This window comes from Castor canadensis, chromosome 17 (assembly GCF_047511655.1).
Source record: "Castor canadensis chromosome 17, mCasCan1.hap1v2, whole genome shotgun sequence".
NCBI classification, from domain to species: Eukaryota; Metazoa; Chordata; class Mammalia; order Rodentia; family Castoridae; genus Castor; species Castor canadensis.
Window position 1 is genome coordinate 11,916,503 of NC_133402.1, and position 208,022 is coordinate 12,124,524.

Consider the following 208,022-nt stretch of genomic DNA (forward strand, 5'->3'; position numbering starts at 1 on the left):
CTCCCAGGCCAGTGCCCCTGCACCCCACCCCATCCTGCCTCAAAGATGAATAATACCAGATCTGCTCCCAGGAAAGAGGGCAAAGGAGACTCAGCCTAGAGCAAACAGGAGGGCTGGGTGTGCTCAGGTGCGCCCACAGACTCTCAGCCTTTGGGGCTTCAAAAGGTGATTAAGAATGCCATTTCTCCAAATTCAGATCAAGGGAATATTAAAAGGTGGGGATAAGGATAACAGCAAGGATTTATTTACAAGCGTCCTCACCAAAACTACTGAAGAAAACCATCTCCAAAGTTGCCCATCTATAAATGGTATCTATCACAATTCTAGTCAGTTTGGTTTGGTTTTGAGTTTGGGGGGTTTTTTGTTGTTTGTTTTGGGGGGGTGGAATGCTAGGGAAAGAACCTAGGGCCTCACAAGTGGTAATAAGCAAGCACTCCACCACTGAGCTACATCCCCAGCCTAATAGAGAATGTTTCTAAAGATTGTTTTTTTAAATAGAATGGAGAAAAGTTTATGAAAATCACACAGTCTCAACTACAATTTTTTTTTTTTACGTTTTTTGAGATGGGTTTCACTGTAGCCCAAGTTGGTTTTAAACTTACTAGGTAACCCAGGTTGGCCTCAAACTCCTGATCCCCTGCCTCAGCCTCCTCTGAGTGTTGGATTACAGATGTGGGCCACCATGCCTGGCTTCAACTACATTTTTAATAACTATGGAAAAGACCAGAGCCAGGTGTGGCAGCTCACTCTTGTAAACCCATCTTCTCAGGAGGCAGAGATTGGGAGGATCACTGTTTGAAGATAGCCTGGGCAAAAAAAGAAAAAATAACAAAAGCGAAAAAGGGCTGGGGAATGGCTCAAGTGGCAGAGCGACTGCCGAGCAACATGGGGCCCTGAGTACAAACCCCAGAACTGAAAAAAGAAAAAAAGATGGAGTAGGATGGGGAATACTTTATTAAGGTAACAAGTACTGTACTTGAACTTAGCAGGGGTGGCGTGTCATGTGACTGTCTTTTGCACTGCTGGTGATCAAACCCAGGGCCTGCATGCTAAGTAAGTGCTCTACACCTGAGTTACACCTCCAGCCCACATGTGTGACCCAGAGCCTGCAGGTGGCCAAGCACATAGCAGGCACTTGCTCACATCTGACCTCCAGCCATCAGCAGCAGGCGCCGGTGGCTCACACCTATAATCCTAGCTACTTGGGAGGCTGAGATCAGGAGGATTGAGGTTTAAGGCCAGCCCAGGCAAATAACTCTCAAGAGCTTCCCATCTCCAAAATAACCAGAGCAAAATAGACTGTATATGTGGAGTGCCTGCTTTGCAAACTCTGAAGCTCTGAGTTCAAACCCCAGTCCCACCAAAAAAAGGCAAAAAAAAAAAAAAAAAAAAGACATGCCCATCTTTCCACAAGAGGGTTCCACTTTGAATCCCCTAAATGATACCAAGCTCAGCACAGCTGTCATTTTACAACATAAGCCCAGGACTTTTTTGCCCTTCATCAAACTGGAACCTAATCAGCTCCAGTCCTGAGTTCCCAGATGAAGAGAGAAAGCAAACACAAGGCTTTCTCCACTTTATCGCTTGGCCTCAGTTGCCTCCTGCAGAAAACTGACTGCCATTGTTCAGTAGTGAAAAGGAATTTTATTTGCTTGTGCAAATGAACACATCAAAGTCCGCCCAGTCAGTCACACTTGGGCGAGTCTGCCTCACATAGAAAGTGGGGGTAGAAGAGGTACTTTATGTGGTACTCAGCCTTGGCGAGGCAGTAAGCAATCTCCTCGTCACACTGGCACATGAGTTTTTGGCATTCGTTCTCTGCTGGTCCTGGAAGAAGTGGGGAAACTGAGGTTAGAGCAGGGACCTGCAGGGAATCAAGGGAGGCTGGAGGCAGGATGGCTCACGAATTGCATTTCTGTGACACTTGAAGCTCCGCACATGCTCTCCGTGAGCAAGGCCACTCTGGGAAGCCTGCTTTTACAGAAAAGGAACTTCAGGTTGCACATGCAGAGTTCATAGTCCACACAAGCTTTCATTTGGGATTCATTTGATAAGACAAAGCACCTGGCAACCACCAGGGCCTGAATTTGCAGGGCCTGCTCTGCTCCTGGCTCTGGGACTTGTCTAACTACCTCTTTGAGCCTAAGACCTCATTTATATCAGGAGCACTGCTAGGGGTGAAGCTCAGTGGTAAAGCACTTGCTTGGCATGTACAAACCCCTGGGTTCCATCCCTAGCACCACAAAAAAAGTTAAATAAAATGGAACCAGTCTCCACTTTGCAGAGTTATTGGGGAAGCTGGGGTGAGAAAGGATATTAAAGTGCCAACAGGGGCTTGGTGCTGGACACACACTTGGTCTGTACTGGCCTCACCTGCATGTCTTTGTCCCCTTTTCCAAATCTCCTTCAAGAGAAGTAGTTTAGGGAAGCAGGTATGGCGGAACACACCTGCAATCCCAGCTACTCAGCAGGTGGAAGTAGGAGGATCAGAGTTTGGGCTAGCCAAGCCAAAGCAGGAGACCCTATTTTTAAAACAAACTAAAAGCAAAAGGATGGGGGTCATGGCTCAAGTGGTAGAACGCCTGCCTGCAGTGCACAGGACCCTGGGTTTGATCCCCAGGAATGCAAGAAAAAGCAGCTTATTTGAGATAACAATCTTCTGTTCCATCTCATCCTCATCTTCATCCTGGATCTTCCTTGTACAGAACACAAAGGTTGCCATCCAAAGAAAAGTCTCCTCTAGCTTGGGAATTTTACTTCTAGAATTTCATTAGTTTGGCTTCGAAAGATTTTGTAGGCTTCAAGTTATACATCATTAATCTAGAAGATACAATCCCTTAAACAGATGCCTTTTAGTGTGCACTTTTAATTTTTTGCATAAAGGAAAAAAAAACCCACTATTAAATCCTTCCAAATTTCTTCAGGAGGCACAGAGGAGGAGCACAAGCCTGGAAGCTAGGCAGCTCAGCTGTGGATGCCAAAGCTGTGTCTGTGGCCCCACTTCATCCCTCCCAGATTGTCCTCAGGACCAATGTGGATTTATCCAGAGTGCCTACTTCTAAATGCTGCTGAGAGAATGAAGAGCTCAAGTCTGCCAAGAGCAGGGTGTGCATACAGTAGGCACTCAGGAAGCAAGAACTGACTGCCTTAAGCTGCTAACTAATCTGTAAAGAGCCTCTTAAAAACCACATGTTCCTTGGAGGTTCCAGGAAGATACAGCAGGAGAGCGTCAAAGTTCATCAGCTTTGGGGTTTTGGAGGGGGTTTTTTTTGGGGGGTAAACAACACCAGATCACTCAATAGCGCCATCAGGGGGCAGAATGGGGGATTGGGGGAGGAAGGTCTGGCCATTATCACTACAGGCCCAGTTGTGAGCTGAGCTAATTAAAAAAGTTCATCTTCCCAGCTACACAGGACTTCTCAAACGCGATCAAGGGGTCAGGACTGCAGGGATGGAACCCAGGGCCTCATGCACACTAGGCAAGGTTCTACCACTGAGCTACACCCCCACCCTCCCTTTTAACAGACTATTAAACACATATATTAAATTATATAATTTCATTACATTAAATTGTTAGATTACATTAAAGTCTATCACAGAAATAAATGGAAAACCAAAACCTTATACCATAAATATCCATAACCAACTTTAAACATACCAAGCAAAAACAAAAAAACGTTAAGAACAAAAGCCAGTGCAGATAAAGATCTAGAATGAAAGTCTAGTTAAACACTATGCCTGCCTGCAGACTGAGCCTCCAAATTGGGGTGTCTTGGTTTAAAAAAAGAGGTTAGCAAGCATAAGAAAGGTTAAACCTCTTTACAAATCACATTATCACATAATGGACAGACAGAGTTGGAAAAATTAGTAGAAGACAGAAAGGGAAAAAAATCTCACTTCAATTCATTTGTTACGGTTCCCACACTTTAAGAAGCATTAGTGGAAGACAGCACAAAACCCCAGCACCCCAAACTACAACAGCCTGTGCTGAAACACCACAAACTGCCTGAGTCATGATCCCTTTAACAGACAACGGGAAAGGAGCCTGATTTACTGAGCGGTTAGAAGTGTGCAGGCCCGGGCTATAGGCAAAGGCTCTCTCCCCAACTCAGCCAGTCCTCTCAGGGCACAGCCACTGGCCCCCAAACCTTACAGAAGAGAAATCCAGGAAGGTACAAGGGGACCAGTCCCCCAGTCCAGCTCTGCCCTCCTCCTGTGTCTGTCTGTGAGAAGGGGATGGGGTGTCAACTCAGGGGATGTGCCCACCCTTAGGGTCCATGTTAATAACAGAGGTTTTCATAGAATGGGAAACAGCTCATACTTAATAAAAAGAGTACAAAACAGACTGCTATGTATATATTTAAAATTATGTACTGAAAACAGACAGGAAAAACACCAGAAGGCTAACCAAGGAGCTTTAGTTACACTTTGTCATTTCAAACTTTTCTCTTTCAGTCTTCTGCGCTTTTGTCATGAAAAAAATCTGTCTTGTTTTGGTGTTTGTTATTTGGCTTTTTTTTTTTCACTACTGGGGTTTGAATTCAGGGCCTCACTCTTGCTAGGCAGGCGCTCTACCACTTGAGCCATGCCCCCCAAACATTTTTTGCTTACATTATTTTTGAGACAGGGGCTCAAATTTGTGCTCAGGACAGCCTGGATGTATGTCCTCCTATTTACATTTCCTGCACAGCTGGCTGAAATGAAAGGTTTGCCCCACCATGCCCAGCTTATTATTGTTTGAGATAGGGTCTCATGAACTTTTTGCCCTGGCTGGCCTCAAACCACAATCCTCCCAATCTCTGTGTCCTGAGTAGCTAGTACTACAGGGATGAGCCACCACACCAAGCCGGTGTTTTGTTTGGGTTTATGGTTTCTGATTTTTGTTTTTTTGAGACAGGGTCTCACTGCCCAGGCTAACCTTGAACTCACTATAAAACCCAGGCTGGCCATGAACTCGAATTCCTTCTGCCTTGGCCTCCTGAGTGCTGGGATTATAGACATGTGTCACTACATCTAGCTAAATCTGCCTCGTTAACAGAATTTGGAGAGTAGTTCTTTCAAGCTCAGATACGTACAATGTCTGTTAGCTCAAAATGTCTATACCAGTCGTTCTCACTCTAGAGACGACCTGCCTTGAGGCAACTGAAAGCACTCTCCTCTCCTAATAAATGTTACTATCATTTTCACTATTTAAAAAAATGTGTGTACCAGTTTCTCACCTGTTACATCAAAAGAAAGTGGCTTGTGGGAGCTTTAGTGGCTCTCTCCTCCACGGTTTTTATTTTTCAAGGTAACTTCAATTCTCCCCTCTATCCCTCCCCAGCCTCTACAAATAAACTTAACTTACAACTTCTTTAAGTGCCCTCGCCTTATAAATATTCCTCATGACAATCTAGCCCCCTCACAGGTTTCCTTGATCCCTTCCCAGTATACTTTCAGCCCAGCTGTTCTAGCCTTGAGGCTATAAAAACCAGCACACAATGTGCAAAGATTTACAAACACCCATGGTCTCTGCGCTGTGTGTTACAATCGATGGGTGCTATGCTCTGAATATGAATTGAACACTTGGTCCCCAGCGGGCAGTGCTATTTTTGGAGGTTCTGGAAACTTTAGGAGGTAGGGCCCAGTTGGAGGCATGCCCTTGAAAGTTCTACCCAGTCCCCAGTTCCTTCCTCACTCTCTGCTTCCTGTCCGCCATGAGAACAGCCTTCTCTTCCACAGGCTCCCACCACCATGATGTTCTGCCTGGCCAGAGGTCTAGAGTAATGGAGCCAACCCACCATGGACTGAATCCTACGAAACTGTGAGCCCAAATAAATCTTTTCTCCCTTAAGTTGTTTATGTCAGGCAATGGTCACAGCAATGAGAAAAGTATCTAACAAAATCACTATTGGAGAAGTGGGGCTTTGCTGAAACTAAACCTGACCTGATTGGTTTTTTTCCCTCAGTAAACAAGCTGGGCATGGTTGAGCATGTCTGTGAATCCCAGCTGAGTGGGAGGCACAGGTACGAGAATCTCAGTACAAGGCTGGTCCTGGGCAAAAAGCACCAGACCCCTTCTGAAAAATAGCCAAAGTGAAAAGGTCTGGGGATGTGCCTACAAGTGTAAGGCCCAGAGTTCATATCCTAGTACCACCAAGAAGAAAAAGGTTTGGCAAAGCAGGCTAGAGGAAGGCTGGATTCTGTAAGCAGAACTTAATGAGTGATTCTGGTGGGAGCTCAGAAGACCAGAATTCTGATAGGAATGCGGAGAGTAGAGACTGATCTCGGGAGGCTTCAGATGGGAACAAGGATGCTATTGGGAGTTGGCCTAGAGACCATGTATATAGTGTTCTGACAAAGACTGTGTCCACATTTTTGTTCATACCCTGAGACTTCGAGGCTAAATTTGAAAGTAATGGAGTAAATTTGGCAGAGGAAATTCCACGACAGCCTAGTGTTCAGGCTGTGGCATGGATAGTGCTACAGGCTCTTAGCCAGGTTTACAGTGAGAATTAGGAGCAAAATACAGAGAAGGAAGATTTGAAAAATGTGTAGTTTGGCCAGAAAAGGAGCACATGTAAAGTTACAGCCAAGGAGGGCATGGTTGCTAACGAGATTAGCACCATGAAAACAAAGACAAAGCCGGACTCCAATGGGACACACCTGTAATCCTAGCTACTTAGGAGGCTGAGATCAGGAAGAGCAAAGTTTGAGGCCACCTTGGGCAAATAATTTGTGAGAACTCCAACTCCAAAAATAACCAGAGCAAAATGGACTGGAGGTGTAATTCAAGGAGTTGCCTGCCTTGCAAGCATGAAGCCCTGAGTTCAAATCCCAGTCTCAACAAAAACAAAATGTAATTTGTATTACTTTGTACTTGACAATAGGAAAGATTTCCTGATGGCATCTCAGGAATTGGTCAGACTCCGTCCTTCACAGGGCCATGGATATACAGGTTTTAACTCATTCAAAGACTTTGCTTTCAGAAGAGAGCTCTGGTGCACCCTGGTCACCCAGGGGCACCTAGGGAAGTATTTTCTGAGGTTCAGTTGCCCAGCTGCTGTGCAGCTGTGGTCCAAGTATGACCTTGGCATTGTCCACATGCCACTGGTTTTGCAGGCATACAGAATGCAAGAGCTACAGGGTCCTAGAGGCTTCCACCAGAGCCTGGGAGGACAGGTTTAGAATCCCTGAGGGCATCTCCTGAGTGAGCAATGTGTGAGGCTGCAGGGATGAATCCTAAGCTGAGATTGCAGGTCAGGGTGTTGGGCATGCCAGGAACGTCTGCTGAGGATGCCTCTGGCAATGAGTGGAGTCAGCCTAAGAGAAAGGCCATATGGTCTGTGAATAGCAACACCATCAGGGCCAAGCGAAGCTCACATCAGGACACCATGTGCCCCCGGTGTAAGACATGGAGGTGCTGGGTTTCCCATCCTTCCTTGCTATTCTCCTACTCCTCCCTTTTAGATGGGAATGTTTACTTTGAGTCATTGTATCATTTTTAATTTTTTGGTGGTACTGGGGTTTAAACTCAGGGCTTCATGCTTTCAAAGTAGGCACCCCTATCGCTTGAGCCACCCCTCCAGTCCTGTTCCATTATATATTAAGAATACATAACTTTAGGGCTGGAGGAGTGACTCAAGTGGTAGAGGCCTGCCTGGCAAGTGTGAGGCCCTAAGTTCAAGCCCCAGTACTGTGGGGAAGAAAAAAACGTAACTTTCTCTCTCTATCTCTCTCTTTTTAATTTTTAGGGGCTCACAGCTAAGAGTTTACCTTGAGTCTCAGAAGAGACTGTGAATTTGAACTTTTAAACAATGTTAGAACTCTTAAGGTTTTGGGACTCTTGGAGATGGAGTGAATGCATTCTGCATTAGGAGACACCGTGAGCCTTTGGGAGCCAGGGGCAGGACGTTTTGCTTTCAATAGGAAATGCTCCCCATCTGATGATGCTATTTTGGAAAGTTCTAGAAACTTGAGGAGGTGGGGCTTAGTTGAAGGAAGTAGGGCCATGCTCTTTGCTTCCTGTCTGCCATGAACTAAAGATGCTTTCTCCTTCATCATGATGTTCAGCCCCCCCCAGGCTCCCCTGGGAGGAGCCAGCCCTCCACAGGCTGAGCGCTCTGAACCTCCTCTCGAGCTGTTTATTTCAGGCATTCTGCCACTGTGACAAAAGATCTGATTAATTCAATGGGGAAGTGGTGAAAATAAAGTACATTCAAGTCATCGACCAGGCATTCTCAACTGCAGGCACCCACCCGGTCTCCCAGGGGACATCTGGCAACGGCAACGGGTCAGGTTGTTTTTGGTTATCACAATGTCAGGATTGGGGGCTGGGGGGTTGCTATTGTCATCTACTGGGTAGAAGCCAGAAATGCTGCTAAGCACACCGTAGTGCACAGGGCAGCCCCACAAGAGAGAATTATGTCGCCCACGGGGTTAATAGTGTCAAGGTTGTATAGCCCTGTCATAGCTGGGTGTGCTGGCACATGCCTTAATCCCATTACTCAGAAAACTGACACAGGAGAATTGTGAATTCAAGGCCAGCCTGGGCTACATAGCGAGTTCAAGTATGGCCTGACTATATAGTGAGACCTTTCTCAAAAAAACCAAAAACAGACTGGGGGAATAGCTCAAATGGGAGAGCACCTGCCTATCAACTGTGAAGCCCTGAGTTCAAACTCCAGTAGTGTAAAAAATAAGACTAGAAAAGAAAAGCCCTAGTTGGGCACCAGTAGCTCACACCTTTAATCCTATCTACTTAGGAGGCAAAGTTGAGGAGGATTGAGGTTCAAAACCAGCCCCAGGCAAATAGTTCTTGAGATGCTATCTTGATAAAAACCCATCACAAAAAAAGAGCTGGTGGAGTGACTCAAGTGGTAGAGCACCTGTCTAGCAAGCGTGAGGCCCTGAGTTCAAACCCCAGGTGCTGCCAAAAAAGAAACAGAAAAAGAAGAGAAGAAAATCTCTACTATAAGCTATTACCTAACTTTAAAAGAATGAGGTCAGTCCATATGTTCCAAAATGTCGCAAACAATGTTAAGTGAAAAAATTAAAATATATGTAGTGTGATCTTAATATTTGAGTGCACGCATATTTACGCACACACTCACAAATCAAAAGGAAAAGATTCTATTTAACAGATATCAGTTAACTGGTGGATGGAGCGTGACTTTAGACTATTTCTGTAATGTTTGACTTTTTCACAACACATATTAGGTTTGAATCAGAAAAAAATATCATATAGATGAATGGACAGATGGATGGAAGGAATGAAGGAAGGGAGGGAGGGAAAAGAATGAAGGAAGGAAAGCGAATAGAAAGATGGATGGAAGAAAGAAGGATGGATGAATGGATGGACAGATGGTATAAAAATGGTTCTAGAGCCATTTGGTGCAGAGGTGAGTCCTCGTAAGTTTTCCACGGCTGCTACACAACAGCTCTCAGAGCAGGAGACAGGGAGGACGGGTAGAACTCCTGAGGAAAGAGCCACTGTAGCTTCCTGGATGTCCCTCAAGGCACCATACAGTCCTGGCTGGAGGCTAGCTGTCCAAGGATAAGTGAGAGGTCACCACAGGCTGACCGAGACAAATACCTCAGCCAACTCCTCTTCCCTTCATTCATCCACCATCAAGTCCTGTGGTTCCACCTCCCAGCCCCAAATTTGCCCAGAAGCTACTCCCTTCCACCGTATCCACTGCCACCACCTGCCCAAGCCACCTGTCACAAAAGCACTGCAACAGTGTTATTCCCAGTACCCACTTCCTCTCTTGCTCTTCCCAGATATGGTCCATGGCACAGCAGGAGTGGTTTGCCTAAAGTGCAAGTCAGACCACGTCCCCTTCGTTCCAAAGCCCTCCTGGGTCCCCTCGCTCAGAGGAAAACCTCCAGAGCCCCATCACTCACTCCTACTCTCAGTGACTGCTCCGGCCACAGTCTGTTATGGTTTGAACATGAAGTCCCCCACAAAGCTTATGTGTTGAAGGTTTGGTCCCCAAGTGGTGGATCCAATCATTGAGAGGTGACTAGGCCACGACAGCTCTGCCTTCATCAACGGATTCATCAACTGACGGATTCATTTAATGCCGTTATTGGAAGGTGGCGAAAACTTTTGGAGGAGGGCCTAGTTAGAGGAAGTAGGTTACCAGCCGTGTGTACTTAGGGCTCTCTCTCATCCAGGGACCCTTCCTTTCTCTCTGCTTCCTGGCTGCCATGATGTGAGCTGCTCTGCTTCACCATGCCCTTCTCCCCTGATGTTCTGCCTCACCACAGGCCCAGAAAAAATGGAGCCAGCCAACCATATTGAAACCACAAGCCAAAATAAATTTTTCCTTCTTTTAAATTGCTTCTATCAGGTATTTGTCACAGGGATGGAAAGTCTAACACGCATCCTTTTCACGTTCCTCAGACTTCAAAGGCATTCATGCCTACCTCAGGACCTTTGCCCACACTCTTTCCACTACCTCTCCTCTCCTCCCCCAGGTCTCTGCTTCAGTGGCATCTCATTAATGAGACCTTCTCTCATACCTGATCATTCTCTATAATGAGGCTCCTTCACCTGAATCCCTGCTTTTTTCAAGCCAAGGCAAAATTCCAACAACAAATAATTTACCATTTAAAAAATTTTAAAGTGTACAGATCCACAGCGTTCAGTACAACTGCCGCACTGTACATCACCTAATTCTAAAACATTTTATCACCCGACAGAAACCTGGTACCCTAAGCGGTCACTCCTTATCCCCCCTCTCTTAAGTCTTTGGTGACCACTAACCTGCTTTCTACTTGTATGGATTTGCTTATTCTGGACATTTCACACAAATGGAGTCATATGACCTTTTGTACCTGGTTCTTTTTTGTTTTTTGGTGGGGGAGAGTTGACAGTTTCCTTTGGCATAGGGCTTATAAAAGCATCTGACATATGCACTATTTTCTTCCCCCCATTCTCTTTATTTATTTATGGTGCTGGTGATTGAACCCAGGACCTCACACATGCTAAGCAAACATTCTACCACTGAGCCACAGTCCTACTACCTGTGTCCTCCTTCTATACTCTAAGGCCTTTCTGCTCTGTCTTGCAAAAACCTCTCATGGAGCCTGACACAGAGTAGATTCTCGGTAATATTTGTTGAGAGAATACACCAAAGCCCTACATTATTTCCAAGGCTCACACAAACCCCCAACAACTGTGTGTTATAATTCCAATTTTACTGATAAGAAAAGTGGGGCTGAGAGGGATTCAAAACTCACCCAAGGTCACAGAGCTGGGAAGGAGTGGACCAAGTTTCTAGCCCGGGATCTCCTGATTCATGGAGATCCCCCCCTCCCCCGAGCAAAAAAGATTCTTTTGAAAGTGAGACTTGGGCCCACTACTCTGGTCTCAAGAACCCAAAGGAACCTCATTGTTCAAGAAGAATAAAACTGGGGGTGGGGGGGAGAGGGAGGGGGTGGAGTGCGTGGTAAGGGAGGGGGTGGGGGCAGGGGGGAGAAACGAACCAAGCCTTGTATGCACATATGAATAATAAAAGAAAAAAAAAGGGAAAAAAAAGAAGAATAAAACTGCCTGTGATCCCAGCACTTGGGAGGCTGAGGCAGGAGGATCAAGGGTTCAAGACCACCCTGGGCTCCAGGGTGAGACCCTGTCTCACACACAGAAAAGGGAAAAATAGCTCACTCAGGTTAAGGTTAAAATTAAAGCCTGCTAGTAAATATTATTATAGGCTTTAAATTTTTTAATATATTTGTCAGGCCCATAAATGGAAAATAGGCCAAACCTGTAATTAAATAAACAACCATGTTCAGAATATCTCCAAACAGAATAAGAGAATATTTTTAGTCAAAAAATGCATAATAGATATTTTGGTTCTTTTCATTTGGTTCAGGGTGGACAGCTCCGTAAACAAGCACCAACTCCACCAGCAAACACATCAATAAATATTTCACAAACACCATTTTCACATGGGTAGGAGCAAGCAGAAATGCAAATTAAAGGGAGAAGGAAGGAGCTTTGACAGATCTCCCTGCCAGACCTCATGTCACCTCTCATGCTGGCAAGGAGCAGTTTAGGGACAAGTTACCTCCTCCCCCTGGGCCTCAGTTTCCCTAACTCTAAGATGATACCTTGGATGCATTCAGTCCTAAAAACAAATAGAATGTCTGCATGTAATTCAGGTTTGCACTTGTACCAGCTGCTCATTCATACTAAGGAGACATGGCTGAGAATCAGTGGGCATCTAAATCATCCTCCTGAAGACCCTCCTTACGGCCTCCCTGCCTCTAGGGCAGACCGAGGCTCTAGAAGCTCAGGTTTTAGTGGGCAGTCCCACTGGAGAGAAAAGAGAGAAGGAGGAGAAGAGAAAGGAGAGAAGAATCCCTGTTCAATCTGTTTATCATGTTACAAATCCTTTTTTCATCTTTGCAACACTCAAATTCCAGGTAAGAAAACTGAAGCTCAGACAAGTCATCAACAGCTCCAGGTGATGGAACCCTCACCCATCTAAGACCCAGTGATTTTCAACAAAGGTGCTAAGGATATTCAAGAGAGAAACAGCAGCTTCATCAACAAATGGTGCTTGGACAGCTAGATAACGATGTGCCAAAGAATGAAGTTATAGATCCCTACCTCACTCCATATATAAAAATTAACTCTAGGACTGGAGGCATGGTTCAACTACTAGAGCCCTGAGTTCAAACCCCAGTAGTGGATGAAGAAGAAGGAGGAGGAGGAGGAGGAGACAAGATAAACAAAATGTGTCAATTCCATACAATGGAATATAATTTGGTCATAAAAGGAACTTAGTACCAACACATACCAGCAATATATATGAACTTCAAAATCATGACACTAAGTGAAAGAAGCCAGACACAAAAGACCACATGTTGCTGCTAGGCATGGGTGGCTCATGCCTGTACTCCTAGCTACATAGGAGGCTAAGGTCTGGTAGGATCTCGCAGTTTGAGGCCAGCCCTGGGGGAAATAGTCCCAAGACCCCATCTTCAAAATAACCAGAGCAAAATGGACTGGAGGTGCAGCTCAAGTGGTAGAGCACTGGCTTTGCACATGCAAAGCTCTGAGTTCAAGCCCCACGGAAAAGACCACATGCTGTATAATTCTACTATAGGAAAGATCTAGACTAGTTAAGTCCGTAGAAGTATGAGTCAAAATGGCAGGGCTGCCAGGTGCTGGGGGCCAGGAGGGATGAGGCGACCAGGGACTGGCTGCTTAGCAGGAATGAGTCTTTTGAGAAGGTTGTTGAAAATGTCTGTGTGGTGGTTGGATGACACAGTGACTACACTAAATATCACTGCCTTGTACACTTGAAAGGATGATTTCTTTTCAGTGCTGGGGATCAAACCCAGGGTCTTGCTCACTGAGCTACAACCTCAGCCTGACCAAAATGACAAATTTTATGTTGTACTTATTCTAAAAAAAAAAAAAATGTGATGTCTGATTCATTTCTAACCTTACAGTCTGGCTGCACAATTACTCATTTTCTAGTTTTTAAAATTGATTCTGACTTTAAATTTGAGAGGAACCAATTTTGGGCAAGTACCAGATAGTGAGGTGTTTGTTGTTGTTGTTGTTTGTGGTTCTGGGAATGAACCCAGGGCCTCACACATGCTAGAGAAGGGCTCTATCATTGAGCTACATCCCCAGGCCACCAGTTAGTCATAAAAATAAATATCTCACTCCTGAGCTTGGCGGGTCACACTTGTAATCTCAGCACTCAGGAGGCTGAGGCAGGAGGATAGTGAGTTCGAAGCTACCCTGAGCGAGTGCCTGTGGCCCAGTGCCAAGAAATAAAAATAAAAATAAAATAAATATCCCACTCCTTTTTTCATTGCTTTACCTAAAAATCAGTAAGGTTACCTTGAGAGCCACTTAACTTTTTTTGTTATTGTTTGTTTTTTTGAGACAGAGTCTCACTACATAGCCCAGGCTGACCTCGAACTTGTGATCCTCCTGCCTCAGCCTCCCAAGTGCTGGGATTACCTGCATGTGCTTTTTCTGAGCTTTGTATATGACTACACTTAGCTGTGGGAACTAGAAAGGTACCATTTTGCACATTTCTTTTGTTGTTTTTAAACACAAGTAGCCCTGTACTGGAAAAGTCAATCTGCAGTTTTTCACTCAACAGTTTTCCAATCAGCCTGTAGTTCTACGTTATCCTTTCTCTGGGTTGCAGAATATTCCACAGTTTGAGCACATCCAGTTCCTTTCTGATGGACATCTAGGTTTGCTTGTAGTACTGGTAATTGAACTCAGAACCTCACACTTGCTAGGCAAGTGCTCTACCACTTGAGTCTCATCCTAAGTCCTTTTGCTTTTAGTTTTGTTTTTCAGATAGGGTCTTGCTAACTTGCTCAAGCTAGCCTCTAACCAAAATCACCCTACCTCTGCCTCCCAAGTAGCTGAGATTATAAGTGTGTGCCACCACATCCGATTGACTTCTAGGTTGTTTATACCTGGTGTCCTTTCTATCTTTTCCTTTTTTGTCCAGACACCTAAGAAATGTGTTTCTTTGGTTGTGTGTGTATTCAGACGCTCAGTATGAAAGATTACTTATATTAGACAAACCCAAGGGGTGGGCCATGCAGAGTTGGAAGAATCAATATGTTATTACGAGAGCACAGAAGTCACTTGAAACTTCCTGGCTGCCCAGGGACACTTGGGGAAGTGGCATGTGTGGCACTGGTACTCACCACACTGGATGGTCTGGTTGACACACTGCCAGGAGTAGCGCTCCGTCTTGGGGCTGCAACCGGCCTCTTCAGCTCGGAAGTAGCAGCAGTCGTGACGACGGCAGCACCTGCGTGGGCAGAGCAACAGCTGGGCAAAGGCAGGGAGCTCTCCTGACTATCTTCCTTCATCCGGGCTGGGTGAGTGAAGACCCCCAAGGAGCCAGTGACCTCTGGCTAAGGCTTTGTCCCTGACAATCACAGTCCTGGCCAAGAGCTCCACTGGTACCCCCATCCCTATAGTCTCCATCCTCCTCCATGCCTAAGCCTGGTCCCCAGCTGCCTCAGGGCACCTGACTATGTCCACTTTATAGCCTCTGCCAGGGACAACTTCATACTCACTCTTATCCTTTAAGTCTCGCCCAGGCCTCCTCCTATGTCTCAAGCTATGACAGTCTTCTTGTCACACCCTGTCATAAAACCCAGGTTCTCTCCCTCCAGGGCAGGTTGGTAATGAAACCCTCATTATAAAACCTCATTAACATCTGTCTGATTATCAGAGCTCTGTGAGGGCAGGACCGTATCTGTCCTATTCCTCAGTGTCCCCAGGGCCCAGCCCAACACTGACTATGTAATAGGACTTCAGTAAACATTTACTGTTAAACAGTTCACTCAGGAACACCCTCGAGTGCCCTCACACCTGTCATCCATTCGTTCATTCATCCATTCATTCTCTGGCATTTTCTCCATCCATCCATCAGTCCCAATCTGCCAAGCCCTCAGCAGAGTTTGGCACAGGGCGGTCAGCCAGCCCCTGCCCAACGCTCAGGAAGTCCCCAGCCTGCCAGACACATGCTCAAGTGGTAAAGCACCTGCCTAGCAAATGTGAAGTCCTAGGTTCAAACCTCAATATTGCCAAAAGAGACAGAAAGAACAGGACTACCAGGTGGGCAGAGGGACTCTGGGAGCCTGGAGGAGGTAAGAGGCCAGGTAGGCTCAGAGAAGGCTCCTGGAGGCAGCAATGCCTGAGCTGCCTCCAAAAGATGTGTGGGAACCAGATGACCAGAGTTGGGGAGCCCACGGCCAGCAGCAAGTGCAACTCATAGAGCTCCTCAGACAGTGCCTGGTACATTGTAAGTCTGGTTATCTTTATGTCATTTTTCAGGCAGTTGCATCAGTCCTTGGCCAGGTCAACGGTCACCTGGTACCAAGGTCTGTCTTCCTTGACCCTGTGAGACCAGAGGCTCTCTGCCTCCAGAGGTGGCAGGGATTGAAACTCAGAGCCTTGAGTTTGTTAGGCAAGTGCTCTACCACTTGAGCTACCCACCCCATATCTTTTGCTTTCAGTTTGTTTGTCTTGCTTACTTTGCCCAGGCTGGCCTTGAACCATAATCCTCCTACCTCTGCCTTCCTGAGTAGCTGGGATTACACACATGATCACCACACCCGGCCAGGTTCTGGGATCTTCCTGGATCAAATCCCAACTTCAGATTGTGGTTTTTTTTCTCATGTGTCTTGACTGCCCCAGGGAGTGGGGGACCTTCTAGTCTGGATGCAAGCATGCACTCACCAGTCAACGTCATCACGAGGCTGGCCGCTGCCACCCAGACCACAAAAGCAGCCATAATTCATGTAAGCTATGGGTGAACGGGATCCGACACAACCCACGGTCCCCGCCAGTTCCAGGATCCCACGTCTGTACACATGTGGCCTCCTGGGGACTGAAAAGTAAACAAAGACCAGAGGGTGCAAGGTTAGGATTTCCCTGGCCTGAAAAGGGCCAGGATGTTGTAGTCTGTCTGAGTTGTAATCTCACTAGCTGTGTGAGCTTGGGGAAAATTAAGAACCTCTCTGTGCCTTTGTTTCTTTGCACAGAAGGCACAGCACCAAAGCACCTGACAGCATAACAAGTTCTATCCAAGTAAGGTGCCAGCAGCTCACGCCTGTAGTCCCAGCTACTCAGGAGGCAGAGATCAGGATTGTGGCTCAAAGCCAGCCCCATGCAAATAGTTTGCAAGCCCCTATCTTGAAAAAGAAACCCATCACAAAGTAAGGGCTGCTGGAGTAACTCAAGTGGTAAGAGGGCCTGCCTAGCAAATGTGTGAGGCCCTGAGTTCAAGCCCCAGTGCTGCCAAAAAAAAAAAAAAGTTCTATCCACAGGAAGCCCACCTTCCTCAGATTTATTACCTGTGATTTTGACCAAGACCAGTAAGAAATAATAATAATAATAATGAATTTTTTTAAATTAAAAGAAATTTCAAAAACAAAAAATTTAAATTCCCACAGGCAAATCAGTGGATGTGAAGAAGCTCAAAGCTCAGTCCCTTGTTGTCTGCTGTGTTTAAATTGTGTGATCCGCTCAGTGTTTCCTTACACTTAATTTTGTGAAAATCTGCCTCCCAGAAAGCAAAGTAAAAGTGAATGTCTTTGATTGAAGTGGTAAAGTGACAATTCGAGATTTGTTTAAAGGTGGTGTGTCTTTAGCAGACGTTATGGGAAAATGAATCAAGCCTCCACAGTACAGCAATGAACCCTATGCATCCTGAGCACACTCGGGTTTTCCTCAATGAAGGTTTTCTTGGAACCACAGACCCACCAAGGGTCTACTGTGTTACAACAGATATTTTCAAAGTAGCCATGAAAGGAAAAATGAGTCTCAGACCACAGCTGGGGAGAGTTCACACCACGAGCCTTTGCATGGCTGGCACCTCTTACTGGAAGACAATGGTTCTCAGTCCCCTGCCCTTGTCAACTCTAGACACTGACTACAAGCAAGCATCAAATGTTTCTTCTGTGCTGGACATTGGGCAGCAGAGATGAACTAAAGGAAGAGCTCCTCTGGGGACTTCCCAGTCCCTGAACCCCGCACTCTGGCTCAGGGCCCAGCTTCCTCCTAGCCAGGGAGATGCCTTAGCCAGAGCCCAGCCATTCCTCTAGATCTCTCACACAGTGTACCCAATGGATGTGAGCAGAACCCTGCATTTGGCAGGTTGAGAAACAGGAGGCCTGCCAGGAAAGGTGACTCCCACACCCACCCAGCCCATCCAGCTGAGGCTCCAGCCCAGGCTTCTAACTCTCAAACCAGTCACAGCAGGGAACAAGAGCTGCCAGGGTGACAGTGCTGAGAGGAATCAGCAGCAGAGCACAACCTCACACCCAGGCCTGCTTCCTGGCCATCTGCCACCCCCAACCCACCCCCCACTGCTTCAGAGACTGAGGATAGTGGAGGTCCATGCCTGACCTTGGGACATCCCACCCCTTTCATCTCTTTTGCTTAGACTTTTGTCACAATGACTTTTCTTGGAGGAGGGGAGGGAGTTGAGACAGGGAGTTGACCCAGGCTGATCTGAAACTTGCTCTGTAGCCTAGGTTGGCCTTGAACTCACAAACTTCCTGCCTCTGCCTCCTGAATGCTAGTCTCCACCTAGTCTACAATGATTTTTTTTTTTGAGGAGTCCACACTAAATTTAGACCCAATTAAGTTTCTCTCAGTGGAAAGAGTGGAATATTAGTAAAGGGAGTGGGGGGGAAGGGAGACTAGTGATGTTCCAAATAAGAAGAAAAATTTAAAATGAGTTTACAGTTCAAAATTTCACCTTCTACTCCAGATGACTGGTCCCCATTCTCCCAGCAGCCCATGCACTTGCTTCAAACCTTCCATGGCTCCCACAGGCTCTGGATAAAACTCAGAGGCCCCAGTGCACCCCAAAGCCACTCCCAGCATCCAACTGTCTCTCCAGCTCTTATCACATACGCGCTCTGCTGCAAATACTGTCACCGGTCCTCACCCAGCTCCCTACAAGTGGCCCTTCAGGTGGCCCCAGGGGCTGTCCACTTATGGGGGTGACCCTCCAGTCTGGGGGGTGGATCTGACTTAGGCAGCTCTGGATGCCTTGGTACATGGTGGACTTCCAGGAAGGATCCACTGACCTGGGTCCACCAAATCCCATGGAACATATACACCCTAGCCCCCCTCAACACCATCCCCTAAAGCTGTCCACAGAGGTCACTCCTACCCCCAACCCTCTGGAATCACAAGCTCTAGGAACCGTCCATGGAGAGCCCAGGCCTAGGGCAGACACCAGCATTGGGTTTGGAACCAAAGAAAACACTCCCTTTGTGCCAACATGGGTGGGGCAGGTCAGGCAGGGGTCTGTTTGCTCTGTCTACCCGCGGGCAGCCTCCTCTGGGAGTGCCAGGACCCATGAACATCCTATGGGTCCCAGGTCTATGTGTGTGACCAGTGTGAGTCTGAATTTGCCCTGGGGCAGTGTCAGGTGTCCCGAAGTGGAGGGAGGGAGGTTGCTCTCCTCAGTGCATCTTTGCTGGTGCAGTATGGGGCTCTGTGACTCTGTCAAGGAGTTGTGTACCTGAGTGCCCAGGTAAGGCTGGTGCTGGTGGTGGCTGTGTATTCCCTGAGCGAATGCTGCAGAGTCCCTAGGGGCCTCTCTGAGGGTGACCCCCCCAAGGCCAGCTGTTTGTGCCTCTGCTCCTCCCACCACACCTAGCTGGGGTCTGCTTGGTGGTCTTACCTTAGACCCCAGGGATTAATGGAGTGATGTTCCCTGCACAGGACCCAGAACCGCGGATGGGGAGTGGGCAGGGCTTGCAGGGAAGACTTTGAGCTCCCAGGGGAAGTGCTGGGCTAGTTCTGTCCCTGGTGGAGTGACTGAGTGAGGGACCTTGGAGAGAAGTGAGGGACGGGGCTCCTGGGTGCTTGGGAAGATGGGGAGTGGGCATCCGAAGAATGGGCTGGGGGTTGGAGGGCTCTTGGGGACCTGGGGAGTTGGAGGCCCTGGAGGGGTGGGGAGGCAGGGCTCCAGGTCCCTCCAGAGGGCTGAAGGAAGCCTGTGCCTCACTTACCCTGGCTGGCTTCAGGTCCAGGTCCCAGCAGAAGCAGAAGCAGCATTATTGGTGGGCAGGGAGGTAGAGGACCCATCGAGGGCGGCAGGTGTGGGACGGTCTGGCGGGCCAATATAGTCACCACGTCCTGCCGACCCCCAACAGCCAGCCCCGCCCACGGTCTCACCTTCCCGAGGCCTGGGCGGAGCCAGGCGGAGGCGGGCACCTGGGCTGTGACAGCGGCCAGCCCCTCCTCTGCATCTTGGTCCCCTAATGACCTCAAGAGGCCGGAGCCAGGAAGGGGAGTCAGATCTTGGGATGTCTCCCTGGAGCAAATGTGGCCACAGGAGCTGGGGCTCCTGGCCGGGCAGTGCTGACTTACCTAATATTCTAAAATGTAGAAAACCTTTCACTCCTGTTGCCCCTCAAAACCAACACTCCATAATCTCCACCATAGTGGGGAAACTGAGGCAGCTGAAGATTTATCCAAAGTCACACAGCAGGTTCTGATAAAAGATAGTGCAGTAGCCCACCTATAATCTTAGCACTCAGGAGGCTGAAGCAAGAAGATGGAGAGTTGGAGGCAAGTGTGGGCAGCATTTGAGACCATCTCAAAAAAAAAAAAAAAGCCACATATTTGTCTGGAATGGGGAGGCCAGTGAGGCGGCAACCCCCAGGGAAACTGCAGAAAAGCATACATTAGGTGCTCAATACCTAAAGAAATGACGATTTGTTTTTTTGTCCCTTGTGCCAGCACTACTCAATCAGCCACCAATTCCTATTGCTTTGGTTTCATAAGTAATCCAAGAGTGGAACCCTGTGTGCCACCTCCTATAAAAACTAAAAAGACAACAAGATGAAACCAGTTCTTCCTGGTTGTACAGCACCCCCAGCACAGATCCTGGATCTTATCTCAGCCCCAGTCCCTCCCATCCCCTTCACAAGAAGACGCAGAGGACCAGAGAAATGAAGAAGCAAGAAGTAGGGGAGCGAGTCTAGAATTATTTTCCATATGGCGCCAGACCTCTCTGCTTCCTTCTATAAAAATCCAAGGCTTTGTCCTTTGTCGGTCACACTCTGGAGTGATAATCTCCCCACTGGACTGCGAGCCACTCACCACAAAGTGTGGTCTCTGTTCTTCTTGTGTGACCAGCACTGGTTGTTTGGCCCTCCATCAGTACTGAGTAAAGCCTTTCCATTTAGGGTTTCAGATGCCCTAAGACTTGGGTAACAAAATATGTTGAGTGACAGCCCTCAGTCTGCTACATCCATCGGAAACAGACCAGGCTCCCTGCCCAGAGTGGACCCCTGCAGATGGCCAAGGGCATTTGCTGTGAAACTAAAGCCTGGGAGGAAACTGGGATACCCACTTGACAGATGAGAAAACTGAACTGTGAGCAGAAACAAGACAAGATAGTTAATGTGAAGAAGAGAAAGCCAGGGCTGGTGGAGTAACTCAAGTGGTAGAATGCCTGTCTAGTAAGCATGAGGCCCTGAGTTCAAACACAAGTACCACCAAAAAAATGAAATAAAATAAAGCAGAGTCTGGGCCCAGGATTCTGGAACTGGTGGATTATTTGGGAGGAAGTAGAGTGAAGGACTGGGAGAGTGAAGAGAAAGACTGCTTATGGAGATGACCACACTCATATCCTAGTCATCTGCCCCAGGGACAAAAGGGAGAAGAATTTGTCCCCAGACCCCTGCCTCCTCTTGGCTGAGGGTTGCCCCGAGGTGCACAAGATGGGAGGTGAGAGATTCATGAACGTGGTCAAAGCCTGTGGGGTAGGTTTGCCAGAGCTGTGGCTGGAATCTGAGCTGAGATGAAGAGAATGTGAGGGCTGAGACAGAAATTATCCAGCTCCTTTCCCAGCTGGGTCAAATAGCCAGTGGGCTAGAAGAAAATTCTCCAGTTTAAAGCAACTGAGGCCAATGGGAGAAGGGGACCAGGAACTAGAGAAAAGGTTAGATCAAAAAGAATTAACCTAGAAGGTAACACCCACGCACAGGAAATCAATGTGAGTCAATGCCCTGTATAGCTATCCTTATCTCAACCAGCAAAATCCCTTGTTCCTTCCTATTATTGCTTATACTCTCTCTACAACAAAATTAGAAATAAGGGCAAAATACTTTCTGCTGGGTATTGGGGGGGGAGGGGAGGGGGCGGAGTGGGTGGTAAGGGAGGGGGTGGGGGCAGGGGGGAGAAATGATCCAAGCCTTGTATGCACATATGAATAATAAAAGAAAATTCTCCAGTTTAGATGTCTGAGCTGAACTTTAAGAGAGGATGGAAAATGGTGAAGAAATGAAGAGGAAGCAGGGGGATCCTGCCTAGACAAAGGCCACAGGGGTACAGGGGGAATTCCTAGAGTGCTGGGAATTGTGGGGGAGCCATAAAAAAGATTACAGGCCTACACCTTGTGGACAATCTTGACATAAAGATCCAACTAGAGCCAGGCTTGGTAGCTTGTACCTGTAATCCCAGATACTCTGGAAGCAGAGATAGGTAGATCAGCTTGAAGGCTAGCTTGGGCAAAGTTAGTGAGACTCCATCTCAACAAATGATCTGAGCATGGTGACACATGTCTGTAATCTCAGCTACGCAGGAGGCATAGATAGGAGGATCCTGTTCAAGGCCGACCTGAGCAAACAGTGAGACCCTCCATGAAAAAATAAACTAAAGAAAAATGGTTGGATCCAGGTACTGGAGGCTCACACCTGTAATCCTAGCTACATGGGAGGCTGAGATTGGGAGGATCAAAGTTTAAGGCCAACCTGGGGAAATAGTTTGAGAGACCCCATCTTCAAAATAACCAGAGCAAAATGGACTGAGGTGTTCTCAAGCAGTAGAGTGCCTGCTTTGCAAGCATGAAACCCTGAATTCAAAACCCCAGTCCCACAAAAAAGGAAAAGAAAAAAAAGCTGGGGGCATGGCTTCAGTATAAGGCCCTGAGTTCAAACCCAAGTCCCAACAAAAAAAAAATTAATTTCCAAAATGTTGTTTTCTTCAGGTTTGGTCAGATTGAAGACATTTTCTGATGTTAAAGACTGTGAAACCAGGTCTTGGGGTATGGCACAATGATAGGTCTCTTGTTAGCACATGTGAGGCCCTGACTTCAATTCCTATTACCTGAAAAAATACAAAAAGAGAAAAGAAAAAGATTGTGAGTGGTTATTGAGAGAGAGAAGGAAGTTGGATGATTCTTGGTGGAAAAACCAAAACACAAGAAAAAAAAAAAAACTCACGGCTGAGTAGCTTTATCATTACTCCATAGACAAGGTTTATGCTTCCCAGAATCCACCATGCAGGCTGGGAGTTGGGTCTTATTTGATCAATGAAATGTGTGTGACAGGGACCTGCACCACTTTTTAGCAGAAGCCTTCAGGGTCAGCAGGTTGCTAAGTTCATCATTCTCTTAGCCATAGGACGCCTGGCATTCCCCATGCATGCTAAGCCGTTAGCCTGTGTGAACATGTGGCATGGAAAAATAATAACAAACCTTTGTTATAGTAAAACATTGAGAATTGGGCTCACTTGTTACTGCATCACAACCCTGGGTATGCTGACTGATGCACTAGAAGAACCAATGTCATTAGAAGAACAATTTCCTGAGGCAAAGTTTATTTACTCCCAGCTTCCTCCAAACCTCAGAAAACAGGCCTGGGGAGGGGGCTCAGGGTGGAGTCTCTTTCCAAAGTAGGTAGACCTCGGTTCAAGTTCCAACTACAACCTGGGAAACTTTGGGGAATTCACTTTCTCTCTGGGTGACTTGGTCTCCTCAATTGTAACGTGTGTTATTGGGAGAATTAAGTGAATGACCGCCCAGCTGGCATGGGTGACAATGTAACAGGGATTGGAGCAGGGGGAGAGAATGCTCAGGGTTCTCTTCCCTACAGAGCAGGGCAACCTGCTCTCCTGGAAGTCACTCACTTCAGTGACAGCTCCAGAGGCTGGACCCAGCAATGACCAACCCTGGCTGAAGGTTGGAGCTCACGGCCTCCCCAAGGCCTTTCTGCCCCTGTGGCCCCTCATACACACCCTCTCTCTAGGCCATCACTTGCCCTCTGTCCCCCTTCACTCTCCTTTTCCCTCCTGGTCTTTCTTCTCTTATTTTCTCTCTTCCCTTCTTTGTCTTTCTCTGCTCCTGATGCTCACCAGCTCTCTCAGCATTTCCTCTATTTCTAGGTAAGTGCTCTACCTCTTTTTGGGGAGCAGGAAAGGGTATTGGGGATTAAGCAAGTGTGCTCTACCTCTTGAGCCATGCTCCCAGTCCTTTCATTTCTGTTTTATTTCTGAGAAAGGGTCTTGCTAACACTCAGGCTGGCCTTCAACTCGAGATCCTCCTACCTCTACCTCCTGAGTAGCTGGGATTGCAGGTGTCACCAGGCTGCCCTTCACCTATTTCACTATCTCTTTGAACCTTTCTCCCTGTCTGTCTGCCGTGGTCTTTCCACCTCTCCTGTTCCCTGGGCCGGCCTCCATTCTGCTCTTGTTCTTTCTCTCATCTCCATTCAACTCTCTGCACAAGTCTGTTTTCTGTCTCTCGCTGTGCGCTCTGCCTTTGCCTCTATCTACCCGTCCCCCCTCCTCTGTGTGATTCTATTCGTCCTGGCCCTCTCTTCTCCCTTCCTCCCTCCCTTCCTCCTTTCACTCCCCAACACCTCTGCTTCTCTCTCCCTATGTCTGTGTGCATTTCTTTTTTCTGCTTCTCTCTTCTCCAGGTCCATCTTCCCCTTCTCACACCATCTTCCTCCTCTGATGCCGTGGTTTTTTTTTTGTTGTTTTTTGGGTTTTTTTTTTGGCTCACTCCTCTGCTCCATTCCAGAGCCAGCCAGGAGCCCAGAGCATCTCCCTCCAAGTCTCCCTTTCTGTCCTGTTTCAGCTCAGACTAGTCCAGGGTCGAAGAGGATCCAGTTCTGAGAGGCTCCGCAGCCTATCTTGGAGCAATCTGTGGGGCAATCGCCAGGCCTTGAGAGCTTCTGGTGGGCTGGCTGCCTCCAAACACACCTGACAGGAGGGCTGCTGGTACAGAATGCATTGAGCGGGGGTCAGGAGGAGGAGCTGGACATATCCTCTCTCCCCTGGGAGTGTCCCCCATCCCACTGGCTCTGCCCATCCCTGGTTAAGGAAACTACAGTGGTGCTCTTGGGGATTCATGGGTGCTCACGGGTTCAAGAAAATTCTGCTCCCATCTGCCCCCTGGCAGCTTGCTTGGACTTGGTGCTACTGGAAGGTGGCTGGCACAGAGAGGGAAGGTCACCGCAGGGCCCCCTCACCCATCTTTCATGGCCACTGCTGGCCCCTCATCCATTGCCCACCATCAGAAATGGGTCACTTCATAAGACAGAGGTCTGTCTTTTCACCAGATGACCCTGTGACTGAATGAACACCAGCCAGGTCTAGATATAGGTGTTCCCAAAACCGCACAGGCTCCCTTGAGCCCCTCTGTATCAATACTCCCCAAGGGACAATGTGCCTCTGCCTCCATCCCCATGGTTTCTGTCTGGTTTTGAACTTTGCGTGCTTTATATACTGTCATGAGCCTTCCAGGCAGTGTCACCTGGTCCTCTGGGAAGCAGATGCTGAGATGACACAGGACTGCAAATTGGCGCAAGTAAAAGGGGCAGAGGCAGAATTGGGCAGGGACAAAGTTCAGACCATTATGTACATCTGGCACCTTCTACAGTTACAATAACCACAGCCTGAGAGGGTTCTTCACACGTCAAATGATTATCCTATGAGGTAAAGAGGGGTTGGTTCATTTTGACCAAATCTTATGTCTTATGTTTCCCTGGGGACCTTCTGTCTTCTGTGACATCATGTAGCCCTGATGAATTTTCACATATGCATCTCTGTGTGCGCATGCATGCATGTGTGTGCATGTGTGTGTACATGCGTCTGTGTGTGTACACACTGAACTAAACCTGCCTTCAGATCCCAGGTGCAGATCTGTGAGTGTAATCTTCTGGATCTGGTGAGGGCTAAATTTTAATAGAACACAGCCTTTTGAAACTGGGATAACAAATATTTTGGCCCATGCTATATATAACCTTTAGTTTAACTTTTTTTTTTTTTCAGGGCTGGGGTTTGAACTCAGGGCCTACACCTTGTGCCACTTCACCAGCCCTTTCTTGTGAAGCCCTTTTTTTGTGTGTGTGTGTGTGAAGGATCTTTTCAAGACAAGGTCTTGCTACTATTTTCCAGGGCTGGCTTTGAACCATGATCCTCCTGATCTCTGCCTCCTGAGTAGCTAGGATTGCAGGCATGAACCACTGGTGCCCTGCTTTAGTTTAACTTAATGTACTTCAATGAACATCTGTTGATGATTTTGTGTTGAAAAGATTTCATTTAAACAGTGAAAAAGGTCAGTGCCCAACAAGTGCCAGAGATGTTGCAAGGTACTTCCTCCTGTGCTTGCAGTCTCATCCTCCCACCGTCCTCAGAAAGCCGTATGCCTCACAGCCTACATGCAGCAAAGCCAGGACCAGAGGAGCCCCGTGGGGTTGGTCTCAGAGGCCAAGACAACAGGGGCACAAGAGAGAGTGGATGCTGCCTGATGTGAAGCTGAGAGTCGATGGGACCTAGGGGTGCTGGGATATGTTCAGCCTTTTTTTTTTTTTTTTAATTTTTTCATTTTTCTTTTATTGTTCATATGTGCATACAAGGCTTGGTTCATTTCTCCCCCCTGCCCCCACCCCCTCCCTTACCACCCACTCCACCCCCTCCCGCTCCCCCCCCCTCAATACCCAGCAGAAACTATTTTGCCCTTATCTCTAATTTTGTTGTAGAGAGAGTATAAGCAATAATAGGAAGGAACAAGGGGTTTTGCTGGTTGAGATAAGGATAGCTATACAGGGCATTGACTCACATTGATTTCCTGTGCGTGGGTGTTACCTTCTAGGTTAATTCTTTTTGATCTCACCTTTTCTCTAGTTCCTGGTCCCCTTTTCCTATTGGCCTCAGTTGCTTTAAGGTATCTGCTTTAGTTTCTCTGCGTTAAGGGCAACAAATGCTAGCTAGTTTTTTAGGTGTCTTACCTATCCTCACCCCTCCCTTGTGTGCTCTCGCTTTTATCATGTGCTCATAGTCCAATCCCCTTGTTGTGTTTGCCCTTGATCTAATGTCCACATATGAGGGAGAACATACAATTTTTGGTCTTTTGAGCCAGGCTAACCTCACTCAGAATGATGTTCTCCAGTTCCATCCATTTACCAGCGAATGATAACATTTCGTTCTTCTTCATGGCTGCATAAAATTCCATTGTGTATAGATACCACATTTTCTTAATCCATTCGTCAGTGGTGGGGCATCTTGGCTGTTTCCGTAACTTGGCTATTGTGAATAGTGCCGCAATAAACATGGATGTGCAGGTGCCTCTGGAGTAACAGTCTTTTGGGTATATCCCCAAGAGTGGTATTGCTGGATCAAATGGTAGATCGATGTCCAGCTTTTTAAGTAGCCTCCAAATTTTTTTCCAGAGTGGTTGTACTAGTTTACATTCCCACCAACAGCGTAAGAGGGTTCCTTTTTCCCCGCATCCTCGCCAACACCTGTTGTTGGTGGTGTTGCTGATGATGGCTATTCTAACAGGGGTGAAGTGGAATCTTAGCGTGGTTTTAATTTGCATTTCCTTTATTGCTAGAGATGGTGAGCATTTTTTCATGTGTTTTCTGGCCATTTGAATTTCTTCTTTTGAGAAAGTTCTGTTTAGTTCACATGCCCATTTCTTTATTGGTTCATTAGTTTTGGGAGAATTTTATGTTCAGCCTTAATGCCTCACCAGAGTCCATCTCACCCCAAGCCCAGGCAGCCACCCTCTGAGCTATGGCCATCTTTGCTGTGAGCACTGGGCTCTTGTAAAGTCAGGCAGAAAAGTTCTCCTGACAGGACCATGTGAAATTGCATTCACACGGCTCTACAACTTTCATCCATCCAGGAAATCAACCACCTCTACTTAGGATTATGGACTAAGGGCCTTAGGGCCACCACGAAACTCGAGGACAGTTCCCTTGCCCACACTGTGCTCCTGAGTTCTGCAGCTTGATGAGGAGATCACACGGCCCCACACACCTGCTCCTGCTGCCTGCTCTGCAGGGAACAGCCTTCTAGCTCCATCTCTGTGAGCTCTGCACACTCCTCATGGCAGCTCCTCATGTCCTCCTCCTCTGCCACACCTTCTGTTCGTCCCCCCATTGCACTCTGGTTTCTTTGTCGGGGGCTTCCATTACCTTGATTGCAACTGTCCTTTCTATTGTGTCCTTCCCTGAGGACATGTGAATTGTCCTTCACAGAGCACGCATCTGAGATTTCTGGCTTCTAGTGATAACTTCTTTCCTCATCTATGAGAGACATTTGTTACACAGCTCATGATGAGGTCTGGCCCACTCTGTGGCTGAGAAACTTGAACAAGTCACCATGTCTTTAAGCAGCTTCACCCTTGTGTTGCAAGGCCCTGTAACATCATCGGTGACATTTTTTTAATTGGCTCAAGAGAAGAGGAATCTGCTTTACAAGTCAGTTCAGAATGATCAGCTCATCATATCACATGCTGGAGATGCAGGCAGTGGCTGAGATACCAGAAGCCACCAGGGAGAGAAGGTGGCCCTTGGCCACCTTCACCATTATGGTGATGAAGGGCCATACATGGACTAGGGACGTAGGGCAATCTGGGGAAGTAGGAGACCCTCTTGCAGCCATACTAACCTGCAGAGCAAAAGACGTTTAAGTTGTATTGATATGACAGGAAAATTCACCTCACTAACAAGAGTTGAAGCCCAATGAAATGGGTGACAGTCGCTGGAAACTTTCCCTCCACCAGGTTTCAAAACAGCAGCATCAATGCCACCAAATGCCACCACCCCACTTGGTCCCAGCAACACTAGGGATCTATGAGAGCCAGGGCAAGAGTTGCTGTCACCACATGTCTCTGGCAGTGTAGGAGTGGAAGGGACCTGTCCTTGAGAATCAACAGAGATAGTTTCAGACTAAGAGAGAAGGTATTTTCCAGATGGATGGCATCGGTACACAGGACCAGCCAGCACTTTCCCTCTCTCCACCACCTCAAGAACACATCAGCTGCACATTGAGAGCAGAGAGAATGAAAGGAACGAGAAATTCAGCCTGCACACATGGAGTAACAGCCACTCCTGCAAGAACTGTGCACGGGCCTCTCGTGTCTGTCTCCAGTTCTCAGAAATCTGCAAGAGGAGTGTGACCTAACATAGTTAGCACCTGCTCTAAATCTAAGGGGACAGAGGGTCCAGAGGAATCAGGAAACCACCCCCCCAGCGGGGGGGGCAAGAGGCAGTTGGGAGTTGATGCCAGCTCTGCCTGCAACGCCTCTCTGGACCCCTCTGCTTCTTTCTGTGAAAAAAGATCTCCCTAGAGGTGCTGCCCATTGGGCACAAAGATCTCTAGGGAGAAGCAGGTTCCTGGAGTCCTGCTGGGGGCCTAGGAAAATGTTTTCTGACTGAAACAATGTAGCCTGTGGAAGTTAGTTAGGCACAGGTATATTTATCTTTTTTATTTTCTTGAGACATGTCTCACTACATTGCCCAGGCTGGTCTCCACCTCCTGGCTTACTTGATCCTCCCACCTCAGCCTTCCAAGTGTGCTGGAATTGCAGGTGTGTAACACCATGCAAGGCTTTCTATTTATGTTAATTCACAGGCAATACTAAATTTTAAGTGCACTATGATATGTAGACTAATTTTGTCCAGTGGAGAAATATGTTACGAATATGTCCAGTGAGGTAGGATCAGAAGAGTCATCAGCTCTAATGGCTACAGAGGCCATGAGCAAAGCGGGAGATGAGATCGTGGCCTCAGTTCTTAGCCGGACACTGGCACTACCAGTCAGACTTGTGCCCTGCACTCCCAATGCACGGCCTGATGGGAATAAGGCCTCATTGCTGGGAATGCAGAGCATTTCTCCCGAGTGTCCACTTGGGTAGCCTCTGTAATTGCGCATTTTCAAACAGGAAACAGTGAAGTGAGGCAGGCTGGAATGTCCTTTTGCCAAGCCCTCAGACACAAACACCTGTGAAAAGCAGTCACAAGAACAAACTATATTGTGTTCGACCTTGCTCTCTTACTGCATTAATGTATAACCAAGCTGTGAGCATGTAAGCACTATTCTTTTCTTTGGAGTCACTAAAATGTAACCAAGACTAGAAATGTAACTCCGCTTCATGCTCCCTCACCCAGCTGCCCTCTATAGTAAAAAAAAAAAAAAAAAAAAAAAAAAAAAAGCAGTGTTCTCCCTTGACCCTGCCTAATGACTGTGATGCTCTGAGAACTGAACAAGAATATCTTAGAGAGAGACACTTATCCTGGGAGCAAAACATTTGGCAAAATGACTTCTTTGATCGCAGAAGTGCTTGCAAGGGAAAAATATCTTGAGGAAGAGCATCTGATGAAACCATTCTTGTTCAAAGGAGAACACCTAGGTCACAGACACGAGAGGCCTGTGCACAGTTCTTGCAGGAGTGGCTGTTACTCCATGTGTGGAGACTGAATTTCTCGTTCCTTTCATTCTCTCTGCTCTCAATGTGTAGCTGATGTGTTCTTGAGGTGGTGGAGAGAGGGAAAGTGCTGGCTGGTCCTGTGTACCGATGCCATCCATCTGGAAAATACCTTCTCTCTTAGTCTGAAACTATCTCTGTTGATTCTCAAGGACAGGTCCCTTCCACTCCTACACTGCCAGAGACATGTGGTGACAGCAACTCTTGCCCTGGCTCTCATAGAACCCTAGTGTTGCTGGGACCAAGTGGGGTGGTGGCATTTGGTGGCATTGATGCTGCTGTTTTGAAACCTGATGGAGGGAAAGTTTCCAGGGACTGTCACCCATTTCATTGGGCTTCAACTCTTGCTAGTGAGGTGAATTTTCCTGTCATATTAATACACAAAATTTGATTTTGAGTAAGAGCATTTGAAATTGCACAGAGCACACAGTATGAAGTTAGGGGGCTGAGTTTCAGACTTATTGCGAGGGTTACAGCAGATGTTCTAGCCCGTTAATCAACTGACCCCAAGCAGGAAAAGGGTAAATAACAACCAAGTCAAGAAACCAATAGGAAGCACCTGTGCCTTGAGACTTACAATCTGGAGGCAAGCTCCTTCCTTTTTGTGTTGTTTCCAGACACAGGACAGTGAAAAACTTCAGTTCTCAGCCTTGAACGCCTCGTGGGTTCTGGAGGTGCCACCACTACAGTTCAACACCTAGGAGGCTGGAGGATCATGAGTTCAAGTCCAGCTAGAGCTACAAGTCCTGATGAGCTGGGCAAAGAGAAGTCTGTGGGCTCTTGAGAAGAGTTTATTTTTTGAGAAGACACAGGAAAGACACATCAGAACACACAGAGATGAGGACTCTGTGTCCTTAGTAGGGAATGCACTGCTGCCTAGAATTGCTTAAGGAGCAGAGAAGGAACTGAGCAAAAGAGTCACAAACCCTCCACCATGTCACTCTTTCCAGAGGTCTTAGATGACCCCTCAAGACAAGGAGGCCTGTCCCCTGACCTTGAGGAGATGCCCCAGAGCCCTGGGCCTGGCGTTTTCATGACACATCAACCAACTATGGATAGCTCAGGGCTCAAAATAGCTGGAAATCAACACTAAAACTGGGGCTTCTGAAGGGAAGCCCTTGAGAAAGGGAAATCAAAATTTAAAATGTAGACCCTCTTAAAATAAGAACATAGGGATAGGAAAACTATCAACGACTTCTTGACGTGAACAGCACTGGTTAGTCCCTTTATTGAAAGATCATGGGATCTTTCAGTCTATCATTTATACATTTGTTTTCCATAATTGGCCAGATATTAAATTATTCATGAAGAAATAGACTTAAAGCCAGGCTTGGTAGTTCACGCCTACAATTCAAACACTTAGGAGGCAGGAGGATCATGAATTCAAGTCTAACCAGAGCTACAAAAGGAATTCATGCTAGTCTGGACTGTATTTAGCAAGATCCTATCTCAGAAAAAGAAAGGAAGAAGGAAGGAAAGTAAAAAAGTGAAGAAGGAAAGAAGGAAGGAAGGACGAAAGGAAAGAAAGAAAAAGAAAGAAAGGAAGGAAGGAGGGAGGGAGGGAGGGAAGAGGGAGAGAATGGAAGAGGGAGGGAAAGGGGGGATGAAGGCAGAGGGAAGGAAGGAGAGAGAAGGAAAGAGAAAGAAGGAAGGGAGGGAGGGAGGCAGAGAGGGAGGGAGGGAAAGAGTAAAAGACAGAAAAAGAGAGAGAATGGTGGTTATGACCAAAATGGCTGAAATCAGGTCAAGCTGGATTCTAGATCCTTCATCTTTAGGCGAGCATTTTCCTTCTAGATCTGTTCTTCAGACTTCTCTTTCTCTTCACTGACAGAAGCTTCAGTAATGAAGCAAAATGCAAAACATTCTCACTAATGGCTTAATTCCCAAGAAAACATTCCAAGTATCTATTATAGAATTTAAAAATCATTAGCATAAGTTAATTGTACAGAGGGGTTGCATTGTGATATTTACATGCGTGCATGACCAAATTCAGCCCGTCTACATTACTCTTTCCTCTTTCCTTACTTCCTTTCCTTCCTTCCTCCTTTCTTCCCTCCTTCCTTCCCTTCCCTCTCTTCCTTCCTTCCTTCCTTCCTTTTCTTTCTTCCTTTCTCTCTCTCTCTCTCTTTCTTTCTGTCCTTCTTTTTGAAGGGACTGGAGTTTGATCTCAGGACTTTGCACTTGCAAAGTAGGTGCTCTATGACTTGAGCCACACCTCCAGTCCATTTTACTCTGGTTATTTTGGAGATGGGGTCTTGTGAATATTTCCCCACGCTGGCCTCAGACCTCAATCCTCCTGATCTCAGCCTCCCTAGTAGCTAGGTTTATAGGTGTGAGCCGCTGGCACCCAGTTATATTACTTTCTTAGTCCTTTTTGCCCCCTTCCTCTCTAACAGTTTCTGGTAGGTTTCATTATACTATTTTCATACATATATATAAAATCTACTTCTCTTATGCTCATCTCCCCCCATCATCCTCCACCTTCTTCGTGGTTCCCCCTACCCAAATCATACCATATTAATTTTTTAAGATCTACATTCCACATATGTGTGAAAACATGTGGTATTTGTCTTTCTAAGCTTGGCTTATCTCACCTAACATGATAACTTCCAGTTCTACCCATTTTCCAACAAATGACTACTATGTAATTTTATTTTTCTAAACACATGAAATATTTGTTTGTCATCAATGCTGAGATGTGCAATAAAAATCCTGCAGGAAATGTAAGTAACTTACCTTTGACATCCCCATTATTCAGTGAAATAACACGTCAAGTTCCCTGTAGGCTTTTCTTTTTCCACTATGGGCATGCAGGCGAGGTAGGAAAAAAGATGCTAGAATTTCAATAGAAATGTTAGGTAATACGCTAGAAAGAAGAAAAGTTAGCAAAGCATATTCTACAGTCAGCCCCTATGCCATGGAAAAGCAGTTAATCCAGTCTCATTTAGGGGTAAAGTCCCTAAATGCAAAAAATAAAGAAGAAATGAAAAAAGAAGCAAAGAAAGAAAGAAGGAATGAAAAAAACAGTGAAGGTACAAATGTTTCATAGCAACCCAGTTTTCCTGCCTATGGGGCACTGGGATAAATGAGTAAGAAGGCAGAAATGAACAGGGTGTAATATTTTTCAGGTCAAATAGCTCAAATGAATGGCTTAATGGAAGATATTACTGCAAGATTCACTTAGAAACATCTCTGATCTGAACCAGGCATGATGGTACACACCTAGAATCCCAGCACTAGGGAGGTGAAGGCAGGAGGATAGAGAGTTTGAGGCCAGCTTGAGTTACATAGTGAGATCCTGTCTCAAAAGCATGAAAACAAAGTAAATTCTTTGTTCTGGAGGATGTAGCTCAGTGGTAGTGTTGTCGTCTCATGTAGTCTCTAATCAGAAGACACCCAGATTGTTTGTGTCCATGGTGGAGGAATCCAGGCAGAACATGTGGATATATGAAGGAAATTTATTATAAGTGAGGGAGGAAATCACAAAGGGCCTGCGTGATCTCTACCATGCCAGTGGAGAAGCAGCAAGCAGGGAAGACAATGAGAGGGCTTTCAGTGTCAAGGCTTTTAGACCCTTAGGTAACCTGTGGGAAGGGAAAGATTTGGGCAGTTCCTGATGGCCAGTGGTGAGTGGAGAGAGAGAAAATGATCAACCTGAAATGTAATATGTTAAGACATGTATGTGTAAGAGTCCCAGTCATTCCTATTTTTTTTAGCCTGCCTCAGTAGAAAGTTTGCCTAGCATGCACAGGTCCCTGGGTTCCATCCCTAGCACAGCCTGGCTTACCCCTTTGTCAGCTGGCCTCTGTCTCCCAACTCTCTCTCCAAGTCTCTGAGCTGCAGCCACATCAGCCTCCTTTCACTTCAGGAAGAAGCAAGCCCCTCCTTCTCTCAAAAGTGGAGAGGGAGAGCTTGACATGGTGGCACACACCTATAATCCCAGCACTCAGGAGGCTGAGGCAGGGGGATCCTGAGTTAGAGGCCAGTCTGGTCTACCTAGCAAGTGCAAGTTCTAGGCCAGCCTGGGCTGCATAGGGAGAAAAAAAAAAAAAAAGAAAGAAAAAAGTGAAGAGTCCAGAATGATGCAAGAATTGAAGGAGGCACTCACTCTCCTGAGTGTCTCCTTAAATTTAGGTCACTAGGTGCCTCTCTTGCCTCATCCTAGTCCATGCTCTCTGCAACTGTGGTAACAGAGAGCAACTAACTGTTAGGGCTGCCCAATACAGTTACCATCCAATAGCAAGGCAAGCCTCTTCGCAGGCAGTGTTCTCCCACCTACGGATGAGAGGACCAGGACTAAGAGAGGTGAAAGAACCTGCTCCAGGTTACAGGGCTGGTGAGCGGCGGAGTAGAAACTCACATCCAGGCCCTCCCGAAACTACTCTCAAGGCCTCCAGAGACACAAGATCCATGCTAAACTGGCTGACTTCTAAGGATCTGAAGCTAGGGTGGCCCTCGCACGTCCCCTGGTGGTAGAATATGGTGTGGCAGCTAGAGCCTTTTTTCTGGTGGTTAAGCCCAGACCTTCCTGCTGCCAAAGAAAGTCTTTCACCTTTGACCTGCTCTGGAGGAGAGCTATCCATGCTTATCCACTAATCCTTCAACTATAAGGGAAAAAGCTCTCAACTCTTTATTTTGAACAATGTCAAGCCTACAGAACAGCGCAAAGAACATGACAATGAATACCTATTTTCACTTCATCAAGATTCTCCCCTTATGCCAGACGCTGGTGGCTCACGCCTCTAATCCTAGCTACTCGGGAGGCTGAGACAGGGAGAATCGAGCTTCGAGGCCAGCCCGGGCAAATAGTCCGCGAGACCCCATCTGCAAAAAATAACCAGAGCAAAATGAACTGGAGGTGTGGTTCAAGCGGTAGTGCACCTGCTTTGCGAGCGCAAAGCCCTGAGTTCAAGCCCCAGTCCCATGTTACACAAGAGTCCTGATCTCTTGCTCTCCTTCAGTATCTCGTCCTCGCTCAGGACGGCTGGGGTGCGAGGAGAGGAATGTGGACACATCCCTCCCTGACAACCAGGTCCAGGATCCGGACAAGTAAATTTCACCACCCTCAGCACCAGAGCATCCGAGTCTTCCAGTAGGGTTGGAGCACTGGAGAGAAGGGCAGGAGGGAACATTGTGCAGGCGCAGAAGGCGCGCACCGGACATACTGCGCACGCGCACCGGACATACTGCGCACGCGCACCTCTGTAGACCGACGCCCTTTTCCTCCCACGGCGCCCAACTTCCGGTTCTCGCCCCGCCCCTTGCGTTGCCATGGACAACCGGCAGCCCAAGCCATCCTGTGGCTGCGCAGCGGGCCTGTTTTCGTCTTGCGGACTTTACGGGCAGTGACATTGGGAACTATGGAAGTTGCGAAGAAGAACACCGAAGCGACCGGGAAGCGGTCGGGACTGGGCCGTTGCCGTCATTTCTTTTGGTTGGGCATCATTTTCGACACGGTGGGCACGGTGGTGCTGTTCGTTGGCGTCTTTGCAGACCTGCTCTTCTACGACATGCTGCTCTACCTGGGTTCCATAATCATCTTCGTGAGCCTGCTCTGGTGGATCTCCTGGTACACCGGCAACATCGAACTTCCCGAAGAGACCACGGCGGCGAACTCAGAGCCCTCCACGCCCGCGGTGGAAGCTCTGCGCCAGAGCGTCAGCCACCGTTTCTCCATGTCCATCGGGACGGTCTCCAGCACCTTCCTACGAATCCGCCGGCAGCGGCGCATCCGGAGGGTCCTGCAGAGGACCGCTCACCTGAACGCCGCGGGCCAGCAGGAAAAGGACAGCAAGGGCACAGAAGAGGAGGGGAGCGGCGCCCCTCAAGATGTGGACAAAGAGAGTGTGCCTGTCACGCCCCAGGATGGCAAAGGTTCAGAAGCAGCCGGCTCCTCAGGCCCTCCGGCTGGTAGGTCGACCCCTGTCGTGCATCCTGTGTCCCCTCTGGACCAGCCGAAGCCTTGCCCTGTCCAGGGGTCTAAGAGTCTGCCTGTGGTCTCATTGGGTGCTTCTCACCAGCTGCTCAGCATTTCTGCCTCTAAGAGCCAGCCTACCCTTTCCATGCCCGCTTCCAGCCAGCTTGCAGTTACCCTTGTCCTGGCGAGCCAGCCTGCAGTCCCCGTGGTTTCGCCGACCCACCCAGCGGTGCCTGTGGTCTCCTTGCAGAGCCACCCTCCTATACCTGTGACATCAAGGCAGCCTGAAGTCCCCATGACCTCGCGGAGCTACCCACTGGTGTCTGTGGTCTCCGCGCAGAGCCCCTTTGGGCCTGTGTCCTCGAAGAGCTTCCCTCAAGTGCACTGCCTGGTGCCTGTGGCTGCTCAGAGCCACCCGCTGGCAGGCGTGGATTGTCGGGGCAATCTCCTTTTGTCTGTGGCCTCTCAGAGCCTCCCTCTGGTACCTGTGACCTCTCAGAGCCATATTCAGGTCCCTCTAACCTCGGAGGACCAGCTCAGTAATCCTCCTGTGGACTCTCAAAGCCAGCGTTCAAGTGTACAGACTGTGCAACCCCAGGCCTCTCCATCTATCAAGAACTTTCGGGCTCCGTTTCACATTCACCGGACCTCCCAGAACATCCCTGTAGTCCAGAACCCTTCTCAGAGTCAGTCTTCACATGGCCCGGGGGTTTCTCAGATGAAAATCGCCCCACCTTTTCAGAGTGTGCCACTACTCAGCCAGAAACCAACCCAAGAGCCCCCTGACACTGTGTCACCCACCCCTGAGGCCCAGCAGTCCCTTACCAGTGACAGCGCTCCAGCCGAAGTGGCAGAGAAGAAAAGCCACCCTCTCTAGTGAGGACCAGACCCCAGCCGTTTGACAGGCTGCTCAGGCCTCTGCCAAGTAAGTGCCTTTGGAGGGAGATGCATTACCATTCCCCTTTAATTATTTCCAAGATCCTGTTCCAGTGGCTTCCTCAACTCCGCCTGCCCAAAGAATAAAGTTAGTGGAAGTAAGGTGACCCTGGCCTTCAGGGTTTAGCTACTTTTGAATGTTGATAGGTTTTTAAAATTTGTGCTCTGAGTGGATGAGGGCTAGTGCTTGACTTGCTCTACTGGATCATGAAATCATTCCTTTTATTTAGGCTTAACAGAAAGAGAGGTCATTGTATTGTTTTGGGAGGTATAAGGTATGGGGATGAGGGGGTCTGCAAAATTTCTGGAACAAGATGATTTCAGGTGGTCTAGGAACATGCCATTAAATGACATTGAGTCCTAGGTTGGGGAAGTTAGCCCTCTCAGGGCCTCGCACTACTACTTGAGCCACTTCGCAGCCATCATTTAAGTAAAAAATAGTTTACGGGAATTAATTGAAAGGTAAGAGTTAATTGTACACGTGAAACTTGAATGATTCTGAAACCTGGAATATTTGGCTAGTTTTAAACTCCAAAAACCCTCATGATACCCTGCTCAGTGATTTTCTGGAGAAGCCAGTCAAGGACAAACTCCACTTACTTACCCAATCCTTTGTCACTCAGAAGGGTAGAAAAGGTCCTGTGAAGGCCGGAATTGGTGAGCCTGCTTCCCCGGGGCTAAGTACTTCATAATGATATGTGTTGCTCTACTTCAGTTTCTTGATTTTTTTTCTCTCCAGTCATGTTCTGTTTGAAGAATAAGAAGGCTAGGCATGTGACTCCATGGTAAAGCACCTGCCCAGCATACACAAGCCCTGGGTTTGATCCCAGCACTGCCAAAAAAAAAAAAAAAGCAAAGGACCGATGAACTATAATTCCTAAAGGAAAGGACTCAGTGTTACTGCAAGAGGTCATTTTCCCCCTTGACTTTAGTCTTCAGGGTGATTTATATGATTGAAATTCTTCTCTATGCAATTCTTAGGACTTGAGCACTTCCTGAGTGCCAGGAATAAGGTAAGGGAAAAGATGATGCAAACCTTCCCACGAAACAACTTTGAAGTCTTTGTTTTCTAAATCAAAGAAGTAACTCTAGAGAGAATTTTAGCCCATAAAGAAGGAAGAGTTGGCTCCTTAGCAGACCAGTGGGAGGATTATCTCCCTCATTTTCTACCTCTCTGTCTCTGGCCATACTGAGTTTTAAACTCAGGGCCATGTACTTGCTAGGCAGATGCTCTACCATTTGAGCTATGACACCAGCCACCAGAATCAATGATCTTTTTGGCAGAAAGAGCCATCAGTGTCCTTCAAATAATTAATTCACTGACAGGGCATTTGCAAGTGCCAGGCATTGTATTAGGCATTGGTGATGAAGTTCCTGCTGACCAAGCACTCGCTATTTGTCAAGGCAAATGGACTCAGGAAGGAGGAAAATTCCACTGAGGGCTGGGTGAGGGATGCTTGAGTTGGATCCTAAAGCAGGTGAAGAAAATGGAGAAGACTATTCCACATGAAGGGGAAAGCATCATCACAAAGGCACAGAGGTATAACAGTGTGTCTGACGTTGAAGTGAGGAATTGAAATGGGGCTAGATGGCAAAGGGTCTTTGCAGGCGCTGTAAGTGTTTAGGAAACTTTTTTTTTTTTTGGCAGTACTGGGGTTTGAACTCAGGACCTCACACTTGCTAAGTAGGCCCTCTACCACTTGAGCCACTCCACTAGCCTTGAGAAACCTTTGAAAGCTTTTTTTTGAGTTCCAACCTGGCCTCAAACTGAAGATCCCCCTGCCTCGGTCTCCCAAGTACTGGATTTCTAGGCATGTGTCACCAAACCTGGCTTCTTTGGTGGCTTTTTAAATGGGGTTGAGTTGTATTCATAATTTGCAATTCTGCCTGTGGCCTCTGCTATAAACTAATGGCAATAAGCCAATAATTGAGATTAATTGCCAAGCCTGAAAATAGACTGCTTAGCTATTAGCAACAGTTCCTAACCAAAGCACAGGCTCCATGGGCATTCATCTTGCAAAACACTTTCAGGTGTTTACTTTCTTCTACAAAACATTTTTGTTTTGACAATAAAGATAACATGATGAAGCACAAACACCAAGTGTTATTACACATTTCTGGGTTTTTTGTTTTTTTTTTTTTTTGGTGGTAGAAAAGTTTGAACTTAGCCTTGCATTTGCTAGTGAGGTGATCTACCACTTGAGCCACACCACACCCATTTTTTGCTATAGTTATTTTTCAGATAGGGTCTCTTGTTTTTGCCCAGGACCAGCATCAGACTGTGAGCCTCTTACCTATGCCTCCTATGTAGCTAGGATTACAGATGTGAACCACTGTGTTTGGCTGGGCAGGCATAAAACTGCTATCCTCCCAATCTCCCCCACCCACATAGCTGGGATTACAAATGTGAGCCACCACTCCTGACCACAGTTCTGTATGGTGGCAAGTTAAGTACTTATCTAAAACAGGAGTCATAGATTTTTTTCTATAAAGGCCAAGATAGTAAGTATTTTATATTTTGTGGGCCAAAAGCCAAAATCAAAGATATTATGACCCTACTCACATTACAAAAGAGAAAGCTTCTGCCCTGATGTGTCCTGTTTGCCTGGAGTAGGCTGTACTATTTCTTTGACTCAAGTTGTACCATCTGCAGTCATTTATATGACCAGGAGCAACTGGATTAAGGAAGAGGGGCCTTGCTGGGCAGACCTGCTCACTCTTCCCCATTGACACTCAGATCTGGGCTTATCCTCCCAGAATACCCAGCCTTCTCAGCTTGGTTTGCTGGCATAAGAGGTAAGATTTGCTAAGCCTTTGACTGCCAGATAGGCAGACTGCCTTTCAATGCCTGGGATTTGCCAATAGCCGAGTCCTTAATGTATGGTGATGCATAGGTCCTGGGAAGGCCACTGGCCAGAGAGGTAGGCCCTGGGAGTGCTTAACTCAAAACTGATGCTCTAGCTTGGTCTTTAAGGCTTACATAGAGAGTCCACAGTAGTACAAGAATGGGGTAGGGAGGGACACTGCTGGTGTCTAGTGGCTAGAGCCAGAGATGCTGCCAAACACCCTGACAGTGCACAGCACAGAATTATGGCTCAAAATGACAGCAGTGTGAGACTGAGAAACTAACCTAAAAAATTGCCAGGCGTGGTGCTCGTTCCTATAATCCTAGCACTCAAGAGGCTGAGGCAGGAGGATCAAGGGTTGGAGGCCAACCTGGGGTACAAAGAAAGACTTTATCTCAAAAAAAAAAAAAAAACAACCAAAAAAAGTAAGACTGGCTTCAGTGGCTTACACCTATAATCCAGCTATTCAGGAGGTGGAGATTGGGAGGATCGAGGTTGGAGGCCAGCTTGGGCAAATAAGTTATCAAGACCCCCCATCTCAATAAGGTGGGCACAGTGACACACACTGGTGATTTGAGCTATGTAGGAGACAGGTATAGGTAGGAGAATCATGGTCTGAGGCCATCCCCAGGAGAAAAAGTGAGAGACCCTACCTGGAAAATAACTAAAGCAAAAAAGGGCTGGGAGTATGATTCAAGTGATAAGAGTGCCTGCCTGCAAGAGCAAGGCACTGAGTTCAAACCCCAGTAACCATCCAAAAAAATGAAATTTAAATTTAAAAATTAAATTAAATTTTTGCTGGCAGAGTGGCTCAAGCATTAAGAGCGCCTGCCTAGCAAGCATGAGGCCCTGAGTTCAAACCCCAGTGCCACCAAAAAAAAAAAAAAGTTTAATAAAAAATTTAAAATTGCTTTAATTTTCATGACCTATTTAAAGAAAACGCTCTTATTTTGGTTATCAGGTGACTTACTACTGCTTATATATAATTTTTTTCCAGTAGGCCATGAGAAATTTATTATTGTTATATCCCTAATTTGTACTGTCTTTGAATCAACACACATACATTAGACACTTATAATAATAGTAACTGTTGAATAGTAAACTGGATGTTTATGATATAGTACACATGATTCTAAGTGGCTATAGGCATTCATCACGACAGTCAGTCAGTACCATTATCTCTGCTTAAAGGATAGATTTGGTATTGAGAGATTAAGTAGTTTTTCCAAAGTCACAAAAATAGAGGAGCTAGAATAGACATATAATTGGTATGCTGGGTGCCAGTGACTCACACCTATAATCCTAGCTACTTAGGAGGCAGAGATCAGGAGGATCACAGTTCAAAGCCAGCCTGGGCAAATAGTTCAAGAGACCCTATTTTGAAAAAACCCATCACAAAAAAGGACTGGTAGAGTGGCTCAAGGTGTAGGCCCTGAGTTCAAGCCTCAGTCCTGTAAAAAACCCCAAAACATTAATGAACCTTTTTCATAAGGCTGTTAATTATAATTGTAAATGAAGTGTTAACTCCCGATTAACCTCTGGGTTACTTCTCTATTTAAAACTTTACTGGCAGAGAAAAAAAGAGAATCAGCAACACCTCAGTTTCTTGTTCCTCTCTAGATTACTGTGTTTATAAATATCTCAAATAAAATTTCCTTTTTCTTTCCAGAACTCACCGATGTTTCTACAGTTTTAACTGCCAACTTTGTAAAAGCACAAGGACTTGTCTTAGTCTCATTTTGGAATCTTCCATCTGGAGTCCTGACCTGTCCCAGACCAACAATGTTTTTTTTAGACTGTCCATGCCAATTATACCAGTTTCAGTGTTGGAGACATTTTCTAGCTTCTGACAATAAGTTATTTATTGCCAGAATTGTAATCCATAATAAACTACACTGTTTCAAATGAAATTTGTTTTAAAATAAGTTGGGTTTTTTTTTTAAGTAGTCTTCTCTCATGAAAGCATTCCAGCATTCTGAATGGAAAATAATCATATATTCTGGGTAGAATGTATATAAGTGAAATTCCACAGAAATGGACATTGAGAAATGTAACCTTTATATTTAAGGATTTTTGTGACGTCATTATGAAATAGCTATCAGAAATGGTTAACACATTCAATGTGTTGTGTTATGCAGTTATGCAACAACTTAGGTGTATAAGCTCACAACTTTGGAGTTTTTTCAAGAATTTAAAATCTGATTCTATTGCTTATTTTTTTTAAATTTATTCATTTTATTTTCTTGTGTGCTGGGGGAGCCAGGGCCTTGCACATGGTAGCCATATGTTCTCCTGCTGAGCTATTTACCCAACTTCCATATCTTAATGATAAGCTAATAAAATTCATGTAGGACTGCCTTCCTCTTATGGACTGCTTCTCTAAGAATGGTCTAATAGTTTCCTTTTGAAATTTCCAGTTACAGGTCAAAGCTTATTTTTGGTTTTGTTTTTGAGATAAGAGTCCTTCTGGGTTGCAGACTGACTGGCCTTGGACTCCTGAGCTCAAGCAGTCCTCCTGCCTCAGCCTCCTGAATAGCTAGGACTATAGGCATGTACCAACACACCTGACTAAAAAGGTTTTTGTTTGTTTTGGTGAGACTGGGGTTTGAACTTAGGGCTTCATGCTTGGAAAGCAGGCACTCTACTGCTTGAGCCATATCTCCAGACCATTTTTGCTCTGGTTCTTTTTTTGGGCTGGGATCTCCTGAACTATTTGCCTGGGCAGGCCTTGAACCATGATCCAGCTATCTCAGCCTTCCAAGTAGCTAGGACTACTGACTTGAGCCACTAGTACCCTTACAATATATCTGTTATTGTCTAAATATGTCCCCAGAAATTAATTTGTTGATGTGATCATATTAAGAGTTAGGGCCTTGAACTGGAGGTATAGCTTGATTGCTAACCCAAAACTCCGAGTTTAAACCCCAGTACCGCATAACAAAAACAAAAACAAACAAACAAAAAAAACAGAGTTAGGGCCTTTAGGAAGTCATGAAAGCAGATCCCACATGAATGTGATTAGCAACCTTACAAGAGTGCTGGAGGAAACTAATTAGGCCTTTGTTTACCCTCTGTCTCTTTTGCCATATAAGGACACAGCATTCATCCCCAGAATACAGCAAGAAGGTGCCATCTTGAAAGCAGCCACTGAGCCCTCACCAGACACCAAACCTGCTAGTGCCTTGATTTTGGACCACCCAGCCTCTAAACTGCAATAAATAATTTTCTAGGAAAAAAAAACCTATTTTTTTAAAAATTCAACAGTCCGAAGTATTTTGTATAGCAGCATGAATAGACTGAGACAGTATCTACCTAGCTGCCTCACAGGTCACTTTTCATTTGACTGCACTCATATCAAGTATCCTAGTATATCTCATATTACAGAAAATAAATGTGTAAATATTTGTGTCATTAATAAAAGCTTACTCCCTGTCTCTATATACCTTGATATACTTTGTGGTTTGTACTTTATGTGTTCTAATCTGTTCAAGAGCTCTAAATAGCTAGATAAATAAAATAAGTAATTCTCATTTTGATGGTTGCCTAAGGAACAGAGTAAATGACAAAGATGGGATTTTTTTTTTTTTTTTTTTTGTGGTACTGGGGTTTGAACTCAGGCCTACACCTTGAGCCACTCCACCAGTCCTTTTTTGTGATAGGTTTTCTTCAAAATAGGGTCTCTTGAACTATTGCCCAGGCTGGCTTTGACTGTGATCCTCCTGATCTCTGCCTCCTGAGTAGCTAGGATTACAGGCTGAGCCACCAGTGCCCAGCTAGTACTGAGGTTTGAACTCAGAGTTTCATGCTTGTTAGGCAGGAGCTCTACTACTTGAGCCACACCTTGGTTACTTTTAAGACAGTGTCTTGCTTTATGCCTGGCCTGACCTGGACCATAATCCTCTTATTTGTGCTTCCCCAAGTTGCTGGGATGACAGGCACCCACCATCTCCACTGGTGGAGACGGTATCTTGAAAATTTTTTTGCCCTACTGGCCTCTAGCCACAATCCTCCCCATCGCTGGCTCCCATGTAGCCATGATTACAGGTTTGAGCGACTGTACCTGTCCTAAAGGGTAAATTTCAGTAAATTCAATGCTCAGTTTCTAATAAAAAATCACTTAAAAATTAATCTTGTTTAATGTGATAATTTATCCCAGCCCCATTTTATTTCTTTGTGTCAACTAAACATGAAAGAAAATCCTTTTATTCATCTGCTCAAAAGAAGAAAACCCTATTTTAACAAGTACCAACTATCAGAAGTTATATCATCAAGACAAGAAAACAAAATAGCTCTGCTCACTGTAGTGCCAGCATGCTGGAGGCTGAGGCAAGAGGCTCTAGAGTTTGAGGCCAGTCTGGGCTGCAGAGCAAGACCCTGTCTCAGAAAACCAAAACCAAACCAAAAAAAGAAATTGCAGTGTAATTAGACTTAGTATGGTGTCACTAAGACTTCAGTACTATGTTCACCAACCCAGGGCGAATTCCCTAGCATGTTAGGATCTGCAGATGTTAATTCTGCTGGACTGAAAAGGTAGAGGTCATTTCTTATAAACAAAGTGATGTAATACTTTTGGATAAGCAGAAATAGGCAGTAATGAAGAATGTAACTCATTTCAGCCGTAGCCTGGTTTGATTAGCCTGATTGTCTAAAGTTACTAGATAGTGTTTGGCATAGAGCAGGAGATGTAGCTCAGTATTAGTGTTTGTCTAGCATTCATAAGGCCCTGGATTCAATTTCTGTGAAGAGAAGAAAGATTTCTGTACCTTAGTGTCTTGCTTGACAACAGAACTAACACTGAGCAATTTTAATACAAAGAAAGAAAGGGAGTAAGTATTTACATAAGGAAAGGATTCCCTGTTTTATTTCAGGATTGTTGTTTTGGCTGTTTTCTCAGTTGGTCCTCTTCATCTCAGCCACCACTTCTACAAATTACCTTGACCTTTGCCCTGCACCATAGACTAAAGGCCCAACAGCTACTTACTTTTCTACTTTTGTTTTCAAAGCACCCCACCTCTTATAGCCTCCTGTGCCCAGTCTCCCTTAGTGGTTCTTGGGTCCACTATAAGTTTAACATTCTTGGTGAACACAGACAATCTAACAACTTTAGACAAATCAAAATAAACAATTGAGCAAAGAACAATTCAATAATCGGGCCTTGTCGCAATGACCGTGACCTTCCTAAAAAGGTAAATTCTGAGTGTAATCCTAGCACTTTTGAGGCTGAGTTAGGAGGATCTCAAATCCAAGACCAACCTGGGCTATATAGTGAGTCCCAGGCCAGCCTCAGCTACCTATCTCATGGCAAGCTTCGTGAAGCCAAGGGCTCTTTATTATAATTATTATTTTTTGTGTGGTATTGGGGTTTGAACACAGGGGCTACACCTTGAGCCACTCCACCAGCCATTTTTTTTTTTTTCAATAGGTTTTCTTCTCTGGATAGGATCTCCCGAACTATTTGCTGGGGCTGGCTTCCTCCTGATCTCTGCCTCCTGGGTAGCTAGGATTACAGGTGTGAGCCACCAGCGCCTGGCTTATTTATTATTATTATTATTAACCTCATATCACCAATGCCTGGCTTCTGGCTAGGCTTTGTGCAAAGACCAATTAAACAAACTAGAAAGAGAAAGAAAGCTACCTTGTGAAATTATGCCAATAAAACAATAGAAAATGATGCTATTAATTCACAAATTCAGTCAGATACACTTGTCTTCTTCTTCTTTTTTTTTTTTTTTTTTTGTGGTACTGGAGCTTGAACTTAGGGCCTACAACTTGAGCCACTCCACAAACCCTTTTTTTGTGATTTTTTTTTTTCCAGATAGGGTCTTTCAAACTATTTGCCCAGGCCGGCTTTGAACTGCAATCCTCCTGATCTCTGCCTCCTGAGTAGCTAGGATTACAGGCATGAGCCACTGGTACCCGGCTACACTTGTCTTTTAAGGAATTCAAGGGAAATGAAGGTATTTTTCTGAGGATCTTTCTGGTAAAAACAATCTGAAAAATGTATTCCAAATAGAAATTAAACAGCCTGAGACTCTTGTATAGTTTCGTCATTGTTTTCCAGCAGAACAAAGTAGCAAGTGATTTATTTGTTTTTCAACTAAATTTGGCCTGAGGATGCCTCTGTACTTGGGGATTACATAACAAACTTAACTTAGCCCATAAACTGACTGAAAGTCTATTTTAGGAGTGTACTTCTGTAAGGAATAGCTGAATCTCAGCCAATCACAGCAGCTAAGCTTCAGTCAGTCACAGGTAGACAATGATCAGCCTATGTTCAAATAAGGCAAATGCCCCTGAGCTGCAACCAATGCAGCCATCTCTCCACAGCACTTGTGTTTTCTGTCCATAAATGGTGCCTGACCACACTGCAGACTGGAGTTCTCTAGACCTGTTCTGCTTTTGAGATCTGCTCGATTAATGGATTGCTCTTTGCTCAGTTCAACTGTTAAATTCAAGCTGTCTAAAAGGTTTTAACATTTTTATGTTTCCCAAGATTATGAAAGCAAAAAATGGCAATGCTATAATTATACGATTTTATATATTTTGTTTTACTTTCTTGTTCTCTAGTTCCTTCAAGTATGTGTTTACATCAGAGGCTCTTGACTGAGATGGTTTTGCCTTTCTGTGGACATTCGGCAGTGTATGCAGACATATTTGCTTGTCACGATAGGGAGGAGAGGAGTGCTAGTGTCCAGGGTGGTACTAAAGAATAGGACAGCCCCTGCCCCTCTCAACACAATGATCCAGATCAAAATATCAGGGGGGGCCCAGGTGGAGGAACTGTTGTATCCTCTATGATATGCAGATGAGGGGGGCTTTAAATTAATGGCTTTTGAGAAAGACACCGTGTGTGTGTGTGTGTGTGTGTGTGTGTGTGTGTGTGTGTGTAGATATAGATATAGATAAAAACATGTATGTGTATAAAACTAAAGATACATCATTGAGATCTTGCAGTTTTGTTAGTGAATGCTGTTTGTATATTTGTGTGTGTATGTTTCTTTTTTGGGTACTGGGGTTTGAACTTGGCCTCACACTTGTTATGCAGGCACTCTAGCACTTGAGCCACTCTGCCAGCCTTGTTTTTGTGTTGGGTATTTTTGAGATAGGATCTCTGGAACTATTTGCCCAGACTGATTTCAAACTGGGATTTCCTCCTGATTTCTACCTCCTGAGTAACTAGGATTACAAGTGTGAGCCACCAGCACCCAGCTGTTTCTTTTTCTTTTCTTTTCTTTTTTTGCAGTACTGGGGTTTGAACTCAAGGTTTACACCTTGAGCTACTCCATTGGCTCCCTTTTTTTTGTGATGGGTTTTTTTTCAAGATAGAATCTTGTGAACTATTTGCCTGGGCTGGCTTCGAACCTCGATCCTCTTGATCTCTGCCTCCTGAGAAACTAGGAATACATGTGTGAGCTTGCTGGTAATCCTAGCACTTGGGCAGTAGAGGCAAGTAGGATGGAGAGTTGGAGGCCAGCGGGAGCTACATAGGGAGACTGACTATGTTTCCAATCTCCAAAGCAACAACAAAAGCCCAGCCTTTTCTCCTGTTTCCAGCATGAGGTTTAACTCAGGGTTGGTTTCCAGTGATTGCCTTTTCTCTTCTATAGTTTCACAAGTCCAGTCATTTTGGGTTATATTCTGGATGTTGTAGTTAATGTGAATTTTGTTATATTGTTGGGTTTTTGTTTGATCTGCTTTTTCAAGCTGTTAACTTGGCTGAATTCACACTCCAAACTATCACCCCTATGTGAGGCAGGAGCTGAAATCTGTTTGATTCTTTTACCCTTAATGGGCTTCTTTGAGCCTGCTGTGTGCACCATTCCATGGTTCTAGTGATAACAGAGTTTAAGGCTCCTCCATGGTGCTGATTTTTATCATTGAGCCTTAGGTAGAAAGTTTATAAGCCAAGCACCAGTGGCTCACACTTATAATCTTAACTACTCAGGAGGCAGAGATCAGGAAGATTTTGGTTCGAGGCCAGCCTGGGCAAATAGTTCATGATAATTCATGAACTATAAACAGTTCATGATCAAATAGTTTATCTAAAAAAAACTCATTACAAAAAATGGCTGGTGGAGTGACTCAAGGTGTAGGGCCTAAGTTCAAGCCCCAGTACCACACAAGAATAAAAAGAAACAGCATCTCATTATGTGCCCCAGGCTGATCTTGAATTTGTGATCCTTCTGCCTCAGCTTCCCAAGGCTGGGATTATAGCCCTGCGTCACAATACATGGCTATGAATGGAGTTTTTAAAAGATAACTCGAATAACTGTTGACTGTTTTTTGGAAAGGGGAAAGGAGTCAATGGGATCTCTACTATGGGTTTGGCTGTTTAGCAAGAGTTGATCTGGATCCTCCGTAGGAGTCAGCCATTTGAGTTTACAGTGACCTTCTGATGTATAGTAAAGATTCACTGAAGGCTTTGTGGTACAATATGACTTCATTTCTTCAGGGTTATTTAAATTTTGTTTCTTGAGACTAGGTCTTGCTATGTTGCCCGGACTGGTCTCAAACTCCTACTCCTGAGTTCAAGTAATCCTCCTGTCTCAGCCTTCCAAGTAACTGGGACTATAGGTCTACATCACTATGCCCAGCTTCTGGCCAGTGTTGATTGGATTATAGGACACTGGACCAAAATTTGCCCAACAAGGAATTCTTTTTTTGGTGTCTTACAATAGCTTCGTGTCCTTAGATCAATTCTTCTTTCCTGCTTATGCTAGCTAGTTGGCTTTTGTTACTTGGAAGCCAAAGACTTCAACCAACAGTCTCAGGGAGGTTTGTAAAACTTACCACTTTAATGGGTCTTCTGGTTACGTGAGGGTAAAACAATTCATTCTGGATGAAGTTCAGAGTAATTACCAACAACTGTAATAATGGTGATGGCAAAAGCTGACCACATTGTGGACAGGCTGTGCCTTCACAGCTCATTAGTGCTTGTTTGCTTTTTGTGTAGTTGGGGAGAGGGTCTTTATTTTCTTTAATTAGGACGTACCTGTCCAAATAAAGATGGAACTCTGGCGAAGGCAAATCTGGTTAATGGAGGCTTTTCTCCTGCCCATTCTGTGAGCTGTTCCTGGAATAGGATGGCTGAATCAGGCTCCCCAAGGAAGGGGCGTGATCAAAGAACTCCAGCCAATGCTGAATTAGTCCATTTAGGTGTTTTCCCTCTTTGGTGTTTTTGAGACAGGCTCTCACAATGTAGCTCAGGCTGGCCTGGAACTTGCTATGTAGATTGGGCTGACCTCAAACTGGCAATCCTCCTGTCTCAGCCTCCCAAATGCTGAAATTACAGGCACTTAATACCACTTCCAGCTGCCATTTAGCTTTAAGTGTTTTTATTCATTAATTAATTATTATTAGTGCTTCTGGAGATGGAACTCAGGGCTTTGCTCATGTTAGGGAAGTACTCTACCACTAAGCCACTTCCCTATCCCTAGTTTTAGGTTTTTTTTTTTCCTTGTGTTATGTTCAGGATTACATTTAAAATATAATTTTTTTTAACATAACAGCCTAGTATTAGCTATTATTTGGAAACATCAGCAGCTATACTCACTCTTAAGATTCTTTTTGTTTTGGTGGCACTGGGGGTTTGAACTCAGGACCTCACACTTGGTAGGCAGGTGCTCTACCACTTGAGCTACTCCACCACCCGTATTCTTGAGCTTAAGGAGAACATATTGCTTGGAGTGAAGATTGGCACAGCGACTTTGGAAAACTTTTTGTTTTTTGTATATCAAATAATGGAATGCATTTGACAGAGAACCCACAACTACATACAACAGGGGTATGGATTTTATCTTTTCTTTTTTTCCTCCACAGTACCGGGGTTTGAATTCAGGACTTCATGCTTGCTAGGCAGGCCCTCTACCACTTGAGCCACTCCATCAGCCCAGGGATGTGGATTTTAGAAGCATACTGTTGAAAACAAGTAGCATGGAAATAATTTTATAAAATTCACAAACGAGCAAAAAAGAATAGTACATTGTTGGATGGGGTTGTAGAATGTGTATATACCTGAGGCCCTAGATTCAAGCTATAGCACCACACACACACACAAAAGCCAGCAGGCACGGTGAACTGAGGCAGGAGGATTATAAAATTTGAGGCCGGCCTGAGTTACAAAGAGAGATCCTGTCTCAAAAATAACCAGAGCAAAATGGACTGGTGGGATGGCTCAGGTGGTAGAGCACTTGCTTAGCAAATATGAGGCCCTGAGTTCAAACTTCAGTACAGCCAAAAATAAAAAATCCCATATTGTTAGGAACACATGTAGTATTTAGGTTAAAAAAAAAACTTTACAATGATTCTTAAAAAGATCAGGATAGTGGGTATATTTGAGAGGAAGGTAGGGCAAAAATGGGATCTGGGAGGAGTACGGATTAACATTCCGTCTCTCTTAAACTGGATGGGATGTTCACAGGTGTTTTGTTTTTGTAACATTTTCATTAACATTCTTTTGTATATGTCCAATTGTGTGAGTGTGTATGTGTGTGTGTGTGTGTGTGTTTGCTGGAAGACAGGGCTTCGAGTTTGCAAAGCAGGCACCTCTACCACTTGAGCTACACCTTCATTCCATTTTGCTCTGACTATTTTGGAGATAGGATCCCTCAAATTATTTGCCCAGGCTGGCCTTAAACCTGGATTCTCCTGATCTAGCCTCCCAAGTAGCTAGGATTACAAGCATGAGCCGCTGGTACTTGGCCACGTCCAACTTTTAAAGTGAAAGAAACATTGAGTTATTTGACAGCTTAGTTACACTTCTACTGACATGAATTGAACTCACGAATCGTATGTATTTATTTAGCTTTGGGTGTAAGGGAAGAAACTCTTGCAAAAACAGCTATCTTGAAGTATCCTTTGAGTGAGATACAATTATTTCCTCTGCTCTTGGGATGTTGATGATTTCTGCCCAACATTCCCTAGGAATTTTACACTTGACCTTGGCCAAAAGGTGGAGAAGTGATCCCTTCCAGGAACTCTAGAGCAGTGAGAACCAAATAGAGACAGCAGGGAACGGCACTGATTTTACTCTGCTGCAAAACAGAACTGTGCCTTATAGTTAACAATTTGCTGTAGCCTTTTTATGAATAGTTGGCAGTTTCCAAAAGATTCATTTTGCCCTCTTAGGAAATAGGGGTGGGGGAGGTGGTCCATCCTCCATTCCAGTCCCATCTCCAAACCTTGGCCTCTGCTGTTTCCTTTCCCTGGAAAACACTTCCTTGCTTTGTTGGTCTGGCTGACTTTTGCTCCTCTTTTAGAGGTTTATGTTGAGCTGGCGGTAGAGCCTGGGTATATATTCCCAGGTTAAAGTCTCTGGGAAATGATATCTAATCATCCACCACAACCCCAAGACTTCTGGGTAGGTCACTTTTGTCAACAGATGAGGGGTAACGAGGTTCCTCAGCTTCCCAGTTTCAGCACTATCACTGGTACTTGAGATTCATCCATGAAAAGCATTTCAAGGTGTCACACAAGGAATCTCACAGGTGGAAGTTTTAACAAGGACTTATTTTAGTTTAGCAGGATAAAGAAGGGAGAAATGGGGGAAAGGGAGAAACATTTCCTGCTCCCCACGCAGGAAATGGGAGTAAAGACTCCAAATGGTGGTTCTTACTGTGGCCTGTACACTTCCTGAGCTGGAGAATGCATATGGTCCTGTGTCTAGCATGGGCTGGGAGCTGTTTACTGTTCTAAAACATAGAGAAGAGGGCTAGGCCTACCTAAAACACAGGACCATAGGGAGTTTTAGGACTTCTTTTGCAAGACCTGCCTTCCTTTTTTCAGTCTCTCTAGGCCTTCAAGGGGCCTGGCAGCTTCTTACCATCTCAGAGGGGAAAGCAGATGCAGACAGCCCAGTCATGTTTCCCTGTTCTTGCAACTTAGCATTTAAGGGAGGTGGGAGGGGGGCTAGCTGCTGTGGGTTTTCAGTTTTTAACCTCCTGGTTCTAATGTCTGGGTCTAGCCCTTTTAATATTTATTTAAAATAATAAATATAATTTCCTTGTCTCCTTCTCTATATGTCCTGCCCCATCAGGAAAGGGTAAGATTATTTTGGATGTCTTTAAGGGTGAGGAGTGGGTGTAGAGCCTAGACTGCTGGGCCAGCCAGTTGAGTTCAAATTTGGGTTAACTACAGGGCTTTAGATTTTTCGGTTTGACTGAAGATTTCATTCATTCACTCATTTACTCATTCATTCATTCTGCCATAGCGAGGTTTGAGCTCAGTGTCCCGTGCTTGCTAAGCAGGTGCTGTACCACTTGAACCACTCACTCCCTTAGTCCTGAGCAGGATTTTGACTCCAAAAGTATACTCAAGGGAACCCGGACACCACTTCACACCTCTTGGGCTTCCTCGCCCTTTCTTAGGACTCCTCTGAGGTGGGCAGAGGCGGACCCGCCCCAACCCTCCCCTCCCGCTGGGGGAAGACAGCCCTTCGCGCCCCAAGTCGGGTGGGCTGAGAAAGTCCTCCGAGCGGAAGGAAGGGTCGCCAGCGGACCGGGGAGGGGCAAGTAGGTGGCGCTCTAGCCCGCCAAAATCTCTATGCTCTGCCTGCCTGGGAGCCCCGATTGGCTAAAGGCCGCCGCTCGCACGCGCGACTTCCGGGGCGGGGGCGGGAGAGGAAGGACTACGATTTCCGGCGCGAGGAGCTGTCGTCGCGTTTCTCCGGCCTGATGGCGGCCCCCGTGCTTCACACGCGGTTGCCGAGGGATGCGGCAGCTTCGGCCTCTGCTGTTACCACGCTGGGCGCGTCGAGGACTGGGTGAGATTTGGGTCGCGAGTCTGGAACCAAAGCCCAGGACCGGGATCGGGAAGTGGGTCTGAAAGGGCCTGGGGTAAAGCTATAGCAGTGTGGTGGGCGCAGGGGCCGCGGGTCGTCTCAGGTGCGCAGAGGGAGCCGGTTCCCTCTTCGTGAGGAATAGAGACGGGAAGGAGCTGGGAAGATGAGTCCATTCTCTGTTCCAGCGTCCCCCAGCCATCCCCCTGGGCACTCTCATATGGTCCCGGGCCTGCCTTCTGCTCCTTTTCGCTTCCCTTCGGCTTCTCTAGATTTGAAAAGGATCCTACCGAATGCTGTCACTGATGTCAGATCGAATCCTGAAGTTTCGTTTGACATTTGTTTCGACCCAAAATAAGCTGCAGACTCAATTTAATAGTATTTTAAGCAGACCGTATCTTCCTCAACTTTTAAAGTTTCTGACCCCCTTAAAACACTTTAGGCAGCAGGACGCTGTGTGTTTTCACTAACCTGCTCTGTTTAAACAAAGCAAACCTCGTAAAACACTTATCATAATAGTCATAAGTATTTATTAAGTGCCTACTTATTGTGATAGACACTGGGCACAGTAGTCTTCCAGAGACTAACGTTCTTGGCTCTCAACAGAGCTCAACAGTGGTGGAGAACCTGTAAGTAGGCCAATAAATAAATGAACAAGATGATTTCAGATAGTGATAAGTGCTGTGAAGAAATGCAACAGCAGGGTAATTGCATTCCTGTAATCCCAGTTACTTAGGAGACTGAGGTAGGAGGATTAGGGTTCAAGGCCAGCTCCTGCATATTTAGTGAGAAATCCTATCTCAAACAAAAGTAAGGAAAAAAAAAGGCAGCAAAAAGATTGGGGCATGACTCAAGTGGTGAGTGGTAGAATGCTTGCTTAGCAAGCATGGGACCCTGAGTTCAATTTTGAGGACTATAAAACAAACAAATGAAAAAGGAAGGAAATAGAACAACACAGCAGGGTAATGGAAGGGTAGGGGAGAAGTTGGGTATATTAGATTTCTGGTAGGAAGGCCTCGGACATTGAGCTTTGACTTGAATGAATCCAATCTTGCCTATCTCTGGGAAGAGGGTTTCTGACAGTGAACATCAAGCAAAACGGGAACTAGCTTGACAAGTTTGAAGAACAGACACTGCTTGCAATAAAACCAAGTGGCTAGAGAGGAGTACAGAGAGGTAGGCAGGGACCAGATTGACGTAGGATCAATAGGATTAATGTAAGAGTTGGGATTCTTTTTTACTTTATTTATTTTGACAGTACTGTGGCTTGAACTCAGGGCCTCACACTTACGAGGCAGGTGCTCTACCGCTTCAGCCACTCTACTAGCCTAAGAGTTTGGATTCTTATTCTAAGTACAACAGGAAGACAGTTTTTACTGAGTGAAGCCTAGATTGTTGAGGGGTAAGAGTGGAAGCTGGGAGACCATTTAAGAAGCCATTCTAGTCTCACTGAGTGATGTTGGTTCTGTAAGTGTTCACTATTGTTCTGTTATGAATTTAATAGCTTGGAAATTTTGGTTATACAGGATTTCAAATATGCTTGCATTAGAGAATGATTTCTTCAATTCTCCCCCAAGAAAAACTGTTCGGTTTGGTGGAACTGTGACAGAAGTCTTGCTGAAATACAAAAAGGTAAGAGGACACCATGTGTGAGGTTTGGATTTTGTTGGCAAGAATGTAACAATAGCTATTAAACTAAAGAGCAGCATAAGGGTTAGGGAGCCATGGAGCTCAGAAGTAGAGTATGTGCTTGGAATGTATAAGGTCCTGGATTCAACCCCTAGCAAAAAACAAAAAACCAGTCTATATAATAAAATGAATTTTAGATACTAATATGAAATCAAGTAATAGGATGTGTGGGTGCTGTCTGTTCAAAAGTTTAAAATTAAAGTAATAATACGAGTTTCAAATGGTGTATTTATGAAGTATCTTTTGAAAACATTAGCAAGTGCTAAAATTGAAAAAATTTAAGCATTTAAATTTTTGTTTTAAATACTCCCTTGGTTCATTTTTCAGTTACTTTAGTGATTCTTTATGATATTAAAGAATTGGTTCCTTTTTAATGAGTGAGAAAGTTCTAGAATGTGATTCATAATAACCACTGAGCTTTTTTTGTTTGTGGTACTGGGGAATTAACCCAGAGCATCAGTCATGCTAGGCATGCACTCTACCACTTGAGCTACACATTTTAGTTTTTAAAAGTATTTATTTACTTACTTGAGGTAGGATCTTGCTATGTAACCCAGGCTGATCTTGAACTCTTAAGTCTTGCCTCACCCACCTGAGCACTGGATGCATACCACCATGGAGGAGCTGGGGGTTGCACTCAGGGCCCTGTACTTACTAGGCAGGTACTCTACCTTTTGAGCCACTTGCCAGACCTTTTTGTGTTGGTTATTTTTGAGATAAGGTCTTGCTTTATGCCTGGGGCTGGCCTGGACCGTGATCTTCGTATTTTTGCTTCCTTGGTATCAGGAATGACAGTCTTGAGCCACTGCACATAAACTTTTTGCCCAGGCTGCCTGGAACCACAGTCCTCCTGGTCTCAACCTCCTGTGTAACCACAGATGATAGTGCATACCACCACACCAAGCTATTGGCTGAGATGTGTTCTTGTGACCTTTTTGCCCAGACTAGCCTTAAACCTCAGTCCTCCTGGTCTTTGCCTCCTGAGTAGCTAAGATTATAGGCATGAGTCACAACACTACCCAGAAAACATTTTCTTTCTTTTTTTTTTTTTTTTTTTTTCCTGTTGGTGAGATCAGAGTTTGAACTCAGTGCTTTGCAAAGCAGGTGCTCTACCACCTGAGCCATACCTCCAGTCTGTTTTGCTCTGGTAGTTTTTTGGAAATGGGGTTTCTTGAACTGTTTGCCTGGGCTGGCCTCAAAACTGAGGTCCTCCCAATCTTAGCCCCCTAAGTAGTTAGAATTACAGGCGTGAGCCACTGGCACCCCATTAAACTTTTTATTTCTTAAGGAATTACCTAAGCTTTCCTTTGGAAGAATAAGTTAGAGATTTTTGTTTGTTTTTGTGTTAGCTTACAAGTGATTCCATGAGATCTCAGCAGTAGAGAGAAAATATAAGTGACTGTGTTTATGTATAATATTCATGCATATGAATTGACACCATCGTAGTTCTCCCTGAATTAGATCATTACAGTGTTCTTTTTCTCATACTTTAAGAATTCTCAGGAGTGTCAACTAGCTGGGCATGTGTGGTGAGTGCCTATAATCCCAGCACTCAGGAGGCTGGGGCAGGAGGTTCATGAGTTGAGGCTGACCTGGGCTACAATTGAGACCCTGTTTTTTAAAAAAAGTATCAGTTATAATAAAATATCACTACACAAATATAGCTAAATATTTTAGTAGCTTTTAGTTACTTGTAGCTACTTTTTAGTTATTTGTCATTTTTCCAAGTCTGATTCTACTAACATTAGTTGTTAAAATTTTATAGTCATGATTTTATAATGGCAAGGTATGTAAGAAAGTTAAAAGATTTCCTTCTGGAATGCCATCCGATGTTAAGGTATATTTAAAAGTCCCGCTTGTTGATACTTCACAGGAAACCATAGCAAGTAATTTAATTTTCTCCCCTTCTTGTTAAGGGTGAAACAAATGACTTTGAGTTATTGAAGAACCAGCTCTCAGATCCAGACATAAAGGTAATTTTTTGTTTGATCAGTAGTAAAGTTTTTGCCACTTTGCATAGACATTAGTTTGCACTCTTGGTCCTATTCTGTGCTCCAGAACTTGCTCTCTTACTTTGACTGGTTTTCAGCCTAGGTAGTTACCCTTGAGGGACCTTGCCAGTGGCTGGAAACATGTTCTTTTGTGCCACTGACATGTAGTGGGTTATTGATAAGGATGATGGTAAACAGGTTTTTTCCAACATGGAGATTTAAAAAAAAAAAAAAAATACTGGCATTTGAACTCCGAGTTCTGCTTATTAGGCAGGCATTCTACCACTTGAGCCATGCCCCCAGCCTTTTTTGCTTTAGTTATTTTGGGGATAGGGTCTTGACTTTTTGCCTGGGTGATCCTATTTATGCCTCCCTGGTAACTGAACTGATAGATTGACTCCACCACATCTGGCTTATTGGGGTCTCTTACATTTTGCCCCTGCTGGCCTCAACCTCAATCTTCCAGATTTCTGCCTCCCAAGTAGCAGGGATTATGGATGTCAGCCATTGGGCTGGGTCATAAACATGGAGATTTTTTTAATGAGGATCTAATTAGTTAATATACAGGAAACACTTAAAACAGCCTCTGACCTAAAGTAAGGACTTTGTAATTGTTAACCTGTTATTTTGTTCCTGCTGACAGTCTGCAGGTCCTCATTCTCATTTCTCATTTGCATTTCAAGCCAATGTTCTTATCACTGCTGTAATTCCCCTGTCAAAGGTTACCAGTGATTTCTTACCTGTTTATTTCAGTGAACTTTTTAAAATCTCATACTAATTCTTTGTAGCAGTTGGCACCTTTGACCATCAACTTGTTAAAAACTTTTCTTCATAACGTGTATACTATATGAAGAAGAAAAAAAACTAACTTGAGTTTCTATGATCCTCCTGTCTCCTGTCTTCTGATTATTTACCTATTTATTCTTTTGATAGATTCTTAAATTTGGTGTTGATAGTTTCCAAACTTGTGGGCCCCCTCCCCCCCTTTTTTAAATTTTTTTTTTATTTTAGTGTACTGGGGATTGAACTCAAGGTCTCTCATACTTGCTAGGCAGGTCCTCTACCACTTGAGCCACTCTACCAGCCCCCAAAGTTGACCCTTTTCTCATTCTGTGGTACCCAAAGGCTTTGAAATGTGTGTTCTGATAACTCCCACATTTGTAGCTATGTCTCTGGTTGTTCTTGGGGACTCCAGACTTGTTTATTAGATGTATCTGCCCAGAATTATTAGAGGTGTTTGAACTCGGGGCTTCGAACTTGAAAAGCAGGCACTCTACCACTTGACCCACACCTCCAGTCCATTTTGCTCTGCTTATTTTGAAGATGAAGTCTCAAACTATTTGCCTGGGTTGGTTTCAAACCTCAGTCCTCTTGATCTCAGTCTCCCAAATTGCTAGGATTATAGGTATGAGTTATCTGATCACCCAGTTCTTGAGCTAGGAACCTTGGAGTCTTTCCAGAGTTTCTCACCTTCACTTAAGGCCTTCGGCCACAGTGGGTGGGGAGGGGGAGTCTTTGCAGTCTTTCTGTTTTGTTGGTGCTTTTGTCTGGGTTCTTCTAATCACCCTTTATCAGTCTCTAGATCCTGTCCTCCTCTGTTTCCCTCCCCTCCCCTCCCAACATAGTAGCGTGATTCATCTGTGCAGAGAACAAGTCTAGGCATGTTATTCACCTACTAAAAGTAAAGGAGGAGTGAAGGGTCAACTTGTTAAGACAGTCTGCAACATTTTTCCTGTGTTGTTTCACTAGATACTTTATTCCCTGAGTTTGCCACTTTTCCTCTTTATGTCTTCCCATGTGACTTTTCTTTCTGGCTGGAGGTGGTCCTCTGTATCCATTTTATTTTTCCCTCTAAGGAATATAGTAACCCCAGAAAATACTTTATTGCCATTTAAAGACAGCTAAAGCATCATTTCCTCTTTAAAGCTTTTCCTAACTCTTGCCTTCTTTCATAGGTACAAAGGGCCAGTTTTGGTGGTCTTCTCTATATTTCTATCAGTAGATTTTTGTTTTGTTTTTGTTTTGAGATAGGGTTTCTCTATGTAGCCTTAGGCTGGCCTCAAACTCATGATCCCCCAGGCTCTGCCTCCCAAGTGCTTGGGATTATAGACATGAACCGTCATACCTGGTGACTGGGTTACTTTTTGTTTTTGTTTTTTGTTTTTGGTGGTATGGTATTTGAACTCAAGGCCTCATGATTGCTAAGCAGGCACTTTACTCTTAAACCACTCTGCTAGCTCTTTTTTGTATTCGGTGTTTTTGAGATAGGGTCTTGTGACCTGGCTTTGAACCGTGATCCTCCTGATTTCTGCTTCTGGAGTAGCTAGAATTATAGGTGTGAGTCACCTGTACCAACAAACTTTTGTTTCTTTATTCTTGTTTTTCTCCCTCCCTCCCTTCCCTTCTCCTTTCTTCTCCCCACAAGGTCTCATGCCTGCCAGCCAAGTGCTGTAGCCACTTGTACTTTTTTTTTTGTTGTTGGAAAGGAATGGAATAGATTATACTCATCTTGATTTGCACACTGCTGAGCTGTCTTCTCTGTGCTTCTCAGCGAGCTGTTATTACTGTTATTCTTCCTTGTGTGGACATTATGAAATTAATGTAGTGCAAATGAATTGTTGTTTACTTCATTTCCTGCCTTGTTACTTGGGGTTTCATCAGCAAATGGTCAAGCCCTTGGAAGTCTGTCACATTGCTATGGCATAGAAAGCCATGAGTAGTTTGGATAGAGGTTGGGGAAAGGTGCCAGCTGCTTTTTTGTGTGGAGCAAAGTATTATGGGAGAGATGGAGCATTGGATTTGGCTTTATTGACCTCTTCGTTGGTCACATTGCTCATTAGTCTCTCTTAATCTCAGATTCCTCTGCTGTAAAATGGGAATAATTAATCTTACAGTTTTTAGGATTAGGAAGGTTTCAGATGTCATGTCTGGCACATGGTTTGTTCTCATTAAAGTTGCTTGGTAAAAATAGTCTTTTGCCATAGGCATGACATTGTATTGTTTTGTGTTTTCTTTCTTTTTCTTCTTTGTATGTATTTTTCTATGTGTTTTTTGTTTGTTTTTATTTTGGTGTTTTATTGCTTTTTTTTTAGTATATGTGCTGCCAGAGTTTTTTCCAGGGGGAATTCTGACGTTTGAACTCAGGGCCTTGAGCTTGCTAGGCAGGTGTTCTACCACTGGAGCCACACCACCAGCCTTTTTTACCTTAGGGTTTTTTTTTGTTTGTTTGTTTTCAAGTACTAGGGTTTGAACTCAGGGTATATTCCTTGAGCCACTCCACCAGCCCTTTTTTTATGATTTTTTTTTTTTTTCAAGATAGGGTCTCGTGAATTGTTTGCTTGGGCTGGTTTTGAGCCATGATCCTCCTGATCGCTCCCTCCTGAGTAGCTAGGATTACAGGTGTGAGCCACTGGCACCTGGTGCTTTAGGTTTTCTTTGAGCAGGGTCTCAAATGTATACCAATTGGTATATCCTCCCCTTTTTTTTTTCAAGGATAATTTTTTTTTCTTTTTTTTTTTTAATTAAAAAAATTTCCTTTTATTATTGCTGTGCTAGGGGTGAAATTCTCCTATTAATGTTCCCTGCATAGATGGGATGACAGGTGTGTACTACCACGCTGAGTTTTTATTGGTTAAGTTCTCTAGAACTTTTTGCATGGGTTAGCCTCAGAGTTTGATCCTCCTAATCTCTGCCTCCCGAGTAGCTAGGACTTCATATTTTCTTTTTGAAACAAGGTCTTGCCATGTAGCCCAGACTGGTCTGAAACTTGAGATCCTCTTGCCTCAGCCTGTAGCATCACACCTGGCACCCAACAGTGTCTTAATAAGCTTAGTCATTTCACAAATTGGAGCTTTTCCTTATTATTTTTTTCCTATGTTTGTTGTATATATGTATGAACATAAATAATTTCTTGGTGAGGGGGGCTGGTGGTATAGTCAGTAGTAGGGTGTATGCTAAGGCCCTGGGTTCTGTCCCCAACACCACCACCAAAAAACCATTTTTACATTACTGATAATGTATTTAATACATGGGTTTTAAAAAAAATAAAGTTTTTCTCATATCACTTCAAACGATTTTAAATAACTTTATTACCTGAAAACTATTTCATGGTATAGTGGAAAAGAATTGTTATTTATACAAATATATCCTAATGCATTTAGATCCAGCTATGGGTTCGGTTTTGAAAAACTTGCATTTGAAACTGGAAGTATGGCTTAGGTGTTAGAGTACTTGCTTAGCAAGTACAAGGCCTAGAGTCAAACCTGCAGTATGCTGGGGGGCGGGTAGGGAGGAAGAAGATATTTATTAATGACTCCAGCCTATCAGCTCAGACTGTGTGTGTGTGTGTGTGTGTGTGTGTGTGTGTGTACGTGTACTTAGTGCCTTGTGCTTGCTAAGCAGGTGCTCTCACCACTTGAGCCATTCAGTCAGCTGAACTTAGTTTTGATATTCAGCTTTGATTTTAATTCTGTTTGTGACTTTTTTCATCTCATTTAAATATTACTAAATTTTTTTTTTACAGTTCTGGGAATCAGACCCAGGACCTCACACATGCTAGGCAAGTGCCCTACCACTGAGCTATACTCCCAGCTCCTCTCATATTTTTAAATTGTATATTTGTAGCTTAATTTAAATACTATTCTTAGATATTTGGTGCAAAATAGATTTTTTTTTTCTGTTACCTTAGAGAAGAACTTGTGGGTTTTTTTTTTTGTGAGGGGGGAGTTGGGTTTAAATTCAGGGCCTTACTCTTTTATGCTTGCTAGGCAGGCACTTTTCCTCTTGAGCCACACTTCCAGCCCAAGGAATTGTGATTTTGAAAGTATTTTCCTTTGTTTAACTTCAGGATGACCAGATCATTAACTGGCTGCTAGAATTCCGCTCTTCTATCATGTACTTGACAAAAGACTTTGAGCAGCTTATCAGCATTCTGTTGGTAAGTTCATTTATTTCGCTGACTGGTGGTCAGCTTAGTACTTTGAAAATAGTATGTATCAGTGAAAAGTTTTCATTATCTTCTCCCATCTCTAGAGATTGCCTTGGTTGAATAGAAGTCAAACAGTGGTGGAGGAGTATTTGGCTTTTCTTGGTAATCTTGTATCAGCACAGACTGTCTTCCTTAGACCGTGTCTCAGCATGATTGCTTCTCACTTTGTACCTCGTAAGTGACTACTCTTTGCTTGTAAAAACTTCTTTCCTTCCTCTCCTTCTTTTCTCTTCCTTTCCCTTTCCTTTTCTTCCTCTTTCCTTCCTTGTTATTTGGCTTACAGTTCTGGTTCAGGAGCTACTTCGGGTGATGGCTGCCTTGCTGGCAGAGTCTTGATGGCACAGGGTATCATAGGCAAGGGAGCAGGAAGCATATGTATGTGCATGCGATTTTTTTTTTTTTAATTTGAATAACTGTTTATGAAAGTACTACCTTCTTACACATAGCTTTTTTTATATAGCTGTTCATTGTCTGGGTCTGTGACAGAAGACTAACATAATTTTTTTTTCCTCTCAAAAGCCCGGGTGATCATTAAGGAAGGTGATGTAGATGTTTCAGATTCAGATGACGAAGACGATAGTAAGTATAAAAAATACTTTGGCTTTTCTTGGTAATCTTGGCAATGATAAGAATACCTTTTATATCTTGCCACCTGTTTTGATAACAGACAGCAACAAATGATAACCTTTGATGGAACTTTGATGCATGTAACATCAGTATGCAATCAGTGTAAAATGTGTTGCTAACATAATTAGGCCGTTTCATTCTTCTCTGTTCAGTTTTTCAGTTTTGGTTAGCAAGTGTTTTTACCTTCAAGTATATGATTGTTTTTCAGTTTTTAGTTTTTATGCTTATGCTCTTAACTTTTCTCCTTGTAGATCTTCCTGCAAATTTTGACACATGTCACAGAGCCTTGCAAATAATAGCAAGATATGTCCCATCGTGAGTACACTTTTGCTACTTTGAATCATGGTGTTTAATTCTTAAGGAAATTTAAATGAGTTAGGATGTAGCTTAATGGTGAAGGCTTCTCTAGCATGTACACGCAAGGTCCAAAATTCCATCCCCAGCATCAGGTAAGAAGGAAAGAAAGAAAATTGTAATTAGTCAGTAGAAAATCATAAAATGTTAATAGTGTTAAGACCTGGGTTATATGTTTTTGCATCACATTTTATTGAAAATTATTTGTTTTTGATTCATAAGCCTTTTTTTTTTTTTTTTTTTTTTTTTTTTTTGCGGTACTGGGATTTGAACTCAGGGACTGTACCTTGAACCACTTGACCAGTTCTATTTTTGTGAAGTGTTTTTTTTTTTTTTCTTTTTTTTTTTTCACACCAGAAGGATAATGTGCCCACGTTGTAATAAGGTTTAGGGGCAGCACATGTCACACAGAGGCGTGAATTCCCAGTCACCATGCTTATGAACCAAAAAAGGATCTATGAAGTGTTTTTTTGAGATAGAGTCTCATGAATTATTTGCCCAGGCTGGCTTTGAACAGTGATCCTCCTGATCCCTGCCTCCTGAGTAGCTAGGTTTATAGGCATGAACCACTGGTGCCTGGCTTACTGTTTTTAATTATTTTATAAAACTTATGTACAGATTCTCCCCCAAATAGTGGTTGGAGTTTTGCTTTTATCTTCAACAGATATGGTATCCAAATATTTTCACTGAGGAAAACCCTGTATGTATTTGTGTCATGCCATATGAATAAAGATTGCAATTCTAAGAAAAGTTTTGCAGGTTTGTGGGTTTCTTTTGGAGGGGTAGTCTTCTGGTTCCCTCCATAGGTTTGTTTTCATTAATGTAAGGAAAAAAGAATCCAAGTCTGTTTTTTTTCCCTTTTTTGATTTTTTTTTTTTTTGTGATACTGGGGCTTGAACTCAGGGCTTCACACTGGCTAGGCAGGGGCTCTATCACTTGAGTGTATATATGTATGTATATATAGATGGGAAATGTTTAGATTTTGAACTGAAGTTCAGTTAAACTTTAGCAGAAGAAAAGCTGTTTTGATTTGCTATTGCAAATCAAAAGTTAAAGCATTTTACCTAGGTTGTTCTAGATTGTCTCTGAAACTGTACACTCATTTTAACTCTCAGTTGCTTGGGGTAGGAGTTCCTGTTTGCCTCCTGTATTTATCCATATATATCCTTACAATGGGAATGCTAACTTTCTTAGAAAGTCCAGTTAACATGGATTGATGGAAATTTTATTCTTTTTTTAATAGGACTCCATGGTTTCTTATGCCGATACTGGTGGAAAAATTTCCATTTGTTACAAAATCAGAGAGAACATTGGTAAGAAATTTTTGCATGGAGCAAATAATGGAAAAGGTTTTTTTGTGTGTGGTTTTGTTTTAGATGATATTAGGTGTTTTTCCTAAATGTTTTTTAGATTTTCAACTCAAGTAAGAATTAGGTGACCATTGGGATCCCCAGTGCCTTTTTCTTATTACAAATCATGGCCAGGGCCCATTTCAGGAATGTTTTTAGAGGTTGATACTTATACACATGAGAACAATTAGAGAATAACTGTTGATAGATCCTAATTATAAACATGATGTACTTGAACACAGACAAGAAGAGCCCATTTGTATTTTGGTGGTGGTAGATAAGAGCTTTGTATAAATAAATTCTGTTTAAGTTTTATGTGATACTTATGTCATCTGTGTAGTTTACACTAATTGATAGATTTAAGCACAGATTTTTTTTTTCCTAAATAAGGTATTACATAGTTTAAGTAAGGAATTAATAACTTTTGTTTGTGTTTGGTAGTGTGTTTCAAGTGGAATGTTTTTTATTTTTGAGGTACTGAGGCTTGAACTCAGGACCTACACCTTGAGCCACTCCACCAGCCCTTTTTTTGTGATGGGTTTTTTCAAGATAGTGTCTTGCTATTTGCCCAGGCTGGCTTTAGACCATGATCCTCCGGTTCATGGTTCATTTTGCTCTGGTTATTTGGGAGGTAGGATCTGCTGAATTATTTGCCTGGACTGGCCTCAAACTTGGATCCTCCTGATTTCAGCCTCCCACATAGTTAGGATTATAGGTGTGAGCCATTGCCATCAGGCAGTACTCACCTAGCCTCCTGAGTAGCTAGGATTACAGGGATGAGCCACTGGCGCCCAGCTAAAGTGAAATACTATAATTCACTGTTTTGCTTATGAAATAGATGTAAGGCTGAGGCAGGAAGATTGCCAGTTTGAGGCCAATCTGGTATTATAGCTGTCTCCAAAAAAAAAAAAAAAAACCTAAAACTAGCAGCTTATGAAAAGAGTCATGCACCATGACCACATTTGATTTATCTTAGCAATTCTGGGTTGATTTAATACCCCCAAATCAATTAACATACACCCTATCAGTAGAATCATGAACAAAAAAAAAATCACATGATCACATCAATAAATGCAGTGATGGTGCTTGGTAAACCCTAAAATCCTTTCAGGACAAAAGTAGAGGGAATTTGCCAAACCTGATAAAGGGCATTTATGAAAAGCTGGTAGCTTACTTCATACTCAAAGGGGAAAGATAAAAGCTTCCCCCTAAAAGAAGGAACAAAGCAAGGATTTCTGGGTCACATTTTGAGTTGGGATCTTGCTGTGTTGCTCAGGCTGGTCTTGAACTCTGGGGTCAAGTAATCCTCCCACTTCAGCCTCCCCAGTAGCTGGGATGCAGGTTCATGCCACTGGATATTCATCCTCGCTCTCTGTATAACCAGGGCATTTCGATAAGAAAAATAGTTAAGCAGATGCACAGGAAGAAAGGTTACATGTCATCCTAAGGAGTCTCCCCCAAATGTGTTAGAGATATAAACAAATTCAGCATGGTGACGGTATAGATAGGTAAGCACACAAAAGCCCATCATGGGCTGGGAGTTAGCTCAATGGTAGAGTACTTGGATTCAATACTTAACACTGGTAAAAAAAATCCAAGCCAAAACCCAGTAACACTAAAAAATTTAATGAGGGAGGAGGGTTTTTTCTTTTTAATTTTATTTATTCATTCATTCAGTCATTGGTGGGACTGGGGTTTGAACTAAGGGCTTCATGCTTGCAAAGCAGGTACTCTTATTGCTTGAGCCATACCTCCTCCATTTTTCTCTATCATTTGAGAGGTAGGATCTCCTGAAGTTTTTGCCTGGATTGGCCTCAAACTTGGATCCTCCTGAAAGCCTCCCGTGGAGTTAGGATTATAGGTGTGAACCATTGCCATCGGGTAGTATTTTTTTTTTTTTAAATGGTATTAGGACAAGTGGACATGCACATACAAAAGAATGAAGTACTCTGATCTCTATATGCAAAAATGAACTTAAAGTTGATAATAGATCTAAATGCAAGAGCTAAAACTAAAACTCTTGGAAGAAAGCATGAATGTAAGTTTTCATAATCATGGATGTGGCAATAGTTTTCTGGATATGACACCTGCTGCACAGGTTGGACTTCAAAATTAAATACTATTGTGCTTCATAGACACCTCCAAAATGCAAAAGACACCACAAATAATGGAATTCTTACAGTTCATTAAATGGCCGAGCATGTGGACCAATCCTGTAACCCCAGCTACTTGGGAGGATTCACAGTTTGAGGCCAGCTCTGGCAAATAGTTAGCAAGACCCCATCTCAACTAGTGAGCCAGGCATGGAAGTGTGTACTTGTGGTTCCAGCTAGGTGAGAGGCATAGGTAGGCATGGTCTGAGGACTGGGCAAGATACTCAAGACCCTATCCAAAAAATAACCAAAGTACAAGGAAAGGGCTGGACATGACTCAAGTGGTAGAGCACTGAGGCCGAGTTCAAACCTCAGTACTGCCCAAAAAATAAAAAATAAAAAAAAATAAAACTCGTACAAATTATTTCTTTATTTTTTGTTTTCTTTCGGGCCTTGCACTTGGTAGGCTGATGTTCTATCACTTGAATACCACCAACCCAAAACTGTTGCATGCTTTAAATGACAGAATTGTATGATATTTGAATTCTGTCTCAATAAAGCTGTTTTCAGAACACTGGAACCATGTTAGTTACAAATTTAAGTTGCTGAGAATTTTTGAAGTAATTATACTGAACATAACAGAAGTAGTACAGTCCCTGTATTGCTGGATTGTCTTTTCTGTTCATGTATAAAATAAAGAGTAGCTATGTTTTGGTTATACAATTGCTCATCATTTCTTGGCTGCTGGATTGATTTTAACTTCATGTTTCACACTTTAGGAATGTTATGTTCATAACTTGTTGAGGATAAGTGTTTATTTTCCAACCTTGAGGCATGAAATTCTAGAGCTTATTATTGAAAAACTACTCAAGTTGGATGTAAGTATTGAATAATCTTTTCTTCTTGATTTTCATTTATTGAATACATTATTATTTGTAATTGAATCATTTTTTGACTTAATCATAGTATGTAAAATAACAATAGGAATAACAGGAAAGAATCCAGTCTCACTGTCCTTTGCTGTCTTTTAGAAAAATTTTCCATCTTTTAAAAAAATTTTATTTTGCTTTTGAATTGCATGCTTTAATAATACGAGGGAATTTCATTGCAATTATTCAACATGTGTACAGTGTACTTTTAAAAATTTTTTAAAATTTCACTGTGTGCTTTGAACATCGCCTACTTCTCCATGCTTCATTTCTTTTAGCATTTCTTGGACTGCATCAATGTGCTGGGAGTTGTACACATTTCTGTCCTATGGGTGGGGAACAAGGTGTATATGTAATCACACAAAGGTCCAGGTGCAGTTGTGGGAACTGCAATGAATGGAACGCATGCACTATGAGCTAGAGAACCTGGTGTGATGTGTGTTGTGGGGGTGTCCGGAAGGCATTTCTAAGGAAGCGATGTTGAGATGAGATTAATACAGCTTTTTAATCTTTGAAATGCTTTACAAGTGCAAGTATGAAGGGAAGCAACTAAACGTTTTGTTTAGTTTGCTTAAAAGAGGCCTGCCATAAGATGCAGGGGTATAAAAATGGGTGGTGGGGTGTAGTGACATTGTGGACGAAAGGAGAATGATGATCACACAGGGTTGGTGGTGGAGCAGAGGGGGAGGGAATGGAATCCTTTGAATGTTGCTAGCTTCCTGTGGGGTAGAATCTTGGTGTTGCCATTAGCAGCTGAAAGAAACTTCAAGGTGAGGAGACTGGAAGATAAAATGTTCCATTTTGGAGAGGTTGAGTTGCAGGTAAGGAATGAGAATAAGCCTATGGGATGATACAGTAGGACAGAGGAGAGCAAGGGTGATGACAAGAGGGAGGAAACTGAGTTGTGGATGCCTGGGAGCACCTGAAAGAAGGAAGGGTCTGGTCTGCACCATCAGATATTTCTGATATTTTGAAGAAGGATGAGAAAAGCAAAAGTCCTTGGGTTCGTTGATGAGAATTTGGTGCCTCTAGAGGGGCATGCCAGTGAAGGGATGGCTGTCAGGACAGTGTGTTTGGTTAGGAACTGGCGCTGTAAGAGACCTCCATGAGTCTTGGTAGCGTAGGTGGTGGGGGAATGGAGCAAGTGTGGGAAACATGGCTCAGAAATGGGGAGACTTGAACAGGCTTGAGGAGCTAGAAGTTTGATGGAGATAAACAGTTTTGCTGTAGAGGAACAGAGCCAGAAGTTGGCTTGCTGACAGCATTCCCTTGGGGTTACTTTTCTGGCTAGCTGCATATATAATCCTTACAAAGTCTGTCTCTGGTTTATTCTAAAGGAACATTTTTAAAGTATGTCTACAACAATCATGCATACATAGTAAAGAAGCTGTGGTTTGAATGCTATAATAAAACAACGCATACAGAGTGTAGTAAATGTTTAATCATTCACATTTGGTTTGTAGTTCATCCTTTCTGCTCAGGCGATGGATGACCTGCTTATGGAACATGTTTGTGAGTGGCTTAAGCATCGAAAGAGATGGAATAAATGTTGAATTTGTTGAGAGGGGTTTAGAGTATATATCTTGTCACAGTTCCACGTTGATTTTATGTAAGTTTGTAGTAAAAGGAACTTGGCTTATCATATTAAAATTCCTTCATGATCCAGATCACTTTATAGGTTTGTGCTGTAGTTGTGCTGTGGTGCTTTATAAGTTGTTGAGATGAACACCTTTAAAATATGTATACGAGATAAGTTTCCAGCCCTCACATAAGTATTTTTCTTGTGATACAGGTGACTGTATCCTGGCAGGATATTGAAGATGCTGAGGAGACACCAGCTCGAACTTCTGCTGGCACTGATTCCACTGAAGGATTGTTTAATATGGTCAGCATTCCTGTTAATGAAAGCAGTCATGAGAGGTTCATCATTTCAGAATGTAGAAAGAGACAGCTAATGAGTTCTCATTTTTTTAAGGCTTTAGGTTAAAACAATTAAAATGGTTAGCAAACCTGAGAATGAGTATGTACATTGCTGCCTTTTTTTTTTTTTTTTTTCCATAAGTTTCACTTACTTGTTTATTGCAGTACTGGGGTTTGAACTCAGAGCCTGCACCTTGAGCCACTCCATCAGGTCTTTTTTTCCTGATTTTTTTTTTTTTTTTAGATAGGGTCTCGAGAACTGCTTGCCTGGGCTGACTTTGAACCACGATCCTCCTCATCACTGCTTTCAGAGTAGCTAGTATTACAGGTGTGAGCCATTGGTACCTGGCAACATATTTATTACTTAGCCTTTGTTTTGGGTGGGACTGGGGTTTGAGCTCAGGGCTTCAAGCTTGTAAAGCAGGCACTCTACCAGTTGAGCCACACATCCACTGAGCCATTCTTGAAGTAATCAAAGAAAAAGAAAAATCAGATCCCCAGATTAAAATACCCACCTATCTAGGCAGTGTTGACACTGTCCACTTGATGCCAAGACCATTGCTGACCATGGTAGAGCGTAAATATGTATGTCATCTCACACAGTTACTTACAGACCCAGCTAGGTTCTCCTCCAGTGTCTCCTCTTACAGTTGTACCTGATTTCGTTACCAGTTTTCATCCAAATTCCCTGGGGAATGGAATGATTTTGCTTTTGTTTCTTGGGCAGGAATCACTTGATTCTGAAAACCCTTGTGACAGACATAGTGAGAAGCCTGGTCAAACATGAACACCACCTTTTTTCTTTCATTAAAGTCTTGGGGATCAAATCTAGGGCCTTGGGTATGCTAGGCAAGTAATTTACCACTGAGCTATGTACCAAGCCTTTTTGGTTTTTTTGAGATAGATTGTTGCTATGCAGCCCAGGCTGGCCTTTAACTCGGATCTTCCTGGCACAGCCTCTTGAGTGCTGGGTTTATAGGTGTGAGCCACCACACCTAGCTTAGTGTCTATTTTAAACTTCACAAATCATTGTGATCCACATCTCTCTGAATGAGAGTCCCTGCCTGGGAAGGTGTCTTCATTTTCTCCATTTTCTTTTAGAGGGAATAATCACTTGGAAGGGTTTTCTCACAAACCACTTTCACTGAATTTTAATGTCAGTTTTTACTTTGAAGGATGAAGATGAAGAAAATGAGCATGAAACAAAGGCTGATCCTGAGCGGCTCTGTCAGATGGCCCATCCTGTAGCTGAGCGCCTGGACATCCTGCTGTCCATGCTTTTGTCTTACATCAAGGATGTTTGCTATGTGGATGGTAACAACCTATGATTATCTCAATCACTAATGAACCTGTCTCTGCTGGACATTTCCATCCATTCTGTCTAGCACTAATAAAAATCCTGTAAAACTCACTCAAGTATGAGATAACAGTTTGGAGAGATCAGCTTTCTTGCCAATGTCACACAGCCTGAAAATGGTGGACCCGGGTTGAGATAACAGTTATACTTCTCTTCTAGGGCCCCTAGTCTTTTCTTCATTGTATTAAAAGATAATATATGGACTTTGATCGGTGTTAGGCAGAGATCACATTATACTTGAGTTGCTAAAGGCATTTAAGAATGTGTAGTAGGCTTTGCAGTATGGTGCTCAGTGTTACATAGTGAGTTTATTGTGCTAGGTACTAGAACTAAACAAAACAATTTGCTTTTTGCCATTAGGAAATTGTCTGGAAACTGCATGAGAAAACAGAATTTTGGCCATGTACTTTAAGATTTAAAACTGAGCTTAATTAGTCAGCATAATAGGACTTGGATCTGGTTGACTCGGCTACTATTTTAACTGTTTTGCTTTTATTTTTAAATGTTGATTAGAGAAAATTTAGGTGAGGCAGCCTGTAACCCCACAACTCGTGGCCCAGGTAGGGGGAGCAAAAATTCTAGTCCAGCCCGGGCTACATAGTGAGACCCTGTCTTTAAAAAAAGAAAATTGGACAGTTGCCAGTGGCTCACTCCTGTAATCCTAGCTACTTGAAAAGCTGAGAGCAGGAGGATTGCAGTTCAAGGCCAACCAGGCAGAGTTATGAGACCCTATATCCAAAAATAACCAGAGCTTTAAACATGGGCTAGAGGTGTGGCTCAAGTGGTAGAGCACCTGCTTTGACAGCACGAAGCCCTGAGTTCAAACCCCAGTCCCACCTAAAAAAAAAAAAATTAGAAACTACAGGAAAGCATAAAAACAATTTAAATGGCCACATCCCTACCATTCAAAGAACTCTTAACAACATTTTGATGTATTTCTTTTCCTTTTCTATTAACATGTGTATATGTATGAATATACACAATTGCCTTTTTGAGATGCTGGCGGTCAACCTAGAGCCTCCCAGGCAAGTGCTCCAACACTGAGCTATGTTCCCAGCCCCAAGTTCATTTCTTAATAGATTTGAAGTGGGTAGGTGACACTAGACATCATGTTTTATGATCTATTCTTTATATTTAGTGTGAACATAGTCTTTTTAAAAATATGTTTTTTGCAGGGTTGGGAATCAAACCTTGGTCCTCACTTGTGCTAAGCAAGCACTTTACCACTTGAGCTATCCACCCCCCCCCGCGCTGGCCTAATTTTGCCCTTTCCTCCCTCCCTCCCTTTCTCCTCTCCTCCCTTTTTTCCCCCTCTCCCTCCTTTCTTTCCATTCCTTTCATTTTTGGCAGTTCTGAGGTTGAACTCAGGGTCTTTTGCTTGCTAGGCAGGCACTCTCCCACTTAAGCCACGCCCCAGCCTTTTTGTTATAGTTATTTTTCAGATAGGGTCTCATTTTTGCCTGGGTGGGCCTGGACCTCCAGCTTCCTGGAGTTTTCTATTTACACCTTCCGCTTAGCTTGCCACCATGTGCAGTCTCAATGCCATTTCCTCTCCTCTCCTCTCCCCTCCCCTCCCCTCCTCTACCTTCCCCTCCCCTCCCTCCAATTCCTTTCCTTTCCCTTTTTCCAGTGCTTATTTCTTAATACTACTGTGTTCTTTTAAAAATTGTCAAATGAAACTGGTAGCTTGAAAATACACATTTATGTAACTAAAATTCCGAATTTTCTTTGTAGGTAAGATTGATAATAACAAAACAAAGGATTTATATCGAGATCTGATAACCATCTTTGACAAGCTCCTGTTGCCCACCCATGCCTCTTGCCATGTACAGTTTTTCATGTTTTACCTCTGTAGCTTCAAATTGGTAAGTAAAAATGTCATTGTCATTATCTTGCTCTTCCCACAATTTTTTTCTTTGAAAATTTGCAGAGGGAGACCGTGAGGTATTCCTTTTCCCTGAACTCATTTTTCTAGAACCTGAAATAAAGTTGCATTCCATTTCTCACACTTGGAAAGAAAGAGCAAAGGGAAGTAATTGGTGCTGTTGTCAGTCATGACAGCTGGGAGCTCTCAAGCTGTCACCCTGCATGTGACCTCTAGGTGGTGCCCTTTTCTTTCAGTTTTGTCCTTTCTAGTAACATCTTGTGGGATAGTGCTCTCTTTCTTTCCTCTAATCTCTCAGTATTGAGTCCTAACTAGCCCCAGTCAAATTTTTTAATCCAGAATTTTGAAATTTGAGGACATAGCTTTTGTTTGTTTGTTTTTCTTTTGGATAAAGAAAAAAAATAATGAAAAGCAAATACAGAAGATTCTTCTCTCTTATTTGAAACTGTTTTGTAGCTGCCTTGAATAGTCAGGAGAGTATTGGTCATGGGTAAGAAGTTAGCTGTAAAAAGGAGCTCTTTGGTAGAAGTTGCATGTTGTGCTCTTTGCTAAGGAGCTTGGTCTATTTTTTCCACGAGTGGCATGATTAGTCAAACAGCAACTATATTTTAATCCATACTTGTGTGTTTAAGTTCAGTGTGTGCCAAGATGGAAAGGACACTTTCCACCCACAAAGGGAATTCCCTGTGGATTCCAGGGAGTGTGGGTGATCGCTGGTTTCCTTTTGGCAGAACATCAGAATCATTTGGAGAACTTTTACAACATGCAGATTCCAAAGCCCTATCTCATACCCACGGAATCTGCACGTTCAAGCTTGTTTTTGAGACAGGGTCTTGCTGTGTTGCCTGCCTTGACCCCAGACTCCTAGGCTTACTTGATCCCTCTACTGCAGCCTCTGTAGTGCTATAGGTGCTGACCTCCATGTCTGATACTCTGCTTCATGTTGTTGCTCAACTAGATTTGGGATCCACTGAACTATTTAATACCAGGGATACCTTTAGTTTTAAGTAGCATTATCTCATGGTGTTTAAAAAAAAAAATCATGGCCATTGTATTTATTATTTTGTAGTATAGCTGAGACACTAGAACTTTTTTCCTACATTGGAGAAGTAAATCTTAGGATTCTAATAGCCAGGATATCTTAAGCATCAAGAGAAGATCAGGCCAACACCTTCTCTTTTTATAGGGATTTGCAGAAGCATTTTTGGAACATCTATGGAAAAAATTACAGGATCCAAATAATCCTGCCATCATCAGGCAAGCTGCTGGAAATTACATTGGGAGCCTTTTGGCAAGAGCTAAATTTATTCCTCTTATGTAAGTAACCTCATTTTTCAGGTACTTTTTATTATCATATTTTAAAAAGATTATAGCATTGTCTCAAGTCAAAGAAATATATTTTTTTGGTCTATCTTTAAAATGAAAAAGTATGTTCTCCCACTCTTTAAGATACTTTTTTTAAGAAGCAATTTCTGAATAAAGCATGTCCTGTTTTGAATATAACACCTCATTTGCAAGGTCTTGTCATCCATTCTGTGTGGTTGCACTTGAGCATGAAAATCCATCTGTCTTTATGGATAGCGTACAGTGTTGTATACTATTTTGATTCTTTTTGTAGGTTTGTCATTTTTCATTTGCATTCCGAATCAAATGTGTCAGTTTGAGCTGAAGAAAAACCCTCTTAAAGGTAATACAAAGGGTTGGGCATGTAGCTCAGTGGTAGAGCAGATCCTTCACATGTGTGAAACCCGGGGTTCATTCCTAGCACCAACACAAAAAAGGTAATACAAAAGGATCTATCTAGGAAGCCTGTTTCTTCAGGTGGTCCATGAAGATATTTTTGGGCAGTATGCTTTGAAAAACTCAACAGAGTTTAGATGCTGTTAAAAACAGCAACTAAAAGCTTTCTGGCTTAAATTGTTGACCATAGGACTTCATTTGCATCCCATGGGGAGCAGTGAAGCCCATCAGGCAGTCTTTCTCTTGTGAGATGTTAGTAAAGTGCCTTGGTCTTTCGCCATATTGCTGCAAGAGTTGGAGCCCATCCAAGGAGCCCTCTGAGTTGACTAGGAGGAACTAGCCTCTACTTCTTGGGATGTAATTAGGGGCTTGTTTTTCCAAGAAGCTTTGCTAGGCAGGCACTCTACCACTTGAGCCATGCCTCCAAGTCCTGCTCCACCTTACCACTGGTCCTTTTCTTCCTCCAATTATTTATTTATTTATTTATTTAATTTGGTGGTGCTGGGGATTGAACCTAGGGCCTCATGCATGCTAGGCAAGTGCCTACCACTGAGCTACACCCCCTGCCCATGGGTAATATTTAAAGAAGCTGGTGAACTTCTCATAGTTTATAATGAATGACAAATGTATGTTTCTATGTCACTTTTAACTTCCTCTTGAAGCAAGTAAAGTTGACTTGAACTTTTCTTCTCTCCAGCACTGTAAAATCATGCCTTGATCTTTTGGTTAACTGGCTGCATGTGTACCTTAACAACCAGGATTCGGGAACAAAGGCTTTTTGTGATGTGTCTCTCCACGGACCATTTTATTCAGCCTGCCAAGCTGTGTTCTATACTTTTGTTTTTAGACACAAGCAGCTTTTAAGTGGAAATCTGAAGGAAGGTCAGTAATGTGGGATTCAAGCTGATTTTCTTAGTGTACTTGTCGCCTTTTATAGTGGTGATTCTGCATACTACACGTGTCCTCACACTTTTACAAGTAACTTGAAGCAGCTCAAAGCTTAAGCTTCCTCTTCAGCTGTTAAAGGGTTTGAGGTTGGGGGCCCCTGCTTTAGAGAATGTGAAAGGTGAAGTCATCTACAGAGATGAGTTTGAGTGTTTGAGCCGGCAGCACCAGTCACAAAACTTCCAGTGCATCCTCTCCTTGTCCTTGTAACAGCCAGTGAAGTGCAGGTTCTCCCACTTGACTAAGACCAAAGCTCAGAGAAGGACTTTGCTGGGGATCAAGTAGTTAATGTGTTTTTATTTGAAGAGCACCCCTAAGAAGAATGTGATAAGTCAATCTAAGTTGTTTTATTTTCTCCCATCCAAGTACTAGCCAGGCCCAACCCTGCTTAGCTTCTGAGATCAGATGAGGTCTGGCATGATCAGGTGGTATGGCCATAGACTTCAGTTGTTTTTTCCTCCCTTCCTCCCTCTTTCCCTCCCTTTTCTCTCCACCCCCACCCCCACCCCCCACTCCTTCCCCTTTCTTTTTTCTTGGTAGACATACTGGGGTTTGAGCTCAGGGCCTTGTGCTTGCTAGGCAGGTAGTTCTACCACTTGAGCCACTCTCCTTCTCCCCACTCCCCGGCCTTAAATTGTTTTGTTTTCATGAACAATTAGTTCATTTTGTAGCTGTTACCTTTAAACCAGGGCTTCTCAGCCTTGGCTCTATTGATATCTGGGTTGGATAATCCTTCACTGTGGGGCTGTCCTGTTCCATACATTCTTCAGCGGCATCCCTTGCCTCTATCTCCTAGATGCCAACAGTGTCCCCTTCCCAGCCCCCAGTTGTGACACAGAGACAGTTAGTACTGTCTCTGAGGACACAGTCACCTGGGGATGAGAACACAGCTCTAAACTGGAAATTACATGTGTTGAGCTATATATATTGACTTACACTGTGCATGCTTCTAAAAAGTTTTGGGAGTGTAATAGGAAGGGAGAGTTTATCACAAGGTAAGTAAAATTCCTGCTTTGTTTTTTGGTGTAAACAAATGCCAGGACCCTTGATTAGAGAGGAAATGTTTCTTGTAAGCCTTGTTATCCCATTTATGTAATTTTTTAAGTCAACGTATACATCAAAGAATTCCTAAGAAATATACTTAAACAGAGGTTGGCCTGCTTGCATCTTCATAGTAAATGTGTCTGTATTTTACTAATATAAGAAATGAAAGAGAGAATTCTTTATTTTATTTATTTATTTATTTTTGAGATAAGGTCTCAGTAAGGTCTCAGGCTGGCCTCAGTAGTCTATCCTCCTGCCTCCCCTTTCTGGATAGCTGGAATTACAGACTTGTGCCACTGTATTCTGCTTGTTGGAAAGAATCATATTCATTAGTTTCATGATAGCTTTTTGTCTGAAAAAGTGGGTCAGAGGGAAGGTGAGAGAAAAATGTAAACAACTAGTACACATGTGAAAACATTGTTCAATTTCACTAATAATTTAAGACATGCACATTGAAATCAGGTTGCTGTTTTGTTGCCTGTCATAATGTTAGCCATAATAAATTCCATAATTAAATCCCCCGCCACCCACAGTAATCTTCAGCATGTGCTCAGTTTACAGATATATGAATTCTAGATTGCCATGCATCCTCACAGCTCACTGGAAACGTGCTTATTATTTCCTGAGTCTTTAAAAGGATAAACAGCCAGGCAAAAAGGTGGCACACACCTGTAATCATCCAGCACTTGAGAGGCTGAGGCAGGAGAATGGAGAGTTCAAGGGTGAGACTTTCTCAAAAAGCTGCCTTTGTCATGAATGGATGCAGTAAGGCTAGTGTGTTACTGTCCCAACAAGGATCCTTATTTAAAGCTTTTCTGCAAATAAGGTTTTAAATTTTTATTTTTTGGGTTTTGGGGAGCAAACCCAAGACAACTTTTTGATTATATGGGTACCTTTTAAAAGAACAACTTTTTTTTAATCAAAGGTTTGCGGTATCTTCAGAGTCTAAATTTTGAACGAATAGTGATGAGTCAACTAAACCCTCTGAAGATTTGCCTGCCATCAGTGGTTAACTTTTTTGCTGCTATCACAAAGTAAGTTATTTGTGCTATCTTTCATGAAATCATTTAGAAGTAAATGTGTGAGACTGATACTATTTCCTACTGTGTTAAGGAATTAAAAATAAATTTTTGGTTGTAGTAGTCTTATAAAATTTCATTAAATTTTTGAGAATTAATAAGAATAAAATATTTTGAAAGAAACCAGTAACCTACTACTTGTAGGAAATACTGCATGGCAGATCTTGTTTTTAGATTTTGAAGACACTGACAGTTGCTACTGGTTTTTATCCACAGGGCTTCAACAAACAGAAGCCTTTCAAATTCTTCACTAAGGCAGCTGTAAGCTGAAAGGTACAAAACCAAAGATACTTACTAGACTGACACCTGTAGTCACAGCTACTCAGGAGGCAGATGTAGAAAGATGGAGCTCTGAGGACGGCTTGGGCAAAAACACAGACCTATGTGAAAAACAAAGCAAAGGGCCGGGGGATGGCTCAATTGTAGCTCGTCTGCCTAGAAAGCACAGGCCCTGAGCTCAGTTCCCGGTACCTAAAAACAGTTGCTGTAGAAACCTGAGAGCCTTTGACATAAATACCGAAATGGACGCTTCAGGAGGGGCTGGGGGGAGTAGAGAATGGCAGAAGTGAGCTAAATTCTCCTTGGGGCAGCATCCAGCGAGAGTTTTTGTGCTGCTAAGTCATGTAGAGGTAATTACCAGAATAGCTGACAGCATAACAATGTGGCTGTTGGGTTTTTATTATGAATCCTTGTCTGTTTAGCTGTTCTTGGTCATGGTGCCTGTGCCTCTCTTGCTGGGCAGGTGCCCTGCCACTTGAGCAACTCCACCAGCTCTACGCTGTGCCTCTTAACCTTTCTGTACCAGTTTCTGAGACCACGACTCAGTCAGCCCCACCTCGATCCCTTCCTCAACATTTAAGTCCTAATTTTTGTTTGTCAGCAGCCAGGGGCTCTCCATCCACAACTACTGTTTGCCCTCAGTCACTACTGAGTCCTGTTTTCACCAATCCTGTAATTCTTTTGTGAACATTAAAATAGATACCCATCTAATTGTGTAAACTGGCTTTACCTTGCAAACATGTAGTTTTTCATAATACCGTATATCATTGTCAGTCCAGTTTCACATTCTATGTGATGATAGCCACTTTTCTTTCTCCTTACAGACTTAAATAGTAGGCCCAGAGACCTGTACTATAAAGGCATTACTTTCTGTAGGTACTTTTTCTTTTTTGTGCTTGTTCATTGTGTCAGGACAGTTGGCACATGTGTCATGTCTATGCAGCTGCCACAAGTTAATGCCCCCTGTCTGTTGGTTTTGATGTTCCGCAGTAAATACCAGCTTGTCTTCTGCTACACTATCATCGAGAGGAACAGTCGTCAGATGCTCCCAGTTATTAGAAACACAGCTGGAGGGGACTTGGTGCAGACCTGCACCAACCCGCTGGACACCTTCTTCCCCTTTGACCCTTGTGTGCTTAAGAGGTAATTTGAATGTGACAAAGATTTACTTTTCTCAAGGTTGGGGTTAAGGTGGTTTTGTCCTGTGCGGCCTTCCTAGCTCTTAGTCTTGCACAAGCCCTGAGGACAGAATGCTGAAGGGATTGCATGTGTCCTAGGCACACCAGGGTCTCTAGATGTTTACCTTGGTAGGAGCCCACAGGGACACTGGAGTTTTTGTTTATATAGGGTACTGCCTTTTGTTGGCTCAGTTTTCTGCCAATGTGTTCCTTTGTCCAGAGACCACATCCCATACAGTTGCACAGGATAAGCAAAGGCCAAGTGGGTTATCTAGATAGGTTATTCGAGAAAACCACCATGCCAGTTTTAACTTTGCATTTGTTTAAGGAAGCAAGACTTTTGCTCGTAATAGTCTCATTAGCATAATCATTTGGAATTGTCTGGTCCTCTAAGTCTTGACTGGTTGAAATCTGATTAGTTGGTTTTCCAGACTTATTCTTCATTAGGATCCTGTAGCAATATAAAAAAGGGAGTTCCAGAATACTCAGTTTAGTTTTCACTTGGATGTGTTATAACTTGTTGGTCATTGTATAGTTAGAAACAATTTCACTTGAAACATGAGAGTTCCATCTGGGAGTGAGTGCAGTCTTAGCAGAAAGAGACCTTACACAGAGTATTCTTTTTTTGCTTCTTGGTTTGGGAAGTGGATCTAAGAAAAAGAGTTGGGCATGCCTTGACTTTGGTTTCCTGTGTATTCACATTGACTTTTAAATGTGATTCTTGTTGCTAGGTCAAAGAAATTCATTGATCCTGTTTACCAGATATGGGAAGACATGAGTGCTGAGGAGCTGCAGGACTTTAAGAAACCCATTAAGAAGGTAAGTTTAAGATACACACTGTGAGGATCTCCTTTGTGGTTGCAGGTCACAGTCAAAATGTAAATAGCAATACCTCACAAATACTACCTTTTATTCATTCTGCCTGCATAAGAACCCAAGCGCAGGTCACATTTTTATTGTTTAAAAAGTTTTAAATTTTATTTTATTGAGCCATATACTGACTTTGGGAAATGATAGTTAATTAAAAATTAGCGTTATTTAGATATTGTTTTTGTGGTGCTGGGGTTTGAAGTCAGGCTTCTCACTTGCTAGGCAGGCACTGCACCACCTCAGCCTCCCTCCAGCTAATTTTGATCATCACCACTTGTGTGATCATCAGCACCAAGTAGAATACTCAGATTGTTTTATTTTTAAATTATCTTCGATCTGCATGAGTGTGGGGTAGATTCAGGCTTGCAACTTACCCTCCATAAAGTGCAGCTGGGGCAGTGAGTGCAGCTAAGGAAAGTCACAAGTCACACAACTGCCTTTGCAGCACATTAATTTTTGCATTTATTGCTTCAATGTGCCTGTTTCCCTTTTCCTTCTTTCTTCCCTCCCCTCCCCTCTCCTTTCTTCCCCTTCCTACCATGGGACTGGGGTTTGAACTCAGGGCTTAATGCTTAAGCAGGCGCTCTACTACTTGAGCCATTCCTCTATTCCATTTTGCTCTGGTTATTTTGGAGATGGGGTCTCTTGACCTGTTTGCATGGGTTGGTCTTGAACTTTGATCCTCCTAATCTCCCCCTCCCACATAACTAGGATTACAGGTGTGAGCTCCTGGTGCTTTGCTCTTGGAAATTTTTCCCACCCCCACTTGTGATATTATTCATAATATTTTTTTTTTTTTTGACAGGAGATGGTAGAAGATGAAGATGATGATTTTTTGAAAGGTGAAGTGCACCAGAACGATACAGTGATTGGGCTTACGCCGAGCTCCTTTGATGCCCATTTCCGAAGTCCTTGCAGTAGTGTGGGGTCCCCTCCTGTGTTATACATGCCAGACCAGTCCCCTGTGATTGCAAAGATCTGTGATTGAGACACTGTGCTACCCATTATGCCTGTCAGTGCCCAGGATGAGCCTCTTGGGCATTGCAGTGGAGTAGAGTATGTGCCCAGGCATCACACTTGAAGTTAGACTCTGTCTAACTTCAACAGGCATGGTTGTTGTTTTGTTTTTTGCCCCCCGTACAGAGAAAGGAAAAGACTGAATATCATGTGTAATATTTTACATGGGGTTAATATGAAGAGTGCTCGTTAGTTTACTGTGTTACAGCTTTTTGACATAATCGTTGTGTAATTTCTAATGTTGGTAACAGCCTGTTTTAACAGATGGCTGTTTTAACATGGGTTTCTGTCAAAATCACAGTCACAGGACTTTGTTTATCTGACGTGAAAAATCCTCTAAGATAACGCTATTTAAGTAGGATGTGTTTATTTTGGTTGTGTTGTTTACTGTCTGCTGTTTTGTGTGTTGGGGTGCAGAGAAGATGGACGGGAAGCAGGGAAATGCCAGAGTGAGGCTAGGATGCCGAGTTTGGGCCAGTACTGAAGGAGCTCTCCAGGGACTTCAGTGACACATACGGCCAGGAGGGAAGAGTTAGAGGATGCAGGAAATCAGAGTCAGACAAGTAATATACTTGTGGAGTACAAAATGGATTTGAAAGAAAAATGGAGGTCCGGATAAATGTAATGCACGCTAAGTGGACGGGGCTTCGGCTCCTGTGAAACACATCCAGTGTCTGTGAAAGCTGGAACTGCTTGTTTGCAGCAGTTGCACCGACTTGGTTTTAACTAGCATCAGTTAGTTCTTTTCAGAAGTTTTTTATTTTTAAGGTGTAGGGGAGGTCCTAGGGTTTGATCTCTGGGCCTCGGGCTTTCGAGGCAGGTGCTCTACCACTTGAGCTACATCCCCAAGGAAAACTTTTTTTTTTTTTTTTTTTTTCATTTGGTGTGGAATGGTTTGCTAAAAGCAACAGGCTGAAGTTACTCCTGCAGTCTGTGTGGTGTCTGGAGGAAATCCTTTAACAAGCCTCGTTTTGTACTTTTATAACTAAGACAGCCTGCTCTCTAACAGACTTGTGCTAGCACCGCCAGACTTGTGTTGAACTCATCTGTCTTTTCTCTTTGTTCCTTATTAGTGTACTCTTTGTGTACTTGTCAAAATGGTCATCTTTATTTATTTTTCTGACACTTGTATTTATTTAAAAACAAGCAATATTTTCTCAATCACAAATATTTTATAATGAAATACTTCCTCTTTCCTAGGGCTTCATATGCTCTTGTATAATTACATTGATGGTAATGCAGTGTTTCAATTTTAGTCTGTAAATACCTTTTTGGAAAAAAGAAATTTTTATTGCTTTAGAAAGTTTTTGGATATCAGTGATTTTATTTTTTATTTATTTTTGTTTGGTGACTTGGTGGAAATTCATTTGAAAACCTAAGGTTCTCTTTTTAACTGCTGACATCAAGGTGATTTTTGTATATTGGATAAAATGAGGAAAGGAAATTCCAGCCGTAGAAGTTAATGGGAAGCAGGCTTTTGTGATTTGGGATGCAGTTATAATGTGGAAGGATGTATTTCCATTTAAGTCTATTTAATTTCAAAGGGACTTGAGAAAAAAAAATCCATTGTGAAAATAAAACAATGCTATGATTAATTTGGAACTTTCATTTTTATGCCAGTAAATGGGGTACCTTAATAAAGACTTCTTACATAGATGGTCTTTTGCTTTCTGTTGCTTCTTTTTAATTTGGTGTGTATAAAGCATTTTTTCTGCTTTGGAAAACTCAGACCTCAATACTAAAGTGGAAAATATTGCAAGTGTTATTGGGAGTGTTCAGAAATAGAGTACAGGCAGTGATGAGGATAGTTTCCATGTGTCTGCAGTGTCAGCAACTCTCCCTGAGCCAAGAGGGACAGGCCCGGACAGGCCCAAGGAAACAGACACTTCAAAAAGGTTACATGCTAGCTGGGCATGGTGGTGCACACCTGTAATTCCAGAACTTGTTAGGCTGAGGCAGGAGGAGTGAGTTTCAGGCCAGCCTAGAACTTTTTGAGAGCAAGACTCAAAAAGGGAGGGAAAAAAAGTTACATGCTTTGAAGGAACATTTATGGAGGTAAAAATCGTGGAAAATGATGGAATTTTCTCTCTTCCTAACAAAGCAAGCCTTCAGTTGCAGTTTCCAGGGTCCATCCTTGTGACTGCTCTGGTTGGGCTGGGTTCAGGCCTGGGTTCCTTTTCTCCAGCAGTTTGCCCTTGAGCAAGTTCTTACCCTGTGTCTGAGCTCAGCCCTGAAGATTTGCTGCTGAAGGGCAAGTCAGCGAATCCTAGCTACTGTCTGGGCTGCTGGGTGAGAAAGTCCAGGGAAGCAGGTAGCCCATGCATGGAAAGGTGGTTAAAGGCAAGGATGATGGCTTCCTCTTCCTCCATGTTACTTACTGGTACCAACCTAAGAGACCTGAGCTGGAGAGGAGGAGCCAGCACGTTCCTGCCAGGCGCTGCTTACATTGGCGTAACTCAGGTTATGCTGTGCCACACCCTGATTTCCTAACAGCCCACTTCCATCCATCTGCAGGGGATGGAGGTACAGACTTCTTTTTTCAGTACTGAAAAAAAAAGGCATTTTGCAATGCTGGGAATTGAACCCAGGGCCTGAGCTACATCTTCATCTCCAGCTTTTTTTTTTCCCTTAAAGAGGTTTTTACAATTTTTCCCAAGCTGGCCCTGAATTCCCAGGCTCAAGTAATCCTTCTGCCTTGGCCTCCTGAATAGATAGATAGTTGTTTGCCCACTGCAATGTTCATTTATTAATGGTTGTTGCTTTAATGGAGTAAACAAAAAAATAGTGATTATTACTACTAAGATTAAACTGAAAATATCCTGGTATGGAGTTTCTTGGTATTTGGTTGTTTTTGTGTTTATTTTGGAAGAAAAGTATTTTTTTTTTTGCAGTGCTGTATTTTTTGGTATCGATAGGGATCAAACCTAGGCAAAGTAGCAGCAGGGTTCGAAGCCAGCCCAGGCAAATAGTTTGAGAGACCCTGTCTCTAAAAATCCCATCACAAAAAAGGAGCTGGTGGAGTGACTCAAGGTGAAGGCCCTGAGTTCAAGACGGAGTACCACAAAAAAAAAAAAAAAAAAACACCCAAAAAACCCAAACCAAAATCTTCCGAAGTTACTTGGAAAAAAAAGTTAAAAATGGTGGGGTGGAGATGGTGGGTGGGGCAGGTGGCCCAAACAGTGAGTAATGTAACCACAGGGCGTTCTCTGCCATTCAAAATGCCTAACCTGCAGGCTCTGGCTCTTGGCTAGCATGATAAAGGCCCTGAGTTCCAGGGCACCCAAAAACAAGCCTCACTTTTGTTGACTGCACTATGCAATCCTAATGATAGCTGTCTATTGTTTATGTCAGGTAACATTATCCCTGTCCTGACAGATACAAGGTTACATACTCAAGGTCACACAGCTGGTAATTGGTTACCTGAGTTTCAAATCCTGTTCTTTAGCCTAGAGCTTCCTAATCGGGGTTTACTTGATTTTACCTCCATTACAAGTTGCTTATAGCTGATTAGGAGGACATTAAGGTGACACAGCTCCAGCTTTGGAATCACACAAAGTTGGATTTCATCTTAGGTCTTCCACCTTCACTTGTAGGACTTTGGGCAACACAGGTGTTTATACTAACATCCACGTTTGCGAGGAGCAAATGAGAAATGGAGGTGTGATAACAGAGAAGTACTCTGAAGGGTTGTTTCAGGTGAACAGTTGGGTGAGCTCGGGGTGGGGTGGGGGGGACGCCCGTGAGCTTCTCCTCTGGTCACTATGGAGACCGCGAAGAGGATGAAATTCTAATAAGGCGCCTGATCCTCTTCATCTCACACTGTATCCCGGAACTTTCCCCTCGCTGATGTGCTGTAGAGCTGGATCTGTTTCCCAGTTTAAGACTGTTATGGAGAGGCACAGCAGGGTCCCAAGACTCAAACCTGAGCAGTGAAGAGCAGGGATCTAAATCACGCGGACCCCAGAGCTGGTCCTCAAGCCCCAAGTTACCGGAGAGAGCTAAAATTGTGGCAGATGCCCATCTCCTCGCTTGGGCTTGGCTTGACTCTCGCTTGCTTCCCACGCTGCTGGAACTACATTTCCCGGCGTCCCTCGAGAAAAACCGTCCGGGCCCGTCCGCTTCCTGAATTTGGACTACATTTCCCGTGAGGTATTGCGATGCGCCTTGCATGTCTCAGCGTCTTCGGACGGTGGTGCCTCTGTCTGGACTGCATTTCCCGGCAGTGCTCAGAACGGGGCGGGGCGGTGCTGGAGGGCGGGACGCAGCGGTGGCGGCGGCGGCGGCGGCGGCGGCGGCGGCGGTGCTGGGGAGGCCGCCGCCGCCTCCCTGGGCCTGGCGAGGCGGTCCCAGCTGCGATGCCGCTGCTTGTGGAGGGGCAGCGAGTGCGGCTGCCACAGTCTGCTGGGGAGCTGGTCCGAGCTCACCCGTGTCTGGAGGTGAGCGAGGCCGACGCGGGGGCTTCGGGGCGGTCCGAGGAAAACCTGCAGGCGGCGCGAGCCCTTCTCATCCCGCCGCCGCCACCCGCGCTCTCTCGCGCTTTCCCCGAAGCAGAGTTTAAACTTGGCGCAGCCCAGCGCTGTCGGCACATCCGGATTTCACTTTGGGATCCGCGGGGCTTTTACCTCCTCCAGACTTTTGAGGGCATCTGCTCAGGCCCCCTCTTTTATCGAGGAGGGCACGGGGGCCCAGAGAGGTTAGGTGACTTACCCAAGGTCGCACAGCACCGCGGCTTTGAAGACACTCTGGGGCCCCCAATTTCCTGCACAGGAAATTGCCAATTCCGGTTCTCCCCAGTCCCGTCCCGGTCCGTTTGGGCTCCCTGGCCCTCGCAGGGCATTCCCAGCCCGTGGCGAGCGATGCACCGATTGTCCTTGCGACCTCAGCCAGCAGGAGGTGGATCCCGGCTGGGGTTCGGGCAGCGTTTGGGCGGGTCCCTAGTCCCTCCTTCCCCTGGGGCGCTGGGTTCTTTCAGGCCGAAGAAGGCCCTGCTTTCCCCCAGCTGGAGTCTGGTGAGGACCACGCCCTGTTGGAAAGGTTTTTGTCTTTGTGTTTCCTGCTTTTGTCCTCAGTAGGTCTCGGAGCCCTGCTCCTGCGGGAACTGTTGGGAAGGGGTTCTCAGTGGAGAAAACGGGGCCCGAGCGTCCCGATCCAGTGGGGGTCGGGGGGTTCAGCCTATCCATTGATGCAGAAATTGATCCGTGTTGGGCCCCCATCCTGCCCTGTCCCTACTCCTGGGGCGTTTCTGCTCCCGTAGGAGAAGCGTTCTCTAAGGACTAGCTCATATGTAAAGTGTCAAGTGCCGCAAAGAAAAGGCGTCCCCTTCACCCCAGATGTGCAGCCCCGGAACCTGACCGCGTGTTCGGGGCCAGGAAGGCATCTAGAGGCTTCCTCCCTGCCGTTGCACATTTTGTAGGTATTTTGTCTGCTTCCTTGTTTGGTTTGTTGCCCTTTTAAGCTGCCTCCTAGAATAGAAGCTTCCTGAAGGAAACAGAGCCTATGGCTGCCCCTCGCGTAGACTTGGCATTCAGTAGATATTTGTCACATTTTAAGTGAGTGGAATGATCCGTGGAAATGATCTGAAGGATGAGCAGGAGTTCTTAAGAGGGAGGAGCCCACGGTTCCGTGTGCTCAACTTGAATTTCAAGACTGGGATCTTGTTAGCTGTGTCATTGTGCTGGGCTAGGCATTGTGCTCTGTCCCTTTGCTCTCACTGTGTCGCAGTGTTAACTAGTGAAGTCTGGAGTAGTACTCGCCAAGGAAAAAGTTTCAGTTTCTACTTTTGTCTGTTTGAAAATTTCGATGGCAGGAAGTTAGATCAGTGGCCACGGAGCACAAGTGTGGAGTCGGGATGTGGGGACATGCTGGCGGCACCTCTCCAAGGAAGGTTTTGGCCTATGTAGGGAGATGTGGTCTTGAAAGGCTGCAGAGCGGGACCAATTCTGTGTTACAGGAACATGGGGCAGGGAGAGGTCCAGGGTGGGCTGCAGCAGACCAACGATCTGATGGGGGGGTAGCTGCTGGTCTTCCTGGCCCAGGAGGGGTGAGAAGCAGAGCAGAGGAAGTCAGCCTGGCGAGGAATGTGGTACCTAGCTCACAGGGTTAAGAGGGAATCCCTGGAGAGAAATGAAAGCTTTAATTATTCTGTGACAAGCAGTTTGTGCTCTTCATGGGGAAATGACAAGGTAAACACTAAAAAGAGCTGGGTATGGTGGGACACACCTGTAATCTCAGTACTGAGGAGCCTGAGGCAGGAGGATCACAAGTTTGAGGCCAGCCTGGGCAACATAGCAAGACGCTGTCTCAAAAAACCAAAAAGAAAAAGGAAAGAAAATATAAATACTAAGAAGAAAAAGCAGCATTGTGGTCACAAGCATTGCTCGTTAGGTACATGACCTAACGAGTTTTTCTTGGTGTCGTGTGTCACAGACTTTTGAAAATGGTAGCATACGGTCTGTTGTTTCTTGACATTTCTCTTCACATGACAGCATGATGTGAGTCTGCAGTAGCAGTAGTGACGAGCCTGGAAAGCACAGTCGCCTTCTCCTGGTCACTGTTTCACTTTCTGCAGTTTCTCTTACCTGGGGTCAACCATAGTCTGAAATACTAGATGCGGTATTCCAGGACTTTAACAACGCCTAAGTTTTAAGTAACCTTTATCACGGCATATTGTTGGCATTGTTCTGTTGGGTCGTTACCATTGTTAATCCCTTACTGTGCCTAATTTATGAATTAAACTTCATGAATTTATGAATTGTCATAGGTATGTCTGTTTAGGAAAAAACAGAGCGTGTAGGGTTTGGTCAGTGTGTGCTTTCAGGCAGGTGCTGGGGTTTTGGAAGGGACCCCGGGTGGGCAGGGGGACATGGGACCACCGTCCTGGGCACAATGGAACTGGCCAGTACCACCTATGGAGGAAGCACAGCCCTGTCTTCATCCACAGAGCCTGGGGAGATCAGAGAGGTAGAGTGACTTGTCCAGGGCTCCGTATCAGGAGTGGGGAAGCCAGGCCCGGAACCCAGCAGTCACCTTGGACTCTGGTGCTGTGCCATTCAGTAAGCCCTAGCTATTTACGTGAAAATTAAAATTAAGTAATAGCCACACCAGTTCCTCAGTCACACCGGTCACATACCAAGTGCTCTGCAGCCACACGTGGCTCCTCCGTGGGGCAGCCCTGGCATGCTGTTGGCCTCCCACAGAAAGGCCTGGGTGCAGGCTACCCTCGTCTCTTGCAGCCCAGCGACTGTCCTGAAGCGTCACTGTGGATGTTTGCACAGAAGTCCACAACGTCAGTGGCCATGAGTTGGCTTCTGTTGTTACTTATTTACCCATTGGTTTTGGCCTGCTGGGGAGGGAACCCAGGGCCACGCCCCCAGTCCCATTTGCAGCTTTAATTGTGCAAGACGCTGTTGTGTTCACCCGAGGAGACATTGCAAGGGCTCAGCCATTAGAAATGGACTTGGGTTGTTCAGCAGAAGGTGATGAAACAAAACCAGCGTTTGTAGCAGCGAGGCTGGCAGTCCATGGGGGACAGACAGGACAAGGGACCTCAGAATCGGGGGGCAGAACTAGGGAACGACACCCGTACCTCAGCTGACCCCAGCAGCCTAGCAGGGTGGACAGCCTCGCACCCCTGAGCAGAGGGGAAGGGAAGCACAGGCATGGGGACCAGGCTGTCTCTGGATGGGTCACCGCAGGGCTGGGGTGGAAGCTGGGCCTGGCAATCGAGAGGCAGGTGCAGCACCACTGAGCCCAGCTGAGCCGAGCAGTAAGGTAGGAATTTGACAGGAAGCAAGGCTCAGTGCCCGGAGCGACGTGTCATGGCATGATTTCTCACTGATGAAGCCAGCTCTCAGTCGTGCACCATTTCTGGAGGAGGAGTCGAGGAGCAGACTGACTGATATAGGATTGTCCCGAGGTTACAGCTTAGTGACCCGGTTAGACACGGGTCTGCAAACCACAGCTCACTCCCAACACTGTTGGGGTACAGCCCATGAGCCAAGAAGAGGTTTTGTATTTTAAATGGTTAAAAAAATCAAAAGAATAATATTCTACAGCATGAAATTACATGAAATGCAAATTTTTTGGTGTCACTTGTAAGTAAAGTTTTATTGGAGTAGTCACATCCATTTGGTTTTTTTTTTTTTTTCTTTTGCGGTACTGGAGTTTGAACTCAGGACCTTGTGCTTGCTAGGCAAGTGCTGTACCACTTGAACCTCACCTCAGTCCTTTTGCTTTAGTCACTTTTCAAATAGGGTCCCACACTTTTTGCTGGGGCCAGAGCTAGACTAGGATCCTCCTACTTCTGCCTCCTGCATACTGGGAGTTCAGGTGTACTGTCATGTTTAGCTTGTTAGTTGAGATGGGGTCTTGATAACTTTTCGCTGTCTAGGCTCAAGTTATATCCTGATCTGCACTTCCTGAGTAGCTGGCATTACAGGTGTGTTTCACTTTAGAAAGAATATGATGAAGCCAGTGTCAGGGGGCACATCTGTCATTCTAGCAATGAGGAAACTGAGGCAGGAGGATCAAGAGTTCAAGGCCAGCCTGGGCTACATGGCAAGACACTGTCTCAAAAGAATCTAAACAGAAAAATATGTGATGAAGTTGGCCTGTGTGTTTTCTCAGCAAGGATAAGCTTGGCTAAACATTTTTCACTTTTTGCCTTCCATGCTGCTGGGGATGGAACCCAGGCCTTGCATACGTTCAGCAAGTGCTCTACCACCAGCCCCTTTTTTCTTTTTCTTCTTTTTTGGGAGTACTGGGGCTTGAACTCAGGATCTCACACTTGCTTGTCAGGCGCTCTTCCACTTGAGCCACTCTGCTGCCACCCGCACCCCTACCCCCCACCCACCCCTTTGGTCTCTAGGAGACCAAAGCAGCCTACTGTTTTCCTTCTGATCATCTTGGTTTTACTTGGGAAATAGTAGAGCTTTGTTGAAGGGAGAAATGATTTTGATTTTTGGGTCTTTATGAAAATGAGTGGTAAAATTTGTCTAACTCCTTCGCTCTCTCCCTCCCCTTCCTCAAAGACATAGTAAAAGTGAGTAGGAAGGGAACTCTGAAACCTGCGTGTGACTGTGAGTTTACTCAGGATGAGAAGTGGGTGAGAGTTGAAGTGTTCACTAATCGGAGCTGTTCCCAGTTTATATCTCACGGACTGCACAGCTGACTTTCCACTGCTTTGCTAAATTCTGAGCTCATTTCTTCCCCTCTCCCTCCCTTTGGCAGTGCTGGGGACCCAAGGCCTCAGTTCATTTCTTAAATTGAGGGGTTTGGTCCCCTTGTAATTACTACTTTGCTTCTAATCAATGGAAATTCATTAAAGGAAAATTCATAAAATAGTGACTAATCAAGCTGACCATTCAGCTTATCACATCTCTCATATTCTAGTAAGTCATTAGACACAAACCTGAATTGGCATGGACTAGTGAGAAGCCTGTGCACCACTGGTCTGATCTCCCACGTGGGGAACACAGGCCTGCTCTAGACTTGCACACTGGATAAGTTGTTCATTGGGAAGTTGATTTATTTTAAGTCAGAAGGAAATTGTGGTACATTTTAGTGTTGTATCAGTTTTGCATTTTTTTTAAGGGACTGGGATTTGAACTGGGGACTTTGCCCTTGCAAATATTTTTGCATTTTTGAAACAAATGTTTGTTTTGGCTTTCCTTAAAGAATTTAAAGGGCTGGAGGCATGGCTCAAGCTCATGAAGCCCTGAGTAAAAACTCCAGCACTGCAAGAAAAGAAAAAATTAAACACAAGTTCTTTTCTGGTGGTGCTGGGGATTGAACCCAGGACTTTGTGGATGCTAGGCAAGTACTCTACCACTGAGCTATACTTGCAGCTCCTAAGGTGTCTCTTTTTCTTTTTTTTGGGATGGGCTTACTGTGTTGCCTAGGCTGATTTTGGAGTCGTGATCCTCTGGCCTCTGCCTTCCAAGTGCTGGATTTTCAGGCATATTCTCCCACCCCTCTCTCTTTTACAGGCTTACTGCATAAGAATTCGTACAAATACTCAGGGCTGGATGCTCAGTGGCTCAAGTGGTACAAGGTCCTGAGTTCATACTGCAGTACTGCAAAAAACAAAACTCAAATACTCAGTTTGACAGATCTTTGACACCTAATATGACCATGTCCTTCCAGCATCCATGTATCCTGGTTGTGTTTCTCCTTTAACAATGACATCTAGATCACTTAGACAACCACAGGCTGCTCCATCCCTACCATGGTTGTCAGTGAATCTCGTATTTTTCTGGTGTACGTTTCAACGTTGTTGTATTGCTAGTGTATTTATAGCTCTGTGGAAAATTACACTCTCATGCTTTGCCTTCCAGGACATTTCAGAGTGAGTTCTCTCATAACCCTCATTATAGCGGTGGCGTTGGTTCTGTGTCATTTACTTGGGCTACATTTTTGCTTCCAGCTTTTTGCCATTCTGAAAACACAGCGATGGCCCGCTTTGAGCTGTTTCCTCAGTTGAGATTTGTGGAAGTGAGAGTGCTAGATTAGTGGAGAGGGAAGTCCTTCACCCCTCTCTTAGAGGAAGTGAAGAAAGGAACCACCCACACGGCTGCCCGGAAGTCTGATTCTCTTCCCTCTTGTAAAATAGTCAGGAGTCTCACAGTCTTGTAAAGCTCAGAGACACACTTTATCTTGTAGGTAGCAACATCTTGCTCTCTAGGGAAGAACTAAGCTTGTCATAGTCCACGTAACTTCCTGCCGCCTTGCCCTTCAGCCTCACATCTCACACCTCCCAGCTCCTGGGTGTTCCCACCTAGGGTTCACTTTGGCTCTCTCCAGTGCTCTAGCTATTCATCCTCACTAATTTGCATCACTATTTTATTTTGTTTTAATTAAACAGGAAAGAGCCAGACTTCTCAGAGGTCAGTCTGTTCAGCCAGTGGGACCCCAGGGCCTTCTGTATGTTCAGCAGAGAGAGCTTGCAGTGACCTCCCCAAAGGATGGTAGGTTAGGAAGCAGTGAACTGGGCACTATCCCAAAAGGCTACTGGATATTTTATTTTGTTTCTTTTTCAAACAGGCTCCATCTCCATTCTGGGTTCTGATGATGCCACCACTTGTCACATTGTGGTCCTGAGGCACACAGGTATGATGAGAGGTGAAGGAAACCATTACTTCAACCCACCCAGCCGTGCGGGACCATTTACTCTCTCACTCGGAGTCTCCTGGTGTCTGATTTGAAGCCGGACTCGGCCCACCGTCGTTCTAGTCTGCATGGTGTCTCCCCCATGCCCTGGTCAGAATGGGTTGGCTGGGCAGCACGGCCTTTTCTGTTTTCTTGCAGGATATCCAAAGACGAGGCAGGCTGAATGGACAGGAGTGACCTTGGCTTGCTTCCCAAGTTGTCATCAGGAATAACCTGAGTCCTTTCACCCTTGTTCTTTAGGTAATGGGGCGACCTGCCTGACACATTGTGACGGAACTGACACCAAAGCTGAAGTGTCCTTGATCATGAACTCCATAAAATCCTTTTCCAATGATGTTCACGGTGGAAGGTGAGTGCCACACTGCTCTGCTATGTTCTTTGGGACAAGTAGAGGACCTTGTGGGTTCAGTTACAGCAACGTAGGGGACTAACCCCACACTTGTTAACAGTCCAGAGAAGGGATTAACAACTTGGAGAAGAGCTTGTGGAGGTGGCTCTGCCTGAGCCCATGCCCAGTCAACAAATGGATGGGGGCACCGGTGAAGGGCTGGTCCCGGGATTTAAAACAAATTTTTGGCAGTACTAAGATTTAAACTCAGGGCTTTGCTCTTGCTAAGCAAATGCTCTATCACTTGAGCCTCTCCACCAGTCCTTTTTTGTATTGGGTATTTTCCAGATAAGGTCTCACGAACTGTTTTTCCAGGCTGACTCTGGACCATGATCCATCTGATATTTGTCTCCTGAGTAGCTAGTATTACAGGCGTGATCCACTGGTGCCTGGGGTTTTTTTTTGCAGTGCTGGGGTTGGAGCCCAGGTCTTTTGCATATGCTGGACAAGCTCTCTCCCATTGGCATGCCTTGGTTTAGGTTTTCACCTAAGCATCAGATGTTGCTATGCTGTACCCCAGGTGGAGGGGCCTCTACCAGCTGCTCCTTCAGCACTTCCTACAGAAATGCTTCCTGTGGGCAGCTTGTTGTCAGGGCCTGGTGCCTCTGGCTGGAGGGCGCATGGTGCACACTCTGAAGCACTGGCGGAGAGAATTGTGAAGGACAGCAAGGCAGGGAGCAGCAGGGAATGGCTAGACAAGGTGTGCAGTCTAACACTGCACACGTCCGTGGTTCAGAAGGGGTCACAGGGTAAAGCTGACCCCAGCCTGGCTTCCCCACCCCATCCCCAACCAGTCTCATTTCTCCCTGCATTTGACAAGGCACAGTCGGAGTCCTGGGGTCACATAGCTAGCTAGTGCATCCCAGGTCTGACTGTCCCCATCAATGCTCACACACCTGTTCCCCTCCTTCCTGCATTACTAGACTTGTTTAATTTTCTTGGTAGAACTGGGCCAGCGTCTACAAGTGCTCAGAATCCCAGGGAAGCTCTTAGTTACCTCATCAGTGCAACACATTGATTAAAATTATTTTGGTGATAAAGATTGAAGCTGAGCCTGCACATGTTAAGTGCTTGCTCTACTCGTGAGCCTCCAGCTTTAAAGTTTAAATCTCCTTCCGGCTGGGGCCCTGCTACAGGCTTAGTTGGCTTCATGGGTATGTGACTCGTGTAGTTGCAAAACAGCACTTTTGTTTTGCACTGAGCCCTGAAGAGTTTCTAGCCAGGCCTGGCTCCATGATTCTCGGAACACAACTAGCCTCCTCAGAGAACTAATTTGGTCACCATGGAAATCAGAAGACAGACCTGCTGACCAGTGGCAGCAAAGGACCAGTGGCCCTTCTCACCACCTAGTGTTTCTGACAAGTCACTGGATTCTGCGCCCCGGGCAGGGCACACATAGGCTCTGGTTGGTCCCTTGGAGAGGTTTTCTTCTCAGGAGCAGACAGTGTAAAATACAGCAGCATTCACTCCCCAGCACCTGGTCCCAGATTGTTGGGGGGTTGTGGGAAGGCAAATGTGGAAACACAGAATTAAACGCAATTATCAGGGCTGGTGGAGTGGCTCATGTAGCAGAGTGCCAGCTTAGCAAGTGTGAGGCTGAGTTCAAACCCCAGAGCTGCCAAAAAACCAAAACAAAACAAAACCCATAATTACCATTTTCAGTTGTGGGGCTTGTCAGGGTCCTGCATGTGCACGTGAGGCAATGCTTCCCAAACAGACACTTTCCCTAGCTCATGGGCTCAGGGGCACACCTAGGGAAAATCTGGGGTCACAGTTCCCATGCGTGTCCTTTAGAGACCCAGGTGACCTTTACAAGTGCAAAGCCCTCAGTTCATACTCCAGTCCCACCAAAAAAGAAACAGAAGATGAGCGTCCTCTTGCCAAGATGAGGTGAACATCAGAGGCACCCTGCCAGGTATCTGCTCACCCGTGGGCTGTCAATCACTGGGCACTCCCCCACCCCAGGCTCACAGCTCAGTTCCCCCTAGGTGGAGGCATGAAGGATTTGGAAGTGGCCCACTTTGGGTGGGCAGATGGCGTGACATAGTCATCTTCTAGAGCCGAGCTACTCATTTGTGCATGAAAGCCATGTTACCTTTGTGTCCAGATCCCTTCAGTTATCTGGGCACCATGTGCCCCCCCCCAGGCACTTTCTTCATTTGTCATGCGTGGAAAGGGTCCGGAACTGCTAAAACACAGTGTCCTATGCTGTGCTGATCTCACCACTGTCCTTCTCTTTGCCAGGCTGGAAGTGCACCTTGTGGGAGGGTTCAGTGATGAAAGGCAGTTGTCACAAAAACTTACCCATCAACTCCTCAGTAAGTTCACTTTTTTTCTTCTCCAAATTTGATAAAAGTTGATACCTATTTTTGCTCAGGTTAAAAATCTTTCTAGTAGAAAGCCTTAAGAGGGACCACTTGGAAGAGGTCGCTTGGCTAGGGTGGCAGCATTGAGCTACATTCTTGGGAGCTAATGGAACGGGGACAAGATTTCCTCTTGAAATAGCAATTGAGGGGCTGGCAGAGTGGCTCAAGTGGTAGAGCATCTACCTAGCAGGCATGAGGCCCTGAGTTCAAACCTCAGTGCAGGAAAAAAAAAAAGACAAAACAGCAAGTGACATTGTAGAATAGTAAGCACTCTGAATCATGTAAAGAACAGAACCCCCCTCCTGGTTGGAATGTCCATTTTAACCTGCAGAAAGTGGAAACAGTGGTGATACCTACTAAATCAGAAGAAAAAAAGATAAAAAGAAAAAAGATACTTTTTTGTATTAATTTCCCAGCAGGCAGTGATGTAGGCACACACAGTGCCACAGGGAAACCCATCAGGAAAGCGGTTTGGCAGTGTCTTTAAGGGATCATAGCCTTTGACCCAGTAACCCCCTTCTAGGAATGGTCTGTAAGAAAGTTATCTAAAATGTGCACGGAGATTTATGTTCAAAGATGAACGACAGAACATCTGTGGAGTAGGATGTAGCCACTGAAAAGATGCTTATGAGCCAGGTGTGGTGGCACACCTGTTACTTCAGCACTTGAGAAGCACAAGTGGGAGGATTGAGAGTTCAAGGCCAGCCTGGGTTACACAGCAAGACCTACAGAGAATGATCAAGTTCCAAAAACAATCAAACCACAAGCCGGGCGCTGGTGGCTCACGCCTGTAATCTTAGCTATTCAGGAGGCAGAGAACAGGAGGATCACTGTTCGAAGCCAGCCTGGGTAAATAGTTCATGAGACCCTGTATTGAAAAACACTTCACAAAAATAGGGCTGGTGGAGTGGCTCAAGGTGAAGGCCCCTAGTACTGCAAAAAAAAAAAAAAACCCACAAAACAACTACTTCTGAAGAGGGTTGAATTACAGGGGTAAATACATATGTACAAAAAAATCAGGATAGAAAATTGTACAGTCTGAGCAGGTACATTGTCTCCACAGTATGAGCTCAGCTATGTAGGGAAATAAGAGAGTGCCAGGTTACAGCACTCTCCTGGGTTTCCAACTTTTCTTGTAATGATAGACTGACAATTGGAAGACAGGTAGCTTGGAAGAGTTGGTGCCTCCCAGCCACCTATGAATCTCGGCATCCCCCAGCCTGAGAAGAGAATGATGGGAAGGCTCGATCTCAACTCCTCTGAGCTGTCTTAGAGGCCAGGTGGTGGCCGAAAGGGCAAGGGAGAGTGCTTGACAGGCTTCTGACCCTTGACCTCTTGACCAGCTCTGTGTTCTGCTAATCCAAGAAATTGTTTTGATGTCAGTTTTAAAATTTAATTGCAGGTGAGTTTGACAGACAGGAAGATGACATTCACTTAGTGACATTATGTGTGACAGGTAAGCCACTTGTGCCATTTCCCCAAACAAAGCTCAGTCCAGTCAGGCTTTGTCTGCATCCTTCCTGTAGGGCCTGGCATCAGGACTTGGGTCATAGAAGACACGCAACAGCTTGTTACCACTTTGCTCTGTTCCCATTCTTCCCACCACTGGAATGGCCTCTTCTCCTTGTCCAAGTTTAACTCCTTCCCTCTCCCCCTTAGCATGCCACACATCTCCTTCCTTAGGCTCATCAGAGGCTTGTCCTCCCGGAAGGGGAGGGAGCTGGCCGCAGAGAGGAGCTGCTCTTGCCTGTCAGGTGTGGTGGTGCGTGGAGGAGGCTGCGAGGCAGTGGTTGCCAGTGGCCCTGGTTCATTAACCACCTGCCGCCTAGGATTCTGCAGGGAAAGAAGGCAGCAGCCCCCTTCACTTCCAGTTTCTCCCCTTTTGTAGTGAGGGCTGGCTTACTGTTCAAAATAGAACTGCTCAGTGCCTCTTAACAATTGTTTTTATTCCTTAGAATTAAATGACAGAGAAGAAAATGAAAACCACTTTCCAGTAATCTCTGGCATTGGTAAGTAGTGTGGTTATTGGAGGGTTGGAGTTGGTGATGCATGGACTGGGCAGGCGGGTTAGTCTTCGGGCACTGCTGCTAGTATATGACGGCCTCGAGTTCAAAGCCCAGCACTTGCGTTTACTGTGAGAACGTGGGCGAGTCTGCTTGACTTCACTAATCTCACCATTCATGAAGCTTCAAGAATGCCCCAGCCTGAGGGCCAGTGTACAGTGTGGCCTATGTAACTGGGCACTGGGGGATGGCAGCTGAGCATTTGGGTATTTATGTACTTTGGGAATGGAGTGAGGTTTTAACTGAGAACAAAAATCCAACAGAAGAAGGTATAAATCTTAGCAGGTTAAAGGAAAATCCAAAACCCTCTTCCCTTCTGTGACTGACAGCCTGGGGATCCTGAGGCAGGAGCACGAACCTGGCATATTTATGAAAGGCTTCTGTGTCTTTAATGTTTTACTTAGCTGGGTGGTGAGTACACAGGTGCTCATTATTTTATTCTGTAATTTTGTATACATCTAAAATAATAATATGAAAATTCAAGCAAACGAAAACACCAGCTATTGCCACCATTACAAGGCCACCCTTCTTCCCCCAGCAGGACACCAGTGCATTTGGTCATGGGGCTGACCAGGGAGGCCCTACCACAGTGCCTGCTGCAGGGACCGTGTGCTCACACAGAGCAGCTCTGGATTTGGGACAGATCATACTTGCGCTCAGCTGTTGTCAGTTTCCAGTGGGAAGCTATAGACACCTCGTTTTGTTCAGTTCCCATTCTTTTCTCATGTATGCATGGTCGTAGGAATGTAACCTCCCTCCTTTGGGCCTTTGTCAGTTCAGTCACTCTGTTGTCCCTTGCAGCTGTCAACATTAAGACTGCGGAGATTTATAGAGCCTCCTTTCAAGACCGAGGCCCAGAGGAGCTGCTTCGGGCCGCCAGGGCTTTAGCGGGAGGCCCGGTGAGTGCAAATCTTCAGTAAAGAGGGAAGGAGGAAGAAACACTAGAGCCTCGAGTTTAATGGAACCTAGAGAAGCTTATGGCTGCCTCCTGAAAGCTGTAAATGACCAGGGCCCACAGGCTTGCTGGCTGTTCAGGAGTAAGGAGTGAGTTTAGGTTCTAAGTGCAAGACCCCAGTTCTCTGCCTGAGATGTACAGGCAACGTAAGAGTGAACACACAGTGTCTGGATCCAGAAAGGGAGGGGAGCAGTGGGGAGAAAGGAGGCTTATCTGTCCACGCTCAGTGCTAGGCTTTCTCGTGAATGGACCAGATCACTGAAGAGCACTTGCTGGAGCGACTTAAGCTTCCTTTCCTTAAGATGCTTTTCCCTCTCCTCCAGTGCCTTGTGCATGCAAACGAGCTACACTCCCTGCCTGGCGGTGCTTTTTATTTAAATATTTTAATTTTAAAAGTTAGAAAAATAGGGGCTGTGGATATGGCTCAGTGGTAGAGTGCTTGCCTGAGATAGGTGAGGCCATGGGTTCAGTTCCTATCACCACAAAAATAAAGTTAGAAAAACAAGACTCCCAGGCCCCATTTGAGGAATGGGTGGGAGAATTTCTAAATGCTCTAATTTAAACCCAGAAACCTGCTCTTTTGTGAACTGATATTTTCATAGGAAAATGTGTGTAGTCAGTGATTTGTTTTGCCGACCTTTGAACATTTTCAGGAATCCTCTCGCTGTCCCTCAGTTAATGTTTAGTCTCAGTAACCAAAACTGGGAATTGAGGGAATGTAGCATTTGGCAAGTTAGCTTTTCCCAAGTTGGAGTTTCCTTTCTTTCGGTGGGTCATCAGGCATTTTGAGTTTAAGTTGCAAGGTGACAGCTGCTTGGGTTATGAGTAACAAGGTAATGGTTCATGCAGCCATGGGGAACACAGACCAGATAGGCTCTGCCCTGATACTCACTGGGCACATGAGGACTCTGTGTCTCAAGTTTTCACCCAGAAAGGGAAGCGTGCACCTTCACAACCAAGCACAGCGACACGCATTATTATCACAAAGTGCAGGACCAGACACGGAAAGTATTCTGTAGGGGGCAGCTTTGTTCTTGTGGGAGAGAAGTGTTTGTTTAAGCAGCTGTTCTAGGTGAATGAATGCCTCTGGACTGGACTACACTGCAGCTTTCGGGAACGGGAGGATTTGAGAGGCGGTGGCATTCCTTAATCCTATCCTTGAAATGTTTCCTTCAGATGATTAGCATTTATGATGCAGAGACAGAGCAACTTCGAATAGGCCCGTATTCCTGGATGCCATTTCCACATGTGGATTTCTGGTTGCAGCAAGATGACAAGGAAATACTAGAGGTGAGAATTTACAGGTTGGGTAAATCTTAAGTCTCTGGACCCTGGTTTCCTCATCTGTAAGAAAAAAAAGGGTTCAGGCCAGATAACTGCTTTTCCCTCAGTGGGCAGGACTTACCTTTTGGAAACCACTGGCAGACTCCATTTACCTGCTACACCAATTGGACATAAGTAACATCCTGAGGTTGGTACAAGTGAAGCAGTCAACTGCAGGTACTTCGTGAGGTACAGTGAGGTAGATGCTGCGCTCAGAGTGTCGTTATTAAAGAACACAAGGCTACTTGACATCAGAGTAGGGAACAGAGTCAGGCTACTTCTACTTCTCTCTCATGCCCACCAACAATCTTTGTTTTTTCAGAACCTGTCCACTTCACCTTTGGCCGAGCCCCCCCACTTTGTTGAACATATTCGTTCTACCTTGATGTTTTTAAAGAAGTACCCATCTCCAATGAGCACACTGTTTCCTGGAAATAAAGCTCTCCTCTACAAAAAAACTCAAGCTGGCTTATGGGAAAAGACCTCTTTTCCAGAAAGCTAAAAGTAGGAATTACCAAAGAGGGCACTTTTCGGCATGGCAGAGACCATGGATGGGATTTGGTATCTACATCAGTTGAGTCTAGGTCTCCTTCCTTACTCAGCATCTTTCAAATGACTTTCAAAATAAAATCTTATTTTGGCAAAGGCATTTGTTTGATCTTTTTGCTTTACCTTAAAAAGTTGATGTCCAGGCTTTTCTGTTTGGTCGGTAATAAGGGGCAGAGGAAAATCCACTTGTCTCACTGGTGGGTAAGTATTCCTAAATCTGCTATGTTAATGAACAAAGTAAAAACTGTGAGAACTTATACATCTCAGAGTTGTGGCCCAAAAGTATTTTAGAAGCTTCACATTCAAAACTGCTTTTTTTTTGGGTAAATGAGATGAAAGGTCAGAAAGAAAAGCAGGGTTTGAACTCATCATTCTCTAGTATAAAGACCAAATTTAACCTTTGAGAATTATACAAAGCTGATAAAGCTGTGCTTTTAGGTGTAAGGTCATTAAAATGCCCAAATTGTGGTTTTTAATGCAAGTTAGTTATATTTTTTAGAAATCTTTTATATTTCAAAAGAAGTCATCATGCCTGATTAAGATTTATAAACTGAGTTCACTGGTAACAATTTCAAGAACCTTTATTGAAACCAACATTCAAATAGTATCTCAAGGGTGAAATTCTGTTTCAGCAAAACCAATTTAACAATTCCAAATATATAAAAACATTTAAAAATTAATCTTGTTAAAGGTGATAATTTACCCCTCCCCCATGTTATCTGCTAGACTTCATTGCACCAAATAAACAGGGAAGACTATAGTCATCCGCACCAAAAAAAAAAAAAGTAAAGAAAAAACTGCATTTTGACAAGTGGCAAATGTCAAAAATCACATCAAATCCGTGTAATTATAGGCTTAATGTGGTATAACTAAGGCTTCCAACACTACAGTCCACAAACCCAGTGTGAGTTCCCCACCATCATCTTAGTGGCCCATTGCTTGACTTTGTGGGACTAAAAAGGCATGTGGGCCCATCTTAGAATACAGGAAGTGATGCAGTACTTTGGGGAAGTAGAAACGACAGGGATTAGGAGCTTCCTTCTAGTAATGTCAGCAGTGCTCTGGCTTGACCAGCCTGGGAGGGGCAACTCTTCTGGCTCCTCCTGACAGCACCCAGGGTGAGCTCTGAATGGAAGAGAAGCTGTGGCCACTCCACTGTGAGCCAGGTACTCACGCCTTGACCGAGAAGTGCTGCACAGCGTTAGTGTCAGGGTTGGCTTTAGGGCAGCCTCTGCTGGGCTTCCAGGTATTAATTAGAAGCGGGCAGTGTGCACCAGGTGCCAATTTAAAAGCTTTGCCAATATTTAAAAATATACATATATATGGTCAGAAGAGACTTTATAGTTAACAGATGAGTCCTTAAAGTTTGTTTACAAAGAGTATATAAAGGGAGAAAGATTTGTGGCAGAGGACAGTCTCAGAAGCCCTGCCACAGCTCAAGTGGACACAGTCCTTACTTAGTCTCCAGGAAAGCAGCAGGTGGGGACGGTAGGAGAGGGCTTTAACACTCTTCTTACAGTCCCCCTGAAATTGTTCCTTGAAGCCAACCAATGCCAGTGTCTCCCACAACTCCAGACTACAGACCCACGAAGACAGACAGAGGGGCTCTGTCGTCTGGCCCCTGTAGAAGCATAGCAGGGAACCCAGAGAGTCCTGACAAAAAGTCACTACATGCGTGCAACCTAATCACTGACGCTTATGTTTAGAAAGATGCAAGTGTTTCAAGTGGCAGGCACTCGAAATTCTAAGTGTTCTGTGAATAGACAGTGTTTATGGGAAGTTACAGGGAAGTGCTGTTCCTACAGCTGGGCAGGCCAGAAACAGTTAAGCTGTTGATTGATTTACTTACACATAAAATAATCAATTGCCCTTCTAGAAAGCCTGGCTTTCAGGCATATATTTGTGCAAAAATCCCAGGTCAGCACAAATAGTGTAACTTGTATTACATTAGCATGTGGCACAGGTCACATTTTCAATATAACTTCATCTTTCCTGAAACGACAGTCAGTACAGTCTCAGAGCCAACACTGAACTTTATCTTAAGCTCTCCGGCTCTTCTACCTGTGGATGGTCATCTGCAGGGTGCTGGGTCTTGTTCTGGAGGACCTCAGTCTGGCTCACTTGAGCACAGGGATCCCCAGGGGGCTGCTCAGGGCTGGGGGCCTCTGGGCTGCTTTGCTCCGGCCCAATAGACAGGTGCTCCACCTTTTCCAGGTCTTCAATGTGGCTGACTGAGCTAGTCTCACTCATGGCATCTGACCCTCTCAGGGACCTTTTAAAAGGCTTCTGGCCTAGAGAAAGATGGAACAAACAGTGTGAGAGCTGGTGAGGATGCCTTGCAACAGTGGCTCTGTGCAACCAGCCATCACTTTACTGTACAGTAACTGCTTGGGTAGAAATCCCAGAATGCCTGGCTCTGAAGCACTGTGGGAGACAAGAGGGGAACTGCTACTGTGACACGTGCTCCCCAGCCCAGGAGTGTCTGTGGTCATTTTACCAAGGACAGTTACACTGAGGAGAGTAAATGTCAGTTAAAATAATCCATCTCTCCAGACACCAGAGAGCCACAAGTCATTTCAGGCCTGCATCTCAAGATGGCTGAATGGCTGCTTACAAGGACGGTGATAATTGGTCCTTAAACTTTGGTTTAAAGGACCAAGAAAACAAAGGAACGCAAACTATGATGCAAAGGCCCGTTTTCCCAGGAGAAACACAGCCATGTTTCCCATGTTAATGAGTGCAGTGTGGAGCGGTAACCTACCTGGAAGTCTTGGTTTGCTGTGAAAGCCTGAGGGGGTTGGAGGTGGTGTCACTCCTGTACCTTGTACTTTATAGACATACGTGTGTTCTGTGGACTCGAGAGAGCCTGCCGGAGGGAAAAAAAAGGAGTAGGCAGAAGCTCCTGGCACAAGCTGCTCTGGGAGATGCCACCTGTACTCACTCAGCCCCGTGCCCTAATAAGCTGCTAGCCACTGTTCAGCTTTCCACCGACTGACTGGTGGAGAGCCTAGCATTCCTGAAATTTGGGAGCTAGAAAAAGTGCCCCACAGCTGGCTCAACAGTCCCAGCCCTGTTGAACGTGGACCCCCCCCTTCTCCTCTCCTGAGGACACTCGGACAGCAGTGTGTACAAGTGTGCTGGGGACCCAGGCCCAACTGGGGAACAAGGAACAGGAGCCTCTTTGCTAAGGGCTAAGGCTTGGCAGATCAAAACTCCAGTTAACTTTTGCTACAATGACAATGTGACAAGGTAGTCATCATTTCCTGGGGAAGGAATAAAGGAGGAGACCTCAAGTTTCAGGACTATTTCCTTGGTAGAACAGTAAAGGACATATGGGCTTTAATCTCTTCTCCAAGTTCCAGCAACTGGTAATAATACTGTCAGTTGCCTGGTTCAAAACCAAATGTTGCAGGGCTACAATCTCTGGACTTGCCCTCTCAGCATGAGCAGGACACCCACGAGGTCTGCAAGGAACAGTAACCTCGCCACCAGGGCTCAGGACACCGCCTTGAGATGCTGATGGGCACGTCTTCACCGATCCAAGCAAGAGTCCACCTGCTGCAGGATGCAGAGCTGCTGTCACACCTTCAGCTGGGGTGGTGGAGGAAGGGTAGGAGATGCAAGCAGGATGGACAGCCTCAATTCCTCAGGGTCCCACCATAGGAGCCAGACACAGAATGGAAGCAGTAAAGGCTCAGAGGTGCTGGATCTAAGGGCATCTGGGGAGAACTCTCAGGGAAGTGAGATCTGTACAGAGACTGATTCCTACCTGCTGTCAAGTTAAAAGTTCTTCCCTTTTGTGAAGTTTGGACTGGAGAAAACCAATTCAGCACAGATCCTACTAGAGGGATCTGCCGCAACACTCCCTGCAAAACAGAACCCTTGCTCAGAGCCTCCTGCTGAGACACCCCCCCCCCCCCCGCCCACCGCGCCAGCTGGGAAGGGCAATCAGTCCACCGACTGATGGACTGATTGACTGACCGACCGACCAGCGGCCTCACCTCCTCCAGGAGCCGCTCCTCATTGGCCTTCTGCAGCTGAGACTGAGCTTCTTGAATTCCTTTCTGAACCGCTTCTGTCATGTTCTCCAGAAGCTGTGTGGGCCAAGAAAGGAAGGAAGGAAGCGCTGTCCAAACTAACTGCCTGCGGCCTAGGACTTACTAGTGCAGCACTGGGGACATGTTCTCAGAAGTATGTCAGTAAATGGACTCTCCATTTAAAGGCCAGAGTAAAAGTTAAACAGGACGCTCATGAAGGCCTGGGCAGACCCTGGTGCCAGCCTCATCTGCCAGGCCACAGAGGGAAAAAGCTACTTAAAACCTAACACTGTCTCAGCAGAAAAAACACACACTGTGCAATGTTGGAGAAGCAGAGAGAACCTAAAGAAATCCACCTCACGGTGAATACGACTGGCTGGCTCCTCAGCCTCTTTTCCAGTGTCCTCTTCCCACCTCTGTCCCAAAGTCAGTCACGTGACCCGGGCACCTGTATTCTCTCAGACACAGCTGCTTTTGTCCTTGAGCCTTGTAGGCTGGTCAGGCCCATTTCTGGTGGGCAGCCCCATCCTCGGCACCCAGCTCCTGTCAGGAAGTGGCCCAAGTGTGCAGGAGAGGTGAGTGTGTCCTCTGAAATGCTTTGCTACTCCTATTCCACAGCACTTACTACAGCGCTTGCTTGTTCTGTCTACTCCCCCCACTGCCTGGTGAGGTCACCGAGGGCAATGGGTGGCACCATGCCCAGGTCACAGGAAACATTTACAAACATTTGGGAAAAGAGGTAGCATCTTCCTTTGTTAACCCCAGGTAGCTGGCCAGGCAAAACCCAGAAAAGGCATGAAACCCTGATTAGTCTTACAGACCCTTGAGTTTTCCTCAATTTCCCGGGCTGTGACTGCAATGGTCTCCACGAGCTCAGAGATGTCTATGTCATCACTCGCCATGCCAATGTAAATGCAGCTCTTCATACTCTTGTACTCAGGGCCTGTGGGAGAGACACAGGTCCTCTGTCCAGAGTGAGACCCAGACCACAAGGCAGTGCCAAAAGAAGCCTTCATGAAGCCAAGAAGACGCCTCCAACAGGAAGAGGGGGAGGCCCTGGGAGGCAACAGAAGGAACAGAGACCGCAGTCTGGGAGGATCTACATCTTCACTGGGACCTAAGCCAAAGCTCATCCCCTCCAGAGAGGTGAACCGTCTTCCTTTAAGCCAACTAGGAACCCCTTCCACAGGTCACAGGTGATTTAGAAAAGTAGTAATTACCCATTTTAAATGTAAGGTCAGATTCCAGTTCATTTAGCTTTTTCAGGAGTCCAGCGTGGATTTTTTCCCCTTCTGGATCTGATTTCAAACTGCTCTTATCATCATTAGCGTGTTCATATCTAAAAGGAGTATCAAACGGCAATTCACTCTAAGATCAAATACCTCTTTAGACACAGAATCCTGGGTGGAATATAAGCTAGTAGAGATGAACACAAATGTGAGAAAGGTGGCAGTTCCCATGTGTGAAAATATTCAAGATATCCTAAGTAAGTCTAAGTTCTATTGTGCATGATCTGAGGTCCATATTTACAACAAAAAAGGAGAGGTGCCTAGTACAGGAGGGCAGCCACAGAGGCCCACACACGCTGAACTCAAGCCTGGAGGCTGGGCTTTTCCTTACCAATCTCCACACCATGGCTGGTAACCATGTGCTTACAATGTACACCTGGGTTATGTCCCCCAGGTACTTACAAGGTGGCACTCACAGGCAAAGCTCAGGTGATGCCAGCTTCACTGAGCCCAGCGGTGGGTCAGATCACCTGCCTGCACCAGGCCTTTGTAAGTGCCCACAACACTGGCTGAATTTCTGAGACAGGCATACCACAGCTGTCCATCATCAGCTTGGAATCACGAAACCCCACACATGCTATGTGCAGCAAGTCTGTTACTGGATGAGGCAAGCCGTGCCTTTACCTGACAACCCCGATTCCAGGCCAGTTGGGGTCATCCACATAAAGGAGGCCTGCTGTCCCCTCCACTTCCTGCTTGAACTCTTCTCGAAGCTGCAGTGTGCAGGTCAGCACTGGCAGTTTGCTCTGGATGCAGGTGACAAGCTCATCCACATCCTCTCCCCGAGTTCCTAACACTGAGAACACCCCGGAATGTCGGAGAAAGAAATGCTTAGGCAACTGTCAATGCGGAGAGGGCAAAGCCCCCCCTTTCACCATCACAAGGTCAACCACTCTTAGTATTCCAATTAGTTGGAGCTGAGCAGTTAAAAGGAAAAAAAAAAAAGGCCACTCCACATTCCACCCGACTGTGGAAGAATCAGGTGATAGAATTAACACAGCAGCAAGAGGCTTTTTCTTTTGTAGACTTAATACACAATGGTGTTTTCAGGAACACTGCTTCAGTCAGGTTATAAACATCCTGTAACAGGTTTAAAGAAAAAAGAAAAGGCAACCACAGCGTCTCTCTTTATAACAAAAACTGAGTGAAGGGCAGTGTTATGGTGGGTTTGTGTTTAGGACGCCAGAAGTGCAAGGAGCCGGTGTTACCACACCATGGCCAGGTCATTGCTGCAAGGTCACCCTTTAGGGGTGCAGGAGTCTTGGCGCTACTATTCCTTTTCCCCTCATGCCACCGCCTCAGGGTGTCTGCAGCTGGCTTTCCAGCTTTAGAGGCTCAGGCTTCAGGGGCCAGGGTCAAACAGTGGTTCTGGCCTCTTAGAATTCTCAGGGGATCTTTTAAAAGTACAGATGCCCAGAGCCTCTGTAGAGAGGAGTGCATGGAGATTCCTAGAGGACCCTGGAAAGGGCAGGACATGCTGCACCCTCCCTTATGCATTTCTTCATCTTTCACTATGTGTGACAAAGCATCACATTGAACAATAAAAAAAAATTAACGCAGGTGTGGCTCAAGTGTAGCGTGCCTCAGTACCTCACATTCCCACACACACTCAACTAAAGAATACAAGTGTTCAGGCTCACCCCGGGTCTGGGGAATCAGAATGTCTAGGTGGCTCAACTGCTGGTAGGTTTTTTTTTTTTTTTTGTATGGGGCTTGAACTCAGGGCCCCATGATTGCTGGGCAGGCGCTCTACCACTTCAGTCACTCTGCCTGCCCTTTTTTGAGGTGGGTATTTTAGAGACAGAGTCTTGTGAACTGTATGCCCAGGCTGGTTTCAAACTGTGATCCTCCTGATCTCTGCCTCCTAAGTAGCTAGGATTACAGGCATGAGCCACAGGTGACTGAAATATGTCACTGGGGGTGGGAACCAATGGAATAGGAAAATCAAGGTCATAGGACCTCAAAATATAGGTATTAAAGTGAGTCTGCATTTAAGAGTATCCATTTCCACTGGAATGCTAATTTACCTAAATTTAGCCCAAATTTTAAAAAAAGCCCCTCCAAAAAGAGACTGCAAACTACAGAAAAGAATACCATATAGGAAACTCAATCATCCCAGCAGCCTGGTCTTCAATGGGCATGGAACCGTTTCTTCAAGAAAAAGAGATGGAAGTCATTACCTGCTGCTGTCATCAAAGGGCTAAACCGCACACACATGCCCTCGACTTCCAGATCCATGACAGTGAGGCCACTGGCAGGCACCAGCTGTTTCAACTGCTCTCCCAGCTGCAGGGAAAAAGACAGAGTGCATGCGTTTCTGCAACACAGGCCTCAGAGTGTCCTACCTAGGTGGACCTGCCCTCGTCCATTCAGCCGCAGACCACAGCGGCCACTGGAGCTAGCATCCTGTCTTCTTCAAATTGTCTTTGAATACTTAGGGAAGTGCTCAGTGGAGAAAAATGTATGGAATGCAGGTAAGTCAAACCATAAAATAAAAATTCCCTACCACTGAAATCCTGACTGCTGGCATTTGGTAGACTTTGCAAGGTCCTCTCTCTGTGATTGCAAACATGACACTGGACGTGCCACTTAGGAGCCTGCATTTCCCCTTTACTTTGTGCGGGTCATTTCCCGTAGCTTCATCCTTCAGCTGCAGGTTCACAGGGAATTGCACTGTGCGAAGGAAGCCCCACTTACTCACCTCAGCCCTTGATGACACTGCTAAAAAGCTAGAGGAGCTATTGCAGCATTCAAAAAGCTGCCGGACTGCCACAGACCTCACTGCTGCTGCTCAGACAAGCCAACTCCAAGATACCAAGTCCACACTTTGCCTACTGTTCATAACCTTTCACAGCAGGAAGGAAACGGCTATCTCAGGAACCTGAGGGGACTTGCCAGAGGTGACAGCATGTGAGGTGGTGATCTGATTCTGAACAGGATTCCGGAACAAGCCCAGGGTCTCTGTAGGAGGCTCCCTCCTGTGGGTCTGACTCTGCTCATGACCACTGTTACCCAGAGATGAGGTTCGGGGACACTGCTGTGAGATGTGAAGGATAGAGCAGATGCCTGCCATCCTTACCCAGCGGTTCAGCGCGTCACAGGACTGTCTCTCCCGACCAATGGCTGACGGTGCCACACTGGGTGCTGGGACAGCTTTGGATACTGTATCTGAGGCCAAACACAGAGGGGATTCACTCCCAGAAACAGGCTAAAAGACAATCCAATCCCATTTCACTCAGATCCCATTGTGAACCCCAAGGGAACAGCCTCATTTGTTACTGGACTCCAATGTGGATTTGACAAACAGTTTAGTGACCACACTTTTTTCTCATGAACTATGTAACTCCTGAATACATTCATGGAAATGGAATTCTTAATTTCATTAAAAAAATTGGCTTTCAAGGAATTTCAAGAAGAAATCAAAGCAAGGTAGGTGAATAAGTAGGCCACCAAGCATGGTGGTTAACCCGAGTGCCAAGCATCCAAACTAGGCCTCACAAAAATTATCCCTCACTCGTCATGCCAGCGATGCCAGGGGCCATGCGACACTTGGGAGATACAAAACAGGGCAGGCTTTTGCCATCTTAGGCTTCCATCCTAGATAAGGGAACAGACTGTAAAGAAAGGTGATCACTATGTGTCATGCAGGTGCTATGGAAGGCGACAGGGCTCTGACACTATGATGGAGTCACTCCAGACAGGAGGGCTCTGAGAGGAGGTGGGCATTTACTGCAGACCTAAGTAGTGAGAAGGACCAGCGGAGTGGCTCAAGTAGTAGAGCACCTGCCTAGCTTGCGTGAGACCCTGAGTTCAAACCCAGTATCATCAAAAGAAAAACATGTGAACTCTCTAAGTAGTGAGAAGGAGCCAGCCCTCTTTGGAAAGAGCGAGATGAAATGTGTTTGAAGCAGAGGGAGCAGGCACTGCAAAGTCAGGAAGAGCAGCATGCTTGGAACATGAAGACCTGGTTGACGGAAGTACAGTGAGCAAGAGGGAAGAGGTGCCAGAGGGGAGGCTGGGGCAGTCATGTGGCCTCCTGGGGCCGGGATCAGCAGGGACATTTTCAGCTGAGACAGTGACACACTGACAGGCTCTGGGCGGTGAAGTGTGATGATCTGCCCTCTACCACCAGTGCTCACTCATATGGTCTGAGTGGGCTCTCTAGACGGTGGGGGAGTCAGACATCAGTATAGAGAGGGGACCATGACCAGCTTGGTGAAAAATAATGTGCCGTGGACTAAGTTGGTGAGACTTGGGACATTCTTTGAAAATAAAGATCGCCAGGTCTAACCTGCTGACTCAAAATATCTGGGAAGTAGGGCCCAACAATCTGCATTTTCAAGTGACTCATCCTTTACAGCAGCACTGAGCATGTGGGAGCATGGGTGAGTCACAGCCAAGCACTAACAGGATGCTAAGGCATTTCAGCCCGGAGTTCTTGTGAACTGTTACGTTTTTCTGAAATGACAACTGAAGATTTTAGCAATAAAAATATTTTGCACTATTTAACTTTAAATAGTATCAAATTCAAAGACTTTAAGCACAGATACAATAATAACCCTTTTTGAGAATCACCTACCTGAGCTGGGTAACTCCTGGGAAAACCTGAACACCACTACTGGAGAGCTGAGCGCATCTTCCACCTGTAAAGACAGAGCCCAGTGTTACCAGGGCTGGCCAGTGCCCAACATGGCAAAACGGAACATGGGCAGGGAGGCTCCAGTTTGCACACACCACATTAAAAATCTAGAGATGCAAAAAGCAAAGCTTTGGTAAAAATTTTAGAAGTAACTATGACCCAGTCCTGAGAGAGCACTGTGGATTCTTTTTATATTTTTCTCTTCTTTTTTTTTTTTGGCAGCACTGATGTTTGAACTCAGGGCCTCCAGCTTGCTAGGCAGGTGCTTTACCACTTGAGCTACTCCATCAGCTCTTGCACTATGGATTCTAAGATAAGTTATCTGATACTGGTACACTGAAATGAAAGCAGGAACCAGGTCTAGTGGCTCATGCCTGTAATCCCAACTAACTAGGAGATGAAGATTGGGAGCGTCAAGGTTCAAGGCCTACCTGGGCAAAACATTAGAAAGACTTCATTTCAAAACACAAGATGGGAGTGTCGGTACACGCCTATAATCCCAGCTCTAAGAGAGGCTTAGGTAGGAAGACCAGTGTTGAAAGCTAGCCTCAGGCAAAAAATATAAGACCCTGTCCAAGAAACAGCTAAACCAAAAAAGGGATGGGTCATAGCTCAAGCGCCAGAGCAACTGTGTAGCAAGAATGAGGCCCTAGTACCACCAAAAAAAAAAAAGAGGAAATTTTAGTATTTCAGACAAACAGTCTAGAACTGTGTCTGGGTATTGTCTAAATATAAATATGTTTACTCATATTCATATCCACTACTTATACAAGACAGGCATAGACAACTAACTTCATTGTGAGTTTCTCGGCAGATGGAAATGCTCACTGCCTCATCCTGACGCGGCACTAGTTGGCTGTGCACGCAACAACGTACAGTTGAGCGGCAGCCTCGCCACTGCTCAGGGCACACGCTGAGAAGCCAAGCCCTTGGCAGGCTCTGTGGTGTTTCTGCAGGGACAGCCACCAACTGCAGCATTCTAGCTCTAGTCATGAAACTATGTTCCAAGGGTGGGTGTGCCTTCACAAGAAGGGCCACGCCAGGAAATGCTCATTGGAGAGAAGAGCAGTGGCTGGCCTGAGAACTTTCTACCAGCGCTTTGAAGGATGACGTGGAGCACCCCCTCCACACCCTCCAACCTTCCACACCCTTCACCCTGCACGTGTGCTTCAACAGAACCAACTCTACTGACTTGAACCCCAAATAAACCATCAGTTTTCAGCTGTTCTCTGAGAACTGTTGAAAACACACTCAGCTTATTTAATAAAAATATGACGTACACATTTCCTGAAATTCCAAAATACAATGAAGCAAGACACGAAAACTGCTAAGTGCTCATCTCTTTGTCTAGTTATTTTCCTGAGGTGGCAACCTCTGAGAGATTCATTTTCAGAAGATACCAGGACAAGATGAGAACAGGGTCACTTATTTTCTGTTCGTCATCCCACTTTGGGCGTAAGATTCCAGAAAAAAAACAGCCCAGAACATTCTGAGACACAATGATTTTGAGACTTCTTTTTTGTTTGTTTGTACTTTGGGCATTGTTCTTTTTAGGTAGGTGCTTTACCACTTGAGCCATGACCCCAGTCCCAAACAATGACTTGTCAGAAGATGGGTGTGCTCAAGTCCTTGTGCAGGTGAAGTCACTGGTACTTATAACATCTTTGCAGGATCCTAAATCTTAACAGGACAAATGGACTACAGAAATTCAAACATTTATGGCATCAATTGCTTAGTTTCAGGCTAACTATGTAATTAGGTCATAACACATGCTTGATTCTCCCCCAAAGACTGTTTTCATTACAGCAGCCAAAAGTCCAGTGAAATGTATCATACCTGGAAAAAATCATTCTCTTGTTGAAACTAAAAAGAAAATTATTTATCCCAGTCTGGTGTCCCAGCTACTTGGGAAGCAGAGTAGAGGGACGGGGGTCTGAAGCCAGCCTGGACAAAAGTATGACATCCTATCTGGAAGAAAGCAAAAACCAAAACCCCCAAAACCTGAAAGCCAAAGGGCTGCTGGTGTGCTCCATGTTACAGAGCCACCACATAAGCACAAGGCCTGAGTTCAAACCCCAATAATGCCCCCACTAAAGTTATTTACTTGAGACAAAATGATATCACATACCAAGATTTTGATGTTGTTTACTTTCTTCAAGTTTTCCTGCAATCGCTGACTCTGCAAGCGACAAGAAACAGCCTGTGTGACTTTGTTAGGTTGATGTGACCTATTAACAGTCGTTATGAGGACCTTTGCAGGTCTTCAGACACGCATCTCAGGCAGACAGAAGCATCTGCAGCTTGGTGATTTCTAAATGTGGCTGCAAGTTTTGCAATTCAACACCTGAAAATAACCTTTAATTGTTCAGTTACAAGTTACTGGTGAGTCAAGAAAAGCTGTTTCTAATGAGACATGAACCTCCTCTTAGCAATACAAGCCATTTCAGAGAAGACTGCTGAGTGCAAACGTGAGCACGGGGAGGAGACAGCTAAGTGAGAGCACTGTGTGCTCCACAGCTGGTTACGGTGCAGCTCTGCAGCACAGCACCTGCAGGACCAGGCTAAGTTACCCCAGCCATCACTCTCCAGCTCTGACCTTGGACATGGTATTTAAGCTGTCTATGCTCCAATTCCCTCCACTGTAAGATGGGATGACAGTAACCACCTTACTGGGTTGCTGTGAAGAGTAACCCTTAGAAACAGTTCCTGGACCACAGTATGCATTGTGTAAAGTTTGGTACACACCTCACTTCACGATTGCTACATACTATGTCAGTCCCAGTTCCCTCAGTGACAAAATGGTGATGAAAACTCATGGAGTAAGGCCACACCAACTCAACAGACACCCCATGAATGCTCATTTCAAATATGTTGTTAACGGTGGAGCTTCCACTCTCCCCCACGGACAGCGCTTTGTGATTCCTGGCACTGAGGAAATGCCACAGTGAAGGGGGAAGGGCAGGACTGCTTGCTCTCCGCTCTTAGGACTGGCTGCACAGTGTGGACTGTAAGGCACAGATGTGCCTATGCAGTTTATCATGTGCACTGTGCACAGTGAGGCAGCGTTAGGGCACTGTGCAAATCCTCAGGAGGACTGGAGCTCCTCAGGAGCTCCACCTGAGGTACACACCTGAGCTGTGGTGACCCCAAGGGTTTGGTAGTTCATATCATTATTTTTCTACACTCCTCAGGCCAAGTGGAATTGAAAACTATCCCGAGTGCCCAAACCTTCCCTGGATTGACAAAGTTACTAAGGCTTTTGAAAAAAGCCTCTCTTTACTTAGAACCAAATCAAGATGTGAGCAAATAGCACAGTGTAAACATGTTTTAGAAAAAAGTATGGTGCTTTTGTAAATACAAATCTTAAAATTATTTCTTAATGTTAAGAAGGAACTAACCTATGAACCACTGCTAAAGAAATATGAAAATGCTAATTTTCTTAATTATAAAAAATGACACAGGCTGGAGTTGTGGTAGAGTGTCTGCCTAGCAAGCCTGAGGCCCCGAGTTCGAACCCCAGTACCACAATCTGATTTCATCTGGACACAATGCTTGGTCAACGTTGGCAATCTCTACAAGAAACATACACAAGTTGGGTGCCAGTGCCTCAGGTCTATGCCGTAGTTACTCGAGAGGCAGAGATAAAGAGGATCATGGTTTGAAGCTAGCCTGGAAAAACAGTTTGCGAGACCCTATCTTGAAAATACCCAGCACTGAAAAGGGCTGGTGGGGTGGCTCAAGGCCCTGAATTCACACCCCAGTACTGCAAAAAAAAAAAAAAAAACAAAACAAAACAGGAAGTATACACACACAGGGCACTTAGCGTGTTACTTGAGATGGCAGATCCAGATGAGGAGGTATGCGATGGGGGACAGAAGAGAAACATGTTCTGCTCTTGTCAAGAGCAGACGCACTTAACTGTCAGGTTTCTACTCACGAGTTGACAGGCATGCTTTATCCTCTCCACAATTCCATCAAGTCCCAAGTATTGTAAAGATAACCACAGAGGCAGGGCACGGAGTTTGTCTGAAGGTTTATTTGATGTAAGACCAGCAACTAACGTCTAAAAAAAGCCAATATGGGCACATTAATCAAAACCACCAGAATCTCTGAGCCCACTAGCTGTCATTTACTACTTAGTGAACGTGACAGACGCTACGCTAGGCACATGCTTGTGTTATCCATTTGATCTCCCAAAAGCTCCAAGAGGTGAGTATTCTGGGTAGCCTAACTCAAAGACCTGACTGTGTCCAAGGGCTCATGGGTAAGAAGTGGCAAAGCTATTGCATCATGAGACCCTAGACCAATCACATCCCAGAGCAATAACTTTTAGCCATTCAAGAGGCAGCCCCTTTAGCGACACAATAGCTAAAAAATAAACTAAAGCAAAAAGGGCTGGGGATGTGGCTCAAGTGTAACAGCACCTGCCTAGCAAGCCCGAGATCCCAAGATCAAATCCCAGTACCATAAAATACATATAAATAAATAAACAGATAAATAAATAAATAGGCAGCCCCTTTCAAGATTGCTCCAAGCATCCTTAAATACCTGGCCATTATCAACTGTGTAAGTAGTAACCAGTTAGTGCTTATTTTGCACATGCCTGTCACCCTATTATCAAAAAACAGAAGTTAGGATAAAAAAAAAAACAACAAAAAACCTAGGGCTAGGAATGTAGTTAGTGAAAGTGCTTGCCTAGCATATACAAGTCCCTAGGTTTGATCCCTAGCAGCACCAAAACTTTTTTTTTTTTTTTGTGGAGTTTAAGGCCCGCTTAAGCTATATAGTGAGTTGCTACCTTAAAAAAAAAAAAAAAAATCACATCATAACATATTGGAGAATGTGGATTAGGAGCCTTAAAACATTCCCACTCAGTAATTTCACTTTGAGAACCTTCTAAAAAATAATATGAAATGCAGAAAGATGATCATTGTCTCATTTGTTACAAAACTTTGCTCACAAACAGCCATGATTAAATAAACTGTGATACTTAAGTGACAGACATTATTCGGTCATTAAAAAAATCCTTCATACATATAGGGATGTATAGGGTGAATAAATAGAAAAATATATATAGTATGGCTTCACTTACATTAAAATAATTTTTTTCACTTAAGACAGTCTGCCAGCCCTAAAATAACTTTTTTTAAAGTAACAAAAAATAAATTACAAAAAAGTAGCTGGGCACCAGTAGGTTCGATCCTCCCAAATATTTCATAAGACCCCCACCTCCAAAATAACCGAAGTGGACTGGAGGTGTGGCTCAAGCTGTAGAGCACCTGTTTTGCAAGCACAAAGCCCTGAGTTCAAACCCCAGTCCCATTCCCCTAAAAAGAGTACAAGTGAAATTAAGGAAAAATTTCATTTTCGTTCTTTTTTTTTTTTTTAATTTGTCCCTAAAGCCAGCACTAATACTACCCCTTCCCTTCCCTCCTCCCCAGATGAGAGCCAGCTCACCAAGGCAGGATCATCATGCTTGTAAAGTGTCACTGCAGGAACAGCTGGCAACCCCAGCCATGGGCCAGGAGTCAGAGTCATGCTATCACATTTGGTTGCAGCCTACCAGGACGAGAGTGACTTGTCATCAGATGATCAGAAACCATGAAACCCACTCCCTCCACCAGTCGTAAAACTGTGAAAAGCCACCAGGGATTGAGAGGCTGTCAACTCCTTACCACCGATATTTAGTAAATCCACACGTACCAGCACAGACGAGGAGACATAACCTAAAGCCAGTGTTGCCAGATTCACACTGGAAGAAAAAACACCAACTAATTACTCACTTATTCACTAAGTATGTACTTTCCAAAACCCCCAGCTGTGCTGCTGCAAGGTGATATGTCCATGTCTTTCAGCTGTGTCATTAGCTTTTATTACACGAGTGCCAGGAAAACCTGCACAATACGTTTTCACCTGAATGCACTTCAGGGGATGCTGTGCTTAGTCCAGCATGCTTCACGGCCACCGTTTCCAGTCATCACTCTTTTTAGAGAGGAAGATAAAACGCTCCTACCTGGGATCATGTAGTGGCATGGGCATCTGGTTGCCCTGCATGCCCCCAACCCCCATTCCCTTAGCAGCTTTTTTTTTTTTTTCTGTGATGCTGGGGATGGAACCCAGTGCATGCCAGGTAAACACACCTGAGCTACAGCCCCAGCCTTCCCCCCCTCTTCCCTTAAATGCACTCCAGCAGCTATCTGGAAACCAGCTCTATGGTCTCTACCAGAGCATGAGGAGAGTGGAGGAGTCGCCACTTACTCCAGAGGAGGGCAAATGACCCATTCCATTTTCTTGGCCACAGTGATTGGCTCAACATGAGACTATTGTTGGGACTCATGAAACCAGAAAGGAAATCAGAGTTTCTGCAGTTACTTTGCACCATAATAGGAAAGTATCCAAAACAGGAAATCAAGCAAGTGACTGTGATTGAGGAGGAAGGGGAAGGAGATTCTGAATTCTGGTTGATATTGTGCCTAAAGCCAGTCCTAAACTGGTCTTTTTAGTGATAGGAACCGGTAATATCTCTAGCTTCAGTCAACTTGGGTTATTCTGTTATCTGCAACCAAGAGTCCTCAGTGATGAATGTCACTGCAGAGTGCAGGCCCAATGTGGTCAACCAAGCTCCCCACCTACCTACCCTTCCACATGGAGCCATATGCCATACTGCTCACAGAGCTCTTTTAAACGTCCAATCTTGTCTGTGTGTCCCACTGCGGCAGTTCCTAAGATAAAATAGGCAAGGACATTAGAAGGAACAAAAACTGTGAGTCAAAACAAGCCTTCCTCCCAAAAAACAAAACAAAAAAAAAAACCAAGCACTTCCTGGATACAGCACATGAGTTTTATACACTGTATCTCCCTAAGAGGGAAGTAACATATTATATCCCTATTTTCATGGGAAAAAATTAACTTTTATAAGTTGATTTACATAGGCTTTGAAGAGCATGTATTCTTTGTTATATATATCGAACTGCTACTGAAATCGTCCATGTACTGATTTTCTAGCTATTAGATTTTCTGACTCATGAGAAATATAGTCAAGTCTCCCAAGATTGTGGTTTGTCATTTTATACTTGCATCCCTCTGTTTTTTCCCATATACATTTCAAAGTTATGCTCCAAAGCATTCATAAGAGTTACCTCTTGCAGATTGTGTCTTCTGTCGACACAAATCATATTCTATTCCACACTCATTGTTTTGCTGGTTTTGAACTCAGGGCCTCGCCGAGATACCACTGGAACCATGTTCCTAGCCCTTTTTGCTTCTGGTTTTCAGTTGGGGTTTTATGCTTCCTCACACTTCTCTTGCAACAGTACTTTTGTCAGTTTTTCCATACTTTTTTATCATGTTCTGAGCTACTGTGTTTAAGTGTTTCCTTTATAAAAAAATACCTAGGTGAATTTGGGGGCTTTGCCACCCAGGCCCTTTGCTAGCACAGAACATGCATCTGAAGCCTACTTAAGCGGGTCAAACCCTAGGCCACCCCTTTGGTAACTTAGTTGCACTACAGATTTGCCTGGCACATCCTTTTTTCAGACAGAGCGTACCTAAAACAAGCATTCTCCAACACCCTAACTTTTTAGTGAGCACAGTCCCAGGTGCTGAGATTCCACACTCTCACCTATGGCCTCAACAAACCAAAGAAAGTGGTTCTTTTGCAGGGTCTATGCCAGGCAAAGGGCTGGAACTGTTCTCTCCCTCATACATAAATAAGTCTATCTCAGATTTTAAAAATATCTTAAGAGACACATTTAGTTTAGGTGAAACAAGAAAAAACACCAACACATGAGTAGTGCCAAATAGTTAGTACAGTGCTGTGTTGAGTGACTGAACCACAATGATTCCTTTTCACATTTTTTTCTTTTTTTTTTTTTTTTTCAAGATAGGGTCTTGTGAACTATTTGCCTGGGCTGGCTTTGAACCGCAATGCTCCTGATCTCTGCCTCCTGAGTTGCTAGGATTACAGGCATGAGTCACCTGCGCCCAGCTCCTTTTCACGTTTTTTTTTGGCAGTCTGTGGGCTAATTCCTGAGATGTGTATTCTGGCGATGGCAATGTAGTCACCCAGGGAAGTCACAGTCACATGCCAACTGCAGTCCATCCAGTTTATCAAGTGACTAAACATGGGTGGGTTCGTATGTCTTTTTTTTTTTTAATTCATATTTGCATACAATGTTTGGGTCATTTCTCCCCCCTTCCCTCACCCCCTTCCCTATCTTTTTAAACATACAGTAAGGTAAGTCTGGCAGGAAGTGATGGTTTTCCTGCTAGCAATAAGGTGCACATGTAAGAATTAAAAAAAAAATAAATTTATTGAGTTACACATGCAATAAAATCCACTCATATAAACATGGAGTTCAGTAAGTTTTGACACATGTAGACAGTGTAACCAATACCACAATCAAGATAAAAACTATCTCCTCACCCCTCCTGCAGCCACTCTTCTGTTTCTGTCTCTATAGTTATGTTCTTTTCCAGAATTTCCTATCAATGGAATCATGCTCTTTGTGTCTGATTTTTATAGATAGCATGTTTTTGAAATTTCTCCTGGCTGACATGCATGTCAGTAGTTCTTTCTGCTTATTGCTTATTATCTATTCTATGGATACATCCTATTCAATATGTCCACTCGCCAGGTGAAGGACATTCGGATCACTGATGACATTTGCACACAAGTCTTTGTGTGGAGTTTATGTTTTCCCTTCTCTTTGATAAGCATAAAGAAGTGGGACTGATGAACTGTATGGTAAGTTTAGGTTTAGCCTTTTGAGGAATTGCCAAACTTTTCTAGACTGGCAGTAATGTCTGTAGGAAATGACAGGTTGCTGAGGTTTTGATGAGGTTGGGCTGACTGCAATGAGCTCAGGGACAGCTGACTTAGTATACTGAGTCTTCTGACACCACTCTACTGGTGGTGTGGCTTCTAATCCTCACCAGCATTTGGCACTGCGTTTTTTATTTTCTCTACTCTAACAGGTTTAATAGCATCTCGCTGTGACTTTTTATGCAATGCTGAGGACTGACCAGGGCCTTGTGCATACTAGGCGAGCACTCTACCCCTGAGCTACATCCCCAGCCCTGTGTTTTAAAATCATATTTCTTTTCTTTCCTTTTTTTAAAAAAATTTCTTGGTGGTTGTGGGGACTGACCATATGTCTTGCACAGGTAAGCACAAGGTCCACCTCTGAGTTACACTCCAGGCAAGATTTTAAGTACTGATAAAGACTAATTTTGTGTCATGTTTTCTGTGTTCTGAGAAATCTTTGTCCACCCCATGGAAATGAAGATGGTTTCCTACATTTTCTTTTAGGAGTTTTATTACCTTCGCTCTCATGTTTAGGTCTATGAACTATTTATGATTAACTTTTATATAAAGAGTGAGGTAAGGGTCAAGGTCAGTTTTTTCCATACGAATATCCAATTGTCTAGAACCACTGGAGGAAAAGACTATTCTTTCTCCCTTGAATTACTCTTGACATGTTTGTAAAGAACCAAGTGACCATACATATGAGTCTGTTTCTGAACTCTCTATTCTCTTTAATTAACCTCATGCAGGCTTGATTTTTTTTTTTTTTGCAGAGGGGTGCTAGAAATTAAACCCAAGGCCTCACTCATGCTAAGCCTGCATTCTACCACTGAGCCCCATCCCAGCGCATTTGTAGCTTTGAGTCAGGGGATAAGTCTTCCAATGCCTTTCTTTTTCAGAATGACTTTGACTATTCTTAGATCCCACGTATTTCCATGTATAGTTTACAAAAAGGCTTATCAATGTCTGTAGGAAATGACAGGTTGCTGAGGTTTTGATGAGGTTGGGCTGACTCTGCAATGAGCTCAGGGAGAGCTGACTTAGTATACTGAGTCTTCTGACCCACGCATACAGCATGAGTCCATTTACTTGGGTCTTCTTGCATTTTTTTCAGCAATATTCTGAAGGTTTTTTGTTTTGGTGGTACTGAGGTTTGAACTCAGGGCCCAGAGCTTGCTACTCAGGAGCTCTGCCCCGTGAGCCACAATCCCAGCTTTATATTTTATAGTTTTTAATGTACAGATACTGTATATATTTTTTGTTAAATTTATTCATAATGTTTTCATGTTTATTTTTTAAGTTATTGTTTTTGCAAAACTGGGGACTGAACAGAGTCTCAAGCTCTTTTCCACTTAAGCCACACACCAGTCCTTTGGTCTTGTTTTTGACATACGCGCTTGCTAACTTTGCCTGGGCTGCCCTCAAACCTCAATCCTCCTGTCTCCACCTCTTAAGTAGCTGGGATTACACATGTGTACTACCATGCCTGGAAAGCTTACATACTTTTTGAAGCTATTATAAATGACATTTAAAATTCAATTTCCACCTGGAAGCAAGGGGGGGTGGGAGGGAGGGGGGCAGAGATGGCCCAAACAATGTATACATATATGAATAAATGAAAAATTAAAAAAATTAAAAAATAAAAATAGAATTCAATTTCCATTAGTTCATTGTTAATAGGTGGAAACCTAAACCTTGCTAGGTTCACTAATTAATTCCAGTAGCTTTTCTTCAGTTTCTTTAAAGCTTTCTATCTATACAATCATGCCACCTACAAACAAAGACAGTGTTACTATCTCTAATTCTCTTGTGTATCATTTAATTATTTGGGTTTTTGCCTTATTGCACTAGGATTTAAAGTACAATGTTGAATTTGATACAGTAAGTGAACGTACAGAAAATGCTAGCTGACCTGCTGTCTACAGGTGGGCATTAAGTGTGACATTTTAAAATTTAATTTATGAAGAAGAAAGGAAGGGCAAGAAGACTACAGAAAAGTGTATTTAAAGTCCTAAATGAAAAAGTACACACATAAACACACACCCAAATCCCAAAACATATTAATAATAGAAAATCTAAAGAGCTATTTATGATATTATAAATTTCACCACATTCAGATACAGACTGACTTAAACAGGTGACACAGAAAATTTTCTTCTTTTTTGGGGGGGTGGGGCAGCACTCAGGTTTGAACTCAGGGCCTCAAGCTTGCTAGGCAGGTGCTCTACCACTTAAGCCACACTGTTAGCCCGTTTTTGGGTTCTTTCGAGATGGGGTCTCATGAACTATTTGCCTGGGGCTGGCTTCGAATCATGATCTTCCTGATCTCTGCCTCCTGAATAGCTATGTTTACAGGCATGAGCACCAACACTTGGCAAAACATTTCTTAAGACTCCATCCTTTTTGGCAAAGTAACTGTCTTTCTTATATGAGCAAAGTGAACCAGGTTTATGATACATACCAGCATTTGCGACGAGCAACAGGGGCAGTCTTCCTCGCTCTATGTCATCTTTAATCAGTTTCTCCAGAAATGCAACATCCTAAGACCAACAAACCATAGGCACATAAGGCAACTAGCATAAAAGGTGTACACGGAAAAACTATGACTTCCAAATGCAGCAGAGGTGACTCAAAATTACTCAAATCATTCTTATTCTTGACAATTCTACTCACAGATGCCAGAAGAGAATAGTTTTCCCTGAAGCTTAATTAGAAAAGTCAGCTATGAATGAAATTAAAAGTAAAACTGTACAATACCAATACTTATTTGTATTTAAAGAAAAAGTTCTCTCATTCTCAAAAATGGAAAAGTATTTACTTGAACCTGAAGTATGAAACAAAGTACCTTGGGAAAAAAAAAAAAAAAAAAAAAGAAATGTGGAACCCTAAAATCTATCCTTTTCCTTCTGGCTTCAGTATGTACAGCTTTCTCGCTCATGTGTCTGATAATAATCACAATGAAGAACCTCGTCAGAATCTGCCCATTCACACACAGGACACCGAGGCAGAAGCAGCTCAAGTAAGTGGCCAGTATGGGCTATATGGCAAGACCCTGTCTCAAAAACAAAACAAAACAAAAAGAAAATCTGCCCATTCGTGAACCCAGGCAACAGTGATGACTATTTAAAACTGTGAGCTTTAGAGGGAACCTGTGGTATGTAACTGGGTTGTCATGTTTCTACTTGAGGAGGCAACAGGGCTGGGGAAAGCGTGTACTTAGCATGCAGGAGTTCCATCTCCAGAAGAAGCAAGTGATATAGAGATCATGAGATTGCTTAAGAGCCAGGTGTTCCTGACCTGTACTGGCCAACTGTCATGGACATTAAACATAGCAGCATGCATTGCACAAAGGAAACACTGAAGAAATCAGCAAATAAGCTAAGAACTAGCTGGAGGCCAGTTCTTGAGAACATCAGCTCAAAGACAGACATGCTTTCAAAATCCATTCCACATATTATATTCTCCAAAAGGAAAACTCACCATCTGATGCTGGGATCCAAACATTGTGTTACAGGGCACACGACACAAGCAGGGGAAGGGCAGGCCGAGCTGCAAGAACAAACAAGCAACTTTAGAAGAAAGATCCTTGTTATCATTCACTTAGGATTGTGACAGACTGACGGCTGAAGACAAGCCATCAGTATTCTTTACAAAAATCTCACCTAGGCCTGGGCCCTGGTGGCTCAAGTCTGTAACCCTAGCTACTTGGGGAACAGCCTGGACAAACAGTTTGCAAGACCTATGGCAAAAATATCCAATACGAAAAAAGGCTGGTGGAATGGCTCAGGTGGTAGGGTGCCTGTCTTGCTAGCCAGCATGAGATCCTGAGTTCAAACCCCAGAAGATAAAAAAAAAAAAATCTCAGCTGGGCTTGGGGGTGGTGTAGTATGCCTATAATCTCACCTACTTGAGAGGTGATGGTAGGGGATTGAGGTGCAAGGCCAGACTAGGCCTTTTGAGATAATGAGATCCTATCTCAAAAACAAGCTGGGCATGGTAAAGCATGCCTGTAAACCCAATACATGGGAGGCGGAGGTAGGAGACTCGAAGTCCAAGGCCTACCCAGACAAAAGTGCAAGACCCTATCTGAAAACAAATGAAAGAAAAAAGGGTGAGGCTCAATGCTCAGTTGCAAGTGTGGGGCCCTGAGTTCAAACCCTAATACTGGGCTGGTGAAATGGCTCAAGTGGTAGAACACCTGCCTAGCCAGCATGAGGCCCTGAGTTCAAACCCCAGTACTGAAAAAAAAAAAAATCAGCCAGGAGTATCTGTATTTACATATCTAATCCCATCAATTGGGAGGCCGAGACAGGAAAAATCTTGACTTCAAGGCCAACCTGGGCTACATAGCAAGTCCATCTCAAGAAAAAGAAAAAAGAATCTCTCCACTCTGGAACTCTTATCATGAATAGATAATAAAGTACACATGGAAAGTCAACTCCCCCACCACACACACAGAAGGGGGGATTTCCAAGTGCTTCATGAGAGGATATGATGCCCCAGCACCAGCACAAAAAATCTAAATGAGTCAAGTAACCATCTTTGGGATATTCTAGAATAAACCAAAAAACAAAGACTTTTCCAAACAAAGAAACTATTGAGCACTGAGTATTTGGGGTAATTTAGGATTCTTCCTCCAAGCATTTCTGGTAAATAACACCAACTGAAGGCACTCAAAGAACAGTATCTTTTTTATGGTCTCTCCCACTCCTGACCTAATAAATATGGATTAGCAGATCTACATTTCTTAAGAGAAGTGACATCAGTATAAGGATGGATAGAGTGATTGTCAAAATAATTTTATATTCTTCATTTTTAGCTTCCAAATCTATAGTTCAGTTTCAGGAACTGTAAACAACTGCAGTTTTATGTAATTAAGACTTGGTAGCATTTAAGACCAAAAATTTAACAAGGACATTATTCACATACTTTCCAACTTAAAAGAATTAAAAAAAAAACTACAAAAATAATACCAAAGTAAAACAAATCATCAAAAATAAAACAAAACAAAAACACACTATGCCAGGTTTGGTGGTAGATACATGTAATCCTACCTGCTCAGGAGACAGAGATCAGGAGGATCGTGGTTTGAAGCCAGCCCTGGCAAATAAGTTCTCAAGACCCGATCTCAAAAATACCGAACTAAAAAACAGGACTGGTGGTACGGCTCAAGTGGTAGAGCACCTGCCTAGTAAGTGTGAGGCCCCGAGTTCAAACTCCAGAACTACAGAAATAAATAAATAAAATTTAAAAAGGGCTAGAGGTATAACTGGAAGAGTGCTTGCCTAGCATGTGGGAGGCCACAGTACTGCCCACCCCTCCCCAAAAAAACTATAAGTGAAAACGCCTCTTCCCATGAGCCACCAATCCACCACTGTTAATCTCTGTATTCAGATATTTTTCTTGGTATAAAATTTATGTATACAATCATGTACCCACTTTTAAAACATGATCATGACCATCTTACACTGTTCTGCCACTTGCTTTTTCTCACTTAACAGAATACTCTTACACATTGTTTAAGATTGGGTTACTGTCCCATGATAGCTTTGGACTAGAAGAGCCTGGCTTGTAGAAGGTACTTGGTATGTTTCATGTTTGTTTAAGAATATTATACAGCTGGGTTCTGGTGACTTGTGCCTATAATCCTAACTACTTGGGAGGCTGGAACCAGGAGGACTGTAGTTGGAGGCCATCCAGGACCAATAGCATTCGAGACCCCAACTAATAGGCAGGTGTGGTAGCCCGCACCTGTCATTCCAAGCTACACAGAAGGCTGAAATAGGGAGGATCATGGTTCCAGGTCAGCCCAGGCAAATGAAAAAAGCTGAATGTGGTGGCACACACTGGTTATCCCTGCTACAGTGGGAAGTGTAAAACAGGAGGATCTCAGTCTAGGCCAGTCTGGGCAAAAAGCAAGACCCTATCTACAAAATAACCAAAGCAAAAAGGGTTGAAGGTGTGGCTCAAGCAGAGCCTGGCAAGTGCTAAGCTGTGTTCAAATTCCAATTATTGCCAAAACAAACAAAAAAACCAGTACTATGAGGGCTAATTGTGCTGGTTCACAGGTGTAATCCTAGCGAGTTATCAGGAGGCAGTGACTGGGGGAAGTGCAGTGGTAGAGCCCCTGTCTAGCAAGTGCAAGGCCTTTAGTTCAAACCATGGCACTGCCAGAAAGAAAAATTACGAAACTCTCTATTCTGTGCACCATCAAGAATAAGACAGACTTCTTGCTATCACCACCACAGCTTAGAACCAGCTGAAGTCCCCCAGTTTCCTCTACACATCCCAGGCCTTCCATCTCACATCAGTCCTCCACTTCTAAGCACTTTCTGTTGACCATTCTTGGCAAGAGGGTTAACAATTTCTTGCCTCAAGGTAGTCTCCCACTTTACCTTATATGCACCATGTACTTGAAAATTGGTAATGGCATTTGATCTAATAATCCTGTATTGACTCTGAACGTTTACCAGAGGACTATAACCCTAACTCAGGGAAGCTCTAGGAACAGAGACAGCCGTAACACCACACAAAGAACATTAGCAGTCACAGAAAGTGCATGGAGACACTATCTGTCCAAAAGGGAGATAGCGGGCTGGGATGTAGCTCGGTGGTACAGCGCTTGCCTAGCATGCGTGAGGCCCTGGGTTTGATCCCAGCACCAAAAAAGAAAAAAAAAAAAACAAACCAAAAACCTCTCCCCAAAAGGTAGATAGCTCATTAGATTGGTGTACACTTACTTAAAGAATTATCATGAAAATATTAAAGCTTGCTTTGAAAATGTTAAAATATGATATATTCCTGCTGGAACGGAAAGTGAAAACAGCCACATACAACCATGTAAAAAGACATGCATTCTCTTTTATTAAAGTCTAGAAAGCTATGAGCTGAGCACAGCAGTGCATGTCTGTAATCTAGCTACCTAACAGGCAAACTCAGGGAGGACCCTGAGTTCAGGCCAGCCTAGGCAAAGTTAGCAAAACCTTATCTCAGAAACAAAAGGGCTGGAGGCATAGGCACAAGTGGTAAAGCACTGGTCTAGCATGCTCAAGGCCTTGGGCTCAATACCTAGTACTACAAAAGAAAGAAGTATGGAATGAAAGTAAAATGTTGACAGTGGTTGTCTCTGGGCAATCAAAAATATATAAATGTATCTATCTCACATATTTCTAAATTCAATAATGTTTTGCTTTTTATAATAACAAAAAAAGTATTCAAGATGGCCATCTTTCTTTTACCTTGAGAAAAATGGCAGCTAGAGAAATGCATCTGCATGGTTTCAAAGTTTCAAGGCAGGGGGGTGAATTCAACTATCATACATTGTAAGAACCTTTGTAAATGACACAATGTACCCCAGTACAACAATCATATGGTAACTCGGGCAAAACATCGGGGCTGGGGGTGTAGTTCAGTGGTAGAGAGCTTGTCAAGCATGTATGAGGCCCTGGGTTCAATTCATAGCACTGCAAAAACAAAATCAAAACCAAAAACAAACCATAAGACACTGTTTAAAATATCTACCTTAGCTGGGCACCAGTGGCTCATGCCTGTAATCCTAGCTACTCGGGAGGGTGGTGTAAGGGATTTGAGGCCAGCCCAGGCAAATAGTTCTCGAGACCCCATTTTCAAAATAACCAGAGCAAAATGGACTGGAGGTGTGGCTCACACAGGAGAGCACCTGCTTTCCAAGTGTGAAGCCCTGAGCTCAAAACCCACTACCACTAAAAAAAGGAAAGAAAAAAATCTCCCCACATTACCTGATTACAAAGGTATTGGCCCAGGCCAGGCCTAGCAGCAGCACTAAGATACACAACAGGTTTTTTGTTGTATAGCACATTGAATCCATCCACGACAAAGTCCTCATAGCGGGAATGAATGGCAAGCCTACAGATCTTGGCAAGTCCTTCTCTTTCTTCTTCGTGGAAGTAAGCACAGCCATTTTCGTATCTAGCAAGAGAGCCGAAGTATTAATGTACTATCATTTCTGGTTAATTCTGATTTTACATGTCCATCTTATCATCACGAAAGCAATTCTTTTCTCAGCTACATACTGTCTGTCACCTAGTTAGAGAGGACAAGAGTGTCCCCATCTTACATGGCTGGCTGACAATTCATTATAAGGTTATAAAGGAGAGTGATAAGGACCCATCATTCACATTCAACTCCAGAAAGAGCAGAACCTATGACAATCATAGTTTCAAGACTATGAATCCCCCAATGCAAAAAGCCTGAAGATGAGGGTTCTGATTGATTGTACATGTAGGCCAGCTCTGGATAGAATTTCAGTTCTAAAACATCAAAAATAAATAAAAGTGTCAAAAATGCTAGTCAGGCTAAGTTTTGCTTTTATTATAACCTGCTCAGGGCTTTTTACTCGTCTCAATCTCCTAGAGGAGGAGGAGGAAGACAATGCTCTAAAGTAAGTGAGGCCGGATGCAGTGGCTTCTATCTGTAACCTATCTACTCAGGAGGTATAGATCAGGTGCATCAATTTGAGGCCAGCCTGGGTGGAAAAGTTTGCAAGACTCCATCTCTACCAAGCTGGGTGTGCTTGGTGCCAGTGAGTCATGCCTGTAATATTAGTTAATTGGGAGGCTGAGTTCAAGAGGATCATGGTTCAAGGCCAGCTTGAGCAACAAGCTTATGTGACCCCCATCTCAACAGAAAAAGCTGGATATGGTGGTACACTCCTGTCATCCCAGCTATGTGGGAAGCATAAAAATAGGATTGTGGCCCAGACCGGTTTGGGCAAAAAGCAAGACCCTTCTCAAAAGTAACCAGAGCAAAAAAGGACTGGAGGCATGGTTCAAATGGTACAGCTCCTGCTTGGCAACCTGCAAAGCCCTGAGTTCAAATCCCAGGACCAAAAAAAAAAATTAAAAAATAAAAAAAGCTGGACATGGTAGCACAGACCTGTCATGCCAGCTTCCTGGGAAGCTTAAATAGAAGGATCGAGGTCCAGGTGGCCTGGGCATAAATGATAAATAGCTAAGGCAAAAGAGGGCTGGGGGCATGGTTTAAGTGGTAGCATGCCTGTCTAGCAAGTTTGAGGCCCCAAGTTCAAACTCCAGTACTGAAAAAAAAAAAAAAAAAAAGAGTATTTGATTCAGATCATTGTTCTATCATCTATTAATGTGCCAAATTTGGAAAATACCTAAAAGTAAGTAACTGCTAACACCAGCCAACACATGTGCCTTCATGCTCATTCTTTACTTGTATTAATCCATAAATTCACTTAATCCTCCCAAGGACACCAAGTAAGGTTGTAGATGTTACTGCTGTGCCATAACAGGTGACAGAACTGAAAGGTGTGAGGAGGTAAGCAATCCTTCCAAAGAGGCAAATCTGAACCAGGTTTAGCGTCAGAAAAAAGATCCCTCACAGTCTAGATGTGACTCATAAATATCTTTATTGGAAACTAAAACCTCATGTCCTTACCTGAAAATTCTGCACAGCCATAAGGTGGTATCTGAAAGTATCCTTGTTGTAAGTTTTCTTAGCCTCTCTTTGTCCAGAGTTGAAATGTAAGCCCCCAGACTATGACCCAATAAGGCCATGTGACCTTGTTCTCCAATATTCTGGATTCTGTTAATCAAAATTTATTAGATTAAAAAAAGTATTTAAGTCCTATAACAAAAAAGGAAACAGAACTTAGTATACAATGTTTCACAGAAATCTGTCAAACTTGAAGTCCACTTAAAACTTCAGAAGGCAGAAATTCAGATAAAGTCAATGCATATTAGGAATTAAAAGGTTTGAGAGAAAAATTTTTTTAAGATTTGAGTTCTGACCTGGGCGCCAGTGGCTCACGTATGTAATCCTAGCTACTCAGGAGGCAGAGATCAAGAGGATCGTGGTTTGAAGCCAGCCCCAGGCAAATAATTCCCAAGACCCTATCTTGAAAAACCCAACACAAAAAATGGGCTGGTGGAGTGGCTCAAATGGCAAGAGTGCCTACCTAGCAAGCGTGAGGCCAAGTTCAAATCCCAGTGCCGCCAAAAAAAAAGAAAAATTGAGTCCTACAAGTTAACATCTCTCCTTTTACTGAGTACAATGTTCTGAATAATTTCCTCTTAAATACTGTTAAAATTAAATACCAGTCTTAAGAACTTTAGGGGAGGGCTGGGGGGGATTAGCACACGGGAGGAGAGTCCTTGCCTACCATCGACAACATCCTGGCTCCATCTCCAGCACTAGAGAAGGGAAAAAACCTACAGAGGGCAGAATAAAGATGAAATGAGCAGAAAGCATTTTAAAGCAATGTTAAAGATCAGTTTTCTGCATTAAAAAGTTATTGAAAATGATACAGTAAGCCCAGCACTGGGGAGGCTGAGGCGAGAGGGTCAGCCTGGGCTACACAGCGAGACTGTGCCTCCAAAACAAAACAGAAAGTAACACCACAAACTCAACGGGAATTACTTATTCTTGTGCACTGGAATGGATGGATTCATTTCTCTTATAAAGAATAACTGTAAGCAGTAAGAAGTTTATAACTCTTAGTTATAAACAATAAGAAAAAGACAACTGTAAGATCATGGAGAACAGATAATTCAGAGAAAGGGAAATACAAATAAATGTTAAAAATGCTTAACCTAGTTCATCAGAAAAATGCAAGTTTAAATTATGCTAAAATGTCCCACTTATCATAACATTATTTATCACTTATCAAAGACATTAAAAATCTGCTAACAGCCTTGCAAGTGAAGATGTAGGAAAGGCATATTCTCACAGCTGGCTGGTGTGGCTGGCGGGCCCGACAGGGCTCAACTGAACAGAGAAGTGAGGACACTCCAGCCCAATTTCAAAACCTACAATTCTAGGACTTCACCCGCCAGATACTCTCGCCTCTATTTGAAATGACACATGTCCATAGTTATGGGCTACAGAAATGTTTGTGTCAATAAATTATCAATAGGAAGCTACATAAAACCTGGTTTATCCATTCCAAGTAAAATGATGTAGCTCTTATAATAAAGAAAAAGCTCCTTGTGTAGTGATATCCATGAACTCCAACACATGTTTTTGAAAAAGGCAGTACACAGTATGGGTGTTTTGCATATTACACATACACAAATTATCTGTGTAAGATCTCGAGGGAAGAAAACCAGATACAGAGGCAGAGGAAGAAGAAAAATTCTCTGGACAACTCCCCTGCCCTTTGGAGGCACTAGGATTTCAATTCAAGGCCTCATGCTTGCAAGGCAGGCTCTACCATTCAGGCCATGACCCCACTCTTTTCCTGCTGTGGTTATTCTCTGGAGAGGGTCTACTGCTATTTGCACAAGGTCAACCTTAGGCCCAAATCTTCCTACCTATAACCTCCCAAGTAGCAGGGATCACAGGAATGCACTACTATGCTAAGCTTATTGATTGAGAAAGAGTCTTAGTAACTTCTTGCTCAGGCTGGGCTTGAACCACGATCCTCTCAATCTCTGCCTGCCAAGTAGCTAGGATTACAGGCATAAGCCACTGTGCCCAGCCTATACACCCCTTTTTAATCTGAATTTTGTTTTATTTTGAGAGTCTTGTTAGGTAGCCCAGGCTGGCCAAGAACTATTTATTCCAGGCCTGACTCCAACTTGCAATCCTCCTGCCTCAGCCTCCTGAGTACTGGGATTACAGGAATGAGCCACCAAATCACCTTATCTTCTCAATTCTGAACAAGGAAAACCCATTCCTTATTACAAAAAACAAAATAAAAAAATTAAAGACAAAATGAAAATAGATACATAGCTAGATAGATGTATAAACAGAACAAATGAACAATTTTCAGATCATATAGGCTGCCACCAATCCATTAAGAGACTTAATTTTAGTGAGAAGCAGAAGTAGAAAAGCACACAGCACCTCAGCCCTTCTGGTGACCCCTTCCTGAGACTCAGCACCATAAAAACTCCATCATCTAATTTTAGTAAATGACTTCCTTTTATAAAACACATTTCCTAAAACATAAAAATGTCTTTCTGAAGAGGGAAATGAATACTACTGAGATACCACGTGTAACTCAGAATGAAACACAAGAGGAAGGAGCACTTGTCAGAATGCCATCACTGACTTCAAGAACTCTCGGATTCTGAAAAGGAAGCTGGCAGCCATCCTCCATTACCGAGTGCTCTGGGGCTCCTCGTCTTCATCTCCATGCATCAGGTTCTGAACTAACTGCAGGACGCTCACCATATCTTGTCCACTGCAGAATAAAAAGAATTAACAGACTGGTGAAAAGAGTACCCTCACCACCTCCCAGTGATTTATCAACCTAAACTAGATTTAATAAAAGTTTTTTTTTTTTTTAAGTTGGGTAACAAGCTACAAGAGAAAGGATGTGTTTTGAGATATAGTTTACACTTTTAAAAAATCCTCAAATTATAACCTGAATTCAGATTAAACCTTACTTATAATTAACTCTTCTACCTAACCATGAGTTTGGTTTCTAAAACTTCAACAGTTTTGTATTAGCAATATTTCTACACCACTTCATTTGAATCTTGGACAGTGAATATTTAATAAGCGAGTCCTAGCTTGGCACCAGTGGCTCATGTCGGCAATCTTAGCTACTTGGGAGGCTAAGATGAGGAGGATCACAGTGTGAGGCCAACCAAGGCAAATAGTTCTTGAGACCCCCATCTCCAAAATAACCACAGCAAAATGGACTGGAGGTGTGGCTCAACCAGTAGCTCCCTGCTTTGCAAGCATGAAGCCCAAGTTCAAATCCCAGCCCAAAAAAAAAAGAGGCAAGTTCCCCCATAGGAGTCTTGTCTACTTAGACTAACAGCCTTAAACACCTATCACAAGCATTATTTTATTACCAACTCTTCCTCAAATTAGGAGACTTGAGATCTACTTAGAGTATAAATAGATTTATTCCATCCAAGATATGCTACCAACTGTTCACTACATGAGGGCGTGAAAACTTATGAGAAGAATATGAACAGTTAAAGCAGTAAGCAATGGTAAGGCAACTTATGACTTGTGCAATGTAAAAATATTATCTGTTAAGACTACAAAGAAAAAATTTCTCTTTAAAAAAAAAAGCAGCACTGTCAAAAACAATGCTCAAAAACCTATCTTCCAGAAGTGCTGATCTTCGAATGAAAGGGACTCTGGTCCTCAGAAACTGGAATTGGGGCAGGGAGAACTCTGGGCACACTTTGTTATAGGTCTGGTGACCCTTAATGACTAACCAACTTGCTAAGCTCTTATGTTACAGGATGGTCGAGGATGATCAGACAGTGCCTATAATTCTCTTACTGCCATGCCTGGGATATTACCAAACTCAAATACTGGGTACCAGCATCATTAAGTGTGAATATTCCTGACAAGTTGTACTTTTTTTTTTTTTTGGCAGAACTGGAGTTTGAACTCAGGGCCTCACGCCTGCTAGGCAGGTGGATCTACACTTGAGCCACTGTGCCTGCCAGTTTTAAAGTGCTGTCATTCTGAGAATTTCTCATGTTCTTGGGAGTATCTCTCCTAGGGTAACTTCTGTATAATCAGAATAAAAAAACCTTAAGCCTCTTTGTTCCCTTCAGGCTTGTGATAAGGAGATCTACAAAGTTTGCTTTCTATTCTGAATTGTAGAAAGCACTGCATACCTACAAGGCTTTGAGTGCACAATTCATGCTATGTAAGCAGAAGTGGTACTCTTAAAATATTAATATCCGGGTGTATTACACCTGACATTTACTGGACATTATGGTCCTTCCTCCATACTGTTCTTTTTAACCTTGTACAGTTTATATTCAGGTCAAGAACAATTTAAGGGAGTTGTATTGTAGACCTACACAGAGTTTCCTGGTTATAAAAGAAAAAAAAAAGTTTGCCTCAAGGAAGCTTTTAATTACAAATTGACTGCTAGCTCCTGTGAAAACTGTCGTCAGCTACTTATTTTTTTTTTTTTTTTCCCTTTTGGCAGTACTGGAGCTTGAACCCAGTGCCTCACACTGGCAAAGCATGCACTCTACCACTTGAGCCATGTCCCTAGCCCTTTGTGCTTTCGTTTGTTTTCAGATAGGGTCTTGCACTTACCTCAGCCCATTTTGCTTTTAGCAGGCTGGGCTGGCCTGGACTGTGATCTTCCTTTGTGGCTGAGGTGACAAGTGTATGCCTGTCACCAGGCCCAGCTTTTATTGGTTGAGATGGGGGTCTTGCTAATGGTTTGCCTGGGGTTGATCTGGACCCAACCTCCTGGTCTCCGCCTCCCAATTAGCTAGGATTACAGGCATGGGCCACTACCTCTGGCCACTCAGCTACTTCTTTTTCCCTGCTAGTTCAGGCCACACTTACTACATTATAAACATAATAAATCAAATAAAAAAATCTCTTTCACAATATAACTTAGTTTACTGAATAGATTACAGGTTTTAAGGATGAACCAAGCATGACATTCCAGTTAAAACTATAAATTCACACATGGCTTTTGAGTCCTGGGTTGCATTATATTCTGGATGAAGAAGCTGGTAGGCTCAGCAGTATTACTGACCTGCCAATGGTGTTTCGGTTTCCTGACGTTCTACTGAATGGTATCTATGAAATGTTATCTATAAGTTATTTCTCTATGGAAATTTTCTCTGTGCTCAAACTAAACTTGTAAATAAACAATGGTAAAATCTCGGGTTAAGAAAAATTTACATGCTATCTAATCTTCATTGTCATTTACCTGCCTTGGAGTGGCCCTGGAATATCTTCTGATAGGGGCTTCTTTTCATTTTCCTCCTCTGTTCTTCTAATTTAAAAGAAAAATTTTTTTTTATCATATCACAATTTTATCAAATTACAACGTTTAAACATGCAAATGTGACCTAGTACCTCTTAGTGACCCATGAAGCATTTGAAACATATTTTTCACAGTATGGTTCTGAGCCCCAGTTTTGGGTTCAGTTTAGAGTTTCAGGAAAATAAAAGAATATGAAAAAATACTTAGCTGGTTAGTTGATGCCCTATATGACCTGAATATATAGTAAAGAAGTATTTATAGATTCAAATCAATCAATATATTATGTAAATAAAACTCTTGACAGAAATGAAACACGTGAGTCCTTCCCCTCATTTCAAAATCCTTTACTTACAAAGTGCCTTCTACCCATGGCAAGTATCAATTCTAAAGTCAGCAGAAGCTATGTGTGACATTCTGGAGTCAAGAAGTGTCTTTGGAGAGGTAAACCAGAGCCCCCAGTTTCCTAGCAGCCTGGTCGCGTTGGGAGGCGTGCCCTCCACGCTCACCTCTGGCTGCTTTCCAGCATCTTCATGGCCTCCTTCAAGTTCTTTCCCATCTCAGCTAATGTAGGGTCTGCCATCTAGAAAACAAATCAAAGAAGTAAATTTTAACACTCCTCTCTTACTTTGGCAGCCTAATTCACTTAGAAAAACCAAATCCAAGTCCACTTTCTTCTAGATTATAAAATATTGGATGTATCACAAAAAATTCATATAAAACTTCCAACAGTACAGAAGTGCCACATGAAAGTCCTCCCGCCCTCCCCTTAGGGAAGCCACTTCTAAGTCTCACACAAATCTTTCCATATACACTATTCACATGCACCTCTGCTGCTTGCTTGTTCCTACTTTATAGTAAATATGATCCACTTCATTTTTCTTAGTGGTCACATCTTATTCTAGTTGATGGATGCATCACTGTTTATTTAATGTGATAAATCAATAGACTTTGAGGTTATTACAATTTGTCACCAAGATCCAGAAAAGCATAGATAGTAAAACTATTTGTTTTACCAAAATTCCCTCCCCCATAAAACCCAAACCCCAAGGAGCTGAGGTAAAGTCTCAGTAGACATGGTTAAGGACCTGATGGCTAGATTATTCTTAATTTTCCAGATGAACCCAAAATATAATGATATGAGTCTTAATAAAATAGAAAGGCAGCCAGGCACCAGTGGCTCACACCTGTAAACCTAGCTACTCAGTAGGTATCAGGAGGACCAAGGTTCGAAGCCAGCCCAGGCAAATAGTTCCACAAGACCCTATCTTGAAAAACCCTTCACAAATATAGGGCTGGTGGAGTGGCTCAAGGTGAAGGCCCGTAGTATAAGCCCCAATACCACAAAATAAATAATAAAAAATAAGAGGCAGAGGGAGACTTCACACAGACACATACACACTCATTTTCCTTTCTTTTAATTGTCATAGAAATTTTTAGGGAAAAAAAATCTTGTTGCCTTGAATTGGTACATGGTTATAAAACCTTAGAGAAATTATTCTCTCTCATCAAGCGTAGTCCTGAGGGAGGACCTATCTTTCTCTCCATAGTGCCTATTGTACTTGGCCATGTCTTCCACAGCATGTAAGTGTGTATTACATTTACTGTGGCATTACCTCCTCAAATTTGTCAAAATCTTTCTCAGTTTACTGACATAAGAGCCAGGAAGTGTTAAATTTTGGAACACTTCAGCAATCTAGTCCAGGGCTTTTCTGAACCTTAGAACTCCCGGGGAGCAGGGGTTGTAGCTCAGTGGTTGAACGTTTGCCTAACATGCACAAGGTTCTAGATTCAATCCCCAGTACCGAAAAAGACAAAGAAAAAGAAAGAAAGAAAACAATTCCTAGGGAAAACTTTGGGGAGGAGGGGCTGGGTAACAAAGTTGGGGTTTTTGGCTCTCTAGGGCTTGTTAATTAGAACAGCCTTGTTTTACATAGAGAGTTTTGGGTAAAGTTTCATTTGTAAAATGTTCGAGTAAAAAGAAAAAAGTATGTCACGGAAACCTCTGATTCTGGCCTAACATTTCTGAGGTGAGGAAATGAAGACTTGGACAGAAGTGATTTGCTGAGGGTCAAAGAGCTGATAAATGACAAGTGGTGCTAGAGCCCTGGGGCCCTTGCTCTCGTGTGCAGCCTCTGTACATGACATCCACACTCACGGTGCCTAACAAAGTAACCATGCAGCTGCATCTGCTGTGCATCTCTCTGCCAGCCCCCAAATCATTTTAAAACAGGCGTTTGCAATAAAATCCACAGCACAAACGTAACCATGAGACAGGTCAGAACGCAATCTATAGCGCCTCAGTGGTCTGATTTTGAGTAGGAGGTGGTTAAGAAACACCAACTTAACTCCTGAGTTAAGTTCACTGGTCATATTCCTTACTTAGTAGCCTCATCTCTTGTAACTCCAATCTGTATCCCCTACCACCTGGCTCAATGACAAGATAAACAGTCTTGCTTAACTGTCCTTATCTTTATGCTCCTAATAATGCCCCTATTGGAACATCTTTGTGCCTTTTATCTATCACTAGCTACCCTTTCAATCACAGTATTTCCAAGAGAGCTTTATGGGTAAACCCACTTTCACATCCTTTCTAATGGCATTAATGTACCAATTTTTCTAAACCCAAATCTGGACTTGTAGACTGACAAAAATGGTTACATTTGCAGGTACAGTGGCTCACACCTGTAATCCCAGTTAATCAGGAGGCAGAGACTGGGAAGATCATGGTTCGAAGCCAGGCAGGGCAAAAAAAGTTAACCATCTAAATCAGTAAGCCAAGAGTGGTGGTGCATGCCTGTAGTCCCGGCTATGTGAGAGACTGTAAATAGGAGGATCAAGGTCTGAGGATGGTCCTAGATAAGACAAAAACATGAGACCCTACCTCAAAAATAATTAAAACAAAAAAGGGCTAGAGGCATGGCTCAAGTGGTAGAGCACCTGCTTATCAAGGCAAGGGCCAAGTTCAAGTTCCAGTACTGCCCTCCACCAAATGGTTGCTTTTTCAGGGCTAATGTCCTGGGACAGAGATAGTCTGCCGTTGTCCTCATGGTTCTTACACCCTGTCCTGTGAGCTGTTAATGAATGTTCTTTCCAGTACAGATATGCTCCCCAGCTATATCATGAGCTTTTTGATGGAGGGACTTTGGATCCATAGCCTTGACTTCTGTTACATGACCAAGGATCCAAAAGTGGCTGACTCTCAGCACTGGATAGCGACATACCTCTATACAAAGAGCAACACAGCTAAGTTTTCCTATAGAATTGAAACAAGTATTTTAAGAGTAGACAAAATAGCTGAGCTGATTCAGAAGTCACTCTGCATGAACAGTATGAATTTACAAACACTAGACTCATAGCACATCCATCGTGCCCACCTGAGTCTCACTCAGAGCGTGCAGGCACATGTTTAAGCTGTTCTCACTTCCACTCTGGGCAGGGGCAGGGGTGGGGTGAGAAGAGGGTGGGAGTGGATAAGCAGCATTTGCAGTTGCATTTGAGTGACTTGAATGTGAACATGACTTTGGTGCTGTAGACTGACCCTCCGTGCTTATTACATCATCTGGATAATCCAAAATATTAAGTGCTATCAAATAGCTGCACGAGAATATTAGGCTCTAAGGAAAGTTGTGTATTTATCACTTAAAACCAAAACCATGCCTACATAAGCTATTACTTTGTTATGCAAATTTCAGAGCCTCCTTGTCTGTTCAGAGCCAGACAAGGTGGCTGTGTGATCAATGTTACTGCACAACAGCGGGGCAACCTTAAATGAGTGAAAACTCAAGCTGTACAGAGATGCCTATTATTCAGTGTCTAGAAGGAGAGTTTTATGGTAGTGAGGAGAAAAAGTAGAATTCTATGTCAGGTTCTTAGAAACAAGGTCATTACTTTCTGTACCCTTTAGTACCGAGCTGAGGCTCTGCCAGACTAAGCATTCAGTAAGCCGTATGATCCCTTAATAATTACTAACGCTCCCTGGCTCGCTCACTATATCGCAGACTTTATGCCAGTTAATCCCTGTACAAGCCTTACTTCCTAATTACCACCAAATCACAGAGTTGAGTGTGCTCTAGGGCCACAATTAACAACAGTTTTACTACTCTAGAACTAATGCTCCAACACTAGGTGATACTGCTTCTCGATCTCTTCAAGTAAGTAAACGAAGCCACTCACACTCTGAGAAAGCTCTGTACTCCAAAATCCTAATTAGAACTAATGTTTGATTTTCACCATTATCTTCCCTTAATGTTTTCATTCAGAAAAAACAATGACTCCCCCTTCAGGGAAAAATTCCCATTCTACAACAGTCTCAACTGGATAACCTTAAACTTACCACCTATACCTAACATTTGAAAGAGTGAAGGGGCAAATTAATAATTAACCCCCGAGAAAAGGTATAAACTGGGATGATCCTGGGCAAACCAGGATGTACAGTCACCCTCCCCTAACGAACATTTACTTCAGAGCTTGAAGCTCAGTCTCCTAGTGCAGCCAGGGAAGTTTCTGAGGAGGTGCTTGTGTATGAGCTTGACAGCCATGCACCTTTCCTACCTGCCAGCATGTTCCAATACCTCTTCCTTTTTTTAGATCTCAAGTAAGATGACCCGACTACAACTCCGGGCCTACTAGAAACAATTCAGGAAAAAAAGATCCCTTTGTTAGAGAAAACTCATGGCTTTCTACTGTGTGCAAGTAGGCCAGGCCATCCCAACCCATGTGAATGTAGTGTTTGAAGGTGCTTTTCTAAGAGAGGGAGCCACGGCCAATATGCACTTGAGGGCGGATTCCTAGAATAATTTCTCACCTTGAGTCCCTAAGTCTTAAAGAGGCTGTAGCAATTATACCATAAAAAAAAAAAACAGGCACTAGTGGCTCACATCTGTAATGCCAGCTACTCAGGAGTCAGCAATCAAGGAGGATCGTGGTTTGAAGCCAGCCCAGGCAAATGGTTCGCAAGACTATCTAGAAAAATACCCAATGCAAAAAAGGCCTGCAAGTGGCTCAAGTGGCAGAGCAATTGCCTAGCAAACATAAGGCCCTGAGTTCAAACCACACAACAGTCCTCCCCGCAAAAAAACTGAAAAACACCCAAAATCTGCAACAGACATTTACAAAGTGTATATATCTATCCACACATTTTCTTTTCTTCTTATATCTGAGATAGGGTCTTGCTATATAGTCCAAGCTGCCCTCCAACTTGTGATCCTCCTGCCTCAGTCTCCTGAATGTTGGGATTACAGGTGTGCACTACCATGCCTGGCCCCACAGATTTTCTAATCACAAAATGGATTGATGGTTATTACTGAGAATTCAGAAAAGTTATACTTCTCATCAGACTGTAAATTTATCGGTTATATTTTGGGTATGGTTGATTCTGCTGTGTAACTAAGTGTATCTAGTATTTCTGCTATAATTACATCTAATAGATACATGGAAGGGCTTAATTTAATTTCAAGGCTCCTAAAGTGCACCACTCAATTTTATGCTCACTGTCACAGAACCGAGACTTTAGCAGGGAGCTCATTTGTAAAACAAGCCCTACTCTTCATCCCTTGGAGCATTTTAAAAACTCAATTTATGCTAAATGATTTTCATTACTTCCAGCCAGTATGGGATATTAAAGTACTCTGTCACCAACAGAAGGAGAAATGTTACACAGGTAGTACCAAAATTCCTGAAAGCTCTCACAATTTAAATGTGACAAAAGTCAGGAGTCAAATGCAAGGTAAAGTAGTAAAGGAAACCAGGAGCAAATCTCCAATATTTAAAAAAGGCAGGGCTTGTCTTTTAAAGTAAGGGTGCATAGATTACATTTACTTCCGGCTGCGAGTGTATGAGCTCACTATGAGGTGACTGATTTGGGGGGACGCATCCCATTTCCCATTTTGGGTTTTTTCACTATTTAGCATGACCTGCTAAACTGACTGGCATCCCAAATACAGTATGTAATCTGTAGTTTGAAAAACACCACTTCCATGAACATATGCACTTGCTAATAATGGGATAAACAGCTACTTTTTAATAAGGACATTTATTAGCTAAGAAGTTGTTTATCACTATCTTTCAAAAGTGGAATCTGCAGTAAAAAATACTAAATTTGGGAGTTACAGTCCCTCTCAAGTTTTTCACAGCTCTCAAGTATGATTAATCAAACTCTTGCATGCACTCTCTGCAGTTTAACCAGCTTACCTAAGTGTGACTTTAAAAAAGCACACATTTACTTTCACAGACTACCTCAAATTCCTGAATTCAGACACATTACTGTTTAGCACAAATCTAAGTTATCGACAATGAAAGGTAGGGTGGGGGGGTGGAGAGGGCTTACCCATAATGACAAAAGGCAAATCAGGGAGACCTCAAGGGGACACAAGGGGAGCTTTAGGGAGACAGAAATGCTCCATAGGTGTTTTTTGTGTTTTGTCCTGTTTTTTTGGCAATGCTGGGATAACACCCAGGATCTCACACATGCTAGCCCACAAAATGCTCCCTGTCTCCATCATGTTGGTACAGACTGCACACACGCTCCAAAACACAATGTCTATTCAAAATGGGTGTTGTTGTATGTAAATGCCCCTTAAAGAAAAGAGGGTGAGTTGATTTAGTCAATCCATGAGAAAATAATAAGGAAATGATAGGCTAGGCAGCACAGTCATGTAACAAAACTCAAAAACATGGCATAAAAGTAACTGCAGTTTAGAAATACAGAGCTGGGGCTGGGGTAGAACGCTTGCCTAGCATGCACAAGGCCCTGGGTTCAACCTCAGCACTGGGGGCTAAACTTTTAAAGAGAAGCAGCTTCCAGAAGGGGGAGGGAGAGGAAGCCTAAAACATAGTTTTAAAAGACACATAACTCATGAGAATTACACATGTGACTTTTCTTTTTCCCTTTGCTGTTCAAGTATTTTGGGAAAAAAAAAAAAACACCAAAAACCAGGCCTACTCCTTTCCTTCACTGCTCCTATTAAACATAACTGGGACATGGGGGCTGGCGGAGTGGCTCAGGTAGTACAGGACCTGCCTAGCAAGCTTGAGGCCCTGAGTTCAAACCCCAGGGCTGCCAAATAAATGGAAAAACAAAAAATTAACTGGGGGAATATGTAATCTTAGCTACTCAGGAGGTAGAGATCAGGAGAATCAAGATTTGAAGCCAAATCTTTCTCAAGAAAGATTCTCAAGACAGTTCTCAAGACCCTACCTTGAAAATACCCAGCACAGAAAATGGCTGACAGAGTGGCTCAAGTGGTAGACTGCTTGCCTAGCAAGGGTAAAGCCCTGAGTTCAAACCCCAGTACCACCAAAATAATAGCAATAATTTATTAATTATTAATTATCATTATTGGGAGAAAAAATTAGAGCCAAGTATGGTAGCACACATCCTAACTACTTGGAAGGCAGAAACTGGGAGGATCATGGTTCAAGGCTAGCCCTGACAAAAAGTTGGCAAGACTCCATCTCAACAAAACAAGCCAGGTATGGTGGTTCACATATATAATCCCAGCTATATGGGAGGCATAAGTAGAAGAATCATGGTCTGAGGCTGGCCCAAGGCAGAAAGCGCTAGACCCTATCTGAAAAATAAAACAAACAAACAAAAAAGGGCTGGAGACTCAAAACAGGGTACAGCTCAAGGCTCTGGGCTCAATCCCCAAAGTCCCCCTCGCCCCAACCCCAACAAGTATATAAACACTACAATTTTAACAAACCATTTTTCAGAGGAGTAATGTTCATGTTTAGGTGCACTAAGGCCACTGAAAGAAGAAAAATGGGTTGGAGGCATGGCTCAAGTGATAGAGCACTTGTCTAGCAAGTACCACGCCATGAATTCAAACCCCAGCACACTCCACAAAAAAAAAAAGGAAAGGGGGAAAAAAAAATTAAAGAGAAACCAGTTGCTCAAATTGGACAGAAGACTTTGGTGTTACCAAATGCTGCTTTACACCATAAGCATTAGGTGTACAAAATCACTCTCTTTCTTCAACCTATCAAAGCCATGAGATAAAGTTCCAAGGTGCTGCTCCTGACACACCAACCACTCTTGCCTTCCACAGCTTTCTAAACAAGGTCAGCCTGAATAGTGACAATCATTCATCTACCTTTCTCTAACAATCACGTGCATCCTTCCAGGTGAAAACACCTGCTGTCACCTACCTATCACATCTGAGAAGCCACAAGGATAAGATCACAGAGCAGCTGCCCAGAAACATCACAGTTCTTCACAGGTCAATGATGACAGAGGACAGGAGTTCTCTAAACTGGTACACTGACTTGCAAACCTAGTCTGCTTATCTTGTTGGTGTCTCAACTTCTATATGGTAAGAATTTTTGCCTGATTTCAACAATATTTAATTAAGAACCAGGCACTTTTTGCTTCCCTTCATCTTCTAAGAATCGGACACTCTTTAAAAGCCTCCTTGTTAACTCTCCCAGACTGTAAGCTTGTGAAGATATGAAGACACACTGTAATTACTGGCTCACTTAGCACCCTAACCTTCCAAGGTAAAAAGGGACATGGTAAGTAGTGGTACTTAACCTTGCAAATTCCTGAAGGAGACAGAAAAGAACACACAGGAAAGAGCAAAAACAAGGGAATGATGAAAGTCTGTAGCCATAAAGAGGCAACAAAATTAATGATACCAGATAGCAAAGCTCAGCCACAGCTGGAAGTGCTAGAGATCCACATCTAAATTTCCAAACAATATATTCCTAAAAAGCACTGCTTCTGGAATCCATTTACTTCAACACTGTATCAGGAGTAAACACTTCGGAAAAACTACAGGGGGAAAGAAACCACATGACAGGCAAGCTTTATTTCTAAAATTTTTCTAGTTCATCTGTAATCTCATACTCATTCTAGGAGGAAAAAAAAGGTCTTTAAGGAGCAGCATGCTACAGTACCTGGATACAGCACTTTCTCTGAGATAAGCTGCTTTAATTTCCTAGTACTCATCAGCAGGGCATCAAATCAGAAAGATGTCTGTTATCCTTGCACTGAGGATGTAGCTCAATGGTACAGCACTTGACTAGCATGTGTGAGGCCCTGGGTTCTATCCCCAGCACTGCCAAAAAAGAAAGAAAAAGAAAAAAAAAAAAGCTATCTACTATCCTTAACAGTATCATTATTTCCAAAATCACACTGCAATTATGTAGGCTTAATGCTGGCAGCCTCATCTTAAACACAGTAAGATGAATTCTGAGGAAAGAAAAAACCCCATCAATTCCTGATACCTCTATGTGCCTGAGACCTTTAAGATACAAAAGCAGCAACTTTAAAGTGAAGGGTTTATTTTATTGTTTCTGCTTTTCTGCAAAATGAGCACGGTTATATGAAAAGTTTACTATTCTCTCAATCCTTTGTAACTCACAATGTATTTTCCACAGAAATAAAAAGTGGACAGAGACCGAAGCTGGATCTTAAGGACTAGCTAACTATAAGTCAGCTTAATGCTTAACATTTTCAGCCAAGCAAAAAGCTATCTCGACAGCACTAGTAAATAAGGTAAAAAGTTAAACACTTTTATGGCATGGCTCTTACTACCGCTTGAAGAGAATGGATTTAATTTTTGCTAGATATGTAGATTAACTTCAAAAGATGAAATGGGCTTTCCTGTCTCTTGGTTTGTATTACACCAGCAACAATACGAGGCACCATTATAATACAGTAAAAATCGACATTATACTTACAATTAAAGCAAACACTAGAAAAGCATAATTTTGAACCACACATTCCACCTAAAGAATCTCTTCCAAACCAGGAGTATGGTGCACTCCTGTAATCGCACACTCAAAAGGCTGAGAGAGGAGGATCATGAGTTTGGACCAGCCTGTGCTACGCAGCAAGGCACTGTTTAAGAAAAAAAACAAAAACAAACTCCTCCACAAAATGTTTCTGGTCAGCCTCCCCATGCATTCCCTGCTACACAAGGATTTGTGTAAAATGTATGCCCCTTACTTGACCATAACCCCCGGGAGGAACAGCCTCTGCCGCATGTCTCCTGCAGTGCTCAGCACGCACGGGTTCTGACCTTAGCTGGCCTGGGGTAATCAAGTACAAATCAGAACAGGTTGCTGCTTTAGGTGAAGAAAAACCACAGTAAGCTCAATAACTCCTACAGACAAGTATAACTCAAAGTCCCAGACAGAAAGGAACACCCCGGGCCAGGGACCAACCACACTGCTCCAGATGTCTCCACAACCCTCACAAATCAACCACAAGACCAAACATTTTTAGGAGCAGGATCTTTGTACCATGTTAATCACAATAAGCCGCCTCTGCCACCCGGTGCTAGGTAATCATTTACCACCACAGCCTCCATGCACCTGTATGCAAAACCCTCACTTTGTGATGATGAAGGGACCAGCTTAAACAAGAGCTAAAATTGCCGCAATCAACGCGCGCTGTGCCCCCCTCCCCAACACACACAAGTCCTCTCCTTCTGTATACAACAGTGGGCTCTGCAAAGGCTCACACAGAAACCCAGCTCAGGCTTGCTTAATCAGTACCAGAACCAAAAGTGGACTGAGTAGTAATTATTTAGGTCAGAAAATAGAGTTAAAATTGGCTCTTTCCGTGACATGTGGAAGTAGATGACATGTAAATTAAACCGTCCAGCTTTATAAGCAATGTCCAAGAGAACGTCTGTTGGAGATGGATAGGTATGATAGCCACAAGACCCGTGTGGCTGCTGAGCGCTTGGAATGTGGTTAGTATGATAAGGAAATGACTCGTGTGTTGTATCTAATGGTAATTAATACAGATTTAAGTTGGTAAATGTGGCCGATGGCTGCCCAATTGGACAATACAACTCTAGATTCCTTAGGCTGCTATTTTCAACCAGGGCAAGTCCCTCCACCTGAGACATTTTGTCACAGTGAGGGACGAGTGCTACCAGCATCTAGAGGATGGAGGTCAGGAGAATGGCTAAACACGCTGCGATGGACAGCATAGCCCCCACTCCCACACACAACAGAGTCATCTAGCCCAATGTCAGGAGGGCTGAGGTTGAGACACTTGGCTCTAAGTTTGCTCAAGGATGGAATTAAACACAAAACAAACTGTAGGCTAAGGTGTGGTTCAAATGGGTAGAGCACTTGCCTAGCAAGTGTGAGGCCCTAAGCTCAATCTCTAGTACAGCAGAAAAATTAAACAAAATAGAAAAGAAAAAAAATTGCAATATACCTTGCCTAAGTATAATACCCAAGAAGATTTTTCAAGCAATAGGAAAAGGCTTAAAGTAGCAAGTTTTTACTGAACAGTGAATGAGGTGAGTGATTAAGAGCATCAGTAAGAGCAATTCTTTCCTGAGGCATTGTAACTTGAGCATTACCAAAAGCAAATACTACCACACTATTCTCAGGCGTTGCTTCTTAGGTGTTGGGCATACAGCACTGGGGGCTCCAGTCCCCCTCAATTGACCTATCTGGTGTCTTGAGACATCACTCATTTCAGATACAAGAGAACTGCCACCACTATGAAAGAAAAACAGATCAAGACAAGAAAGTGGCTCTGTCATCGAAGGTCTGCAAGTTGACATATTACCTAAAGGAAGAGCAAAGGTACGGAATTATATTTGGATCAAAGGGAATACGGAGAGTGATTCCACTAAGTGACGGTCATATACATCTTAGAGGGAGAGCATTACTTGAAATTTCAGAGGGTGAGTATCAAGTAACATTCTGGTTTCTGTAGCCACATCAATTATGCATGGATCAGTTTAAAAGCAATCATTCAGAACTGCTCAAATGGCTCTCAAATTTGTATCCAGCAATGTAGAATTTAACCCAGGATATCAATCTAATCCTGAAAGAAACAGAAACAATGGACACAATCCAATATTTCACTTTTCAGAACACAGTCATCAAAATTCATACCCTAACAGTGCTTTTTCTTTTCTGCCCACTTAGCAAGTAAGGTTACCTATTAGTTCATGGAATATAAAAAGACGAAACCTTACATTCATAATTTTCATACTGGCCTAAAGCAGAGACTTCTAGCCCTCATGTTCTGAATTCCTAAACATTCCCTGTAATTTTTTTTTTTTTTGCAGCACTGGGATTTGAACTCAGGGCCTCATACTTGCTAGACAGGTGCTCTTACTGCTTGAGTCACTCCACCAGTCCTTTTTTGTGATGGATTTTTTCGAGATAGTGTCTCCTGAATTATTTGGCTTTGAACTGAGATCCTCTTGATCTCTGCCTCCTGAGTGGCTAAAATTGCAGGCATGAGACCAGTGCCTGGCTTCCCTGCAATTTTTGGGAATGCTCCAGCTTTAAGTACACTGGAGTTTCAGTGCTTCTTCAGATCTTCATTTGGAGCAACCACTGTAATCTACTAATCAAATGTCAGAAAAGTAACATTTAAAGCAGGATCCCTACCCACTCTGTTTTACAGATCGGCCTATAAAGAGCTATTCTTGGAGAAAAGATCATTCCAGTTCTTTAGGTTTCTAACTGAATGATGCAAAGCCCATTCCACTTTCTTATAAAATTGGAAGCACAGAAGCAACATTTTTAGCATCATTTTGCATTCAACTACTGTGTTACACACATGATCTCAACTAGAGTTTCTCAGCTTCAGCACAACAGACTTTTTTTTAAGACAGGGTTTCTCTGTGTAGTCCAGGCTGCCTTGGGAGTGCTGGGACTATAGATGTGTATCACCACGCCTGGCTACTACTGACATTTTGAACCAAATAATTCTCTGGTATGAGGACCTATTCTGTGCAATGGAAGATGTTTATTTAGCAGAATCCCTATAGGTACCAGCAGCACCTCCCTGATTCCCCCACTCCCCCACACACATTTTTACAGCCTGAGATATCTTCACATGTTGCTAAATGCCCCCTCCCCCCAAACAAATTGCCCCGTGGAGAATCACTGAGCTTGAATGAAACTTAAAAGTACCAAAAGGTAGACACTGTGCTAATCAGAAGATTCAAGAAAAAAAAAAACAACATATCTTTTACTTTTCTTGACTTCCACCCAATTTATGCTAAATACTCGAGGAGCAGGATATACCACTGTAGGCAAATGACGACATCTGGCTCAACTTCTACAATTCCTGCCTTCAAGTCTCCAGTGACAAGTGAACAGATCTACAGCACATGCGGCACATTTTCTCCTCAAATAACAATCCTCCATGCAGGGGTAAAAAAGAAAAGAAAAAAACTGGGTTTGCAACAAACTGGACAATAGCGAGGAGGGCAGAATGTTCGGCGCTTGGAAGCAGGAGCCATGAAGAAACCCAAGCCCTCCACCAGGGACAATGAGAACCCATTTCAATGCCAGAGCAGTCAGCCAGGTACATCGCCACGCTGCGGATCCCCCAAGGGAAGACCCAGGATAGGGCGCTGCTTCCGGTGGATCTGGGGCTGCCACCAACGTCTCTCCAGGAACCAAGAAGCTGTGCAGCCGCTGCGATCCCGGAAACGAAATTCACCATCTGTGGGATACCCACCCCTTCCTGATCCCGAAGGTTCGTGCCGGGTGCTCGCCAAGCTACAGCATCGGAATCACGTGGGGGACTTGTTAAACCCGCAGACCCAAGTCCCGCCCCGCTCCCGAGAGGCTCAGACCCCAGGTGAGGGCCCCAGGTGAGGGCCCCAGGTGAATCCCACGACTCTAACAACCTCACTTGGAAACCTCACGACACCTGCAGTCGGCTTCTTCCCGGGCCCACACGGAGACCTCCTGTCATCCCACAGCGCCCGCCGAGCTCGGGCTGGCCCTCCGCGGCTTCTCCGCAGGGCCAAGCTCGGCGCCGACACAACCCGGCCCGGCCTCTCTCGGCCACCCGGCCCCGTGACGTGACCAGGCCTCGCCGCGCGCGACGAGCCGAACGCTCTCGCGGCCAGCCCTCCTCAAGCCGGGCCCGTTAGCCCCCGACCCCCACATCAGGGTCACAATGGCAGCTCACGGGAAAGCAGTCGCCTCAGAGGCGGGGGCCCGGGCCGCAGCACCGCCCCCTACCCTCCGTACGGACCTTCTCCAAGGACGCGTCCATGACTGAGGCGGCCGGCGGAGTCCGGTGGTGATGGCCCGGCGGTCCCGGGCGCTACTTCCGCCTCCCGCGCCCGGCAGCGGTTTCCACGCTGGCAGCGCTGACGTCCCCGCGCCCGCAGCCGGCGGGGCGGAGAGGAGGAGGAGCTGCCCGAAGGCGCAGCAAGGGTGGGAAACCTGGGGGTTGGGCGGGACGGGGCGGAGCCCCGTCGGGGTGGGCGGGGCCTTCCAGGTTCGGAGACTTCCGAACCTGGCCGTCACGCCGGACAACCCTAATGCTCCCAGGTGAGGGGGAACAGATGGATAATGGAACCGTCCCGAACTCACTTTTTACAGAAGCCTATCTCACTAATCAAGATAGAAATATAATAATCACAAATTATTATTTATGGAGTGAAAGGCTTGAAATACTAGACATGCGCCAGCACTTCCGGGCCCACTCTTCCATGCCCCCCCACACCGTCAGCATCCCTCAGGAATGGAACAGGCCATTCACCTCAGAAGGGTGGGGCGAGCGCTCCTGCGCATGCGCAGGTCCGACGGCGTGCTGAGGTTTAAGGGTTTGGAGGGTTGGGCTGGTTCTTGACTGACCGCTCTTCACGAAAGGCTTTGGTCAGCGCTGTAGTATTTGTCTCAGATCTTCCCATGGAGCTGCAGAGGGAAAAGATTTTTGAGACAGTCATAATTATGACTTGTCAGGTGATGGGTAGAAATAATAAATAATAATAATAGGTCTGCTGCTCTTCCATTTTATTACAACAGCCCTTTGATGTAGAGATCATTATCCCCAAGTCACAGTGACGATCTAGGGAGGATTCGGAGTCCACCCCGAGCATCCTGGCTCTACCTCCATCTCTGCTTCCACCCCTGCTATAGGATTGCAGTGTGCTGCGAAGGAATGGGGAGAGCGTAATTTGTCCGTATGTCTTCCTGACTCGAGAAATAGACCACTCGACGATTAGCAGCCCCCAAACCTAGCTGTGCAGACAATCCAGTCACATTTTCAGTGTAATAAACACACAGATTTTGAGCTACCTATTTTGCATTTTGGTAAACTGCCCGGTTATGTTAATAAAAATATTTCCTATTGAGGTAAATCTGTGCTGATCTACAGTGTTCTGTAAAACTAGCGACTCTAGGACTGGGGTAGAGCGCTGTGCAAGGATCTTAATATTTAACCAAACATGGATCAGTGGCTGCTTGGACAGTGAGATGCTAGCAACATATCAAAAGAAGACAAGATTCCAGCCCTAAAGGGAAACTGTTTGGGGCACAAGTTAATTTGCGGCCCAGGTCAAACTCCTGAAACTATACTGAAAATTTGTGTGAGTACATTTTTCTGAGGGAGGGGGAATGTCCCTAGGGTTCATTTTGTACCCAGGTTTGTGACATTCCCTCTTCTACTCTGAGAGTTCAAAAACAAGTTAAAACAGTTTAGCTTATGGATGGACAGACAAGTGAACTGATAAACTATAATGCAGTATTTTATGCGCATGTCAGAAGACAGGAGCAGAAACCACTAGTTATTGGACAGTTTAATCCCTACTGACATCTGGCTTGTATGTGCTGTTAACAGACATTCTTGGCTAATAGGCCAAAAGGGAACCAAGTAATGGGGTATGTGTTTTGTTTTTCTTTTTCTTTTCTTCTTCTTCTTCCTCTTCCTCTTCCTCTTCCTCTTCTTCCTCCTCCTCTTCTTCTTCTTCTTCTTCTTCTTCTTCTTCTTCTTCTTCTTCTTCTTCTTCTTCTTCTTCTTCTTCTTTCTTCTTTCTTCTTTCTTCTTTTTGTTTTTGTGAGACTGGGTGTTGAACTCAGAGCACTGCACTTGTAAAGCCACACTTCCAAGTCCATTTTTCCTCTGGTTATTTTGAAGATGGGTCTTGAGAACTATTTGCCAGGGCTGGCTTTGAACCTCGATCCTCCTGAGCCCAGCCTCCCAAATAGCTAGGATTACAGGCATGAGCCACTGGCATCTGGCTGATTGTTTTTCTTTTTGGACCCATCCACATGTTTTTTTTCTGATCAGAATAATAATTACAACCATATTGTAGATGAATATTTGAGTCTTTAGCTTTAAAAATCAACTGACACATGTGGAAGGTTCACTTATTATTAACAATGAAAAATTGATTTGCTACAAAAAAAGTGGTAGAGAAGAAGTAAGGTGAATAAAGATGTAGGTGTTATCACTAATGTCCTCAACTTCTTCCAACAAATAAGGATTTTCTAAAAGGGCTAATTCAAGACAGAGCTTTAAATATTTAGACATAAAGGAAATATCTAGAAAAAATGAACAAAAGTCAAGAACTGATAGAAGAGACAATGTAAGTGGTAATAAATTTTTATGTTTATAGGAGGAAGTCAATAGTTTCTAAGTTATGAATCAGACACAAGGATGTTTCTAGAAAGTAGGTGAAGGCTTTTATAATGGAATTAGGGGATGAAGATGAAAAGGCAATGGCAATATTTCATTTTACATTCTACTGTACTGCTTGGACTTTTTAATTTAGGAATTAAAAACTTAGGAATTTCTCTTAGGAATTAAAAACTTAGAAGCAAATTGCTATCATTTTAGAAGCCACATTAAGCAATTTCAGAGAAGTCTGCAATCCCTAACAGCAACTCCAGGTGGCAACCTGAGACCACTTGTGTCTTCTTGCTTCATTAGGGACCTGGAGTTCAGTAAAACAGACTCTCAGGGAAAAAAGGTAAAGTGTGCATAGAAGAATTATTGTTGACTGACCCTTATGACACTCTCCAGCCCAGTGAAAGGAAAACACTCAAGACCCCGTAACTTTTCAGGGACCCCTCCTAAACACAATCCCAAGTCCTCACACTCAGGAGAAGATGCCAGCCACTTTTCCACCTTTATGCTAAGTCCTTCTGATGTTTTCTTTGTAGCTTGTCACCTAAACATGTATTCATAGACACTAGCTTTGCCTTTTTTTTTTAAAGATCTCTTTCAATCTCTCTCTTCTTTCCTCTCCTCTCTTCTCCCTCTCCCACCCCTTTTCTCTTCCTCTCTCTCCCTTCCCCTCCCTCCCACAACTGATTTGCTGAGGGTATAAGATTACTGATGTAGAGCTTTGTAGAATTTTCCTTAGCCTGGCTAGTCCTCTGTTCTCTGTCTTTTCTGCAGGTTTAAAGTTTTGAGGATATAGTTCGAGATCTTGCTGTGCTGTTTATCAAGAGACGCATAGAAGTGCCTGGTGGTTTCTCTATTTGCATAGCTAATCAGGCACTACTCATTTTATTTTATTTTACAATGCTGGGGATCAAACCCAGGGTCATGGGTTGTGTGCATGCTAGGCAAGTGCTCTACCACTGAGCAACACCCCCAGCCCACTAATGTTTTTTTTTCTGGTACTGAGGATTAAACTCCGGGCTGTGGGCTTACTAGGCATGTGTTCTACCACTTGAACCAGGCCCTAGTTTTGCCCTTAGTTTGCTTTTTGGATAGTTTCTGGCCCCTTTGCTGGGGTCAGCCTTAGACTGAGATCCTCCTATCTCTTCCGTTTAAGCGGCTGGGATTCCAGGTGTGGAATTCTTCATACCCGGCAATGACCTTTTAAAATTAATACATTCTGACCTTAATAAAAAGAGTTGCGAATTTTCTCATAACAGATTTTTGATATGTATAGATTTCAAAATATGATTACTTTACCCTACTTTCATTTTTATTTTGACATGATTTCAGACTTGTAGAAAGCTGCAAGAATTCTCTTAAACTCCTCATTCAGACTCCCCAGTGTTTTACCTCACTTGCTTTCGTGGTCTCTACACACACACACCCCTGTTCTGAATCATTTCAGCCAATTACATGGTGTCTATCCCTCCCGGAAAGACAACGTACGTTTTCCCCAAGTGAGGGCATCCTCCTGCACAAGCACGGTTCAATCAATGAAATCAGGAGCCTAACACTGATGAAATCTACTTTCTAACCAATAGGCTATTTAGACATTGATCCTGGAAAGTTCTTCCTAGGACTCGAAAACCTCTGATAGTGTGTTTTGGAACAGCTCCTTGTTGGTCTCTGTGTTTTGCAACTTTAGACTTTGAAATCAAAGGTATAAAAAGTAAAATATGCCTTTCCTGTTGATAATGTAGTCTACTGGTGAGAATTCAGATGGTAGCTACAAACTGAGCTGGGCTTAAAAATTTATCTCTTTTTCTAGATCTGGACTTTTTTTGCTATACTGGGGTTTGAACTCGGGGCTTTGTGCTTGCTAGGCAGGCGTGCTATAACTTGAGCTTGTGCTCCAGCCCTATATCTGGACTTTTAAAGCTGAATAGGTATTACTTAACCTCTTGGTGTTTGAGTTTCATCCTCTGTAAAATTCTGATCACACTTACCACTTAGTATTCATTCAATGTTCCTATGGTTCTTTACTCAAAAAACAAGCAAATTGCCCAGCATGGTAGGACACAGCTGTAATCCCACACTCTGAAGACTGAAGCAGGAGGATCAAGAGTTCAAGGCCAGCCTCAGGTATTTAGTGAGCCCTTGCCCCAAAAAACAAAAACCAAACCAAACCAAAACAACAGGCAAGACAACAAAAACTCCTGCATGAACCATGTCAAAGTCATCATCCAATTACACCTGAGCTGTCAATTTTCTCCTGGCTGCTTCACCAGAGGTCAGCTCCACCCAGGTGAGTTTCACTAGAATCCTCTGCGTCCATCTAACTCGGCTCCCCAGCAGGGCATGCCATGCCCGACTGACTGCTCCTTTCTGAAACCCAGCCTTTCTCGGGCTCTCCTAGGAGTGCTCTCACCTGTCTGCTTCTCACTCTCTTCCAGGTTCCGTCTTCCTCTACAGAACAGTTAATTATTGGATTGCCTCAGGACTCTGTCAGAGAGTCCTTTTCTTATTCTGCACGCTGTCATCCACCATAATTTCAGTTAATATCTGCCTATACCAGTGTTTTTTAAACGAGGTCATCTCATTAACAGGTTGTGAAATCAATTTAGTGGGTCATGACTAGCAATTTTAAAAAGTGAAACAGGGTAGGGAATAGAACACATCACATGGAGTATGGTTAATTAGGAAACACCCAAATGTCCATCTGCAGGTGAATAGATAAACAAACTATCATCCATTCCTACAACAGAAGGGAATAGTATATAGCAATAAAAAGGAACAAAATACTATACATGGAAAAAATTTTTTGGAAAGGGTCAGGTTGTAAAAATTTCAGGCTTTGCAGACCATATTTTGGTCTTAGAACTACTAAATTCTGTAGCAGAGAAACAAAATTTCTTTCTCTTTTTGGAAGTGCTGGGGTTTAAACAGGCTCTCACTCTTGCTATGCAGGCACCCTATTACTTGAGCCACTTCCCCGGCCCTTTTTTGTGCTGGGTTTTTTTCAAGATAGAGTCTCGTGAACTATTTCCCAGGGCTGGCTTCCTCCTGATCTCTCTGCTTCCTGAGTGGCTAGGATTATATGAGTTACCAGTGCCTAGCAACAAATGTGTCTTACTGTGTTCCAATAAAGCTTTATGGGCACCAAATTTGGAATTTCATTTTATTGTCATATGCCATGAAAGCTTAAAAAATTTTTTTCAACCATTTAAAAGCAGTCATCCTTAGGTCTTAGGCTTTTACATAAATAATGGGCCAGATTCAGCCTACAGGCCATAGTTTGCTGGTCCCTGTCATAGAGAAATCTCTTAAAGCATTATGATGAAGGCTGGGGACTTGGCTCAAGTGGTAGAGTGCCTGCCCTACAAGTGCAAGGCCCTGAGTTCAAACCCCAGTACCACCAAAAAACAAAAACCCTAAAAGAAATTTTTTAAAAACCCATTACATTACAATTAGTAAAGAAACTAGACACAAACGAACATCTGTATTGTATGTATACTTTGTGATTCCATTTATAGGGAACTACAGAAATGCAAACTAAGCTATGAGGCCTGGAGCCTGGGCAGAAGGAGGGTGAACTGCATAAGTGTTACAGGGAGGTTTTGAACATGATAGAATCATGCTGGTGTTTACGCTGGTGTGACATAGGTTGAAATTCATTCCACCGCACATATAATATTTGTAGCAAAGTTCAATAAAGTTGGTTAAAATAATCACAGCACCTCACATGTATTAAGGGTAATCACTGCTTCTGAAACTTCCAGCCCACTTAGGCATGTTTACGGAGATGTATTGATTGTACCATAATCATCCTCTTCCACCCCACCCCAGGACTCCCTGGGCCTTCTTCCTCCCACAAAAGGGCACACACTGCGCCATCACCCACCTGTCATCCAAGCAGGGACCTTGTGTTGTCCTGCCTCCCACTTCCCCTCCCCACCTCTTTCCCCACAACTTCTGCTTCTTAAGTCTCTCTTTCAGTGGCCATGACCTTGACTCCTGCCATACATAAGGGGTCTCTGTAGAGAAACCATTCCTAACACAGGAGCCAGCGTCATCTGTTAAATGGAGAAATCAGACCCTGTGCTGAGAAGCTGTCAGCTGTTCAGAGAAGAAAGTCAGTGTCAGTGTGCTTGGTCCTAAGACCCCAGAGGGGTGCTATGGCTGCTGTCTGCCTCCTCCACATCAGCTAGTGTTTCCAGAGCCTTCCTGACCAGCTGTTCTTTCATGAGCCTACTCTTTTCCTTCCTCCTTGTCTTGTCTAATTTCCAATTCCTTTGGTCATTAGAATTATCATTTTCTCAGGGAAATGACATAAGTGCTTCTAGCCACTTACACATCCTCAGTTACTTAGCACAACTGAAAGTGATTAGTTGTTTAATGTCTTTTTTTTTTTAATTGACACAAGTTCTCACCATATAGCCCAGGCTAACCTCCAACTTGCAATCCTCCTGCCTGTCTTTCAAGTGCTGGGATTATAGGTGTGTACTATCACATCTGGCATGTAATATCTGCCTTTATATAAATGCCTTTTCTGAGAGCAGAGAGCCTGTCTTTAATATTATTGTTTCCCCAGTAACTAGTAGATAGGATCTCAAAAAAATATAATCATAGAATGTATGATTAAGAAATCTGCACACTCAAACACTATAGATCTTTTTTTTCAAACATTTTCATTATTTTCCATTGAGTTTTTAAAAACACTCCATGAACACAGAAGTAATTTGCCTTGTGTATGCAGTTAGCCCAGTGTCTAGGATGCAATGGTGTCAATGAATAATTATCGAATGCTTGATTCAACAAGTACTTTCTGGCTGGGAGCTGGTGGCTCACGCTTTTAATCCTAGCTACTAAGGAGGCAGAGATGAGAAGGATCATGGTTCAAAGACAGCCAGGGCAAACAGTTCACAAGACCCTATCTCAAAAAAAAAAACCCTTCACAAAAAGGGCTGGTGGAGTGGCTGAAGGTGTAGGCCCTGAGTTCAAACCCCAGTACTGCAAAAAAAAAAAAAAAGTAGTGATGTTAGCCAGGCATCAGTGGCTCACACCTGTAATCCTACTGTTCAGGAGGCAGAGATCAGGAGGATTGTGGTTCGAAGCCAGCCCTGGCAAATAGTTTGTGACACCCTATCTCAAAAAAACCCATCACAAAAAAGGGCTGGTGGAGTGGCTCAAGTGGTAAGACTGCCTGCCTTATGAGCATGAGGTCCTGAGTTCAAACCCCTACTGCCACCAGAAACAAAACAAACAAAAGAATATTTTCTGAGGACCCATTATTTGCCAGGCAGTAATCTAGAAATTAGGGATTCAGCAACAATTAAAAGAGATGAAATCTTTGCTTTTTTAAAGATTATATCGGAATAGAGAGATAACAAATAGCAAAATAATTTAATTACTTGCAAATTCTATAAGGCAAATAAAATAAAAAGTAGTGAGTAAATTGTGAGTCCGTCTCTCAGCTGTCAGTGTGAAACTTTTGTTCTAAAACATTGAAAACGTGTTCAGTGATAATTAGCTAGAAATAGGAGAAAAGTAAGTGAAACTCGCTCGACCATCTTTGATTATTCATTTGTGCATAATCACAAATTTCCTTCAGGAAAGCTTTCTTGTTGACATTTTTCTGGTGCTCAAAAGACGTTTTGATATGACAGCAATTTCCTGCCATCATTTGATTATTAGAGAAGCACTGTTGGGTGTGAGGTCTTGGCAACTCTATGATGCAGACATATGAAAATAGGAATTCTATTTAATGGGTAAACTACAGTTTATGTTTGTTTCAGATTTATTTACATTTTATTTAAAAAAAAATTTCGGCAGCACTGGGATTTGAACTCAGGGCCTCACGCTTGTCAGGCAGGCAGTCCGTCACTTGAGCCACTCCCCCAGCCCTCTTTTGTGAAAGGTTTTTTTGAGATAGGGTCTTTTGAACTATTTGCCCAGGTTGGCTTTGAACTTCGATCCTCCTGATCTCTGCCTGTTGAGTAGCCAGGATTACAGGTGTGAGCCATGGGTGCCCAGCCAGATTTATTTACAATTTATGAAAGTACTGAAACTTCTCTACAACTGTGAGCCCCGAAAGCAAATGAGCAATGACATTACTGGACAATGTAAAAAGAAAAAATATGTCAATAAACATGAAAAAAATTCAACTTTACTAGTAATCCAAGAAATACAAAAATACAGTGTCATGGCATTTTTTTCTATAATTGGTAAAGTTTTTTGTGTTTTTAAAAATACTAACATTTGGTGTTATCATAGAAGAGAATGAATACACTCATGCATTGCTGGTAGAATTTCAAATTGTTATGAAATCTTTGATGCATTTCAGTTGTATTGAATGGAATGGAATGGGGTATTCTGTAACAAATTTAGAATCTTTTCTTTTTGTGGGGCATGGTGGTACACATCTGTAATCGCAGCACTCCAGAAATGGAGGTAGAGGCAGGAGGACTGCAAGTTCGAGGCCAATCTGAGCTACAGTAGTGAGACCCTGTCTCAAAAACAACAAAAAAATTTTTTTCCCAAAAATTCTGCTCCTAGAAGCCTCAGGTACAACATAATTGAGTTGAAGATGTGACCGTGAGAATATCTTATAGCTTATAATGATACACAATTTTAAAAACCTACACATCAAATAATAGAATACAATAGACACACTCTAAACAAAAGCCTTGTGCTTGCTGGGGAGACCCAGCTCCAAATCAAAGCACCTCTTCCCCTGTTTTCCATCCAGGTCACTATTGGACAAATTCTAGAACCAGCTGGAAGAATGAGCTGGAGCTGGGAGTGTAACTCAAGTGGTAGAGCGCTTGCCTAGAAAGTGGAGGGCCATGAGTTCAAATCCCAGTGCCACCAAAAAATATGCTCTGTAGTCAGGCGTGGTGGCACACAACAGTAATCCCAGCCCTCAGGAGGTAGAGGCAGGAAGATCATAGATTCCAAAACAGGTTGAGCTACATAGCAAGACTGTCTCAAAAAAAAGATTGTTCTAGAATGAAGGGGTGGCAGGTGTTTGGGGAAAAGACAATGCCTATTTTTTCTTCTGCTCTCACCCCACAATCAGCACAGAAAACTGCTGTGACCTCAAAAGCTGTGAGGATTTCTCTCTGACAGCAAACCAACAATTCTGCCACACACACCAGCTAGGTGTCCTTTAATTAAATTCTGTTACGACACTGCACCTGGAGACAGAATCAGATCCCACTGGATGAAAGCTCAATCCCCAAGACTGTCCCCACTTCAGTCTGGGCCTCTGGAACTTCTGACTGACTGGCTACAAATTGGGGTTCCACCACCCCTGCTCAAGGAAACACTATACTTACCTTTTCCCACTTGTTAGGAACAATATTTTAAAAGACACAAATACTGGGTCAGATGAAGAGACACACAGGACAAGGTCCAGAGGTGTTCCCAGCCCAGGAGCTTCCACCACTGTGGAGAGGGGTGCACTCCCCTCCCAGCACATGGGTGCGTTTTGCTCCAACTTCCCGTGAACTTGCACATATCCACCTATCCAGAAGCTCTGGGAACCCTTTTGGGTTTTTATGGAGACTTAACCACACAGGCTTGACCACTAATGGATTGGGTAGGGAAACCCAGAAAGGCCTGACATTCTTTTTTGGCCTCTCTGTGCAGTATTCCTTCCTCTAGGGTCTGGAGTAGGATCCTTCTAGAATGAGGACAGTCTTATGACTTACTATGAGACAAAGGTGGGTTCAGAGAATTTCTTTATGGCTAGGTTCAAGGCAGAAAGGAGAGGAAAGGTCATGGTTTTTATGACCCAGCTTGGGGAAAAGAATTCTAGTCTCTGGCCTGTCTCAGGAAGGGAGTTCTGAGCCAGGACTGTGGTCAAAGGCCCAGTGGGTAGGGAAATCATGAAGGGGGAAGGATGAGATAAGGGTTCCTGGCCAGCCTCCCTCCAGCCTCGTTTTTGGTGTCTCCGGCTCTGGGCCCACCCCACAAAGACGACATGTTTCAAAAGTGCATTTGGTTCGTTTTGCCCACCTCACCGTAAGCGAGTCACTGAAAGGACAAGGTTTGCAAAAGAGGAAGAGTGGAGGGCTGGGGCGTAGCTCAGTGTGGTACAGTACTTGCCTAGCATGGGTGAGACCCTGTGCTCCATCCCAGCACAGGCCCAATGTGAGGAGACTGGAGACCCAAGTCTCAAATCCACCTTGCCAATGATAGGGTTTAGAGGTATTTATGGGATACAAAAAAGCAAGGTCTGGGCTGCTGACAGAGTGGATCAAACAGTAAGAGTGCCTGCCTGGCAAGCATGAGGTCCTGAGTTCAAGCCCCAATACCACAAAAGAAAATAATGATAATAAAAAATAAAAATAAAGGAAGAAAAGTATAGTGCTGTCTATAGAAAACTAATGGGAGTGTACTGCTTAACTTGTGTGACCTCAAAAATTGGTGGCAAAAGCAAGTGAAGCCAGAGGGCTTGCTTATTCAGGTTTTCCCTCAATTTCACTCTTTTTTAAGGGGTGGCTTGCTGGTTTTGAAGCATTTTAGGCATAGTAGTCTCTCTGTTGTCAGGAGGTATGTCAGGATTTGCAAAAGAAGTTAAATTTTAGACACTGTGGCCCAGTTGGTGGTTCATTTGAACCACCGACTCATTTGAACAAAATGAAATAATAACAGCTGCAATAAACATCATTGTAGTAATCATCTTAACGTCTTTTAATGCGATACTTAGTTGTAAATGGAAGCTCAGTTCCCATGTCAGTACTCATTCCCTGCTGAAAGACTTCCTAAAAAAACTCCCCTTTCATATTTTAACCCAGCCTGAGTCCCCATTGTCACCTCCTTCTGCTCAATGCCACATTGTTATTGCCAGAGGGCTTGAAAGCACAGCTGCCATAGATAGCAGAGCATGGATGGGATGGATTAATTTATCTTAGAACATCTTTCGCTTGAAGGCCACGCAAGTCTCTTTACAATTCGCTTGATTAACTTTGTCTTTAATTACTAAATTTTTTAAATTGGGTTTAAGAAGATGAGTGCCTATAAAAGCAAGTAAGCATTCATTTCTCTTTCTTCCAGCTCCCACTAGGTAAATACGTTGAACTGCGTGAAAAAGATTACCCTGGATTTGGAGGGACCTATGTCTCTACAGATTGTTACCAATCCAGGACTTGTAGGGTTTCTGTGGCAAGTAACGAGTCAATGTAGAGAGCTGGCATGTGCAGTAGGCTCCCCATAAATAGTGGTCCCATTTTCCTGGCATTGCCAGGTTTAGCAGAATAAATTTAAAAACTACAGCCAGATGATAGTTATTCAAGCCATAATCCTAGCTACTCAGGAGGCAGAAATCAGGAGGATCATGGTTCAAAGCCATTTTTTGAGATAGCGAGACCTATTTCAAAAAATCCACCACAAAAAAAGGGCTGGTGGAGTGGCTTAAGGTGTAGACCCTAAGTTCAAACTCCAGGACTGCAAAAATAAATAAATAATTAAATAGAATAACAAAAGAATAAAAACTATACTCTGTCCAGACAACTTTTCACTTTGGATGAACAATGAAAAAAATTTTAGTGTAAGTATGCCCCTCTCAAAATTTCCAGCTCCCATTCTCTCTCTCCCTCCCTCTCACCCCACCCCTGTGGTCCTGGGAATAAATCTAGGTTCTGTGTACAAGTGCTCTCCACTGGAGCATGAGCCTAGCCCTTTTCTTTGTATTTTGTTTTTGAAATAGGGTGGCACTAACATTGCTTGGACTGGCCTTGAACTCATGATCCTCCTGCCCCTGACTCTCAAGCAGCTGGGATTACAGCAATGTACCACTACACCTGCCTCTGGTCTCCTTTTCTTAGAATTGAATTTTGCTCTTTATTTCTGTCTAACAAATTTGGTTAACAGAATTGTGTAGACCAAAATATGCACAGAGCTCAAAAACTAAATTCCCCAAAAATCAATGCCTCAATGAAGAAATGGGCAAATGAACTGAACAAAGCTTTTTCAAGGAAAGAAGTCCAAAAGGCCAAAAAAACACATGAAGGAATGCTCAATATCCCTGGCCATAACAGAAATGCAAATCAAAACCACATTAAGATTTACCTCACTCCTGTTAGAATGGCTATCATCAAAAACACAAACAGCAACAAATGTTGTCGAGGACGTGGGGAAAAGGAACCCACATCCACTGCTGGTGGGAGTGTAAATTAATACAACCACTATGGAAAGCCGTATGGAGGCTCCTCAAAACACTAAACATAGATCTACCATATGATCCAGCAATTCCACTCCTAGGGATATTCCTGAAGGAATGTGAGTCAGGTTACAACAAAGGCACCTGCACACCCACATTTGCTGCAGCATTGTTCACAATAGCTAAGCTATGGAGACAGCCAAGATTCCCCACTGCTGATGAATGGATTAAGAAAGTGTGGTATTTATACAAAATGGAGTTTTTATTCAGCCATGAAGAAGAATGAAATTTTGGCATTTGCAGGTAAATGGATGGAACAGAAGAACATCATCTTAAGTAAAGTTAGCCAGGCTCAGAAGGGCTGCATGTTCTCCCTCATATGTGGATTTTAGACCCAATACAAATACAGCTATATTATGAAAAACAGGTCACACTAAGGGGAGGTCACCTATAAGAGAGGGAGGGTAAAAGAAGGACATTAAGAAGATGAATATGGTTGATGTATTTCCTACATAAGAATTAATATAGAATTTTTAATCCTGTTGAAATCACCATAAGAAGGAGACTAAGGTAGAAAGGAGAAAAACAGAGGAAATGAACCAATTTGGGTTATAATACATATATACATGGAAATGTCACAAGGAAACTCCCTGCATATCTATCTTTAAACAAACAATTTTTTTTTTTTTTTTACAAAAATGGAGAACAAGAAGGCAAAACAGGTCCCTTCTGGAGGGTTTGGTACCAGCAGGAAGTGGGGAGACATAGGAAAGGGTGTAGGAGGGTGAATATGGTGGAGATATTATGTTCTTATGCATGAAAATGGAAAGTGAGACCTGTTGAAACTATTCCAGGAATGGGGGGAGGGGGTAAATTTAACTATGATATATTATAAGAACCTTTGTAAATGTCACAGTGTACCCCCAGTGCAGCAATTAAAAAATAAATATATAAATTTTAAAAAGAATTGTTTAGGAGTGTTTAGGGAAAGTTTCCTATTTTCACACATTGTAAGAATTTCCTCTAGGAGTAAATGGTATTCAATGCATGCTTATTAACTGAATGAATGAATGACCAAATGCCCAGACAAAACAGATAGTTCTAATTTGCATGAGTTGAGAAATGGGTAGGTAGTGTGATTTCAGCAAACATGATCAGTTTCTGTTAGGTGATTCTAGAAAAGAAAGACCCAATAAAGAGGGATGTAGCAGGCTGATAATGACACTCCCCACCCTGGTGACTTAATTTCAGGACCTGTGAATATGTGACTTCTGATGGCAGAAGGGACTTTGTTGATGTGGTTAGGTAAGGATCTTCAGAGGTGCAGACTATCCTGAATTATCCAGGTGGTCCTAATGTAAGGTCCTTCCAGGAGGAAGGAAGGAGGCTCAGCCAGAGAGGTCTAGCTGACAAAGGAAATGCAGAAAGAGACATTGCAAGATGCAGTGCTGCTGACCTTGACCGTAAAAGAGACGGCCAAGAGTCTAGAAGCTGGAAAAGGCCAGGAAATGGCTTCTTCTCTTGGAATTCCAGAGAAATGTTGACTCTGAGGGTCCACTTTGGAGTTCTAAAACCCTAAGACAACAATTTGTTATAGCCACAATCAGAAAATAATACAAAGGAGAAGGTAAGTAATAAACAAAGAAAAAGAAGATTGCTGGGCACTGGGGGCTCACACCAGGGGGATCATGGTTCAAAGCCTGGCAAATAGTTCACTAGACCCTATGTGGAAAATACCCAACACAAAACAGGGCTGGTGGAGTGGCTCAAGTGGTAGAGTGCCTGCAACCACTTTGTTCAAACCCCAGTACTGTCGAAAAACAAAACAAAACAAAAAAACCACCAAAAACCAAAAAGAAGTTTACCTAGCTGAGAAAAGGCTGCCTGCCGCAGAGAAAAGTCTAGAAATTGCTGAACAGGCCCGTAGATAGGTCAAAGAACACAGACGCTGGCAGATTCCCAAGAACCCAAGAGAAAGAGGACATTGTTAGTTAAAATACTGCAGACAAAGGGCTTAAGCAGTAGAAATTAATTTTCTCATTGTACTGAAGGTTAGAAGTTCAAGATCAAGGTTGGTTTCATTCTGAGGCTCTTTCCTTGGCTTGAGAGTGCCGCCTTCTCACTGTCACCTCACACATGGTCTCTCATCTGCATAAAGAGGTATCATTGACAAAACTTCCTCTTCTTATAAGGACACTAAACAGATTGTATCATTATGTCAGCCCACCCTAACAACCTCATTTTTACTTAATCACCCCATCTCCAAATGCAGACACACTCTGAAGTACTGGAAGTTAGGGCCTCAACATAAGAATTTGTGTGTGTGGGAACAATTCAGCCCACAATAATGGGGTTCATAAATTGAGAAAGTCTGCAAAAAAGCTGGTCTGCGACCCAGATTGGAGATGTAAGCAATACAACAATGCAATGTAATGCAAAGCCATTCAGGATTAGATATCAGACAGGAGAAAGGGACTTTCTGGCAGTCATTTGAATAAGATTGGTTTGTAGATTGGGTAATTGTATTACATAATAGCTAATTTCCTTGTTTTGTACTATGGTTATGCACGATGCCAACATTTGGGGAAGCTTATATGAAGAGTAAACGGGAGCTCTTTGTACATTTTTGGAACTGTTGTTTTTCTATCTGGAATTATTTCAAAATTAAAAGTTAAAAATAAAAAATACAATATGGTGAACACAGAAAAGGAGAGAAAAGGAGGTTGGATGTCACTATGAAAGGTGGGGGGAGGGGAAGGCAGGAAAAGTAGCAAATGAGTTCCATAAAGTCAGAGATCCCGCCTGCTTTCCAAGTGCCCTCTGACCTCTCCTTCTGGGACTTGACAGTGCCCAGGAGCTGAGCACATGGTTTGGGAGGCAGTGGTCATTGAGCCATAAGCTGAAGGAGAGAAGGCCGTAGGCACATTGATTCTCATCTGATTCATGGCAGTCCTCAACTTTTGACTTTTGACATTCTCCAATGAAGTATTACAATCAGACAGTGTATGTTGAAATTGTGGCTTTTTTTTTTTTTTCCCGGTACTGAGGTTTGAACTCGGGGGCTAGGCGGGCGCTCTGCCACTCTGCCAGTCTGAAAGCATGACTTCTTTACGTGCAAACATTTAAAATACATGTCAAAGGGGGATGAATTTGATCAAAGTAAATTCTATGCGCATATGGAAATATCACAATGAAACCCCTTTGTCCAATTAACATATCCTAGCTACGAAACGTTTCCAAAAAAAAAAAAAGAACCGCCACTCGCCACTTCTTGTTCAGGAATCGCCCAGTTCTTAACGAGGCTGGATCGCCCCTACTCTGTACCCGCACCCTACAAATGCTCTGCCCCCACGACGGCGAGCGGCCACGGGATTGGACGAGCGGGCTGGGTGTGCGCGGGACGTCCAATCGCTCGCGAGCGTGGAGGAGGCAGCTGCAGCTGCAGCTGGAGGCGGCGGCGGCCCGATCGCTGCAGGACCCGGCTGGGCGGTGCGGACGCCTCGTGGCGCGGGCGCCCCGTGGCGTGGGCATGGCGGGCTGGTGGCGGGCGCTTCCACGCGCGGCCCGGCGCTACCCGTGGCCCACCAACGTGCTGCTGTACGCCGGGCTCTTCTCGGCCGGCGATGCGCTGCAGCAGCAGCTGCGGAGCGGCCCGGCCGACTGGCGCCAGACGCGGCGCGTGGCCACCCTGGCCGTGATCTTCCACGGCAACTTCAACTACGTGTGGCTGCGCCTGCTGGAGCGCGCGCTGCCGGTACGCGCACCGCGCACCGTCCTGGCCAAGGTGCTGTGCGACCAGACGGTCGGAGGGCCCATCGTGCTCTCAGCCTTCTATGCTGGTGAGGGGCCTGGGCGGGGTTCTGGGGTCCGGAGTCCCAGGATTGGGGGACTGGAGGCCCGCGGCGGGCGGGAGGCTTAAGGGGCTGGAGAGCTCGGGGCGGGGGGCAGAGGCAGGAGCCAGAAGCTCTGGGGGTCTGGGGACTAAGGCTGGGCCCTGGGGCTGGGATGTCTGGGAACTGGAGATGGAGGTTTCTGAAAGGGAGAACTGGCGGGCACTGGCTGGGGAGCATCGAGGTCCAGTGGGCTAGGGGGCCAGGGGGCTGGGGTAGGAACTGGGAGGCTGGAGTTGAGCAGAGTCCAAGGCTGTGGCCTAGGTAGGGCTGGGGCTCCATTTCTCCTCTGAAGAGGGAACACGGGAATATTCAGGAGACCCCAATTTGACTCACAAGTAGCGACAATCCCTGGGAGCTGAGCTGCTCCTGTTAAAATCCACATTGGAGCCCCCAGCTCCAGTACAGCAACAGAATGTGAGGGGACCGGTGACCCCGGGATCACGCCCAGGGTCCTCACCCTGCTTTGGTAACCAGATTTTTCCGTGGTAGGCTCTGAGAATATGAGAGAACTGTCCACCTGTGAAGGAGCCCTCTCCTGTTTGGGGCTGGAAGACCTGATTTTGGGGACCTCTTTCTGCCTGATTACTAAGATCAACCGAAGGCGCTCATGGCTTCCAACCTCTCTTCCATTTCCATAGACTCCAAGGGAGTAGTCACTGGGAGGGATATGCTCACTCCCTCAGAAAATCTTCTCCGGGGTTCTGGGCCTGACCTTGGCATTGGGGATGACATATTGCCCCCAGAGTAGGAGGGGTTCTCTCTCAGGGGCTGTTGGTGCCCTCTAAAACTGGTGGAGGGCGGGCAAGCCTCCATCTTGAAGACTCTTACCCTGTCCCCTGGGTCTTATTTTAGGGAGGCCTTTCACAGTAGACGCCGCAGGAAACACCAAAGACCTGGGCATCTGTTGCCATCTCAGCTAATGGCACTGCAGATGGGTCAGTGGTGACTACACCTGAGAGCAGGGCCTTCTGGTTTATCCATATATCTGCACCTGGGTGCAGGGTGTGACTTCCCGACAAGCTTTGCAAACAGGCTCCTGCTTTGGATACTGGTGAAGGGGTTGGGAGCCAGGGGTTGAGAGACTCTGGGGCCCAGATTCCTGTTTAATCTTCAAACAGGCAGTGAGGCAGGTGCTGTCATTATTCCCACAGAATGAGGAAACTGAGTCTCCAAGGGAGTATGGGATTAACCCAAACAGCATAATCCATGCTCTCAGCATATTCTTAATCTTTTTGTTTTGTTTTTTGAACTCAGGGCACAAAGCATTGGCTGTACTGACTGAGACATAATCTCCAGTCCATTTTGCCCTGGTTATTTTGGAGATGGGGGTCTTGAGAACTATTTTCCCAGGCTGGCCTCGAATCCCGATCCTCCCAATCTCAGCCTCCCAAGCAGCTAGGATTACAGGCATGAGCCACGGAAGCTGGCTGTTGTTCTTGATCTTGATGCCCCTGTAGTGAGTGTTGTCAGTCTAAGGCCAGAAAATGCTGAGTCCTAGGACTTGGGGGACACCTGTGACTTAGGCATGAGGCCCCATACAGACTCCTGCCCAAATTACTGTTTTGTTTTGCTTTTCAGATTTTGGGTTCATTTTCCCTGGCTTCATATTACAATGAAGGGGAAGAGTGGGAGGGAGTGGGCTGGATGTTTGCTTAAGCATTCCTTAGAAATTGTTGATCCATTGTGGTAGGCCCCCCTTGACAGTCAGACTAGGAGGGGATTAAGAGGTTGGACACCTGGGTGAGTGCCTCTGCTGTTAACCTCCCTAAGCTCCTTCCCCTTTTAACTCTCCTGACCCCAATGAAATAGTACCTAGAAAGTGCCTAGCATTTAATTTTGGGTAGCAGAGCACAGTATTACCAATGTTTTGCTGGATTTTCTTCGGAGTCTTGTTCTAAGAATTTTCTGCAGTCAACTAATAACACTCATAGTTCCCCTCTCCCAATAAGAGGAGGGGAAGAATTTTTAAAGCACTGTCATTTTATACCATTCCTAAAATTGGAAAGTTTTGTTCTTGATTCCTGACTTTCTTTTTTTCTGTTTCTTTTTTTGCTGGTACTGGAGTTTGAATTCAGGCTCTCTTGCTTGCTAGGCAGGCACTCTTACTGCTTGAGCCAGTCCACCATCACTTTTTTGTGAAGGATTTTTCTGCGTTAGGATCTCACAGACTATTTCGGTGGGGCTGGCTTTGAACTGAGATCCTCCTGATCTCTGCCTCCAGAGTAGCTAGGATTACAAGCATGAGCCACTGGTGTGAGCCGAGTCTTTTCAGAGACACCCAAGACCAACGTTTGTAAAGTGTCTTTAGGAAGTCTAAATTGGTACTCTTGATTTGAATAGTACTGGTGGGAAATTTATAGTTGCCAGAATATCCACTGTTCTCTACCCTTTTCTAAAGGAGTGAGACTAGGGTGGGAGTATAGTTCAGTGGTAGGGCCGAGCTTGGCATGAGGGAGCCCTTGGTTTAATCCCCAGTGCATGCACGCACATACACACACACAGAAAGAAAAAAGACTAAGATTAAATTTAAGCATTTCACAAAAAGTTGGGAAAGTAGTGAAAACTCACCAATAGGCTGACTATCTTAATACTATTGTAGTACATTTTGTGAATTCTTACAGATTATTAAAAAGGAATCATACTCTTCTGACTTTTAAAATGTTTCTTCTGCTATGACTTTTATAACCTGCTACTCTTACTTCACATTTGCCTTCTTTTAAAATGTATCTAGTTTTGGAATGGACGTTATGTTCTCTTTTCACCGTGGGTTCGCAAGGGGCATATCGCTGAGTGACAGTGGTTGGATCCTTTGCACTTGGAATGGGAAAATTGGACATAAACTGTTACGCAGTAGTCTTCCCACTGAGAGTCGTTTGAAATTCTTTTGATGTGTGCTTTTGCAAATAGGTATGAGCATTCTCGAGGGAAAGGATGACATATTTTTGGACCTAAAACTGAAATTCTGGAATACATATAAGGTAAGATGGCCTTTTGAAAGTGAAATCAATATTTTTTTGTGTTTTTTCTTTTCTCTCTTTTTTTTTTTTTTTTGTTACTGGGGTTTGAACTCAGGGCCTCATGCTTGCTAGGCAGGCGCTCTATTGCTTAAGCCACACCTCCAGCCCTTTTTTTGTGATGGGATTTTTCTAGTTAGGGTCTCACAAACTGTTTCCCTGGGGCTGTTTTTGAACCATGAGCCTTCTGATGTCTGCCTCCTGAGTAGCTAGGGTTACAGAAGTGAGCCAATGGCACCCAGCCTTTTTTGTGTATTTTTAACATTAAGTACTTTTGAGTATAACTATTCTTAAATTATGGTTTCAGGCCCAAGAGTTCAACCTTTTTTTTTGTTTGTTTGTTTGTTTTTGGTGGGACTAAGGTTTGAACTCAGGGCTTCACCCTTGCTAGGCAGGTGCTCTACTACTTGAGTCACGTCTCTAGCCGGAGTCCAACATTTTGACAAAAGGATCTTGATTTGTTTTTGTTTTTTTGCTTTGTTTTATTTTGAGATGGGGTCTCATGTTGGAGGTATAACTCAAGTGTTAGGTGCCTGCTTTGCAAGCGTGAAGCCCTGAGTTCAAACTCCATTCCCACCAAAAAAAAAAAAAAAAGTCTGCTGAGATGGGGGCCTCCCTATGTTGACCGTGCTGCCTTTGAATGCCTGGGCTGAGTGATCCTACAGACTTGGCCTCCCAAGAAGCTGGGACTACAGGCCTGTACCACTGTACTTGATTGAATTTGTTTCCATAGATAAATGGGAGGAGGCTTTAGGGGTGTCTTTACTTCTTGTGGATAGGAAAGAAATAATGTCTCTGCATTTAAGCCACTGCTTGCAATGATTTTGACTAGTAAATTTATTCTTGGGGTTGAAGTGTAGTTCAAGTTGGTAGAGCACCTGCCTAGCAAACAGGAGGCCCTGAGTTCAATCCCCAATACTGCCAGAAAAGAAAAAGTTATATTTACTCTTATTAGTGATCATAATTTATTTTGTAAGTTTCAGGACCTATTTGCAAAACAAGAATTGTAGAGTTTGAGTGGCTTAATGAAGTCATTCCCTCTTCAGAGCCAGCATTTCCATGTGTGCATTCTGCTGAGTCCTGCATAAAGAACCTTCTTAATATCACAAAGGTGTTTACAGAGAAGGATAATGTTCCCCAGGGTTGTTCCTAGGTTTGAAGAAAGTCACCTGCTCTACTGTTTGTTCAGTACTGATGTATAGAATCCAGTCCAACAAATACTTCATTTATTTAATGAAGATTTATTGTACAGTATCCTTAAGGCCTGGCAAAATCTGGGATATTTTCTATCCAGGGGTAGTTTGATTCTATGAATACTAGTCAGATAGATTTTCAGGATTCCAGAATACATGCAGATGGGCCTAGTGTTTTGCATGGACTTAATTCCCTATCAAAAGCAAAGCCACTGGCCAGGAATGTAGCCCAGTGGGACTGTCACTGTATGGGATTTGAACTCAGGACCTTGTCTCGCCAGGAAGGCCCTCTGTTACTAGAGCCATGCCCTCAGCCCTGCTGTTTGTACTCTGAACAAGGTGTGCTTAGTGTGTGTAAAACTCTGGGTTCAATTCTAGTACCTACAAAGAAAAAAAAAAAAAGCAGTGCTAAGCCACCCTGAGTGATCACTATACTGTTTCTAGTATTTTTAGCTGAACAGTACTGAAGCCCAGAACTAGCATCACCCATTTGATGGTTAGCAGTTCCCTCTGAACCCCTGTACTTAGGGTCAGTGCTTACGATGAAAGTGTTCAGAATTTTTGAACTCAGGGCCTTCACCTTGACCCACTCCGCCAGCACCGTCCCCCTTCTTTTTTTTTTTTTTTTTTTTTTGTGATGGATATTTTCAAGATAGTCTCACAAACTATTTGCCTAGGCTGGCTTCAAACCACGATCCTCCTGAGTAGCTAGGATTACAGGTGTGAGCCGATTGTGCCTGGCTTTTTTTTTTTTTTCATTTTTATCAGTGTACATTATTATTATTATTATTATTATTATTATTATTATTATTATTGTGGTGCCAAGGATTTGAACTCAGTGCTTCATGCTTGCTGGGCAGGTGCTTGACCACTTGAGCCAGTCTGCCAGCCCTATTTTGGGATGGGTTTTTTCTAAGTAGAGTCTCAAACTATTTGTACCAGTTGGCTTCAAACCTTGATCCTCCTGATCTCTGTCTCCAGAGAAGCTAGGATTACAGGTGTGAACTACTGGTCCCCAACTATCTTATATTAATTGTCCAGGGGGATCCATTGTGACATTTCTGGATAGCTTTACATTGAGCATTGCTTAAGTATACCCTTCCCCCCACTCTCCTTCACCCCACTCCCTGCTCCACCTAAGACAATTGCAAAAGGTTTCAATGTTCTACATCATACCTGTGTACAAAGCACATTGGTCATATTCACCCTCCCTCCTCTTCTTCACTCCCCCTCCCCCTCCCACAAGTACCCCCCAGTACCTACTTTACCATCCTGCCTTTCATTTTTAATTCCAAAGTCCGTGTTCAGAGGGGTTTCTTGATGTATCCCAGCTGTGAATATACCTTACTTTGGTCAATTCAAGTCCCTCTATTATTCTCTCTTTCCCTTCCCTCCCCCCATTATTCAACAGCTCTCAGTACCTACCGTTATGTCCTCTATGTGCACAGATGTTATGTTTTACGATATGGTTCATGCTCTCTCGTTCTATTTTCCTTTCCTTCCTCTCCCGAGTTCCACTTGGAACTCCACTATTTCTTATGTGTTCAGAACTCTTGTCACTTCTCCTGGGGTAGAAACTGTGCACTCAGAGTGACACCCAAATGTGATTTTCTACTGCTTTATTTTGAAAGAAGGAACAAAGTTCCTGTTACATTGCAGAGCCTCTGGAGATACATACATCTATCATTTTAAAAAAGAGCAAGAAGTAGAATTGGGCAAGAAGGGCTTTTTCATCAGGAGTGTGCAGGTGTTGGGAGTTTCATTTGGTGCAGGAACTTGGGGACCTTTGCGTACCTTTTTATTTTTCTGCTATGCTGGGGATTGAACCTAGGGCCTCATGTATGCTAGGCAGGTGCTGTCTCACTGACCTACACTCCTAACCCTAACTTTTAAAAATCAGTGGTCACAATGAATTAGTCTCATATATACTTATGAGATGAAAGAAGGACCTTGGGGGAGAAATGACCCAAGCCTTGTATGCACATATGAATAATAAAATTAAAAAAAAAAAAAAAAAAAGAAGGACCTAGCAGTCTGAACCCCAGCTCTATTTGGGGACTTTTTCTGAAGATTCCCCATAATAAACTGTCGGCCATACAGTTTATGGAAGATACAAAACCAAAGCCATATAAAACACAGATTCTATACTTAAGGAGATTCCGTTCTAGTAGGCTAGATAGATGAATGGACAACTCATTAGCTAGAATGCTATGAAAATTGCTCTAGGGCCCCAGTGCACATGCTCACTTAGCTTGGAGGTGTGGGGGTGAGGTTCAAGGGAGACTTCTTGGGGCAGATGATACCTGAGCTGGATCTTTTCTGTTTGTTTTTTGGTGACACTGAGGTTTGAACTTGGGGACTTATGCTTGCTAGGCTGGCACTGTACCACTTGAATAACACCTCCAGACCTCTGAACTGAGCTTTAAAGAATAGTTGGAGAGGAACACATCTATAATCCCAGCCACTTGGGAGGAAAGATAGGAGGACCGTGATCCAAGGTCATATGGGCAAAAGTGCAAGCCCCTCAAAAACAAACTATAAAAGTAAAAGGACTGGGGGTGTGGCCCAAGTGGTAGAGTTCTTGTCTAGCAGATATGAGACCCTGATTCAATCCCCAGTACCAACAGAAAAAAAAAAAAAAGGCTGGAGTTAGTCAAATATTTTCAGGCAGAAAATCCCAGGGGCAGAAGGAGCTGGATAGAGTCAATAATGCACACATAAAACGCTGCCTGTGGGCACTGAGCAGCTGGGAAGAACTGGGAATGTGCTTGGATCTTAGGTGGTGTTGGACTCTATGCCAAGGATTTTGAACTTCACCTTTAGGTAAGAGTGGCGAGGGAAAGTAGTCAGCAGTTACTGTAACCAAGTTCACCTAAGAAAAAAGGAGGCAATGGGCACAGGAATGACTTGAGAAGTATTTAGGCGGTAGAATTGGTACCATGATGATCGATTGGAAAATGGGGGTGTAGGACCCAGGACACAGGATAGCCTACAGATTTCTTGCTTGAGCAACTGTAGAGTGGTATGAGATAGAACATAGAGGAAAGGGAGCCACTTAGGCAAAACCAGAACCAAAAACAAGATGAGTTCAGTTTGGGAAATGTTGCATTTCAGATACCTTAGATTATTCTCAGGGAGATTTCAAGGTCACAGGGGACAGTTCAGAGCCAGAGGTATTAGAATGGGAGAAATGGGTTCAAACTGGGCTCTCCATTCAAGCTTGATCAGTGAAACTAAGAACACAAATGTTTGGAGTCAGAAGAAAACAAGCCTTCAAAAGAATCTGCCACTATCTTGTCACTCAAGTAGTATCTGAGAGTACTGATTGGTTGTTGTACAGGAACCAAACCTTTGCCCTGTTCTTTCTTTTGGTGGGAAGGATGGGCCTGGTTTATTTGTTGTTTCCATGTGAGTGGCACTTAAGGGTTTTTTTGTGTTTGGTTTTTGTTATTTTCTGCACAGATGGCATGCAATTTCTGTCTCACCAGCTGCAATATGGAGGCTCAAATGTATTATCTCCTAGAAATGTATCTGATATTGTTCTCTTTTATAGTTTAAAAAATATTTGGATGACCCAAACATTGTATGCACATATGAATAAAATAAAAATTAAAAGAAATAAAGGACCTTGAAGTAACCATGAAAAAAATTTGGAAATATTTTAAATTTAGCAAAAGTAATAAGAATAGTCTAAAGAACATTCATATACCCTTTATGCAAATTCACCCACTGTTAACATTTTGCCCCATTTGCTTTATTATTTGCTTGCTGCATACCTCTGTCCATTTGTTCATCCATGCATCCATGCATTCATTCACCCATCCATTCATTTGTTCATCCATGCATCCATCCTTCCATTCATCCATCCATCCACCCACCCCTTCATCCATGCATGCATGCATCCATTCATCCATCTATGTGCTTCTGAATCATTTGAGAGTAAGCTCTGCACATAATTGTCTGCACATAATAGAATACTTAAATATTTTTCTAAAAATAAGAATGTTGTGTTATATAACCACAGTTCCATTGGTTATATAGCTATCAATTTCAACAATGACAACACTTCACTGTACCATCCATATCCCATTTTTCCAACTGACCACGTAATGGCCCTTCTGTCATTCCTTTTCCCTCTAACTAAGATCCAGTCTAAAGCTGGTGCTCATACCATCTTAGCTACTTGAGAAGCTGAGATTGGGAGAATTAAGGTTCAATACCAGCCTGGACAAATAGTTTGTGAGACTTCACCCCCCCATCTCCAAAATAACCAGAGCAAAATGGACTGGAGGTGTGGCTCAAACGTTAGGGCACCTGCTTTGTAAGCGCCAAGTCCTAGTTCAAAGCCCAGTCTCACCAAAAAAAAAAAAAAATCCAATGTTATTTCTCTTTAGTCCCCATTAATCAGGAACACTTCCTCAGCCCTTTTTAAAAATTTATTATGACACTGACATTTTTGAAGAATAAGTGCTGCCCCCCCCTTTTTTAAAAAAAGAACATTTTTATTTTGAGAGGTTTGTGTGTTTCCTCCTGATTAGATTCAGGTTATACATTCCTGTCTGGAACAACATTCCATGGGGGGTCGTGTGTCCTCCACTCATTACATCAGAGGTCATACATACGATGCCCATTTGTCACTGGTCAGAAATACTCATTTTGGTCACCTAGTCAAGTTGTCTGATCTTTCCATATATAGTTCCCTTTTTTCCCTCCTTGAAATTAATCTGTAATCTGTAGGAGGGCGCTTTAAGACCATTCAAGTAAATATCCTCTTCCCCATCTGTGTGTGCGTGTGCATGTGTGTGCGTGTGCATGTGTGTGCATGTGTGATGCTGGGCCCACAGGGCCTTGCTCGTGCTAGCCGAGTGCTCTACTATACTGAGCTACCTCCCCAGCCTCCACGTCCGTTTCTGATTCTGCCTGAACCACTCTGGGTTACTGAGGTGGTTGCCATGGGGTGAGCTCCCACCTCCAGCGCTGGTTCCCACTTACCAAGTGGCAGCCTGCATCCCGCTGTGAGCAAGAGCCAGCTCTTCCCTCCCAGGTATTTGTCTTTGTTCCCAGCGTGGACTTCGAGACTCCCATTTTTCGGTGTTTATGATCCCTTACATGTTTAATTATTTTGGGTGCTCAAGTGTCACAGATTAGGCCCTTCAAGCTGGTTTCCATGTCCTTGCAACATCCCCCATCTTTTCTTTCAAAACCACCTCCTTACTTTGTGGTATAACAAGGTGTTCCAGGCTCATCTCATACCTGGCACCTTGTTCTTGCCCTGGCTGGCCTTGGATTCAGCCATTTCTTTGAGGGGTCCCGATCCCTGCTTGTGGGGAAGGGCTAAGACACCACAAGCCGAGCTCTGGGTGATACCCCATTCTGATAAACAAAACGGTGACCAAGGAAATAGAGTCGTGTTTAGATGGGCTTAGTCTTCTGATTATTTTTTGCTAAAGTATTAAATTCCTAAATGAACATATACTTGTGTAAATATAAAATATGTACTAATATGTAATATTTATTTTTAAATGTAGAAATATAATTATACCAATAAAATAATTATAAAATTTTATTGAAATTTTATTTTAGAAACTTCAGAAAATTAAAAACTTAGTAAAAAGAAAATAAGTGTACAACACCACTTTTAAGGGCTGTTTATTTTTGGAGATATAATTTACATACCTATACCTCTGTCTTCTTGAAAAATCCATAATGGTGACTTTTTTTTTTTAATGTCAGGGATAAAGTCCATGAAGCTGACGTAATTCATAAAAATGTCAGCTGAACTTGTTCTATAGCAAGACATAGTTTGAATATGTTATTCGCAAACCATTCCATAAGGAATGGTTTGGTAGATTGTTTGTTTATTTGTTTTTTGGTGATACTGGGGATTGAACTCAGGGCCTCAAACCTGCTAGGCATGTGCTCTCCTACTTGAGTCACATCTGTAAGCCCTCAGCAGATAGGTTTAAGAACTCACTGATGATCCTGTATTTGTAAGCAAGTATGTGTGCTTGTGCCCACTGGGAAATGAGAATGTAGCAATTCCTGTGGTTATTTCAAAGAACCACTTTCTTCCAGAATTGCTACTAATGCTAGTTGACTTGGTTCCACATTTAGGACTAACAAAAATGTCTGAACCCTTTCCCACGACTTTCCACCCCCCTCTACACTAGAGGACTACTTAAGTAGTCCTAATTTAATCGGCTTAGTCTGAAATTTTATAGCACCTGGCAGCTTATCTTTTATACAATGGTCTGTGTGCTTGTTTTGTGTGATTAAAATGCATGCTAATAAGGTTTTTCTTTCATTCCAGAGTGGTCTGATGTATTGGCCTTTCGTACAGGTAAGTTTCAAACCCCTTAGAGTCTGGGTCTGGGGATATGGCTTAGTGGTAGAGCCACCTGCCCAGCAGGTGTGAGGCCCTGGGTTCCATCTCAGCACCACAAAAACAAAAACACACCTCAGCAACCATCCAACCAACCAGTCAGCCAGTCAACCAACCAGTTAACCAGGCAACCTGTCAACCAACCAACTAGTCATAATGCCAGCTCATGGCTTTTACTTCTGTGGAGCCCTAACAGATGCTCTCTGTGTTCCAGCTCACCAACTTCAGCCTTGTCCCTATCCACTGGCGGACAGCTTACACTGGACTCTGTGGTTTCCTCTGGGCCACCTTCCTCTGCTTTTCCCAACAGAGTGGTGACGGCACGTTGACGTCAGTGTTCACCTTTCTTCGGACAAAGGAGGCCAAGGCAGTTGAAAGGCCTCCAGAGAAGTGAGAGGTCAAGGACTCCCGCATGTGACTAGCTTTGTTACTCTCATGCACTGGTTTGGCAGCAGAGAAAGGACTTGATATACCAGTTATTCATCCACTTTGAAGAATTATCATTCCATAGACACTTGTTTTTTGATCATCAATGATAATTTTAAATTTTACCTAAAACCTTCCCCCATTCTAGTCTGAAAGACTTCTCTAATATTTGGTTCAAAATCAACAACAGTGTCAAAGTGGCATTTTAGAGTTATATGGTTTTTTGTTTTTTTTTTTTTTAGCATTACTAATACTTGTATTTGAATATTTTGTGTGTGTATGTGGAACTGGGGTTTGAACTCAGGGCTTTGGGCTTGCAAAGTAGGGGCTCTACTGCTTGAGCCACACCTCCAGTCCATTTTGCTCTGGTTATTTTGGAAATGGGGTCTCCCAAACTGTTTTCCCTGGCTGGCTTCAAACCGAAATCTCCCCAGTCTCAGCCTCCCATGTAGCTAGGATTACAGGCGTGAGCCACCAGCGCCTGGCTCTATTTGAGTATTTTAGGGCCAGTTGAATTCAGGAACCCTGGTTTTGATTTTTAACATCTGTATTCTAAAATCTCAGGTTATTTGCTGTACACTTTTGAATCAGATTGCCTTTTACACCAAAAATAGTCCTTACAGTAAATTTCTATTTGCATGGAGTTCAATTGAGGAGAAGGCTTGAATAATCAGATTTTTTTCCACAAAATATTCTATAATGTGTTATTATGCCGATACTAAAATTCCGTAAGTACATTCTTATCAAAAAAGGAATAGTGTATGATTGATGTGTTTTTTATAAAATATTTTATTCATGTCTTTTGCTTTGATATAGTAATTTTCTTTTTTTCTAAGCATGGTAATTTTTAATTAATGTTTTCTAGTTTTGAGCATTCGTATTTGACTATGGAACCCCATTTCCTAGACATATGAAATTAAACACTTGGCTTCCAAATGAACTACAATGAATGAAAGTTCTAAAAAAAAATAAATTTTCTTCTGTAAGAAAGAACTGTCGAACCAATGAAGTGGCTCAAGTAGTAGAGCTCCTGCCTAGCAAGTGTGAGGGCCTGAGTTCAAACGTCAGTGCCACGAAAAAAAAACAAAAAAAAAACTCTTACTATACAGTACCCAGGGAAAATAGTTACCCCAGATTTCATAGTGATGCTATATTTTCTTCCTTCCTTCCTGTTTTTTTTTTTCATTTTTTTTATTTTTTGGTGGTGCTGGGGATTGACCAAAGTCTTTACCATTGAACTACGGACATATTTTTATATCTCCAACCCACTGATATTTTAAAAATTCAATACTTTAAAGTATATCTTTGGGGCTGGCAGAGTGGCTCAAGCAGTCAGAGTGCCTGCCTAGCAAGTGTGAGGCCCTGAGTTCAAATCTGAGTGCTGCCAAAAATAAATAAAATCTTTACACTGGAAGGTAGATATGAAAAACTTGACGTAGTCTTTCAGATTTAGTCAGTTTGTCTCACCTCAACACCGCAGGTTTAAAAGTTATGTGATTAGCCAGTGTTGTGGCATGTATCTATAGTCCCAGCTACTCAGGAGCAGAAGGCTGACGCAGGGGATCACTTGAGTCTACAGTTTGAGATCAGGCTTGGCAAAATAGCAAGACCTGTCTCTAAACACACAAACAAATACTATGTAAATATCTCAAGAAGTTTTAGTCAGTTTCACACAAGGATTAATTACTCTACAGTTCTGTTGCTGTCAGGGGCATAGTTCACAAATTTCCAGGTGTGAAGCACTGAACTCTTAATTTATCTTGAGAATGTATATTCAGGATCTATTTAAGAATATATAATAGGTGAGTGGAGTGGCTCAAGTGGTGAGAGCACCTGTCTAGCAAGTGTGAAGCCCTGAGTTCAAACCCCAATGCTGAAAAAAAAAAAAAAAAAAGAATATATACTTAAATTTTTGAGCATGTAATTTATATGGTTTGTAATATGTTCTTATAAGTCATAAGCATGTAACTTCTTAGTATATAATTTATTTGAATATAGCAGATATTAATATATTTTCCATTGAGACAATAGTGAGGACATTTCTTGATGGTTGAATTTTAAAACAATTTGTTTATTTGCATTAGTTTGAAAATAGTTAATACAATACAGAAAAGCTGTTTCATAAGACATCAGATAAATTTTATCATCAAAGAAGTATAGCTAGGACTGGAGGCTTGGCTGGAGTGGTAGAGTGCATACCTAGCAGGTGCAAGACCTGACTCCATGCCTCAGTACTGCAAAAACAACAAAAAGCAGATCCAGGGGAGTTGTACTAAGTACTACCAGGCAAAGTTTTTGTTCTCTTTTCACTTGCATTCTCAGAGACATGCCCTTCAATAACTGAAAAATGACTTCTCCATTTCAGCGGGGAGCTTTCCTTCTATAGAAATGGTTGTGACCGAGATGAGAAGAGGTTTGGGGAGAGTGCAAAGAGACAGCAAGAGCATTTAAGGTCTGTGGGTGCAGCTCAGTGGCAAGGGCTTGCCTGGGGTTGAAAAATGTACACGCTTCTGCCCAGCTTACTTGAAATTAAAAATCGTGCAGAATTTGCACCTTATCATTTCCATTTGTAGAAAAATTAGGAAACATTCTCTTATTTGCGTCTAGTTGGTGTGATAAGAGAATAAGGTAGTTTGAGAGTTGGTGTATTTTTAAATTTTTTTAAGAATCAAGTTTGAGAGCATTTTCGTAATTCTACATTTTTTTCTCACCATCTGTGTAGTAGAGTGACTTAATGGATAAAGTAATTGCTGATCTGTCTGCAATACAGTAAGTGAAATTTGGAGTTAGGGATTCATACAGATGAAGAATGCTTTGGGGAAATTTAATTACTGCCTGATTTGTGTTGGTGGTTGTTGGGCCAGAATAAGAAACTAATGAACGAAGTTATGCAGATTCTAAAAGTTATGGTTCCAAGAGGAAAGCATTGTGTTCTAACGCTACATTAATAATTGTAATTTTTGTTTTTAATGATTCGAGGGCATTTTTGTTTTATTTCCTTCATATTAAAACCTATAGATAAGGGCTGGTGGAGTGGCTCAAGTGGTAGAGCGCCTGCCTAGTGACCATGAGGCTCTGAGTTCAAACCCCAGTAATCACAGAAAAATAAATAAATAAAAATAAAACCCACAGATAAAATTAACTCTGGCATTTTGGGCTGTATGTAAATAGAGCCTTCACCTCATCTCTGTTGGCTACAGTTTCTAATAGATAGCTAATATATCTCACAGATACAGTTTCTAACTTGTACATCATTGCTGTGTACTTTATTTGATTACTGTCTTACTTCCAAAGACCATCGTCAGGATTCATTAGTAACTATCAAAAGCTTTTCTTTGCTATATGGGCAACTTGCTTTTGGTTTTTATGTGCATTTCTATAGCGTTTGCCAAAACAAATTATGTCAAGAAGACACTTAACAGTGTGTCCTGGAGGCAGCTTTCATTTGAAATTAAGTTCATCTTCTGAGAGTATTAAAAAGTTAATGGATTTCTGTGCCTGAAGATTTTGACCTCACATTGGCTGCATTTAATCCAGTTTTACTCATAAGTCTTAGAGTCTAAATGAACTAAATTGCTGAAAATATGACTAAAAATGCTAAAAGCTTTTTTTTTTTTAATACTGTCAGCAGCTCAAACATGGAAAGGGAAAACTGGAGATAAAGATAAAGGACACATGAAGAAGAGCTGTGTGTGGTGGTGCACGCCTATAATCCCAGCTACTCGGGAGTCAGGGATAGGAGGAATGTTGTTCACAGCCAGCCCAGGCAAAAACTGAGTGAGACCCATCTCAACAAGTGGAGTGGAGCGTGATGGTGCGTGCCTGTGGTCCCAGCTAGTCCACTGGTGCAGGGAGAAGGACTGTAGTCTAAGGCTGGCCCAGGCAAAAAAGCAGGAAAACTGACTGGGTGGGTGTCATCCTAGCTATTCAGGAAGCTGAGATTGGATGGATCATGGTTCCAAGCCAAATGGGCCAAAGTTCACAACACCCCATCTCAACAGAAAAGGCAGAGAGTGGGAGCATGTACCTGTTATCCCACTCACCCAGGAAGCATAAACAGGAGAGTCACAGTTCAGGACAGCCAGGCAAAAATTGAGACCTTATCCCAAAATAACCAGGGCAGAAAGGGCTGGAGGCCTGGCAGTGGAGCACCTGCCTGGCAAGTGCGAGGCCCTGAGTTCAAACCCCAGTACCACCAAAACCAAAACGGACAAACAAAAACCTCACGTACATGAAAGATGTAGCCCTAACTAGCCAAGTGAGCGGAAGAGAGCGATTAATACCTGAGCAACATTTGTGGTGTATGGCCAGTAAAGGCATGTCTTTTTCTAATTCTTTTTTGTAAGTTTTCCTTTAACTCATCTTTTGTTTATTTTGGAGGTTCTGGGGCTTGAACTCAGCCCCACACTTGCTAGGCAGGCACTCTACTGCTTGAGTCACTCTGCTAGCCCTTTTTTTATGTTGGGTATTTTTGAGATAATAGGTTCTTACAAACTATTTGCCCAGGGCTGGCTTTGAACTGCGATCCTCCCAATCTCAGCCTCCTGAGTATCTAGGACTGCAGGCGTGAGTCACTACACCAGCGCTCACTCAGCTATAGCTACATCTTTATTCATCTGTCTCTTCCTTCCTCTTTTCTGTCAACTCCCAGCAAAAACTTTCCTCTGCCCATCCACTCACTGCCTGTACCTGGACCACCCATACTGCAGGAGGCAGAAGAATGGTGATGAGGTTTGGGATCAGAATACCTAATCGACACAAAGGCCATGCTTTAGAGAAGATGGTCCCCTTTTCTCTTTCTTTCCTTTGGGTGTCCTTCCCTTCATTCTCGCTGGCTATAGTGGCATAACTTCCAAAGTAGTTCTCTCTCTCTCTCGCTCTCTTTTTTTCGGTGGTACTGAGGTTTGAACTCAGGGTTTTGCACTTGCTAGGCAGGAGCTCTAGCTTGAGCCACTCCACCAACCTCCAAGTTAGTTCTTATTCCTTTTCAATGCCACCCCAAACTGTTCATCTTGCTGGTTTCAGGTAGGTGTTAGAAAAGTAGACTTACTAAGTTACTGGGATGCAGAGGACAGCCGTTCTAGACTTTCTTTTTTTAAATTTTGAACACAAACTTATCTCTGGATGGATTTTTGGGGTAAGACTTCCAGCACACTTTGAGGTATGCTGTCACTGCCTATTGGATTAAAATCAGCCTGGCAAAGTTGTTGGAATCAATTGTAACTTTTCACAGTGTGTGGTCACTCTGCACGTGTGTATTTCCTACCAGACTGTGAGGTTCTTGAAGGAAGAATATAAACTTCTTTTCTCATTTGGGTCACAGCTGCCTGGTGCATTCTGGGCACATGACAGACCCCAGTGATGTTGTTGAATGAATTTATATAAACTGTAGATTTCTTGTCTCTGTCACCGTTTGCCTCTGGCTCTTTCTAAGTCTGAACTGATCTCTCTTTTACTTCCATCTGTCTTCAGGCAGCTGTCCTGTCTTAAGCTCTTTATAGCCCGGACTTGCACCAGGTCCAGAAAATTCTGTTGTTTTCTTGGGAGTGGCAATGCCTTGCTGGCTTTGAGTCCCTGGCCCCACTTGCATCTGGTCCTCAGAAAAGCACCTTCTCATGCCTCTCCCAGCTCTGCAAGAGCAAGCTGCTGGTCTTTAAGGCTGGGGGTGGAATCATAGTTGGGCCTGCTTTGCTAACCCTCTTTCCCATGGGGGGTTGTCTGAGAGGGGAGCTCACCAGCTCACACTGTTACAGAACTGCAGGGAACATTCCTCTCTGGGACCCATGTAATCATCATATGTAGGTGGCCACTTGTTCTTCCTCTTCTGTGTCCACTCCATAGGACAAGAAAATCAACATGATCTGAGAATGCAAATGCAGCCAAATAGTCAAATAATTTGCCAAGTACAGGAGACTGAGCACCGTTCTCCTTCTGGTTGCTATGGTTGGAAGGAGTGTGCTATGGACTCTGAGTGCTGGGGGCTGAGCCCTGGTTCCTGTGAGATGGTGGCCTTTCCGAGCTAACAGTCGAAGTGTTTGGTGGTTTTCAGCAAAGCACTCTGTCAACATGACCGATATTCTCTACTTCTGTGCCAGGGTCAAATACTCAGTGGGTTACCTGCCATGTCTGAATATTAACATTTTGGTATTCATGATGAAAAGCTCTAAATTGTTCGTTTTCTAATACTCGTGACAGTGTCCTCGTCCTTACAGTGTCGGAGTCCTCTCTGAGCCATGGGGCAGCAATGTTCTTTGTATGTGTTATAAACCAACACCGGTTACTTTATTTTTGTTTAAATTTCATGTATAATATATATGTATATATATATAAATTTTGATGTAGTATGACTGATTGTATATGAAAAAAATAAATGAATTTTAATTGAGTCCAGCAAATGATTCGGGCTGCTCTGTGTTGGTGGTATGAGTGTTCCCAGAAGTAAATAAGGGTAAATGAGATTTCTACCCTGTGATCTTTCTTAATAGTCTGTGACAAATACAAGCTATTGCTTTTTGAGATTTGCAGCTCGGGCTGGTCTCAATCCTATGCACTCAAGCAGGCCTCCTGCTTCAGTCTCCTGAGTAGTTGGGACTACATGCATGCCTTGCCACACCCAGCTTGCAAATGCAAGACTTATGTTCACTTTGGATTGAAATACAAGCTGTCCTGCGTGTTCTTTGTCACTTACTGAATTCTTCCAAATGTTGACTCATTTTCTATGTATGTGTAGTCACAGAGCTGAAAATTAGGAATCGAAAAAATTCCCCACTGACTTCTCATTTGTCATGAGTAGAAAAATAATTCAGTTTTAAGGTTCCTCTTCTTAGCACCAACAAGGCAAACTCCTGCTTCAAACTTCCAGGTACTGAAGCTGCATTTTCCATGATCCAGGGCCCATAGAGCTTCGTTTTATCCAGAGTCCATTGATTTCTTCTGTGATTTAAACTCATTCCCAAGTCCCTAAGTTAAGCACCTGGCATAACTTAATTTGTTTTGGCAGTGCTGGGAATTGATACCATGATCTCATGCATGCTAGGCAGAACTCCACCACCGAGCTATATTCCTAGCCACAATAATAAGTAAAAGGAATTCACTTTAAAATAATGATTAAAAGTATAGTGAATGCAGCCAGGTGGCTTCTGACTATAATCCCAGCTACCCAGGAGGCAGAGATCAGGAGGATCTCAGTTCGAAGCCATCCTGAGCAAATAGTTCTTGAGACCCTATCTCGAAAAACCCAACACACACACACACACAAACCCAAAAAGAACAGGGTTGGAGTAGCTCAAGTGGTAGAGCGCCTGCCTAGCAAACGTGAGGTGCTGAGTTCAAACCCCTGTACTACCAAAAATAAAAAAAAAGTGTAGTCACTACATAAACCAGTAACATTGTCATGCATTATTAAGTGTCATGTACTCCATAATTGTACTGTTACACTTTTATAGAACTGGCAACACTGTAGGTTTGTGTACACCAGCATCACCACAGACATGTAGGACCATGCTACAACGTTACAACAGTTATGACATCATAGGCGTTCCATTATAGGACCACTGTCACCAATGTGGTCCATCATTGACCTAAACATCATCACATGGCTAGTGACTGGAAGCACTCCCATGCCTGAAGGTGATATAAGATCTTTCTGAGCCTCAGGAACCTGAACTAATTGCTACCCTTAATGTTTTTTATTGCATTTTCCGTCTTTCCTTCTTTCCTTCCTTCTTTCATCAGAACTAGGATTTGAACTCAGAGCCTGTGCTTGCTAGGCAGGCATTCTACCACTTGACCCACACCACCACCTCTTTTGCTTTAGTTATTTTGGGGAGAGAGTCTCCTTTTTGCCTGGGCTGGCCTGGCTCACGATCCTCCTATTTATGCTTCCAGTGTAGCTGGGATGATAGGCACATGCCACCATACCCAGCTATTGGTTGAGATGGGATCTTGAGACATTTTTGCCTCAGCTGGCCTGGAACTGTGATCCTCCTGAGTAGCTAGGATTGCAGGCATGAACCATTGTGCCTGGCTTCCTTTTGAAATTTCTTTCTTTCTTTTGAAGGTAATGGTGTTTGAACTCAGGGCCTTGCACTTGCCAGGGAAGTGCTCTACCACTTGAGCCACACCCCCAGGTCTTTTTATTGCATCTTTATTTTACGTTCCTTTCTGTTGTTACATAGTTCTGTTGTTAGAATGGTTTATTATAATTGAACTTTTGCAATGGGAATAGTACGCAGTTGTCAGGAAATAAATTGATTTCCAAATTAGGAGTGTGGGAGGTGAGATGCCCTTCCTTGCACACAGCACTTAGCTTTTTACCTCTAACATTTGAACAGGGACAGAACAAGTGCAATAAAGTTACATGTAGAGCTCAGGTTTCAGGTTTGTAAAGTTTTCTTCCATCATTCTATCTGAAAGCATTCTGCTTAAATTAGAAAACTGAAACAAAAACCACTAAACCAAAGGGAAAATATTCCCCGTTCACTTGAGGTCTTTAGTAGCAGATCTTTAACCTAAATTAAATACTAGAATGTTCTTAGTGTATCAGTCAAGGTCCTTGCACGTTTAGGCTAGGGTTTTTTGGTTTTGTTTTGAAACAGGGTCTCACTATGCAGCCCGGACTTGCCTGGAACTCATGATCCTCAGCTCGAGCTAGTTTAAATTTTTTTTTTAATACTAAAGAAAAATGAGGAAAAAAAATCAATTTATTCCTTGGTTAAAATGCCAGAGAAAATGCTTAATAATATTCAGAGGACTTAAAAAAGGTATACAAAGTATTAAATTAACACACTGAACAGGAAGATATAAACCCACCAGGCAGAAATAATAATATGTCAAATTTCTGCAGACTGTTTTTGCTCCGTAATGACAAATAATACTAAAGTGAACCAAGATTTCTAGGCTTTTGGCCAAGAATGAATTTGCAAAAGTAAGGATTAGAGAATTTCCTGCAGGTGACGAGTGGATTTTTTGAATAGAGCTAGTGATTGCAAGTAGTTTATTTAACCCTCTGGGAGAAATTTTAAAGAGTAATACGTACTTCTTGAGTCATTCTTTAACATTTTGGAGCAATTATACTTTTACCTAAAGAAATGAAAATGTTTCACTATTTTATAAATATGTTTAAAATTAGTGCTGGTGGAGTGGTGAAACAAGGGCAATCTTTATGTGAATGTGGTGGAGTTACCTGTGGTATAGCTCAGTGGTACAGTGCGAGGCCCTGGGTTTGAACCTTAGAACACACACACACACACACCCAGGGACAAATGAACACTAAAGTCAATGACTCATTTATTACTGAACACTGTGCCTTCCCTGTGTAGACTAGCACCTACTTCTCCCATCAGAACACGTGACACTTGCTCCTGTGTCCTCTCTCCTAGCGTGCTTTGGTTTTGCCTCCTCTGATCGGTGGACCAAACTTTTCTTTGTTGTTGCTAGGTTACAGTTTCATACCCCTGGCTCAGGTGGTGTTCTGGAGTGGGCTTCACGGAGTAGGGGACCCAGAGGCTTTCCTTCCCTTGCTCTGGGGTTAGGGCAAACAGGGCTTCCACACTTGGTAACTGAGATGCTGAGCCATGTCTGGGCTCAGATGGGCGTGACTTTTTGCAAAATGAACATGCCAGCCATGAGAACCACAGTGTGTCCCCTGGATGTGCTCTGTGGCTAGCACTCCTTTAGCCAGTGACTTGGACTGTCTTTGAGCGTTGACCCAGCCCCCATGCTGGTGGTACATCCAGTGCTTGCTTTGGAGAGGCTGAGTAGCTGTTCAGTTCTGAATGAACCCCTGCCCGGCAGTAACTCCTGACCCAATCTCTCTCCTCAGTCCCTCTCCTTCCATTCTACCTCTGCCCTGTTAAGGACTCTCCCTGGGAAACGAAGAGATTCTTCACGAGATCTATTAATCTTTGCAGAAGCTTGATGCCCTGAGGCCTTGGGGACTGTAGTGACTATGTGGACCTCATCCTTCCTGTTGATGAATTTCCAAAGCCTGTTTTGAAATCCAAAAGCTAATAAATGGCTGACTTCTGGATTACCTGCACTTCATTATTATTTTTTAAACTTTCTCTTACTTTCTTGGGGCTGTCAGTGCTGGGGAAGGGTCATCTAGACAACAAAATGGTGGACAGGAGTTCAAGTCCACCTAGTGCTCATTCATTCATTCATTTGTTCATGCAGCCCCTTACTCAGCAAGCATTTATTGAGCTGAGTGCATTTTCTGTGTTTTAAAGGTGGTTTTCAAAGCCCAGCCCGGGCCCCTTTGCCATAAAGACATCCCTGCCTACGGTGGCTTATTACTCTTTCTTTCTGACTCATGGAACATTTATAGTCTATGCCATATAATTAAGCACTTAATTATGTATTATTTTATGTTGTAATGATCTTGTGTATATTATCTTTTCCCACAACTACTACTGGAGTCCTAGGTCAGAGGCCTGACTCTGGGGATGCCAAAAGACCAGATTCAGCCACCAACCACCTGGTGACAGCGGTGGTGAGGCAGGAAAAGAATTTATTTTAGTATGACCATACCAGGAAGAATGGGTTAGCATCCCAAGCTGTCTTCAAGATATTGGCAACAGCTCTAGGATTGTAGAAGGAAAGAATCAGGACAGGAGGCAAGAGGTACGCACAGTCAAGTAGGCTTGGTCAAGCTGTAATCTGTTGGTCGTCATCTCAGGTCTGGTTCTGCTGGCTTGCTTAGAGGGTTACTTCAACTCCTGTCATGAGGTAATTGCCTGCTTGGCTCACTGTTCCTGGAATCTGAGAGAAGCTGAGGAGGAGAAAGTGACTCAGAGAGAGAGAGAGAGAGAGAGAGAACAGGTTAGAGAGACAAAAATGGAGTTAGTTAGGACAAAGACTGGGTTTTCCTTCCCAACTCTAGTGATGCTCATTGAAGTTATGCAGTGGGTGTAAATGTTTCTTCTGTGTCTCTCCAGTTCAATGTCTTGACCAAAGGAATTCATAAATACTGCTTGGTGGATTTCTGTGATGAGTACTGACAGCAGTATTGGTTGTACGTGCTCAGAAACCTCCTGACATGGAGAAAAGTAGATTTCTTTGACATCGCTAGTTGGTAGAATAAGTAGTATTAGACTGTAAGCATGGGCGAAGGAAGGGCAAAGAAGGTAGAGAGTGGGATGTCCAAGTCTAGGACAATGGCTCTCAACTGGGATCATTTTATCCTTCCAGGTAGGGTCACTAGGTTTGACAAGTAAAAAAATATACGATCCCCAGTTAAATTTGAATTATGGATAAGTAACAACTATTGTTTTTCGTATAAATATGTCCCCAATATTAAATTTGGAGCATATTAAATAAAAATTACAGGAGTCCATTGTTTTGTACTAGATGCCTACAGTGGGCCCCTAGATCAGACTAAAAATAAGAATGGAGTCACCCATGCTAAGTTTTCATGACAACAGAGTGAAATTATGCTATTTATCCTTTTATCAGACCTTCCAAGAAACCAGGAGAAATGAGAGATAATAGTCAAATTTCCCAAGCAGGCAAGTTTCAGTAGACTTACTAAAGTAGTTTCCCTGCTTGGTGCTTAGATAAAGGAAGTGACCTGAACTAACCTGATGTTAACCAATCAATTATTTTCCTCTTCTTCTGTCTCTACCTTATGAGGAAAGTAACTTTCAAAGGACCAATTAATTGGCCCTTTCTTCTTTGTTTCTGCTTTCTCCAGCCCTCCTCTGCTATAAAACCAGTCTCTTCTGCTCAGTCCATCAGAGCCCTTATTCTATTTTATGGAATAAAGTATTGACGAATTCCACAACTTTTAAACTAAATCGTAATTCTGTCCTTTGATAGTCGTAAGGAAAAAAAATTACTTGTTCATCTGAAATGCAGATTTAATGGGGAGTTCTGTATTTTATCTTGCAGTTCTACCCCAGGGGACACTTGGCACGGTCTGAAGACATTTTTGATGGTCATAACTAGGGGCTGCTACTGGCCTCTGGTGGGTAGAGGCCAAGAAGACTGCTAAACATCCTATGGTAAGCAGGGCACTCCACAGCAAAGAATTGTACAGCCCAAATACAATGGCACCAAGCTGAAAATCCCTGTTCTAGAGGGCATACAAAGCTAGTCACAGTGCTCTTTTCTTTTGGACTCTGTGAGCACAGTATTTAGGGTCTCTGACCTTTTCTAAGGGTTTATAAAACATTTAAAACTTGAAATATGTAATCTATATAAACACCTATATATACATATGCATATGTATGCATATCTATACACATATATACAAGTATGTGTTGGAAATGAAAAAAAGAAAAAACTCAAAAAAATAAAAATAAGTTTAAATACCTTTACTAGAGAAAATAATGTCAGTCACCCTAGCTCAATGCATATAATAATATCATCCACATTAAAGGTAATGTGGGAGATGGGTGCATTTTAACATTTGATTCTATGTAGGTTAGTCCTCTGAAAGAAATGGTGTGTGGAGCTTACGAAGGTTTAAAAATAGCTCAGTTAAAATCAGGCAGGCTCCCATGCATTTTTCCTGAGTTGGTGCAAAGTGGGAGAACGAAGTTTCAAAGGAAGTCTGGGAAGGAAAGTGTAGCCACATAGAGCACTGCCAAGCTAGACCCGGGCTGCGGAATGAGGACACAGTTTTGCCCTTTTACATCTCCAACTACAGGCTGGTGGTGTCCTGTTAGCAATCCTTTGTTTTTGGTGGGATTGGGGTTTGAACTCAGGGCTTCATGCTTGAAAAGCAGGCACAAAAAGCAAATGCACTTGAGCCACACTTCAGCCCATTTTGCTGGGGTTATTTTAGAGATGGGGTCTTGTGAACTATTTGCTCAGGCTGGCCTCGAACTGTGGATCCTCCGGATCGGCCTCCAAAGTTGCTAGGATTACAAGTGTGAGCCACTGGCGCCTGATTCCTTTAGCAATTCTTTATCAGGAGTGATTTTGGCAGAGGGAAGAGTTGATGCAGGAAGAGTTGATCAGGACCCTAGAAGTGACAGCCATGGGGCTGTGGAAGAGTCACATTCATCTTTTACTGCAGTAGAGTCTTTTGTGTGTGTGAGAGAGGGAGGGGAATAGAATTGAGGGCTTGAACTCAGGGCTCTGCACTTGCAAGGCAGGTACTTCACTGCTTGAGCCACACCTCCAGCCTCCCCCACTCTTTTTTTTGAGAAAAAGTGTGGTTTGTAACCCAGATTGGGCTGGAACTCATGAGCCTCCTGCCTCAACCTCCCTTCTGCTAGAATTATATGTGTGTACTCCCATGTAGGTTTTGATTTATGCATCTTTGACTTTTTTTTTAAAGTAGGACTCTGAAATATCACAGCACAAAGTAAGTGGGATATTTTGCCATTGTCTATTTAAATTGGCTGATATAGATCGCTAGTCTGGGAAACTCCAAGTAAGAAGTAAAATCCTGGACATCGTGCAATTGATTATTTGGCGTAGTTAGGATGTCTGTTGTTGCTTTATAGTTTTTGCTGTCAGGGAACTCCTTTCAGATGCTGTTTATTTTCTTCTACACTCTGGTTATTCCATATAGATATTTATTGAATGGTCGAATTGGCAAACTTTCCAATAGGTACTGCCAAAGGATAAAATTGTGGCAATTTCATTTAGCCATATTTTCAATGCTAGAATTGGGGAACACTTCATTTTGTAAAATTGAATGAGTGCTCTGGTGGTTCAGCAAAGGAGGTTGTTTTATGGACAGAGAAAGGCTTGAAGAAAACAGAAAAGAAAACTAAGAAGAGATTGGTCATTTTAAATTGCTTTCTTTTGTGAGGCGGGATGAGGGAGACAGAATAACAGGAAAATGAAGGGTTAGTTAACATCTGGGTTATTTCAGGTGTCTTCTTTTGTGTAAGGATTAAGGCAGAAGAAATTTCATTATCATGTGAATGGAAAATAGCCTGAAATTTGGGATATTTGGCTTATTCTTTATAATCCTGTTTTCCTGGAAGGTCAGATAAACAGCTTAGTTTCAGCTTGGTAATGTGGAACTATAGTGAGTGGCTCCGTTTTGATTTTTAGCCTGATCCGTGTAGGAGCTTAGTCCAAAACAATGGCCTTCTGTTATTGTTATTTAATAGTATAAATAATGAAGGATGTGGTAAGAGTGGAAGCAGAGACAGTTAAAAGTCCATACAGTAATTGAACTTTTATATGGCTCAGACTAAATATTTGTTGAAAAAATAAAAAGCAAGCTTCCTGAAATTTGTGTTGAAGAGATGAATCAGTGAGGTTTCCACACCCTCAAGAGGTTTGTAAAAAGCAGTGATTATAGGACTGCCATATTTTCAGCATTTCAGGGCAAATATTTACTCAAAATATAACTGTGTAGACTTACAGCTGGAGCCGAGGCATCTCACGAGTAACCATTGTCTTTTAGTCTGATTAAAAGTAAATGTTACTGAAGACTTTTTTTTGGAGGATAAGTCTCTCAAAATAGGGCTTTCACTGGGGGAAATAATAAAAGTCATAGCTGGTAATTTAAGGACTGGATACAGCCGAGCTAAGTGGATTCTGCTCAGATTAACTGAACATTTGTCAAGACTTCAAGACTTATTTTCCTGTAGAATCAGGGAGCAGGTGCTACTTAAAAAGTATCTTACACTGCTGTGTTAAGTGTGAGACTGTAAGAGCTGCAAGGTTCAACAGTTTGGCGTAAACCAGTGTTGTTCTGGATATAATTTTGGATACTAGTGAGACGGAAGCTCTTGGTGTTCAGAAAAGCTCAACAGTTGCACATTCAACAATAAGCTTGAGTTGGGAGAGTGGCTCAAGTGGTAGATCACCTGCCTAGCAAGAGTGAGGCCCTGAGTTCAAGCCCCAGTACCACCAAAAACAGTAACAACAAAACCCCAATAAGCTAGGTAGGGGTGCTTCTAGTTTCTGCACTATATTCTGTCTTTAAATGGCTAAATGATGAAATTCTGTTTTAGATTGGTAGCTGCAAACTAATGGCCCATAGTGTGCTTTTTATGACACCTGAAAGGTTTGAAGATGGGAGATTTTATATTAAAACACTTTTACCAGGGACTTAGAGGCTGCTTTTGCTAAAAGCAATGACTTTTCACTTGGGTCTGCAGTGCCTTATGGGTAACTAAAAGCAGAATAAATGCTTGGTGGTCTCTGCCTTTGTTAATAGCAATGGTGCAGTCTGTGATCAGAAGACATCCAAATTCTTTGTGTTCCATGTGGAAGAATCCGTGGCAGGACACATGGGTATAAATGGAGTTTATTAAAAGTTACGGAAGGGAATTACGAAGGGGGCATGGTGGGACAAGGTGGAAGCTGGAAGAAGAGAGAGAGTCTCTTTTACAGGTGCTTTCAAAACTTACGCTAACCTCTGGGAAGGGAAGAACCTGGTGATTCCTAACCAACAGTCAATGAGTGGGGAGGTGCGTGGGTGCTCCCTGGGCCAGCTGAGAGTGATGAGTCGTCCTTGAGCTAGGGTCTGAATAACCTACTCACATCTGGAATTGAATAGAAGGCTCAGAGAAAGAGAGGAATGTTCAATCTGAAAAACAATATTAAGTCATTTATTTTCTGAGTGTCCTGAACTTCCCCTAACTCTAGCTGCCTCGCCTTCATTCTACATCTGTCTCCTTTTGGTAGTCTTTGGGTCCGATTCCTGCTCGGCCTTGCGTGTAGAGTTAACCCTATTAATTATTTTAGGAGCGCTCATCTAAAAACTGGTCGCAAAAGCTAACTAGCCCTAAATTTACCTGCTCTTTCTCTTTCAAGGTGGAAGTCTCCAAGAGTCACTAGGACATTTTCAAGATTGTGATGCCAAGGGACACCACTAACCTTCGCAACGTCCCTTCTGCACCACCACAGCAGGAGGGAGAAGTCTCCAGTCACTGTCCTAAACTGTGAAGGAGGACCCAGGCTTTGCTCCAGCATGACTCCGCTTTTGCTCCCCTGGCCTGTGCTCTTGAAGTCATTTCCCCTGTTGGTTTATCTCAAGTTTCAGAAGCAGTGAGCTTTGTAGGCACTCATTCCCTCCTGGTACCAGCAGGACCTCACAGAACCAGACCGGAGACGATGGTCAACTAGACCATAGTTTGAACAAGACTTTGCATTCCCAGTGATTCCACTACTTTTGTTCTTCCGCATATAATCCTAAAGTGCTTGTCAGTATCTTAAAGACACACCACGGTCTTGTCAGTGTGGCCGTGCTGAATTAATCCTTTCCTGTTTTTAACATGTCTTGTGTGGTCTAGTGGGCCAAATAGCTGGGCCTGGCCTGTAGGGACCCTGCGAGTCAGGCCTTTGGCCAGAACTCTGGTGACAGTCTGAGTCTGTGGCATCTCGATCAATGGAAAGGTCAGGCCACAGGGCTGCTACAGGTCACCAGGAAGCCATGTGCTGCCTCCGTTAGACACTTCCCTACAGATGTCACTTCTGACTGTCCTTCACCACACAATGTGCTCATCTCCATCATCTGCCCTGTAGGCAGGTGTGCCCTGATCGGGTTGACATACTGCACTGATGACTAAGTGACCACCCATTAATTATCATTTTAGCTGATAATAGCCAACAATAGTTTATGTTTTCATATAGAATGGGGCTGGGGTCAGAGCTCAGTAGTAGAGAAGGGGCTTAGCATGCACCAGGCCCTGGGTTCGATCCTCAGCACCAAAAAAACCAAAAAAGAAGTGACATAATACAGTGACAATATTCCTTGCACCTGGCTGCTGGTGTAATTCCATCTTGCTGGCTATTTAGCACAGATTGTATTAATAGTAAAAGCATTTGATGTGGTGGAGTGTGATTCAGTTTTCTTTTACACTCTCATGGCAACAACAAATGTTTTCCTTCTGAGTCAGTATCCCCTGCATGCTAATGCTGCCCAAAATTAGACCCTATATTTTCTACCCCCTAAGTATTGAGTAATTAAAGAACTTCGTACTTTTGATTGCAAGTGTAGGTCACCCAATCAGTGACATGTGTCGTTCGGTGATGCATGTGTGGCTGCTACAGAGCCACAGGGAGAAATACAAGAGCATTTCTCAGTTGTGCAAGTATCATTAACGTTATAATGAATAGGTAATATTAAATTGGGCTGATGAATCATATTACAGTAATCCAATATTTCCCTTGTAAGATCCCTGAGGTTTACACCAGGAAATCTTTTCTAATAACAAGAACAGAGATTCTGAGGCATGTGCCTCAGTCTGTACGTACTTGTTGTACGATCCTAGTAAGAAGCTAAACTCTTTGCCCACTCAACGTCATCAGGATTAAATGAGGTCATATATACGAAAGCTTGAAGGACTGTGGCCCGCACATAGTAGGACTAATGACTGCCAGTACAGTCACCACTCAGTGTCTATAGGGGACTGGTTCAAAGGAACCCTCCTGTCTCCTGAGGGCATCAAAATGCACAGATCCTCAAGTCCCTGTGTGAGATGGTATAGGGTGTGCATATGGCCTGTGCACATCCTCCTGTGTACGTTGGTTCATCTCCTGAGTACCTATAACCTGACGCAATGTAAATGCTACATTGGTGGTTACTGCCCTGTGTTGCCTAGGGAGTAATGAAAGTCTGTACACATTCAGTATCAGTACAGATGCAATTTTAAAATATTTCCCATCATTGCTCGGCTGAATTTATGGATACGGATCCCTAGATGTGGAGGGGTGGCTGTATTTTTTTAATAGAGATTTTTGTTGTTGTTTTGTTTTGTTTCTGTGTGGTATGGGAATGGATCCCAGGTCTAGTGCATGCTAGGCAAGTGCTCTACCACTGAGCTCCATCCCCAGCCTAAGACTGAGTCTTTTTTTTTTTTTTGCAGTACTGGGGCTTAAACTCATGGCCTTCATCTTGAGCCACTCCACCAGTCCTGTTTTTGTGAAAGGTTTTTTGAGATCGGGTCTTGCGGAACTATTTTCCCAGGCTGCCTTTGAATCGGGATCCTCCTGATCTCTGCCTCCTGAGTAGCTGGGATTATAGGTGTGAGCCACCGGTGCCCCGAAAGATTGATTCTTAAGATTCACAAAATGAAAGCTTTTCCACTGTTATTTATTTGCGTACTTAGTGTGGATCACTTACATTGTAGTCCTACTGGACACTTCTTGGATAGTTTCAAGGAGCAGGAAGAAAAAGACTGGTTTTATTCCCTTCCACTCTAAACACAAGCAAAACAGATGATGACACTTCACATAGCAAGTCTTTCCTGAAGTGACTGAAAATTACAGCACATTCCTAAAATATGAACTGAAATACATATAAATATATATATGTATACATATACATATACATATAAATATGAAATACATATAATATTCCAAATTTGCCAGCAGTCTATAAGTTAGCTATGTCCAGCTTCCTTATCTCATTAATGCTGGGGACCAACACTATTTTACGTTTTCATGTTAGTTGAAGTGGTTGTTGAAAAACTTCCTATAATTTTGTTATTTATTGCTTCACAATTTCAATCATTGGCATTGATTCAACAAATACCTATGTTATGTATTTCCTGGGTGCTATGCTAGGTGTTGGCAACACCCAGGGTGACTTAGAGCAAGCTTTGCTCTCAGTTTGCTTCTGGTCTACTGGACAGACTTAGAAAAAAGTCACTTATTGGGGCCCATCAGCTTTGGACAAGGCTCTGTGCCAGGCCCTCCTCAGCACCCACTTCTCCTTCCCAATAACTCTCAGTTTCTGATTGGGAAATTCTCCTGGAAGGTGACACCATTCCAGGCTCAAGGGCTGGACCACATGACCAAGGTTAAGTCAATCAGTGCCTTTCACATCCCTGGCTAAAGTGATTGGTTCAGGGATGGCCATGTGACCTGCATCTGTCCAATTAGAGCGAATTGCCTCAAGGTTGCTTGGGAAACTAGGACAAAAGCTGTCACTCATTTCTGGCTGGGAGTGGGGAGAGGTGTTAATACAGATATAAGCCCTAGAACTGTTATAATCATTTTTGTTGTCATGAAAGGCAAAGAGAAAAAGAGGACAGAGCTGAATAACTTACAGAAATCCTAATGGTTTCATGACCTCTGTGCCAGTTGATACCCCAAATCTGTCCTGCCTCTGGGAATTTCTGTTACAGGAGCTGGAGGATTGCTCTTTTTTTTTTTAAATTTTTTAATTTTTGAGTTAATTTATTCATTTTGGTTTTGAGACAGTCTTCCTATGTGGCCCAGGCTGGCTGGCCTCAAACTCATGGTTCTCCTGCCTCATCTTCCTGAATGCTGGGGGTGCTGGGATTATGGATTTGGCATCACCACACCATTGCCCTTATTGTTAAAAACCCCGTGGATTAAGTTTTCAAGTACTGAAGGGAAACATCAGAAAGCATACACACAACCTCACTGTAGATATGGCTCCATTTTTATGACTGAGAAACAAAGGTCCTGGCCCTTCATCACCAAACCTGTATGTGACAGAGAAATGATTTGAATTGAGTTTGGTTGATTCCAAAACCTGCACTCTATGTGACTGAGCCTCTGGCAGTCCCAGTGCCGTGTAATAAAAAGTGTAGGAATGTCAGACGCTGGTGGCTCGCACTTGTAATCCTAGCCACTCAGGAGGCAGAGATCAGGAGGATCATGGTTTGAAGCCAGCCCAGCTGTTCCTGAGACCCTATCTCAAAAAAAAAACCCATCACGAAAAAGGACATGTGGAGTGACTCAGCTCAAGGTGTAGGTCATGTGTTCAAACCCCAGTAGCGCACACACACACACACACACACACACACACAGAGTGAAGTAAGGGTGATGGACTCACATTGTGTGTGTGTGAATGTGTGTATGCGTGTGTATGTGTGTATGTTGGTGGGGGGCAGGCGTGGAGATATTCTAGGGGAGGGAATAACAGTGACAGGGCAGGGAGTGACTGTGACAAAGAAATATTTTCCACTTTCCTGGGCCAGGGCATCTTAACTGGAGGATCTCAGTACCTCTGTGGAAATAGCCAAAGGGATCAGAGTCACTGTCAGAGCTCTAGTGTTCTGAAGGAGGGTGGAACAGATTCCTCAGCGATCCCTTCTTTATTAGGGATAGGATCTAGACCAGCTCAGCATGGCTGTGACACTTGGTCAGCAAGTTCTGTCATCTTCATGTGTTTGGAGCATGCCATCCTCTGGATTCAGTGCACTTGGACATTCCAGGCCCCCACTATTTCTCCAGTGGAGATTTGCTACTCAGAGTGGGGTCCGCGGACCTGCAGCTGCAACACCACTTGGGAACATGTGAGGATCTCAGAGCCCTGCCTCAGGCCATCTGGATCAGAAAGTGAAACTTTTTCTAAATTTTTATTTTTTGAGATAGGGTGTTTTTCTAGGTAGCCCAGGATGCACTGGACTTGTGATTCTCCTCTATCAACTTCCTGAGTGCTGGGATTACAGGCATGTACTACCACACCTGCGAAAGTGCATTTTAACACATTACAATTTGAGAAGCACTGACATATTTTCCATTGGAATACTGCTGTTGATTCCCTGCCTCCAGTCTTACCCGTCTCCAACCCTGCACTCCATCCTCCCCAGTACCATCTAGTGGTCTTTCAGATAGACTGACCAAGCCTCCATCCTACTTAAAAATCTTTTAGTGATTCCCTGTAGCCTTCTGCCGCAATCTCTAAATTCCTTAGATCTGGAAGGATCCACCTGGCCAGTCTCATCTCTTGCTGGCCTTTGAATTGCACCTATATTGTAACTCTGCTGCAGGGTGCTGGGTGGTTGAAGACATGGCTCTTGCTCTCACATGGACTTGGGTGAGATACCCAACACTAGCTATTTGACTTCTTGTTGTTGTTTGGTGGTACTGGGGTTTGCACTCAGGACCTTGCACTTGCTAGAGAGGTGCTCTACCAACCCTTGGTGTGACTTTGGGAATGTCACTAACCTCACTGAGGCTGTATCTTCATCTGTAAAAACACAAACAAAAAAACTGGGAGAGGGAACAGTAACAGAAAACATCTCATAGACTTGGCAAAGAAGAACTCTGAATGTAACATCTATTCTCACTGGATTTCTGAAACTCATGAGATTCATACATTTGTGCCTCTGCACACCCTGTCCCAGCTGCCTGGGCACCTTTTACCCTTCGCCAGATTAACTCCTATTCAACCCTCAAAACCTACCTCAGATGTCACTTCCTTGAGGAAACCTCATTGCCACCCTTCTCTTTTCAGTGCTCATGGGCATATTTGTGCTCCCCCCTCTATCACCACTCTTCACCTATACGCTTGCACACATCTTTGGTTAGTAAAATGGGGAAAACAAATATTAATATAAACAATGCTTGTTTACAGACGGAATCTAGCAAAATACAGCCTCCCCAGGGAAACAAATATCAGAAGTGCTGATCTGGAATCTTTATGTTCCTTCCCATGGGGATTTTCCCAGTGAGTGTTTTGTGGCTTTTGGAGTTTTTTGGAGGCTTTTGTAGTTATCTTGCAAGAAGGTTCTCTGTTCTAAGCAGCCTGGGAAGCAGGGGGTTACACGAAGCTGAACAGTGCTCAGAGCTTCTACGATGCTTGTATTTGTGACCGGTCTCCAGGAGGGTTATGGGGCACGGTGTGACCACCTGCCTCAGCCCACAGCTTCTGCCAGGTACCGAATGGCACGACGGCTGCCTGGATGAGCCCTGGCAGCTATGCAGTCTCTGGCACCAAGCAGGTGCTAACAGTCCTTGTGGTTAAAGTAAATGTCATGTGAAAATTGCCAGGTCTAGGGGAGACAGAGCAGAGTAAAGGTTAAGAAGTTTAGATTCACCTAAGGAATATCAGCGAGATCTGTCGGCCCAAACTCACATTTTCTGACTTGAACGACTGGTTGGACAAAGCTGTGAGAGAAAATGCAAAAGATAGACTTTTTCTTCCCTTTCCTTTCCCTGCTCCTTCTCTTCCCTTTCCCTCATGCATAAGTGGTAAATGTAGATAGGGTACCAGGATTTCTTCACCGGATGGAGCAATATTTTGTAGGATCCAGAAAATCAGCTGCAGGATGCTATTGAATCAATTCCACAGGAAACAACCAGGTAAGAGTAGACAGAAAATTGTAACAGTTGTGGCATGACTATTTCCTTTTCTTTGGTAGTGGTAGGGATTGAACTCAGGACTTTGCATTTGCTATGCAGGCACTCTCCCACTTGCCACTTCTTCAGCCTGTCACAACTAAGCTATACACAAATCAGGGAGCACTTAAAGGACTTTCCTTCTGTTTACTCAGTTCATTCATTCATTCATTCATTCAACAAACATTTGTTATGAGTATTTCATACTCCAGCTCTGTAACTTGAAAGTGAATAGAGGAAACGAGGAGGGCCCCCGGGGCCGCCAGTGGCCAGCGCCCATACGGCTTGGGAAGATGCGGACCAGCTTACTGTCGATTAGTACACTAACACTCCCTGTTTATACCTTTGAAACTCTCTTGTCTGATACCTTGTTCTGCTTTCTCCCTCTTGTCTGTATATTTGTTTTCCCCTTTTCTTTAACTTCTTGCTTTCCATCTCAGCTCACTCTTCCATTCTAAATATTACCATTGTTATTATTACAAGCTAGAAAATACTTAATTGCACACAGTACAGGGACAGTAACAACACCAAGGACAATGACGGGAAGACAGAAAAAACAGGGAAACCAGTTTCCCCACAGCAAAAAATTAGTACAGGAACCAGAGGGGAATGAAGAGAACAGAAACTCAGATCCAGACTCCAACAAAATGAAGATAAACTATGCCAAAGGACCCAATGAAGCCCACAAGAATAATTTAAAAGAAGACATACTACAAGTACTCAATGAGAATTTTATAGAGATAATACTGGATAGGGTCAACCAAAATGTACAGGAGACACTCAAGAAATTCCAAGACAATAAAAATAGAGAATTTGAAAAAGCAAAAGAAGAAATAAAGGAAACCATAGAAGCACTGTATAAACACCAAAGTGAAAGAGAGAACACAATGAATAAACGGATAAATGAACTCAGGACAAAAATAGACAACATTAAAGAAGAAAACTGCCAGGATATGGAAAACCTCAGAAAAAAGAACAAAACAGAACTGCAAAACAAAACGGAAGGCCAATCCAGCAGAATAGAACAAACAGAAGACAGAATCTCAGAACTTGAAGATGAAATGGTAATTAAAGGAAAAACCGAAGAACTATTAATTAAACAACTCAAGACCTGTGAAAAGAAAATGCAAGAACTCACTGACTCCATCAAAAGACCAAACTTGAGAATCATGGGCATCGAAGAAGGAGAAGAGGTGCAAGCGAAGGGAATGCGTAATATATTCAACAAAATAATAACGGAAAATTTCCCAAATCTAGAGAAAGATATTCCCATACAGATGCAAGAGGCCTCCAGGACACCAAACAGACCAGATCAAAATAGAACTACTCCACGACATATCATCATTAAAACAACAAGTTCAGAAACTAAGGAAAGCATATTGAAGGCTGTAAGAGAGAAAAAACAAGTAACATACAAAGGTAAACCCATCAAAATCACAGCAGACTTCTCAACAGAAACATTAAAAGCAAGAAAAGCGTGGGGTGAGATCTTCCGGGCACTGAATGAAAATAACTTCAACCCCAGGATACTCTACCCAGCAAAGCTATCATTCAAAATAGATGGAGCAATAAAAGTCTTCCATGATAAGCAGAAACTAAAACAATATGTGACCACAAAGCCACCATTACAAAAGATTCTGCAAGGGATCCACACAGAAAGTGACACCCAACTTAACCATGAAAAGGCAGGCAGCACCAAACCACAGGATAAGAAAAAGCAAGACAGTAGAGAGTAACATCAAGTTAAGTACACACAATCAAACCTTCAAACAACTAAGACAACTAAATGACAGGAATCACCACATACCTATCAGTACTAACACTTAATGTTAACAGACTTAATTCACCCATCAAAAGACACCATTTGACAAAATGGATTAAAAAAGAAGATCCAACAATTTGTTGCTTACAGGAGACTCATCTCACCGACAGAAATAAGCATATGCTTAGGATGAAAGGCTGGAAGAAGATTTACCAAGCCAATGGCCCCCGAAAACAGGCAGGAGTAGCAATACTTATCTCTGACAAAGTAGATTTCAAACCTACATTGATCAAACGAGATAAAGAAGGACATTCCGTACTAATAAAAGGGGAAATAGACCAAAAGGAAATAATAATCTTCAATCTGTACGCACCCAATGTCAACGCACCCAATTTCATCAAACATACCCTGAAAGACCTAAAAGCATATATAAATGCCAACACAGTGGTTGTGGGAGACTTTAACACCCCATTATCATCAATAGATAGGTCATCCAAACAAAAACTCAATAAAGAAATCCAAGATCTAAAATATGCAATAGATCAAGTAGACCTAGTAGATGTCTACAGAACATTTCATCCAACTTCTACACAATATACATTCTTCTCAGCAGCCCATGGAACCTTCTCCAAAATAGACCATATCCTAGGGCACAAAGCAAGCCTCAACAAATATAAGAAAATAGAAATAATACTGTGCATACTATCTGACCACAATGCAGTAAAAGTAGAACTCAACAACAAAAGTAAAGACAAAAAACATGCAAACAGCTGGAAACTAAATAACTCATTACTTAATGAAGAATGGATCATCGATGCAATAAAAGAGGAAATTAAAAAGTTCCTGGAAGTCAATGAAAATGAAAACACAACCTACCGGAATCTATGGGACACAGCTAAGTCTTGAGAGGAAAGTTTATAGCCATGAGTGCATATATTAAAAAGATTGAAAGATCCCAAATCAATGACCTAATGATACATCTCAAACTCCTAGAAAAACAAGAACAAGCAAATCCCAAAACAAATAGAAGGAGAGAAATAATAAAAATAAGAGCTGAAATCAACGAAATAGAAACCAAAAAAACCATACAAAGAATTAATGAAACAAAAAGTTGGTTCTTTGAAAAAATAAACAAGATCGATAGACCCCTGGCAAACCTGACTAAAATGAGGAGAGAAAAAACCCAAATTAGTAGAATCAGGAATGCAAAAGGGGAGATAACAACAAACACCATGGAAGTCCAGGAAATCATCAGAGACTACTTTGAGAACCTATGTTCAAATAAATTTGAAAATCTAAAAGAAATGGACAGATTTCTAGATACATATGATCATCCAAAACTGAACCATGAGGAAATTAATCACCTGAATAGACCTATAACACAAAATGAAATTGAAGCAGCAATCAAGAGTCTCCCCAAAAAGAAAAGTCCAGGACCTGATGAATTCTCTGCTGAATTCTATCAGACCTTTAAAGAAGAACTGATACCAACCCTCCTTAAACTGTTCCACGAAATAGAAAGGGAAGGAAAACTGCCAAACACATTTTATGAAGCCAGTATTACACTTATCCCAAAACCAGGCAAAGACACCTCCAAAAAGGAGAACTATAGGCCAATCTCCTTAATGAACATTGATGCAAAAATCCTCAACAAAATAATGGCAAACCGAATTCAGCAGCACATCAAAAAGATTATTCACCACGACCAAGTAGGCTTCATCCCAGGGATGCAGGGGTGGTTCAACATACGAAAATCAATAAACGTAATAAACCACATTAACAGAAGCAAAGACAAAAACCACTTGATCATCTCAATAGATGCAGAAAAAGCCTTTGATAAGATCCAACATCATTTCATGATAAAAGCTCTAAGAAAACCAGGAATAGAAGGAAAGTTCCTCAACATTGTAAAAGCTATATATGACAAACCTACAGCCAGCATTATACTTAACGGAGAAAAATTAAAACCATTCCCTCTAAAATCAGGAACCAGACAAGGATGCCCACTATCTCCACTCCTATTCAACATAGTACTGGAATTCCTAGCCAGAGCAATTAGGCAAGAAGAAGGAATAAAAGGAATACAAATAGGCAAAGAAACTGTCAAAATATCCCTATTTGCAGACGACATGATCCTATACCTTAAAGACCCAAAAAACTCTACTCAGAAGCTTCTAGACATCATCAATAGCTATAGCAAGGTAGCAGGATATAAAATCAACATAGAAAAATCATTAGCATTTCTATACATTAACAATGAGCAAACTGAAAAAGAATGTATGAAAACAATTCCATTTACAATAGCCTCAAAAAAAATCAAATACCTAGGTGTAAACCTAACAAAAGATGTGAAAGACCTCTACAAGGAAAACTATACACTTCTGAAGAAAGAGATTGAGGAAGACTATAGAAAGTGGAGAGATCTCCCATGCTCATGGATTGGTAGAATCAACATAGTAAAAATGTCGATACTCCCCAAAGTAATCTACATGTTTAATGCAATTCCCACCAAAATTCCAATGACATTCATTAAAGAGATTGAAAAATCTACTGTTAAATTTATATGGAAACACAAGAGGCCACAAATAGCCAAGGCAATACTCAGTCAAAAGAACAATGCAGGAGGTATCACAATACCTGACTTCAAACTATATTACAAAGCAATAACAATAAAAAGAGCATGGTACTGGCACAAAAACAGACATGAAGACCAGTGGAACAGAATAGAGGACCCGGATATGAAGCCACACAACTATAAGCAACTTATCTTTGACAAAGGAGCTAAAAATATACGATGGAGAAATAGCAGCCTCTTCAACAAAAACTGCTGGGAAAACTGGTTAGCAGTCTGCAAAAAACTGAAACTAGATCCATGTATATCACCCTATACCAAGATTAACTCAAAATGGATCAAGGATCTTAATATCAGACCCCAAACTCTTAAGTTGATACAAGAAAGAGTAGGAAATACTCTGGAGTTAGTAGGTATAGGTAAGAACTTTCTCAACAAAACCCCAGCAGCACAGCAACTAAGAGATAGCATAGATAAATGGGACCTCATAAAACTAAAAAGCTTCTGTTCATCAAAAGAAATGGTCTCTAAACTGAAGAGAACACCCATTGAGTGGGAGAAAATATTTGCCAACTATACATCAGACAAAGGACTGATAACCAGAATATATAGGGAACTTAAAAAATTAAATTCTCCCAAAACTAATGAACCAATAAAGAAATGGGCATGTGAACTAAACAGAACTTTCTCAAAAGAAGAAATTCAAATGGCCAGAAAACACATGAAAAAATGCTCACCTTCTCTAGCAATAAAGGAAATGCAAATTAAAACCACGCTAAGATTCCACCTCACCCCTGTTAGAATAGCCATCATCAGCAACACCACCAACAACAGGTGTTGGCGAGGATGTGGGGAAAAAGGAACCCTCTTACACTGTTGGTGGGAATGTAGACTAGTACAACCACTCTGGAAAAAAATTTGGAGGCTACTTAAAAAGCTAGACATTGATCTACCATTTGATCCAGCAATACCACTCTTGGGGATATACCCAAAAGACTGTTACTCCAGAGGCACCTGCACATCCATGTTTATTGTGGCACTATTCACAATAGCCAAGTTATGGAAACAGCCAAGATGCCCCACCACTGACGAATGGATTAAGAAAATGTGGTATCTATACACAATGGAATTTTATGCAGCCATGAAGAAGAACGAAATGTTATCATTCGCTGGTAAATGGATGGAATTGGAGAACATCATTCTGAGTGAGGTTAGCCTGGCCCAAAAGACCAAAAATCGTATGTTCTCCCTCATATGTGGACATTAGATCAAGGGCAAACACAACAAGGGGATTGGACTATGAGCACATGATAAAAGCGAGAGCACACAAGGGAGGGGTGAGGATAGGTAAGACACCTAAAAAACTAGCTAGCATTTGTTGCCCTTAACGCAGAGAAACTAAAGCAGATACCTTAAAGCAACTGAGGCCAATAGGAAAAGGGGAACAGGTACTAGAGAAAAGGTTAGATCAAAAAGAATTAACCTAGAAGGTAACACCCACGCACAGGAAATCAATGTGAGTCAATGCCCTGTATAGCTATCCTTATCTCAACCAGCAAAAACCCTTGTTCCTTCCTATTATTGCTTATACTCTCTCTACAACAAAATTAGAGATAAGGGCAAAATAGTTTCTGCTGGGTATTGAGGGGGGGGGGAGCGGGAGGGGGCGGAGTGGGTGGTAAGGGAGGGGGTGGGGGCAGGGGGGAGAAATGAACCAAGCCTTGTATGCACATATGAATAATAAAAGAAAAATGAAAAAAAAAAAGAAAGTGAATAGAACACACTTCTATGACGTGGGTACACTCTTGTGAGTGCGTGATTTGCAATTAGTACTCCACACATACCTTGGCACTGGCCTTTCTGAAAGATGGTTAGTAAATATCGAATTTCTTTGAGAATGTACAAATCCTTTGATTCAGCAGTTTCACTTCGAGGAATTCATCATAAGGAAAGAAAGGGTACCTGCCAAGATTTAACTGCTCCTCAAAGTTTTGTTAATCTCAAATTGTTGGAAATAGTCTTTTTATCCCCCAAACCAAGGAGATTTGTATATGTAAATTAGAGAATGTGTAAATTTATGATTACGTAAATTATCTTGCAGGTACCAGGAAAGCAATGGAGGTTTTAAGGCAAGAGAGTGGTATTGTGGGGATGTGTGGGGATGTGTGTGTGTGTAATTTTAGAAGCAGTGTTAAGAATTGTTTCCAGTGGGGGGAGAAATGGTTTCTGGGTTGAGCTAAATCCAGGCAGTGGGGGTGGGGAGAATGGAGATTTCCAAGGCAGGATGGGTAGGGTTGTTGACTGACTGGGGATGTGGGAGGATAAGGCACTGAGGGTAAAGCTGAGGTTTTTCCTTCAGCTGGAACAGGTTTGGGGGAGAGTTTGATGAGTCACATTCTGACCACACTGAGGCTGAGTTTGTAAGGCCCTGGGTACCGCCATAGTGATTTCTTTCCAGAGAGTCCGGAGAGGTGATGTGGCCTGAGGTTAAGAGTCTGGCTTTTGAGGCCAGGAGGCTGAGTCTGTGTCCTGGTTCTGCCACTTATTAGCAAGCTGTTTATTCAACCTGCCTGACCCACAGAGTATAGAGTTAAGAAGGGTACATTTTACACCGGGCACGGTGGTGCATATCTGTAATCCTAGCTACTCAGGAGGCAGAGATCAGGAGGATTATGGTTTGAGGCAACCTTGTTAAAGTAGTTCACAAGACCCTATCTCAAAAATACCCAGCACAAAAAAGGGTTGGCAGAGTGGCTCAAGCAGTAGAGTGCCTGCCTAATAAGCGTGATGCCCTGAGTTCAAATCCCAGTTCCACACCCCCAAAAAAGAAAAGAAAATAGAGGGAGACTCCCCTTGTGGCCCAGGCTTTTTGTCAGACTTCCTCCTACTGTATACTGTCACATAGCCTTGGCTTCCTTTGTGATGACTTCATACCATAGTGCCAGGAGCACCAGCTCCCCATCTTTTTTTTTTTTTGGTGGTACTGTGATTTGAATTCAGGGCCTTGCACTTGCCGGGCAAATGCTCTACCACTTGAACCACACCCTTCACAGTCAGCTCGCCATCCTTTTGACAGATGCAGGGTCTCCAGACCTGAGACTTGAACTCATATTTCCTTGGCTGTGCTCTTTCCTTTGAGAACGAGAGGCCCTATGCTGTCTGAACTCTCTCTGTTTTATCTTTCAAACCCATTTCCATCTTTGATCATGGTGGCCGGATATTTCCAAGAGGTAGGAGAGGGACTGGGGCTGGAGATGGAGAGGGGACACCATTGGCATTGAGACCACAATGAAGATAAACTTACCTCGGAAAGGGCGAGGAGTGAGACCGTTAAAGAGGGTACCACTGGAAAACCTCAGCCGAAGGTGAGGGGTGGAGAAAGAAGGGGCAGGGCTGGAGGGAGACCCGGGAGACCCAGAGAGAGAGAGGAGTCCTGGAAGTCACATGGGGAGACTGTACAGAGGAGAGCCTGGCCCACAGACTCCATTTTAGGGAGAAGGTTAAACAGGATGACGACTTAAAGGAAGGAACTGGATGGATCAGGAATCTTACAGAAACCTCAGTAGACCAGAAGGTCACGACCTGCCCAAGGTCACACAAGTTGTTAGTGGTGGAGCTGGACTACAAGCTGAGTGATCTGGCTGCTGTGTGTCCTGAGCCCAGGTTCTTTATCACTGTGCTTTACCGTGACACATAGATGACCCAACACACACATACACATGTCTTGTTGTTTTGGGACAACGTCTCACTATGTAGCCCAGGCTGGCCTCGAAGTCCCCGTTCTCCTATTTCAGCCTCCCGAGCGCTGAGATTACAGGCGAGCCCCAGCAGGCCTATGAATGCAGTCTACAACCCAGGAGTATTTCATTGTTGCAGGGATGAAACACTAAAACCTAAACTCATCCTTACTCTCAGTTCCATGTCCACCTCTCCCTCAGCCAGGACTCTCCATCTGTATTTATTTCAGACTCCTGAGAAACAAATCCAGATTTGTTTAGTGAAAGCTATGCCCTCCTCAGACATGGATCACAAACTGGCTTCATACACAGAAGAAACCAACAAAAATCCCCAGTCTTGGTGAGAGAAGAGAGCTGTCAGAATAGTAACCAGCCGGTGTGAAGGAGATGTCAGGTCCTGACTCAGAGTCAGCCTTGCACGTGTGTATTACAGTCACCTTGCAGGACCAGAGATGTGGTGTGGGCTCGTGGACAGTGTAGGAGGCATATACCCTGGGCCAGTTTTCCCCCTCTTCCTTCTTTCATCCCTCCTCCCTCCCTCCTTCCTTCCTTCCTTCTTTCCTCCCTCCCTCCTTCCTTCCTTTTCTTTTTGGTGGTACTGGGGTTTGAACTCAGGGACTTGCACTTGCTAAGCACTCAGCCACTTGAGTCATGCCCCAGTCCTTTTTTTTTTTTTTAATTTATTTTTCAGATAGGGTCTCTTGCTTTTGTCTGAGCTAGCCTCAAGTCACTATCTTCCTACCTCTGCCTCCTGAGTAGCTGGGATTACATTCATGCACCACTGCTCCCAGCTAGTTCTTGAGTTTTCTAGCCTACTTTCTGAACCTCCTCTTTCATTGCTTCTTGTGACTCCCTATCTGTAAACTACGAAGATGTCTGCTGACCACCACTACAGGAAATTGTAAATATTAGTACCGATCTCCCTGAAAAGAGTCTATAAAGTTACGATTCTTTTATTACAAGTGTAGTGACTACATAGACTTACAGCCTCTGGAATTTGTGTAAGGATGATCTTGATATCTTGATGAGGATAGCACACTGGCCAACTTTTGAGTTCAAGAACTAATAACAGCTGTGCTATTCGGAACGAATGACATTCTTTCTTCTGTGCCGTGCAGTGTGCTAACGCTTTATCCACATAACCTTATTTTAATCCTCACAGCAGTCCTATAGGGGACGGGTTATTACCAACCCCATTGCACAGGAAAAGAAACTGACCCTAGGGGAGCTTGAGGCGTTGGTGTGGGGTGATGGAACCAGGGCTTTCCCTCGGGCGGCCTGGCTCCAGAGCTGGCTAACCTTTAGAATGAGAAAATCTGAATCTTTCAAAAATTTTTTTGGCAGTACTAGAATTTGAACTCAGGGCTTTTGTGCTTGCTAGACAGGTGCTCTACTACTTGAGCCATGCCTCCAGTCCTTTCTGTTTTGGTTATTTTTGAGATAGGATCTCATCATTTGCCCAGCCTGGACCACAGTCTTCCTGTTTCACAATTCTTGTCTTTGCTGGGATGACAGGTACACCACTATGCTCAGCTTTTTCTTTTTCCATTGGGATGGGGTCTCACAAACTTTTTTGCCTGCACTGGCCTGAAACCACAATCCTCCTGATCTCAGCCTCCCATGTAGCTTGGGATGGCAGGTGCATATCACTGCTCCAGCTATTGGTTGAGATGGGGTCTTGCTAACTTTTTGCCTGGGCTAGCCTTGAACCACGATCCTCTCGATCTCAGCCTCCCAAGTAGTTAGGATTACAGGCATGAGCCACCAGTGGCCAGCTCAGTTCATCCTTTTAAAGGTGGCAACTCAATGGTTTTTAGTATATTCAGAGTCAGACAATCTCAATATATTCAACTTACCCCAAAAAGAAACCTTTAACCCCACGTCACACCCAGGCTACATTCTCTCCCCCACCTCCAGCCACAGGCGGCCACTAATTTCTTTCTTTCTCTATAGACTTGCTACAGATACATTTTCTCTGTAGATATAAATTTTAGACGTTGCACAGAAACAGAATCATACGCTATGTGGTTTGTCATGACCACGAGTAGCATTGCTCACCAAGCACAGTGTTTTCAAATGTGCCAGGCGGTAGCATGTATGGCACTTCATCACTGTGTGCACGCTTGCCTTATTTCATTCAATCATCACAACACTCCTCTGTGGTAAGTAGTGACATTGGAGTTTTATGCTTTTCTTTTTCCTCCTGCGTAGACCAAGCTGGCCTCAAGCTCACTATCCTCCTGCCTCAGCTTCCTGAGTGCTGGGATTACAGGCATGTCTCACTTTGCTAGTATATTTTTTGGGGAGGGAGTCACACTCAGGATTTGAACTCAGGGCCTCACACTTGCTAGCCAGGTGCTCTACCACTTGAGCCCCTCTGCCAGCCTTTTTTTTGGTGTGTGTTGGACATTTATAAGTTAGGGTCATGAGAACTATTTGCTGGCTTTGAGCCACGATCTTCCTGATCTCTGCTTCCTGAGTAGCCAGGATTACAGGCGTGAGCCATGGGTGCCTGGCTGTCTAAAATTTTAACAAGAATGAAATTGAAGCTTAGAGAGATTGTGTGACATGTCACACAGGGTCACACAGCTGGCAGGTGGCAGTGTCAGGGCTTGGATTCAGATCCTCCAGATTTCGAAGCCTATATATATATATATATATATTTAAAACCATGCTATTCTGATAAGCTTGGTGTCACACGTGTTGGAAATGGACAACTTGCTGGCTAATGTATCAAATCACCATGACAAGATTGCATTACTCTCCCTTTCAATCAACCAAAATGACAGTTATAAAACCGTCTCACACTGGCCCCTGCTGCCCTGGCTCTGTGTCATCGTCCCGCCTCCCTCCGGGTCCCTGGCATCCCCAGCAGAGCTGAGGCACAGGGCCAGGGATCATGCAGATGGCTGCTTCAGCCATTATCACCCTTAACTAATGCAAACAGACAGGGTTCTGGCCATGGCTGCAGCTGGGACAGCTTTGGCCTCCAGGCTTACAGAACTGTATCACTCACACAGTTTCAGAAACTGAATCTATCATTTTATTTTGAATTATAAAACAACATCTGCTCAGCAGAGTTGATTGGAAAATTCAACTTTGAAATGACTGCCGATGATAATAGTTTTGTGCATTTATTCCTAGTCATTTTACTTTGTACACATTAAAGGCTGGGCATGGTGGCTCATGCCTATAATCTCAGCTACAAAGGAGGCAGAGTTAGGGGGATCATGGGACAAACGTGGGCAAAAAGAGGAGACCCTATTTGAAAAATAACTAAAGGAAAAAAAAAAAAGGCTGGAGGCATGGTTCGATCAACCAAGCACTTGCCTAGCATGCACAGGCCCTGAGTTCAAAACCCCAGTACTACTTGAAAAATAAAGAAAAATAAACCAAAGCAAGAGCCAGGTATGTGGTTCACGCCTGTAATCCCAGCTATGTGGGAGGCAAAGGTAAGAGAACTGAGGTCCAAGCCCTCTTGGGCAAAGCATGAGACCCTATCTAAAAAAACCCTAGAAACAAAAGGGCTGGGCAGGGTTCAAGTGTTAGAGCACTTCCCTAACAAGCACAAAGGTCTGAGTTCAAACCTTAGTACCGCCCCCAAAAAAATTACTGATTTTTTTCTGATTATAAAAGTAATACATTTTAGCTAGTTAGAACAATGGGGGATACAAACAAAACATTTATATCCTGCTACTCAAAAGTGGCCACTAGCAACATTTTGATGTATGTCATTGGAAAGGATTACTTCCCCCAGAGATGTGTGCAAGTATGTAACCACATAAAGTTAAAATCATGGTATTTGCATTCAATTTGTATTATTGTCATTCCATGATGAGGTCACATTGTACACATGATCTCAGCGGAGACCCACCAGCCATCTTTATTTGGAGGGATAAAAATACCCTTGTCTTTGTAAGTGTCATATGTTTTGGGGAGTAGTTTGGTCTTTTTCATTGCTATGTAGTACTCTACTATATAACATCGATCAACATTTCTCCAAAATAGATACATGGAGAGATGGTCGATAAACACATGCAGTGACACTTATTTTCATCATTAGCCTTTAGGGAAATGCAAATCAAAAGCCACAATGCAGTATCACTTTACACCCATGGGAATAACAAAAATGAAAAGTGTCCGTCAGCATATGGAGATCTCGAGTGTCTCGTACGTGCTGGTGGGAACTGTGAGATGGTTCAGCTGCTGTGGAAAATAGAAATTTGGCAGTTCCTAAAAAAAGTTCCAGATGAACTAGAAATTGTACTCCTAGGTATATACCCCGAATAATTTAAAGCAGGTCCTCAAATAAATACTTGCATACAAATGTTCATAGTAGCACTACTCGCAGAGGCCAAAGCCTTTTGTCTGAATGGATAAACACATTTTGGCCTAACCATACAG

The 208,022-nt window shown here is 43.6% G+C and overlaps 6 protein-coding genes, 1 long non-coding RNA gene, 1 other non-coding gene and 1 pseudogene across 21 annotated transcripts; 4 read left to right on the forward strand and 5 right to left on the reverse strand.

Annotated features, from left to right (window-relative positions):
- Nucleotides 1-1,639: 1,639 nt before the first annotated feature.
- LOC109693622 (group 10 secretory phospholipase A2) lies at nucleotides 1,640-21,615 on the reverse strand. Its single transcript, XM_020175044.2, has 4 exons — nucleotides 19,519-21,615; nucleotides 16,226-16,376; nucleotides 14,680-14,786; nucleotides 1,640-1,827 (listed from the first exon to the last, which is right to left on the reverse strand). The coding sequence occupies exons 1-4, from the start codon at nucleotides 19,592-19,594 to the stop codon at nucleotides 1,685-1,687; spliced, it is 477 nt and encodes a 158-aa protein (XP_020030633.2). The 5' UTR covers nucleotides 19,595-21,615; the 3' UTR covers nucleotides 1,640-1,684.
- A 5,148-nt stretch (nucleotides 21,616-26,763) lies between these two features.
- LOC141418608 (uncharacterized) lies at nucleotides 26,764-37,803 on the reverse strand. Of its 2 annotated transcripts, XR_012443258.1 has the most exons (5): nucleotides 37,475-37,803; nucleotides 36,760-36,942; nucleotides 34,704-34,841; nucleotides 30,595-34,044; nucleotides 26,764-28,198 (listed from the first exon to the last, which is right to left on the reverse strand). It is a non-coding gene; the product is annotated as an uncharacterized lncRNA (long non-coding RNA). The 2 variants fall into 2 exon arrangements; XR_012443257.1 differs by having other exon boundaries at nucleotides 30,595-34,841.
- LOC141418606 (uncharacterized) lies at nucleotides 35,210-43,164 on the forward strand. The gene is made up of 2 exons (XM_074060056.1): nucleotides 35,210-36,859; nucleotides 42,809-43,164. Exon 1 carries the CDS (start codon nucleotides 35,378-35,380, stop codon nucleotides 36,809-36,811), a length of 1,434 nt encoding a protein of 477 aa, XP_073916157.1. The 5' UTR covers nucleotides 35,210-35,377; the 3' UTR covers nucleotides 36,812-36,859; nucleotides 42,809-43,164.
- Nucleotides 43,165-52,210: 9,046 nt separating this feature from the next.
- Nucleotides 52,211-81,481, forward strand: Rrn3 (RRN3 homolog, RNA polymerase I transcription factor). 5 transcript variants are annotated; one of them, XR_012443066.1, is made up of 18 exons: nucleotides 52,211-52,476; nucleotides 54,018-54,123; nucleotides 56,097-56,153; nucleotides 61,018-61,107; nucleotides 61,203-61,332; nucleotides 61,678-61,737; nucleotides 62,037-62,100; nucleotides 63,383-63,452; nucleotides 66,361-66,459; nucleotides 68,303-68,395; nucleotides 69,606-69,744; nucleotides 71,522-71,652; nucleotides 72,859-72,989; nucleotides 74,110-74,294; nucleotides 76,327-76,435; nucleotides 76,697-76,753; nucleotides 77,584-77,631; nucleotides 77,750-77,827. XR_012443066.1 is itself a non-coding variant. In XM_074058950.1 (18 exons), exons 1-18 carry the CDS (start codon nucleotides 52,388-52,390, stop codon nucleotides 79,793-79,795), a joined length of 1,926 nt encoding a protein of 641 aa, XP_073915051.1. In that variant the 5' UTR covers nucleotides 52,216-52,387; the 3' UTR covers nucleotides 79,796-81,481. The 5 variants fall into 5 exon arrangements, 4 of the variants coding, with proteins under 4 accessions (XP_073915052.1, XP_073915053.1, XP_073915051.1 ...); XM_074058950.1 differs by lacking the exons at nucleotides 76,697-76,753; nucleotides 77,584-77,631 and adding exons at nucleotides 78,669-78,756; nucleotides 79,613-81,481 and having other exon boundaries at nucleotides 52,216-52,476; nucleotides 54,069-54,123; nucleotides 77,750-77,902; XM_020175965.2 differs by lacking the exons at nucleotides 76,697-76,753; nucleotides 77,584-77,631 and adding exons at nucleotides 78,669-78,756; nucleotides 79,613-81,481 and having other exon boundaries at nucleotides 52,220-52,476; nucleotides 77,750-77,902.
- Nucleotides 62,491-62,594, reverse strand: LOC141418734 (small nucleolar RNA U13). Its single transcript, XR_012443380.1, has one exon. It is a non-coding gene; the product is annotated as a small nucleolar RNA U13 (small nucleolar RNA).
- Nucleotides 69,038-69,330, reverse strand: LOC109694764 (large ribosomal subunit protein eL39-like; annotated as a pseudogene).
- A 2,611-nt stretch (nucleotides 81,482-84,092) lies between the features above and the next one.
- On the forward strand, nucleotides 84,093-98,734 carry Ntan1 (N-terminal asparagine amidase). Of its 3 annotated transcripts, XM_020176630.2 has the most exons (10): nucleotides 84,093-84,260; nucleotides 90,686-90,788; nucleotides 90,865-90,930; nucleotides 91,231-91,339; nucleotides 93,623-93,696; nucleotides 95,147-95,200; nucleotides 95,700-95,753; nucleotides 96,609-96,706; nucleotides 97,939-98,052; nucleotides 98,408-98,734. In XM_020176630.2, exons 1-10 carry the CDS (start codon nucleotides 84,180-84,182, stop codon nucleotides 98,585-98,587), a joined length of 933 nt encoding a protein of 310 aa, XP_020032219.1. In that variant the 5' UTR covers nucleotides 84,093-84,179; the 3' UTR covers nucleotides 98,588-98,734. The 3 variants fall into 3 exon arrangements, with proteins under 3 accessions (XP_020032219.1, XP_020032307.1, XP_073915054.1); XM_020176718.2 differs by lacking the exon at nucleotides 90,686-90,788 and having other exon boundaries at nucleotides 84,095-84,260; XM_074058953.1 differs by lacking the exons at nucleotides 90,686-90,788; nucleotides 90,865-90,930 and having other exon boundaries at nucleotides 84,095-84,260.
- A 463-nt stretch (nucleotides 98,735-99,197) lies between these two features.
- Nucleotides 99,198-146,257, reverse strand: Pdxdc1 (pyridoxal dependent decarboxylase domain containing 1). 6 transcript variants are annotated; one of them, XM_074058945.1, is made up of 23 exons: nucleotides 146,097-146,257; nucleotides 132,625-132,698; nucleotides 132,062-132,124; nucleotides 129,512-129,592; nucleotides 126,844-126,990; nucleotides 125,163-125,352; nucleotides 120,886-120,954; nucleotides 119,867-119,945; nucleotides 115,237-115,321; nucleotides 114,303-114,351; nucleotides 114,057-114,158; nucleotides 112,537-112,662; nucleotides 110,728-110,778; nucleotides 108,540-108,603; nucleotides 107,040-107,128; nucleotides 106,141-106,246; nucleotides 104,585-104,756; nucleotides 103,892-104,010; nucleotides 103,493-103,614; nucleotides 102,636-102,728; nucleotides 102,404-102,500; nucleotides 101,396-101,500; nucleotides 99,198-100,925 (listed from the first exon to the last, which is right to left on the reverse strand). In XM_074058945.1, exons 1-23 carry the CDS (start codon nucleotides 146,115-146,117, stop codon nucleotides 100,669-100,671), a joined length of 2,361 nt encoding a protein of 786 aa, XP_073915046.1. In that variant the 5' UTR covers nucleotides 146,118-146,257; the 3' UTR covers nucleotides 99,198-100,668. The 6 variants fall into 6 exon arrangements, with proteins under 6 accessions (XP_073915046.1, XP_020031265.1, XP_073915047.1 ...); XM_020175676.2 differs by having other exon boundaries at nucleotides 132,062-132,127; nucleotides 146,097-146,256; XM_074058946.1 differs by lacking the exon at nucleotides 146,097-146,257 and adding an exon at nucleotides 146,031-146,083 and having other exon boundaries at nucleotides 132,062-132,127.
- A 15,843-nt stretch (nucleotides 146,258-162,100) lies between these two features.
- Nucleotides 162,101-176,764, forward strand: Mpv17l (MPV17 mitochondrial inner membrane protein like). 2 transcript variants are annotated; one of them, XM_020151875.2, is made up of 4 exons: nucleotides 162,122-162,464; nucleotides 165,426-165,496; nucleotides 173,036-173,065; nucleotides 173,322-176,764. In XM_020151875.2, exons 1-4 carry the CDS (start codon nucleotides 162,155-162,157, stop codon nucleotides 173,499-173,501), a joined length of 591 nt encoding a protein of 196 aa, XP_020007464.2. In that variant the 5' UTR covers nucleotides 162,122-162,154; the 3' UTR covers nucleotides 173,502-176,764. The 2 variants fall into 2 exon arrangements, with proteins under 2 accessions (XP_073915412.1, XP_020007464.2); XM_074059311.1 differs by lacking the exon at nucleotides 165,426-165,496 and having other exon boundaries at nucleotides 162,101-162,464.
- Nucleotides 176,765-208,022: the final 31,258 nt, after the last annotated feature.

Coding starts and splice junctions, on each gene's coding strand:
- LOC109693622 (XM_020175044.2), bottom strand. CDS start 19,594: ATGGGTCCTCTACCTCCCTGCCCACCAATAATGCTGCTTCTGCTTCTG. Junction 14,787..16,225: donor CCTCGTGATGACGTTGACTG/GTGAGTGCATGC, acceptor CTGCCCACGCAG/GTGCTGCCGTCGTCACGACT. Junction 1,828..14,679: donor CAACCAGACCATCCAGTGTG/GTGAGTACCAGT, acceptor CACTTCTTCCAG/GACCAGCAGAGAACGAATGC.
- LOC141418606 (XM_074060056.1), top strand. CDS start 35,378: ATGGAAGTTGCGAAGAAGAACACCGAAGCGACCGGGAAGCGGTCGGGA.
- Rrn3 (XM_020175965.2), top strand. CDS start 52,388: ATGGCGGCCCCCGTGCTTCACACGCGGTTGCCGAGGGATGCGGCAGCT. Junction 74,295..76,326: donor AAGTGGAAATCTGAAGGAAG/GTCAGTAATGTG, acceptor TTTTAATCAAAG/GTTTGCGGTATCTTCAGAGT. Junction 78,757..79,612: donor TTAAGAAACCCATTAAGAAG/GTAAGTTTAAGA, acceptor TTTTTTTGACAG/GAGATGGTAGAAGATGAAGA.
- Ntan1 (XM_020176630.2), top strand. CDS start 84,180: ATGCCGCTGCTTGTGGAGGGGCAGCGAGTGCGGCTGCCACAGTCTGCT. Junction 95,201..95,699: donor AGTGACATTATGTGTGACAG/GTAAGCCACTTG, acceptor TTTATTCCTTAG/AATTAAATGACAGAGAAGAA. Junction 98,053..98,407: donor ATGACAAGGAAATACTAGAG/GTGAGAATTTAC, acceptor TTGTTTTTTCAG/AACCTGTCCACTTCACCTTT.
- Pdxdc1 (XM_020175676.2), bottom strand. CDS start 146,117: ATGGACGCGTCCTTGGAGAAG. Junction 132,128..132,624: donor ATGCTGGAAAGCAGCCAGAG/GTGAGCGTGGAG, acceptor CTTTTAAATTAG/AAGAACAGAGGAGGAAAATG. Junction 104,011..104,584: donor CCTGGAATCGGGGTTGTCAG/GTAAAGGCACGG, acceptor TACTCCTTTTAG/ATATGAACACGCTAATGATG.
- Mpv17l (XM_020151875.2), top strand. CDS start 162,155: ATGGCGGGCTGGTGGCGGGCGCTTCCACGCGCGGCCCGGCGCTACCCG. Junction 162,465..165,425: donor GCTCTCAGCCTTCTATGCTG/GTGAGGGGCCTG, acceptor TTTTGCAAATAG/GTATGAGCATTCTCGAGGGA. Junction 165,497..173,035: donor AATTCTGGAATACATATAAG/GTAAGATGGCCT, acceptor CTTTCATTCCAG/AGTGGTCTGATGTATTGGCC.